Source organism: Rhinopithecus roxellana, chromosome 5 (assembly GCF_007565055.1).
Source record: "Rhinopithecus roxellana isolate Shanxi Qingling chromosome 5, ASM756505v1, whole genome shotgun sequence".
Taxonomy (NCBI): Eukaryota; Metazoa; Chordata; class Mammalia; order Primates; family Cercopithecidae; genus Rhinopithecus; species Rhinopithecus roxellana.
Genome location: NC_044553.1, coordinates 63,815,025 through 64,103,382, shown reverse-complemented (window position 1 = coordinate 64,103,382; position 288,358 = coordinate 63,815,025). Strand labels below are relative to the sequence as shown.

At 42.6% G+C, this 288,358-nt stretch overlaps 5 protein-coding genes across 24 annotated transcripts; 4 read left to right on the top strand and 1 right to left on the bottom strand.

Annotated features, from left to right (window-relative positions):
- Window positions 1-24,141: 24,141 nt before the first annotated feature.
- TPM1 (tropomyosin 1) lies at window positions 24,142-53,384 on the top strand. Of its 19 annotated transcripts, none has more exons than XM_010374220.2 (10): window positions 24,142-24,441; window positions 25,210-25,335; window positions 25,531-25,656; window positions 38,531-38,664; window positions 41,098-41,215; window positions 42,398-42,468; window positions 43,243-43,318; window positions 43,746-43,808; window positions 44,106-44,175; window positions 52,549-53,384. In XM_010374220.2, the coding sequence occupies exons 1-10, from the start codon at window positions 24,328-24,330 to the stop codon at window positions 52,629-52,631; spliced, it is 981 nt and encodes a 326-aa protein (XP_010372522.1). In that variant the 5' UTR covers window positions 24,142-24,327; the 3' UTR covers window positions 52,632-53,384. The 19 variants fall into 19 exon arrangements, with proteins under 19 accessions (XP_010372522.1, XP_010372506.1, XP_010372508.1 ...); XM_010374204.2 differs by lacking the exons at window positions 25,210-25,335; window positions 52,549-53,384 and adding exons at window positions 45,608-45,686; window positions 47,440-47,650; XM_010374206.2 differs by lacking the exons at window positions 25,210-25,335; window positions 43,243-43,318; window positions 52,549-53,384 and adding exons at window positions 42,726-42,801; window positions 45,608-45,686; window positions 47,440-47,650.
- Window positions 53,385-91,912: 38,528 nt separating this feature from the next.
- Window positions 91,913-111,381, top strand: LACTB (lactamase beta). The gene is made up of 6 exons (XM_010374202.2): window positions 91,913-92,338; window positions 92,741-92,807; window positions 96,030-96,220; window positions 96,524-96,860; window positions 98,673-98,838; window positions 110,600-111,381. The coding sequence occupies exons 1-6, from the start codon at window positions 91,982-91,984 to the stop codon at window positions 111,123-111,125; spliced, it is 1,644 nt and encodes a 547-aa protein (XP_010372504.1). The 5' UTR covers window positions 91,913-91,981; the 3' UTR covers window positions 111,126-111,381.
- An 11,818-nt stretch (window positions 111,382-123,199) lies between these two features.
- Window positions 123,200-126,865, bottom strand: RPS27L (ribosomal protein S27 like). 2 transcript variants are annotated; one of them, XM_010374200.2, is made up of 4 exons: window positions 126,527-126,865; window positions 125,544-125,652; window positions 124,940-125,050; window positions 123,200-123,401 (listed from the first exon to the last, which is right to left on the bottom strand). In XM_010374200.2, the coding sequence occupies exons 1-4, from the start codon at window positions 126,530-126,532 to the stop codon at window positions 123,373-123,375; spliced, it is 255 nt and encodes an 84-aa protein (XP_010372502.1). In that variant the 5' UTR covers window positions 126,533-126,865; the 3' UTR covers window positions 123,200-123,372. The 2 variants fall into 2 exon arrangements, with proteins under 2 accessions (XP_010372502.1, XP_010372501.1); XM_010374199.2 differs by lacking the exon at window positions 123,200-123,401 and having other exon boundaries at window positions 124,857-125,050.
- Window positions 126,866-158,387: 31,522 nt separating this feature from the next.
- On the top strand, window positions 158,388-239,128 carry RAB8B (RAB8B, member RAS oncogene family). Its single transcript, XM_010374198.2, has 8 exons — window positions 158,388-158,661; window positions 215,194-215,254; window positions 220,290-220,350; window positions 225,842-225,919; window positions 226,837-226,926; window positions 229,971-230,036; window positions 233,985-234,035; window positions 234,844-239,128. The coding sequence occupies exons 1-8, from the start codon at window positions 158,538-158,540 to the stop codon at window positions 234,934-234,936; spliced, it is 624 nt and encodes a 207-aa protein (XP_010372500.1). The 5' UTR covers window positions 158,388-158,537; the 3' UTR covers window positions 234,937-239,128.
- A 10,040-nt stretch (window positions 239,129-249,168) lies between these two features.
- On the top strand, window positions 249,169-279,913 carry APH1B (aph-1 homolog B, gamma-secretase subunit). The gene is made up of 6 exons (XM_010374196.2): window positions 249,169-249,380; window positions 250,814-250,984; window positions 258,277-258,347; window positions 259,132-259,254; window positions 274,337-274,464; window positions 276,424-279,913. Exons 1-6 carry the CDS (start codon window positions 249,268-249,270, stop codon window positions 276,589-276,591), a joined length of 774 nt encoding a protein of 257 aa, XP_010372498.1. The 5' UTR covers window positions 249,169-249,267; the 3' UTR covers window positions 276,592-279,913.
- Window positions 279,914-288,358: the final 8,445 nt, after the last annotated feature.

Here is a 288,358-nt window from a genome sequence, read left to right as displayed (position 1 = left end):
TTTAGCTTGCAAGACTGCTATGAGGATCTGCACATAGCATTGTGCCTGGCACAGAGTAGGTGCTTATGCCTGCTCTTGTATAATAAAGTATGATGGTGATGATGATGATGATCATGGACATGTGCTGAAGTTTGTCCTTATGTGAACCCCATCCAGGGTTTCTTGCAGAGGCAAAGCTACTCCCGTTTGATGACAGGTCTTTGGAGCTACCTTAAATGGTCTGTCCTCTCAGTACTAATTGCTCTTTAGAACCCTCAAAGTGAGTCTTACTCATGGAGTTGAATAAACTCTTTCAACAAGGAACTTGCTATAAGTCCCCTGGGGACTGGTCCAGAGCATGATTCAGAGATACACCCCCCAACCCCTCCTATCTGCAATGCTTTGCAAATGGAGCTCTTTCTGGCCTGCTCTGAGATCCTAGAGCGTCTAAGATGAGCATGCAACTTCAAGTCCCACTGTGGTCCTTGCAATCTGATCTCAGGTCATCCAGACCCTTGACCTGGCCTCACAGCCTGACATAGCTTCACAACTACTAGAGATACATCCTGGATGGCGAGCCACACTCTAAGACACTGCGCTCTAGCAGGAGCCCTGGTTTCTCCCATCCCATCTCCGAGCTGGCAGAGCTGTTGCATAGTGTTTCCATTTTTCTAAGGGTTGTTCCAGAGTCTAGGGTGTTCATGAGAAGTAATTTGCAAACCCCATCCCACGCTGCTCTAAGAATTACACCCTCATACCAGTCTGGGAAAGAGTCTGACCCCTACTTTCACCCCAAATCATAGCATTGGGTGAGGTGGCACCTATGCTGGTTATGTGGGTACCATAGATAAACAGGCAACTGCAAGGTCAGGAAATCATCCTAACACAGGAAAAAACACCTCTCGTTCTAAGACTCCGTCCTTGAACAACCCAGTGAACCCTACAGGCCCCTCATTCGTCTTCCAAAGCACTGATTTGCCACTTAGGACATATATTTTTTAGACTAGCAGCTGAGTAGTATCCTCTATCTTTTCCTAACAAGAGTATAAGCCACCTGGAGCAAGAGCCTTCTTATACTTTCCCTGTCCTCTGCACCTGGCACCTTGCCTGAAGATGAATCAGAGCTGACGAAATACTTGTTGAATGGCTGCTCCATGGATGACACAGAACACAGCTGCAGACCCTGACTACCTGGCCCAAAATAGCAAATACTGTGGGCCATGGGGCTGTGGAAAGCTGAGGTGCCTCCCAGGGCCACAGCAGATAATTAAGAATATTGGCCAAGAGATATGATCTCACCAGGCCACAATAGTCTCTGCATTTTTGTCCAGGTTGGAAAGGCAGGACATAGCCTGTACCTGTTAGGCAGGACACAGCTAAGTCATTCCTGATAGACAAGACACAGCCACCCTAGACACGGAGTAGAGCCCCCGCAAGGCTGCTGCTCAGAACGCTCTTGCAATCTCAGGGGCAATTTCAGGCCTGCTGGCGTGAGGTCTCAGGTTACACCAACTCTTCAGCTTCTCAGCTTTTGATGGGAGCTGCTTCTGGACAGGGCCATCACCACCAGCCCATTAGTGAAGGAAATATTTGCCAGAGAGTGTCACCCTCCAGGAGGAGAATAACAACTGAAGGTCTATATCTCATCTGTTCCAGGACTCTTTTAGCTTAGATGAATTCCTTAATCCTTCTTCTCTACCCGTCAGCTCAAAGACCTGCAAATCTTCCACACACTCAGTGTCCCTTTTAAGTTTAGAAATTGACCTAACAATAATGCCTCCTTGTAATGTCCTTGCAAGTGGCCTGGTATGCACTGCCTGGCTTGCCCACAAGTCAATACTGTGAGGCAGGACATGGGATTGTTTGATTTGGAGATGTACTGAGTGATAAATAATGGAATGGCTACAACAGCTAACATTATACTAAACATTTTACAAAAAAGTAAGCCTCAGAACAACCATATGAAAGAGGGAATGTCACAATCCCCAGTTTCAGATGAGCAAACTGAGGCTTAGAAGTCGGTGTTAAGAAACTTCCAAAGTCACCCAACCGGGAAGTGGTAAGACCAGGATTCAAACCCAGGAATACTTGGCTTCAAAGCACAGACTCTTACTGCTAACAGTCCACTTCTACCCACATATTTATGAAATATCAATCACTGTGCTACCTGTTGGAGACATAGGGACAATTAAGGTACCACCTTGTTGCTCAAGCTTTCAACCTTGTCAGAGAAACATTAGCATAATTTTAATTATATATTACAGTGTGATATTTGTAATCGTAAAAATTATATGTAGGAATGGAAGGATGGTGATGAATTCTGTCAATAAGGGAGGAACAGAGCTTTGGGAAGGCATCACAGAGGAACATTCAAAAAATGAAACTTTATGATTCAATTTCTTTTCGATTTTGAGTGTGTGATCTTTGGCCACCATCCGTCCACACTGGCCTCTATTGAATGAGTCATCCATCATCTGGGAAAGACCCAGTCAAAGGGTCCCCTTCTCTGAGCCCACGCTTTACAGCTCTCACATATCACAAACCCAAAATAGATTAATGTGGTAAAGAACTTGAGAGCATTTCTATCACTCAGGATTCAGAACTCAGCATCGGCACAGCACAACCAATAATCCCAAACACCACTCAGATGAGTAACACCATTCAGACCCCAGAGAAACACTTCTCCACACCCCTTGTCCTGTGTCTGTGAACCAAAAGGAAACCTTGTCCAAATGCCATCCATGAAGATTTGTGGGTTGGGCCACTGCCAGCACTAGAGATGGACACCTCCCTTTGGAGGATGGGCAGGATGTGAGCCCCAGATGAACTCAGACAAGAATTAAGGCAAATTAGTTAACTCACCTTACTCTTCCTCACAGACTGCATGAATGCACAGACTCATGCAAAGTGCAGTATCCTTTCCTAGGAGTGCTGAGTGTCTATTTCTTGCTTCTCTCGATGCTCCAATCTGTGATTCTGGAAGCAGTATTCACAACAGCTACACATGATGGTTGGGAAATAGTATGCAATATTAAACACATCCTAATACTTTTAATTTGTATATTTGCAGGCCTATCCATAACACACAAAAAGCATGATACTAATTCTTTATGTTGGCCACAGGCAGACCTCAATGGCTAGCATTGTATTAATAAATAGATTTTATTTTATAAAAATAGATTTAAAGATTTAATTACATTTTCAAAAGATTAAATAATTTTAATCTAAGTGATGTTGATTTTTAAAGTTGATATGAATTTATTATAAATTATATTTTGTCTTTTAATTTCAATAGATTGTTTTGCATATTTTATTTACATAAATATTCAGTCATCGAAAAACATTAGATGGTGCAATGAACTGAGTGTTATGTCTTGCCAGAAGTCACATGTTGAAACCCTAATTCCAATGTGATGGTATTTGGAGGTGGGGCCTTTGGGAGGTAATCAGGTCATGAAGGTGGAACCCTCAGGAATGGGATTAGTGTCCTCATAAGAAGATGCCAGAGAGCTGGCTAGCTCTCTTTCCACCTCGTGAGAATGCAACCAGAAGTCAGTAGTATGCAACCTGGAAGAGGCCCCTCACCAGAAACCGACCAGGCTGGCACTCTGATCTCAGACTTCCAGCCTCCAGAACCACGAGGAAAAAATTATTGTTGATAAGCCAGCAGTCTATGGTACTTTGTTATACAACCCAAACTGACTGAGACAGATGGATTTGCTCCCCTCTTTAGTCTCACTCACTTATCTCCCTCAGGATCCCTCCTGGGCCAGCAAACAGCAGATTGGCCAGGTGCAGCGCCTAACCCATAGCACCTGGCTCAGCAGGAAGCATGTAAAAGGCCCCCAGGCCAGGACAGGAGGGGCCTCAGTTGCAAGCTATTTTCACTGCTACTACATATACTGCTCAGTGCCTCACTCTGTCTTACTTTCACCTGGGCCTTCTGACTGTCCCCTGGTACCTAATTATTCACCTGGCTTCCTGATCTGCTTTGACTGATAGCCTCAGTCACTGACCTCTTAAGCCAGGTCTTTGTCAACCTTGCTTTGACCATCACAACCCTTGCTTCCTCCCCACCAAGTATTTCCTGATATCCATTGGCCTGCAATGATACAGGGAAATAAATATTAACATGTTTTTGAAGTATATATTACAGTGTGATATATGTAATGATAATTATGTGTAGGAATAAATCAAAGGATGGTTATTAATTCTGTCAATAAGGAAGGAAGAGAGATTAGGGAAGGCTTCCCAGAGAAACACTTATTAAATGGAACTTTATCTATGATTCAAATTATTTTCTATTTTAACTGTGTAATCTTTAGCCATCAACTGTCCACACTGGCATCTACTAAATGAGTCATCCACTATCTGGGTAAGGCCCATACAAAAGGGTCCCCTTTTCTGAACCCATGCTTTAACAGGTCTCACATATCACAAACCCCCCCCCCCCCAGAATTAATGCATTAAAGAACATAAAGTAATATGAATATATACTTTAAAAATCAGAGCTCTACCCGCTCCCTTATCCACTCCCCAAGAATATACAGAGAATGGCCTTCTTCATCACTCATTTCACGTAAATCGTTGTAGAAACTACCCTGATCCTAGCTTCACCCTCTGTCCTTTAGGATAATTCACAAAAATCATTAAGCACTGAATTCATCCAGTTCAAACACTGTCTTTTTACAGTTGGAGAAACTGAGACACAGGGAGAGGAAATGACTTTCCCATGATCACCCAGCAAGTGAATTGAGACTAGAGCCAGTCTCCAAGCTCCAAGCCCACATCCACACTCTCGTTCTGAAATGCCACGTATCCAGATAATTGTGTGGCATTCCAGCAGCACCCCACCCTAATCAATCTCCACATGACATCCCAAAGGGCAGTTATTGTGAATTGGGGGCGGAGGGCGCGGTAAGAAGTTGGATGCTGGGTGTGCAAAGGAAAAGCAAGGGAGGTTGTTTCATAAATGACACAATGGCACTCTCCAAAGTTGAGTTGCAGGGCTTCCGCTGCCCTGAGAGACGGCATGCCTTTCTGGAGACTAAACATTTTCACAGTTCCTTTGGCCCAAGGGTTATTTTCTTGTTGGAAAAACGGAAAAATTCCCCACACGGATGGCAAGAAAAATAACTTCAGCTGGACTAATCCAGAGACAAAGTTTCTTCTGAAATTGCAAAAGGATAGAACTGGAGGGGAGCAAACGTTTCTTTTAAATAAATACAGAATATTTCTTTATTTGCTTTGTTTTAGAAGCAGAGTGTCACTTGTTGCCCAGGCTGGAGTGCAGGGGCATGCAGTTATGGACCACTGCAGCCTCAAACTCCTGGGCTCAAGTGCTCCTCCTGCCTCATCCTTCCAAAGTGCTGGGATTACAGGTGTGAGCCACCATGTCCAGCCCCACAGAATGTTTCTTCTGGGTTTCTTTTTATTTGCTCATGTGTAAGAACCCCTAACTGGCTCCTTAGAGACAGGCCGGGTCCCATGGGTCAGAGGAGAAGCTGGGTGGGCATGAGCCTACAGGAGAAGCTGCAGCTCACTGGAGCTCCCTGTCTGGCCAAGGCTGTTAGGAGCTGTGTCCCACGGGGCCTGGGCTGAGAGGGAGACGTGCCTTCTCACAGAATCCCCCGCATACCCAGATGAGCTCTCCCTAGAGATGGGACTATCAACTGGCCAAGACCCTGTTCATTACTTATCTTCAAAATGTGCCTCTTCTTCTTAATGAATGAATGCCTCTAGCACTAAGTGTTCTTTTGTTATAACTTGTTTCTTAAAATCAAAATAATTTAGGTTCATTTTATCATTTTCATAATTTATTAATTTTTTATCTGATTTTTCTCAGTTCTTTAGCTAAAGAAAAATTCAAGTTAGTATCTATGCTGAAAATATTTCTTCTATGAAGCCTGGGCAACATAGAAAGACCCAATCTCTACAAAAAAGTTAAATAAGTAGCTGGGCATGGTGGTATGCACATGCAGTCCCAGCTACTCAGGAGGCTGAGGTGGGAGGATCACTTGAGTCCAGGAGTTCAAGGCTGCAGTAAGCGAAGATCATGCCACTGCACTCCAGCCTGGGTGACAGAGCGAGACCTCATCTCTAAAATATATTAAAAAGGGAAAATATATAACTGTTGGGAAACACTGAAATTGTCAATGACTTCACGTATCCTTGAAAATATTTCTCCTGTGAGATTAAGTAGATCATCTATATGTTCATGGCATCTATTCTGAGAGCCTATTGATGCCTTTAAGGGATGCTTATAGCTGCACTGTCATTAATGACTATGGATATTGCTAAACAGCAGGTCACCATCTTCTAGAATTTGTATCAGTTTATCAAATGTAGTCACACGTAGATGGCTTGCACTTGGCAAAAAAGTTAGGAATGGTCACGGAAGGGTCCATGGGAATACGAGTTTTGATGCTTAAATGTCTCTGGCTTCACAGTAGACCTGCCCTGCAAACCATAAAAAGGGTTTGTCCCAGCCTCCCAGGGGTCATTTTACCTACCCTTCAAGATACCCACCTCACAGCCAGTGAGCATAGGATGAAGCCCAGGGAACCGGGGTCATGACATGATTATGTGATATGAGTAGAGCATGAAGGAAAGAGCATCAGATTCCGGGCTGGGTGAATTAGGACAATGTTTTTCATACGTGACTATATGTTCACTCTTCTCTAAAGTAGTCTTCATAATACTAGCCCTCTATACTTCACAGGTATGGAAACCAAGTTGTAAAACATCTGGTAAATTACTTTACAAACTAGAAAGAACTTCTTGAAGGTAATGTCTTTTGTTCATAAAATCATGCATTCACTAAATATTTATTAAGCACCTACTATATGCTAGGTACTGTTCCAGCATTGGAGATACAGCAATAAACAAATATGACTATCTCTTTAAGAGATAAAATGTTTTTTCCTTCTGGCCTTTAAGCTGAATAGCCCTTGGGACAGTAGTCAGTCTCCAAGATGGCCCCCAGGGACCCCACCTCCTATTGTTGTCCCCACCATACTGAATCGGGGCTGACCTACGCATGAGAATGTGGTAGAACCAACAGTCTATGACTTCCAAGACTGGGCCATAAAAGACATTGCTGCCTCATCCTTGGCCTCCTGGACTACTTGCTCTGGGGAAGCCAGCCACCATGTCCTGTGGACACTCAAGAAGCCACCAAGAGGCAGGTGAGGAGAAATGCGGTGTTCTGTCAGTATCCAGCCCCAAAATGCCAGGCATGCGTTACCTTAGAAGTAAATCTTCCAGCACCAGACAAGCCTTCAGACAGCTGCAGTCTAGCTCACATCTTGAGTACAACTTCATAAGAGACCTCAAGCCTCAGTTGCCAGCTAAATAATTCTTCATATCTGAGCCATAGAAATGTAAGAGGTAACAAATATTTATTCTTACTCTAAGCCACTACATTTTGAGGTGAGTTGCTATGCAGCAATATGTAACTAACACATTTCATTACATAACTCTTCCAAAAGGGTAAAGGAAGATAACTCCACCTTTGGTGTCATATCACTACAAACTGATATTTGTTGCCTGACAATCTTCACTTTGTTGAGGAACTCCCATGGGTGCCAATCATACAGTTGGTGCTCCATAATACTTACTTGTTGGCTGTTGGATTCATGATTCTGGAGCTGAAGAGCACAACTATGGCTTGGTGGATAGGGACAAGGTCACACAAAAGTTGGCTAAGGCACAGAGAGACCCACCCAGGCAGGGTCAGGGGTAGGTGAGGATGGTCTCAGGAACAGGTGATCCTAGGAATCCAGAGAGGCAGGACTCTCAGGATGGCCTGAGGGGCAGGATCCTGGTGGTCAGTCAGAGCACTGCATTCATGCAGATCTGGGTCTGATGGACAGTCTGGATTGGAGACAGGAAAGGTTATTATGGAAAGACAGGTACTGAGGCCCAAGGGCAAGACTTCAGACCAAGAGATGACTGCAAGATGGGCGTGGGGGGCAAGACAGAGGAACCCAGTATTGGAGGATTAGGAGGTCAATATAGAAATGGTGGGCAAATCAGAAGCCCATCCCTGGAGCTCAGGCGCAGGTGGAGCTGAGGGTGCAGCAAGGCTGCAGAGGCCCAGGCTGACTCAGGGAGCGTCTGCAGAATGGTAGCTGCAGGCCCCATGCCTGTGCTCCTCAGTTCTAAAGTCATGAATCCAAGAGCCAACGAGTAAGCGTTCATGGAGCACCAACTCTATGATTGGTACTATGGGAGTTCTTCAGCCAAGTGAAGATTGTCAGGCAACAAATATCAATTTGTAGTGATATGAGACTATCCTCAACCTGGAAAGGCATCCTTCATCTACTGCCCCAGGTAACACCGATTGCCCCTCACATGGCACCTGGATCCTCCTAGCTGGGCACCCCTCTTATCTGTAGAGCTCCCCCACAAACGTGCCTCAAAAGCATACAGCTCTAAAGTCTGGAATTCACTTTGATTTGGGATGATGGGGCTGCAACACAGTCCTTCATATTGAAATCTCAGGAGAAGCAGCCTCTCCTTAACCACATCCTCACAGTTTTCCTTTCTGTAGTCTCTGGGCTTCTGAGATAATAAACGCTATCTCCAGAGCAGGTGACAACAATGACAGTGATGACACTAGACTGTGAGACTCCATTGTGGAGTCAAGGCAGGAAACTATATTGACAAAAGGAGGACTTAGTCAACACAGGAGTTCTGGGGACAATAAGATGGAAATCAAATACAGAGTAACCAAGATAAGGCCCTCACTTCCCATAAACACCTTTGCCTTCTCCAAAAGCCAGGTACTCTCTAACCACAAAAGTATAACACAATGTGAGATGATGGGCTCAAATCCAAACTCCATCGTGTTACTTACAGAGACTACCTGTGATTTCGCAGCATCTTCTAGTTTTTGAAATATATAAAAGACCCTAATTTTCTAAGCATCCATCCCAAAAGTAAATTCTCCATATAAAGGGACATACATCACCCAAAATTTATGCAGATTGGTCCTGAGCTCTACCATATCAGCTTCTGACCTCTCCCTCCCACCCTCATCACCCCATTGTTCAGGTCCTAGGACAATTTTTCGGTAACAATTTCTTTACATAATGTTCACCATTGTGAACAGAACTGCCATGCATCTTTGCACCTCCCTGGAGCTATAAGAATTGTCTCTATTGGAAATACTTCTGAATTAAATCAGCTGGGCTCCAATTCCTCGCAAGCCACGCTCAATGTGATGTCTCATGTTGGTCCATTTTTGTGGCTTCCTTTCCCTCTCCCCAAGGCTTTTATGACCCATGAGAAAACAGGGGCAAGGCCTCTGGTTGTGGTCCACCAGGGTCACTGTTAGGGTCCCTGGTCCAAGCTTTGGGGTCCATTCAAAGGTAGGCTGCTCCACAAATATGTCTACAACCACCATGTCAAGCTCAACCATGGACAGAAGCCAACTCCACAGGTGCCATGGTCCTTAAGCTTTCAGGCAGCCATCCCCCCCTCAGTTCTGCCACCCTCACAGAGCTCAGTGCAGGGTTGTTGTAGAAGTATTGATGGATTGGGTGAAACCCGCCTTGTTTCTTTCAACTGTCTGACATCTGGCTCATTGCCATTTCAGAAACTAAAACATGGCTCCCAAAAACAACGGCTATGTTCATTCCATGGGCAAATGTACCTTACTACGAATTTGTCTATTTTGATAGTTGAAACATTTTGTTGTGTGCTTGTCAGGCACCACCAAAGATTAAAAGAAATAGATGACATGGCCACTACTCCTAAAGACTTTTATTTTCTAGTTGGGAAGGTATATACCCATGAGAAGGTTTGAGGTTAATAACAGTACAAAATAACAATGAAAGTAACATCTCAGGACGCATTGGCACATCTCCTTGGATTCTTGGAGCAATCCTGGGTGACAGGTATTACAATTTCCCATTTTGTAGGTGAGGAAACTGAGACGTATGCCATCCTCCTATAAGCCTTGCCTCTGGAGGGGCAAACTAACCTGGGGTCAGAGGGGGTCATGCCTGGCTGTTAATCCCTGCTGTTTTGCTCCCTACTGTCTGTGACCTGCAAACTTCACAACACACACACTCCAACCCTACCTTATTGGAACATCTGACTCTGTAATGGTCTATAAAAGTTTTATTGTTCCTTCTTTTAGAAAGTTGCTGGATCTCCCTAGCACTTGTAAATAATGTGTGCTCCAGCTCTATCTCCACCCTGTCCCTCACCATAGGCACCCAGTGGGTAATAATCCAACAGCCAACAAGCAAGCAACAAGAATCCCATGAGGAAGCTCAGTCAGGGGATTCTTCTGAGGTCAGAGACCTCCATCCATGGGTGGTCCACCCTTTGACCCTTCTGCCCCAACCTGTCAAGGAGACAATTGCCACAGCTCGTGTGAGAGGCACTCTGGTTTTCCAGCCTCATCCCCCACTCTGCCTGTCAGTCTCCCCAATATATCAAATGACTCCCCACTAATTCCTGAACATAACCCCTCCCCAGGTTTGGGAGCATGTCCTTTCCTCCTCCTGGAGTGCTCTTCTCTCAAGTAATGCTTGTCCAGTGACTGCTCAGACTACAAAAACTAGGCCCAAATATCACCTCCTCCTTCAATCCTTCCCCAATTTTCTCCATCCATATATGAGCTTGCCTTTCTCTGAAACACCATAAAATTACAAGTGGATCATCTAAAGGTGTTCATCTCTATCTGCTTCTTATTACGGAAGCATATTTGCAGATTTGTCTTAGGGGATAGGAGTCAGAGTTCTGAGTCTGTCCAACCTCTGGCACTTATGACCCATGCAAAATTGGGAAACTGAGCCATAAGAAAGTCATCTATAAAATGGGGTTTCATGAAGATAAAATGAGATAACAAAGAGAAAGCACTTCTCAAACAATAATGGGCTTTACTCATGGTATGCTTAACCTCTCTCTGCCTCAGCTGGCACATTCATGAAAACAGGAGTAGTGATATGTCTCCCGCTTGCATTTGTAGTGAGGATTCCATGAGGTCGTGTATGTAAGGCAAAGTGAGCACAGTCCCCTGCCTCCATCTCTGGCCCTGTCCATGTCATAGCAGAGCTTAGACTGCAGACCCCGCATTATATTTTTCACTCTGACTACGATGTTGTGCAGGATTTAGGATGCTGCTGTGAACACTCTTTCATGGGGGTGACTTTTGGAACCTGGGCAGGAATCCCAATGCTCTGCAATAATAATAATCATCATAAACAGTTGGTGGTCTCTGCATCCAGGAAATTAGTTTTTAGGGGCCAAGTCTGTGCTGTGAGGGAACATGCCCCTCCCTCAGAGAGAGAAACTGCAGAGCATGTGTGTCTAAAACCACAGCTAATCCTCAGAGCCAGATGAAAGAGCCGCCTTCCTCAGTGGCCAGCTGCGGCATTGGAGCCAGAAATGCCCCACAGAGGCAGTTTGGGGAGCATCAGCCCTAGCGTGGCTCCATGAGCCACGTTACTGAATTGCAACTTTGATGCGGAAGGTGAATAATAAATCAGTTTAGGCATTGGGTCAAGGATCTTCATCTGAGAAGAAAAGGAAATGATAAACTATCGGAGTTGGAAGGAACCAGCTCAGACCAACATCCTTGCTGCAAACTTCTAAGCCCCTCCCTTCTCCCCTTTCTCTTCTTCTTTTCAGGGCTGGGTCCCACATCCTTTTAGCATCGTGTGTCCCTAAGCCCTCCAGCCACAGTTGACGTGACATGAGTGGACCAAGTTGGGCCAGTCACATTCTCTCTCCTGGAATTCTGAAATTGGAAACTGGACACTGGTCAGCTTCTGTTGGGATCTTTACCCAGGAAGACTCACTTTCATGGATGGAATACAGACTGGAATCCAGACAAGAGAGAAGAATATGGGAAACACACGCCTCATTCCAAGAGAAACAGCTCAAGCAGGCAGCCCTGCATGAGGAACACTGCAAAAAAAACAAAACAAAACAAAACAAAAAACACTCACTGAAGACACACAACCTCTCTTGCCTCATCACTTTAGTGAAGTAACAGAGTGCCTTGCATGCATAGGTGCTACTGAATACAAGTTTATTGACACTCATTAATCATCAAAAACAAGTGGGGATCTAAACACAGTGTAGATTTGAGGGAGAAACAAAGAGCCACTGAACTCCTTAAAATCAGGGGCCAGGTTTATATAAAGCTCAAACGCAGGAAAAATAGTAAGGATGGTGGTCAACTGTAGGGGGGATAATATGTGGAAGGGGGCACAAAGGGCTTGTGGAACATTCTGATTCCTGATCTGGGTGCTGGTTACAAGGGCCTGTTGGCCTTGTGAAAATTCAGTGAGCTATATGAGCATGACATACGTACATCTCTGTATGTATGGTGTATGTCAATAAAAAGTTTAATGGTACAACAAACGGGAGTCAGGTATTGACTTACCCAGAGCCCACCTGATACAGTTCTGGCAGGAATTCAAGGTTCCATCTCCCTAGCATTTTCATACAAGCAGCATCTGATTAAAACAAATAATCAAAGTGGCCTGGAAGAAAATGGCAACCAGAAAGCCAAGTCAGAGAAGGGTAGCATTATGCTTAGAGGAATTCGGGGGGTAGAAAAAGAACTCGTTGCCAAGAAGACAGTCTCAAATGATGTGATAACAGTAATGTGTTTGGGCTAATGTTTTATACACAGACCCACAAACAAACACACATATGTGTGTCCACACGTACACATGCCTTTTGATAAATTTATAACAATTATAAAGAGAATATGTAACTTTTCTACATGGTAGGCACTGTGTTTTACATTCATTAAATAGCTCGATCATGATAATAACTTGGTGAAATGGGTACTATTATCCCCATTTTTCAGATGAAGAAATCAAGGTTCAAAGAGTCAGTGATTCGGCTAATGTCACCCTGGTAATAAATGGGAAAATTAGGTTGCTCTAACTGCAAAACCTATGCTTTTAAATAACACTTTCCAACTCCCCAAAAACATATAGACACAGACATTGGTACCCTTAACACCTCTGTGTGAAATATAATACAGGATACGTTCCATTTCATTCATCAATGGCTTCTACAGCTAACACATCCAACAGCAAGACAAGTGAGCTTGTTTGTTTCAAGGTGTAAATAGGAAACAGCTAATTTGCCGATCATTTCCACATATGTGAATGCTGGAGAGGAAGCGGCAGACACAGCAGTTCTACTAGCACACTTAACCCTCCTAACAATTTGATGAGGTACATATTCTTATCTCTAGTTTATGGAAGGAGAAACTAAGGCTGGACGCAATTAAGGGCCTTCATCAGACCCTTGCCTGGGTGACTCCAAAGCCCAAGAAGGCATGTTCACTCCCAAACAAGGCAATCCATATCCTTGTGTTAACCTCTGAACTGGCCCCACTGGGTCACTGGGTTGGACAGGAGGGCTCATGTATGCTGGGGCCTTGCACCAGGCCAGGAATGCTCAGTTACGGACTGTCACTCTCAGGGCTTCTGTTTGCCTCTGGTAATACCAGGGTGCTCAGGCCAACCAGCTCAGCAAGTACCCAGAAATGATGACACGGAGGAGAAAACCCACCCTGGGCTCCCTGTCACAGAGGAACCCAGGAACCCAGGGAACAGCCATCAGCCCACGTGCCTTGGAGAAATTTGAATGAAGACTGAGAAGTCACAAGTCAAATCAGCTTCCTCGGAAGGGAGAAGGGCATGAGAAGCACATCATTCCAGCCATGAGCTCACCGTCCTTACTCAGAGTTCAAGGCTGACGAGAGGGAGCAGAGATAAGGCCACAGTGACCTCTGCTTTCTCTCTTCTCAAGCTGAGAAGATCCTGGCTGCTGGCTTTCCTATTGCTGTTAATAATGTATAACTACAAGATATCATGGTTATACTTTTTTAATGCACTTAGGAACAATTGTTCACTCAGTAAATATGTGTAGTGGGCCTACTCCCATCGGTCATCAGGAGGGAAGACACACAGTCTACAGTCTATTTGTTAAGAACGTGGACTCTGCTGCCTATCTGAAGAGTTCAGTCCTAGCCTCATCCAAGCCTCGTCTAGTGAGGGTCTGCGGCTATGACTACTTGTGTTATGACTCAGTGGAACCTAAGGTGAGTGCTGGTGAAGAGCATGCCTTCTAGCAGAGGCTTTAGGACAAGTACGCAAGTAACTGCGATGGTGAAGACAGAACAGGTAGAATCTGGCATGTAATCTAACAGGTAATTCAGAGTCATAAGCACTATTCCTTTGCAAACTGTCTCTTTGGGAGGCCTCTTATTTATACATAAAGCATTGTTGTGGATGGCTAAAGGAGCTTTTAGGCAAGCTTATTAACTTGCTATTATTATAAAAGTAGAACATGCTCATTTTTCGAACACTAAAATAAAGAATTTCTGAAATTACTAACAACTCCATCATCCAAAACAATGACAGTCAACATTTTGCTGTCTGTTCTTTTATTTGGATTTGTTTCCAAAAGCATTTTTTAGCTCCACATTTGGAGCTGCTATTCCTTTAGACTCTAGCACATTCTTTTTTTGTTTTTGTTTTTTGGAGATGGAGTCTCACGCTGCCACCGGGACTAGAGTGCAGTGGCACAATCTCGGCTCACTGCAACTTCCGCCTCCTGGGTCCAAGCAATTCTCCTGCCTTAGCCTCCCAAGTAGCTGGGATTACAGGCATGCACCACCATGCCTGGCTAATTTTATATTTTTAGTAGAGATGGGGTTTCGCCATGTTGGCCAGACTGGTCCTGAACTCCTGAACTCGTGATTCACCCACCTCGGTCTCCCAAAGTGCTGGAATTACAGGCGTGAGCCACCGTGCCCAGGCTGCAGCACATTCTTTTGACTTTGCCTGGTGAAGCAAATCTTCTTTATCCTTTTAAGGTAGGTTGGAGTTTTGGAAACATCCGTAAGTCATCAGGAACCAGGTGTGGCAAACTTAATAAATGATCAATCTAGGGGCATGTTGCTTTTGGTCCAAACACAAGATGATAAAGCAATGAAGCTGATTTTACTGGGTGGCTTGTAAAAGACCATTAACAGCAGTTCCAGTAGGTCTTTTGAAATTTGGGTTTGCCACAAGCAGTAACTTAGAAATAAAGGATCCCACAGAGGGCCAGAATTCCAGGTTGTTCACTTTTAAATTTCTGGTGCCAAGTTTTATGCCTGACAAATAGTAGGCACTGAAAAACAGTTGGGTGCCCCAAAGGAAATTGACCACTTTACTTTTATATTAGTTTTTACTTGCTGTGAGGCTTTGGCTTAGGTACACACCAAAGTGGATTTTTCTTCCTTTAAGAGATGCGGGCAATTATAAACCCTCCACAGTTTTCTGTAATACACTCAAGAATATATTTTTAAATAACAAAGAAGGGAAAATAGGAGACGATTAATACTTTATATAATTCACAAATATAGTCTACTTTAAAAATTAAACCATAAAGATATAGCTATACTCCTTTTTGAAGACCATCTCTGATCCTAGCACCCCTCCTACCTCTTCAAAGGAAGTGAATTCACTTATCAAATTAATGGGTAACTTCCCACATCGTGTGTGTGTGTGTGTAATCATATGCATATATGACATACATTGCATATATATAATACATACTGGGCTGAGCGCAGTGGCTCACGCCTGTAATCTTAGCCCTTTGGGAGGCCCATGCTGACAGATCATGAGGTCAAAAGATCGAGATCAACCTGGCCAACATGGTGAAACCCTGTCTCTACTAAAAATGCAAAACAATTAGCCTGGCATGGTGGCGGGTGCCTGTAGTCCCAGCTACTCAGGAGGCTGAGGCAGGAGAACGGCGTGAACCCAGGAAGCGGAGCTTGCAGTGAGCTGAGATCGTGCCACTGCACTCCAGCTTGGGCAACAGAGCGAGACTCCATCTTAAAAAAAAAAAGAAAGAAATTTAACTAAATTATATTACCCTATGTATGATTTTACTGCTTACATTTTTTGCCCAACTAAAGGAAAACTGATCATGGTGACAAAATCCATTTCAATATAAAAGTTCTGATTTCCTTCTTTTTAAAATGAACTCCTGCCGGGCGCGGTGGCTCACGCCTGTAATCCCAACACTTTGGGAGGCCGAGACGGGCGGATCACGAGGTCAGGAGATCGAGACCATCCTGGCTAACATGGTGAAACCCCGTCTCTACTAAAAATACAAAAAATTAGCCGGGTGGTGGTGCATGCCTGTAGTCCCAGCTACTCGGAGGCTGAGGCAGGAGAATGGCGTGAACCCAAGAGGCGGAGCTTGCAGTAAGCCGAGATGGTGCCACTGCACTCCAGCCTGGGCAAAAAAGCGAGACTCCGTCTCAAAAAAAAAAAAAAAAAAAAAAAAATGAACTCTTGATTTCATACCAGGCCTTCCACAGCATTTGGGAGAATTTAGAGTTGCCAGAGAAATCAGCAGAGGCACATAAGAACTTCCACACTGGGTCATCCCTAGGATTTAGCAGCCCAGCATTGTACATCTGACAGTGATGCCAAGGAATGCTGTGGATGGATGGGCTGATGTCAAACTCCAGGATTAGAGTCATCCTAAGACATCCTCATTATCCTTCATGACCCACGGTGCATCTGTCCTCCACAAATGTATCAAGCTTCTTGATAACATATTTCTATTTCCAGCTTGTACCATCTTTATGGACGAATGGGCTCCATGAGTTATATCTGCTAGGAGAGGGGTTTGCCTTCCCTTTACCGTCATCTCATCTGAAACATTACCTGACTTTGTCTGTCATATGACTTCACCTATTTTCAGGGATATCAAAAAATGACTTTGATTTGGGAAAAATATGTGTAGACATGCTTTTGTTACTTCCATCTGGCAAGGACAGTAGAAAGACTGAAACTGGAAGCCTTGGGGAAGAAGGAACAATGAAGTTATAAAATAAAATAAGCAAACAAACAACAAAAAAAGAAACTGGGAGCCAAGGGTAGATGGCTGGCATCAAGGTAGACAGATCCAGTGGATTTTTCTAACTTCTTCCCAGGGCAGATGTCATACTTCTCAGCCAGGATCTATAATAGCCCACAGCTGAGGAAGGAAGAAGACGCGGTAGAAATGAAATGGCTCCCAAAAGAAAAACCTCCCTTGGGTGGTATTTTAGGACATTAGCTCAGGCTGCCTTGTCCTCAGTCATCTCAGTGGCATTTAAGTAGCCCCTTGGGTTACAGATCACGGCAGGTGCTGGGAAGTGAAGAAGGCCATGCTAAAAATACAGGCCTCTTCTGGAACTCGGCCGGCAGCCCTGATGGAGCTCCCTCCTCAAGCAGCAGTACCTCAGCAAAAGAACAGTTTCCTCTGCCTTAAGCAGTAAGAAAAGTCTGGCTTCCTCCTCCACTGAAGTTCCTGAGGTAGAATGGTCCTCAGGAGAAAATACTCAGAGAAGCATTTCTATTGAGGAATAGCAACTTCTATCAAAGCAAGAAAACAGGTTCTCTTAAGAACTCAGGGTCCCAGAAGAAAGTGCTAAACCCTGGGGTAAAAGGTTTTGCTTTTAGTGCACTTATCCTGATGCTGTCATGAGAGGTGGGTAGGAGGAGGTAATGAACTTGTAAGTGCTTTTTAAACTATACATACATAAGGGAATATCACCATTCTTAAGACAGCTAAATTCCCCCACAGAGACCTTGATTAAACCTACATGTTAACCAATTAAACCTTGGGGGAACAGGTTTTGCTAGTCTGCCAAGAAAGGGTCTTCACAAAACCAAAGGAAAGCCAATTGCTTACTTTCAGTACCTAGGCCCACCCATAGGCCTCAAATCAAATAACCTCCACTGAGAATTAAGCTGTTAGCACTAGGTCTGGCACAGGTGCAGAAACAAAATTTTAGAAATTCTAATTTTGAATTTACCTAACACGGCTGCCTCCTAGAGCCTGAGTGGGTTGTAGCGAGACCTCAAGTAGGGGAGAGGCACCTGGGCTGTCCGCCTCCATGGGCCTTTTTTGCATCGAATTTCATGGTCTGGGAAGTAAGGGTGGGGCTCTACTCGCCGTTCAGGAGGCTGCAAAGGTCACTTCCACATATGTTCCTGTTAAGGACATCAGCAGAAACTTGAGAAGCAAGTATAAAAATATAAAAATGAACAGGTGGCATTCAATAGGAAAAGAATGTGGGGTTTGCTGGGAAGTCATGATTGAAACCAGTCCAAGGCTCCGACGTGGCCCTCAGGCTCTGGACTGTGAAGTCTGTACAGACGCTTTCGTTTCTGTGCAGGCTGGGTCTTAAGGAGGCACTAGATGCTGTTTCGCTCCAAATTTTGCCTTCACTTTCCCCCCAAACATACTGCCTGGGTTAACTGGTGGCTCATTCCTTTGCAAACCCAAGGGTTTTGAGGGAATCAAGTGTAGATATCCATTGATTACCTCAAATCCTCCCTTAAAGCTACTGGGAATAAAATTAACATACTCACCTTTCTATCTTCAAGACATCCTTATTATCCCATCTTTGGTCATAAACACAAGAGTGGAAAAAGATTTTGTTGGCTTAACATTTTCTCACCAGGTTCTTCCTTTACTGACAGTGGGTGGGAGGGGTTAGGAGCCCAGGCTGCTGTAGTGAGCTGCCCCGTGCAGGCTAGGGCAACCCTTCAATCTTAGCCTCGTTAGTATCATGTTTTAACCACGTTCTGGTGTAGAAAAGACCTTAGAGGCCCCCTCTCCTCTTCCTCTTATACTGTATTGCTTTTAAATATGAAATAAGGCCAGGCGCAGTGGCTCATGCCTGTAATCCCAGCACTTTGGGAGGCCCAGGTGGGCAGATCACCTCAGGTCAGGAGTTCGAGACCAGCCTGGCCAACATGGTAAAACCCTGTCTCTATTTAAAATACAAAAATTAGCTGGGTGTGGTGGCGCACGCCTATAATCCCAGCTACTCGGGAGGCTAAGGCAGGAGAATCACTTGAACCTGGGAGGCGGAGGTTGCAGTGAGCTGAGATAGGGCCACTGCATTCCAGCCTAGGCAACAGAACAAGACTCCGTCTCAAAAATAATAATAATAAAAATAAAATAAATATGAAATCAAACTGAACCCCAAAACAGGCTGGGAATGAATGAATGAAAAGAGCATTGTTACTGAGAGTTCGGATATCTGCATTTTTGTGCCTGCACTGCCACCTCCCAGCTGAGGGGTCTTGAACCAGTCACTGCCCTTGGTGTGTGTGGTTTTGTTTTGGTTTAGGTTTTTTTCTTTTCAAGATAGGGTCTCATTCTGTCACCTAGGCTAGAGTACAGTGGCACTCATTGCAATCTCGAACTCCCGAGTTCAAGCGATCCTCCTGCCTCAGGCTTCCGAGTAGCTGGAACCACAGCTGTGAATCACCATGCCCGGCTAATTTATAATTTTTTTGGTAGAGATGGGGGGAATCTCTACAAATTTGCCCAGGCTGGTTTTGAACTCCTGGCTTGAAGTGATCCTCCTGCTTCAGCCTCCCAAAGTGCTGGGGTTACAACCAAGAGCCACTGTGCTCGGCCTGGTTTTCTCATCTACAGAGTGAAAATCAGAGAACTCATCCTGATGCTGTCATAAGAGGTTGGGAGGAGGAGGTAATGAACTTGAAAGTGCTTTATAAACTATACGAACATGAGGGACTATCACCTTAAGACAGCTACATTCCCCCACATTTGGAGCTTGATTAAATCTACACTGAGTTGATACTGTTGAGAGACAGGCAATAAGAGGTAAGGAGGAAAACTCCTATGCCTTTTTTTTTTTTTTTTTTTTGTACTGGGACAAACATTTTGCCCATGCAAACATTCCAGGTAATAAGCATGCTCAACGGCCTCTCCGAAGAATCAGGACCAGCTGTGTGTTACTAAACAATAAAGGCAGGCAAGCCTTGAAAATGGCCTAAAGACCTTTCTCAGAGCTCCAGACCAGCCCCACCCCCCAGCCCCAGGAAACATAGCATATTTTCTGTGAGGCCTTGATGGTAGCATCACAAACACTTGGGAAACAAAACTTCCCAGTGTATGAGGAGAGCATGCCGTGTCTTGTTCCGGGGACACTGAGCCGTGAGCATAAAACACTGCATTCCAAAACCCAGTGGAAGAAGCAATCGTCTCTCAGTTTAATTATAGATTCTTCACTTTCCCTGAATTGCTTCAGTCAGCACTGTTGATTCTGGGGGAGTCACAGTACACGGGCAGGGCTATTGCTGTTAAACAAGGGGTGACTATCAGGTAATGAGGTTTCCATTCTGTTTTTTCAAACAAACCAATCCTGATGTACATATTCAAGTGAGCATTCCTGTCAAAGGTGTCACATTGGGAAACGATGCTCATGTTGACTCTCCTCTGTAACCAAATATTGAAAAATGTAGTATGACACAAGGGCTTTTATGGAAGGAAAAGACAGTATATTTAATATTAAAGGTTTCCTAGAAAACCTGAGATATGTGATCCTCAGAGCTATAGAGGGCCCCAGGTGACCAACTGGGCTGATGGTCATGCCATGGGAAATACCCATTAAATGACTCCCAAAGAGAGGGTTCTCCCTGCATCACGCATAGACACTTTTCCTATAGAAAGAGATCCATGTTGGCCGGGCGCAGTGGCTCAAGCCTGTAATCCCAGCACTTTGGGAGGCCGAGACGGGCGGATCACGAGGTCAGGAGATTGAGACCATCCTGGCTAACACGGTGAAACCCCGTCTCTACTAAAAAATACAAAAAAAAACTAGCCGGGCGAGGTGGCGGGCGCCTGTAGTCCCAGCTACTCGGGAGGCTGAGACAGGAGAATGGCGGGAACCCGGGAGGCAGAGCTTGCAGTGAGCTGAGATCCGGCCACTGCGCTCCAGCCTGGGCGACAGAGCGAGACTCCGTCTCAAAAGAAAAAAAAAAAGAAAAAGATCCATGTCTTTTGTCTACTTCCCTGGATCCCATAAGCCCTAAATGTCCTGCACACAAAAGGTGTCCAATAAATATTTGGAGACATTTGTCTTACCCTATCACGATACTCATATTCATTCTTCATGAAATAAAACACACAGCCCATATTTTGAATGGAAACAAGATCTTTGAACCTAGATTTGTTACTTTACGTTCCCAGACTTACCTATAAGTCAATAAGAAAGTTGGACTTGTCAGTCATAAAAAAAAAAATCATTCAGCAAACATTCATTGAGAAATGACTGAATACCAAGCACTGGAGAAATTGGGAAATTCCAAGCATGTTCGTGGTGTTCACATAGAGCCTCTGGGCCAAGAATGTTCTGCAGGCTCTCATGCCACCATGATTTGGTAAGCTTTTTACTGTCAAGGAATATAGACCCTCTCATGTAACCTTAGGAAATACAGGGGGTTATTATAAGGACCCCTGGAACTGAAATTTGGTCATATTCTCCCAATCTCTTTCTCTAAATGGTGCTTCTGTTTATCTTGATATGCCTGCTTCATTCTTTCTCTATAATCACTTCTCTGCTTTTTCATAACTTAGCTGAAGCATGCCTATTGTGCTGTATTAGTCAGGAGAAGCTAGTTATGCTTCAGTAACAAATAACCCCCAATCTCAGTGGCCTAAAATAACAAATATTTATATCTTGTTTTCACTACATGTCCACCAAGGGTTAGGTGGGAAGAAAGAGGGAGCCACTTGAAAACCCACAATGACAGAGCAGCCACAGTCTTGAAAAACGAACGTGGTTAGACGTGGACTAACTCTTTAAGTATCCAGCATAAGTCATTTCTGCTCACCTTTCCTTGGCCAAAGCAAGTCAAATGGCCACAGCCAACTTAACTGGGTGGGATGTACAATGCTACCAAGAAATTGGGGAGAAAGCCTAAAAAATTGTGAATAACCTTAATCACCTTTACAGATGGCATTTCCTGCCTGATGCTTCAACCTCTGAATATAGCCCTAGGTGAGGGAGTCTGGGAGAGGAAGAGGTGAAAAGAAGAGAAGAGATGGCTTTAAACTACACAATAAGGTCTCAATGTCTGAATCTGGAATTCAAGGCCCTTTATCATACCGCCCCAGCCTTCCTTTTGTCTCATGTCCTCATTCACCCCCAAAATCCTACTGTCCGACCACCACCAAACATTCCTTTTTCTTTCCTTGACTCATACAATGGCCCTCCTCTCTAGCTAACTGCTACCCTTCCTTTAAAATCAGTTTAAAAACCACACCACCTTTTCAGAGAACCTTTTCCCATCTGCTCTGACCTAGTCATTTCTATTTCTTCCTCCTGTGAATTCTTATACCCTGCTCATGCCAAACACCTGGAGGACATAGACCTGTGCTACTCATTCTTTGGATTCCAGAGCCTAGTACCTGCCTAGTACATAGCAGGTACTCAATAATTGCATGTTTTAAAAGTTGCTTGTAGCATGATTTCATTTAAGGAAACTTTAATGAGTTCCTCGGCTACATATGGCACAGTGAGAAAAGAAAAGTCAGTAACATGTGGTCCCGCAAGGAGTTTCTCTAGTTCAATTGCCTCTTTTTATAAGTGAGAAAAAAGCCTTAGAGACATTGTAACATGGCTAAGGTCACACTGCAAGGAAGTGACCAGGCCAGGTTTGGATCCCTGTAACTGACTCCTAACTCCCTATTCTTGCCTCCTCTGCTGAGCTCCAACATGGGGAGTCAGCTCCCTGGAGTCCACGCATCTGGATATTGTCCACATGCCTGGAACTTTGTCACTGTTCCGGTGGCTGGGTTGACCTACTGTGATTAAAGGGCTCTGGTCAATTTCTGTGCCATGCGGCCCCTATGCACACAGCTCTAATGTTCTGACCATTAGGTCAGTGTCAGTGTATCTTTTCCCTCCTGGGCAGTTGGGTTAGTGGAAGAAACCCGATAAAATCCTGGAGAGGAACTTGATCATTCTCTGAAGGACTACAAGTTGTTTGGCCTGCCTGATCTGCTCAGCTACCGTCCGGGGAATATTCGGTAACCATGCAGTACAGACTGTGAATTATTCTGTGGGGACTGTTAACAAGACCCTCACCAACCCTGCCTCAGCTGAGCTCAGGGCTTGGGGGCAGCCCTCTCTCTTCCCCTCCCACTGAAGCTCTGAAAAAAAGCAGGCTTTCCCCCTTGGGGGATGGGAGCAGTAGAGTTCAAAATAAGAAGTGTTGGGGGAAAATCCTCCTGCTTCCAAGCACAGCTCACACGGCAAAGCCGGGCCTGCTCCCTCCTCAGAACTGCGGCTGCGGATGCAATGACTTAGCCGGGATAACGCCGATCCCATGTTTTCCGAAACCGGGCACCTAAGCATCTAACATGGAAAGGCCGACTCCCTAAAATCAGTGCAAGAAAAATTATAACAAGTTAGATCTGGAGGGACCTCAGGAGATCATCTACCCCCCGGATTTAAAGTTGAGAAAGCCGCGGGCAGCAAACAAGGTCACACAGTTGCTGGTGGCAGAGTAGAGACCACGGACCAAGTTGCGTGAGTCTAAATTCAATGTTCTTAAACTGCCACCCGCACACACACGCACACCTTTTTGGAGGCACCGCACAGCAAGCACAGAAGTACGCCACTGAGTCCTGTGTCCCTAAAGTATTTGACTGTCACCTCCGCTGGGGGAAAGGGCACGCAGAAAACAAGACTCCGTGTGCTGTCGCTGTGCCGCCCCCTGCCTTTCTGACCCGCGCCCGCAGAGAAAGTCTCAGAAGCCGCCCCAGGCTTTCTCCCACGTTCTCCCTTTCTCTGTTCCAGTTGAGTTTCCAGAGTGTGAGCGCCCAGGATGACACCTGGCTGGCTGAGAGCTGCCTGGGAGGCGCTGGCGGGTGCCGAGAGCGCACCGGCCCTGACGCAGGGTGCGGCACGGCTGGGAAGCCTCAGGGCCTTTGGCTAAGCGCGCCGGGGGACGGCCCAGGGGGGCGACGCGCATCCACCACTTGGCCCGCGCTCTCCCAGCCTCCGGCGGCTCAGGGCGGGCTCGGCTGGGGACCCTAATGGCAGGGTGTCGGCCCGGAGAGAAGGGGGCGCGGAGGGCAGAGGGTTGCGCCTCAGCCCCGGCTAGGCCCCAACGCCCTCTCCCTGGCGCGCAGGTTTAGAAACAGGGCGGCCTCGCTCGGCAGCCGACTCGGCGGCTCGGGTCCCCATATATAGTCATATCCACCGTCAACTGGGAGGCCGGCGGCCGGCAGCGAATGGGCGAGCGGCCCCCGCGGGAGGAGCGGGGAGGGGGCACGGGGCGGAGGGAGGAGAGGAGGAAGGGGGGCAGGAGAAAAAAGCTTTTCCAAAAAAGTATTGGCTGTCTTGAGGAATGCGGTCCCCCCCTTGGGAAAGTACATATCTGGGAGCAGCAGGCGACTCCGCGCTCGCACTCCCGCTCCTCCGCCCGATCGCGCGCTCGCCCCGCCGCTCCTGCCGCAGCCCCAGGGCCCCTCGCAGCCGCCACCATGGACGCCATCAAGAAGAAGATGCAGATGCTGAAGCTCGACAAGGAGAACGCCTTGGATCGAGCTGAGCAGGCGGAGGCCGACAAGAAGGCGGCGGAAGACAGGAGCAAGCAGGTCTGCGCCTCCCCGGCCCTGAACCCGCGCCCCGAGCGCCGGGACCCAAGCCTGGCACCCCTGGCTGGATCCCCACCCCAAGGACTCGGGGAGCCACCACCCTACCCCCACCACCACCCAGGGCGGCCAGGGCGCGCGTCTGGAAAGAAGGAAGGGAAACGCAAGAGCCAGGCTTAGTCTAACTTTGTAGTCTGGTCTGAGGACGCTTATTTCCCTTCTCTGGTTCCCATGGCCCGCGAAGTCAAGTCCTAGAGGCGCTTTATTCTCAGGACTGGGAATCAGTTTGGGGGAGGGAGGAGGACACCCGGTTCCTGGGGACGTTTGAAGGAAGGGCGCGGGATGGAGAAAGGGGGTCGAGTAATTCAAATGTTATAAGTTATTTGACTTTTGACTGGGGAGAAAGGAACGTTAAACTTGGGAAGGAAAGGGGAGTCATGGAGTTGTTACCAAAGAACAAAGATGGGACGGAACGGAGGCTACAGCCCGAAAGCCAGGCCAGCAGTGGCGTTCTTCTGTGTCCCCAAGTAGTGGACTTGAGCCCGCTGAGACCTCGGCAGGAGTCTCCTCCCAGGGCAGGTGGGTGTGCGGGGTGAGCCCTGGAGCGGTTCCAGCTCGGGTAAAGAGAAAGTTACCTCGGGTCCCTTGCACTCCATCTCGGCGGCGGCGCCCCGAGCCCCAGGGGCCCCAGTCAACCCGATGCCCGTGTGTTGTGTGTGTCTAACACCCGGTCCGTGCCGGCCGCCCGCGCCCGCCCGCCGCTGCCCCCAGCTCGAGGAGGACATCGCGGCCAAGGAGAAGTTGCTGCGGGTGTCGGAGGACGAGCGGGACCGGGTGCTGGAGGAGCTGCACAAGGCGGAGGACAGCCTCCTGGCCGCCGAGGAGGCCGCCGCCAAGGTACCCGGGGCGCGCGGCACAGCGTGGCGCATGAATGGCTAACTCTTTCTCTTTCTCTCTCTCCCTCCCTGTCTTTCCCTCTGTCTCTCCCGCTGTCCCTGTCCTTCTGGTTCTGTGCACCCACACCCCTCCCCTTCGGGATCACGCTGCCTGCTGCACCCCCCTCCCTCCCCGTACCCCCTGGCCAACTCCCAGCTGGAAGATGAGCTGGTGTCACTGCAAAAGAAACTCAAGGGCACCGAAGATGAACTGGACAAATACTCTGAGGCTCTCAAAGATGCCCAGGAGAAGCTGGAGCTGGCAGAAAAAAAGGCCACCGACGTAAGTGCACGCTCACACTGCTTCCCTCACCTCTTGCCTGCGTGGCCACTTTGCGGTCACCACAGGGCTGGAGAGCAATGGAGGAAGGTTACCTTCTCCTGCTGGACACCTGCACACAGCCCTGCCATGGCCCAGAGCATTGGATGCCGCCTCTGACTGCTACTGCACACATTCATTTATATTTCATCCACTCCTCTCTTCTTCTCCTTTCCTTTACCTCCCTGGGGGTGGAGGTGGGTGGATGAGAGGCTGGGAGAATAGGGCAGCTGAAACTGGACTCTGGAGGTGAACTTCACTTCCCTGGTGGCAGAAAACCCTTGAGGTGTCATCACCAAGGTTTGTGGAGAGAATGCCAGGTTTTCTTCACTTTCTTTCCTTTTGCCATCTCCAGTGGGTGGGAAGTTCTGGATTTTGGTGGTGGGTCTAGTCAGGGTTCAGAGAACCTGGCCTCTAAATGAAAGAAATGACACCATGGTACTTTTACTTAGAAGGTTGCACTTCATGGTGAGGCACAGAGACACTTGGAGGCTTCCTTTCTCACTAGCGTAAGCCTTAATCCACCCCTTAAGATCTGCCTGGGAAGATGATACTTGCTTGGGTCTGCAGTCTGAAGGCACTAGGTCCAGAAAGTAAGCTATGAGTTATATATAGCTCAGTGCTTTATATGGTATAGTGAGCTAGCTGCCCCCTGCCCCTCCTGCCGGCCCCACCCCCACCTGTCAGCCTTCTGACAACCACCACATAGTTGCAGGGGTGATGCACACAGCTAAGGCTCTCCTAAGCTCTTTGTCCACTGCCCTTTGGAAGCTTTTTAATTGAGGGCTTGCCTCTTCTGCCTCAGAAAGTCAAGCCAAAGGACCAACTTCTTTTCACACCATTGGATTCCATGCTAAAAGCTAATTAAGCCTAGAGGCCCAATTAGAAAAGAATTCCTTGGGAAGTTGGTAACAATTCCAAGAATGCGTGAAGCACAGGGAAAGCTATGCCAGCAGTTGAAACACCAAGGGCAACAGCAGACTTTTTTATATGAAAGTAACATGCAAATAACTGAAGGGTCTCAGGTCTTGAAATTAGTAAAGGCCTTTGTAGCATGAAAGCCTTGAGATGTATGTCCAGGTGTGCTTTGTAAATGAGAAATCCAGAGAGGACATTTAGAATCTGACAAAAAGAAATTTTCAGTGAAAAGGTTCCTGGAAAGGGGATTTGGGGGAAGCACTGATTTTGCTAAAACATTTAAATTATAAACTACCTGGCTTTGGAAAAAGAGCCAAAAACCATATATAACTCTGAGCCTACTTTGTATAATGCAGATCAGATGCCTGCTCTATATATGGCTAAATGGAAGATGCCTGCCTCCCGCAAATTCTCCAGCAGGACGTTTATTTAGCTTTTTCAAAAGAGCTGCTGATAGATCAAGGAAAGATAGTCCTTATAAGGAAAAGAATGCAGAGAATTTGAAAATAGCCCAGTAAGACTGAAGGCAAAAGAGGGAGAAAAAGGTTACTACAATTCTTTAAAAAAAAAAAAAAAAAGGATAATAATTATTATAACTATGCAGTGCTAACATGTCTTTATTGAAAAGTCTTGTTGAAGGGAGCACTGGAATGGGGTGGGGCAGAAACGGAAAAGAAGTTATTTAAAGTCAGCTGGTGTGGGAAGCAGCAGGGGAGGGACCTTCTTGCATCTTGTTTTGCTTATTTTTCCCACTGGGGAACTGCCCCTAAATCTGGCATATATGGTTTTTTTGGTAGTGTATTGATCACATTCCCTTTTAGGACACTTTAGGTTGTCTGGAGTTTGCAGCCCGTAGGAATATTGAAGAAGTTAGTGAAGAAATGCTATACAGTCATTTGTTGATTAACGAAGGGGGATAAAGTCTGAGACATGTGTCGTGAGGTGATTTCTTCATTGTGAAAACACCATAGAGTGTATAGTCCTTACACAAACCTAGAGGGTATAGCCTACTAAACACCTAGGCTACAAACCTGTACAGCATGTTACTGTACTGAATACTGTCAACAATTGTAAGACAAATCAGCAGGCCATAGGAATTTTTTCGCTCTATTATAATCTTATGAGGCTACTCTCATATATGCAGCCCCTCGTTGACCAAGACATCATTATGTGGTGCATGACCGTATTCAGAGTGGTAGTTTTTTATTTATTAAAAAATGGTCAGAACTTGAGGAGGAAGAGACAGATGTCACTAGAAAAAGGGAGAAGTGGGGTGAGGGAGAAGTCAGCTTCTTGAGGTGGAATAATATTACCTTTGGGATTAGGACATTTCACTGTCATTGTTCACCAGTGTAAAACACTTTTATATTTTTCTACTATTACTAAAAACATTTTTCTACTACTTTACTGATGTACTTTACAAATCCTATTCTGGAAGTGGGCTCTTCCTAGCTTAGAAGATTGTCATCCAGGAGTAGTATCCCTGATGGTCTTGTTTCGAATTTTGTGTTGTCGTTCCACCTAAGTCAAAAGTGAGGCTGAAGGGGATCAAAGACTCCATTTTTTTCTGGCCCCCAGTCTCTTCCCCAGTAACTGTGATATATCTGATATTTATAGCGTGTGAGTCTTTATCCCTTTGTAGGTCTTTGCTTCCTAACTTAGGGATTCTCAACCTTCTCTAAACATAATCACTTAGGAAGCTTTTAAAACCCACAGTTAGGATGCACCCAAGGCCAGTTAAATCAGAATCCCTGGGGGTGCAACCCAGGCGGCAGCATTTGAAAAATACCCAAGTGATTCCAACCTGCAGACAAGGGTGAGAACTCTTCTAAACTCTTGCATAATGACATCAGCATGAAAACGAACTCACCTGAAACTGACTTTCCCAGGACATTAAGTCACTAATTGGCTGCTTAGAGCACTTGCTAGTGTCCAGCAGTTTCCTGGCAGCTCCTGAAGGTTGCCAGACACCCGGTTCCCCCATTCTCAATGTTGGAGGCCCACAGTCTCTGCACTTAGGGGACCAGTTGTAACCTCCCCGCCTGACCAGATAAACCACGTGAAAACAAAGCGAGAAGCTCCCACCTACAGGATGCAAGGACCCAAGCTGGGATTTGTGAGAGTCTCAGCAGAGGCTATGAGGAACTCCACAGAAAATGAGTCAGGAAAGCAAAAGTTCTTTGTTAGGGCTTGGAGGAGGAGAGGGTTGTCAAGCATGTTTTCTTTATTATTGCTGGCTTTAAGAGCTTTCTGTGACAAAGCTGAGGAGAAAAAGCCCTGAGACTTAGAAGGCATTTAAGAATACATCTCAGGGGGGAAATCAGCGGCGATTGTATCTGCAGTGGTTTTCTCCACCTGTAGCCAGAGGCTCCTTCATAGGGTTCTGTGGCTTTCCTTGGGGTGCCTTTTAAAGGCATCCCAGTCCAGCCCAGGATTGATCGGATTCCAGGAGATGGCAGAGGCTGGTCTGACACCAAAGAAGGCTGTAAAGAGAAGAGACCCTTTGGGTGGCTGTTTTCATGGGAAGTGAGCCCCAGCGAGGTTGGCCTGAGATGACACAGCTGCTTATGGGCCTCAGCCTGACTCTTAAAACAGTGCTTGTGTATTTCTTAATCGTAGTTATCGTTTGAGTTTTTAACTATGTACAAGGTATTGTGCTAAGCACTTTACGGTCCTTCATAATTCTCATAGCAGCCCCATGGGGAAAGTACTATTAGTATTCCCACTTTTACAGATGACGCCCAGAGAAGACAAGTTATTTGTCCGAAGTCACGCAGCAGGAAACTAGGCGCCAGATTCAACGTAGGAAAATTGCATTTACAACAGGAGGTCTAACCACTATGCTCCACACGTGGGTGGTTTTCACTTCGTAAAGTTTGGGGGAATGGGGGTAGTGCTGGGGTTATAATCTTGTGGTTAGGATCAGTCCCTTTAGGGCATATTCCGGCTCCAGACCCGCAGCTCAGCTTCTCTGGCTCCTGGGCATGGGAATCTGGACTCGGGAGCGGAGCACTCCAGCGGCCAGCAGGAGTCGCTATTGCCCTTAGCAGCCAGCTAGGTTTACCCGGGTCACCACGGCGCCGGGGAGGGGCCTTAGAAGTGGAAGCCAGAACTCTCGTGCAGTGGCCTCCCGGAGCGCCCAGCCCACCAGGTACCCCCGCCGCGCTCCGGGCGCGCCTTTCTACCCGCCGCCTCGAGCATGCGCAGTACCCCGGCCGGTCCCGGGATCCGCGGCGCGCACCCCGCCCTGCCGTGCCCGCCCCCGGCGCTCGTGAGCCCGCCTGCGGTTAGTCTGCGCCGCCCTGGAGATCGCGACTTCCGGACTGCTCCTGGCCGCAGGGGGCGCCGCCGTCGCACAGAGAGGCCTGGGCGGGGCGGACCGGCGCTAGGCAGCCGGGACAGCCGCGGCAGCCGGGTCCGCAGGGCAGCAGCCGGCCTTTCCCATTGCAGCCCGCCCGCCCGCCTACCGGTCCGGCGCGATGGCTGGGAGTAGCTCGCTGGAGGCGGTGCGGAGGAAGATCCGGAGCCTGCAGGAGCAGGCGGACGCTGCAGAGGAGCGCGCGGGCACCCTGCAGCGCGAGTTGGACCACGAGAGGAAGCTGAGGGAGACCGTAAGGGACCCACCCATCACTCTGCAGACCCCAGAGGCGCATCCTCCCCGGGCAGCCCCACGGCGCCCAGCAGGGCCCTCCTGCAGGCTCCCGTCCCCGGTCCCCACGCCTCCAGGGCGCACCTGGCGCACCTGGGCCAGCTGGCGGCGGGCTCTGGGGAGGGGCCCGGCCTGTTCTCAGCCTTTCCTTTCCATCTCGCTGATCTAAAGTAGATCAGGGGAAGCAGGGGTGGTGTTGAGAAGGTTCCGGAAGGAGCATTTTCCCAGGAAGGGTCTGTTTCTGGGGTGGTGGCTTTCGGTCGTGTCTCTGCGTCCCCGGGAGGTGCACTTTGCGCTGCTGGCTTGCTTTACTCTGAGAGTGGAGTGGGAGGAGGTCCTTCCTCTTGGAGATCCGTACCTTTGAGAAGGGGTGCCGACAGTTCAAGTGGGAGAGATACTGTGGACTTGGGGCCCGGGGATGCTTACACTCCGCCGTCCCCGTCGACCCTGTGGTTTCCCGGAGGCCTGTGTCTCTGAGGTGGTAGAGAGACATTGACAGCTTGACAGCGCCGCGTTCTGCTGGAAGAGCTAATATATAGTACAATACCCTTCACCCTTCCCTTTCTTCAGCAGTCCTCCTTCCCTCTTCTCTCATACAGATAGATAATCCTTTGTTACCAAGTCTTGGAAAAAGTTGGCGAAATATCAACAGTTACTGGGTGTATTCTCTTGCGGGCTTCCCCTCCCCCTTGTTAAATGTAATACCTGGCTTCCTTCCTTTCTTCCAAGGCAAATGTATCCAGCAAACAGGAACAGGATTTCAGAGGTAGTCTAGTATTTGATATTTGTCGATTTTGTGTGTGTGTGTGCGTGTGTGTGTGTGTTTTAATCAAGATACTGAAACAAACACCTTAGGAATGTTATGACAAGCGATAGTATGATGTCTTGCTGTGCTTAATATACGGGGCTGTTCTGAGTTGAGTAAATCGTTCTGGTTAAGTGTTTGTAAGTGGCTGTATGGCTGGCCACAGAAACTTCAAGATCTGAAATGGTCCTCTTTAGAGGAAAGCTCAACTAGAGAAAGTTTCAGATAAAATACAAGCAGGAAAAAGGAAATCAATAGGCAAAAGATAATTCTCAGTATTTGCTTTATAGGACGAGTCAGCAAAAGTCCTGTGGATATCCCTGAACTTGGCTGGGTGGTAAACTAATTCCGACTCCCTAACTGGCTAGCAGCTGTCCTTGAACCATTTGAACTATATAGAATATGATGGGCCGGGCGCGGTGGCTCAAGCCTGTAATCCCAGCACTTTGGGAGGCCGAGACGGGCGGATCGCGAGGTCAGGAGATCGAGACCATCCTGGCTAACATGGTGAAACCCCGTCTCTACTAAAAAATACAAAAAAACTAGCCGGGCGAGGTGGCGGGCGCCTGTAGTCCCAGCTACTCGGGAGGCTGAGGCAGGAGAATGGCGTGAACCCGGGAGGCGGAGCTTGCAGTGAGCTGAGATCCGGCCACTGCACTCCAGCCTGGGCCACAGAGCGAGACTCCGTCTCAAAAAAAAAAAAAAAAAAAAAAAAAGAATATGATGGATAAGGACAAGAACTTTGGACCCAGACTGTCAGAATTTGAATCCTGGCTCCACTACTTACTAGCAGTGGGCAATTTACTTAACCTCTGTGTTTCAGTTCCCTCAGTGTAAAGTGTGGATAGTAACAGCATCTTCCTGTCGGTTAAAGGAGTTACTATGTACAGACAGTACAGTGGTGCTTGGCGCAGCAGGGTAAGTGCTGTGTGCCCACTGTCATTAAAACTGCACAGCCCTGGCAACACAGTGCTCCTTCACCTTCAGTTCCCCACCCAGCAAGGGGTCTTAAAGATGGCTTGCTCATTTTATGACATCATAAAACACTTCATTTACTGCTTTTAATCAACATTTGTTGGGGCGGGGAGCTTGAATGAAGAGGAAGTGGACAGGCTGGTAGGCATGTTTGATGGGTTGAAGTGGTGTTAGTGGTAGAAGTCTGAGGTCTTCTCACCCTGCTAAGAAAGAGTATGTGTGACCTTATGCGGAAGAGCCTTGTATTGACTCCTGGCCTAGTGATTGATGTTAGACACAAAAGGTAAATTTTATGAAGGGCACATTATTCCTTTATTTTAATGTGCATCTTTTGCGCATCGTTTTTATGACAGAACTCTTCCTGTGCCAGTCGGCTAAAGATAATTAATACTTTCATTCTTTTCATGGCTTTATATCAAAAGTGGTTTAAGTGGTTTCATTTTAAGTAATTTTTGCAAGCAGTCTACCTGGGTGATTGAACGCAGAACCTTTTAAGACAGCAACTTGAGGACTGGATCAGACCATTGAAGAGAAACTTTCAGGCTGCAAGTTGTTCCTAACTTCTGAAATTGGAACTGAAGTGTAGCTAACTTAGGTATTTAGCTGTAACTTGGGCTGTGAGTTAAGCTAGCAGTAACAGTTTCTTTTGGCAGCAAAGATAAAGGTTTAGTGACAAAACCATGAGCCACTGCAAAAAATATTTGACCAGAGAGTTGGCCTAAATTCAAATACTCAGACGTTCAGACTGTAGTTAATAGCCCTTATTAAACCAGCCCTTACCTTGGAAAAAGTAGCCATCCCTTACTTCCTCCTAGTCTGTGTTTCCAAGTTGTGTGGATCCTTCAAAATGTTGGAATGAGGCTATTTTGCTTGACATGATTGACTCCAGATCTTGTGACCCACTAGGGTTTTGATTGCTTTTTTCATTATTCAAAAAAAAAAAAAAAAAAAAAGGCAAGAAGAATCTTCCTTTCTGAGTAGTATCCAGCAAACAAGGAGACAGGGAGTTGTGGCCAGAAGGTTCTTAATTAATAACATGATTAAATCATTGGAAATAACCAATTTACAAAAATTCCCAGCATTTTCCCTCTTTACACTTGGTAAATATTTCCGGGATAGGAAACTGAGGGTGCATTTTGTGCTTGCATTGGCACTCCCAGAGTGGCTGTAACTGGAATGTATACTGTCAATTTCCACTTTCATATGTAGGCAAGGCAGAGGCACTACAATGCCTTGTTCATGTCTGTTCTCCCTCATTATACAAATATGCCTCATAAATTATGGGCTTTGGCACACACACAGGAGGTTGTGTTTATCTGTTATCCATGGGAGTGCCCCTTAATGTCATCAGTGTTTTTTCCCCCCTTTCCTTACCATATAAGGGCAGAAGTTTAGCTTGGCTGTGGTCACTTGGTCTTACACAGCAAGTTGGGTGAAACCTTCTTCATATAACTACAGTTTGCATAAAATAAAAAGACCTGACCTTTGATCATCCCAGGTTCCACTCCGGTTCAGTCAGGACTTTGGAAACATATTCCAGAGGATTGATTTCTAGAATATAATATTCTCCCACCAGTATTTTTTCTTAATAGCCTTAACTGGAATACTTTTTCAAAAAGTAAAAGTCACTGCCATTTTTAATTTTCTGTTTTTGTATTGGCTAAAACATCTGGATTTCATGAAAATCTAAGCCTCGTAAAAGTTTTTTTTTGTTTTTGTTTTTTCCAAATCTGATTTGGGATATTATACTATGGTGGGGTGGGCATGCCCTTGATTTCTATATAGTACCATGTTGGGGTGGGGGAATGGGGTGCATGCCCTTGGGCTTAGAGGAGGGTCATATGCATTATAAGGCACCTCAAGTACAGAGCACCAGGAAGTTATTTAAAAACAGATCTGCAGGAAGACATTGGTAGCCTTGACTAATACAGCAGTCTCTTTTTTGAGTAGTTCATTAATTGTTAGAACACAATAGCACTTTTGAAATAAAAGAAACTATCATCCCAAATTGAAAGACTTCACTGGCAGTCAGCACGTGGGGCTGTTGTTAGAAGAAAGCTAACTCCACCGGGTGCGGTGGCTCACGCCTGTAATCCCGGCACTTTGGGAGGCCGAGGCGGGTGGATCACCTGAGGTCGGCAGTTCGAGACTAGCCTAGCCAACATGGTGAAATCCCACCTCTACTAAAAACACAACAATTAGCTGGGCATGGTGTCACGTGCCTGTAATCCTAGCTACTGGGGAGGCTGAGGCAGGAGAATCGCTTGAACCCAGGAGGCAGAGGTTGCAGTGAGCCGAGGTCACGCCACTGCACTCCAGCCTGGGAGACACAGCTAGACTCTATCTTAAAGAAAAAAAAGAAGAAGAAAGCTAACTTAGTACACTAAGAGTGATTTACACGTCTAGAAACAGTTTGTGTCTGGGGTCTTGACCCTCCCCAAATGCCTTGTTATATCTATCTGCTTTTAAATAACAGGTGGTCATATGTCTATGGGCTTGTACCAGCAGAGGCAATAGCAGGGCCTTAAGAATCCCCAGGTGCCATGATGAAAAGAACCTTAGAAAATATCGAAATAACCTCGAAACTTAGAAAAAAAATACCAGAAATAAAAGCTAGTAAAGGTGAGAGATGTGGGGCTTTTGGAGCATAGAGCATAATAAATCAGAATAAAAAGTAAAAATAAGAGAAAAAAGTAGCCCTGATTAAATTATAAAATTAAACATATCTTGAATTCTAACAAACCAAACAAAAATTCTACTAGGCCAGTATAATAGGGCCTGCAGAGCCTGTCATGGGTTCAGGGTTTTCCCATAAAGATAGGTGTACCTCAGATACTACTCCCAGGTCCTGGCTTTAACCTCGAAGCCCCTCTGCTTGTCCTGCTGTGAAACCTCTAGGGCAGTAGGCATTGAATTCTGGGCTAGGGAGTAAATGTTCCGTGTCCTTATGTTCCATGTCCTTACGTGAGCTTCCTATTACCCATTAGCATTGTTTTATGAAGTTTTCAATTTTATATCCTGCCTAATTTCAAAAAGATTGTGATAATCACTTTAGTGGATGATTTGCATTGCAGCAACTGTTCTCCTAGTCCTGGTTAGGGTCTGTCCCTGAGGCCTTTCTTGGGGAGTTGGGATGGGGGCCAGAGAACATCTCAATCTGATGTCAGAAGAGATAAAGACCACAGGAGTGAGAACTGCCAGATCCAAGGTTTCCATGACGTTCCGGGAAGCCAGGAGAAGTGACAAGTGGAGAGCTGGCATGCCAGGAGCCTGGTGACTTGGATTTTAATCCTGTCTCCCACTGATGGCTCTATGGCCTCCGCATACTTCAGTGCCCAGGGTCAGAGTTCCCTCCTGCCGCCTCTTTTTAGTCAAGAGCTAGAAGAATGGCCAGCCTCTTTGGGTGGTGGCAAAGGGGATTGTTTATTTATAGTACAGATTCCTGCCCTCCCCCTTTGACCTCCTGAATCAGAATCTCTAGGGACGGGGCCTGGAAGTTTGATTTTTTTTATGTTTATTTATTTATTTATTTATTTATTTATTTATTTATTTGAGGCAGAGTCTTGCTCTGTCACCCAGGCTGGAGTGCTGTGGTGTGATCTCGGCTCACTGCAACCTCTGCCTCCCGGGTTCAAGCGATTCTCCTGCCTCAGCCTCCTGAGTAGCTGGGATTACAGGCACGTGCCACCTCGCCTGGCTAATTTTTGTGTTTTTAGTAGAGTTTCACCATGTTGGTCAGGCTGGTCTCAAACTCTTGACCTCATGACCCAGCTGCCTCGGCCTCCCAAAGTGCTGGGATTACAGGCGTGAGCCACAGTGCCGAGCTGAAAGTTTGATTTTTTTTTTTTTTAATGCTCATCTCTGGGTTGATTCTGACACTCAGTCACTTGTGGGAATTGCTGATCTGGACAATGCTTAGGGATCCTTCTAGCTAAAAAATTGAGACCCTATTTTTTGGATTTACAGGGCCTCCTCAGGAAGGGGCAGCCACCCTCAGGTCTGCTGTGTGTGCCCTACCATTCCTCTCTCTGTATCACAAACTGGCACCTAGAAATGGGTCTCCATGCCCAGTTGTTGCTGGGGCACCCTGTATGAAGCCCTGCTGGCTGGTATTCCTGTAGGACATATTTTCTGATTTCCAGGAATCTGAGGTTCTACAGACCCTGGGGAAACACAGGAGTGGCATTTAGACAACAGCATTCTGTAAACGCAGTGCCAAGAGCTAAGGGAAAGAATGGGGGTGGGGTTGATCGGAGGGAAGACACGGATGGATTGGTGGGGGCCCTTTGGGTAGGGAGATCTCATGTGCGAGGCTGGAATGAACATGAGGTGCTGTCTCCTTTCTGGTGACTCAGCTGTGTGGGGAGCTGGGGATAGAGACCTGTCACCCAGAGGGTTCTTTCCGCAAAGCATAAACAGTCATCTTTCTGTGAGTACAAAGTCCTTGAGGTTTAGGCCCAGATCTAAAGCAGGGCAGAGAACTTAGAACTTGGTAGCTACAAAAAGGTTTCGAAAATCTTGCTGGCATTGCTCTAATAGGCCATAGCCTCTGTGACAAGGATATTTGCCATCATATTGAAAATAATAAGAAAGGAGAAAAGAAAAGAAAGTGCACAGTACTTTTGAATACATAACCTAGACACTCTACGGAGGCTTTTTGTTGTTGTAGGGCTTTTGGATTGTGTGCTTGGTTTTTTTGTGTGGTTTTAAATTTTGTTTTGTTTTGTTTGCCCTTTGTTTTTGCTTCAGCTTTGAGTTCCCCTCCATCCTCAAAAGGAATAGAATTTTACTAGAAAATGAAAATGTAGAAAAGTGAAGAAATCTTAACTGACCCAGAAGTATATCCTTAATATATACATCCTTCCAGTAATAGTAATAAAAAAAAGCCTAATGGTTTTTCAAAGACACTTCTCTATAATTAAGAAATTTGTTATCCTATTACCCTTGCCCTTCAATACACACACAAACCAGAAACAACAGTCATCTGCCAGTAATTCCTAGCTGGGCCCATTTACCAGCTGTGCACTGATAATGATTTACTTCATAGGCAGTACAGTTGTAAATGCTCTTCCTCTGGTTTATTTCACATTTGCCCTGCTCCCTGCCTCCATCAACCAATTACTACATTTTTGTCAAGATAAAAGTGTATTCACATGTTTTTATAGAGTCCTTCACCATGGTTGGAGATGCCCTACTCACCTGTCTTCTCAGATAAAACTTGGCATTTAAAATCTTACAAATCTCGATGAGCAAAGAGCTGAAGGTTCTCAGATTCCTTTGATTAAAGACTGACCACAGTCTCTAACTACATTTGCATTTCTAACTCTGTATTGTGCATCCATAAGCTAAGAACATTGCTTTTATTAAAATTAGGTTGGTTTTACTTATCTTATTGAACCCGTACTCTGTGCAGAGAACTGTGAGTTCTCTGGATGCGAGCAACTTACAGTTCAGGGCTGTATGTAGAGAAATTTGTTATCCTATTACCATGGGTCCCTAAGTGTGTATTGTAATTTCTAGAAAACTCCTAAGTGTTCTGAAACCCCTACCACCCCTTAGTGAACATACATTCAAAGCGGATGAGGATATTGTACCTAATAAGTAAATTCTATCTCCCACTTCCATGCACAATATTTAAACAGCCACCAGTGCAAGTGTGTATAATGGACCATCATAGTCTTACAAGTGTTCTGAGACTCATAGCAACAATTTCTTATGACAGGGAAAAAATCATTACTTCTCAAAGAAACCAACATTTTATTTCAGAGATAGATACCAAGTAAAAACAGTACTTGTATTATTTTTCTTTTTAGTAGTTTGATACTTTTCTTGTATTAACCTTGACTTCGAAGAAATTTCATAGGCTTACATCAAAAACACTTGGGAAATTTGTCTTGGCTCTGTTCCAATGTCTTGGCCAGTTATTCTAAAAGGGGTTACTGGATTGTGTTGGGCCTTCATGTGGTGTGTATTTTAGAACCCCTGAATTTTAAACTATTTGAGTTCCTTTGTAAGGATCCTTTGATAAAGTGGCTAGAAGAAAAGACTTGCGTGAAACTCTTGAGTCCGATTTCTGGCTGTACTGCTATTGTCTTACATGGCTGAGCCTGGGTAAGTCTTGTCTCACACTTCAGGCCCCCAGTGAGTGAGGTGGCTGTGATGACGCTCTTGTTTAACAGGCAAGTAAAGCCAGGGTGTTGAAATCTGTGGAAGAAAGGAACCATGTGGAAGACCGTGTGCTAATGATCTGTCTGATGAGAATTGTGTGTATAGATTTGTGTATACACAAATATGGATGTTTACTGTATGAATCAATGTATAAATGTGTCCGAGAACTCCGGAGTTGATGAGGGCTTGTAATGCACTTAAAGGTAGCTCACCACAAGACAATCTTCCTGTCTGAAATCAGCATTGCAGTCCCAGCCATTTCCTGAAGCTACCACCCTCACTTTCTCCCCAACTCTGAAATGCTTTTCACTCTCTCTACCTAGGCTGAAGCCGATGTAGCTTCTCTGAACAGACGCATCCAGCTCGTTGAGGAAGAGTTGGATCGTGCCCAGGAGCGTCTGGCAACAGCTTTGCAGAAGCTGGAGGAAGCTGAGAAGGCAGCAGATGAGAGTGAGAGGTGAGAATGCCCCATCAGCCATCTTTTGCAGCTGCCTTTCCTGGTGGAATAAACCGGAGGGCTCCTGTGATCTTTGAGGTTTAAGAATTTTTCAGTCTCCTGGTGGTGGGATCATTTCCTCTATTGATCCCAGGTATAACTCGGTTGATTTTGTTCATTTAGCATTAGTGAAATACCTACTATGTCCAAAGCACTGTCCTAAGCCCTAAGGTTACAAAGAAGAAGATCTTGTTCCTGCCTTCACAAAGCTCACCATCTAATGAGGCAGACAGATATGTAAAGGAGGAATGTCAGGGATACGAGTTGGCCCTTTCATTCCTACTGACCACAGAGCAGTTGTGCATTTGTTAAAGTATAACTTTATTTTATAATATACCAAGGAGGCTTAGGCCTAAATAAAGGAACTGTGGACTATCAGTTGTCAAATAGCTTAACAAATAGGTGGAAGAAAAAACACAAAGCAGAAATACCGTCTGCAAAAGTAAAATATTTTGGACTTGGTCTCAATACACACAAGACACGTGCACACAAATAGTCAGATGCTCGTGTGTTCTGAGCCCACCTCTAATGTAATCTGGCTTTAGCTGAATTATTACTCTAAGATTCAGCTTTGTGGTAGTAAAGGAAAGCATGGTTTGTATAGACCAGCACAGCCTTGGCTGGTCTAGAAGGCATTTTCCCTTATGCTCAACTGTTGGAATTAAGGATTTGCCGTATTGCATAGAAGTACTTCAAGAGAGACTCCATGAAGTGAGAGAGCGTTCTGCTGCTTGAGGGATGGCATAGCATGAAGGGCTCAGAACACTGAATGTGTATCTATCTGTGCTGTGACCTGGGCAAGTGAAGGCAGTCAGTCATCTTGTCCATTTCTCACTCTTTGAAGTGACCCTGCCACCAGGTACCAGGTATAAAGAGTGATTTCAGACTTTAGGATTAAAGAAGATTTTTAGCTAAACTTTTTAGGCCATTATCCACTGCTGCTTAGTGTTTCTTCGCTAACCAAGCATTTTGGACTTCTTTAAGATGCCTAATCATATCTTACAGTGTACACATAAGAGCGGTTTTGTGGCTGACTTCTTTCTGAAATATACTTGTTAGTGCACCTTAAAGGCAGTCTGGTAATGTTAGACTTCGGAGTAAAGGGGACTTGGGGGTCATTTAGTCTCTTAGTTTTACAAATGAGAAAACTTGGGCTCAGAGACGAATGTGACTTGCACCAAGGCTCACAGCATATTTGTGGCTAAGCCAAGACTGTGACCCAGATCTCCTCAACTGTATTCCAGTGCTTCATCAAAAGATAGTGGGCTAGACACGGTGGCTCACACCTGTAATCCCAGCACTTTAGGAGGCCGAGGCGGGCACATCACTTGAGGCCAGGAGTTTGAGACCAGCCTGGCCAACATGGCATAACCCCTAAATCTACTAACAAATACAAAACTTAGCCAAGGGTGGTGGTGCACACCTGTAATTCCAGCTACTCGGGAGGCTGAGGCAGAAGAATCGCTGAACACAGAAAGTGGAGGTTGCAGCGAGCCAAGATCATGCCACTGTACTCCAACCTGGGTGACAGAGTGAGACTCTGTCTCAAAAAATAAAAATAAAAAAATAGTGGTTCACTTATACTGCCTACTTAAATTTTGATAAATGAATTCCATTTTACATGACTTGTTATTCCATATATCTGTAAAATATCATAGGTCAGTTAGTATTTTTCTGAAACATAACACCATACCATAGGACCCTAATACACTCAGCGTAGAGGACAGTGTCAGGCCTATCTCCCAGCATTGCTGTCATCAAAGGGTTCCATTACAGGTAAAACTTAATTTGAAGCATTCAGTTGAACCATAGGAAATTACCATTATTACTTGTCTGAAATGGTCAAATATCAGCATTTTTTGTGGGCCTACTAGTTTATTAAATCTAATATTAAGTCTAATATCTTATTAAGTCTTATATTTTTGCTTATGGTTGGCAGGGTAAGAAGATTCTTTGTAGAAAGAGGTATATAAAGATAAGTTTGATTTTGTTCTAGCTTTGATTCATGTGCAAGCTGAGGCTTTCCACAGGAAAGGCAAGAAATCTCGTTATCTTTTTAATAGTAAAGCATATTGGCTTTTCCGGTTTCATGCCGCCAAGATTCAGACAGGATCCTGACATGGTACCTTTTATCATTAATGTTAGATGCCTGATAGTTTGATCAGTACTCAGGGTGAGAGAGTTCATTCACAGTGAATGAACAGAGAGAAATGTGTCTCTTTTTTCCACCTTTAGCTCTGGAAATTGTTGTTTCCTGGTTTGGGAAATAAAAGTAGCTCTGTGCTCTATTTTGGTCTACCGCTTACACTAAGCCTCACAGGCCACAGCAGTGCAGTGTGCATTTGGGAAGGTCAGCTGTAAATCTTGGGTTTTCCTGCTTGTCTTTCTTTTCAGAGGCATGAAAGTCATTGAGAGTCGAGCCCAAAAGGATGAAGAAAAAATGGAAATTCAGGAGATCCAACTGAAAGAGGCCAAGCACATTGCTGAAGATGCCGACCGCAAATATGAAGAGGTCAGATCCTGGGGCCCACAGCCTTGTGGACTTCCAACAGTGGCCTTCAGGAGGCCAGGGAGCAATGCACAGTCTTGATTCCTCAGTGAGGCCATCTGCTTGGTTGGCAGACACGGGTGGTTTCGAGAAGCAAAGTTCCTTTGTCTCCAGAAAACAGTTCTCATTTTAATCCTGCTAGGGGATCCCAGGCTTTATCAGGAAGCTGATCAGTGGCACTGGGAAGAAGGACCAAAACTCCTCTCCCCCAACCACAAAGACCTGGACAGAAGATCTTTGGCCAGAAGGGAGAGTTGGGCCCTGTGTCTTGTGAAAGGAGGCGCTCATGCTATCATGGTGCAAGTCACTTCTTCCCAGAGTCACCTGGCACATCCAGATTGGGCAACCTAGAGACCACAGACAGTGTCTCAGTGGATTCATGGAGGCCTGTCTCCTCAAGGGTGGTAGGAAATTATTATCAATGCAGATTTTCAGTAGAATTTGCTGCTGGTCATGTTCCCATGAAAACAGCCTCCTGCGATAAGAGACAATATGATTATTAAGATTTCTGTTTTTTCCTTATTGGATCACATTGTGGCTATCCTGAAACAGCATTGCCCCTCCTTTTTATTATCATTATTACCTTCAGATTACACTATGCTCACAAGTTTTGATCTGCTTCAGAGGCTCCCTTCCTCTCTCTGGTTCTTCCACTAAATACAAATTTGATTTTGTCAATTATCTCACCAACTTGTCTCACGTTAGTGTCTCTCATATTCTTCCTCTGCAATAAGGAGGTAGATGTACAGATCAACCATCAAATTGAAGGAGTTCTTAGGTTTATTTTGTTTTCCTGGCAGCTCCCACCTTTTCAGTATACGTCTCATCCTACTGCTGTTTTTGAGATTGTGAATTTGTATTTTCTCCCTCCTTCCACATTTTGGTCTGGCTGCCAGTTCTAGATCAGACTTCCAATTGAGACTGCCCAATCACAGCTAACCATTCTGAGTCTAAGCAGAAGCCTCTGATCTCCTCTCTGCTTGCACTCCTAATGGAGAGTTGCTTCTCTCCGGTCTACCAGCAAGAGGATCATATTGTTTGTAGATAAAACCCTTAGTGCCTGATGGGATCTGATCGCTACCCCCATGCCCTCCTACACAAAACTTGCAAGATCCATGGTGTGTGTGTTGTGTTTTCCTGCTGCAGGTGGCCCGTAAGCTGGTCATCATTGAGAGTGACCTGGAACGTGCAGAGGAGCGGGCTGAGCTCTCAGAAGGGTAAGCAGGCCCGGCGCCAGGAGGCCACGAGTGGGGTGCTGCAGAGCGGTGACTAAACAGCATGACCTTCTGGCAGCTGCACATTACCTGTTTCAGCTCCGGGCTCCTTTTGTGCTCATTTGCTGTGGATGAGCCACGAGTATGGAACATGGAGGACTCGTGTGGGGTGTCTATGTATGAATGCGTGTATCACTGCATGCCTTACCTGCACACTGATTTTGTGAATGGCCTTGTGCATTTCCTGTGTCCACTAACAGCCAAGTCCGACAGCTGGAAGAACAATTAAGAATAATGGATCAGACCTTGAAAGCATTAATGGCTGCAGAGGATAAGGTACTGATGGCTCATGTGTGGTTTTTAGGTTTAACTGCAACCCAGACGTCTTTCAGCTTCCAATGCCTACTGGTTCGTTTGGTATAACGACTGCACCTTCACTTCACCCTCTGCTATTTATATCTTGCTTTAAGTGCTTTCCCTTGGTCCTTTATGCTCCTTTGTTTTCCCTTCATAAATGCTCTTTGGGCAGCCAAAAAAGGAGCCAAATTATTGCACTTCAAAGTTGTTGGATTTTGTCACCCTGCCTTCTGCTGTTGCGAGGTTGGGGGGCAGTGTTCCTGGCAAAACTAAACATTTTAATACCCGATGATTTGGCTACTTTAAGGCAGCCCTTCGTCTCTAGGACTCGGTTTTCATTTTTTCCCATCCCTCTCCTTTTTCTCTCCTCCTTCCTTTGGCTTGTCTCCCACCCTTTCTGCCTCTGATCGAAAACATTAGCAAATGTGCCGAGCTTGAAGAAGAGTTGAAAACTGTGACGAACAACTTGAAGTCACTGGAGGCTCAGGCTGAGAAGGTAGGCCAGGAGCATGGTGTGGGGGAAAGGCGTCTTTTAAGAGCTGCTCCAAAGAGGCCCTGCCAGTGAAAGCAACACTTACAGTAGACATTTTAGTAAATGGCAATATTGTGAGGTGATTTTTGGAGAGTTACTAGGTAACAAATTATTTTTATTAGCTAGAGAATTTATTTTATCTTAGGGATATGAGTCATCAATTTAATTTAAACCAAGTGCCAAGTGGATAAGTTATCTTGTTGTTATCCCATGTAAAACAATAGGCAAGAAAGCAGAGAGTGTATTGCAGTGTGCCATTTGATATCAGAGGTTCCATTACCTCCTAAGAGATCCTTAACATCTGTTGGCTGGGCTGGCGAGTTCTTTGCATGAGAAGCCATGAGTAGATTGAGCTGCAGCCTGACATCTGGAATGCTCTTTCTAATTACAGTACTCGCAGAAGGAAGACAAATATGAGGAAGAGATCAAGGTCCTTTCCGACAAGCTGAAGGAGGTAATATGAGAGTTGTGGATGAAGCCAACTGGATTTTAAATGAGTTTGTTTTCATGGAACTGGTCAGGGCCTTTTCATTTTAAAGTTCTAGCGATCCAAGTCAGGAATATTCAAAGGTTGCCTTGGAGTGTGTGTACAGTGCTAGCTGCCATTTCTCACAGAGGTGACTGAAACTGACAAGTAGTTTCAGATCCACTTTATGGGTGATGCGCTTCATTTACATCCTCTAGTTTCCCTATGTTTGTAGCTGCGGGAAACACAAAACTTCCCAACTTTAACTCAAATAAATCATTACAGGCTGAGACTCGGGCTGAGTTTGCGGAGAGGTCAGTAACTAAATTGGAGAAAAGCATTGATGACTTAGAAGGTAAGATCTTAAGTAGTGTTTTTAGTTTAATCCTTCTGGTTGAATAGTGATGTGGCAAAACAATTTTCCAATTCAAGGGCATCCACCTTGATACGCTCCTTTGCACTTGCACATTCTTCCTGTCTGTCCTCTGGGGTTTTCCTCTGTGGCTCTTAAACTCATGAACCTGAGTCTTCTGCTCACCAGGTGACTAGTTAGCTACCAGCCATAGTGGCAGATGCCATCCAGCTTGACTTCATGCTCATTAGAAGTGTGGCAGGTTTATTTTTCACTGTGAGGGAGGTGCTTATCGGTGAGAATGACTCAGTATATTTTATATCTTTAGTGTTACCTTCCTAATTAAATTGGGAATGATGTGGCGATTGGGGACTTGTTTTTAGAAGAATCCATCTTCTTCCAAGTATGAATTCAAAGTAAGGATTTGGGGTTTTTTTTAAGTCATGTATTATCTTATCAAACTACTTTATATCCTGAAGGAGGAGGGAAAAATTATACTTAAGCATTTCTCCCCTAAGGCACTTAGGTTTTATTTTAGTAATAACCACTCTATCTCACGGATATCCTAAATGTTGAGCTTTGAGGTTTGTGAAGGATTAGCTGTGAACAAGAAAGAAAAAAGACAAACAAATATATACATCACAGAAGGGATTAGAGAAGGAACTAGGGTTTGGTACAGATAATCAAAATAGTGGAGAAGAGAGAATGACAAATGGTTGCAAAGTGATCTGCCAAAGTGCAGCAAAGTCTGAAACGTGCAGCATTACAAAACTAGATTACAGACTACCATACCACTGCCATATAAAGTGTGGCACTCATTGCTTTTCAAGCCTCCTGGACCAGTAATAGGCAGCTTGAGTGGGAAGACCACAGGAGTAGCTTAAATGACACTAAGAAATCGCTATTCCAGTGGTCTAGTGTGGTCAGGAAGTCAGTGGTTTGAAGGTGGAGCCGGATAAGGACTACAGGCTGTAGTCACAAATTGTTCTTCCAAAACACTGCCGTTGGATTTTTTTTTTCCCCATTGTTTATAGCTGCAGATGGCTGACTACTCCAGTGTAATTAAAATATAGCTCTGCAAAAGAAAGATGTTCCATTAGCCCCTGTGTCCCCTCACCAGGAGATAGCCTTCTGTGGTTTCGTTTAGGATTTAACATGGTTTACTGATATACCTACCATATTTGTTATGATTTTCGTATTGAGTCTTTCTCATTTTATTTTCTAATGGGTTTTGTTCTCTTTGTTTTTGTTTCAATTTATTTAAAACAAAACGCACGCCTCCTGCATTGGCCACCTGCTGCGGCACCAACCCCTTCATGCATTGCCCTTTTCTTGCTGCTGTGTTGGGATGGTGCATGCACCACCCTCACTCACCTTCCATCTCTTGATCACTCTCCATGTTCTTGCACCTCTGCCTTCCACTTCCTGGTCATAGACGAGCTGTATGCTCAGAAACTGAAGTACAAAGCCATCAGCGAGGAGCTGGACCACGCTCTCAACGATATGACTTCCATGTAAACGTGCATCCACTCTGCCTGCTTACACCCTGCCCTCATGCTAATGTAATAAACTCACCACCATCCCTTCCTTGCTCCCTGATCTCCATCTTTGCACTCTTGTGTTCACCCTTTTTGTCATAACCTAGAATAGTTATTGTTTTTTCACTTTCTACTAATATAAAGGCCAACTAGATTAAGTGTCTATACAAACCGTTTTCTTTTCAGAATCCTTTTATTTTGTAAGTGCTAAACTGAGCAGTGAACTAGAATGAGTGACCTTGAGCACTATCCTTTTGGGAAATTAAGCTAAACTCAAGTAAAACTAGACGGCCATGCCATTTGTTGTACAGGAACGTCTCAAGAAATATCAAAAATTTGTTTCCTGAGATTCAACTAAGTACAACAAAATCATTTTCATAAAATAAATATAAATTGAAGGAACCCTTAAAGTGTCAGGTTATTGAGAATCTGAGGATAAGGAAATTGGCATGATCCCATACAGCCCTAACAGTGGTACTATAAAAGATCATCTCTTTTACTTTTAAGAATTCTAGAGTAGGCCAGGCACAGTGGCTCACGCCTGTCATCCCAGCACTTTGGGAGGCCGAGGCGGGCAAATCACGAGGTCAGGAAACTGAGACCATCCTGACTAACACGGTGAAACCCCGTCTCTACTAAAAATACAAAAAAAATTAGCCCGGTGTGGTGGCAACACCTGTAGTCCCAGCTACTCAGGATGCTGAGGCAGGAGAATGGTGGGATCCCTGGAGGCGGAGCTTGCAGTGAGCTGAGATCATGCCACTGCACTCCAGCCTGGGGGACAGAGCGAGACTTCGTCTCAAAAAAAAAAAGAAAAAGAATTCTAGAGTAAAAAGAACCCTCTGCTGAGTAACCAAGCCTTTAATTTTCTGTTTTCATAAAAAGAATTAAAATACCCACGATAAATACTTACCACAACCTGTGTCAAAGAAATGGGAAATTCAACACAGATTGTATAATGTGAGCCTGGGAGTTAATGGCCCAGATTTTACTGTTAGGCAGTAAGAGTTGGAGTAGGTAGTCTTGTTATCATGAGAAGAACCTTCAACAGATACAACTAATTTACGTATTACTAACCAAACTTCAATATTAAACTTTTCCTACTACTTTAAATTCTAACCTGGAATGTTTCAGGGTTCTTCATTCTAATATCACCCTAAATTCCCTGAAGCTGGAAATGTCATTTTCCAAGCCCACCTGTCATTCATTTACCCATGCAGGAAAAATGATAACTTGAAGAGTATGGCATGTGCCTGTGGCCTTAGACGTTATAGAATCCCCACACTCAACAAAAAAGCCCCTAGAGACATGACTGTTGCCATGGAAACCAGAGAGCAGTCTATCTTCTCATCCCTCATTTGTAAATGAGGGGGAGGAGCAGATCATCTGTCTCTAAGGTCTTTTCCAGTACTAAAATGTGGTGATCCTTTGGGAAAAACTTTTTGCATCAAGTATGATTAAATATTCTGAAAGATGAGTGTAGCTTAAAATTTGTTTTTAAATTCTGTTCATGGGTTTTCTTAAAATGGACCCTTGCTGAAAGGCGGCCTGTGACGGCCTCAGGTGGGACGTCCTTCCAAGGGTGTGGCTGGCAGTGGGTTTTGCATGACTGCTTCTTGTCTGTGTTTCAGGTGCTGTCATCTATTGGTTTGGTTTTCTTTTTTCTTTTTTTTTTTTTTTTCTCATTGCGCCACTTTTTTTTCCCTCCCACCTTTTTATCTTCACGCAGATAAGTTTCTTTGCTTCACTTCTCCCAAGACTCCCTCGTCGAGCTGGATGTCCCACCTCTCTGAGCTCTGCATTTGTCTGTTCTCCAGGTGACCCTGGTTCTCTCTCTTAGCATCCTGCCGTAGAGCCAGGCACACACTGTGCTTTCTATTGTACAGAAGCTCTTCGTTTCAGTGTCAAATAAACACTGTGTAAGCTATTTCTGTTTGCTATTCTTTTTACTTCTTATTTATTGACATTTTAGTTTTAACATTGAATAAAACTACAAAGCTGCTTCACACATATGAAGTTAGTGTTTGGCTGCTGCTTTCTTTTTCTTTTTAAATTCTGAACACTATACAGAATTATATCAGGAGTTTCTAAAGCAATGGTTCCTTGTTGAACTTTAAAAAAAATACCCAAGCCTGCATCCCTCTGTTTTTCAGAGGTTAGAATGAGGTCTGGACATCTGTGGGGGTTTTGGGGGAATTGTGATGGCTCTGCTTTGGAGTCTGGGACACACAGGGGACATTGCTTGTTGAGAGTTGAAAGGTCTGGCTTGATCAGTGTCTTCCTTTCCTGGAGGTTTAGCTCAGGATGTAGTGACCTCTCTATGTTGATGTTTCGGTGGCCCTGCTTGGGAGGACCTGGCTAACTAATCAGAGGCTCATGATGAATGGTTCCGTAGCTGTCCTATATTACTAGGAAGTTATACGTTGAGAAGGGTGAAAAAGAATTTGAATTCAAACAATGTAAGTTTTGGTTATTGTCAATCATCCTTTTATAGCACAAAGAAAAGTTCAAGCTTTTTTGAAGTATATTCATGACTCAGCCACTTTTATTTTGATCATGAAAATGACACCTTAGGTTTTCTAAATATGATTACTCTGGTCAGTTGTGATTTGTGATTTTTAGCACATACTCTTTTGGAGGGATTGTTCATAGTCTTTGTGTTCAATGGCTGTGTTTTTATTTGTGGACATTTTAAAAATATAGCAATGAAAGTTTCTTTTTTTCTTCCCAAAAAGGTAGTTGGTAGAAATTGTTCAGAAGACAGTTGTATTTCATTTGGGCTTCTGTTTTATTTCACAAACAGCAATTAACTGATTTTTTAAAAAAACACATTGTAAAAATTAGAACTTTAACTTATATGGACTTTAGTGTCATGATCCCCAACATTTCTCCTTCCTCAACAATCTAGCTATATATTTCTCCTGGTTTTCTTTTTTAACATGGATGATCTGCATGTTTTGTATATAGTTTTTGTAGCCCGAGAGGGCTGATACACCACCATACTGAAATAAATCTGGACAAACTCAGAAGATAGTGTCATTCTCACTCTACAGAGACTTCAAAGCATAGAGGAAATGCTTTTTTAAAAGAAAGCTGAGAGTTAAAGTATTGTGGTCGTAGTATGGTGGACTTTAGAATCTGGACAGTGTCTCTCCCTTGAGTGTATAAAGACTTCTATGATTTCATGTTTTTCTTTTCTTAAGGCTCCTTGGGCCTGCTTCTATGATTCCTTCCTTGTTCTTTTTTAAATTCAGAATAAGAGAAGAGTACCCTTCTCTGAGTAAATCCTGCTTCCTGACGTAGACAAAATGCCAAGTCTGAAAGTTCTGCTGAGTAGATGTTCATGTAATTCTGGAGGCACATCTGTTTTTTGGAAATCCTTCCAGAAACTTTCACACTTTCTATCAGTACACTCTACAAGGGGAAGTGGGGCACTAATGGACTGGGAGGGCAGGTCAGGAGTAGCCCAAGGTGTGCACGTGCAAGAGGAAAACAGCAAGTCAAGTTTATCAAGAAATTGTTGGAGCCCAGGCTTCTGGTTCAAAGGGCCAGGTCATAGCTACAGCTGCTCCAGTGGAGGCCAAACCAAAAGTATCACTGAGTTTGGGCACCTGAAGCTTCAGACAGCTGGGAGTCTCCATAGAACGGTAGGGAAAACACTTCCAAGGATATGAGCAAGTCTTGTGCCTGCCTTTCTGCCACCCATGCACACCAGCTCCACAGCAGCTGAAGCAGAGCAGGTCCAGAGGAGGCTGTCGGAGGGACCACTGTCCTTCCTGCTGAGTTCATACTGACCCTCTGGATTCTCCAGATCTTCAGCAAAGTTCTTCCATTCTAGCCTGGCCAAACATTTGGGCTCAGCAAATTGAGACATGCTCCCTACCCATGGAGACAGTTCCCTGTGTCCGTAGTGTGAATGTAGTCATGGGATTTATGTCTTGCAACCCCCAAGCATATGTCACTTGCAAAACACCATGGGAAAGTGGGGGTGTGGTAAAGAGATGGGCTGGAAAGGCTCTTTGCCCTCCATGAGCTGGCCATCTGGTGGGGAGATAGAGGAGTGAAGCGAGTCCGAACTCATAGGCATGTGCATTTGGAGCCAACAAGGAAGAGAGAACTGTTCTGACTGGGAGCTCCCTGGAAGAGGTAGCTGACATTTGACTGGGGTTTTGCGTATTCAGAAAATGTGGATGAGTGAGGAGGACAGAGCAGCAGATATTCCAAGCGAGAAAACATAACAAGCATAGCATCCTCCCATGTCCTACTGTTTATGAGAGAATGTTAATGTGAGAACTGCTCAATCTCCCGACAGACCTGGGGGCTGCAGGCACATTTTCCCCAGGGGTAGGACTGTTAGCTTTTCAAGATCATGAAGTATTTCTAGGTCCAAGTTGTCACCAGCATTCAAAGCCACCCTGCATCCTCCAGCTGTTGCCAGTGCATAGCAGGCTCTTGCTTGTCATAGCGTGGGTGTCCCCTGGATCATCCGATACAGACTGACTCCTGCAGTTGTTTTCCCCTGGAAGCAGATCACGTGTCAGTGTGTAAAATGTATATCATGCTGGTCTTCATGTAGGTGTTGCAAGTTCTGTTCATTTTATACACATCCATTAGCACCACACATGAATGCCATCCTCTTCAAGAAGTAAGCAGATAGGGCCGGGCGGGGCGGTGGCTCACGCCTGTAATCCCAGCACTTTGGGAGGCTGAGGCGGGTGGATCACGAGGTCAGGAGATCGAGATCACCCTGGCTAACATGGCGAAACCCCATCTCCACTAAAAAATACAAAAACAATTAGCCGGGCGAGGTGGTGAGCGCCTGCAGTCCCAGCTACTAGGGAGGCTGAGGCAGGAGAATGGCGTGAACCTGGGAGCCGAGGTTGCGCCACCGCATCCAGTCCGGGTGACAGAGCGAGACTTTGTCTCAGAAAAAAAAAAAAGCAGCAGATAAATTCTAAATCAGTGTTGAGTGGTGACAAGTGCTTGCTCTTTTGCTGTTTGAATGGATAACACTGCCAAAGCTGGGCGAGAGTCGGAGTGTGCGCCTGCATCGCAGTGGCTAGGGGAAGGACGGGGACTTAATTCCAAATTTCAAAAAATTTCAGTGCAGCAAAAGCAGTAACCCCCAGTTGGTACTACCTGAGGGGAAAGCCTGCCCTGTGAATGGAGGGGAAAGGGGTTCTGGAAGAGGTGGGCAGCACTGGGCAGGTCGAGGTTTCACCTAAGTTCAACACAGCCCTAGCAAGAGATGGATGTCGCACTGGGCTCACCTCCAGCCAGGCCTCCATTCCCAAATCTGTTGCCAGCTCACAAAGTGTATGGCTCAGCTCACAAAGTGGGTTAGTGAGGTATAAGAGGAACGTGCACTCTTCCTCCTCCTCTTATCGTGTTGCTCCTCCTCCCCTCCTTTCCCCACCAAGAGAGAAATTCTGACCCTTCCTAAGTCTACCAAGCTTTTTAGGATCTACCCTTCCTGAATACAGGACAGGTGTCTATGGGGTAAGAGTAAACTGCTCAGCAAGTGACCAGTTGCTGTCCTGCTTGAGGTCTCTGTTCTCTATTAACTGCCTCTCACCAAGTCTGCTAACCTCTCTTCCTTCTGCCTCTTTTCTGCTAACCTGCTTGCTGACCTGTACAGATCAACTCTACCAGCAACTTGAGCAAAACCGCCGCCTCACTAATGAACTAAAGCTGGCTCTGAATGAGGATTAAACTTAAGTAAGAGTGAAAAAACTTGGGCTGAATTCTAGGCGTAGAGCCCATGTGCAGAAAATCTAAGACTGTCCTACCTTCAACTAATAGAGTTGAAAACAGTTGCTTTCTGCAGAAATGCAAATACAAGGAATTGGCTGAAAGGCTGGCCTTGCCTGCATTTTTCTCTATATGGCTGGAATAATTACGTTCTCTTTAATCACAAAACAGCTTTTATGGTAAAATACTTATGTCAATTCAGCACTGCTCTTTGAAATAGCAGGTCCTTTCGTTTGAACTGATAAATAATGAGGAGCCCCACCCAAAAAAAGTTTTCTATTTCCTGACAGCCATGAGTCCTACTTTAAGTATACATATATGTGTGTGTATATGTATTCCTATTAGATATTCATATTCCTAACTTCTAAATATATGGTATAGTGTTTGAAATATGATTAAATGTTCCTATGCTTGGGCAAAATAGCTTTTGAAAACAGGAACTCATGCCAGAAGCTCCTGGTTGTCTGAAAGGTATGCTTTACTCAGTCTAATGGTGCTGTTGGAGTCTGGGGAGAATGTCATGCTAATAAACACTATACAAATATTAAGAGAATGTCCTAATGAAGTGTGCATGAAACATGTTGACAATTTTTTATGAGCAACAGAAATAAATCATTTTAAAAGTTCTCAGAAAACCTATTTATGTCATCTTTGTTTTTGTGAGTTTGTGTTACCGCACAACTCCTAGACTTTTAACTGCCTGTACCTCAGAAATGTCTGCCGTTTGTAACTTCTCCAGTCTGTATAACAGTGCTGCAGCTGTATTTGGTTTTTTACCTCTCCCTATTCCCACGGCACACAGTCAGTGAACCTTCAGCAAACCCCATGTGCATTTTATCCTCAGTGAATGGTTAGTGGAGGTGCACCTGACTGCTCTATGAGAATGCGTGCCATGGCTCCTTTGGGTCAAAGACGTCCTCCCCCCATCTTAGGTTCTTGTCTAGAAATGAGTAATGTCTTACAAGCATGCCGAGTTCTAATCATCTCATCCTGTGTTTGTGATTGATGTTTGCCTGCCTAAATGTACAAACCACCATTGTGTCCGAAGCACAGCTATTCATGACTTAATTTTCTAATCCCACCACAGAGAAAGTGGCTCATGCCAAAGAAGAAAACCTTAGTATGCATCAGATGCTGGATCAGACTTTACTGGAGTTAAACAACATGTGAAAACCTCCTTAGCTGCGACCACATTCTTTCATTTTGTTTTTGTTTTGTTTTGTTTTTAAACACCTGCTTACCCCTTAAATGCATTTTTATTTACTTTTACCACTGTCACAGAAACATCCACGAAATACCAGCTAGGTCAGGGGGTGGAGAAAACACACACAAAAAGGCAAGCCCATGTCAGGGCGATCATGGTTTAAATGTGCCATTTCCCGGGTTGATGTTGCCACACTTTGTAGAGAGTTTAGCAACACCGTATGCTTAGTCAGTGTAGGAATCCTCACTAAAGCAGAAGTTCCATTCAAAGTGCCAATGATAGAGTCAACAGGAAGATGAATGTTGGAAACACAATCAGGTGTGGATTGGTGCTACTTTAAACGGAAGGTCCCCCTGTGGTCCTTTGTTCAACATTGTACAATGTAGAACTCTGTCCAACACTAATTTATTTTGTCTTGAGTTTTACTACAAGATGAGACTATGGATCCCGCATGCCTGAATTCACTAAAGCCAAGGGTCTGTAAGCCACGCTGCTCTTCCAAGACTTCCATTCCTTTCTGATTGGCACACGTGCAGCTCATGACAATCTGTAGGATAACAATCAATGTGGATTTCCACTGTTTTCAGTTCTTCATGTTAAAGTGAAAGATTTAGACACTACATCCAATTGGTAAAGGACATTTTCTTGAGAGTTATAACTATATGTAAACATTGTATAATGACATGGAATAAAATGCACATTGTAGGACATTTTCTAAATTTGGTGGTCCTGTCATTTGTATGTTCTTCATTTGTGAACTTTTGATCATGCCACTGACCTGCCTTCCGCCACAAATAGGTTCTCAAAACGATATCCCAGAGTCCAGGGGAAACTGGGTTTCATGTGTTACCTTCTCAGAAACACTAAAGGCAGCGTTATTTTGGTCTGTTAAAGTTATAACCAAGCAGGAGAGACCCTTTCCAAATGTCATTTTCAATGTTATTGGTGTATATCTGCACATACATGTAGGACTTTGGCAGTGGCTTTACTGGTTTGGGGATTTTTCTTCCTGACATATTAGCTAAGTCTCTAGCAGTGGCATAGCCACACAAGAACCAATGATGGGTTAATGTGCCAGATCTGCTCTTGTCCCCCAGCAATGTGATTTGACTGAAACTAGTGCTTTAGCGAGTCTTTATGACCTTATGCTTCCCAACTCCTGTGAGTTCTCAATTCCAATACGTCTCCATTTTCTCAGACTTGGAAACTAAAAATGTCATCAGTCATTTCCCTAGCTCTTGAAGACTCTAAGCAAATAAAATAGATTACAAACAATACCGGCTTCAACTGTGCTGCAGGGAGAAAAAAGCAAACAGAATGGAAATAAATGAAAACTCATTTGGATGCAGATATATTTTCATTCAAAAGTATTAAATATCTCTGTAACTGTACTTCCATGCCCCTTCATCAGGAATCTCTTCTCCACAGAAGGACAAAGGCTGTAAGGCAAAGAATCCAAGCAGGGTCCCGGAGCCTGGGTTTAGGTCTCCTTGCAAAAAGCTGTCCCCTCGCTCATGGCAAATAAATGCACTGGTCTCAACCCTGCTACAGTTTCAGCACCCCTAGCCTCCCCTCTGCCAATCCTCAGCTAGGAAAAAACCCTCTCTGCATCACTCTAGTCATGGAAGCCTTTCCTAAACCTGGCCTCTTTCACTTGGGAGCCAGATCTGGCTTCAAATCAGAACTCCACCTTTATTAGGCTGCCTAACCTGTCAAGTTCCTAAATCTGAGCTGCTCCATCTTTAAAATGGAGATGAGATTAGCACCTAGCTCGTAGTTTATAATTGTGGGAGTCGAATCTAGAACCACTTCAAGTACACGGCACAGTACCAGGCACCTAGGGCTTGTTCCATGAACGTTAACTGCTCGGCCAGGCACGGTGGCTCATGCCTGTAATCCCAGCACTTTGGGAAGCTGAGGCAGGTGGATCACTTGAGGTCAGGAGTTCGAATGAGACCAGCATGGCCAACATGGCAAAACCCCGTCTCTACTTAAAGTTACAAAAATTAGCCAGGCGCGGTGGTATGTACTTATAATCAGCTACTCGGGAGGCTGAGGCAGGAGAACCGCTTGAACCCAGGAGGCGAAGGTTGCAGTGAGCCAAGATCATGCCATTGCCTGGATGACAGAGTGAGGCTCCATCTCGAAAAACAAAAAGTTAACTGCTGTGGTCCTCAACTTGCCATTTGTGCTCCAAAGACCACCCATCCTTGTGAAGCTAAAGGGAGACTAACATTACCCCAAGTTATGATGACGGTTTTTAATACTTTCAGATGCCATTTACGTGTGCTAAACAATTTGTACTCACAAGGGCTATTTCACTTAAGCCTCACATCACTGATGCTCAGTGACTCAGTTCAGTAGCTCCCAAATAGTGGGGTTGGGCTTCAAACTCTGGCCCTCTGTGACTCCTGTGCCCTGCCTGGAATCTCCTTCCCCTTGTTTCAAACATTTTACAGCAGAAGAAAAACAGTTTCTAGATAACAGATGAAAACAGATGAAGCCGCAGGTATAATTAGGAGAGGAGGAGGCTGGGAAGATGGAGGTGGAGTCAACCGTTTAGCAGCTGACATGACCGTGAGGGAGTGGTTTAACATCTGACTTCTCCCTTGGGTTTCAGAGATCAGACAAGATCAGTTAATTATGAAGCATCATGCCAATTTGAAGAATGATTACCTAATCTTTCAGACGAATATAAAAAAGGAGAACAGCCCTGTCTCTACATGGTACACGCCTGGGGTATGACTGGGTGTGATAACCTCTGAACGTGCCACTCTGTGAGGTCAAGGTACAGAGATTAGGACTCTTCAATATGCAAAGGCCAAGGCTGGAAGCTGAGATGGTCACCATTTAGAGAACCATGAAGTGTAGAGAGAGAATTCAAGATTCATATTCTAAATTCCATTGCTGAAACTTAGCAGGCCCAGATTTCAGAGTGAATAGCTGGAGCAGTCGCCCTGTTCAGAGTAAAACATTGTGGAACTCCACAGAGAAAGGGCACAGATAAAAACATAAGCATCTTCAAAAAATAATGAGACTTCTACAGTTTGTTTGGTTGTTGTTGTTTTGTTTTTTTTTGAGACAGAGTCTAACTCTGTTGCCCAGGCTGGAGTGCAGTGGCGTGATCTCAGCTCACTGCAACCTCCGCTTTCTGGGTTCAGGCAATTCTCATGCCTCGGCCTCCCGAGTAGCTGGGATTACAGGTGCATGTCACCACGCCTGGCTAATTTTTGTATAAAAATAAAGAGTAAGAAAGTACTCTAAAAAGTAGAGATGAGGTTTCACCATGTTGCCCAGGTTGATCTCGAACTCCTGACCTCACGTGATCTGCCCACCTCGGCCTCCCAAAGTGCTGGGATTATAGGCATGAGCCACTGTGCTGGCCTACAATCAGTTCTTTTTTTTTTTTTTTTTTTTTGAGGCGGAGTCTTGCTCTGTCGCCCAGGCTGGAGTGCAGTGGCCGGATCTCAGCTCACTGCAAGCTCCGCCTCCCGGGTTCCCGCCATTCTCCTGCCTCAGCCTCCCAAGTAGCTGGGACTACAGGCGCCCGCCTCGTCACCCGGCTAGTTTTTTGTATTTTTAGTAGAGACGGGGTTTCACTGTGTTCGCCAGGATGGTCTCGATCTCCTGACCTTGTGATCCGCCCGTCTCGGCCTCCCAAAGTGCTGGGATTACAGGCTTGAGCCACCGCGCCCGGCAATCAATCAGTTCTTAAGAGAAAAAAGAAAAGCGCTTTGTGGATACATTCTGAACTTTTTCAGACTGACATTGAAGAGAACAATTCCCAGCGGTGGCTCACGCCTGTAATCCCAGCACTTTGGGAGGCTGAGGCAGGCAGATCACGAGGTCAGGAGATTGAGACCATCCTGGCTAACACGGTGAAACCCTGTCTCTACTAAAAACACAAAAAATTAGCCGGGCATAGTGGCGGGCGCCTGTAGTCCCAGCTACCCAGGAGGCTGAGGCAGGAAAATGGCGAGAACCCAGAGGGTGGAGCTTGCAGTGAGCCGAGATAGTAGCACTGCACTCCAACCTGGATGAAAGAGCGAGAATCTGTCTCAAAAAAAAAAAAAAAAAAAAAGAACAATTCCCCTCCTTATTGTTCCTAGAGATGTCGTTAGCAGAAACAAAATCTAATATTTGCATATGGTGGTTTATATCCTCCAGAGTTCAATACTTTGGGCCTGATTTCTTTTTTCTCCTGGAAAAAAAAAAATTTATATATATATATATCTGTTTTACTCAGGTATTTGAATGTGTGTTAACCATTTTTTCAACTTGTCAACACTATTTGTAGCTTTTTTTTTTTTTAATCTACAGTCAGATGTATATAGAGGGGGGAAAAATCCAAATTCTCCAATCAAAACAAAAAGCACTAGGGTGTTCAGGGAGCCATCATTTCCAGAATTGGAGACAAGGGTTTGGAAAGAAATTAGAAATGTTGGGCAATACAAGAAGTGTTCCTTCCATTATACATACTTTTTGACATTGAGGGTTTTCAGAGCTACATTCCTCCAACAGATGTCATAAATTTTGTGTGTCAATGAATGAAGCTATGTTGAGAGTTCACTAATATGAATGTCACTTTTGCCAAATTTTTGACAAATGGGCATCAACCCAGAGGAAAAGGCTGGTTTCTGCTGCCTGTGGGAGTTTTCTTTCCATTTGTCACCAAAGCCATGGAAAACCAAGGGTCGAGTCCAGGCCATATCAGGGCCTGTCGCGGCTGTTGCCCTAAACTTAAATGCTGATTCAGAAGTGGAAGGAGCCTTAAGATCATTGAGGGCAGAGAAAAACGAGACCTAGAAAGATTTAGTGTCTTGCTCAGAGTCATCCAGCTCCCGTCAAGGCGGGCAGTGCAGCGTGGGGCCTGGAAACCAGAGGTGCTGGTTTGGCATTGGCTCCCTGCTTCCAGGCCGGCCCAGGTTGATGTTGCCATCTGGGCGTTGATTTCTCCATCCCTCAAGGAGGTAGTTTCACTGCCCCTCTCCACATGCCCACTCACTTCCTCAGGAATTTAGAATATGAATCTTGAATTCTCTCTCTACACTTCATGGTTCTCTAAATGGTCACGGACCATCTCAGCTTCCAGCCTTGGCCTTTGCATATTGAAGAGTCCTAATCTCTGCACCTTGACCTCACAGAGTAGCATGTTCTGGGCCTCAAGTGGCCCAGAAACAAAGCTCAAGTCACAGTTTCAAAGTTTGTTTTGGAGTTGTTAATCACCTGTGCTCAGGAGGCAAAGAACGTTTCAAAGTAGTAGATTCAAATCTCACATGGAAGCTAAAGGCTGGCTCTTTTGTAAGTTTCTGTTACTCCATTCTCAAACTGCATTTGGATTTGTTGTTTCATGGAAGTGAACAGAACACTGCTCTGAGGCCTGGCATCGGATTTAAATGAAGGCAGTTCAGCCCTCATTGATTCTAGAGGAGCCCGGAGGCAGATCCTGTGGAGCCATGGAATCCATCGTCTCCAGGGGGAACCTAATGACCGGGAAGGTGAAAAGTGCTTTGTCTGTGGCAGGGGAGCAGTTGTGTCTCCTGAGGGGCCCACTGAGCACAGGTGGGCCAAAGGAGCAGAAGAGTCGGCTCCTCTTGATGGATGCTGCATGGGGATGGGGTCAGAGGGACCAGCACACATCATGATGCTAAGTCCTGGTCTGTTTTCAACTCCAGAGACACTCCGAAAGGATTTGAAATGCTGCCTTTCCAGTGGAACTTTTGGTTAGACTCATGAATCCAGTGTTAAAACTCCCAGATGCCTGCAATGGTATAATACAGCCCTTCAGCCTTCTGGTGAGCTGGGATTCGATGGGCTGCCCACATCCTGCACCTCCACTTCCCCACCTCACCCCAAAGTCCACTTCCTCTGTGAAAACTACACTTCACAAGGAAACACTTGTCAAGGAACTGCTTGAATCATGCTGTGGTCAAGGATGCTTTTATCTGACGTGAGCCCCATCACTATTCCCAAAAGGATTAAGTGTAGTTGCACAAAGTCCAGTGATGTAAATATTAGAAATGGGAACCCACACCCAGGCAGTAGGGGCTTTTGTTTTTGAAGGGGATGCTGGCTTCCTAAAGGATGGCCAAAGCATACTTGCATCTCAGAAGCCTGAGCCAGCGGGAAGTGATTAACTACTGGTTTACTCAGCTCGAAGCCTGTCATTCCCGTGATGTGTTTTCCTCCTATCTTCACACAAAGCACTCCTTTCCAGAACACTCCAGGACTGTCTGCCTAGCACCTTCCGGAGAAATTAAAAAGAGCAAAGGCAGAATAATTTGCCTAAGAATAGGAATGTCAAGAAAATGTGCCTCAACAAAGCGTTGCTAGGCTCAAATCCTGGCCAAACTGCTCACCTCTCTTCAGTTGCTAACCCTCTGCCTGAAACCTCCTATCTGCCATGCCTCCTTTTTCTGGCTTTCGTTCTTCCCTTCTGGCTACAATTTTTTGTTACTCTAATCTCTTGTTCTGCTCACTTTCTCTCAGACACAGAAAGAGCTTCCATATTGTCTTCTAGTAACTAGAATTATGAAAGTTAAGATTCACAATTTTGCCTAAAAGACAAATTGTATCTCTACTTAAGACTGGTTTACAGTATTTTGGGGACTGCATTTTGGGGCTCGGGTGGGCCGGAGGAGTAGAAGAGTCAGCTCCTCTTGGCGGATGCTGTGTAGGGCAGGGGGCCAAGAAGCCAGCACACATCATGATGGCAAATCCTGGTCTGTTTTCAAAGTTAGGGGTTGTAGGACAATATAGAAAAAGTATAATAGACATCTTGCCCTCGAGCAGTCTATGGAAGCAACTGAATATATGCACAAACATACTAAAAAATAATAAAACAGGATAGGATTACATGGCAGATTGAGAGTAAATGATACAAGACTACATGGAAACAGATGTCATGCTCCCTTCCTGGGAGATTTTTAACCACCTAAAACCAGTAGAAAAGGCTCTCCTGGGCATGCTGTATAATTTTCTCAGGGGTACTCAATCCACAAGCGAATCACCACTCACCCCGGCCTCTCAAATCTTAGAAACAAGAGCTCTGCTAGTTTAAAAATGCTTTGGTTTTACTATTTACTCTGGCTACGAAATTTTTTGTTCATTATTGTAGCTTCATTCTACGAAATTCTCATTTTAAAATCCTCCCCTCTTACCTTCCTCTCATTCCTTGCTGTAGGCCATGTAGTTGTGTTTCTTTCATCTGTTGGTTTTTTGTTTTTAAACTTTTGGTCTTATCATACCTTCGCTTTAATCCTAGAGCATCTCTTAAGCTTTAGAGGAAAGAGTAGAGTATAGATGAATACACACATACACTCTTAGAGCCTATAAAATCAGCTTCCTACTCCACCAGGGAGGTCTGAAGGAGCCTTTGATTTCTGGTAAAGCAAATGGATGAGGATTGCGGCTAACATTCACTTCTCCCATGAGAAGCCTCCCCAGGCTGATTGCTATAGTCGCTAGTGCAGACAGCCACCTGATCCGCTCAGGCTGCCAGGCTTCAGAAGCCTCAGCCAAGTTCAGAGCCTCCCTAATGGGCTAGGAGCCCGGGGTGTCTCCAGATAACCCATTTTCCAGCCTTCCAAGAAAGAGGAGTAGTGGGGCAGTGGGCAAGAGAGAATTGGGTTTCAGTGTTGTTTTAATGTGAATTGCTGGGGGCTGGGAGCTCCCCTTTTGCTCTCCTCGTTTTGGTTCCTACCCAAGAAACATAAAGTATTACTGATAAACATGGATAATTTAAATTTGGATAAAAACGATTTGAACCTGAAGAATTCGTTCCAATGTGTATAGCAGCAATTGATGTGGGTTGTATATTTAAAGGAATATTTAAATTTCGTGCAGCAATTTGCAAGTTCAAATGAAAAGCTATTTGGCACATTTGGATACAGGGTTTCAAGGGAAATAAGCAAAATGTACACATAAGGTAAATGCCACCATATAATTGTGTACATTTTTTATTTGTCACAAAGCATTACAAAAACAATGGAGAAAAACTATGAAGGAAAAAAAGGTCACCATTGGGAAAAAAAACTTTTATTTTCCATATGTTTTGCCTGTGTGTTTATGGAAGGCTTTTTATTCAAAATTGTGGTTTTTATTCAAAAAATTTTGCATAAGCGTCTTCCTGTGTTGCTTCACCTAGTCTTCTGGTTAATGTACCAGAATTTGTTCTCCTATTTTTGATCGTTGGGTTTTTCTAATTTTTTGTTCTCACAACTAGGACTGATGGGAGATTTTTTTGCAATATGGGTATTTTCTGACTTGTAAGAAGTGAAAACATACACTTAAAAAAAAAAAAAACTATTTCATTTAAGCACAGACATACCCTAAATATAGTGTTAAGTTGTTTTTTAACTATGTAGTGATTACTGCTCCGGCCTGGACTCTAGCCTGGATGGCCCTTTTTTTATTTCCAGGTCTTAGGTTCTTAAAAGAGAAAACTTTTCCCAAACTGGTGTGGTAAAGCCTTTAAGAAATCTAGTTCCCGGTCAAATGGTATTTCTAGTTCTAGATCCTTGAGGAATCGCCACACTGTCTTAATGGGTGCAGCACACCAACATGGCACACGTATACATGCGTAACAAACCTGCACCCTAGAACTTAAAGTAAAATGATACAAGTTAAAAATTAAAAAAATAAAAAACACTTGAAAATGTTAAAAAAAAAAAAAAAAAAAAAAAAAAGGAAAGAAAGAAAGCTAGTTCCGGCCGGGCACGGTGGCTCACACCTGTAATCCCAGCACTTTGGAAGGCCAAGGCGGGCGGATCATCTGAGGTCGGCCTGTCAGCCTGACCAACATGGAGAAACCCCTTCCCTACTGAAAATACAAAATTAGCCAGGTGTGGTGGCACAGGCCTGTAATCCCAGCTAATCAGGAGGCTGAGGCAGGAGAATCACGGAACCAGGGAGGTGGAGGTTGTGGTGAGCTGAGATCGAGCCATTGCACTCCAGCCTGGGCAACAAGAGCGAAACTCCATCTCAAAAAAAAAAAAAGAAAAGAAAAGAAAAGAGATCTAGTTCCACATGTTATCTCTTTCCCCCCTCCCTCATCTGTCCTGCTCCTCCAACAAAAACATACAAATTTGAGCTTTAAGACATGCCTTCACCATAGCCACCCGGCTCTTTCCTGTACCCCTTGTCTAGGCCCAGAGTTGATAAAAGTGAATGATGGGTGTGTGGGCTTAGAGGCACTGCCCCAGGCCTCAGTTCTGGGAAAATGAACTGGATGATGAACAGTGACAGAAGGAGGAAGCAGCCATATAGAAAACTTAACCGCCCTGCTAAAGAGGCAGCCTAGATAATACGTACAACCCCAGCCTTCGAAATTAGACCGGAATGTAAAAGCCACCTGTGCCACTTACTGGTTGTGTAACTTAAAGTAAGCGGCTCAACTTCTCTGCGATTATTTCCCCATCTGCAAAATGGGGATAATAATAATAGTGCCCTGCATCATAACGTTCAGGGCATGAATAACCAAGATATTGCATGAAAAGTTTTAGTATGGTGCCTGGCATAGCAAACTCTCAATGATAGACAACTTCTATTGCCCTGTTCTTTAAATAGTCTTAGATCCTGGCAATCAGCCCTTAGAAGTCACGCTCCTCAGGATTCAAAGACAATGCCGCCCCTCACCTCTTCCCTACTCACCTGTCAGGGTGCCCTAGAGTGCTGTCATTTTCTCCTTCAAAGCTGCCTCTGATGTTCACTTCACCAGGATGATTCATCGGGATGGGTCAGGGCCAGTGGTGAGTTAGCCTGATAGCCCAGCTGGATCTTGCCCTGAAATCTGACGGAAGCACACTTCACCGCCCGTCAGGTCTAAAGTCCGGCATTGGTGAGCAGTAAGAAGAGCCCCCCTCTAGCGTGGGAGGAGGGGCTTCGAGTAGACCCCAATGCCCCACCATCGCCGGCTCTCCAGGAAGTGCCTCCCTGGTGGCATCCAGAAGAGGTGCCCAGGTCCTGTGTCTCCCCAGGGCACACTGGGGTTTGCCACTGGGGTTAGGTTTCCTGGGGACTTCTCAATGACACTATGAAAACCTAGCTCACCTCCTTGTTGATCTTACTCTCAGACACTAGAAGGTTTCCTAGGGCACTTAGAAGTTGAGTTCAGACAATAATAATATCCTGGTCCTCTGGTGAAATCGTTGGCATCTGAGGGGCTGCTTTGCGGTTCCCTCTGTTGGGCTTGTGGCTCCTGCCTTTGTGTGTTTAACCTTTAAACAAGGGGGTCGGCAGGAGGAAGCAAGCTGTTCTGTCACAGCTGGTCCTGGAGATGCCAGAGGAGGCCCAAGCTGCAGCTTCCTAGTTAGCTTTGCCTTTCGCCTAAAGAGGATTTCAGGTATAGGGCAGGACACAGGGACCCAGCCAGCACCAGGAATAAAAGCCAAGTATCTACTCCATGCTTTTGGTTCTGGCTGGCCGGGGCATCTGACACCAGGGAACATCTTTCCTTTCACAGTCTATTGTCCTGGGGCTTCAGTTACATTCTTGACTGAGAGCCCAGGAATGAGGATAGCGGGCACTCCAGAAATTAACCTCAGAGAGGTGACTGCGTGTGTTTTTAGCCTACTCTCCTCCCTAACAATGGTGCACACCATTGGTGTTCCAGGTGGAGGAGTCACTGCCCCTCCAGTAGCTGAGCAAACATCCCTTAGCCTTACATCTGGGATTAAAAGGAAGCAGGAGGTCAGCTTCCCACTCATTAGAGCTGGATTATCCTACGAGGGTTTGTATTGAGTGCATTGACAAAAGCATGGCACCCAAAAGAGTGAGAAACAGTGATAGAATTTTGCTATTTTATATTTCAAAAAAAAGCATTGGCTAAATGTAGTGGCTCACGCCTGTAATCCCAGCACTTAGGGAGGCCAAGGCGGGAGGATCACTTGAGCCAAGGAGTTTAACACCAGCCTGGGCAACACGGCAAAACCCCATCTCTACAAAAAATATAAAAAATTAGCTAGGTGTGGTGGCAGACACCTGTGGTCCCAGCTACTTTGGAGGCTGAAATGAGCCTAGGAAGTCTAGACTGCAGTGAACCGTGATCACACCACTGCACTCCAGCCTGGGCGGGCAACAGAACGAGACCCTGTCTCAAAAAAAAAAAAAAAAAAAAAAAGACATTGAAAAAGTCATTATTGGAAAAATACGACTTGTTTAATAGTTTAGTGATGTTTTATCTTGAGTTACAAATCTCTGTGGTGCAAAGGATGTCTCATGCTAGCTGCACATCTCGTCGGTCTCCTAGCTCACCACCACAGAGAGTTGAGCCCTGCACAAGCCCCTGGTCTGTGCCTTTGACTCTCCCAAGGCCACCACCCCACCTTCCCCCACACTGAGAGCCATCAGCATCACCACCCCCACTGATCGTATGAAGACATGCCGACCACTTTTATACTGCATGTGCTATGTTGCATGTACTTTTGTGTATCTGCAACACTGATAAAAACCCAAGTTCAACCGTTAGTTCTTCCCAGTTAACAACTGGGGGATTTGAAATAAGTTACTCAGCCTGTCTGAATTTCAGTTTACTCCGCCTCTCTGAATGTCAGTTTCCTCCTCTGTAAGAGCCTGCACCTTATAGTTGTGTTAAAGAATTAAAGCTATCCCAGCTACTTGGGAGGCCGACATGGGAGGACTGCTTGAGGCCAGGAGTTCAAGACCAGCCTGGACCATAAGCAAGACCCTGTCTCTACCAAAAAAAAAAAAAAAAAAGGGTGTTTTAGTTAGCCAGGTGTGGTGGTGCATCCGCGTAGCCCTAGCTACTTGGGAGCCTGAGGTGGAAGGACCACTTGAGCCCAGGAGTTGGAGACTACCGTGAGCTATGATCTTGCCACTGCATTCCAGCCTGGATGACAGTTGCTCTGACCCTCATCTCTAAAAAAAAAAAAAGGAAAAAAAAGGCCAGGTGTGGTGACTCACATCTATAATCCCAGCACTTACGGAGGTTGAGGCAGGAAGATCACTTGAGCCCAGGAGTTCAAGACCAGCCTGGGCAACATAGTGAGACCTCATCTCTACAAAAAAAAAAAAAAAAGATTAATAATTAGCCAGGCGTGGTGGCATGCACCTGTAGTGCCATCTACTTGAGAAGCTGAGCGGGAGGATCGCCTGAGCCCAGGAGGTCGAGACTGCAGTGAGCCATGATTGCACCACTGCATTCCAGCCTGGGCAATGGAATGAGACCCTGCCTCTATTTAAATAAGTAAATAAACAAACAAACAAATAAGAATAAAAGGTAAAACATGTCTGAGGCCTGGTACATGGCGGACTACCTATAAACATTAGAATTATTCATGCCCTTTCTTCACTCCTGATCCACCTAAAAAGAAGAGAGTAGGTCCCTTCTCTAGGGAAAAGAAACCACAACCACCAACCATCTCAGCTTGAGAGACTTGTAGCGAAGCTTTCCCCAGTGAAGCAACCTCGGGAGTCTCCGGCCTCCATTGCCCCACACCTTGGAAGGGAAGGGGCTTCTCTGGAGAGAGGTTTGTTCAAATGTCATTATTTTCTGAAATCATTGCCCAATTTTTCCTGTTTTAGAGTCAGCCATCCACTACGCACCAGGTGAGTGCGCCTGAGAAGCCCATAGCTGAGCAGTCCTCGGGGAGTGAGATCATCTGGAAAGCCAGGGTCAGCCTGGAGCCTCCCTTAGTTTCAGCAACTCATGCACGTCAAGACAGGCCCCTTCCCCAAGCCACAGGGAAACGGTGTGGGAGGGTGAGGAAAGGTGTAGAGAGGCACTCCCCACAGTTTAATGAGCACAGGAGCCTGCCAGGGATCTTGTCCAAATGCAGATTCTGCAGTGGTGGGGGCTGGCTCCAGCCTCTGCATTTCTTGCCAGCTCTGGGTATTGCCGGTGTTGCTGGCCTGTGGGCCACACTTTGAGTAGCAGGGCTCTGAGATATGATGTGGTGTGTAACATGGGCATTATCCAGAGGGACTGTAGGTGTCACGGTGGTTGATGGCAAGCAAAAGAAACCAGTTCATACAGCTTAGGATTCTCAGCCCTGGAAGGGAGCACCAATGGCCAGGCTCTGGGCCTCATACCAGCCTCAGCCCTGGGACGGTAAGGCCCTGGGAGGAGTTCCATCAGACTGTGTACAGTGAAAAAGAGGTCATTCTTCAATTGTACGTCGGAAAATCGGGGCATCTTAGAAAGGGGACATGAGCACGGTGTCCAAAACCCACAAATGCCCACTCCAGCGGGGATTTCTTGGAGCCAGGTGAGTGGGTGGAGAGTGAAATCTGGAGGCCTTGATGAGTCTGAGACAGTGCCACAATGCAGTAGTATGATTGTAGCTCACTGCAGCCTCCAACTCCTGGGCCCAAGCAATCCTCCCTCCCGCCTCAGCCTCCTGAGTAGCTGGGATTACAGGCAGGCGCCACCACACCCAGCTAATATTTTTTTATTTTTTGTAGAGACAGGGTCTCACTATGTTGCCCAGGCTGGTCTCAAACTCCTGGCCTCAAGTGATCTTTCCACCTCAGCCTCCCAAAGTGCTAGGATTACAGGCGTGAGCCACCGCACCCGGCCTCTTCTTAAATTTTGCAAGCTAGGTGCTTCACCTGACTCTAGCCCGGCTAAGGAAGAGTAGTCACACTTTGGTCTCCTCTTTACTCTGGGCCTCTGTCTTTTCCCTCAAGCAAATAAGAACAAGGTAATAGTGAGGAAGAACGTTGCTTACCATAAACATCTTCAGAACTTATTCACCTTGAAATGGGTAGCACCTGACCCAGGGCCCGGCATGCTCAATCAATGTTTGTTCAATGAATGAATCAATCCCACCACTAACTGGAAAGGACCTTTCATTGTTTAACAGTCTCTCTCAGAGGGCAGAGGCTGTTCTTGCATCATCTTGCACTTAGTGTGTTCCTGGAATGTAATAGAGGTCAACAGAAGTCTACTGAACTTGATGAAGGTGAAACTCATTTCACCTGAAGGTAAAGTTAGTAGTTGTTTACAAGGTGTCAGATGAGGGATCGTCTCCAAAATATTTTCAACTCTTTTGAAATTCCTCTGTTAATAACTTATTCCTTTGACTTGCATTTTCCTCACCCACTTGTCTTGTTTTAAAATGCCAGTGCCAGTAGGGAAAGTTTACATTAACCAAAAACCAAACTTTAACTTCTTTGCATGTTTGCCCTGGGGAACCTCTAAATCAGAGTTTGGCAAACTATGGTCTGCGGGCAAAATTCGGCCCACCACCTGTTTTTGTACAACCTGAGAGCTAAGAATGGCTTTTTAATTTTTTAGTGGTTGGAAAAAAAACTCAAAAGAGGACTAATAGTTTATGACATGTGAAGATTATATGAAATTCAAATTTCAGTGTTTGCAAATAAGGTTTTATTGGAACATAGCTGCATTGATTCACTTGTGCAGTGTCTGTGGCTGCTTTGGTGCTATGGTGACAGACTTGAGAAGTTGTGACAGAGACCTCATGGCCCACAAAGTTTAAGATATTTGCTGTCTGGCCCTTTACAGAAAGTTTGTTGACGCTGAACGGAAGCTGCCTCTACTCCTGTGTTTATCCCATCAACCTGCTTTGGTAATTTTTTAACAAAATCACTAGATACAATCTCATTTTAATAGAAACGATCACTTAGAGAGATAGATTCCCAGAGAGTTTATGTGTAAATAGAAGTCTTATTAATGGAATCATATTTTTAATATTTCTGTTTAAAATGTTTTAGATTAGAGAAATGAAGATGTCTCTTCTAGTTTTGGAGGACAGGTTTGTCAGAAGCAGGGACTGTGTTGCCCTAGAGACATCTCCTTTTTATCTTGTCTTTTGATTTTGTTTTTGTTTTTGTTTTGTTTTGTTTAAGACAGGGTCTTGCTCTGTTGTCCAGGCTGGAGTGCAGTGGTGCTATCGTAACTCACCGCAGCCTGGACCTCCTGGGCTTAAGTGATTCCCCCACCTTAGCCTCCTGAGTAGCTGGGACTACAGGTGCGTGCCACCATGCCTAGATACATTTTTTGTATTTTTTTGTAGAAACAGGGTTTCTCTATGTTGCCCAGGCTAGTCTTGAACTCCTGAGCTCAAGTGATCCTCCTGCCTTGGCCTCCCAAAGTGCTGGGATTACAGGCATGAGCCACAGTGCCTGGCCTAGTTTGTCTTTTACTGTGGGTCATTCTCGGAGCTCAGGCCTATCGGCACTGGTGCATACCATACTTAATCTCAGAGCCTCAGCTCCCTGGAGGCAGACTGAAAGCAGGGTCTAGGGCAAGTACGTCAAAGCTGTAGTTTTGAGTTATGACCCAAGCAAGGGAGAGACTTTTCCCAGGGGTGGAGAAGGACATGATTTACTGGAATAGTCCCAAGAATATGCCAGGAAATCATTTGTCTGCAGCTAAATGGTTTCCATACTGCAATGAGTAGGAGGAGTAAACAGGCAAGGATAGGAATTCCAGAAGTGGTTTTTCTCCCGTTCTCCCCCACCCCCAAGTTTACTGGTAAATGTGTGATTTGTCATTTTGCCCCCTGCACCTCCTATCCCCACATGTACTCTCTCCCCAAACTTATGGTTTTGTAGCTGATCAACTTCAGACAAAGTACACTTGGGCTGGGTTGCCAGCATAAGAATTTTCAAGTAGAGAAAGCTGGTGAAATCGGATCCTATGTGATTCCCCTGGTTCTATGGAATTCTAGACTTTCCTGGATTTGCCAGAGAGATTTTGTTGGTCTCACCAATATGAGCCTTGAGTGTTACAGCAGGGTAATGCATAAGAATTCCCGGGTCAACAGCAGCATGTGAGTCTTCTGGGGCATTCTGCATCGCTGAGAGCAATTTTAAAGTCCATTCCACCGACAGGATGTGAAATGAGGGGAGTTCATGGAAGGCGGCAGTCTTTTACTCTGCCTGCCCGCCTCAGTTGATAGTGAAGCTTTCAAACTCCCTGTTTTCATAGTTTAATGGAGTGTATGTTGTGAAATGCCTTTAAACAAAGAATCCCCAGTCTTTTCCTGATGTGAAGAAACTTTGAATTTTCCCAGAGTCATAAAATCAGAGATACTAGAATTGGAAGGGAGACCTCGTTTTACAGATGTACGTAGAACTGAAGCCCAGATTGCACTTGCTGAAGCAAGTTGCCCAAGATCTGCAGCTAAGGGGCAGCAGGGTTCACGTTACACTCCAGGGTCCCTGACGTCACATCCCGAGCATTTCCCCTTATGCTACAGTCTCCCCATGGCTGATCGGGGTGGGAAGTGGGGGCAGAACTACAAAGGCACATTCTTGGTAGATGGGACCAAGTCATCCAAAAGAAGACAGGAGCTCCTATATGCCAGAGGGTGGAAGCACTGATGGCTGCCACCTCTGTCTCTGATACACACTATTGATGTTTATATATATATATAAATATAATATATTATTAAAACTATGATATATATTTCATATATTATATAATATATAATATATTTCATATATAATGTATAATATATATTAATATTATATATTATATATAAATATATTTTTATATATTTATATATATAATAAATATATATAAGTAAATTTATATATTTAGACAGAGTTTCGCTCTTGTCACCCAGGATGGAGTGCAGTGGCACGATCTCAGCTTACTGCAACCTCCGCCTCCCGGATTCAAGTGATTCTCCCGCCTCAGCCTCCCAAGTAGCTGGAATTACAGGCTCTCGTCACCATGCCCAGCTAATTTTTGTATTTTTTAGTAGAGACAAGGTCTTGAACTCCTGACCTCAGGTGATCCATCCGCCTCGGCCTCCCAAAATGCTGGAATTACAGGCGTGAGCCACCACGCCCAGCGATGTTTCTTTATATTATGTAAAGTAGGAAACCACAGCTTCAGGACACTTGCCCTAGACCCTGCCAATTCTAAGCTGCCACTGGTTCTATGGGCTTTTCATTGCTTGCCTTATTTAATACAACTGCGTGAGTAGGTAATATCCCCATTTTAACTGCTAACAAAATTGAGGCTCAGAAACGGGCACAGAGCTGGGAAGTGGTAGAGCTGGGATCAGAACACAGGACTGGCTAGGGGCAAAGCTCACTCTTTTTTTTTTTTTTTTTTTTAATTATTTTATGCTGCTTCTCTGCAGAGAATGCTAATGAGATGCATTCTCATGAGGGGAAGAGGAGGCGGTCAGTTTGAGGATGAGTCAGGCAAGGCTTCCTAATGGACGGCCCATCTGCCCTTCAGGGAGCCCAGGGTTGAGCTGTGCGGTGGAAGTCCAAAGGAGAAAACAAGCTGCCCCCAGCTGAGAGAGCTGATCCCCTTCCCCCAGAGTGTGGCCCATGGCCTCACTTCTCCCTGTCCCCTGTGACGCGTAGGGCAGAGCAGTGTACTCATGCCCATACTGGCTGCTCCTGTATGGTAAGAGATAAAGAGTGGATTGTATCCTAAACCAGGGCTAAGTTTTATGCTGTCCTTTTTCAAGAAGAAAAACAATTATTACATACTGTGTATGGTGTCACCTCTTAAGAAAAATCCCCCCAAAAAGGGTGGGCGCGGTGGCTCACGCCTGTAATCCCAGCATTTGAGGAGGCCGAGGTGGGTGGATCACTTGAGATCAGGAGTTTGAGAGCAGCCTGGCCAACATAGTGAAACACCGTCTCTACTAAAAACACAAAAATTAGCCGGGCGTGGTGGTGGGTGCCTGTAATCCCAGCTAATCAGGAGGCTGAGGCCTGAGAATCGCTTGAACCCGGGAGGCAGAGGTTACAGTGCGCTGAGATCGCGCCACTGCATTCCAGCCTGGGTGACAGAGCAAGACTCCGTCTCAAAAAACAAAAAAGGAAAGAAAAAAAAGAAAAATCCCCCAAAAGGACTGGGCATTTGAATCCAGCACATGCTGACCACGCCAACAGAATTAGCCTTGTCATTCTTTCACTGGTTCATCTGGGTGTGTGTGTGTTCAGGGGGTGATGGGAGCTCGTAGACCAGGAGGTGCCAGGTCTCTGTTCCCTCAGTAGCACCACTGTGCCGTTAAATGGACTGGTGCCATTAAATGGACTGTCACACATAAATTTCAGTCCAGACACCCCTGCCCACCAGGGCCATATTATCACTGTGTGGACCTGGACCCTGGGCACTGTAGCCTTCATGCACCTCTTTATGAAAAAAAAATATTAAAAATCATACTTTACGTCTGCATTGGTAAGAAGACAAATAGATTTGTATTACATATTAAGACTTTGTATTTGACCTAAAAGTTATTTTTTTCTCCCGATTTTAAAAGAAATCGCATCATTTCCATGGATCCTATTGTGGGTCCTGGGCACTGTGCCTGCTGTGGCTAATGGGGAAGCTGGCCCTGTTCCCACCCCGGCCCCTCCCCACCCCCACCCTCTGCAGCGCTGTTTACTTCAACAAGCAGAGAGCTTCTGTTTGCTGAAGGAAATTCACAGTGCAGTGCATTTCTTCCCTGAAGAAAGCCCAGTAATAAAAGGCAGTCAGGGAGAAAACGGGACCTTGAGGAAGCCCAGGACTGCAAGTTGAGAGCTTGGATCTCAGCTGGGGCTTTGCTACAGGGCTCCTCAGTTGTCCCATAGAGACATAGCTCTGTCTCTCAGGGGTAGGCTGAAGGTCAAAGGAGCCCAGAGGCAGGATCAGGAGCAGTTGAAATAAAGCCAGAATTCACATTCATCTTATTACTTTCTTCTCTGTTTTTGAGACAGGGTATCTCTCTATTACCCAGGCCGTAGTGCAGTGGTGCAGTCATGGCTAACTGCAGCCTCAATTTCCCAGGCTTAAGTGATCCAGATGCCTGAGTAGCTGGGACTACAAATGTGCACCACTACGCCCAACTAATTTTACTAGTAGTAGTAGTAATAGTAGTAGTGGTAGTAGTAGTATTTGTAAAGACGGGGTCTCCCTGTGTTGCCCAGGCTAGTCTCAAACTCCTGAGCTCAAGCAACCCTCCCACCTTGGCCTTCCAAAGTTCTGAGATTACAGGCATGAGCCACTGCATCCAGCCTCATCTTACTACTTTTTTAATGGTGAGAATAGGCCAAAAGGCAAGCAAAAACCTTATCCTGAGAGATGGTGAGATCCCCATCCTGGGATGTGTCCAGCAGCAGTTCCTGCCCAGGAAGCTCTGGAAGGGATGGAGGCATCGGATAATGCTTGTGCAGAGATGCAGCAATGTTGCTCTGCAGATTCAAGGGGAATAGGGACTGCAGGGATTCCTGGCTGTTTGAAAGAGAAGCAGCCAGACAAGGGAAGTGGTTGATGTGATGCAGGCTCCCTGGAGAGCTGCCCTTGGCAGGATGTGGAGTGAGAGAGGGTGGGCACTGGGAGGGAAAGGGTGGAGCCAAGCAGATGCCAGGAGCTTGCAAGGTATGTAAGTGCCAGTTCTCAATGGTCCTCAGAATGTGTCCAGGTACCAACCTCATGAAATGTCCATGTAACAATGAAGGAGCTGGGCTTTGCGGTCAGTTTTGATACCAGTGGAAACTGAAACACAGGCAGATAGACACGCAGGAGCAGGGAGCAGGGAATGAGAAAGAGGCTGGGAATGAGGTGGGGGTGGGGCAAAATCTTGGGAAGGGCTCTCAGCAACCACCAGGAGAGCCATCTGGTCAGCAGGGCCCCGGGACAGGGCCTCTGGTCAATGAGCTTTTTTCAAAGGCCTGTGAAAATACGTGACATGCCAAAAATAAAATAATAATAATAATAAAAAAGCTATTGTATCTAAAATATAAAGGGAAAAGTATGAAATTGAAAGGAATACACTTTAATTAAATGTCTATAAAACAAACAATGTCAACTTCATTCATGTTTAAATTTAGTGCTTCTGGATTCTCTATTTGAAAATAATGCTAAAGTTTGGTTTTCTCCCTCCATAAAATGTACTGTGCATGCACAGTGCCGGCCTGGAGAACATAGCCAGACGTGTAGTCAGTGAGCAGCTAGAATTTCAAAAGCAAGATTAATAAAGTCTTTTTGATCCTTTCCACAGCAAAAATGTGACACTCAATGTGAAATATGGGTATATTCTAATGTGTTTGATACGATGTGGAATGCTGACTCCGTAACTAATGACCCTGGGACCTGTAATGGTCTTAAACTGGCCCCGGAATTGGGGTCCAGGCTAAATTGAACCAAATCTCAGAGGGGTGAAATGAGGGCCCAGCTGATGTCTGGGTAATAACAAGATTAGATGGAACCTCAGAACCTTCCATCTGAACACAAGTGCTTTTAACCCTGAAGGGCTGTTGAGACAGATGAGCTTTTAGAGGGTGGAGGTGAAGTTCTCTGGGAGGAAGAAGCACCTTTCAAGCGTGATGAACTGTTAAGTTAGGTCTCCACTAGGGCTAATGTAACTCAGGAAACAGAAAGTGAGCCAGACCAAGTGGGTGGTAAATGACTGCTTGACTGGGGGCTGGTGGCTGATGGCGGGTGACTGGTGCAGAGTCAGCCGCGGTAGGTCTCCTGACTGCAGCTGGGATGTGTCACCCACTCCAGCACTAAAATTCAACACTGATTGCCAATTCCCCTTTGAAGGGTACATTATTTTCTTTAATGATTTCACTCTTCCACTTGAGAAAAGGGAGGAGGAAAACAATTGCGTTCTCCAGACACCTCTTGCCCCCTCGTTCTCTGCCTTTGATCCTGTTCCCAAACTTAGCTGTTACATGCCCTCCCTGTCACGCCCAGCTGTGTAGCCTCCCTGCCCAGCCCTCCCCAGCCAGGTTTCTTTGGCTGTGAGGCAGCAAAGGTGCCAAACAGACAGCCCTTCTGCCCTCTCTCAGGCTACGTTCAGAGTTGGGAGCAGAGAGGCCAGACGGAGGAGGATGCCACCCAGCCTGGCCACACAGGGCCCAAGGTGACTGGGAGGACCCAGGCTTCCCTCTCACCCCACCCCAGTGGCTCCGGGCAAATGACCTCAGCCTGAAGTGGCCAGTGAGGAGGCGTTTGTAGGGCCACTGGGGTTTGCCAGCTCCTCACTGGCAGATGACCTGGGAGAGGCAGTTTAATAGGTGTGTGTGCCCTTCTGTCATGCGTGTCAGTGACCAGAAAGGCAGAGACCAAAGAGCAAAGGTGAGCAGTGACCCTCTCCCAGCGAACAGGCCTGGCCCTCCTTCCCCAAGAGCTGTCCCCAGCCCTCCCCCACCCTCCATGAAAGATAGCACACGTGGCCACTGTGGTTTTCATAATAATGAACTCATGAGGAACTAAAATTCACCTAGCACTTTCCGGCTCCCAGAGAGCATTTCCATTTTATTTGATAGTGACAGTGATGCTGGGAACAAAGCAGGACAGGCATCAGTACTGTCCCTGTGTAATCGGTGACAACACGGTTCCAGGGTGCACTGGCTTGGCCAGTGTTCTGTGGCTAAGATGGGGACAAGCCCAGTGAGATTCAAACCTGAGTCTTCTGACTCCAAGACCCATAGTGAGCGGGCTTCAACCCTGAGAACCAACAGGGAAGCACCAGCTCTCACTGAGGAGGCGAGCAGGAAATGAGTGTGGATTTGGAGTTGGGATGCACACAGGGTGAGTAGCCGTGACCCTAGAATCAGAATATCTGTCTCAAGAAGCTTTCGGGGCTTTTAGTGCACCCAAAGACCAAATCTGCTGAATCATTAATTCACTCAACTTAATCCATTTGTCAAATGATTAATTCACTGATTTTTCCAAATTTACTTGTTGTAGTCGTAACAGCTTGAACAGTAATGTTTTAACAGTGAAAATGTTGGCCAAAAAACATCTGTAGAAATTAACATGTTTTGCACATGAAACGCTACCTTCTGGGCAGAATTCCAGCCTTGAACTATATGATTAGATTGTCTTGGGTACCTCTGGTTTCTTTACGTGCTTTTGAATGTAACTGTATATTTTCAAACTTGAAACACTTGAAATATTTTTTCATCAGTTTCTCAAAAGACATTTAAGCCTTAACTTGATTGAGGAAGTGTGGAGAAGTAGGTACACAGAAGAACCTGGCCCTGGAGGCAGCCCTGCCTGGTATGTGAGCCAGCTCTGCCCCGTCTTAGCTTTGGCACCTTGGTCGAGTGACTTAGACATATATGATAGGAGCTCGGCCATATCGCTTACAAATATTAGGGGGAAAAAACACATCATAGCAATAACAAGGTTATTTCTAGGTGGTGGATTGTGAGTAACTTTACTTGCCTTTTAAAATACTTTTTATTATTTATTTATTTATTTATTTATTTTGAGACGGAGTCTCGCTTTGTCACCAGGCTGGAGTGCAGTGGCACCATCTCGGCTCACTGCAACCTCCACCTCCCGGGTTCAAGTGGTACTTCTGCCTCAGTCTCCTGAGTAGCTGGGATTACAGGCATGTGCCACCACACCCGGCTAATTTTTGTATTTTTAGTAGAGACGGGGTTTCACCATGTTGGCCAGACTGGTCTCGAACTTCTGACCTCAGGCAATCCGCCTGCATCAGCCTCCCAAAATGCTGGGATTACCGGCGTGAGCCACCGCGCCCAGCTAAATACTTTTTGATGTTTTAAAACATCCCTTGAAGAATTTTAAGTGTTCACTGTGGAAGAGGAGCCACACCAGAGGGCGTCATATATGTTATTTTAAACCATATATGTTGTTTTAAACTTCATATATGTTGTCATAAACCCACAAGCTAGGTAATATTATCACTCATTTACAAAGAAACTGAGGTTCCAAAGCATTAAGTAACTTGCACAAATCCCACAACTCTAATGAGCCTGACTTCCAACCTGTCTGACTTCAAAGCTCATGCTAATTTGTACTTTCTCTGGCTCAACTGGTGTCCTCCTCTATTAAATGGGTGTAATATTTGTATCTTAAAATATGGTGGGAGGATGGAATGAAATGATAGGTATGAAAGTCCACCGCAAATGATAAAGCCTTCAACAAAGAATATTAATAATGGGTAACGTACACATAGTGTGCGCCCGGTACTGGGCCGTTTCAAGGGCTTTGTAGATACCACGTTCCCTTAATCGTCTCAGTGATCCTGTGAGGCAGGTGGCCATTATCCCCATTTTACAGAAAGGATATTGAAGAACAGAGAAGCTAAGTAATATGCCAGGGTCAGACCACTGCACATTATACCAGTTATCCAGATGGGAGCCTTTCAATTATAAATGACTCCCAAGTCACCTGTTTCCCAATCTTCTCCCCAAATCCTTCCCCAGGGATACACTGTACCTTACTAGGTGGCAGGTAGTCCACCTGGCTCAGCAGGAGGTCAGAGATGAGAGGTCAGGCATTAGGTTCAGCGCTCCATGGTATGCACGGACCTTGCTTTCTGAGGACTGCCTGGGACAACCACGCACTCCAAAGACACTGCTGCCACCTGCTGTTCACACATTCTCTAACCAATGGCTTCTCCCCAGCACCTACATGCATGAGCCTCTCAAGAACATTACTGTCTTTCCCAGACCCGTTCTGCAGCCTGGGTAAAAGAATTTAAACTTTTGCTCAATTTCAAATGCAAGAAGGGTAAACCCTTAGAAATAGAAGAACTTGAATAAGGGAGCTGAGACACACTTCTGAGCAGCGTGACCTCGGGGCCCTTAGCCTCTTTAAGTCTGTTTCCTCATTTGTAAAATGAAGACACCATAATAACATGTGCTTCATGCAATTGTTTTTAAGATAAAATAAGATTTTTTTTTTTCCAATCTACAAGTTACTTTCCTATCAGAAAAAAAATGTTAAATATGTAAAGGGCAAGGCAGGATGGGACACAATTAAGCATCCTAAATACCTAAAACCATCTCTGCTTACATTACCGTTTTTAACAAATCTTTGACATTTTTTCATAATAAGGCATCTTGATTTATATTTTGCTACTGATTTTGACCTTATCAAAGTAAATTCTGTCATTCTATTTGCATTTTATTGAGTATCTGAACCAGAAATGTGAAATGGGGAAAAGGTTACCTGATTTTTTTTTTAATGAAAAAAGCTTTCATAATTAAAATGGTCTCTTCCATCTGAGATTCTCAGAATATTTCCAAGATTCTGGTTCACAAGTTTCACATCACTTCTTTCAGGCAAATGGGCAACCGAAAACAGAAAATTGGAGTGGCCTTTTTCCACTTAAGTTCCCTTGGGAACTGACGCAAATAGCAAAGCTAAGAGGCCTGGTTCCCGCTATGCAGCTATAAACATCACACCAGATTCTGTTTGCCTGAAAACTCCTTCTGACTGAGTCTAGATGCCAGTTGTTAGATGATAGTCAATTTGCATGTTGTAATATTCCTGGATGCTTAACTTATGTTGCTGGTTTAGAAGTTCAGTAAAACTGAAACGGTGTTATTAAGTTCCAGTAAGAATGTGTAAACTATTTCAGTAGTATCCACCCTGCTGCATACCATAGACCTGGATGTCATGGTTTAAAGGGGCAGATCTAGCTGCTCTCACCCTCTCAAGGGGAGGTTGAGTACCAGCTCACTCTCCTATGTCCTTGGTATGGACAAAAGGCTAACTGAAGATACTATCAGCTACCTGGATTTATCTATCTGGTGACAAAACTTTTCCCTCTAAAAAAGTAGCCCTTGAAAAGTGTCTTTCCTTTGTGGAAATAAAAATAGCATTTTAAAAGAGTAGCATTTGATACCTATTAAATTAGTAAAATTTTATAATAAATTGCCCAATGCTGGAATGTTAGCAATGAGATAAAATATGTTAACGGCATCAACATTTGTGGGATTTTTGGAAAGCAATAAAAATATATTTGCAGGAACTCTAAAGAGTTTTTACCCTTTGAGCTAATAATTCTATCCTGGAGACTTTAGTTTTCAACAAAGGCAAAAAGCTATATTTAAGAAGCCAGTTGTTGTAGCATTATTTTTATTTTTTGAGACAGCATTTCGCTCTTGTTGCCCAGGCTGGAGTGCAACGGTGCAATCTCAGCATACTGCAACCTCCGCCTCCCAGGTTCAAATAATTCTTCTGCCTCAGCCTCCCAAGTAGCTGGAATTACAGGTGTATGCCACCATGCCCGGCTAATTTTGTATTTTTAGTAGAGATGGGGTTTCACTATTTTGGTCAGGCTGGTCTCGAACTCCTGACCTCAGGTGATCTGCCTACCACGGCCTCCCAATGTGCTGGGATTACAGGTGTGAGCCACCATGCCTGGCCTGTTTGTTGCAGTATTATTAATAGTAGAAAAAGAAAAACCTGGAGACAACCTACATCCTGACCCAAAAGGAATCACGATTAATTCAGTTCATGGAATGTTATTTCACCATTAAAATGATAAACACGGAGGCTATGTAGGAATGTGGATGCCTATCAAAGTATAATCACACAAAGAAGAAAAAAGAAATGTGGAGAAATGCTTAAGTGAAAAAAGGGCAGAATACCAAAATGATATGTACATTGTAACTACAGCCCTCTTAAGTGCTTCTGGATGCCAGCTAGGCTGTAATGGGCAAGAACACAGAGCCATGTTAAGATGATAGAATTCTGGATGATTTCTCTTTTTTTATTTCCAAATTCCCTTAATGTGTTTTCATTATAAAAAGAAAACTGGGGGCCGGGCGCGGTGGCTCAAGCCTGTAATCCCAGCACTTTGGGAGGCCGAGGCGGGCGGATCACGAGGTCAGGAGATCAAGACCATCCTGGCTAACACGGTGAAACCCCGTCTCTACTAAAAATACAAAAAACTAGCCAGACGCGGTGGCGGGCGCCTGTAGTCCCAGCTACTCGGGAGGCTGAGGCAGGAGAATGGCGTGAACCCAGGAGGCGGAGCTTGCAGTGAGCTGAGATCCAGCCACTGCACTCCAGCCTGGGCGACAGAGTGAGACTCCGTCAAAAAGAAAAAAAAAAGGAAAACTGGCCTTTCAGGGTGTAGATATTCTGAGTTAACCTAGTTACTCTACAGAGGACCTCTTTCTCCAATGGGGAGGCAGCCATGATCTATTTGGAAAAGCCAATGATTTCTCATTCTGTCGTAGTAAGCTGCAAGATAAATTCATCAAGCACTACAATGATCAAATATGATATATTGCAATTGGAAGAAGCAAGGCAGAAAAATATCCTCTATTAAAGAATCTTGTGCTCCTAAATTTTCAGTATGTTGATCTGGGTTGATCTGTGCTAAGGTGACACTTGTCTAGCCTTGATGGAAGAATTATAAAGTGACTATGAAATATGTCAAGGCCTGTTTCACTACCAACTTGCATTTGACTAGCACTTTATAATTGTATTTATTTATTTATTTAGAGACAGTCTCACTCTGTCACCCAGGATGGAGTTCAGTGACGCAATCTCAGCTCACACTGACATCCGCTTCCCAGGCTCAAGCAATTCTTATGCTCCAGTCTCCCAAATAGCTGGGATTACAGGCACCCGCCACCATGCCCAGCTAATTTTTGTAAATTTAGCAGAGACAGGTTTTCACCATGTTGGCCAGGCTGGTCTCGAATTCCTGACCTCGAGTGATCCACCCACCTTGGCCTCCCAAAGTGCCGGGATTACAGGCATAAGCCACCGCACCCGGCCTATAATTTGTAAAATGTTTTCACATCTTTTATCAAGTTTGAGTTTCCCAACTCTGCATGGAAGGCAGGGCATGTAGTATTTTATACATGGGGACACTGAGGCTTAGAAAACTGAGTGATTTGCCCAAGCTCACACAGCTAGTAAACAGCAGAGCTGAAACTAAACATTGGAGAGTTGTCTGTCATAAGGGGACATGCCTAAACACTCACTTTCAGTGAGTGTTAGCATGTAGCATATCAACTCTGAGCTACATGGATTACGGAGAAAATACTGATTGACTTTTTAAGTGCAGAAAGGAATTTTTTTTTTTTTAGACGGAGTTTCTCTCTTGTTGCCCAGACTGGAGAAGGATGGTGCAATCTCAGTTCACTGCAACCTCTGCTTCCCGGGTTCAAGCAATTCTCCTGCCTCAGCCTCCCGAGTAGCTGGGATTACAGGCATGTGCCACCACACCCAGCTAATTTTGTATTTTTTTAGTAAAGACGGGATTTCTCCATGTTGGTCAGGCTGGTCTCAAACTCCCAACCTCAGGTGATCTGCCCGCCTCGGACTCCCAAAGTGCTGGGATTATAGGCATGAGCCACTGTACCTGGCCTAGAAAGGAATGTTTTGTGAGGTATGAATGGTTAGTGTGCCTGGGGAGGCCCACGCAATGACCTGCTGGAGAGCCTGATAGCAACGTGGTAAGGCCAGAGTGTGGTACAATTGCAGGAAGATGACTCAGGACCTCGGTACCCACAAATAGGAGGCATCTATGAGAGGGAGGCAGAGGTATGCAGTGCCTGATGGAGACTTTGGGAGGAAGATCTAAGGGTGGACCTAGCTTTAGATCTTTGGTCCCGCAGTGATCAACAGAGCTCAGAGGAAAACCTTTCAAACTTAGACCGGGGCATAGAAATAAAGGGAATAACTCTTGAGATGGTTTCTAAGAAAGAACTAAGTAGCTACACATTGATAGTAACAGTTATATTCCTAGCCTCCCTGTGGTTCCTCACATGTCTCTGGGTGCCTATGCTTGAGCCAGCAAGCTCGGGCTTCTCACGCTGGGATCTGCAGACTCACCCCCAGACACCTATGGAGTTTCAAATTCTGTCTTTCCATTTGATTACCATTTAAAATTAGATTCATGGTTGCAGGTTCTGGGTCCTCTGGCCAGCCACTGAGTACCATAACATGGTTTCACAATCTACATTGGCACTGTGTTTAGATGGGATTGAAGCCAAATAATGCTATTTGCATTGTCACAGGCTAGAGGGAAAAAGAATAGAGGTGGACTTACTATGTAAACAAGTAGAGGCCAAAGGACATCACAAAGCATTGTATGCAAAATGTTTTCCTAGTCACTCAAATGGAAAAATGGTGGATACCCAGAGTTAACACACAGTCCATGGGGTACAGGCATGGAATATGCTCAAGAAAAAATATCTGCCCACAACCCCCAGAGGGAGGTGCAGACACCAACCAAGCAAGCCAGAGTCAGGATCTGGTTCCTGGAGGCTGGAATCCAGGGAAGCCAGAGAGGAGAGAGCCAGAAGGTGAGTGAGTATCCATATTCTTCAACAGCAGTCCAGTGCTAAGACAGGGCATGAGACCAGCTCCACCAGAAACCAGCTAGCATCTTAACCGGGGAGGAAGGAAGGTGTGTGCTGGGCAAGTGGGGCATGTGACAGAGTGGAACTGAAGTGGCCGTCACTTGCCCTTAGGCCAGCAGGTAAGATTGGGATGACCCATGTATCTTATGGTAATGAACAAAATCATTACCATGGCATTGTCTTTTTTTTTTTTTTTTTTTTGAGACAGTCTTGCTCTGTCGCCCAGGTTAGCGTGCAGTGGCACGATCTTGGCTTACTGCAACCTCCGCCTCCCAGATTCAAGTGATTCTCATGCTTGAGCTTCCGGAGTAGCTGGGATTACAGGCGTATGCCACCACGCCCGGCTGGATTTTTGTATTTTTAGTAGAGATGGGGTTTCACCATGTTGGCCAGGCTGGTATTGAACTCCCAAACTCAGGCGATCCACCTGCCTCGGCCTCCCAAAGTGCTGGAATTTTTTTTTTAAACACCCCCACCCCTTCAACCCCTCTCTATCGTGCAAAGTGCAGCCAAGGTGGAGAATCCTAGATGTTAATGATGAAGCCGGAGGTGTGGCTGGGGTCACTGCCCAGGTGTGTGTAGATCTCCACAATGAGGCACAGGGGCCTTCCTTAGAAGTGCATTGGGTATTAACAGTGATTAAGCATTAATTTGCTTTCCTCATTCCTTCCCCTTCTCATAATGTGTAATTGAACAAAAGTAATGGTGAGTTTGGAGCCCACTGGCCAGGCTCCCTGTCCAAGAGCCTTCAGCCTCATTCTAAGGTACACACTTCTCTCCCGCACTGTGTGCTGGGAGGCTGGGTTTCTAGCCTTTGGGTAGCAGAATCTGACTGAATGTTCCAAAGGGATCCACTCACTTTAACAAAGGACTTTCTTTTCTTTTTTTTTTTTTTTTTTTTTTTTTTGAGACAGGGTCTTGCTCTGTTGCCCAGGCTGGAGTGCAGTAGCACAATCTCAGCTCACTATAATATCTGCCTCCCGGGTTCAAGCAATTCTCATGCCTCAGCCACCAAGTAGCTGGGATTACAGGCATGTGACACCACGCCCGGCTAATTTTTGTATTTTTAGTGGAGATGGGGTTTTGCCATGTTGGCCAGGCTGGTCTCGAACTCCTGGCCTCGAGCCACCTGCCTTGGCCTCCCAAAGTGCTGGGATTACAGGCTTGAGCCACTACCCCCAGCCACAAGTGACTTTAATTAGGATATCCAAATGGTGCCACCAGGATACTTAGGCCCAGAGACTCAAATGTGAAATCCTGGAAATTCTGTCTCAACAAAGCAACCAAGTGTCTTGTTATTTTAAAAAAAAATCACACTGTGGCCAGGCGCAGTGGTTCAGGCCTGTAATCCCAGCACTTTAGGCGGCCAAGGCAGGGGTATCACTTGAGGTCAGGAGTTCGAGATCAACCTAGCCAACATGGTGAAACTTTGTCTCTACCAAAAATACAAAAAGTAGCTTAGTGTGGTGGCGCACGCCTGTGGTCCCAGCTATTTAGGAGGCTGAGGCCTGAGAATCACTTGAACCTGGGAGGCGGAGGTTGCAGTGAGCCAAGATCATGCCACTGCACTCCAGCCTGGGTGACAGAGTGAGACTCCGTCTCAAAATAAAATAAAATATAAAAAAATAATGTTGGGGAAAACGTGTTCATGCAGATTCTTATACCAGAGAATCTATTCTAACTGAAAAGGGAGAAAGGGCAAGGATTCCAAGACATGCCTGTTAGAGACATCCAGCCTACAGCAATGAGGCAGAGCTTGCTCTGGACTGCATTGACTTTTGCACCCAGAGTTATTTGGTTTGACAGACTGCCAAATCCTGAAGTTCAAAAGACCATCACAAGTGGGGAAAGGGGCCAACATTCTTGGGGTTGGATTCCCAGAATTCTCCAAATATGAGTCTCCATAAGTAAACCTCTCAGTCTAAGGCTCCCTCATGATGATGGTTTGGTTTTAGAGATAGTCCCTTTCCCCACCGCAAAGAATGTTAGGGGAATTCTGATGATAAAAACATCAACCATGTCGGCCACCTACGAACTTGAACTCAGATATGTAAACTTCTCCCAGAAGCCACCAACACAGTCATGTCTGAGGTTCACAAGGATGGAGCAACCCCCTCACACTGAAGGCAGCTGTTTTCATTAAGCCTGTCACAAAATACACAAGAGCTAGCATTTCCTCCTTTTAAAAATGTTTCATTGCAGACCAGGCACGGTGGCTTACATCTGTAATCCCAGCAATTTAGGAGGCCAGGAGGGTGGATCATTTAAGGTAAGGAGTTCAAGACCAGCCTGGCAAACATGGCGAAACTCCATCTCTACGAAAAATACAAAAATTAGCTGGGCATGGTGGTGTATGCCTGTAGTCCCAGCTACTTGGGAGGCTGAGGCATGAGAATCACATGAGAATCAATTGAACCTGGGAGGTGAAGGTTGCAGTGAGCTGAGATCACACCACTGCACTCCAGCCTGGACGACAGAGCAAGACACTGTCTCAAAAAAAAAAAAAAAAATCAGGCTACTTAATAGTAACTTACATATGTGGTGAAGCTTGATTCCATCTTTGAAACTTTCCACCTCTTGCCTCATATTCAAACTGTCACCATCTCCTGTTAGATTTTTACCGCCAAACTACCTCTGAGAAACCAACCACTCCTCTTCTTCTCCATTGCTACCACCCCAGCCAGGTCACCTTCATGTCTCACCTCTGTTACCAAAAGAACTTCCTAACTGCTCTCCCTACACCAATCCTGTCCTCTCCTCCCTCCCCATAAAAGCTATTGACCACGCTACAATCAGGAAGATGGTTTCAGCACACCTGATGCCGTCCCCACTCTCTTCTTGCTGAAAATCTTTGCTCTTAGGCTAAAACTCAAAACCCTCAGGTTGGCTCCTACCTGCCTATACAACCCCTCTTGACCTTTCCTCCCCACCTATCTGTCTCTGCCTGCAGCCACAGTCACCTCCTAGCTCCCCGACTTCTCCCTGTCACCTATCCGATGATCACAGTTCAAATGGCACTTCCATAGGGAAGTTTCCCTTGGGGACCCCCAATCTGGGGCAGGTCTGTTTAAAATTTTCATTAACCTTGTTTCTGTTTTTAAGAGCAATTCATCTTCATTTATAATTACACATACTTGAATGTGAAGATGTGATAACAGAAAATTCATTTTCTCTACTGGCCTCTAGACTCGCTGAGCCTTACCCAGAGCCTGGCGCATAAATAGGTTCTTGCAGAATGTTTGTAGGGTGATTTTTCAGAAAGGTAGAAATTGACTAACACAGAAAATTGAAAATCAGTTTTTTTTTTTTTTTGAGACGAGTCTCGCTCTGTCGCCCTGGCTGGAGTGCAGTGGCATGATCTCGGCTTACTGCAAGCTCCGCCTCCCGGGTTCACTCCATTCTCCTGCCTCAGCCTCCGGAGTAGCTGGGACCACAGGCGCCCGCCACCACACCCAGATAATTTTTTGTATTTTTAGTAGAGACGAGGTTTCACCGTGTTAGCCAGGATGGCCTCGATCTCCTGACCTCACGATCCACCCTCCTCGGCCTCCCAAAGTGCTGGGATTACAGGTGTGAGCCAACGCGCCTGGCTGAGAATCAGTTTTTTTTAAAAAAGGTCACCACGAAGGAGGTATTCCCCAAATTTTGAGACAAGGTTACTAATAAAACTCAGTACATAATGGATGAGATTATTTTTGCACAGAATCCAGAAAGGAAAGTCCTAACAAGTTATCAAAAAGACAGGAGAAGGGCAGAGCAGAGCAGACTTGGAACCTGGGATGTGTGGCCAAAAGTCAGAGAGGTAGGGAGAGAAGGGCAGGGAGCTGTGAGGTCCTGGATAACACTGGGTCAAATACTATCACTGGGGACTGGTTTGTAACATGATCTGTCAGAGAGGTTAATGGACGGGCACGATTAATGGGAACCCAGGATGGGACAGATCCCATCAAGCAACCATAAAAGATGACTTGTAACTGTATCAGAGATGGAGAGGTGGGAGTAAGTAGAGCAGTACCTGACAATCAGCACTGGAGTCCGTCTGACAAAAGTCTACTGTGTCTACAAGAAGGGAAGCCTAAGTGTCAGAAGTTTCCTCTCCTTGTTGATTGGATGGCAGACTGGGACCCAGCTGCTTTGCAGCCAGCTGATGACCCGTTCATGGAGGTTACACACACCCCTGTACTCTGGTTTCAGGTTCCTCAGCAGCCTCTGCCCATAGGCTGGCTTAATTATGATCCTGCTATGGGAAGAGAAAAAAACTGACTGAAGGAGATAGGCTGAATAATGGCTCCCTCCAGATGTCCATGTCTTCATCCCTGGAACCTGTGAATACATTACTTTATGTGGCAAAAGGGACTTTGTGGCTGTGATTAAACCAAGAACGTTGAAATGAGGAGATTCTCCAGGATCGTCCGGATGCGCCAAATCTAACAAGAAGGAGTCTGGGTTGTCAGAGTCATAGAGGCTGGAAGCTGCTATGCTGCTGGCTTTGAAGGCAGGTGAAGGAGCCAAAGAATGAGGGTGGTCTCCAGAATCTGGAAAGGGCAATTAAATTGATATCCCCTAGAGCTTTCAGAAGGAATGCAGCCCTGCCCACACCTTCATTTAAAACCAGTGGAACTGATTTCGGACTTCTGACTGCCAGAATTGTAAGATAATAAATGTGTATTGTTTGAAGCTACTAAGTTTGTGGTCATTTGTTACATCAGCAACAGAAAACTAATACACTAACGAGCATAAATATCTGGTCAACAGATCAGTACCCAGATCATTCATGAGCCTCTGGAGAGTCTGGTATCTGTCATTCAGTCCCCTGGGCCAGATTACTGCTAGGAGGTCACCAAATCAAGTTTCTGGATCTGCTAAGCTGAGTCCCCATGTAACTGACCTCAACCTCTCCAAGGTCCTTCCACCCTGGGAAGCCTGGCCTGGCCTGAGGAAAGGCTGGCTCCTCCTCATGAAAACCACACCGAATGGTCGCTGATCACTCATGATTTGTGGGCTGTCAGGTGAGGTTTGGGAATACAGCATAGACTTTGGTACCAGGGAGGCCTGGTTCACAGCCCCTCTCTACCAGTCGTGTGATGATGAATAAGTTACTTAATTTCCTTCAACCTGGAAAATGGAGGTGACATCTCTCTAGTGTATAGTTCTGTAAGGATCGACAGAGACAATATGTATCTAATACCAAACACAGGGTCAGGCCTAGGGTAGGCTTCCAATCACGCTTGCCCCTTCCTGCTCACATACCCATGAGTCTTACCATGCTCATCTCTTTATATACTGGACACTTCAGCTACTTCCTCTTCTGTGTTATAAGCCCCATGGTGGCCCTGTGTTCTGTTAGCCCCCTGGCTACAAGTCAGTGACCTTACCCATCATCTTCCTAGTGGTCTGCTGACTTAGTTGGGGTTTCCCCACAAGTGGAACCTGAGACAAGGATTCCAGCTCAGGTAGCGTGTGGGAGATGATCCTAGGAAGCACCACTGAAGATGTGAGACAGGGAAAGGAAGGAGACAATGAAGGATGCGAGATCATGCAAGTTACCTACATGGCTGAAGCTTGATCCCCTTGGGGAACTCAGAAACAGTTATCCCAGAAGGGCAAAAGTGCTGAGGCATTTTACACCTACTCCCATCCGTCTTTATTTTTTTGAAGGGGTCAGTAGTTACTCCCCAACACTTCCTTCCTGCTGCACTCGTGGACAAGACAGGCTCCAGCACCAGAGTCCTCAGGCAGGCACTGGTAACTGGAAGGGCTGACATGGGGAGGTGGGAGGCACAGCTGCCACATCTTAGGAGTGTCACTTTGGCTACCTGTCTCCCTGGTCACAGCTTCCCCCTGGCCTTGCCTATTCCTTGACCAGTCATGAGCTCTACCTGCCTACTGCTTTGTTCAGACCTAACTGCATCCTAGTCTCTAGCTCCTCCAATTTGCAAGCAGATAAATGAAAGGAATTTGTAAAAAGATTTTATTGTATATATTTAAGATATATAACATGCTGCTTTGATATACACATAGATAATGAAATGGTTTGTGACAAGAAGGGAGACCATTTCCTCAGCAAACTAACAGCTGCTCTCTCTGGTCTGGGCCTTCTACTCTACCTTTAAACATCCCGCATCACTATCTCCATTTTGCAACTCTTAAAGCTCCAGTCTGCATATGTCAAAGGCTGATCAGGTTCAATAAAATTTTTTTGTCACCTTTAAAAACTCTAATTCTTTCTCCCAGCTAATCACATAAAAGTTACAAGCATCTCTGGGTTATCATTATGGCCCTGTTATCATTACCTGAGAATGTTTGAAAAACATCCCACAGAGAACTCTAACTAAAAAAGTCTGGAAAACAAGAGGGTCGCCGTATCAAACACTTGTTTATCACAGGCCGGGTGAAGCGCTGGGAGACGAGGTTACTAGATATACCCAGGCCTCAAGATCCGACTCTGACACCCTAGAAGCTGATCATTAGAAAGAAATAGTTATGGAGGGCCTACTAGATGCAGAGTGCTTGTGTTGGCTTCCATCAAGAACAGAGAGAGGCTTGAGAAGCTTCCAGAAAGAACTTCTGTTTCCTAAAACAATGCTGAACCTATTCCAACTTCCACTATCAGGGAAGTTTTTTTTTCTTTTCTCTTTCTCTCTCTCTTTCTTTTCTTTTCCCTTTCTTTCTTTCCTTCCTTCTTTCTTTTTTTCTTTTCTTTTCTTTCCTCTTACCCAGCATCATCTTCTATAGTGAACCTCTTGCTGGGAGGTTTAGAATTTTTGTACCATGTGGCTGAAAGGGACCTCAGAGTGCATGCTGCTTTACAGATACAGATTCTAACATTTGGAAGGGAAATCATCAGCCTGAAGTGAGCCCACCTCATTGGTGGTAGAGCAGGGCCTGAAAGCCTTGCCTCTTGTCCCTAGTGCTTGCCTGCTTTATCCTTTAAACTGTTACTAGGTCGGGCGCGGTTGCTCATGCCTGTAATCCCAGCATTTTGGGAGGCCAAGGCAGGTGGATCATGAGGTCAGGAGTTCAAGACCAGCCTGGCCAAGATGGTGAAACTCTGTCTCTATTAAAAATACAAAAATTAGCCGGACGTGTTGGTGGGCGCCTGTAATCCCAGCTACTCAGGAGGCTGAGGCAGAGAATTGCTTGAACCCGGGAGGCAGAGGTTGCAGTGAGCCACGATCATGCCACTGCACTCCAGACTGGGCGACACAGCAAGACTCCATCTCAAAAAAAAAAAAAGTATATAAGGCAGCCAACACATAGCAGTCACAAAGCAGTCTAATAATAATCATGAGCTGTCACCATTTGTCTCCCTATAGGTGTGACATGGCTTAGTCCAACTAAAGATCCACTCCTGACTTGAATTCCATTTTTCCAGACCCCTGATAGGTTTGGTTCTCTCCAGCTAAAACTCAAGATCTACAAATGAAAATCTTCACAGAATTCCACTTAGTAGCAGACTGCTAAAGCTACTCTGTAAATGAGTAGTCATAACCAATTGATTTCACCATTTTTCTATAAAAAGTGCAGTTTTACACTCATTCATATAAAGTTTTCAATACATGTTTGTTGAAACTTACCATGTGACCAGCATTGGGCTCACCCTGGAGAAAACTAAGTCTCTAATCTGAGGGAACTCACAAATCATTGGCAGAGAAATCTCAAAGAACAAACCCAAAAAGTCTAGTACAATTGTAACGTGGGGCTAAGTGTGACAATAGAGGAATGCAGGGCACAAAGAGGGAGGAAGACACTGTTTCCCAGGTGGACGCTGGAGGAAAAAACCTTCCAGGAAGAAGGAAAAGCCTGTCCAATGCCCTGGAGGCATTTAACAGCCATCTATTTTAATAGAACTGAAATCGACTCACAGGCGCATAGAGATGGGGTAGGAGGGAGGAGCCTGATTCTGAGAAGCCCTTTGTATCAGGCACGTTCTTAGCTGCAAATTCAAAGACCACTCTGGCCAGTTAAATAGAAAATGAATTTATTAAAACATATGGGGTGGGATGGCTGCATATTTTATCTCCTCATTTGAGAGGGAAAGTGGAGTTATTTTTAATTATGCCAGGATTGCAAGTGTAAAGGACACATGAATGGAGTCTTTTAAGATTCGGATGCTCCTAGAAGCTGGGGCGTTGAGAGCGGTCTTGCGACGGGTCCAGTGGTGGGTAAAGTGGGGCAGCCCTGCCATGCTATGAGAGCCCCTGCCGTTTGCTGCCCAGAGAGCTGCATGTCTCATCCAACACCCTCAATGGCATTGCCAGCTTCTGAATATGTGCCCCTCTGATTGGTGAGGCCTGCTTCACACACATGCTGCCAAGCGAAGGGAGACGGACTGGGAAAGCAAATTCCTGATGGCACCACCTACCTGCTCCAGCCGGGACCTCCCTGCGGCTTTGAATGGCACCCTGGTCACCTCCTGGAGAAAGGCCGTTGAAGTGGACTTGGCAGGGGAAATAGTACCTGAAGCAACCAAATGTTCACTTGAAATTACACTGTTTTGATAGCTAGATATGACCGATAAGGTGTTGGACCAGATGGAGATATCACTAAAGTTCCCCTCTACCCAGGTGGGGAGGGATTTGGCCAAGCAAAGCAGATAGCAATTACTGGGGAAACCAAAACCTTCGATGTTTATACTCCAGTGGATTGGGAGCTCTTAAACAACCAGTTACAGTTGTTAACTGCCCTCTTGGGGCTATGAAAAACCCAGACCTTCCAGGGTCAGAGGCCTGGCCTCCCTTCTTGGCAGAAGAGGAAATGAAGTTCATTCCTTTGTGGTGAACCTGATTCTGTAAAAACAAAACCCATTTTTTTTTCTCAATAGGTTATCCTACCACATGTCCAACCATAGAAGTCTGGAATTTCTCTTATTGGTTAAGCTTTAGAGCATTTTGAATAGCAGTTAGATATGGTTATATTTGAGTTTCAGAACATTCATCCTGGTTCATATTCCGTCTTTTTTGTTGTTGTTGTTTTTGAGACAGGGTCTCACTTTGTCACCCAGGCTGGAGTGCAGTGGTGCAATATTGTCTCACTGCAGCCTCAACCTCCTAGGCTCAAGTGATCCTCTCACCTCAGCCTCTCAAGTAGTTGGGACCACAGGCGCACACCACCACACCCAACTAATTTTTGTATTTTTTGTAGAGATGGGGTTTCACCATGTTACCCAGGCTGATCTTGAACTCCTGAGCTCAAGCAATCTGCCTGCCTTGGCCTCCCAAAGTGCTAGGATTACAGGTGTGAACCACCATGCCTGTCCATCTTTATTTTTTTAATTAAACTTTTCCACAAGTTTATTGCTAGCACATAGAAACATAATTGATATTTTATGCTTATGTTGTATCCTACAACCTTGCTGGACACACATTTTAATTTTAGGAGGTGTTGGGTTTTTCTTTGCCTTTTAAGATTTTTTTTTTTTTTTTTTTTTTAAGATGGAGTCTTGGCCGGGCGCGGTGGCTCAAGCCTGTAATCCCAGCACTTTGGGAGGCCGAGACGGGCGGATCACGAGGTCAGGAGATCGAGACCATCCTGGCTAACACGGTGAAACCCCGTCTCTACTAAAAATACAAAAACTAGCCGGGCGAGGTGGCGGGCGCCTGTAGTCCCAGCTACTCGGGAGGCTGAGGCAGGAGAATGGCGTAAACCCGGGAGGCGGAGCTTGCAGTGAGCTGAGATCTGGCCACTGCACTCCAGTCCGGGCGACAGAGCGAGACTCCGCCTCAAAAAAAAAAAAAAAAAAAAAAAAAAAAAAAAAAAGATGGAGTCTTGCCCTGTTGCCCAGGCTGGAGTACAGCAGCGTGATCTCGACTCACTGCAACTTCTGCCTCCTGGGTTCAAGTGACTCTCGTGCCTCAGCCTCCCGAATAGCTGGGACTACAGGCGTGCACCACCATGCCTAGCTAATTTTTGTATTTTTAGTAGAGACAGGGTTTCGTCATGTTGGCCAGGCTGGTCTCAAACTCCTAGCCTCAGGCAATCTGCCTGCCTCGGCCTCCCAAAGTGCTAGGATTAACAGGCGTGAGCCACCACGCCTGTTCCTTTAAAATTGTTTACATAAGCAATCATGGCATCTGTAAATAAGGACAAGTTTATCTTTTTCTTTTTAATCTTTGTGCTTTTAATTTTCTTTCTTGCCTTATTGGACTCGATATCATTTCTAGCACCTTGTTGAATAAGAATTAGAGTGGACATACTTGCTTCATATGTCTTTCCCACTAAACATAATGTTAGCAGATTTTTTTGTTAGATGTTTTTTATCAAGTTGAAGAAGTTTTTCTCTATTCCTATTTTTCTAAGAGTTTTTTCGGTCATGAATGTGTTTTGCCTAATTATTGATACGTTTGCATAAATTGATATAATCATGTGATTTTTCTTTTTTAGCTTGTCAATGCGGTTAACAGTATACACTAAACTGAGATACAGTAAGACAGGACTTGTGGCTAGAAGAAGCTGTAGAAGAACATTTCTTCTTCTAAAGAAATAGCTGCAGAAAGAGATAAGGTAGTACTTGGGAGGACGAGGCAGGAGAATTGCTTGAACCTGGGAGGTGGAGGTTGCGGTGAGCTGAGATCGCACCATTGCACTCCAGCCTGGGCAACAAGAGTGAAAAGTAATAAAAGGTCTGTTTGTAACTTCGTATCTTTGGTACGGTGTGGAGCTAGAATTCCAGAAGCAATAGATTTTAAAACAGCTTTAGGGAAATGGGTGGAGCTGAAATAAGACATAAAGAAGGGAGATGGCAAGAGAGAGAAAAGAGGAAAGGAGAAAGGGAAAGGAAAGGAGAAAAGCATCTCTAAAGGGAAAGGAGATGCCTGCTGAGCGTCTACTGTGTGCCTTGCGCTGTTCCAGAAGTTGAGGATCCCAAATTTCTTCTAGGCTCCCCAAAGAAGTCCCAGTCTGGTAAGGAATCTGACAAGTAGTTAAATGATACAAAGTGTTAACTGTTGTTAAGGAAGTGTGCACACTGAGGGGCAAGATGGTTAGGGCGAGAACGCCCATGGGACGGGAACTAGGAAGGCTTCTTGGAGGTGACGCTTGATCTGAGGGTAAGCAAAGGAAAAAAAAGGAAAGAGAGACAGAAAGATAGGAAAAAAACGAAGAGACAAGAAAAGGGAAGAGGAAGGGCTCGATGCGATCGGCGCTCGGGTCGTCAGGCGTCGACTGCTAGGGTCTGACCGCGATCCCCGCCCCCGTCCCGCCCCCTGTCCTTCCCTCCGCCCCGAGCCGCGGCCGGCCGGGTCTGCGTGAGTTCGGTGGCGGCCGGCTGTACAGAGACGCCATGTACCGGCTCCTGTCAGCAGTGACTGCCCGGGCTGCCGCCCCCAGGGGCTTGGCCTCGAGCTGCGGACGACGCGGGGTCCATCAGCGCGCCGGGCTGCCGCCGCTCGGCCACGGCTGGGTCGGGGGCCTCGGGCTGGGGCTGGGGCTGGCGCTTGGGGTGAAGCTGGCGGGTGGGCTGAGGGGCGCGGCCCCGGCGCAGTCCCCCGCGGCCCCCGACCCTGAGGCGTCGCCTCTGGCCGAGCCGCCACAGGCGCAGTCCCTCGCCCCGTGGTCTCCACAGACCCCGGCGCCGCCCCGCTCCAGGTGCTTCGCCAGAGCCATCGAGAGCAGCCGCGACCTGCTGCACAGGATCAAGGTGCGGCCACTGGGACGGGGGATGTAGGCGGCCGGGGACCCACCCCTCTCGGCGGTGCTGTCGGGGGCTGAGTGGACCCCACCCGAGGCGGCGGGGTGCCCGCGATCGGCTTCCGAGAAAGACTTCCCATTTCCCCACCGCTGAGCCGTGGTCAGACGCTCTTGGGGGTTCCCCAAATCTGGGCGGAGGTCACCGCCTGTCTCTGGGACCGCCCCTTCCCCCTAGGAGGCGGACAGGCACATCCCTAGCTGTTAGTGAGTGAGCATGGCCTGGGACGAGGTGGGCGGGGCCCGGCTGGAGGGGGCGGGGCCCAGGCTCTGGGGGCGGGGCCTTGGAAGGTCTTCGAGGAGTGATCTGGGCTGTTTCAGAAGGCCTCTGTCAGTTCTTTCCCTTTGGTCTTAGGATGAAGTGGGCGCACCGGGCATAGTGGTTGGAGTTTCTGTAGATGGAAAAGAAGTCTGGTCAGAAGGTGGGTTCAGAAAATTGTTGTTTTGTTCTGTGCCAGTTGGTAAATAAAATATTGTTTTACTGGTTAGAGTGGATCCCATGAAATACTATTGCATTTACGTAAAACGATGCATATTGTGGAGAAAACATCTAACATAATAAAGAATCGGGTGTTTTTAAATCACAGTGAGGCTTAAAATGTGACCAATAAATTGGAGTCATAAAGATGGCTTGCTTCTATCCACTCCCACTTTTGTCTTAGGACTGGATTTATTGGTCTGAAAGTTGTGTACAGTAGTCCCTCCTTATCCTGGGATATATTCCAAGACCCTCAGTGGATGCCTGAAAACGTGGATGGTATTGAACCCTGTATATTCTATATTTTCTCATATATATATATATCCCTATGATAAAGTTTAATTTATAAATCAGTCATAGTAAGAGGTTAACAACAATAATAAAATAAAACAATCACAACAATACTCTGAGTGGCATGCAATTTAAAACTTAAGAATTGTTTATTTCTGGAATATTCCATTTAATACTTTCGGACCATGGATAACTAAAACTGAGGAAAGCGAAACCACAGATAAGGGGTGACTACTGTGTAGAACAATCCATTAGCTGAGTACTTGTAGGTAACACTTAGGGGTAGATAAAACTCAGAATTTGTGAATTTTTCTTTTTTAATTAAGTTAATTTGTTGAGTCCTCTCTTCCATAAAAGGCAGAGTACTAAGTACTGGGGTTATACACTCTTCCTTGTCTTTAATGACTTTTCCGTCTACTTTCTTAGGCTTTTTACCAGGCAGAGATGTCAACTATTTTTTTCAAACAAAAGGCAAGAAACTTAGGGAGAGGGATTTCTATTCATTTTATGATACTTTTATCAAGGCATTATTTTTCATAACTTCTCTTTTGCACAGAAATTGATCTAATTGGTCATCCTAGGTTTCTAGGAGTTGTACTTTTAGAAAATGATGTTTCAGGCCGGGTGCAGTGGCTCATGCCTGTAATCCTAGCACTTTGAAAGGCAGAGGCAGGTGGATTGCCTGAGCTTAGGAGTTCGAGAGCAGCCTGGGCAACATCACAAAACCCCATCTCTACTAAAAACACAAAAAATTAGCCAGGCATGCTAGTGCGTGCCTGTAATCTCAGCTACTCGGGAGGCTGGGGCACGAGAATCGCTTGAACTTGGGAGGTGGAGGTTTGCAGTGAGCTGTGATCGTGTCACTGCACTCCAGCCTGAGCAACAGCGAGACTCTGTCTCAAAAAAAAAAGTTTCGTATGCCATTTAAAGGCAGTAAGTTGATGGAAGCAGTAGGGGTTTGAATTTGAAGAAAAATGAGCCAGTTGACGTGGTGCACACCTGTAATCCCAGTGCTTAGGGAGGAAGGATCGCTGAAGGCCAGAAGTTTGAGACGAGCTCAGGCACCATAGTGACACCTGTGTCTCTATAAAAAAACTTTTTAATTTTATTATTATTATTATTATTATTATTATTTTTGGAGTTTCACTAGTTGCCCAGGCTGGAGTGTAACGGTGCGATCTCAGCTCACCGCAACCTCCGCCTCCCAGGTTCAAACAATTCTCCTGCCTCGTCCTCCCAAGTAGCTGGGATTACAGGCATGCACCACCACAGCTGGCTAATTTTTGTATTTTTACAAAAATTAGAGACGGGGTTTCTCCATGTTGGTCAGGCTGGTCTCGAACTCCCGACCTCAGGTGATCCGCCTGCCTCGGCATCCCAAAGTGCTGGGATTACAGGCATGAGCCTCGGCGCCTGGCTTAAAATTTTTGAAAAAAGGAAAATGAATCTTCAAGTATAAGTATAGTCTGATCATTATACCTAATTTATGATAAATCTCATAATCAAAAATTATATAAATGTCAGCTTTATGGACTTTATGCAAATATTTTTTAGATATTTACGACTATACAATTTTATAGTCATTGTATTCCTTTTATTTCTTTTCAGATCTCGGTTCTCTTTCTTTCTTTTATTTATTTATTTATTTATTTTTTGGACAGGGTCTCTTACTTTTTTGCCCAGGCTGGCATGCAGTGGTATGATCTTGGCTCACTGCAGTCTCAAACTCCTGGGCTCAGGTGATTCTCCCATCTCAGTCTCCCAAGTAGCTGAGATTACAGGTGCACTCCACCACGCCAGGCTTTTTTCTTTCCTTCCTTTCTTCCTTCCTTCCACTCCACCGCGCCAGGCTTTTTTCTGCTCTGCTCTGCCCTGCCCTGCCCTTTTTTGTATATTTTGTAGAGATGCGGTTTCTGCCATGTTGCTCAGGCTAGTCTCGAACTCCTGAGCTCAGGTAATCCACCTGCCTCCACCTCCCAAAGTGCTGGGATTACAGGCACTTTCTCTTTCTTGGTTAGATTTACACACTTGCAGCCTGTGAGAACATGGAAACCAAATTTAAAATTTTTTCTAGAAAAAGCTTTAAGTTAGTACATAATTTTTCTTCTGGTTTGCAGCCAAATTAAATTGATGGTTAGCTAGATTTGGTTTGCAGGACATCTTTTCACACTTTTTTTTGAGACGGGGTTTCACTCTGTCGCCCTGGCTGGAGTGCAATGGCGTGATCTCAGCTTACCGCAACCTCCGCCTCCCAGGTTCAGGTGATTCTCCTGCCTCAGCCTCCCGAGTAGCTGGGATTACAAGCATACGCCACCACGCCCAGCTAATTTTTGTATTTTTAGTAGAGATGGGGTTTTACCATGTTGGCCAGGCTGGTCTCGAACTCCCAGTCTCAGGTGATCTGCTCGCCTCAGCCACCCAAAGTGCTGGGATTATAGGCATGAGCCACTGCGCCTGGCCCACACTTACTTTTATTGAGTGGCTATTTCAAGGAATTTGGTGGAAATTTACTCAAAAGTCAAAAATAAATATAATCTGAAGAAGAATAATGATGTTTTCTTTAAATAATAATTTATTTAAAATATGGAATAACTCAGTTATTTAGATAAGCTAAGAAAAATTTGTATCTAAGTCATAGAAAATTGCTATTGCAAACGGTACAATTTCACTTTAGTTATAAGGTTAAATTGTTAGACTTACCAGTATACTAAGATTTTAATCCTTTACATGTCCAGTGTTAAGTAACGTATAAAAGTCGAGTATCTTTTCTTTTAGATAAACACAGCATGTTGAAAGATAGTATTATTTCAGTTTTTGAAGACTTGTTTGACCATGAAGCCTGTTAATAGTGACTTTTTACTTTTTTCCCCCAAAGGTTTAGGTTATGCTGATGTTGAGAACCGTGTACCATGTAAGCCAGAGACAGTTATGCGAATTGCCAGCATCAGCAAAAGTCTCACCATGGTTGCTCTTGCCAAATTGTGGGAAGCAGGGAAACTGGATCTTGATATTCCAGTACAACATTATGTTCCCGAATTCCCAGAAAAAGAATATGAAGGTGAAAAGGTAGTGAAACTCACAGTTCATTTTACTAATGGCATGTTAAATGGTTTATGCTGGAATTTATATTTAAAATGTTTCATAGGATTCTTCGGCTTGTTTTTAGTTATTGTTAATGTATTAGGTTTTTTCCATCGAGATGATAATCAGGTAGGTATTTTTCTGAAATTTGAGGCTAAGGATTTGTACATGACATTTTCCCAGCAGCAGTTCAAAATGGAAAATATTACTGAGACATTATTCCAAGGTAACTAACTTTCTGTTTTTCGGGTTAATACTGTAATTGAATTTTCGTGTTTTTACAATTAGGTTTCTGTCACAACAAGATTACTGATTTCCCATTTAAGTGGAATTCGTCATTATGAAAAGGATATAAAAAAGGTGAAAGAAGAGAAAGCTTATAAAGCCTTGAAGATGATGAAAGAGACTGTTGCATTTGAGCAAGAAAAAGAAGGCAAAAGTAATGAAAAGAATGATTTTACTAAATTTAAAACAGAGCAGGAGAATGAAGCCAAATGCCGGAATTCAAAACCTGGCAAGAAAAAGAATGATTTTGAACAAGGCGAATTATATTTGAGAGAAAAGTTTGAAAATTCAATTGAATCCCTAAGATTATTTAAAAATGATCCTTTGTTCTTTAAGCCTGGTGAGTGTTCATCCCTTCTCTTAACAAAATCGTCATTACTGAAATGTTAATTTTCAGGAAATAAAAAATGATACCACCCCGAGTGCATTCAGTGAGGCTAATGTTTGTGATATGGGCTAGTCTGGTGCTTGCGTTTTTATCTGTAGTTTCTAACAAAGCCTAGCATCTAGGCAGCTTGTTTAAATTTTGCCTCATTGGAGACTACCCAGTCATTTAGAGGATTCTCAGTATCAAGATGTTCATGCAAACTTATGGAGAAATGTTGGAATAATAGTTCTCTAAATACAACCTGGACCAAAATAGACATGTTAAGGTATTGCTATTTTAGTACTTAGTTAGAATTTAAATTGCTCAGCTTATTTTGTGCCTTTATTTCTTAAAGAAATGAGTGTTCATCAATAATTTTTCCCAAAAAGCTGATCTATACAAATAATTATCTTTGTTTTATTTTTTGATTTGGTGCCTATTGAAGCTACTTAAAATCTAAATTTACCATAGTTTTATATACTTATATTCTATTTTCATTTTAAAAGCTTTTAGTTGAATAGATATTATATAGATATAACTAATAAGAGCAAATAAAATATAATTTTGGATTTTATCTTAAAAATGAAGTTCCATGCTGGGCACAGTTGGCTCACACCTGTAATCCCAGCACTTAGGGAGGCAAAGGTGGGAGGATTGCTTGAGCCCAGGAGTTTAAGACTAGTCTGGGCAACAAGCAAGGCCCTGTCTCTACAAAAAAATTTTTTTAAATAGCCAGGTTCAGTGGCCTGCGCCTGTAAGTAGTCCCAGCTACTCAGGAGGCCGAGGCGGGAGGATCCCTGAGCCCAGGAGTTCAAGGTTGCAGTGAGTTACAATCATACCACTTTACTCTAGCCTGGGCAACAGCAAGAGCAAGACCCTATCTCAAACCAGTTTGAGTTTGTCCAGAACCCAAAAGGATATAAAGTTATTTATTTGAAATACTATATATATTTGAATATGTATTTAAATTTAAGTATGTATTTGAAGCAAGATTAGTGTGCCTACATTTTATTTTATTTATTTATTTATTTATTTATTTTAATTTTTATTTTTTTTATTTGAGATGGAGTCTGGCTCTGTTGCCCAGGCTGGAGTGCAGCAGCACGATCTCAGCTCACTGCAACCTCCGTCTCCTGCGTTTAAGCGATTTTCCTTCTTCAGCCTCCTGAGTAGCTGGGATTACAGGTGCCCGCCACCACACCTGGCTAATTTTTGTATTTTAGTAGAGACAGGGTTTCATCGTGTTGGCCAGGCTGGTCTGGAACTCCTGACCTCAGGTGATCCTCCCCTCTTGGCCTCCCGAAGTGCTAGGATACAGGAGTGAGCCGCTGCTCCTGACCCATATATTCTAATAAAATAAGAACGTGATTGCCCGTTTATGCCCTAAACAATGAGTAGAGGTAGATTAAGAACAAAGTTGACTCAAGAAATCAAATTTGCTTTGCTTTTCTTCCTCTTCCTGTTTTGGTGTCACTTTGAAAGATTTTTGTTTTGTTTTGAGGTAGGATTTATTTGCTTACTTTATTATCAGAGAAAGGAGCAGATTTATGTGAAATGTTAAGTGTGCTGATCGTAATTTTATTCTTGTGTTAAGGACTTGGAATAAGGACAATTGCAAAGTTAATTCAATTTGTTGATGTGTTTGTCCTGTATTCTTTTTCTAAATGCTGCAGTAAAATATTCCTGTTTTAAAGGTATGCTAATTTTCAGTGGGAATATATTTTATATAGTTTTGAATAATAATCAAGCATTTTCTTTTTTTCCTCCTTGCAATGATGTCTCAAGGTAGTCAGTTTTTGTATTCAACTTTTGGCTATACCCTACTGGCAGCTATAGTAGAGAGAGCTTCAGGCTATAAATATTTGGACTATATGCAGAAAATATTCCAAGACTTGGATATGCTGACAACTGTGCAGGAAGAAAATGAGCCAGTGATTTACAATAGAGCAAGGTAAATGAATACCTTCTGCTGTGTCTAGCTGTATCACATCTTAACACTATGTTATTAATTAAAAGTCACATTTTCTTTGTTTCCATTCCAAAATCAACTTGCCACATTTTGGGAGCGTTTCTACATGTCTGTTTTCCCATCTGTAAAGTGAAGGAAGTAAAACATGTTTATAAAGTACACTAAGACCCTTTGATGAAAGACAGCAATAATATTAATAATTCAAACATGAATAATGAAACCAAAATTGCACCCACCCTGAGCATCTGTAATTTGCTCTTTAACCATTCCTTTTCTTATGTTTTAATGAATGCTTTGTTTACGTGTTATTAGTTTTTAATGGTTTTCATACTGTTTTGAAATAATTTTATACTTACAGAAAAGTTGCAAGAGTAGTACAAAGAATTCACATATCCCCTTTACTCAGATTCCCTTAATGTTAGTTTACCGCATTTGCATTACCTTTCTGTCTACACGTGTGTTTGTCTCTGAACCATTTGGAAATAAGTTGTAGACGTGATACCCCTTTACCTATAAATATTTAAATGTGTATTTTCTAAAATCAAGGACATTCAGGGCCGGGCGCGATGGCTCACGCCTCTAATCCCAACACTTTGGAAGGCTGAGGTGGGTGGATCACCTGAGGTCGGGAGTTCGAGACCAACCTGGCCAATGTGGTGAAACCAACCCTATCTCTACTAAAAATGCAAAAATTAGTCAGGCATGGTGGCAGGTGCCTATAATCCCAGCCACGGGGGAGACTGAGGCAGGAGAATCCCTTGAACCCAGGAGGCGGAGGTTGCAATAAGCGAGATCGTGCCATTGCACTTCAGGCTGGGTGACAGAGCGAGACTCCATCTCAAAAAAGGAAAACAAACAAACAAAAAACCAAGGACATTTGGGAAATCAGCATAGATACAATGCTTTTATCAAATCCACAGGCTTTACTGAAATTTTGCCAGTTGTTCCAATAATGTCCTTTATAGCAAAAGAGCAGAAAAACTTTTCTTTCTGGTCTAGGATCTAATCCATGATCTCACATTACATTTACTTGTCATAGCTATCAGAAGTCACATGACATCAGTTTGTCCCGTTATTGCTGATGGTATTTTAATCACTTTTTGAGGTGGTGCCTGTCAGGTTTTTGTAAAGTTACTATTTTTACCTTGTAATTAACAAGTATATTTGGAGGAGATAATTTAAGATGATGTAAAAATCCTGTTTCTCATCAAACTTTCTACTAGTTTTAGCATCTATCGATGATTCATGACTGAATCAGTTATTACAGTGATGGTTGTCAAATGGTGATTTTCTAATTCCATCATCCATTCTATATTTATTAGTTGGCATTCTATTATAAGAAGGAGCGGGTGGGGGGCGGTGGCTCACGCCTGTAATCCCAGCACTTTGGGAGGCTGAGGCAGGCGGATCACTTGAGGCCAAGTTTGAGACCAGCCTGGCTAACATGGCGAAACCCCGTCTCTACTGAAAATACAAAAAATCAGCCAGGTGTGGTGGCAGGCACCCGTAATCTCAGCTACTTGGGAGTCTGAGGCGGGATAATCTCTTGAACCCTGGAGGCAGAGGTTGCAGTGAGCCAAGATCATGCCACTGCACTCCAGCCTGGGTGACAGTGAGACTCTATCTCAGAAAAAAAAGTGCTTTCCCTTCTCTCTCATTTATTTATTCATACCAGTATGCATTCATGGATTCTTAGTTTAGTCAGTGAGTTATAATCTGTCACTGTCATTATTTAATATGTTGCTTTTAAAATAGTATATGAAATATTAAAACTGTAACAGTAAATGGTTATTAGATTGCTTACCTATATGTGTAATTTTGTTTTGTTTTGCCATACATTTGTAAATATTTATTGAGCAAATACTACATGCCACATATTGTACCGCATAGTAGAGCTAACCTGACATAGCTCCTGCCCTCCAGGGGCTTAAAGACCAACATCCAGCAAATAAATCAATTAAGTACATAAATTTTCTTTCAAAAGGAATACATGTTATGAACAGGCACAGTGGCTCACACCTATAATCCCAGCACTTTGGGAGGCCAAGGCAGGAGGATTGCTTGAGCCCAAGAGTTTGAGACTAGCTGGGGCAACACAGTGAGACGCCATCTCCACAAAAAATACAAAAATTAGCCAGGCATGGTGGTGCGTGCCTGTGGTCCCAGTTACTCGGGAGGCTGAGGTGGGAGGATTGTTTGAGCCCAGAAGGTGGAAGTTGTAGTGAGCAGAGGTCACCCCACTATACTCTAATCTGAGTAACAGCAAGGCTCTGTTGCACGCCCCCCAACAAAGAAAAGAATATGATTATGTAACATAGGTACCAGTGGGGCCACACCGCCCTTTAGATATGTAGCTAACATGGTAATCCCCTCATTTTTGTAATTATTATTTTAGATTCAGGGTGTACATGTGCAGGTTTGTTACATGGATGTATTGTATAATGCTGAGGTTTGGACCTGTCACCCAAATAATGAACTTATGAACTTAGTACCTAATAGGTAGTTTTTCAACCCTTGCCCTCCTCCCTGCGTCCCCCTTTTTGGAGTCCTTGGTGTCTCTTGTTTCCATCTTTACGTTCACATGTACCCAGTGTTTAGCTCCTACTTAAGAGTGAGAACATGCGGTATTTGATTTTCTGTTTCTACATTAATTCACTTAGGATAATGGCCTCTAGCTACATCTATGTTGCTGCAAAGGACATGATTTTGTTCTTTCTTATGTATGTGTATATATTTTTAATTGAATGATTTTCTGCTTGATTTTATGTGTGTTGATAGTGAACATTAAAATGCTCTTCTTATTTGGATTATGTAGACCTCTCCTACATGCCATTAATAAGGGTAATTAAGAATCTGGGGGTGGGGCGAGGTGGCTCACACCTGTAATCCCAGCCCTTTGGAAGGCTGAAGCGGGTGGATCGTCTGAGCTCAGGAGTTCAAGACTAGAATGGGGAACATGGTAAAACCCCATCTCTACCAAAAGTACAAAAAAATTAGCCAGACATGGTAGTGTGTACCTGTAGTCCTGACTACTTGGTAGGCGGAGCTGGGAGGATCACTTGAGCCTGGGAGGGTGAGGCTGCACGGAGCTGTGATTGCACCACTACGCTCCAGCCTGGGCGAGAGAGGGAGACTCCATCTCAAAAAAATTTTTTTTGATATATTATAAAAATACAAAATAATATCTAACTAAAATAATTGAACACTTAAAAACTATCTGGGTGTAAACACTATTTTACAGTGAGGCATCCTTAGGTACTTTTTAGTAAGATTTAAGATTTAAAACATTTAAACCACATTTTCTCTCCATTTTCTTCTACAGCTTTTAAGTATAAAATATCAAGTTCAAGTTACTTATGTAGATTTGAATTGGGTGTTCAAACAAAATCCTAGGTGAATTGCTTAAGCAGACTTTAATATAATTTATGGAGAGGCTTTTAGAACAGATTTTGACAAGTTAACTAGAATTTTTACCCTTAGGAGTGAAAAATGCTATGATTTTATATAATTTCATATTTGATTCATTTACCACTATAATAGGAAAGGGTTTAGTCAGCTTTTTAGACTTTACAAATTTTACAATTTAATTTATGCTTTCTGTTATGGAGACATTTTCTATGACTTAGAGTTTTAACTTTAATTTACATAATCTAAAATAACTCAGGCCAGGTGCTGTGTGGCTTATGCCTGTAATCCCAGCACTTTGAGAGGCCAAAGCAGGAGATCATTTGAGGCCAGGAGTTTGAGACCAGCCATGGCAACAGAGTGAGACCCCATCCCTACAAAAATTCTTTAAATAATGAGGCGGGCGTTGTAGCGCACGCCTGTGGTCCTAGTTAATCGGGGGAGAGAATCACTTGAGCCCTGGAGTTTCAGGCTGCAGTAATCTATGATCATATCCTGCCCTCCAGCCTGGGTGACAAAGCAAGATCCTGTCTCTAAAAATTAATTAATTACTTAGTTAGTTGAATAAAACAAGCACAAGACTATATGAAAGTGCTAAAAAATTTACATGTTCGGTTGAGATGAGACAGGATTAAAATAACGTGAACCAAATACAGATTTCTCGTCCGAACTGGTATACTTCAAAAATCACACATGGAAGTATTGAATTTTAAAATTATAAACATTTGAGCTTATTTTGTAGAGAAAAATTTGAGACACAGTGTTAGCAAATGCAATAAAAATTTGTTTGACCTTTTAAAGTAATTTGGGATTTTTATTATTAGAGGAAAAAGTATTTGGAAAGCAAATACTTGAAAACTTTTCAAAAATACTTTGTTCAGAAAGAACAAAGAACACTCATGAAAGGGCAGTTGTGTCAAATGTTAGGAGGGTGAGTCAGAAGTTTACAAAATGGCCAGTTGAGTTATATCTTGATTATTTATGGTCAGAATTAATTCAATTCGTTAAGTATTTGTATTTACTGATTTTTATCTGTTTACTCCTCTCTCTTCCTACCACAGTGGTATTCAAACTGTAGGTTTGTATGTCCAATTATTGAGTTGGAAAATCAGTTTAGTGGGTCGAGTAGCAGGATTTCTTTTTTTTAATAGAACAAAATAGAATAGAATATGATAACGTACATTGCAGGTAGTAAAGGTAAATATAAGCTTTGGGATAAAGGCTGGGCTGCTGCATTAAAGAGACACCAGAATGCAGTGGCATGAGGAAAACAAAAGTTTAATTCTCCTTGCAGCATTCCTAAGGTGAACAGTTCTGATTGGTTCCCCACAAGCCTTTAAGAGGCCAGATTCATCCATCTAACTGCTCCTCTCTCCACAGTGGTGTCCCTGTCTGTACACCTGAAGCTCAGTCACAGCCCCGAAGGTGCCCCAGCCTCCTGAAAAGAGACAGGGTATGGAGCTTGTACTCAGGGCCTTAAGGTCCAGACTTGCAAGTGTCACACTTCATCTCTGTCCACCTTCTGTTGGCAAAAACTTAGCTATATGGTCAAACTTTGCGACAAGGGAGGCTGAGAAATGTAATTTTTAGCTGAGCAGGCATGTGCCTTGCTTTACTTTATTACTAAGGAAGAATAGAAGAGTCAGTTTTGTGAACAAGCAGCCATCTATGCCACTGGCCACTGTGTTGCTCCATAAAACTTCTGTTTTAGAAGGGAGTGGCGGTGTGTGTGTGTGTGTGTGTGTGTGTTTTCATTCAGTCAAAAGGAGAAATGTATTCCTCACTGTGGGTTGAGGTTAAAAAAAAATGTTTGAAAGCCATTCAGTGGAATATATCAAACTAAAATTTTATTATATTTTTTACTAGTAATTTGTGAAAGGAGTTTTGGGATAGAATTTTGAAGCTTAATTACTAATAGGAATTTTACAGTTATGGTGTTTTATTTTCCATTTTATTATTTGATTTGTTAGAAAGGTAGCACATTTAACAAATCAACTATTACTTTTACCTTGCATATTTCCATTAGTACTTGCTTTACAAATGGTTTAATTGCACTTTATCAAGAAATAGATGAAATGGTGGCTTTTTTTGGAAACTTTTTTAGCTTTATGTTCCTATCTCCGTACTAGTTTTGCTCAATCTGTTGTATTTAAATTATAATTTTTTTAATTATCAGCTTATTTAAAAGGATTAAATATGCATTGCAAATCAGTCTATGGCCTAAAAGAGATTTCTTGGGGACCCAAAATAAATTAGGTTAGCAACAAGCAATGAATTTTAATTTTTTAAATGGCCTGTGGTTCTCAACTACTTCAGACTCTTTGTGTTTATTATTTTTGGATCTAGCATTATATTTTACTGGAAAGCACAAGAAAAATGATGAATACCATTGGGAGGTCGAAAAGGGTGTATTACTTGAGCCTTGGTGTTCAAGAGCAGCCTGGGCAACATGGTGAAACCCTGTCAGACAATACAAAAAAATTAGCCGGGCATGGTGGCATTCACCTGTAGTCCCAGCTACTTGAGGGCTGAGCAGGGAGGATCACCTGAGCCCAGGAAGTTGATGCTGCAGCGAGCTGTGATCGTGCCACTGCACTCTCACCTGATGATGGAATGAGACCCTGTCTCAAAAACAAAAGACAAATACCAGAAGTTGTCAGTTGAATCTAAAAAAAGTTTCTCTAGTAAAGATGGCATAGATGCATGACCTTACTATGATTTAGATCTAGACATTTGAAAATTTGAAAATGGATGTCTAGCTCTGTATATAAGGGGGAGAAGGACATTATGTACACTCATCGAGCCTCTTTTCTAACCTAGAAATTAAGGCTCTGTGAATGTGCAGAATGCAGAGCAGCTATTGTTTCCTGTTTTCTTGATGAGTAATTAACTTGTGACTTGTGCAAAAATCAAAATTGCCATATGATGGTGAGTTAATTTCATTTTCTTTTCTTTCTTTCTTTTTTTTTTTTTTTTTTTTTTTGAGACAAGATCTCACTCTGTTGCCTAGGCAGGAATGCAGTAGCACAATCATACCTCACTGCAGCCTTGAACTCCCTGGCTCAAGTGATCCTCCTGTATCAGCCTTCCAAGTAGCTGGAACTACAGATGTGCACCACCACACCTGGCTGATTTTTGAAATTTTTTGTAGAGATGAGATCTTGCTGTGTTTCCCAGGCTGATCTCCTGACCTCAAATGATCCTTCCTCCTCAGCCTCCCAAAGTGTTGGGATTACAGGTGTGAGCCTAGCTCATTTTATTTTCTATTCTTTGAAAAAAGGCAATGGGTTTCTATCTCTAGTGTTAAGGGTCCCTATCAGCTCTGAGATGCTTTTGGTTTGGTTTTTTTGTTTTGTCTCGTTTTAATTCGTTGTAGTTCTCAGTGGTTCTAAAGGGTAGTTGATTCATTTTAGTTAGACAAAATGGGCTGCTGAAATAAAATAGGGAACTAAAAGAAGGGAATATTGTTACCTAGGAAAATGTTTTGTCTATTTGCTTTATTTGTTTTATTTGATATAGTATCTGTTTGGGCCTCTGAAACTCAACTCTGATTCTTTTTTGTAATAATTATTTTGAAGGAGTTTAAAGGTACCAGGTTTTGGGGGGGAGTTTGGGGAGTAAAAGAAATCTTTTCAAAGATATAGACAAAAATAAAACCTTAAAGTAAAACTTAATATGTATGTTTGTATTGATTTGTTTTATGGTACCATTTTGCAGGGGAAAAAATGTTTCCAGCTTTGTTATGTAGTCTACTGACTTGTCGGGTATAGCCATAAACCTGTTTATAATATCCTGACTAAGGCTTTTTAGAGTTACTATGTTTCCAGGAGTAAATATTTCTCTTCTTTATCATTTCTTTGTGTGTTTATGCACATGTTGAAAATAGTACCACACGGTGTCTGTCACCTGTTTAAAGGATCTCACCAGAATCCCACCTCACAATAGCACTGAAATTCTTTTGCTCAGATTTGAGTCACAAGATCACACTTAGCTGTAAGGGAGGCAAGAGAATTGTTTTTAACTGGGTATGTTGTTGCCTTGAATAAAATTGGGATTTTCTTAAATGCAACAGTGGGAACATTGATTCTGTTTAGGCGCATAACTATTGATTCTGTGTAGCAAATATACTCTGTATAGGGAAGTACACTAAATAACTCTGTAAGTGAACATCACAAAGGAGCTCATTGACTGTTCTTGCCACTGAGAGACACTCAATTTGTTGATAGGGGAATCCTCAGTCAATGCCTCGGCTTATTATTAGAACTTGGCCATTTTTTTTATGTGTTTGACACAGTGTTTGCAACAAAAATTTCTAATTTTATAACTAGATGGGATGAAAACCAAATAAAATGAATGTTTTCTGGAGTGTTTGCCGTATTTTTTAATGTTAAAAATTTTTAATTTCAATTTTTACGGGTACAGAGTAGCTGTATATACTTACAGTGTACATGAGATGTTTTGGTACAGGCGTGCAGTGCATACCAATCACATCGTGTAAAATGAGTTATCCATCCCCTCAAGTATTTATCCTTTGTGTTACAAACGATCCAATCCTACTCTTTTAGTTATTTTTAAATGTACAATTATTATTGACCATCATCACCATGTTACATTATCAAATACTGGATCTTATTAATTATTTCTGTTTCTTTTGTACCCATTAACCATCCCCCCTTCTCTCAACTTTGGCTGTATTTTGACAGTATAGATATGGCCTTTACCTTCTATTTCTAAAGTGTCTTCTAGAATTAAGAATTGTTCCGTATTAAGCTCTTTTTCATGCCTTTAGCTGAAAGACTGTCTACTAGTAGTTCAATCCAAATGTAAATACTAAATGTTAAAGTGGGATTGTTTTTATAATATGCATTTGAAATTCTGTTGGTTTTCAAACGTCTTATAACAATAAATACCAAGTGATGAATATTGTCTCTAAAGACATTTAAGAAGCATTTTAAAAATAAGGCTGGGCGCAGTGGTTTCATGCCTGTAATCACAGCACTTTGGGAGGCGGAGACAGGTGGATCACTTGAGCCCAGGAGTTCAAGACCAACCTGCGCAACACAGCAAAACCCTGTCTCTACAAAAAATACAAAAATTAGCCAGACAAGGTTGTGTGTGCCTGTAGTCCCAGCTACTCAGGAGGCTGAGGTGGGGGATTATCTGAGCCTGGGATCACACCATTGCACTCCAGCCTGGGTGACAGAGTGAGACCCCGTCCCCCCACCCTTGAAAAAAAGTATTTTTAGTTTATAAGTTTGGAGATGTAGATTTCTGTGGTTATATAACATTCTTGTGCAGAATCTGGAGATTCTTATAAATAAGTATGAAGAAGCTGTTTGTCATCTGGCATCGTCCCATCAGTTGGTTACAAAAATGTTTCAGTAACTTTGTCAAGAACTTGTGTCTATATTCTTTTAAGCAGAAATGTTCTAGGAATTTGAAATAGTAAAGTTTGTCTTTCAGCTGAACAAAATTATTTTCATAAAAATGTACTAATTGGTCCTATGTGAAAAGGAACTAAGAGATTAAAATCTAGAATTTGCTTATTAAAACTAGAATTCTAAAGTGTAGAAGTCTCCATATTTTAATATTTAAAGGAGGAATAACTGAGGAGTTCTAGTTTCCAGTCTTAATGTAAGTGGTTTGAAATGCTTTACTGTTAAAAGGAAGTTACAGAGCTGGGCGCAGTGGCTCGCACCTGTAATCCTAGCACTTTGGGAAACTGAGGCTGGCAAATTACATGAAATCAGGAGTCCCTGACCAGCCTGACCAACATAGGGAAACTCCGTTTCTACTAAAAATACAAAAAAGAAAAAGAAAAAGAAAAAAAAAAAAAATAGCCGTGCATGGTGTTGGGCACCTGTAATCCCAGCTACTTGGGAGGCTGAGGGAGAATCGCTTGAACCCAGGAGGTGGAGATCACAGTGTGCCGAGATTGTGCCACTGCACTCCAGCCTGGGCGAAAGAGCGAGACTCTGTTTGAAAAAAAAAAAGAAAAAATCAGCCAGGAACAGTGGCTCATGCCTGTAATCCCAGAACTTTGGGAGGTGGAGGCGGGCAGATCACCTGAGTTCTGGAGTTCGAGAGCAGCCTGGCTAACATGGTGAAGCCCCCGTCTCTACTAAAAATACAAAAATAAAAAATAAAAATAAATTAGCTGGGCATGGTGGTGCATGCCTGTAATCCCAGCTACTGGGGAGGCTGAGGCAGGAAAATAACTTGAACCCAGGAACAGTGAGCCGAGATTGGGCTACTGCACTCCAGCCTGAGCAAGACTCAGTCTCAAAAATCAATAAATAGACCAGGCGTGGTGGCTCACACCTATTATCCCAACACTTTGAGAGGCCAAGGTGGGCGGATCACTTGAGGTCAGGAGTTCGAGACCATCCTGGCCAACATGGTGAAACCCCATCTCTACTAAAAATACAAAAATTAGCCGGGTGTGATGGCGCACACCTGTAATCCCAGCTACTCGGGAGGCTGAGGCAGGAGAATTGCTTGAACCCAGGAAGCAGAGGTTGCAGTGAGCCGAGATCACGCCACTGCACTCCAGACTGGGCAACAAGAGTGAAACTCTGTCTCAAAAATAAATAAATAAGTAAATATACAGAAAAAAAATTAGCCGGGCATGGTGGCAGCACGTGTAATCCTAGCTACTGGGGAGGCTGAGGCAGGAGAACCAATTGAGCCCGGGAGGCAGAGGTTGCAGTAAGCTGAGATTGCACCACTACACTCCAGCCTGGTCAACAGAGCGAGACTCCGTCTCAAAAAAAAGAAGAAGTTACTGAAAGCTGATTATTGGCTGGGCAACAGTGGCTCATGCCTGTAATCCCAGCACTTTGGGAGGCAGAGGCGAGTAGATTGCTTGAGGCCAGGAGTTTGAGACCAGGCTGGACAACAGTGAGACCTTCATCTCTACCAAAAGAAAAAGAAAAAGAAAAAACTTAGCGAGGTGTGGTGGTACACACCTGTGGTCCCAGCTACTCAAGAGGCTGAGGCAGGAAGATTGCTTGAGCCCTGGAGGTTGAGCCTATAGTTAGCCATGATTGTACCACTGCAGTCCAGCCTAGACAATAGTGCAAGACTCTGTCTCAAAAGAAAAGTGGAAATTTATTTCTCAGTGGAAAAAAAATGTGTTTCTATTATGTAACTTCTTTTAGATTTAATTTTACTTGGTTGGCTGGAATTACAAATATAATCAGGAGTTGAGACAGAAAGTAATGAGGGCCTAAAATTTGAGAGTTGCCATAGGAATGGAAGGAAGGGAGAAGGGTAAGACACAAAGCAGAGATTGAATAAATAGGATTTAGCATCTTACTGGATGTGAGAGTTTAGGGCAAGAAAGTCAAATAAGTTGTATAATGAAGGTTTTAATGGAGAGAAAGAAATATGACAGACATGTTGATTTTGAGACAATGAGAAAACCACCTATCAAGTCATTGGATAGGTGGTTTTCTCATTGTCTAAAGAGCATGCTAAGATCCCCTTTAGACTTTCTTTCTTTTTTAAAATCTTCAGACACATACCTGTGGCCACTCCTTTCCTAACTGCCAGCACTACTTCACCCAATATTATGACTTGTACGTTTAGGGGATGTATAAGAATCTTGAAAAAAGAAGAAAGGATTCAAACTAGGGTTTGCTAACTCCAGCCTTTCCCACTGCACCAAGAAACTACCATGTCACATCATTATATATGATATGTATATGGTATTATTTTTAGAATTTTTTTTTTTAGATAGGGTCTTGCTTTGCTGCCCAGGCTGGACTCAAACTCCTGGGCTCAAGCGGTCCTCCTGCCTCAGCCTCCCAAGTCACTGGGATTACAGGCATGGGCCGCTGCACCCAGCTTATATGGTATTTTTATCCAAGAAATCTAGTCATCTTACAAGTAACCTTATTCCTAAATATCCCAATATGCTTTGGATGTGTACAGTGTTGGTTACAAAATTCACTTGTGGCATGATTCAGCATTAACCCCAAGGACAAGGAATATCTACCAAATGATAAGTGTCTCCATATGCACAGGGCAAATATGTCATGTGTTATATTAATTTTTGCAGGTATTAAAAGTTTGATACACTCAGCATGGACAAGCCATACCAATAGAAAAAAACCACTTTCTATGCTTTAATTCAAAAGCTAATTAGACTACCTTACTTAGTTATCTGTGTGTCATTAGGACCTGAATCATACTGAAAATTAGTGGTTAGTTTATAGTTTCTAAGAATGTATGATCATTACATTGAAATACAATCTGTCTCATGTACACATTTTTCTATCATGTGTGAAGTCAGTGATTATTAAATTTTTAATGATCATTTCTTATTTCCTTTTAGATTTTATGTTTACAATAAAAAGAAACGTCTTGTCAACACACCTTACGTGGATAACTCCTATAAATGGGCTGGTGGTGGATTTCTGTCTACAGTGGGTGACCTTCTGAAATTTGGGAATGCAATGCTTTATGGTTACCAAGTCGGGCTGTTTAAGAACTCAAATGAAAATCTTTTACCTGGATACCTCAAACCAGAAACAATGGTTATGATGTGGACTCCAGTCCCTAACACAGAGATGTCTTGGGATAAAGAGGGTAAATATGCCATGGCGTGGGGTGTGGTGGAAAAGAAACAAACGTATGGTTCTTGTAGAAAGCAACGACATTATGCTTCACATACTGGAGGGGCCGTGGGTGCTAGTAGTGTCCTGCTGGTCCTTCCTGAAGAACTGGATACAGAGACTATAAATAACAAGGTTCCCCCAAGAGGAATCATAGTTTCTATCATATGTAACATGCAGTCTGTTGGCCTCAATAGCACCGCTTTGAAGATTGCCCTTGAATTTGATAAAGACAGATCAGACTGATACCTTAACACCACAGGTGCAAAATGAGTTGTTTTGTGGTTTTTTTGAAACATTAAAGTTCCAAAACATGAAATTTTTAAGAATAAATTTGAAATAGAGTATAATTGAATGCAGAGAATTATGTACCTCTAATTGCTTAATTTTGTAATCGTCTTTTATTGTAGAATTGGTTCTTTATACTCAGGGAAGTAATTCTATTGTTTTTACTTTTTGAAAAAAAGTGTTAACTCTTGAAATAAAATATTCTGATAAAATATGTACTTTCTGCATGTGTAATACAGAGAAAATCTCATTCAACAGGAGCCTCCAAATATCTGAGGTTTTTTTTTTGAAATGGACTCTTGCCGTGTTGCCCAGCCTGGAGTGCAGTGGCGTGACCTTGGCTAACCACACCCTCTGCTTCCTGAGTTCAAGCGATTCTCCTGCCTCAGCCTCCGAAGTAGCTGGGATTACAGGCACCCACCACCATGCCCAGTCAATTTTTGAATTTTTAATAGAGACAGCATTTCGCCATTTTGGCCAGGCTGGTCTTGAACCCTTGACCTCAGGTGATCCACTCGCCTCAGCCTGCCAAAGTGCTGGGATTACAGGCGTGAGACACTGTGCCCAGGCCAAATATCCTTTTAATATGAAAGCAGAAACAAAAGCATGAGAAATAGTATATTATCTACTACAGCTTAAAAGAAACGTTCAGGGAAGGAATCGGGAAATCGGGAGCAATATAGTCATGTGGTCTGGCGCAGTCTCGAATGAGGTTGCAGACAAGGTGTTACGATCATCTAAAGAATTCTCCAGGGCTGGAGGAAATGCTTCCACGTGGTTTGCTTGCATGACTGCTGGCAAGAGTCAGTCCTCTGGCTGGTGGGTGGCAAGGGGGCTCAGTTTGTCACCACATGGACCTCTCTGTAGGGCCGCGTGAATATCTTAATGTCATGGCAGTTGGCTTCCCGCAGAGTAAGTGATGAGACAGAGAGTGCCAGGCAGAAGTCACTCTTATAAACTAGCCTCAAGTCACATACCATCACATTTGCCAAATTCCGTGGGTTACATGGGGCCTAATAAATGTTGGAGAGATTATATAGATTGTGAATATAAGGAGGTAGGAATCACTGGGTGTCAACTTGGAAGTTGGGTACCACAGTCTGACCTCTGGTCCCCAATGATTTATGTCCTTCCCAAAGCAAAATACTCTTACCTCCTTTCAAATCCTCCAGAAGTTTCACCTTAGTATAGCATCAGCTCAAAGCCCAGTATCTTATCATCTAAATCAGGTCAGGTCTAAGCGTGAATGAGGGCTCCTTGGGATGAGTTCCTTAGGTACAGCAACTCAAGTACAGTTTCTCTTAAGACCTGTGAACTTCAGTTATTTGCTCCCCATATGTGTAACATACAATAGCACAGCAGATATAGGATAATTGCTAGATACTGTCCTCTTCAAAAAGTAGGGAAATGGAAGACATACAGGAGACTGGCAATACTGAAATTCAGTCAGAAAGAAGTTGGCAACTCTGATTAGTACTCAAGCCTTCAGAATAATTCTTACCTCTTGGCTATGTTCTCTGGGCTTTTAGTTCTGCCTTATGAGTTATACTTTTTTCTTTTTTTTTAAGAGACAGGTGTTCACCATGTTTCACAGGCTGGTCTCCAACTACTGGGCTCAAGTGATTCACCCACCTCAGCCTCCCAAAGTGCTGGGATTATAGGCATGAGTCACTGTGCCCAGCCCTTGAGTTATACTTTTTTTTCTTTTTCTTTTTCTTTTTCTTTTTGAGACAGGGTTTCCCTCTGTCACCCAGGCTTGAGTACAGTGGCACAACCTCGGCTCACTGCAGCCTTAGCCTCCTGGGTTCAAGCAATTCTCCCGCCTCAGCCTCCCGAGTAGCTGGGATTACAGGTGTGTGCCACCACTCCCAGCTATTTTTATATTTTTAGTAGAGACAGGGTTTCACCAGTTGGCCAGGCTGGTCTTGAACTCCTGACCTCAGGTGATCTGCCCCCCTCGGCCTCCCAAAGTGCTGGGATTACAGGCTTGAGCCACTAAGCCTGGCCACTTCCCTATACCTTTTTTTCATGAAAGGTAGCATATCTTTCTAGCTGAGTGGTTTTCTCAGTCTGCTTCCCACTTGTAGAAGTTTGGAGACCCAAAGGCCTTTTTGTATTCTCTCTGTCCTTTCAGTCTAAGTTAACAGTGACACTGCCAATATAATATTTTATTTCTCTAATTTTTGAATTTGTTTTAGCAACCCTATTAGCTGACAATATAACATTTAAAAATGTTAAGAGTATCCTATGAATCTTACTGGGGTTTATTCCAGTAGACAAGCCACCCCAAAGTCCCTTCAGAATAGCCCTCTAACTTGGGGCTTGTCTCTGCCGAGATAATGGGAAGAACTACTTACGCTAATAATCTAATGAACTCTTGTTTAAATAGTTCTCTGAAGCGCCATGTTGGTTCATTTTGAGGTCTTGAGAAAGGATTGTATAGTCATGCCCTCAATTTCATCTTTAGACTATGTTTTCCTGGAAGTGCTCTCAATTTTATCTTTTCCTTAAAGCCATTTCTTAATTTTGGCATCATTTGCCATCTGAAGTCTGGGAATTTTTTAAATCATCAAGTATTAATTCTTTACCAATTGTTCTTCCTATAGCTCATCTTTCTCTTGCATGTTAGTATAAGCAACAAGAATTAAGGAAGCACATTCGACACTGTGTATGACTCTCTGCTCCTTCTCTTGCCCTGTGACATCCGGGCTCCCCCTTCTCTTTCTGCCATGGTTGTAAGCTTCCTGAGGCCCTCACCAGAAGCACATGCCAGCACCATGCTTCCCGTACAGCCTGTAGAACCGTGAGCCAAATAAACCTCTTTTTATAAATTACCCAGCCTCAAAACAAACAAACAAAAGAACACTGTATATGGAAATCCCATCAGCTAGTCACCCAGTTCATTAGGCACGTTTTCTATTTTCTGAGTTACTCCTGGTGACAGTGTTGCTAAATTTTCTGTCAGTACTAAACAAGAATCCCCTCCTCTAATTGCCAATAAGATTTCTGTTACTTTCCTTAAGGCTACACATGGTGCCTCCTCAAAGGCCATACTTCTCAACAATTTCTTCAAGGCTCTTCAGGTTTTCATTAACACCCTCCTCAAAGTCCTTCCAACTTCCATCCGCTGCTTTGTTCCAAATACACACACACACACACACACACACACACACACACACACACTCTTCAGATATAATTCACAGTCCATATGCCATAAAATTCTTTAACATGTACAGTTCAGTGATTTTTAGTATAGTCACGAGATTATATGCCCATTACCACTAACCAATTCATTTTCACCACAAGAAGAAACCTCATACCCATTAGCATTTGCTCCCCATTCCTCTGTCCTTCAGCCCCTGATAACCAGCAGTCTACCTTCTATCTCTTTGGATTTGCCTGTTACGGATGTTTGATATAAATGGAATCACACTGTATCTGGCCTTCTGTGTCTTGAGCTTTTTCCTGTAGTATAATGTATATTAGTTATTACTGCATAACAAATTACCCCAAAGCTCATTGTCTCACGGTTTCTGTGTTTCAGAAATTTGGGGGCAGCTTTGCTGGGTGTTTCTAGCTCAGGGTCTCTCGTGAGTTTGTAGACAAGATGTCAGCAGGGGCTTTAAGCATCTGAGGGAAGGCTTGACTGGGGCTGGAGAATCTGATTCCAAAATGATTCACCCATGTGGCCATGGGCAAGAGGTCTTTGTGGCTTGCTGGCTTTGGGCAAGAATTTTCAGTTTCTCACCACATGGCCCTCTCCATAAGTTTGCTTGTCTGTGCTATGGCTTCCCTTTAGAGCAGGGGATTGAAGAAACAGGCAAACACCTCAATGTCTTTTCTAATTCAGCCTTGGAAGCTATATGCCATCACTTATGCCAAATTCTGTTGGTTACAGAAACCAACCCTGATTTGGTGTGGGAGAGGATTGTACAAAGGAGTGGATACCAGAAGGTGGGGATAATTAGGAGCCATTTTGGAGGCTGCAGTGTTAACATATTGGGGAATTTTGTTCTAACAGCCATATATCATGTGTACTAGAGATTACCAGTGTGCCACTGAACTCAGGAAAATTCAAAAAGAAATCAACATTTTTGTACACTCTAATAAAAGGGCTTTTCTTTAATTCTGAGCCCTAAATCTGCTTCTTCACTTAATACTTTATACAAGTAAATAGATGGATATCTCTGAGTTGGTTGAAGTAGAAAGAGAGCAGCTCTCTAAAACAGATCCTGTTTCATCTCCTTCTTTCTTTCTGACTTCAGATCTCCAGGTCCTGTATTTATGTTTGTCAAATTTTCAATCTATGCCCTTAGATAAACAGAAAAATGTCATGCCTTTCTTTAATGTTATTTTAACATTAAATATTTAGTGTTTCTTTAACGTTAATGTTTCATGTTATTTGGAATTTATTTATTTTTTAGAAACAGGATCTTGCTCTGGCACCCAGGCTAGAGTGCAGTGACATGATCATAACTCACTGTAACCAGGCTCAAGTGATCTCCCACCTCAGCCTTCCAAAGTGCTGGGATTACAGGCATGAACCACCATGCCTGGCCCCCATTTGGAATTTTCTTTTATTTATTTATTTATTTATTTATTTATTTATTTATTGAGAGATAGGGTCTCACTCTGTCACCCAGGCTGGAGTGCAGTGGTACAATCATGGCTCACTGCAGCCTTGACCTTCCAGGCTCAGGTGATCTTCCCACCTCAGCCTCCTGAGTAGCTAGAAATGCAGGCGCATTCCACTATGCCTGGATAATTTTTTGTATTTTTTGTAGAGTAGGGGTTTCACCATGTTATCCAGGCTGATCTCGAACTCCTGGACTCGAGCAATCCTCCTGCCTCAGCCTCTTAAAGTGCTGGCATTACAGGCATGAGCCACCGCGCCCGGCCACCAATTCTTTGATGGCCATGATTTCCTCTCATTCCATTATGCATGCAACTTCGCAATGTGATTTTGCTGCTTTTTCCAACCAGAGGTGGAGCTCTTTCTCCACTCCCTTGAATCTGGTCTTGCTTTATGATTTGCTTTTTGACCCATTGAATGTGGTGGAAATAATGTTGCACAAGTCCCACTGCATAGGCTTTAAGTGGTTTTCAAGCTTTTGTCTGCCACCCTCTAAGAACACTACCCCAAGATTGCCATGTAAAGAAGCCAGACTAGCTTACTGGAGGATGGGAGGCCACATGGAGGGGAACAGAGATGTCCCAGCTGACAGCTAGCACCAGCTGCCAGACCTATGACTTGAGCCTCCAGGTGAAGGTGGCTGTGTAAGTGAACCTAGGTGAGACCAACAGAGTAAGCGGCCAACCCATATAATCATGAGAAATAGTAGTAAGTCAACATTTTAAGCTCTAAGATTTGGGGGTGACTTGTTTTGTAGCAAAAGTTAACATATCTATGCTCCAGTGTGGTGGTAAGGTGGATAAATAACTTTAGGGAAAAAATGAAACATTAAAGTACTTAATGTTGAATAGACATGACTGCTTTCCCCTTAAAAAAACACACAAACTGTTTTTTTTTTTTTAAGATGGAGTTTCGCTCTTGTTGCCCAAGCTGGAGTGCAATGGCACGTTCTCGCTCACTGCAACTTCCGCCTCCCAGGTTCAGGCGATCCTCCTGCTTCAGCCTCCTTAGTAGCTGGGACTATAGGCACATGCCATCATGCCCAGTTAATTTTTGTATGTTTAGTAGAGACGGGGTTTCATCGTATTGGTCAGCCTGATCTCGAACTCCTGACTTCAGGTGACCCACCCGCTGCGACCTCCCAAAGTGCTGGCATTACAGACGTCAGCCACCGCACCCGGCCCACGCAAACTATTAACAGAGCACTTACTGTGGGAAAGGCATTTTGCTAAGCACTTTGTATATGCTATCTCATTATACCTTCAACATAATTCTATTAAGTAGAAATATTATTATTTTTCCCAAGGTCACAAACCATTAACTAGCACTTGTTTCAAACCCACACATATCTGACTCTAAAGCCTGTTTTAACCATTATCGTGACTTCCCATAAAAAGCATCTCTAGGCCAACGCAGTAGCTCACACCTGTATTCCCAACACTCTGGGAGGCTGAGGTGGGCGGATCACTTGAGCCCAGAAGTTTGAGACCAGCCTGGGCAACATGGTGAAACCCTGTCTCTACAAAAAAATACAAAAATAAATCAGGTGTGGTGGCACGGGCCTGCAGTCCCAGCTACTTGGGAGGCTGAGGTGGGAGGATCACTTGAGCCCAGGAGGCAGAGGTTGTAGTGAGGCGAGATAGCACCACTGCACTCTCTAGCCTGGGTAACAAAGCAAGACGCTGTCTTAAAAAAAAAAAAAGTCATCTCTAAAAATTTACCGATCCAATAAAAGTCATATTTAATGGCATGCAATTTTATTGATGCAGTCTTCAGTTTAAAAGTTTGTCACATAAAAATGAATTAAAATATGTGTTGTTATTTTAGTTAGTTGGCTACAAATAAAGAAAAACAACTTCAAATTAATACAAAGACAAGATAAAGAAAACATAGGGTCATAATCTTACACACCTCCTCTGTTCTAAATACATAGCATGATATCTAAAATGTGTGATGAGAAAATTAAGAAGACTTTCATAGACACAAAAACATTGAACAGGGCTGAAGCCGAGGGTCTGCCAGGCTCTGGTTCAGAAGGTTGTAGCAGCTCCAATTTCTGTTCCTATAGAATAACGAAACTAACACTGCTTCCCTAAGATTTAAAATGAAAGCTTATTAACTAAATTAGGAATATTCTGCCTAATTCTTTGAAAGGTGAGGTTTTGCTAGGCATGAAAGTGAGAGTAGACCTGGTAGAGTGGGGGGAAGCAAGCCAGAATCGGTAGAACAAAAATCAACGGAGAAAATTTGCTATTCTGGCATCTCCTTTGAAACAAAATTCAAAGGCTATGTAAATGTCGATAAATAGCAAACACCATGACCTGATGTCAATTTTTCTTTTCTTCCTTAGGCGCAGTCTTGCTCTGTCACCCAGGCTGGAGGGCAGTGGCACGATCTCGGCTCACTGCAACGTTCTCCTCCCGGGTTCAAGCCATTCTCCTGTCTCAGCCTCCTGAGTAGCTGGGACTACAGGCGCCACCACCACCATGCCCAGCTGATTTTTGTATTTTTAGTAGAGATGGGGTTTCATCATATTGGCCAGGATGCTCTCAGTCTCGACCTCGTGATCCGCCTGCCTCAGCCTCCCAAAGTGCTGGGATTACAGGCATGAGCCACCGTGCCCGGCCCCTGATGTCATTTTCTATGCCTATAGTTGTGAAAAAGTAACTGTAAACTCCTAAAAGAATACAAGGCCATTATTCTATAAAAGTTATCCTTTTCTTTGTGAAATGCAACAATGTACTCTATTCCTTCCAAAGATTTACATTTTTTTCCATGGAAAATTACAGACATGGGAGGCCAAGGCGGGAGCATCACGAGGTCAGCAGATCGAGACCGTCCTGGCTAACACAGTGAAACCCCATCTCTACTAAAAATACTCTTTAAAAAATTAGCTGGGTATGGTAGCACGCACCTGTAGTCCCAGCTACTCAGGAGGCTGAGGCAGGAGAATGGCGTGAACCTGGGAGGCGGAGCTTGCAGTGAGCCGAGATCGCGCCACTGCACTCCAGCCTGGGCAACAGAGCAAGACTCCGTCAAAAAAAAAAGGGGGGGAAGGGAAAGGTAAAGGGAGGGAAGGGAAGAATTACAAAGACATAATTTAAGAATCTCAGTTTCCAAATATGGGGTAGAATTTTACAACTGTATATTCTGTGGTAGCAGAAAAATGGCCCTCTAAAGATTCCCATAACCTAATCCCCAGAACCTACGAATATGTTACCTTACATAGCAAAAGGGATTTCGAAGATGTAATTAAGAATACTTTATTTGGCCGGGTGCAGTGGCTCACACCTGTAATGCCAGCACTTTGGGAGGCTGAGGTGGGCGGATGGCCCGAGGTCAGGAGTTCAAGACTAGCCTGGGCAACATGGCGAAACCCCAGCTCTGCAAAAAATTACCTGGGTGTGGTGGCACGTGCCTGTAGTCCTAGCTACTCGGGAGGCTGAGGCCATATCACTTGAACCTGGGAGGCAGAGGTTGCAGTGAGCTGAGTTCACGCCACTGCGCTCCAGCCTAGGCAACAGAGCAAGACTCCATCTCAAAAATAAATAAGAAGTGAAAACACTCTAAATGTCTATAAACTGATGAATGGATAAACATTGCATATTATTATACAGAATACTGTCAAAAAAAGGAATGAAATATTGATTGATACATGCAACAGCATGGACAGCCCTTGAAAACATTATGCTAAGTGAAACATACAGAAGCCACAATAGCATATGACTCCATTTATATGAAATACATTATATGAAATATTGAGAAGCCAATCCATGGGGACAAAAGTAGCTTAGTGGCTGCCAGTGGCTGAGAGGAGGGAAGAATAAGGAGTGAATGCTGATAGGTATGAAGTGTCTTTCTAAGGTGATGAAAATGGTCTGGGATTAGACAGTGCTGATGGTTGCACAACCTTGTAAATATACTAAAAACTACTGAACTTTACATCACAAAAGTTTGGATTTTATAGTATCTGAATCATATCTCCAGAAAAATAAAATAAAAAGGAAATAGAGCTTTATCAGATGACTTACAGGAACAACCAGACACAAAACCATTTGTCATCTCATCAGGCCAGAAGCCAAGAATTTCATTTTATTTTTAGCTTATCTTTTTTTTTTTTTTTGGACGGAGTCTCGCTCTGTCACCCAGGCTGCAGTGCAGTGGTGCGATCTCGGCTCACTGCAAGCTCTGTCTCCCGGGTTCACGCCATTCTCCTGCCTCAGCCTCCCGAGTAGCTGGGACTACAGGCGCCTGCCACCACGCCCGGCTAGTTTTTTGTATTTTTAGTAGAGACGGGGTTTCACCGTGTTAGCCAGGATGGTCTCGATCTCCTGACCTCGTGATCTGCCCACCTCAGCCTCCCAAAGTGCTGGAATTACAGGTGTCAGCCACCATGCCCGGACTATTTATAGCTATCTTTATGTAACTAGTTTTTCCATTTATGGAAGGCTTCCCCTAAAAATACACTTATATTAAATTTATGGAAGGTTTCCTTTAAAAATATATTTACATTAAAATATGAAGTCAATATAAGTAATAGTATTTAAAACATTCAGTATATAATAATGTATGTGGCTGACCCTGAAGTTTGGGAAAGTCCTGGTGTCCTATTCAGCACTTTTCAAAACCAGTAATACCATCTAGATTAATAATAAAGGAAAACTTAATACACCATTCGTTTCCCAATACCAAGTAAATCCTTAGATGGGTTCTTTTCTTTGAGACACAGCTTCACTCTGTTGCCCAGGCTGCAGTGCCGTGGTGCGATTTTGGCTCACTGCAACCTCTGCCTCCTGGTTTCAAGCAATTCTTGTGCCTCAGCCTCCCAAGTAGCTGGGACTACAGGTGTGTGCCACCACGCCCAGCTAATCTTTGTTTTTTCAGTAGAGGGGGGTTTCACTGTGTTGGCCAGGCTGGTCTCGAACTCCTAACTACAAGTGATCTGCTGGCCTCAGCCTCTCAAACTGCTGAGATTATAGGCGTGAGCCACCGCACCCAGCCCTTAGGTGTGTTCTTTAAAGTATAATCCTTTTTCAAAAACTACTTCCAAGGGAATTTTCAGGGGTTTGTTAGATGAGTCCTCATCATAGGTTTAATTCCTTCTCATCAAAAGCTGTCATCCCCACTGGCTCTCCTCACAGCCAAGTATCCTAAACTGTGCAAGATGAAGTATCTTGGAGTAACTGAGGAAAAACATTGACACTGACACATCTTTTGTATAAATTACTAGTTCCACGTAGTTCCGTTTCAATATGATACGGCACTACATTCCCTTTGATGGCATCCTATCTTTGTGAAGCTGGGTTTGGAGCCACTGCTGTGACAAAAAGCACCATGCAAAAATCAGTGTGGAAGAAATAAGGACAATGGTGTCCAATCTGATTCCAATTTTGAGAAATTGTACGGAGCCCAAAAGGCACACACATTCCATTAGTAACTGTGATGATTTAAGAATGAGATAAAAATTATCACATCAGGTGTGAGCACAGTGGCTCACACCTGTAATCCCAGCACTTTGGGAGGCCAAAGCAGATCACCGAGGCCACGAGTTCATTACAGCCAGGGCAACATAGCCAGAGCCCTGTATGTACAAAAACATTAAGTGTGCATGGTGGCACACACCTGAAGGCCTAGCTACTCAGGAGGCAGAGGTGGGAGGCTTGCTTGAGCCCAGGAGTTTGAGGTCACAATGAGCTACGACCCTCCAACCTGGGCAACAGAGCCAAGACACTGTCTCTGTTTTTAAAAAATCATCACATCACTTTTGCTCGTGTATAATTTTTTTCAAATGGCTACTAGAGTTGTTAGAACATAAGTTAATAAACGTAACTGTTAGGTATTTCTTTTGACCAAGGGACAACCTGAAAAAAATTACTGAGATTCTAACGATGTCAGAAACCAAAAGTCTGAGAATCTCTGGGTCATCTACTTCTATATATATATATAATATATATGTGTGTATATATAAAATATATGTACATATATAAATATATACACAATAAAAATATATATTATACGTAAATATATATATAATATATAAATATATATATATATTTTTTGAGATAGAGTTTCACGCTTGTTACCCAGGCTGGAGTGCAATGGCGTGATCTCAGCTCACCATAACCTCCACCTCCCAGGTTAAGCATATTCTCCTGCCTTGGCCTCCCGAGTTAGCTAAGATTATAGGCATGCACCACCATGCCCAGCTAATTTTGTAATTTTAGTAGAGACGGGGTTTTTCCACGTTGGTCAGGCTGGTCTTGAACTCCCGACCTCAGGCGATCCACCTGCCTCAGGCTCCTAAAGTGCTGGGATTAAAGGCATGAGGCACTGCGCCCGGCCTTCCTCATACAACTATATACACCCCAAACTTGCCATCATTCTTCAGTTCTTGTGCAAGATTTCTCTGATTTAAGCAGTATGTAAAAGGATCAGTCGCTCACATTAGAGGCCTACCTGTTGATAGGAAATGCCTGTTTTAAGTACCTGCTGTAAGGTAACAAATCAAATAGAAGCAGAGTAGAAACTGGACTATCTTCCTAGTCCAATGAGGAGTTGTATAGTAAGTGGATACACTCCCCCTCTCAGCTCCCCAGGATTACTTTATAAACTATGAACACCACAATGAGGCACCAGAACCACTCAACACACATCTGTAGTCAGGGGTGCTCACCTATCTGGGTCAGAGAATTCAACACCGTCTACTATTCCCAACCAGGACTTCTGCAGGTAAATCATGCCACTTCTGATCTCTCCTCAAATTTTCTACCCAAAAAAGGAGCTTCCAATAAATAACTCAGACCCCAGCTAGCAGTTACTGTCCTAAATTATGTAATAGTATAGTAAGGCCACATAAATCCAAGGCATTATACTGTGATAGTTACTGTGTTAAATATGTATTTTTTTGAAGCTATTCTTTTTAATTATATTTTAAGTTCTGGTGTACACGTGCAGGATGTGCAAAATATGTACTTCTTTAAGATGTTTCCATAGGTACAATAGCAGAACTACATTTAGAATTCACAAACAATAGACTTTACATTTGTAACCCTTTAATGCTATTCATAGCAATTTGGAAAAGGAATGAAAACAAAATATGTAGGGTTTCTACTCTTGAAAATGAGACACAAATTAGCCGTGCATGGTGGTGTGTGCTGTAATCCCAGCTATTTGAGAGGCCAAGGCAAGAGAATCGCTTGAACCTGGGAGGCGGAGGTTGCAGTGAGCCGAGATCACACCACCGCACTCCAGCTTGAGCGACACAGCAGGACTCTCTCTCAAAAAGAAGAAGATACAAACTAATCAGAATAAATTTTAAAATGTTTAAACCAAATTCATATACACCGTATATATAAATGTATGGCATACTTACATATATTTAAAAAAGAAAAACAGGGGATTTGTCCATAATCAAAACTTTATTGAAAAACGGACACCAAAATAGGAGATTCCTGTTGTATACCTTACAAAACCAAATGTAATTACGTTATCTTGGTAAATTAATTAGAATTATGGAATTTATGATAAGGCTTTCTGTGAGATAACACAAAATTCAGGAAGCTGTTTGAATCATTAGTGTTGCTTTCTTCTAAATGAACACCCTGCAAAAGAATCATGAGAGTATATTAAACAAGTGCATTCTACCTTTGCTATAATTTTAATGACAAAAAGTACTTTTAAGTAAAATACTGAAGTTTTAAGAACATTGGATTAACACTCATATACAGATTATTTATCCTCTTATACCAGAAATTTGCTATAATACATCTATCATAGCTGAGTTAACTCTGGTATGACTATAAGTGTCACTCCTGTTTCTCAAATGCTATAATGAAGTGTACTTAAGACCATGAGCCTGAATTCAACAGTGAAGACTGTTTCAAGCAAGCTGTCAGAAGATAAACTCTTAATTTTTAGGAACTATTCTGAATACTTTTCTCAAGAAAATAATTTTGATTAGAGGTATTTTTAGACCTGCAGGAAAACTCTAGAACAGATAAACCCATTAAACCATCTGTCAGCATATGGGCACTAACTTCCAAAATCATGACATGAAATAAAGGTTTCAAAAATCTCACAAGTATACTTAGTAATATTACTCTGAAAATATCATGTGCTGACTTCATATTTAGATCTCACTAGGTCACACCAAATAGATGTCGGATTTGCTGCCAATCCACTTGAACTCTTCCAGTGAGAACATGGAACTTAACAGCTCCCCAAAATATCACAAGCAAATTTCTAACACCATTATGGAATTGTAAATTTACAAGTATTACTATGGAAACTATATATACAATTTTTTTTTCTTATTGCACTAAAGTGAAAGAGGAATTAAAATTAGGTTTTTATATTAATCATTGCAGTTGCTCATAAAAATAAAAACTCTGGTATTTTAACTTATACATTAGCTATCTGTTGCTTAGCTGGCAATGATAAAAAAAAAACTATTGTATGTACTAAATATAAAATTTTGTAAAAGAAATTTTAAAATTCTATATGGTTTTAAAAATCCATATGTCCTGGCCGGGGAGGTGGCTCATGCCTGTAATCCCAGCACTTTGGGAGGCTGAGGCAGGCGGACCATGAGGTCAGGAGATCAAGATCATCCTGGCTAACACAGTGAAACCCTGTCTCTACTAAAAATACAAAAAATAAGCCAGACACGGTGGCGGGCACCTGTAGTCCCAGCTACTCGGGATGCTGAGGCAGGAGAATCGCTTGAACCCAGGAGGCAGAGGTTGCAGTGAGCCGAGATGGCACCACTGCACTCCAGCCTGAGCAACAGAACGAGACTCCTAATCAAAAACACGAAACAAAACAAAAAAACCGTATGTCCTATAACATGTAGTTTTTTGCTTCTATTCTGATTTCTTTAATTTATTACACGTTAAGCAAACTAAGTGAATAAATATAAAAGAACTGGTGTTCTAAACTAAGAAAAATAAGTCAATAGAGTTCCCTACAAGGTCAAGAGTATAAATATATCCATTTGAACAGGACATTCTTTACTGAAAGCACACAACCAAAGATAAGTTATTTTGGTAATCATTAAGATTTCTTTAAACTTTTCAGTGAAGATAGAGACATTTATACTCATAAATCTCATCACTGGGTTGGAGAATGCCAAGTGATATACCTTCTGTGAGTCTGGCCTTTCCTCCTGTGGGCTGGCACAACACTGTTGAACAACCTACACAAAGAACCACTGTCTGAGCATGGCTGAAAACCGTGGTGATCTTGTAGCAACCTAAAAAACCAAAAAGGCATGTTAAAGTGAAAAGCAGAGGAAAACAGCACCTGTTCAACATTTCCGGTAATACGTTAAAAAATTAGGAACTTTAGTGCTATGAAACAGCAAGCCACATGTGTAACATAAACTTTTCTAGCACCGACACAAAATTTTTAAAAACAGGTAAAATCAATAATATATTTTATTAAACTTAATTATTTCCAAAATATCAACAGACTTTTCTTTGTATCATGAAATAGAAACTCATCATCTGAAGAGCTTAAAGACTAAGTCAAATGGCATATCTCCTTTGAATGCCCGTTTTCACTTACCCCGAAATGCTTCTACAATGGTTTCAGTACATTGATTATGAAAATGTCCCTGACATTTCCAATTCTGTAATACCACTTCTACTCAACAGAGGGTTCCAATGTATCTTACCTATACACACCACACTAGCAATCCCTATAGAAATTTTCCTTAGTAAAGGAATTAAGATTTCAAATTTTACCTGGACATTTTACATCCATAAAGTAAGAATTTGGACTTTGTACCAGGCGTTTCTTTTTATGTTTTTTCTTTTCCTCTTCCAAGGACGGATGTAGCAAATCTCTAGCCAACTGAACAAAGAAGCATATTATTACTATTAGTTTTAAACCACAATGCTGGCACATTTAACCATACGTAAAATATACATGCAAAAAACGGAATAACGGTCATCCTCGGCAGAAGCAACACTTCAGACAGTAAAGTTATTTTTCGAAACCTGTTAATAACTTTCATCAGTACTTTCCGTAATACTTGTGTTCTCCAAGTCCCTATGAAAGGGCTTTTGGGCGATCAGGAAACATATGGTAAGGCAAACTCTGTCCTTTACTCAACTGCGTAATGAACTGTCTTCAGTGAAAACAGCGCGAAGTCGAGGTGCTAACAAAAGAAAGTGACCCTGACTGTGGACTCGCTTAGAGTAGAAACTGCTGAAGTAGACCAGATAACGCCAGCGCCCGGGTGATTTTTGCTCCTGGGGCTCAACAGCTGATCTGACAGGAATTCTGGCTGAGCGACCGTCCTTGACGGAATTCATATATAAAGCAACAACGACAAGTTTTTCAAAAAGGAAAACAAGTAGGAAATCGCTTTCGAAAGAAGGCAGAGGGGGCGAGAAACACCAAGCACTAGGAAAGCAAAAAGACCCAAAGATCACAGCCTCAGGGACACCCATCAAAAACCAAGACGGCTCATAAGCTACCCAGAGAGCTGTTCCCCTCCCAGCCACCGCCTCTGAATTGCAGCCCACGCCCCTGCAGGGCCAGCCGCGCCGCGCTGACCGGGCAAGTCACTACATGCCCGCCACGCGCGAAGACGCTGCGCAACCGGAGCCACCTCGCCACTCTCGGACACTACAGGCCCGGGAAACAGCCGGACTCATCCGTCCCATAGGACCCTCGGTAAAGAAGCCCAAAACAAACCCGGAGCCCGACGTAAACAACTTACAGGCATGTTGATCCTCTCACAAGCCCAACCCTCACAGACTTCTCAGAGGACACCGCTGGCAAGCTGCACGCGATCTGCGCTCGGCATCAACTTCCGGGATAGAGGCGGCTGGGAGGAGCAGCGGGGCGGGCCTGTCCGCTCTAGGCCCTCCTCTCGGTGGTAGGCGGGGACCTTCAAGCCGGGTCCGCTGGTCCAGAGCGCAGGGAAGACCCGGGGATGGCGCTCGTTCGAGGGTGCCAAGTCCCGTGGGTCTAACGGGTTCGTCGGCGAGGGCCGCGGGCTCTGCAATGCCTGAGGCCAGAATCTGGCCGGGGAGCGGCCTCGGGCTTAGGCCATGGCGAGGGAGCGCCGGTGGCCACCCTGGCCGGCGCCACCCCGGAACCCGGTGGGCCCTCAGCCCCGGCCCCCTGGCCCGGCCGCTCTCGCTTGGTTCTGGGAGTGGGCACACGCGGCGATGCCACTATTCTCTTCTTTTGTATATTAAAAAATACAGTATTATTAACCATTAATACGTGCCAGAGAGATTATGAAAGAGGCTCGTATCCTTTTGGCTTCCCTTTCCAAGGCGCAGATTTCGAAGTTTTCTGCGGGGTGTGGCTGTGCCTTAGATTTGCTGCTGTGCCTTAGGTTTGCTTTGTTCTGAAAATAAGTTTTTATCACAGCACGGATTCGCTGCTGTGCCTCGGTCACTAAGAGACCCACCCCTTTCTGTCTTCCGAGGATTACACGTACTTTGCAGAGTGGACAACTTGGGGGCCTGAGAAAGGCGAATGTCACCGATGACCGAACATGAGTCTTTATCATTATTATTATTTGAGACAAGGTCTCGGTCTGTTGCCCAGGCTGGAATGCAATGGTGCCATCACAGCTCACTGCAGCCTCGACCTCCTGGGCTCAAGCGATTTTCCCGCCTCAGCCTCCCGAGTAGCTGGGACCACAGGAAGACGCCACTTTGCTTTTTTTTTTTTTCTTAGAGACAGGGTCCTGCTATATTGCCCAGGCTGGTCTCCAACTCCTAGGTTCAAACAGTCCTCCCACCTCAGCCTCCCAAGTAGCTGGGACCACAGGCGCGTGACAGCACGCTCTATTTTTGAGGAGGAAACTCTATGCTTGAAAGATGGGTGTCATGGGCGACCAAAAGGCAAGAAACCAGAAAGACACTTGACCAGAAAATTGGCCTAACTGGATTTTTTTTTTTTTTTTTTTTTTTTTTTTTTTTTTTTTGGCAGAGTCTTGTTCTGTCGCCCAGGCTGGAGTGCAGTGGCACAATCTTGGCTCACTGCAACCTCCGCCTCCCGGGTTCACGCAGTTCTCCTGCCTCAGCCTCCCAAGTAGCTGAGATTACAGGCGTCCGCCACCATGTCCGGCTACATTTTGTGTTTTTAGTAGAGACGGTTGGGGGGGGGGGGGTTCACTATGTTGGCCAGGCTGGTCTCGAACTCCTGACCTCAGGTGATCCGCCGGCCTTGGCCTCCCAAAGTAGTTGGGATTATAGGCTTGAGCCACTGCATCCGGCCCTAACTGGATGTTCTTAATCACTTTATTTGTCTTTGCAAAAAGGATACATGTATAATATACATTTTGGGAAATGCAGAAAAATAGAAGAAAATTTACCATCCGGAGATAAACATTTTAAACTTTTGACCTATATCCTTCCCAATATTTTTTACTCACTTGGATATAGGTTTATTTTGGGTTTTGACTTAACCTAATTGGGATCATCTTGTGCATAATCTTTTGTAGACTTGAGTTTTCCTCCCACTTACTATAAAATGAGCATCACTCCATGTCACTACTTTTTTTTTTTTTTTTTTTTTTAAAAAAAAAACAAGGTCTCACTGTGTTGCCCAGGCTGGAGTGCAGTGGCACGATCTTGGCTCACTGCAGCCTCGACCTGCCAGGCTCAAGCAATCCTCCCCACTCAGCCTGCTGAGTAGTTGGGACTGCAGGTGCAAGCCATCACGCCTAGCTAATTTTTGTATTTTTAGTAGAGATGGGGTTTCGCCATGTTGCCCAGGCTGGAATATTCTACATTATGCTTTTTAATGGGCATGTAGCATTTGTCCTGTGACTATATATATATTTATTTCAGCCATACACCAAATTGGGCATTAGGTTTGGGGTTTTAAATATTTGATACTTAAAAATTAATAAAATATTGGTAAATATTAAATATTTCATGCGGATAAGTATACAATTGTATACACAGAATAATGGCCCCCAAAGACATCAGTGTCCTAATCCTCAGAACCTTTAGTTACACGGCAAGTGGAATAAAGTGCTGATTAGCTGATTTAATCCAGAAACATTATCCTGGATTATCTGTGTAGGCCCAGTGGAATCACAAGGGTTCTTGAAAGTGGAAGAGGAAGAGAGAAGAGCGAGAAAGAGATGTGGTAATGGAAGAATGTCTGAGAGGTGCTATGTTGATGGCTTGTAGATGGAAGAGGGCCATGAGCCAAGGAATGTGGGCAGCCTCTAGAAGCTGGAGAAGGCAAGGAAATTGACTCCCTCCTGGATCCCCCCAAAGAGGGACACAGCCCTGCCAACATCTCAACTTTAGCCCAGTAAGACCTGGCTCAGACTGCTATCCAGAACTGTAAGATAATAAATTTGTCTTGTTGTCTGTAATTTCAGCACTTTGGAAGACCAAGGCGGGCAGATCACCTGAGGTCGGGAATTTGAGATCAGCCTGGCCAACATGGTGAAACCCCGTCTCTACTAAAAATACAAAAATTAGCTGGGCATGGTGGCACACACCTGTAGCCATCAGCTACTCGGGAGACTGAGACAGGGGAATTGCTTGAACCTGGGAGGCAGAGGTTGCAGTGAGCGGAGATGGCACCAATGCACTCCAGCCTGGGCAACAGAGCGAGACTCTGTCTCAAAAAAAAAAAAAAAAATAAATAAATAAATAAATAAATAAATAAATAAATAAATTTGTGTTGTTTTAAGCCATTACATTTATGGTAATTGGTTACAGCAACAATAGAAAACTAATGCAATAATGAAGACCCATGTACCTACTACCTAGCTCTGTCAAAGCTTAACATTCAATACTCCCTCCTAGCAACTTTTCATTATTAACACTACAATAAACATTCTTGGAGATATGTTTCTGTGTTTGTCCTCATTCTCTTAGGATCAATTCCTGGAGGAGGAATTGCTGAGTCAAACATTATGCACATTCTAAGGTTTGTAATATAAACTGCCAAATTACCCCCCAAAAAAGTGAAACCAATTTATATTCCAGATATAAATGTATGTGAATGTCCCTTTCTTTGCACCCTTGACAATACTGGATATTATGTTTTTCCCTATCTCAATCCAGAAGAACTATTGTTTTGAACTAATATTTTGTCATATTTCATTGTTGTTGTAATTAATATTTTCCATATGCTTATTGTCCATTAGCATTTTTCTATTTTTTTTCTTGTGTTTTTGAAACAGGGTCTTGCTCTATTGCCCAGGCTGGAGTGCAGGGGTGCAATCATGGCTCCCAGCCTCAAGCAATCCTCCTGCCTCTGCCTGTGCCTCTCAGAATGCTGGGATTACACTGTGACCTGCCTAATTTTATTTTTTGATGATTTGTTTTAATCATGCAGAAGTTTTTAATGTTATATATTCACACACACACATACATATTTCAAATCTATTGCTTTTTTCCTTTTTGCTATTATTTTTAGAGAGGCATTGGTCACCGTAGGATTAACTGAATATTTGCCCTTGCTTTCTTCTAATTCTCTTGTTATGATATTTATTCTTTAACTTTTTAATTACGTTGGAATTTATTTTGGCACTTCATGTATCATAGGTCTCAGAACAATTTCTGATTATTAGGCCTAGTTATGGCTTCAGTTCTTGTTAACTAATGCCCGTTACAGTGTCAAAACCCTCCAGCCTCTGAGACATTCAGAGGCACCCTGAGAAATAAAATGTTCAAGGTCCAGAAGACCTGGACTCTAATTACAACTCTGCCTTCTCCTCCTCCAAAGCTCAATTTATCCTAAAATGTTTTCAGGCCCCTGCACTGATGGCAGATGCAGGGCCCTGGAGTCCCTTTGCCTTGGCAGCCTGCTCTCAGAGATCGTGCAGAAGGAGCTCCCACCTGGCTTTCCAAAGAACTGTAAAGCACCAGTCAAAATCCTGTTTACTGTCCTGGGAACTTTCCAGCTATTCTAGCTAGCCAGGTCTAGGTAGGTGCCACTGAAACCTCCCATTTGGCACTGGCTCCCTTCACCTCAGAAGGGTGTGGCCATCTCTACTCCCATCTCCCTTTACCAAATTCTTTTGTGTTTTTTTTTTTTTTAGATGGAATTCCAGGCTGTAGTGCAGTGGTCCGATCTCGGCTCACTGCAACATCCGCCTCCTGGGTTCAAGTTATTCTCGTGTCTCAGCCTCCCAAGTAGCTGGGACTACAGGTGCACGCCACCATGCCCGGCTAATTTTTGTATTTTTAGTAGAGACGGGATTTCACCATGTTGGCCAGGCTGGTCTCGAACTCCTGACCTCAGGTGATCCGCCTGCTTCGGCATCCCAAAGGGCTGGGATTACAGGCGTGAGCCACAGTGCCCAGCCTCCCTTCACCAACTTCTAGTGCTGGGAAAACACACAGGTGTTCCGGCAGGCTAAGCCGGGAACCCAACCAGTGCTAAATTTCAGGCCCCAAGTGCTGCTCTAAATAAATCAGATCCCTAACTTTTCCCTGGACTGAAGTTTTTCATGCCTATGCCCTTTTTCCAGAAAGATGATCAAGGGGTTAGTTTAGTTTTACTTTTAAGGCCAGGCACCGTGGCTCGCGCCTATAATCCCAGCACTCTGGGAGGCCAAGGCGGATGGATGATTTGAGGTCAGGAGTTCAAGACCAGCTTGGCCAATATAGTGAGACCCCCATCTTTACTAAAAATACAAAAATTAGCCAGACATCAAGGTGTGTGCCTGTAATCCCAGCTACTCAGGAGGCTGAGGTAGAAGAATCATTTGAACCCAGGAGGCGGAGGTTGCAGTGAGCTGAGATCACGCCACTGCACTCCAGTCTGGGCAACAGAATGAGACTCTGTCTCAAAAAAAAAAAAAATTAGAGTTTGAGGTAGAGGTCCTAAAGATAACTTTTCTTTTTTTGAGTCAAGGTCTCACTCTGTTGCCCACACTGGAGTGCAGTGGTGTGAAACAGCTCACTGTCGCCTTGACTTCCTGGGCTCAAGCGATTCTACCTCAGCCTCCAGAGTAGCTGGGACCATAGGTGTGTACCACCACACCTGACTAATTTTTTAAAAATTTTGTAGAGACAGGGTTTTGCCATGTTGCCCAGACTGAAGATAACTTTTCTTTTCTTTTGTTTCTTTCTTTTTTTTTTTTTTTAGATGGAGTCTCACTCTGTCACCCAGGCTGGAGTACAGTGACATGATCTCAGCTCACTGCAACCTCCACCTCTCAGGTTCAAGCAATTCTTCTGCCTCAGCCTTCCCAGTAGCTGGGACTATGGGCATGTGCCACTGCGCCCAAGCTAATTTTTATATTTTTAGTAGAGACAGGGTTTCACCATGTTGACCAGGCTGGTCTCGAACTCCTGACCTCAGGTGATCCACCCACCTTGGTCTCCCAAAGTGCTGGGATTACAGGTGTGAGCAACCATGCCCGGCCTAAAGATAACTTTTCATACCCTTTCTTTTTCTGAGATACTCCAAGAAACCTGTGTCATCAGGAAACTGTAACAAGACTGCATTCTTTTTTCTCTTCCTTCTATTGTCCACTTGTTGGCAGTTATTAAAGTGCTTGTGGCTCATTCTCAACACACTCCTGAAATCAGCAGCAACTTCTGCAAGTATGCATCTTTTCTGCATACCATTTCTCCAACAGGACCACACCCATGGCCCCCAAAGTACCAGTTGCAGAGTTGCAATCTGTTATTCATGAGGATGCTTCATGAAACTCTCTTCAGTCATCCCTTTTGAGTGGCCATCTGTGATCTGCCAGGACCTGACACAAGGATCCCTGGTCAGGATGTGGTCCTCTTCTAGCCTAGAAGGCTTTGCAGTTGAGGTCCATCTGCTCCTCATTATCAATCAAACCAAATCACCGCAGAAACATCCTTTGTCCCTGCCTGTGGGACCATTCAGTTTTAACGGGCTGTGGCTCCTCCTGTTCTATGCTTGAAATGGATATGGGAATCTTAAAGGAGACAGCCTATAGTCCTAGCCACATAGATCCTTGCCACTTTGTGGACCAGCCACCTACAAACTTTTTGGAAATAGAGACTCTCAGCCTCCGCCCCGACCTACTGAGTCAGAATCTGCATTTTAACAATGGTGATCCTTGTGCACATCCCTGTGTGAGAAGCACTGGCCTAGATATATCACACTGCCATTCTCTCTGGAGTCTTCCTACCTCCCTGCTGGGGCTGTCAGGAAGCCAGAACCCAGATTTCTGCTACTCCAGGGTAACAAACCAAGGATTTTTCTCTATATTGGAACAGGAAAGCACTCTTCCACTGCTTCTCCAAGATACTCTATTCATTCCAGCAAATCTCACTCTCTCTTAGCATATCTAGGAGACTTTTAAGTCAGTGATACCCAAAGTTGGTTGCTTTTTGGACTCACCAAAGGCAGCTGAGGTCAATTAAATTAGAGTATTTAGGGGTGGAACCCAGGCGGCAGTATTTTTAAAACTCCCCAGGTGATTCCATGAACAACCAGGGTTGAACTTCCTGCTATAAGTTGTCTGGAGGGCTTAGAATTTGTAGAAGCAAAGCCCAGAAAGCACTATACACTTCTAATGCTTAAAAGGAGAATGAGGGAAACATGCAGGAGAAAAAAATCATTAATATTTCAAAAGAGCCATTCAAAATAGCCAAGCTTGGCAGCCAGGTGAGATCTCCCAGCACCTGTCCTGCTTGCCTTGATGATCAGGTCTCTTCATTTCCCCTACCATTGCTTCCTGCTAAACCTTCTCACTATCTGCCCGAGGCTCCAGGAGAGAAAGAGAGTGACTGGAGAGGCACGGTGTTCTCTCAAACTTCATTGTAACCCACGGTTCATAGCATCAAGGTGTTTTCTGAAGGTGCTGAGGCCAGCATAAATTTATGCAAATAAAATCTTTCCCTTTTCAGAACTCTTATTGCCTACCTTTACCACTTGTCAATAACTACTGCTGTCTTGTATGAACTTCTAAAAAAATGGTCTTATACTGCGATTTCACTTTCCGTGTGTCATGCCTTCTCTTCCCCAAAAGACCATTGGCCTTTTTTTTTTTTTTTTCTGAGATGGAGTCTCGGTCTTGTCACCCAGGCCGGAGTACAGTGATGCGATCTCAGCTCAGTGCAACCTCCACCTCCTGGGTTCAAGCAATTCTCCTGCCTCAGCCTCCTGAGTAGCTGGGATTACAGGCATGCACCTCCACACCCAGCTCATTTTTGTATTTTTAGTAGAGAGGGGGTTTCACCATGTTGGCCAGGCTGGTCTCAAACTCCTGACCTCAGGTGATCTGCCAGCCGTGGCCTCCCAAAATGGTGGGATTACAGGCGTGAGCCACTGTGCCTGGCCCATAGGGTTCTTGAAGATCAGGATTTGGTCTCATCTCCCCAAAAGCCGAGCACAGTGCATAATGGGCACTCCAGGAATATGCTGAGTACCATACTCAATAGAGCTGACTTGATGGTCATTCTTTAACAACGATTCCAGTTTTCTAGAATCCCTTTCTTCTCGTCTTAGTTTTAGTCGATCCTTCTTGATGCACGCCTTTGATCCTTCCTCTGTCTCAACTTGGTGTTATGAAAAGACCAAAAGACGACTGAATTCTGGCGAAGCCTCAGTTAACTTGTTTCTAAAATTAGGAAAGGCCAGGTGCGCTGGCTTACAACCGTAGTCCCTGCACTTTGGGAGACCAAGGTGAAAGGTTTGCTTGAGGCCAGAAGTTCAAGACCAGCCTGGGTAACATAGCCAGATCTCATTTCTACAAAAAAAGAACATTAGCGTGGTGGCATGTGCCTGTGGTCCCAGCTACTCAGGAGGCTGACGGGGGAGGATCGCTTGAGCCCGGGAGGGTGAGGCTGCAAAGAGCCATGATTGCACCACTGCACTCCAACCGGGGTGACATTGAGATCCTGTCTCCAAAAACAAACAAACAAACAAATAAATAAATAAGATAAAATGAGGAAAGTGATTCAAAGTCACTGCAGAATTAACGCGACACTGTAGCAACCTCTGCTGCTTCTTCCCTTGGGAAGTGAGTACAAGCAAAATAAGTGAAAAGCATTCTGTTTTTCCATTAAATAAAAGCTGACTAAAAGGCTAATGAGTTAAAGGGCTCAAAGTATAAAGAAGAATGGTGTTCTATGTATTCACACTGAAAAACTTATTCAACTATTTATGGAATGTCTGCTATATACAAAGCAGAAAGTAATTTGGAAACCCTGCTTCCTGGGAGCACAAAAACTTCCATAGCCGCTTCACCTCTCTAAGTTGTGTCTCTGTCTCTAAAATGAAAATATTTACACCTATTTCATAAGATTATATGAAGAAAAAATGAGATGAGGCATAGTATACTGCGAGTGTTCAATAAATGCCAACTGTAATTCCTAGTGGTTGTCAGGAAGCCAGAACCCAGATTGCTACTACTCCAGGGTAACAAATCAAGGATTTTTATCCACAATGGAGCAGGAAAGCACCTCTCTTCCCCTCTTCATTTGGAATGAACAAAAATACTTTGTTCATTCCAGCAACTCTCATTCTCTCTTACCACTTCTAGAAACTCTTTAAGTCAATAAAACCCAAATTTGTTGTACACTAGAATCACCAAAGGAGAAACTGAAGTCAATTAAATTAGAGTACTTGGGGTAGAACCCAGGTGGCAGTATTTTTTTAAACTCCCAGGAAATTCCATAGCAGCTAGGGTTGAGAACCACTGCTGTATAAGTTCTCCGGGGTGCTTAGAATTTGCAAAAGAAATCAGTTGGCTCTGGGAATCTTGGACTGATGGCATTTCCCTCATAACAACTTGTAAAATGCAATGTCATTACAACAGTTCTGCCTTAAGGAAGATTATGAGAATATGTTCTATCTGCAAAAAATACTTACTGGAATCTCTGAATCAAAAGCTAAGAGATTGTTATTTCAAGATCCAATATTTGGCACAAGGAGCCACTTATACAGGACAAGCGCTGGCCAGCAGAGAACTTTAACTTCCTGTTTCCAGGGGCCCTTCACCTTGGAGATGTCTTCCTAGTCATGTTACATAGTCATTCCATAAGTAGCTATGCATAATAGGCCCCTTCAATATACAGACCACAGTTATTTTGGGTTTTCCTAAAGACAGAATATATGGCCTACAGGGCAGGTGAGACTAGGAAATCTAGTCTTCCCTAAGTATTTCCCCAATATTTCACTCATCTGAAACTCATTAACTAAATGAAACCACTTAAATTCCAATTGCCCTCAAACAAAAGTGAAATAGCAGCCAGTGATATACTGATACACTTATGATAATCTGAACAGGACAAGTAATAATTCCCTGTTATTCTCAGCTGGCAGTGTGTTCAGTCATTGGGCCTATTTTAAGAGAGAAATGGGCAAATTGGAGCATGACTACAGAAATGTGATAAGAATGATGGGAAACTGTTTATAGGAGCCAGTGATACTCATCCTGGAGAAATAAAGCCTTAGAGGAGATGAAATATCATCCTTAATTAGCTCTACAGTTTATTTTTATTTTTATTTTTTTAGAGACAAAATCGCACTCTGTCGCCCAGGCTGGAGTGCAGTGGTGAGATGGTAGCTCACTCATCATCTCAAACTCCTGGGTTCAAGTGATCCTCCCTCCTCAGTCTCCTGAGTAGCTGGTACTATAGGCATGTGCCACCATGCCCAGCTAATTTTTTTTGGTAGAGATAGGGTCTCCCTATGTTGCTCGGGCTGGTCTTGAACTCCTGGCCTCAGGTGATCCTCCCTCCCACCTTGACCTCCCAAAGTGCTGGGATGGTAAGTGTGAGTCACTGTGCCCAGCCTAGACTTGTTTGTAAAGTGAATGATATGTATTTCTATGTTCCCTCCCTAGACAGAACTTCGATAGGTGAATTCAAATTAAAAAGCAAGCAGATTTTGATACAATATAAGGAACAATTAGAGCTGTCTAAAATTGGAGTGGATTGTCCCTAATGTGAAATGATTTTTTTTTTCTTTTTTTTTCAGTAGAGATGGTTTCTCACTATGTTGCCCAGCCTGGTCTCGAACTTCTGAGCTTAAGTGATCCTCCTGCCTCAGCCTCCCAAACTGCTAGGATTACAGGCGTGAGACACCACACCTGGCCTCTAATCTGAAATTCTATCTTTAATATATAACCGTATTATTTACAAGTCAGAAAGCCATGTCCCATAGAGCCCTTACTCTGTGCAATGTATTACACCCAGGCAGGTAAAATTATTAAGAAGGTCAACTCTTCTTTATTCAAGGCCAATGTTCCAGTCTGTGGATTAATCTAACAGATCATTCTTTCTTTCATTTTTCATTTCTGCTCCCTGCTTTCTGATCAGAGGATAGAGAAAAAGAATCCCAAAATGATCAATACAGGTATTTTATTAGCAGTTCTGATGATAATGGAAATACTCCAAAAAGACTTAGGCATTACCGATCAGAAGGTTGTGCTCATCTCTTCCCAACTGTCTGTAAATTGACTTCACTTTAGTAGATTGAAAGTGGTCATAGTGGGATATTTTCACCATGGAAATTAGCAAACACTACTGATCAGCACACCTACCCCTTCCTCCCCACCTTCAAGCTCATTGATCAGGGCCCTACTGCTTGAGAGTCTATGCTACCCAATGACTACTGGCCTGGCACTACTAAATGACAATAGCCCTTCTAGTAGATTGTTCAATTATGTGTCTCTGTAAAAATATATTTAAAGCCAATACTATTTCACTTTTTTTTTGAGATGGAGTTTCGCTCTGTCACCCAGACAGGAGTACAGTGGCGCTATCTCAGCTCACTGCAATCTCCTACTCCTGGGTTCAAGTGATTCTCCTGCCTCAGCCTCACGAGTAGCTAGGATTACAGGCACCCGCCACCATGCCCAGCTAATTTCTGTATTTTTAGTAGAGACAGGAGGTGGGAGGAGGTCTCACCATATTGGTTAGGCTGGTCTCGATCTCTTGACCTCGTGATCCTACTGCCTCAGCCTCCCAAAGTGCTGGCATTACAGGCGTGAGCCACCATGCCCTGCCCTAAAAACCAATGAATTGTATATTTTAATTGGTGAACTCTATGGTAGGTAAATTATATCTCAATAAACTTGTTAAAAAAACTAAGTGCAGGAAAGAAAGATAGTTTGATGTTAGTAAATACCTGCTAAATTTTGCCAGACACATTATTTCATATGATCTTTTCAGCAATCCCTTTGGATTCTAGAGAAATTAAGAAACTTGTCTTGCTGGGCACAGTGGCTCACGCCTGTAATCCCAGCACTTTGGGAGGCTGAGGCAGGCGGATCACGAGGTCAGGAGTTCCAGACCAGACTGACCAACATGGCAAAACCCCATCTCTACGAAAAATACAAAAATTAGCCGGGCATGGTGGCACACGTAGGAGGCTGAGGCAGGAGAATTGCTTGAACCCAGGAGGCCGAGGTTGCAGTGAGCCAAAATCATGCCACTACACTCCAGCCTGGGTGACAAAGCGAGACTCTGTCTCAAAAAAAAAAAAAAAAAAAAGGCAGGACAAGTCACAGAGTAAACTAACTGTGTCTCCTGAACTACTGAGACAGGGCTTCTTAAAGCCCTCCATCTAGACAGAGGATTTGCATGTGAACCTGGGGCAGGGCCAAAGCTACAGATGAGTATCAAATGTCCCAGCAATGGGACTGATCGATTGTCAGGGGAATTGGCAAGACCAGTGCCAATCCTGTTTCATTCTGGGTATGCCATCTATAATGCCATCCGTCCACTTTCCTACGACACAAGAAGGTATATCAGGAAGTGACTAGGAGAAAACATTATTTAGGGATAAGTGTGAATCTGTTGCATTTAATATTATCATCAGTAAAAATTATCAGTGCATGTCTGATTTAGACGGGCAAGTTGAGTGTGATGGGACTAGCAGGGTAGGTGTGAACATGCAGACCCTTTCTGTGCAACCAAAATCTCTGGCTAAGCCTCTCTCCCTGCCAGCCCATGGACTTAGCCAAGGCTCCTTGGGTTTCCAGTAACAGAGATATCTCACACTTGCCTGAGCTAAAATGGAGAGTGTGCTGGGCATGGGCCAGGGCAGGAAGGGCAGCTGGGCCTCATGGGGTGGGAACAAAGCCCTGAGAGGCCACTGCGAATGGTGACAGCCACACTCTTGCCACCTCCCTTTTTCTCTTGGGGTGACCTTGTTTCTCATCTCTCTTTCTCTCTGACACTGTGTCAGTCTCCTTTCTGCACAGCCCAGTTTTCCTTCCATAGTACATAGTGAAAATGGCCAGGCCAGCCCCCCATTATAAGCTGTCCTAGTTCCAGGGCCAACTGTGACTGACCGGAGGCCTGTGTCCTAATTCCAGGTGCCCTGGAAAGAGAATCTGGTTGTCTCAGCTTGGGTCAGGAGTGTCTACCCTGGTCATGTGTGGTAGAGCTGCAGGGCCACTTGAGGAGATAGTGACTGCTGGGGCCACGCCTGTGGAAGGAGGCTGGCGGCAACTTTGAGGAAAGGAGGCACAGACCGAACAGAAGACCCTAAAGGTGCCCACTCCCTCCAGGCGTCTCTGCTGCCTTTGGCACCATAGCTGGTGGCTCTGTGCCCTCCCCTCCAGGCTGCCTGCCTTCTCCCTCAAACCCCCAGCATTAATGGGACATCGTTTGTTAACTGAAAACATTTTCGCCACAAACTTCAGCAAACTGGTGGTGAATGTCTACAACAAAAACATTTTTTCTTTTCTCTCTCTCTTTTTTTTTTTTGAGACAGAGTTTCGCTCTTGTTGCCCAGGCTGGAGTGCAATGGTGCGATCTCAGTTCACTGCATCCTCCGCCTCCCAGGTTCAAGCGATTCTCCTCCCTCAGCCTCCTGAGTAGCCACCACACGCGGCTAATTTTGTATTTTTAGTAGAGACGGGGTTTCTCCACATTGGTCAGGCTGGTCTCGAACTCCTGACTTCAGGTTGATCTGCCTGCCTCAGCCTCCCAAAGTGCTGGGATTAAAGGCATGAGCCACCGCGCCCAGCCAACAAAAACATTTTTTCATGTGGAATAATCAAATCTGGGGACCACATGTTGAGGGGAGAAACCCTTTAAAGACATGCCAAGTACATTGGAAGCGAGTCAGTTTCCAAGGATCCACGTGTGTCTAACAGTATATTTTACAACCAACAAAATTACTATGCATAATATACAAGTAATTCATTTGCAAAATGCCTTTTTAAACAGCCCTCACATTATGTCTAAATGAGAACTATCTTATTCACACTTCTTCAAGTGGCCAAAGAAGAAAATCTGAAATTAGGGGCGAGAAGCAGAAAATCTAGAGGTTCTTACCTAAGTGGGTTCCTGCTTCTGATTTATCAGGTGCCATTAAGGGAACTATGGGGCACATTGTTAAATCCAAAAGCTATACTGTGAGCCTTGGAGAGCAGCTAAAACTCCTTCCCCCACAATCTCTGATAGTGGTTGTGGTGGTGATGATGATGATGATATCACCTGAGCACTGATTTTGTGCCAGGCACCATGCTAGGCACATGGATTATCTAATTTGATCTTTCCAACATCCCTATGAGGTAGATAGTAATATTATCCCCATTTTACACATGAGGAAACTGAGGCACAGAGATAGTTAAGTGCCATTCCTAAGTTCTCAGAACCAAGCTATAAACCTAAGTGTGGCTGAAGCTGAAGACCTTTAATCCTTGTGAATATAATATATCTAGATCTTCCAACAAGATTTTTTTTTTAATTTTGAAAACAAAGCTCCCTCATGGACATTAGGCTTTCCTATAATTTTCATCACTCATTACATCTTTTTATTTCCAGTGCATTTGAACAAGTATCTTTTATGTTTCCTATAAAGAAGTACTGAGGTCAAGGGCAATATAAAAATGCTTAAGACCCTCTTGGGGTTTTCGAGGAGTTCAAGGTCATCTAATATGAGGAAGAGCCTGTATAAGCATAATTATACCACAATACTGAATATGATCTGTCATCCTAGAAACACAGGGCTCTAGGAGATTAAGTCATGTCCACTAAGCATATACAAGTTAGGATTTGCTGCATGTGAATGTTGCTAGATGAATCGTGTGAAAGAGACAGAAATCCCATGTTAGCCACAGTAACCAACAGTTTCCAGGTATGATCCTCAGTGGGACCACTATGACTTCTGCTAAGTAAGGTAGCCATGTATATTAGTCTGTTCTCACATTGGTATAAAGAACTACTTGAGACTGGGTACTTTATTTAAAAAAAAAGGTTTGACTCACAGTTCCACAGGCTATACAGGAGGCATGGCTGGGGAGGCCTCAGGCAACTTACAACCATGGTGGAAGGCGAAGGGAAAGCAGGCACATCGTTTTTGTTTGTTTGTTTTTGTTTTTGAGACGGAGGCTCGCACTGTTGCCCAGGCTGGAGTACAGTGGCACGATCTCAGCTCACTGCAACCTCCGCCTCCTGGGTTCAAGCAATTCTCCTGCCTTAGCCTCCTGAGTAGCTGGGACTACAGGCACGCGCCACCACGCCTGGCTAATTTTTTGTAGTTTTAGTAGAGATGGGGTTTCACTGTGTTAGTCAGGATGGCCTCGATCCCCTGACATCGTGATCTGCCCGCCTCGGCCTCCCAAAGTGCTAGGATTACAGGCGTGAGCCACTGCGCCCGGCCTAGCACCTGTTACATGGCCGGAGCAGGAGGAAGAGAGCGAAGGGGCAGGTGTTACACACTTTTAAACAACCAGATGTCATAGAACTCACTGTCATGAGAACAGCAAGGGGGAAGACCGCCCCCACGATCCAATCATCTCCCATCAGGCCTCTCCTCCAACACTGGGGATTACAATTCACACATGAGATTTCAGCAGGGACACAAATCCAAACCATAGCACCATGTCTTTAAGTGAAGTAGGAAAGACACAAGACTTTAAAGGAAGGAATGGATCCTAGACAGGCCTGAGCCTTGTAGCGTGTTCTCGGTAAGCACTGTCCCTGAAGAAAAGACTTCTATTATGAGCTGTCAGCCAGCAAACCCTGGCAGGGATGATAGGAAGACTCGTAGAGGAGATATTTGGAAAGAGCTCTTCCCTCTGTGTGACACTTTAGATCTCAAGGATCTCTCCAGAATAGTCCCAGGAATAAATGGATACACCTTGTTCTTTGTACTTTGATTGCAAAAACCAGCCCGTCATCTGCCACCAGCTGGACCCAGTGAATTTTGGTGCTGCCTGCCATGCAGACATCTGAGACGTGCATTGATTACATGCTCTGCCCCCCACTGCCATTGCTAAGCCCTGCTTTCTGTTCAGGCAATGTGAGCCGGCTGTGCCTTCCTGCTCCTCTGTTGTCTGCAGCAGTCTGTGATCAGAACGTAGAGGCTTAACCACAGCCGTGGAAAGCAGGATGCACTCCAAACTTAGCTGACTTTGGATAAAATGGCTCTAAAGCTCTTTTTCATTTATATACAACTTTACATTACAAAGCCCGTCACAATCAGCATTAATTAAACCTGCCACTCATTGCCCTCTGAGGTAGAGCTGAATTAGTCTGCTCATTTTACAGCTGACAAAACAGACAGAAAGGCTTAAGGATTTGCTGAAGTGAAGTGGGGTTCAATCAAGGAAGCCTGGCATGATTCCCTTCTAGTTCATTCTTCTCCTGGAGGAGGCCTTCAAAATGCCTCGCTCCTAGCTCCCAGCAGCTAAAGGAAGCCAAGTGGGAAGAGGAGCTTGGCAGAGCAGCCGTGGCAATCTAGAACAGAACATCAGTGTGAGGTTTGGACGATGTGAGCACAGCCATGTCATGTTTTCCTGATTTTCAGTAGATATTACACACATGCGCATGCGCGCGCACACGCGCACACACACACACACACACACACACACACACAGTTTTTCTTGTTGGATCGGGGAGCAGAAGGATGTTGGAACGTAGTTGGAATGCTGGTTGGCAGCAATGCTCTGATTGACCTGGTAGCAAAGCGGCCCACCCATTACCCACACTCCAACCACTTACCAGAGCCTTTATATTAGAATTTTAAACAAACTCAAAATCAAACACATTCCAAGGACAGGCCCGGTTTCCCATTTTGTGGGGCCTGGAGCAAGAATGAAAACGAAAACCAACATATCATATGTCTAAATATTTAAAAATTCTAGCCAAAGCTAACAAACTTGGGTTTCCTACCTTGACAGATATACCTTTATAATGATGCAGATAATTGGTTTGAATTTAGAATATTTCAGCTCTTTAGAGCTCCATACCAAAACGTGGTGGCTCAGGAGAGCAGCCCTGGCCCAGAACAGTGCCCTTCCTTCACCCCTCAAATCTGGCCCACATCATGAAGGGCCTCACACACACATGATGTGGATTCCAGCCCATATGTCCAAGCGCTGGCCATATCATCACCCCCTTTTGGTTGCCACTTGGGCCTATGGCCCAATTGTACAGTCCACCCTCATTATAGATCAGGGCCGGGTGCAGTGGCTCACACCTGTAATCCCAGTACTTTGGGAGGCTCACCTGAGGTCAGGAGTTCGAGACCAACATGGTGAACCGTGGCCACCATGGTGAACCAGGCCAACATGGTGAAACCGTGTCTTTACTAAAAATAAAAAAATTAGCTGAGCGTGGTAGTAGACGCCTATAATCCCAACCACTCGAGAGGCTGAGGCAGAAGAATCGCTTGAACCCTGGAGGCAGAGCTTCCAGTGAGCTGAGATTGCACCACTGCACTCCAGCTTAAGCAACAGAGCAAGATTCTGTTTCAAAAAAAAAAGAAAGAAAGGGCCGAGCGCAGTGGCTCATGCCTGTAATCCTAGCACTTTGGGAGGCCGAGGCGAGTGGATTGCCTCAGCTCAGGAATTTGAGACCAGCCTGGGCAACACAGTGAAACCCTGTCTCTACTAAAATACAAAAAATTAGCCGGACGTGGCCGTGTGTGTCTGTAATCTGTAATCCAAGCTACTTGGGAGGTTGAGGCAGGAGAATTGCTTGAACCTGGGAGGCAGAGGTTGCAGTGAGCCAAGTCTGCACTCCACTGCACTCCAGCCTGGGTGACAGAGCGAGACTCCATCTCCAAATAAATAAAAAAAAAGAAAGAAAGGAAGGAAGCAGGGAGGGAGGGAGGGAAGGGAGGAAGGAAGGAAGGGAGGGAGGGAGGGAGGAAGGAAGTAAGGAAGGAAGGAAGGAAGGGAGGGAGGGAGGGAGGGAGGGAGGAAGGAAGGAAGGGAGGGAGGGAGGGAGGGAGGGAGGGAGGGAGGAAGGAAGGAAGGAAGGAAGGAAGGAAGGGAGGAAGAAGGAAGGAAAAGGAGAAGAGGTCCATACCAATCCTGGAAGCAGGGCCATTGGCAGGGAATCCTGAGTTCTGGGTACCTGGAATGTAGCCTAAAAAGATGACATGGCTCTGGGTGAGTAAATCCACTTTGTCTGTAAACTCCTTGCCCAGTGGAGAGGACTGGCCAGAAGAGAACAAGGGTATCATAGGGCTCTCTACACAGTGGGCCCCAGGGGAGAGGCCCCTCTTGCCAAGACCTAAGAACAAATCATATCTGGACAAATAATAAATAAGCCAAAGATGTGAGTTAATAGAGTCTGCAGGAATCTGGGTACCATTATTTCTACCTCAACTATACAACAAAGAGGCATGAGCTGTTTCAATATTTTATCTGCTACCTCCAATAAATAACTTACTTACACTGTGCAGTAGGCATTATCTCCAGTAGGTATAAGAGCCAGAGAATGAATGAATGAGCTCCATAAGTAAATATTTTACTGCTACGGTTGCACTCCCATGCAAAACCAGACACCAAAACTCTAGAGGGTGATCCTAAGTTCAGTGCCACCGCTGCTGCCTCCGCAGAATGGACCAAGGGGGAGGAAGAAGAGAAGCTTGACTCCCTGGACTGCTGGGCACTGCTTTTTGTGGGGGTTGCTTGGGTCAGTCAAGGTTGTGAGGAGCTGTCAGACAACACAGCTTCTGTCCACATCATTTCCTTCAGAATCAGCATCATGATCACAGTCCTGGCTTTAAGATGCAAAGAAGCCAAAATTATGAGTTTCCTTATTGTTCACCCATATCTCAGTTTTGCATAATAATTTACAACATTTAACATTAAGGGGAAAATGTCCACATGTAAAAAGTATTTTCATCATCAAATTCTCAAGGCAAAAGATGTAAGGAAATGTGTACAATGTTTATTTCGATGCAAATTTGTTGTTGTGTGTTTAAATGCTAGCAGCATTGAATTCTGGATTCTCGGTTCAGGCAAGAGTTCCTCCAACTTTCTCCAATAATATTGTTCCTAAAGCAGGTGACTCAACGCTGGTCAGCAAGACTTTGCTGGGATGGTGCACCCAAGAGCATCTCTCTTAGGTGATGCTGATGATTGCTAGTAAAACCCGATGTCACTGATACTGAGTGTTGTAACCTTCCATTTATCAACAGTAGTTAGGGAATTCGGTGTTCTAATACACTGGGTAATCCACTTAATTATAGACTAACAGTATCTAAAGAAATGTAAACTAGTTTTGAAATAACTATAAGGCTGGGCACAGTAATCCCAGCACTTTGGGAGGCCGAGGCGGGTGGATCACTTGAAGTCAGGAGTTCAAGACCAGCCTGGTCAACATGGTGAAACCTCATCTCCACAAAAAAAATTTAAAAATTAGCCAGGCATGATGGTGCATGCCTGTAATCCTAGCTACTTGGGAGGTTGAGGCAGAAAAATTGCTTGAACCCGGGAGGCAGAAGTTGGAGTGAGCGGAGATTGCACCACTGCACTCCAGGCTGGGTGACAGCGTGAGACTCTGTGTCAAAAAAAAAAAAAAAAAAAAAAAAACAAACTATAAACTAGCACAACAGTACATTACCAGCATATCGTAATTCTACCTAGTATTTTAACTATGTAAGTGTGGGTCCCACCTCCTGTGAAGGCCATAGGTTTCTTATCAAGTGGTCTGTGTCAGTTTCATCTTTATTCCTCTTATGGTATCTAGCAAGTCGATTTATATATTGTAGGTGCTGAAAGAGTTTTTGTTGAATGAATGAAACTATAGAACACAAACTATCATTTACTAACATGATTTTATCCTCCTTTGATGACTCAGAGGGCCCTCCAGGATCACACATTTCTTCAAGGTTGTTATTATGTGCGTTATCTATGGGGATGTTTAAGCACAGACCAAGTGGTTGAACGGGGAATTTTGCAGTGACTGGAAAACAGGACTTGATAACTACCAGCTCATTCCAATTCTGTGTCTGTGTGTTGAAAAGTCAAATATAGAAATGATCTCATTTATTATCACCTGAAAGAACATGTTTATGAAACCAGGAGATCACAAGTGAAAACTGTTAAATAGCCTCTGTTAATAAGCCTTAACCAGAATTCATGGTCCTTGACCATGATAAGCCAATTAATCTGAAAAGGTAGGATACCATTAGTGCTGTGAGCGTATTATTACCATTATTTAATTTTATTAAAACCTGCTCAGATTATAATTTACTAATTAATGCAAACATATTTGTCACTATGTGGCTAATATATGCCAAGCCTGTGTTAGTCAGTCATTAGGGATACAATGTGAATATAATTCATGCCGTCAAGAAATTTAAATAATTTTTCTGTAAAAGCATTTCATTGTGCAGACCATTTTTACACCACTTTAAATGTCAACGTGGGAAATTAGCCTGGGTGTGATTTGACCTTCTAACCTAGCCTATAATTCGTTCAAAATACAGAACAAGACAAAGCAAAAAATGCCAATGTTAGCTTAATTACTTGACATTAGTCTTTTTCTCAAAAACGCAATATACAGAATGTTCATTCAGAATTTTGGGTAAATATGCTTCTGCACAGAAGGTGATTTTCATTTCAGGTTAGTACAACATCTGCCAGTCCTCCAGAGCTTGAGGGTGAAGCGGCCTCCCCAGGTGTGGAGGACAGAGAGACATCATAGCGCCCCACCCTCTTCTCTGATCTTTCTGTGGATCTGATAGTGACAGAGGCGGCAGCAGGGAGCCCTACCCTCGGAGGCAGGAGAAACCTGGGAGGCAAGGACGGGTGTTCTCAGTCCAGTCTGGCAGGAATTCAGGGAATGGATGCTGCCGTCTTTCCTCATAGCTTCCTGTAAACATGCTGATTTTCAACTTGATAGTAGGACTTTGCTATTTAGTGTTTTCATATCTAAAACTAGGGGGTTAGGTTGCGAGAGGTGGCTCAGCCTCTAATCTCAGCACTTTGCGAGCCCGAGGCGGGGAGATTGCTTCAGTCAAGGAGTTTGAGACCAGCCTAGGCAACATGGTGAAACCCCATCTCTGCCAAAAAATAAAAATAAAAATTAGCTGGGCATGGTGGTGCGGGCCTGTGGTCCCAGCTGAGGTGGAAGGATACCTTGAGCTGATGTGGCAGGACACCTTGAGCCTGGGAGGTAGAGGTTGCAGTGAGCCAAGATCGTGCCACTGCACTTCAGGCTGGGTGACAGAAAGAAACCCTGTCTCAAAAATAAATACATAAATAAATAAATATGAAAATAAGGGCCGAGTGCGGTGGCTCACGTCTGTAATCCCAGCACTTTAGGAGGCTGAGGCGGGTGGATCACCTGAAGTTAGGAGTTTGAGACCAGCCTGTCCAATGTGGTGAAACCCTGTCTCTACTAAAAATACAAAAAATCAGCCAGGCGTGGTGGCGGGCGCCTGTAGTGTCAGCTACTCCGGAGGCTGAGGCAGGAGAATTGCTGGAACCCGTGAGGCAGAGGCTGCAGTGAGCCGAGATCTCACCACTGCACTCCAGCCTGGGCGACAGAGTAAGACTCTGTCTCAAAAAAATAAATAAATAAAAAAGGTTTAGATTAAATCGGTTTCCTACCATACAGTCTGCAGGACACAAGCCCCATAAGATGCGCCATCAGACTGGAGTGTGGGGAAAGCCGTGTGCCACACCTTGCTGTGGAGACTCAGCTGCGCCTCTGCACACTGATGTCAGAGAAGCTGCACCGTCTAATCAACTGATAGCAGCATTTCTCAAAATGCTTAGCCCTGAAATCTTTTCTTCTTGTGTCACCTACTAGCATCTGCTGACTCACTTAGTGTTCTGAGGTACACATTTTGAGAAACCCTGGAATACATCTCTATAGTCATTGGTTTTTTGTTTTGTTTTTTCTCAGGATGGAGTTTCGCCCTGTCAGCAGACTGGAGTGCAGTGGCGCAATCTCGGCTCATTGCCACCTCCACCTCTGGGTTCAAGCAATTCTCCTGCCTCAGCCTCCCGAGTAGCTGGGATTACAGGCGCCCGCCACCACGCCCCGCTAATTTTTGTATTTTTAGGAGAGAGGGAGTTTCGCCCTGTTGGCCAGGCTGATGTCAAACTCCTGACCTCTGATCTGCCCGCCTCGGCCTCCCGAAGTGCTGGGATTACAGGCGTGAGCCACCGCACCCGGCCTAGCCATTGGTTTTTATGGCCTCTTTTTTTTTGAGAAGGAGTCTCCTTCTATTGCCCAGGCTGGAGTGCAATGGTGCGATCTCAGCTCACTGCAACCTCCGACTCCCTGGTTCAAGCGATTCTTCTGCCTCAGCCTCCCGAGTAGCTGGGATTACACCACGCCCAGCTAATTTTTGTATTTTTAGTAGAGACGGAGTTTCACCATGTTGGCCAGGATGGTCTCAATCTTCTGAACTCGTGATCCGCCTGCCTTGGCCTCCCAAAGTGCTGGGATTACAGGTGTGAGTCACCGTGCCCGGCAGGTTTTTGTGGCCTCTTATAGCAAGAAGTAGTCTTAGAAGTCAGAGGTCCATTGAGGTTAGATAGTCTGTCAAGGATCTCAGTTAGTCAGAGGGCAGACTAGGTCCCTTTCATCTGTCAATTTCTTACATTCTGTATTCTCATAACCTTGATGAATAAAATTTTACTGTGAGGAAAGCTAGAAAAAGCATCAGCAATTGAAATCCACAGACAATTCCTAAGCCCCAGAGCTTCTACTTTTCCGTGAGCCCTGTTGGTTGAAGTGACTCCTGATTAAGCAAAAGCGATTAGAAATACTATATTTTCTAATGATGACTATCTACAGGCTAGTGAAGGTGTTATTGAATAGAGACTTACGCACAGTTCAAGAAGCCAGTGAGAAGAGGGAAAGGAGAAACAAACAGATCGGAGTCCAGAGCCCAGGTAATTAGCTCCTGGTGATGAAAAGTAAATTACTTTTTTTGATACTGAGCTCAAGGAGATCCTTTGATTTTTTTTTTTTAAGTACTAAGTATGAGTCACAGATTCAGTTGGCATCAGATCTTGAAAAAGAGAACTGATACTTACTATACTGACCTTAAAGCCTTGTCTCCTAGATAGGATCTCCTTTTTGCCAGCTCGAAAAAAATCTCACACATCTCTTCACTTGGTCTTTGCCTTGAGTTAAAAGAACAAAAATAATTTTAGGCTTTAATCTCTTTTTATGCAGTTTGCTTGTAAAGAATTCTTTAAGTTGGTGGCTGAGTAAACAACGGTATTCTCCCAGCAGTTAATTCCACTGGCTATTCCGCAGTCCCAACTATAGTATAGCCTAGCCCCAAAGTAATTAAAGAAGCAAGCAATTTGCATTCTTTTTCTACAAAACTACTCTTGAGTAGCAGATGGCAAACACAAATGTTTTGCTCTAGAGACATATGGAAACCTCTCTTGTTTCATAAAAGCCTCAATAAATATTAAACCCCGAATGATGCCTTTCATTGCAGAAATAAAATGTGATAATCCCCCAAACAGCCTAATTAGACCATATAGCTACTTGAGTTTCAGAAAGCGGTAGGTGGGAAATTACAACATGATTGGGATTTCATTCTTGGTTTCTCTTAATCTGAATATTCAACCTGGCCCAAAGGAATCACCTATTCAGCCTTATTTATTCAGCATTCTATCAGGTTATCATCATCATTTGTCCTTGTAATTTTAAAAGTGAATAATCAAAGAGTCCTGCTTCATTTCATATTAACTCTTCAGTTCTGTCTAAACCAGTGAGAGCAAGGAATTTCACAAAGGGACAGGGTGTTTTATCATAGGTTCTGGAGCAATTCAGTGTGTTCCCTGATTAACTCTGTTTGTAAGCCTTTGCTATTGTTAAACTAGAAAAAAAAAAAAAAAAAAAGTCAGAGCCAGGCGCAGTAGTGTGCACCTGTAGTCCTAGCTACTCGGGAGGCCGAGGCAGGATCACTTGAGCTCAGAAGTTTGAGGTTACAGTGAGCTATGATTGTGCCCGTGAATAGCCACTGCACTCCAGCCTATGGAACATTGTGAGACCCTGCCTGTAAATATATATATATATGTCTATGTTTAAGGTTATTCAGGAAATGATTATGATTATTCATATTAAGTAGCAATTGCAGGCAGAAATCTGATTGGAGTTGGCTCAAAATACAAAGCAGAATTTTATTTTTCTCTTAACCCAGTAGTTTGGCAACCCAATAAATCACTGTTGCTATCTCAGGACTAAAACTTTGTGCTCTTTGGAAAGAGAGAAGCACTGATAACTGAGTCATAAGGGTGAATCGAATGTTGTTTAGAACAAGGAACTAGGTGTCTTGGGCTCCTTTCCCAGCTCCATACCCTACATGGCCTCAATCGGACTCACAAGGCCTCTGACGTTGCTGATAAATCCCCCGATTCACCAGGGTGTTTGGGTGGCTCAGGAGACTATTGTGTGAAAGACCAGAACTTCCAGGTCTCAGGATATCTGTTATGCAGGCCTGGATTCAAGCGTTCAAAGGATTTTACAGATGGGAATGGACGATTTCATTCAGCTCCTCCCATTTTACAGTTAAGGAAACTGAGACACAGAAAGGCTGTGCTTGTTTAAGGTCACAGAACTAGTTAGTGGCAGACAGGAAACAGAACTCAGGTCATCTGATGCTGAGTTCAGTCCTTTTTACAATTACAAAGTTCCAGCACAGATTAGTCAGAGCCTGATAGAAAAATCAGAAAGTTTGCTTCAGGAGCCATTTAAGGGAATAAGGCCCATTTTAAACTCTTTGCTGCCAGAATAGGCTTTATACCCTTAGCTGATTCCTGAAGTAGGGCAGAAAAGGGACCAGGTGTCGAAGTGCTTTGGTTAATTCTGGCTTTGGGCTACCCATTCCCTCCTCAAGGAGGCCATATTTCCTTCTTCCCAGTTAAGCATCAACCCATCTGTTTAGAGAATGACAAATCACACTTTTTCTGGATTCATTTCTGTGATTTCTCCAATGTAATCCATCACTTGGTAGTACTTGACACAAATATCCACGTGATGGCCAGCCATGGTGGCTCACACCTGTAACCCCAGCACTTTGGGTGGCCAAGGTGGGCAGATCACCAGAGGTCAGGAGTTTGAGACCAGCCTGACGAATATGGTGAAACTCTGTCTCTACTAAAAATAAAAAAATTAGCCAGGTGTGGTGGCATGTGCCTGAAATCCCAGCTGCTCAGGAGGCTGAGGCACGAGAATTGCTTGAACCCGGGAGACAGAGGTTGCAGAGAGCCGAGATCGCGCCACTGCACTCCAGCCTGCGTAATACAATAAGACTCAGTCTCAAAAACAAGCAAAGAAATATCCATGTGCATTTGACATGCAAACACAGATGGTGATCATTTGTTGGTTTCCCAGCCTTATCTTCTCCAGTCTTCACTAAGAGAACCCTGTGTTTAGGGTGAGGCTGACTCTACACCCAGTCCCAGTGGGTTACATCAGTTGACCGAGGCCACTCTCTTGGGCCCTGGATAGGTTCAGGGAAGGGCAGTCAAGGCCCATGGAACTCAACTCCTGGGTATTTATTTGAACTCTTGGGGAAAAGGATTCTCTACATTCTGCTCTGTTTGAATATGGAAGCAAGCAGCCCCAGGAGTTTCAGGAAGACATTTTGCAACCACATGGGGCTAGCCTATTGAAATAAGTGCTATTTCAAAGACGCATTGCTAAGATGCTGACAGAGAAACCAGGAACTGGGCATGTAATTTGAGCTACTGGATTAAGCCTCACCTGTGACTAGGTCTATATCTGATCATTTTAGTTTAGGGTTAAATATTTTTATGGTTTAAATAGGTATTTTTATTTAGGTCATTTAGTACTCTGTTATTTACTACCCTAAGCATCCCAATACCTGTTCTGATGCTGATTGTGAGTTTCAGCACATCTTGACTTTGCCATTGGATAAGAGTCCATTTTAAAGTTGGTCCCAAAAGACTCAAAAAAATAAAAACCCAAAAAACTCAAGTTTACAAGAAGCTCTACCCAAAATGCATAGTCCTTATTGCACGTCTTACTTTACACAAAATCCCACAAAATAACAATGCCTGGCTTAATGAAATCAATGAATTTTACTAATATTTGTCAGCAACTTTATTATCAGAGAAAGAAATAATACAAGAGGTATTAGAATGAATTCCTTCCAAACCACCTTTGGGTGCAGGAGTCCTCAACCCCCGAGGCAGTGGGCTGGTTCCATTCAGTGGCCTGTTAGGAACTGGGCTACACAGCAGGAGGTGATCAGCAGGCAAGCAAGCATTACCACCTGTGCTCTGCCTCCTGTTCGAACAGAGGTGGCACTAGATTCTCAGAGGAGCACGAACCCCATTGTGAACTGTGTATGCAAGGGATCTAGGCTGCACACTCCTTATGAGAATCTGATGTCTAGGCCGGGCGCAGTGGCTCACAACTGTCATCCCAGCACTTTGGGAGCCCAAGACAGGCGGATCAACTGAGGTCAGCAGTTTGGGACCAGCTTGGCCAACATGGTGAAACCCCATCTCTACTAAAAACACAAAAATTAGCCAGGCGTGGTGGTGTGCGCCTGTAATCCCAGCTACTCAGGAGGCTGAGGCAGGAGAATCGCTTGAACCTGGGGAGTGGAGGTCCCAGGGAGCCTAGATCATGCCACCGCACTCCAGCCTGGGTGACAGAGTGAGACTCTGTCCCAAAAAGAAAAAAAAAAAATCTAATGCTTGATGGTCTGTCATTGTCTCGTATCACCCCTAGATGGGACCATCTAGTTGCAGGAAAACAAGCTCAGGGCTCCCACTGATTCTACATTATGTAGAATGTACATAATGCAGGGGTCTTATCATCTCTCCCTTTTATTTAACTTCTGCATCTAGTGGTCGTATGCATAATATGTAACAATCAGTTTGGCAGGAACACTTGACCGAGCAGATTGGAAGCCTGGCCAATCAGAATGGATGCTCAAATAATCAAAATCAACACCCAACCAATTAGAATGGATGCCCCACTAATCCGAATGAAAAGCCAACCAATCAGAATGGACAACTTATCTTGACCTATCAAGATAAATGCAGTGTGTACAAGCCTCACATTTACCATTGAATTTTTCACTTGTGGGCTCTCCCCTCAATTCGCTGGGAGCAAACTGAGGGCAAGGACCACACGAGACATCTTTTTGTATCCTCCAGGTGGCCTTGCTTAGCTAGTTTCAAACTGTGAACTTAATGAATGTTTGCGTGGACATTTTTCACCCCGTGATTGCTCAGGAAGTATCAGTGAGTGGAAAGGGCACAGTTTGTCCCTCTGATTAGGATAATTGTAGAATTATACACTGGAGTATTACTAAATAGCATTTTGTTTATGACACACAGGTGATATGAAAAATTGGTATTTTTAAGGGCTTATCATTCAGTGTGATCTTGACAAACCAGAAAAATAATATATAATTATGCTGATTCCTTAAACACAACAATGAATAGTGTACTTACCGAATGAATAACATAAATACAAGGTAGAGTACAAATAGAAAGGTATTAGTGAGGTCCCAAACACCTATTATAGCAAATAATAAACTAAAGGTGTCCAGATGTTTTAAAATTAGCTAGACTGCTGAGACGCCAGTCAGATCTTTATTCATTTGTTCATTCAACACCTTGAGTGCCTACTACGTATAAAACATCATGCTAAGCATGCTGGGGATGCAGCAATACCTTAGCAGTCTCTTTCCTCAAAGAGTTCAACTTTTAAGGGAGCAAAAAAGCACACAAACCATTCAATAACACAGAGAGAACTTATTCAACAGCCGAGTCATCAGTCAGTGAAGATAATCACCATAAAGGACATCTTTGTAGCCCACCGGGACAGCTGTGCTTAACAGATGGCAGAGGGCCAGAACCTAAGAGTGGTTGGGCAGAAGTGTCAACCGAGATGGGTACACACTGATTCCCAGAGGCTGCTTTGCCTTTAATTTTTCAGGACCATGTAAGCTCCTGGATTCTTGTAAGATACAATTAAGGAGAGGAAAAGTCCCAATAATAACTGATATTGGGCCAGGCGTGGTGGCTCATGCCTGTAATCCCAGCACTTTGGGAGGCCAAGGTGGGTGGATCACCTGAGGTCAGGAGTTCGAGATCAACCTGGCCAACATGGTGAAACGCCGTCTCTACTAAAAATATAAAAATTAGCCAGGCATAGTGATTGTTTGGACAAACGGAGGCAAGATGGCGCAGTTCCGGGTTCTTCACTGTCAACTTTCCCGCGCCCGGGAAAGACACAGGTCGACTGCGCAGGCGCAACCCGACCTCCGACGGAGAAGAACCGGAACCCGCCTAGCCATGCCTACCGACCCGCCCCCGACCCGCCTATGTCCCGCCCACTGCCCTCCCACTCCCAGGCCCAGGACATAAAAGCCGCTCCCGGCGGGCGCACGGTGCGAACTTCCTTGGCCCCTCCTTGTGCGCGGGACCTGGGAACCTCCTCCGAGAACGCCGGAGCGAACTTCCTTGGCCCCTCCTCGTACGCGGGACCCAGGAACCTCCTCCGAGAACGCTGGTGCGAACTTCCTTGGCCCCTGCTTCTGTGCGGACCTAGGAACCTTCCCCGAGAACGCCGGAGCGACTTCGTCGGCCTCCACCGCTGGAGACTGGTGAACCTCGCCCCTCCTTCACATTGGCTTGTAAATAAAGTTTTTTTTGCCTTGCCTACTTGCCTTTTCTCTGGCATTTGCTCTGGGGGTCGCATTAAAGCAAATCAGTGATGGGCATCTGTAATCCCAGCTACTTGGGAGGCTGAGGCAGAGGAATTGCTTGAACCCAGGAGGCAGAGGTTGCAGTTAGTTGAGATTGTGCCATTGCACTCCAGCCTGGGCAACAAGAGTGAAACTCTTTCTCAAAAACAATAAAAACCTGATATTGGTTTTGTCAGCCTTTGATAAGTAGGAGTCTCAGTCAAATTTAATTTCATTAAAGCAATTAAGAAAGGTGACATTTCTTGCTCTCAAGTGTTACGGAGCAACTTAAACCAGCTTAATAATTCTTAAATTATTTTGAAAATCTGCTTAGAGAACACACAGACCCTCAAGACTGTTTGTAGAATCTTGGGCGTGGACCCCCAAGATGAATACATTACTGTGGAGAGTGAATAATGCCTTTAGAATTGTGCAACATGGCAGTCTTGCTTGCTACCATGAGGAAAGTTAGCCTGAGGACAAAGTAAACACAGAGGAGAGCAGGAACAAGAGAATACAGGAAAATGAACTAAAACTTTGATCAAAACCAGCCAAAAGCTCACACAGACCTCATACCAGACAGACCTCCTTTGAGCAATAACCCATTTCCTTAGAAAGTTCACAGGGAAGAACTCGGATTGACGCAGCCTGGGTCATATGCCCACCTCTGTGGCATATGCAGTGAAGTGACATGATTCACAGTCACCATTAGAAAGAGGAGTGGCTTTCCAAAAGCAGAAAGAGTGTTGGTCTGACAAAATTCACAGCAGGTAGACTCCTTGGACATCTAGATTACTGTAGTCAAGCTGTCATGTACAATGTTAACCCTATAGAAGGCTTCAATAAACATTCGCTAAATCAAATTGAATGTGCTGGTCTGCCTAGTGCTCTGCAGTGATGTAGTATTTATAGGGTGGGCTTGGGAAACTGACAGAAAGTATTGATGTGGTTCACTCAGAGCATAGTAACTTGGAGTTTAAAACGGGGTCCACTGACAGCTCTGGGAGAAAGAAGGAACAGTGGCAACCAGCAACCTGCTACCTTAGGTAACTGTAGTGCTACAAATATACTTAATGTCCAGTCCTTTGAGCAAAATGCCTTCATTCAAGAGTACTCAGTTACTATTACCAGAATCTGATATCTAAATAACATTGTTGCACAAAATATGAAAACGAATAATGTGTAAGAGAAAAAAATCTAATTCTTTTTGAAGTAGTATCAATATGTCAAAATGCTTGAATGGTTCAACAGTGGTGTGCAAACTTACCAGCTAGAAAGTCCCAATATTATATATACTTGGTAGCAGAGAAAAACTGGGGAAGTGAAAATAAGACAACCTTATTATTTTTTAAAATTCCCACCAATTAACAAAATTCCCCTAAGAAAATTTAGGGACTTTAAAATTCCTAATGCTAGTTTCTCTTTTGAACTTAAGTTCTTTACCATATCAGTACATTTTTATTCATATAGAAAGAGAATGATAATAGTTGCATACAGGCAGTGGGACTAAACATGATTTTAATAAATATACTTTTTTCTTTTGTTTGAGATGGAGTCTCGCTCTGTCGCCCAGGCTGGAGTGCAGTGGGGCTATCTCGGCTCACTGCAAACTCTGTCTCCCGGGTTCCCGCCATTCTCCTGCCTCAGCCTCCTGAGTAGCTGGGACTACAGGCGCCCGCTGCCACGCCCAGCTAATTTTTTGTGTTTTTAGTAGAGACGGGGTTTCACCGTGTTAGCCAGGATGGTCTCAATACCCTGACCTCGTGATCCGCCCGCCTCAGCCTCTCAAAGTGCTGGGATTATAGGCGTGAGCCACCACGCCCCGCCATAAATATACATTTTTAAAAAGAAAGAAATTCCACTCCTCTTTGCGGAATTTTTTCCCCTTCTTTTCCAGGAATGAGGAGGAAGGTATAGAACAATCCACATTGTTCAGACCATGCCTGAAGTCACGTTCAGAGGCTTGCTCAAGGACTGGCTTGGGCAAGGAGACTCAGCCTGTGCCAGAGAGCAGAATCCTTCTTCATTAGGGGCAGACACTGTGACTTTGACCTCATTAGAGCTTTGTTCCTATCTAGTGGACTCTAGGAATGAGACATTCCGTAAGCAGCAGCAGTAGCAGCCCTCTGGCTACTGTATGATCAATAAGTTAATGATGATGCATTTCATCTTTTACTCACATAGAAAATGAAGGCCAATTCCAGGGCCAACTAAGTCTTCTGCCACAATGCGACTGAGAATAGATTATCAGTGGCACTGTTCGTAAAGTCACAAGGCACACAGTATGTATCTTAAAAATCCTACTGGCTTGTTCAACTAACTGTCCACATTTTTTTTCCTTTTCTTTTCTTATTCCACTAATGGTGGAGTCCACTGGTTCCCTTAATAACCTCTAGCCTTCCAGAAGGTGTTTCCTTATAGCTAAGATAAATGGTAAATGTCTGGACCAGTGGTTCTCAAATATTTTGGTTTCAAGACCCCTTTATCCTCTTAAAAATTATTGAAGACTCCAAGAAGCTTTTGTTTACGTGGGTTTTATCTGTCCGTATTTGACATATTAGAAATTAAAACTTCCAAGGGAGAACAACAGATGAGAGACAGAGAGCCCTGGCAGGTGGACTCCTGGTCCCACACCTCCTTAGCCTTTTGCTTCCACATTACCTGAACCAGTCAACTCCCTTTTCACAACAGCTAATCCGGTTGGGTTTCTGCCACTAGCAAATGAAAGAGGACTGAACAATACACCCACAAAACAAAGAATTAGCCTAAGACAATAAATAAGAGGATTAACTTGAGTATAACAGAATGCTGTTTCCCCCTATATTCGTCATCAGTTAAGTGAGAGCCTACTGAAGATTAATGAATATTACCATCAATGCTAACAGTGCCTTATGGGTTTCAAAGAACTTCCACATTTAGTATTTAAGTTTCACTAGAACCCTATGAAGTATCTTGTTTCATATCCATTTTACAGATGAGAAAACTGAAATGTACAGTGCCTGCGTGACTTGTCACAGCGGTTATGCAGCAGACCCAAGACTAAATTCAAATCTTACTCTCTAAATTCCCGTGGCCCGGTTCCCGCCTCACAGGATGCTTGCAGTTTTATGGGGCACAGACTCGTAGCACAAGGTTTCCCAGATTTAAAAATCCATCTTCCTGCGAGGAGAGAGGAGCGATCATCGTAGCAGATTCTCTAAGTACTCATCGTATTTGGCTCTGGTCTGTGTGGCTTGAAGAAGGGGGCACGAGTGAGGTTCGAGTTAGCATGGTAACCATTCTTTCTCAGCTCTGTGACTGAGGGACTGCCGGAGGGCGGTTATAGTGGTTCTGGGCATGGCCTGGGGGAGAAGCTGGATAATGCACTCTGCAGATAACTCGTAGGCTGCGCCACAGCAGCGCCAAGGAAAGAAAGCATCTCTGCTCCAGGTCTCGGCGGAAGAGATGCGGGAACTACGGGGCTCTGATTCTGAGGTCCTGGATTTGGAAGGCGCCCGCACACAAAGAAATTACAAAGTTAAGTTCTGGCGGCTCGACCAGCAGAGTTCGAAACGGGGCGTCCCTTCCCAGCTCGGGTGGAAACGCCTCACTCTGTCACCCCGCCCATAGCAGGTCTTTTATCCGCTGGAGCCGCCTGGACAGTCCGCACGGGGCACGCCCGAGGCTCCCGGGAGGAACTACAAGTCCCATGAAGCCCCGGGGCGCGGGCGGTGATGACGAAGCCCTCGCGGATTGGCCTCACTGGGAGGGGCGCGCAGGCCTTCTCTGAGAGGAGGGGCGGGGCGCGGGGCGGAGCGAGCAGCGGCGGATTGGCGGGCACGCCCCCTCGCCCGCGGCCCCCTCCTCGCTTCTCTCCACTGCCTCCTCTGGCTCCCCGGTCAGAGGGCCGGAGCGAGAAGATGGCGAAGACGTACGATTATCTCTTCAAGCTGCTGCTCATCGGCGACTCGGGGGTGGGCAAGACCTGCCTCCTGTTCCGCTTCTCAGAGGACGCCTTCAACACCACCTTCATCTCCACCATCGGTGAGGGAGGGGCCGCGGCCCGGGACCGGGGAGAGAATTGGGGGGCGGGTACGAGGGGATGGGGAGAGGGCGGGGGGCGCTTGGGAGCCCCGGAGAGGAGATCCCGAGGACTGCAAGGTGGCGGGGGCACTGAGAGGGGCGAGGGCGTTTGAGGGAGAGGGGCGAGCGGGAACGTGAGGCTAGGGCGAAGGGGTAACTTGGGGGCAAAGGAAGGGGAAGGGGAACAGAGGAACAAGGACTAGGGGTATTGGGGGAACGAGAGGGTTTGCAGACTGACAGGGAGGGGTCTTTGAGGGACAAAATGTGTTGGGGGGAAAACGCAGGAAATCTCGTGTAGAGAGAGAAGGGGATAGTGGACATGTAAATGGATTAAAAGACAGGAGAGGAAGGAAATGTGAAGGGGGAAATGAGGGATGGGGCAATGAGAGGGATGTGAAGTAAAGGGACAGAGGACACAAGGGACAGAGAAGTGAGAATCAGGCAACTGGAAGGGAATTCAGGGGAATGAGCGGTCAGGAGGTGAGGAGGAAGGGGACGGCTGGCCACAGGAGGTCTGGACCGAGATGTCGTAGGAGGGGGCAGAAGAAAATTGTAGGTGGAAGAAGAGTTCAAGGGATCAGAGGGCGGAATGAGGATACTTGGTGGCGAAAGTAAAGGAGATCTGGGTGTGAGACAGAAAGGAAAAGAGGAAGCAACATCATAGTAAAGGGAGGTTGAGCAGAGAAGACAGAGGAGATGGAAAAGAGAGGAAATGGAAAGTAATGGGGCGCAGGACTTGCTCCAGTAACTGATTACCATGTTCTCTTTACTTCCTTTGGATCAAGTGCAGGAGAAAGCAAAATGTGAGTAATGATGGAATAATGTCTGTAGAGCGTTAATTTGTTCTGTGAGTGTTAATGGATGTTAAGGGAATTGGTGACTTTTGGAAATGATGTGGTCAGGAAAATATGGTTCACCTCTTTACTATGATCTCCTGAGAAGCAAGACTTCTCAGTATTTTAAATCCTTGGATCTGAATGTTTAACAACTTCTCAGCCAAGGAATTGATCTTGTGTTCTACCTGCCTCCCTGTATATTTTGCTTTGGTTCTAATTATTGTTAAATGAATCACAACATGTGATACACCTCTAAGTTACTTCCAATTGATTCAAGAGTCTTTCTGATCTTGGCTGGGAGCTGTCCTTTCTACTTTTGTACTGGAAGACACTGTGTTCAGGTAACAAGATCTCTTAACTTACGATAAACTGAAGACCAAGTCAAAGCTGGTTTTAAGCTGTCTTAGAAGTGACGACCTTAACATCATTTCTCCTGTTAAATAGCTGCAGGTTAATTAAGTACCTTAAGAATATCTCAGCTTTTGGTTGTCTTGGTGATGTTTCTGGCCTCTAATAGTGGCTTATTTAGGCATCTTTCATATAGTTCTTACAGCATATTTCCCCATGAATTTCTGGGTTGGGAAATAATAGAGAGCTAGTGCTTTGGTAATACAAGTGTTTAAATATTTGTGTATTTTAAAAAATAATTTATCTTTTTTTAAAAAAGAGTATTTGGTATAGACCACTCTTTAAGTATTACAAAAGGCTATGGTTTGTTTGCTCATTCTGGCTTCTTTCATATAGATTGAACGGTCTAAAATCTCCTGGGTGTTATGATGTCTGAGCTTAAGGAAGTTTGAATTGCAAGTTCTTGGCAGTCAGTCTTGAGTAGGACTTTTTCTTTTCTGAAAAAGCAGATTTTAAATGTCATCTCTGAAGTATATTCCTAAGATTTGGTGGTAGCTGCTGGTACAGCAACTAAAGGGCGTTAATTTTTGATGTTGGTATTAATTTCAAAGCCTCAAATAATGACTTTTCATTGTTGAATGCATACTGCAGTGCAGATGGTAAAGGATCATTTCTAACAAGTTGAGTGGGTGTCCTTTTGTCCATTCTGTATTTGAGCCTCCCAGAAGTATCTCCTGCCTTGAAAGTAAGTGAATCTCACTGATGCTGTTTTTGTTAAGCTTCTTAGACAACTTGCTTGTTTGTGATAGCTTTATTCGTTTTCTGTTTTTCCCTTAATTTTTGTCCCATGTTTCCTTTAAGGCTGTCTGCTTCCTTTTAAAATAGTACCTTTTAAAAATTACTTTTCATTTTGAAGGGTTCAAGTCTATCAGTGGATTTCAAAAAGTGATGGAACTGAGGTTCTTTGGAGGGTGACAGCTATGAAGGCATGAAAACCAGTGCCCTGAAACAGATTAGAATAGGAAGTGAACATGAAAAGGAGGTGAATTTCATGTGAGATCTTGGTCTTCATATTTTCTGTGAGGTGGATGTGGTAAAAAGAGGCTGTGAACTGTCTTCAGTTGACGTGGAGGAGGGGAAATCCCATACCCCTTGTTTAGCCCCAGAGCTCCAACAGGAAGTGGTAGCACACTGCCTTCAAGCAGCAGAATTTATATACCTGAAACCTAATGCTCTGCAGTCAAAATTAAGCTGGGAAAATAAGGTGAATGTTAGCATCATTCTGATTCTGCAGACTCTTTACTGATTACAAGTATAGATTTTGGGTGTTGACATCTCTAGCAGCCATTCCCTCCATGCCCCTCACCTCATTCCCAGGTGATCTGCAGTTATTGAGGTGACAGCCCGTCTCCTCCCTAGTCATGAAGTACCTAAGTGTGTAAGTTCCTGTGCTTTTCTGACTGGGTTTTGATGAGGTCTGCCACAGCATTGCTGGCAACACTTGATAAGCTCTATGTCATACGGAAAAGATGCATTTCTTAACGCCTGGGGTTTGTGTGTATGTGTTTTGGTAGATATGTATGGGTGTCTGTTTCTTCCCATGAAGATACATTTTAAGTCTTAGTTTTGCTTTGTCAAAGTTTTAGTAGTTTTAAAAATGGGAATCTGCCATCTTTTTTTTTTTTTTTTTTTTTTTTTTTTTTTTTTTTTTTTTTTTTTGAGGCGGAGTCTGGCTCTGTCGCCCGGACTGGAGTGCAGTGGCCGGATCTCAGCTCACTGCAAGCTCCGCCTCCTGGGTTTACGCCATTCTCCTGCCTCAGCCTCCCTAGTAGCTGGGACTACAGGCGCCCGCCACCTCGCCCGGCTAGTTTTTGTATTTTTAGTAGAGACGGGGTTTCACCGTGTTAGCCAGGATGGTCTCGATCTCCTGACCTCGTGATCCGCCCGTCTCGGCCTCCCAAAGTGCTGGGATTACAGGCTTGAGCCACCACGCCTGGCCGAATCTGCCATCTTTCGACACTGTTTTGATAGGGGTTCTGTCATCAAGAAGGGAAGGAGACAATTAGTCATTTTGATTACAGATACAGTTGTCTCGCAGATACTTTCTTCTTCTCACTTCTCTAAGGTCTTGCTATTGGCTGGGTGTGGTGGCTTGTAACCCCAGCACTTTGGGAGACTGAGGTGGGAGGATCACTTGAAGTCCCGAGTTCAAGACCAACCTGGGAAACATAGCGAGACTCTGTCTCTACAAAAATACAAAAATTCACCAAACATGGCGATGTGTGCCTGTAGTCGTAGCTACTTGGGAGGCTGAAGCAGATCACTTGAGGCCAGGAGTTTGACACCAGTCTGGGCAACACAGCAAGACCCCATCTCTACAAAAAGTAAATTAAAAAATTAGTCAGGTGGAGTGGTACACACCTTTAGTACTAGCTACTCAGGAGGCTGAGGCAGGAGGATAACTTGAGCCCAGGAGTTCAAGGTTATTACAGTAAGCTATGATTGCACCACTGCACTCCAGCCTGGGAGACAGAGTGAGATTCTGTCTCTAAAAAATAAATAGATAAGTAAATAAATAAGGTTTTGCTATCTTCTCCGATATCGCAGGTCCCCTCAATTTCCTTTTTGCTCTTTGAGGGGTGGTGGAAGGTAGATTTTATTTTATCCTACTTATTGAAGATCTTCTGGTATATCTGTCAATAATTTAGTTAACTATGAAGAAGGGATGTTTTATCCATTTGAAATTATTGGTCCAGTGCCTAGGACCAACCCGCCTTTCAGTTTAAATGTTTGAAAATTGAATTTTTTTTTATTGGCTCTGAAAAACCCTATGTGATCATAATTAACATTTAATTGGCTAGAGTGGCTCACGCCTGTAATCCTAGCACTTTGGGAGGCCAAGGCAGGCGGATCCCAAGGTCAGGAGATTGATACCATCTTGACTAACACAGTGAAACCCCGTCTCTGCTAAAAAATACAAAGAATTAGCCGGGCTGGTGGCAGGCACCTATAGTTCCAGCTACTTGGGAGGCTGAGGCAGGAGAATGGTGTGAACCTGGGAGGCGGAGCTTGCAGTGAGCTGAGATCGCGCCACTGCACTCCAGCCTGGGTGACAGAGCAAGACTCCATCTCAAAAAAACAAAAAACAAACAAACAAACAAAAACACATTTAATTAAATGCCTGTAAAATGTAACATAAAGACAATTAGGAATGATAATACAGTCAGCTATAGATTATATTTCCTATGGGAAATGGATGCATTTTAATATTGATATGAGGGCATACCGACATCTTGAAATGGCTCTACACAGAAAAAGGTGCTGGCTGAACAAAAAGAGATAACCCAGTCCTGTCCTCTTGACAGGACAATCAGAGTTTCTTCCCTTTGCCATCTCTCTCCTGCCCTGCCCCCTTCTTCCTGTTAGGTATTTCCTGAGTGGTTTCACTATTTAGTGTAGTCATAGCTTAACAGCAGGAAGAGTCTTAGATATTATCTACTTTATTCCTGTCCCAATTTTATAAATAAAATAAATGAAAGTTTGACACCCTCAAAATTACACAGCTGATTATATAGCAGATCCTGTAGCGAAACCCCAAATTCAAGTCTGTGTCACTTTTCACAACTGAGTTGCTACTATTCCTAATCAGTATGATTATCCGCATTAATTCAAGTCATCACCTTTTCCAGGGAAGAAGTAGAGTTTGCACATACGCCTTTATGTGAGGAAAGTTAAGACATTTCCATTTCGATTAGCCAAGTCTGTTCAGGTGAATAGCAAATGTTACTACAATGACTCTGAGTTCTGTTGGACTTTATACCGGAATAACTCAGCGCATAGTAGTCCTTTGCCCTTTCTTTCTGTGTCTATAATTTCAGATTAGGAGAAGAAAGTGTATCCATCATTAGAATTTGTTCCATACGTAAAGTAACTAATAAAATCATATGAATGGGGGTATGTCGGTAATTGTTGCAGCTTAGTCTCATCAGAGTACTTTTAGACATTTTATTCTGTAACATTGGATATTTTTCTTGGTTTCACTTTCCTTAAAATCAGGGGTTGGCACACTACAGCCCATGGGCCAAGTGTGACCTGCAGGCTGTTTTTGTGCAGATCACAGGCTAAGAATGATTTTTATATTTGTTTAAAGGTTGTTAAAAACTAAAGCAATATGCACAAGAGACCATATGTATCCCACAAAGCTTAAAAATATTTACTAACTGGTTCTTTGTAGCAAGTTTGCTGATCCTTGCTTAAAATTAAAAACTGTTTTTGGTTGGTAGCATTTCAAAGCTTTTATCAAGAATTATTGACTGAAAAACAAACTTTGTCATATTTACATTTTTATCCAAGATGATATCAACATTTGGCTGAGCATAGTCCAGATATGTAGAGCAAGTTGATTTTCATTTTCATAGTTGTTTTCCTTGGTTTCAGCTTCTCAAACAAAAATATGCAAGGAACATGCAAGTTCGAATTGAACATTTTGTACATAAAGCCTTATTTTAATGTCATTGTGTTCTTTCAAAGCTGCCAGTAGATTTCCCATCTAAGCGATAGCTTGATAATGACTCTGGTTCAGAAAAAGTTGAATTTAATACTTGATCATAAAGGGTTAAACTCATCTCTTCAATGAATGTTCTAGTGAATGAAGAAAGCCTTCCTACATATAAAGGGTGGACATGGGGAAACTGAGTCTTGGATACAAATATGGATCTGTCTGAAGAATGTGTACTTTAATGAAGAGCTTCACCAGCTGTTCTGCAGGCAGCAAGTCAGGGAGGAGGTTCTCTTGGCAACAGCAGCGAGATTGTTTGGATACACTGAGAAAAGCTGGAGGGAAATAGGTTTACGTATTGTTTTAGAGGTAAATAAGTCTAGTCTGTGAAGACAAAGAAAAATTTAGCAGTATATTTTTGAATTGAATTCCATAACTGAATCTGAAAAGAACCACAGATCCTGAAGTGGATGGATAGGGAGCTGTCGGCCTCAGGTCGGCTCTAGTCCAGGTCCTCCTGTCTGCGCCCAGCTCTGGACATCAGCTCTCCTGTGTCTGTTAGAACTGTTACTTGAGAATATTTTGCAGGAATAGAGTTTTCATAGCATGAGAAGAGGGTTGGGGTGAGGATGGGGAAGTAGATTTTAGGTGGCGAGTAATGTGGGGTATGATGTCACTAAGCTTCGGAAATGGAAGTAGCCATGGAAACATAAAAAGGGAAATTCAAGGTAAGATTGTAGATTCTTACTGCCTAGGTTAGGGGTTGCAAACTCACTTGGGTCTGGTGGGAACTATGAATAAGGGAGTGGACCAGAATGGGAAGCAGCAGGGTGTGATGTGGACCCTGGATTGTACGTGTTCCCCTCTCTGAGGGAGTGGCTGCTTTTTATTTGCAGCTTTACCATTGCCGTGATGGAAAATCATCACATATTTCAAGATTTGCTGAAAATTTCTCATAAAAATCGAACTTTATGGGCAATTAATAGAAACAAACAAAAAACAATGTGAGAGCCATTACAGTAAGGGCCAAACAGACATGTCTGTGGACTAGATGACGCCTGTGAGCAAAGCAGGCATGGCCATCAAGGATGTGTGGTGGTTACAGTACTTTAAAATAGATCCTTTATCAGAGCTGATATTGACATGAAAAAGCCTTAAGTTATTTTCATTTTACAGGCAGATGAACTGGACTGGCATGTTTGGCATTATGGAGATAGCGTGTTGAATTAAGAGCCATGGGCATCTGCTCTTCTAGCTTTGTGGGCTTTGGAGAGTCAGTTATCCTTCTAGGGCCTTAGTTTCTTATAACATAGTGTAAGAATACTATGTCTACCTTTCAGAGTTGCTGTGAGCTCCTTAAGGCAAAAATCAAGTCATATTCACCTTTTAAATCTCCAAGGCCTGTATTAAATGTCTACACACTGGATGAATGAATGGATGAAGGGATGAATTGTGAAAGCCCTATATGAGCTGTTAAGCATAGCCTGAATTTGTTACTCTTCTCTTTCACAGTATTGTAGATTATTAGATGATATTTGAGTTAAGATGAAAAGTGTTTAATTTGGACTCTTAACACAGGAATGTTGCTTCCCCCAGTATAAAATGCTGCATATCTTTCCATAATCAGTTTTAAAGGGTTGTTTTAGATTATCAAAGATATTTCACTTATCTTTCGGTCTCCATAATAAGCTGTTTTAACACCAGCTTCCAACCCCCCACTAACATAAATACCAAATAGAAAATGAGTGAAATCACTGGGTTTGCATTATAAGAGCCATTTCAGCTTTGTCTCTGCCCATTAGCTTCAAACAATGCAACAGATGCCTGTTAACAGTTTCATGCCCATTTTTAATTAGCCGATGAAGATGTGTTTGTGTCTGTGTTCTGCCCAGCACTCATTTGAGTGACAGGGTAGTGAGTGGATTAGACCTGGACTGGGCGTTTGGGTTGAATAAGGCCAAATTCTATTTAAAAAAAATTTATATAAATATTTTTATATAGATCCCTTGTGTATCTCACTGTAATAGCATATGTCTGTAGTGTTGATGTTTATGGTTATGTTTTATTCTCATCTTACGGGAAAAAATGATCATTTTATAGTTTAAATAAAGGGTTTTCTTTAATCTTGAAACTGTCCTGAAGTGGCTTTCTTTTCTTTTTCTTTGCTTTTTTTTTTTTTTTTTTTTTGAGACAGCGTCTTGTTCTTTCGCCCAGGCTGGAATGTGGTGGGGCAATGTGCAGCCTCCGCCTCCTGGTCTCAAGCAGTTCTCCTGCCTCAGCCTCCGGAGTAGCTGGGACCACAGGTGCACACTATCATGCCTGGTTAATTTTTGTATTTTTTTTTTTTTTTTTTTTTGAGGCGGAGTCTTGCTCTGTCACCCAGGCTGGAGTGCAGTGGCCGGATCTCAGCTCACTGCAAGCTCCGCCTCCCGGGTTCACGCCATTCTCCTGCCTCAGCCTCCTGAGTAGCTGGGACTACAGGCGTCCGCCACCTCGCCTGGCTAGTTTTTTGTATTTTTTAGTAGAGACGGGGTTTCACCGTGTTAGCCAGGATGGTCTCGATCTCCTGACCTCGTGATCCACCCGTCTCCGCCTCCTAAAGTGCAGGGATTACAGGCTTGAGCCACCGCGCCTGGCCAATTTTTGTATTTTTTATAGAGACACGGTTTCGCTGTGTTGCCCAGGCTGGTCTCAAACTCCTGAGCTCAAGTGATCTGTCTGCCTCGGCCTCCCAAAGTGTTAGCATTACAGGTGTGAGCCACCACACCTGGCTGAAGTGGCTTTCTTTAAAGACCCATTTCAATATTTTGGCATAGTATGTTGAGGAATATGCAAAGCTAGGATGAAAAATATCAATCCTGATGGATTGATAGTGGCTGCCAGGAATGCTGTTTTTTGTTGAGTTCTGAGGTTCTGTCTGAGCTCAGCAAGGCTGAGGGCCGTGATGGATTCCTAATGTCTGCCATGGACAGTAGGGTAAGAGAGGGAGGGTGGCAACTTCCTACACATTTGCTGTTTTCTAAAATGATTAGGTAGCTATTTGCTGTCCAACATGTTATGGCTGAATTTCAGTATTAGTAATATTAGTAAATAATTATTAGATATAGTATGTCTGAAGAGGTGCCCTTTTCCTATGTTCAGTTTTGTGTTTTGGGATTTTTCTTATTTTGAGTTGAATTAATAAGAACCTGAAAGGAGGTAGGTACATGATTGTCCTTAGAGGAAGAAATGAATCTGCTTTTCAAAAAAAGTTACTTAGTTGCTTGGGACTTCCTTTGGGAGGCCACATAAAGTGGTGGAAACAGTTTGGAAACCGTTCTCCACAGCAGCTCAATTAGCTGTGATGAAAGTATTTTCTTGCTGTCCTACTTGTAGCATTTAGCGTTAGTTTAACTAGGCACTTTGGTATTTACCTGTTACTGCAACTTTGGACATTTTCCAGGGAGCTCCCATCTTCCTCAGCCCAGAATTTTAATTCTTGGCTCTCAGGGAAAATGCTAACACTCTGCTTGTTATCATGTTCATCATATTTAGGCTTGCTACCACTGAGAAAGCCTGGATAATGGTGCTACTTGTGGTCTCCTGACAGCATTGCAGGATTTCAAAGCACTTTGCAACAGCTCAGTTGGGTATGGAATCCCACTTCATCATGATAAAAACCATCCACAGAGCTGTTAAGCAACATGTAGTGTTGCAGGGCCTTCTGCTGGCAGAGCTAGGACTGGCGTGGCTTCCCATATCACATTATAATTGTGCATATTTTGGTGAAGAACTTGGCGGTAATTATTTTAATAAATCATAGATGTTATTCTGATGTATAAAGTGGAAGGACAGTCTCTGAAGATGTATGGTCAAGTTTTAATGTGAAGTATTGGATGATATATTAGAAGTTGAATTGTAAATGCATTTCTTATGCAATATTTGTTTATCTGGAATGGATATTGCAGCATACTGTAATCTCCTTATACACACATACATACAAATACACAAAATCCATTACAAAAAAAAAAAGTTTGTGTTGTGAGATGTCAGTGACTAACCTTTCTGTAATTTGTCTATTACTTATGAATTTGGATGTGATAGCTGTTTATGGTTTTCAACAAGGAATCGTTTACTTTTTCTCTTCTAAATAGCTCTGAGTAAAATCTTGATACAGCATGGAAAACAATTCTTGATTGAAAGTCAACTGTTCCCCTTTTGGAACGACTCCAACCACTTTCTTATTTCACTGTCCATTAGCACCTCACCCATACTAAGATTGAAGGAGAGGGGATTGGGTTGGGAAGAGAAAAATGAAAACATTTCCCTTCCCCTATCTGTTTCTTTGGCTACTTGGTTCAGTCTCTTTTTGCTTTTGTTAGCAGCTGGAGTAAACTACTGGGTGAAGAGTTAGAAACGTCTCTGTAAAACAGTTTGAGAATTAATAGTGCCCTTTGATTTCTATTTTTCTCTTACATTGTTTAGAACTAGATAATTTTTAAAAATTGGTGCCTGTCTCAGTCATAGCCAGTAATGAACACAGACCAGGGTGTTTGTCCACAAACAAAATAATTTGAGTTGTTCCTTTTGCTATTTTGTCTACATCATTTTGAAAATTTCCAACCTTATAGAAGGATGACAAATTTGTGGAAAAAGTGAAATAATTTCTTTAACATAGACAAAATTCCATTATAATTAAGTTGAAAAACATGCATATATAAGTATATATAATATCATCAGAGTTGTGTCTTTATTTTGGCCCTTCAGCCTTCAACTTTGGGTTTTGTTTGTTTGTTTGTTTGTTTTGAGACGTTGTCATCAGGCTGGAATTAGTGGCCTCTTGTGCACCACCACACCCAACCAATTTTTGTATTTTTTGTAGAAACTCAGCTTCACCATGTTGCCCAGATTGGTCTTGAACTCCTGAGCTCAAGCAATCTGCCCGCCTCAACCTCCCAAAGTGCTAGGATTACAGGTGTGAGCCACCGCCCCCGGCCAGCCTTCAACTTTGATAAGCACTATTACATTTTAAATTTATGTTGTGATCTTATTATATGATTTACCATTTTTTGTTCAAGTTATCTCTTAATTCTTATTTTAAAAAGTACATAGGCTTGTGACAAAACATTGGTTTGTGTTTTGAATTATTCATGGCACAAGCCCCTCCTGAAAACATCAGACTAGACTGTTTTCTGATCATGAAGGGTGAGTGCAGGCCTGGATGGTCTTCAGGTCTCTTCTGGCTGCAGCTTTCTGTGAGTCTGTGAAATCAAACAGTGTCTATAAAAGGGTTTGTCCTTTTCTTTCTTCAGTTAATGATTGTGGATGAGGATTCTTTGCACTGGTAGATGTTAGTGTTTTGATGACATGAAGACAGAAGAAGAAGTAGCATTAGTTAATTCACATAAGCCTGTATTGATCTTGTAAATTGGCTAAAATCTTTGTTGTACTAAAGAGATTGCTTAATGTTTTTGAATCCTATTCTTTAAAATGCTTTGGTTTGAGTAATAAAGCTGAACATCACCAGAAAAAATAACTTCTTGAAAATTGTAAAAGTATTTCTTTGAGAAGAAATGTATAAAGCATTTTCAAATAGTCTCATTTTCTTTCTATAAAACATGATGAGGCTAGTTACAGTGGCTCACGCATGCAATCCCAGCACTTTGGGAGTCCAAGGAGGGAGGATCCCTTGAACCCAGGAGTTTGAGACCAGCCTGGGCAACATAGCGAGACACATGTCACCACAAAAAGAAAAAGCAAGACAAGACAAAAAAAAAAAAAAAAAAAAAAAAACCTCGTGCTGAGGTAGGTGAAAAATAGTCTAAAGTAATAGGAAGCCCTTTGCTGGTGCTAAATTTCCATTTGACAGATGGTAGGCCTGAGGCCTAGAGGCATTGGAGTTGCCCAAGGTCACACAAAGCCTGACATTGAGCATTTGTTTTTTAATTTCAAATCTATTTTCTCTTACACCCCATCTGCCTTCATTTCTCTTGCTATGAAAAGACACTGATGGTCTGGCATACAGTCTGGGCGTAGTCAACATTTTGTGGGAGAAAAGGAAGGAATTGGACTAGGAGATCTGGGATGCAAGTACATATTTGGCCCTTGATTAGCCTTTTGCTTTAGGGTTAAAAGGGAGTGACTGGGGTGGGTGAGGTTTTAACTAGATCTCCAAGAACCTCTTTCCTCCTTGCTTACGAAGTTGGGGGTGGGGGTACTCTATTGGTTTGTCAGTCAGCTACTCATGCCAAACATTAGATCATTATCATTTTCACTAAATTCACTCATTCAACACTTTTTGGTCTGCAAAATTTTGAAAGGGGAAAGAGTTAATGAGTATCAGGCAGTTTTAACACAATGATGAAAAAGGCTACAAAGGAGTAAATCTACGTGTTATGAAAGCGTGCAGAGAAGAGGTCGGGGAAAGATTCTAGGAGGGAATTACATCTCAGCTCAGATTGGACCCCGAAGGAGGGGTTAGTTGGGTAGAATGGAAGAGAGAAAGGAAGGGAGGCTCTCCGGGCAGAGCCACTCCTGCCCGCCAGAGAGATAGCATAGCCCTTGAAGGAGGAACTTGAAGACATCTTGTTTGATTGAAGCCTCAGGTAAGTGGGGGATTTGCCAAGAGGTGAAGTTGGGTCATTAGAGGGCAGAAGGGCTTCTAACCTTATTCAAGAGTCTGGACTTTATCCTGGAGCAGTAGGGAGCCACTGTAGGATCATATATGGGGAGGCCAATTAGGACATTAAGAGACAACATCATTTGCCCATTCCCTTCACTTGGACCTTTGCGGTTTACTTTCACTTTCATAAGTACTTTCACTTATGTTATTACTTCATGTAAACTACTCAATAATCGTATGAGGTAGAAAGAGATAGATATCTCCTTGCTGTAGACAAGGAATCTAAAGTTCTGAGAGGGTAATTGACTTGATTAATCAAGTAAGAAGCTAGAGGGGCCAACACATGAGCCTCGCACTTCAGTTCTGGGCTGTACTCTAGCCGCAACAACCTGTTCCTCTCGAAACAGGTGCTAGAGTTTTCCACGGGACTCAGTGTGTTGGGCACTTAGCCATAGGACCAGTCCCTTTCAGTGGTCTGTAAGAACTATTGAAACTGACCAACAAACCCTTGAACAGTATGTTGAGTGGGAAGATGAAATCAACCTCTGTTTGGACGAGCCTGAGTAATAGCTAATGCAAACATGCATCAAGTTCCCTCTTGGCCCCCGGAGGTCAGTGGACTTGTGGTTTGGGGCTTTCTCCTGGTTTCTAACTCAGGCCCTTAGGAAGCAATCAAATATGTGTACAGCAGAATGAGGGGACAGAGTTTAATTATGAATCTGACTCTTTTGTGAAAAAGAAGCTAATTATATCAGAAATCTCAGTGTTGTCTGTCCACATGAGGACTGTTGGTTTGTTATGCTTTATACTGTTGGCCTTAGACTACTAAGTGCTAGGAACAGCCACCTTAATTGTGAGCTTCCTTCCTTTGGCAAGTTAAGTTTAAACTTCATGTCAGCCTGTCCTTTCATTTGAGGGTGAAATTTTATCTACTCTAGCTTTTGTTTGTAAAAACCTTGTTTGGCAAAGTTTTCCTCACAGACACAGCAGCACTGTAGACTAGATGAACACCTGATTTGTTTGAGTCTCTGTAATGCCAGTGTGATCCAGAAAGTAGGGAAGCCCGAGCAACTCAACTTTTGATATAACAAAGTCCGCTTGCTAAAATGCGTGAGCTTGCCTCATAGTTAAGTCTCTGAGCCCTCTCTTAGCCTTTATAGTCTTGATTTATGCGGTGGTCATTGGTTTCTCTATGGCCCCAAAGGATTAGGAGCAGGGCTGAGGGCCTCTTGGAGGCAGGCCACCAACATCAGAGAGGAAAAAGTGGCAGTGTGAGACTATGGAAGACATTCATTATATGACTTCAGACAAGTCAACAGTAAACTTCCTGGGCTTTTATTTTTTCATGCGTGAAAAGGAAATGTTGTGCTAGATACACTAATACAAAGTCTCTGTCCAAACTCTGATCCTAAGTTATAGCCAATGGACTCACTGACAAAATGGAAAAAGTAGATATAAGAACTCAAAATAATGGTGTAGCTAAAAGAACTTGGGCTTTTGAGATAGAAACTCCAAAGTTCAAATTCTGATTCTACAACTTCCTATTTGAGAGCCTCTGGCAAATTATTCAGCCATTTCTTATTATGAGAAGGATAGTAACTCCCTTGTAGGACTTTTATTTTGTTTTATTTTTTGAGAATTGAATGCTGTTACTGTGTGTATGATATGTTTGGCACATGGGAAGCACACACAAAAAGTGTGTAAATTTATATGAATGAAATCAGTCCCTAGTTCACTGAGGGTAGGTCCAGACAGCTATAAGAACCTTGGTAATCTTTGGGGGCTTCATTGTTATAGCACTTGATTTTAATAAGAGCTAACATTTATTGAATGCTTACTGTATACCAAATTCTAGACATTAACATTATTCAATGTTATTGACCCATTTAATTCTTGCAACAGCGTCTTAGTTGTGTTCTGTTATCCCCATTTTCCAAATGAGGTAATTGAGGCACAGAATGGTTGAATAACCTTTCAAGATCATATAGCTAGTAAATGGTAGTCTAGTTCCAGAATCCATTTTTAACCGCCATGCTTTTTTTCTATGCCAGCAGTGACTCAGAAGTATTTTTTCTGATTCATTATCTTCAGGGAGGTGGGTGGTATGGTGCAGGGTGAACTGTGGGTGCCACTCCTTACCAGCTGGGTGACCTCAATGAGGTTTTTTAACCTGTGTGGTCCCTTAGTTCCTCTTATCTGCAGAGGATTTTTTTTTTTTTTTTTTTTTTTTTTTTTGAGACGGAGTCTCGCTCTGTCACCCGGACTGGAGTGCAGTGGCTGGATCTCAGCTCACTGCAAGCTCCACCTCCCGGGTTTACGCCATTCTCCTGCCTCAGCCTTCCGAGTAGCTGGGACTACAGGCGCCAGCCACCTCGCCCGGCTAGCTTTTTGTATTTTTTAGTAGAGACGGGGTTTCACCGTGTTCGCCAGGATGGTCTCGATCTCCTGACCTCGTGATCCGCCCGTCTCGGCCTCCCAAAGTGCTGGGATTACAGGCTTGAGCCACCGCGCCCGGCCTCTGCAGAGGATTGTCTTGAAGAGGTTGCATGAAGTACTGTGGTAAAGCATTAATGAAGCACAGGGTCTATCATGCAGTCAGGCTCAGTATATGGTGAGGGTTTTTTTTTTTTTTTAAATCCAGGTAACATAAGAAGCACCTGTTAGCATGAGTTCCATACAAAATATGAGTGGGAGCATTCATTTTGGTTACTTAAAGGAATGTAAGTTTTCTAGAAAATTACTTCTTAATAAAGTTTAGGACTACATGCATTTTACAAAGCTAGAATTAGAAATATTTGTCTTTAAACTCATCCCCAGAGTGGTGATGATTATCCCGTACATCAGCGGGCGTAAGGAGGCATTGAAAATCAGCCCGTGACCTCGGGTGCAGCATGTTAGTGTAATATAAGGAGCAAGTTCTTCCAATTGCTGCAAACTCTCAGGGCATCTTGAATTCCTACTTTGGGTGAAAACATAAACAAAAAACAGCGTAGAACACCATGTCTAGAAGGGACAAATGTTTCCATTTAAATATTCTAGTTCAATACCCTCTGTTAGGGCCCTGAATTTTAAGTACAGTGAGTTTCTGAGTGAAATCTCCTGAATTTTAATGAGTTTGTTTGCATACATGAATTCAAACAATACATTAAATCTTAAAACACGGAAGCTGATTTTAATGGAGTAAATTACCCAACTTGAAAGTTAGTTAATAGGTTTTTCTTTCCCTAATAATCAAGGTGATACTTCCATCTCAAAAAAGTCATTAATCATACTTTTACAGTATCAATACATGCTGTTAGTTTCTTTTTCATCTTTAAACTGTCTCAAGAGATTTAGGAAAATAAATGTGCATAAGTGAACATCAAGTGTGATTCCCTCCCTTTAACACTTTTTCTCATACAAGGATGAGGGCTGGGTGCAGTGGCACATGCCTATAATCCCAGCACTTTGGAGGGCCGAGGCGGGAGGCTCTCTTGAGTTCAGGAGTTAGAGACCAGCCTAGGCAACATACGGAGACCTCATCTCTACGAAAAATAAAAACATTGGCTGGGCACGGTGGCTCATGCCTGTAATCCCAGCACTTTGGGAGGCCGAGGCAGGTGGATCACCTGAGATCAGGAGTTTGAGACCAGCCTGGTCAACATGGTGAAACGCCGTCTCTACAAAAAAAATTAGCCGGGCATGATGGTGGACCCCTGTAATCCCAGCTACTTGGGAGTCTGAGGCGGGAGAATTGCTTGAACCTAGGAGGTAGAAGTTGCAGTGAGCCGAGATCGTGCCATTGCACTCCAGCCTGGGTGACAGAGTGAGAATCCATCTCTAAATAAATAAATAAAAATAAATAAATTAATTAAATTAAAAAATTAGTCGGGTGTGATCATGTGCCTGTAGTCCCAGCTATTCAGGAGGCTGAAGTGAGAAGATTACTTGAGCCCAGGAGGTTGAGGCTACAGTGAGCTATGACGGCACCACTGTACTCCAGCCTGGGCAACAGAGTGAGACCCTGTCTCAAAAAAAAAAAAAAAAAAAAAATACACACACACACACACACACACACACACACACACACACACACACACTGGATGATAGTTGGTAGGAACAATGGCATGAAGAGCCTCAAGGCAGTGTAAGGAGGACAGATTTTATTCTGACTATAGTTACGTTCAGGGAAGTGACACATTTTATTTTATTTCTTTGCTCTGAAAACATGTCAGGTTCATAAGAAGTGACACATTTGATTTATAATTTTAAAAGCAGTTTTAAGACAGTTTATTTTGAAGTTTAATGGCACCGAAAACCCATGCCATGAAACTCTCGGGTCCAGTCTGTTCCCTAAAATTTTGTTGTACCCAGAAAAGCACATTGTAAAAAATGTTCAGATGGTGAGAGTTTTACTTTCTAATAAAACATACAGATTTGTGATGGGGAATTCAGTTCATGGGCAGTAAAAGCAGTGAAATGTGCCTTCATGGTGGAAGAGCAGGAGCTTTCAGGGCCTGTCACACCCAATTGGAAGCTCCTGGAGGACAGGAACTATGACTGGCCTCTTCAGAGCTCTTTTATCTGGTGCTTAGGCACACAGTATCTGTTTTTGGAATAAGTGAACTAACACCATGTATTTCCTTCTGAGGAATGACTCTTGGGCTCCTGCAGTAGTGATATCTCCTCCATTAGCACATACATACGCTTCAAAGGATGTGTAATTATCACCTATTATTGCCTATGATCTTTTTCTAGATGTGAAAGCAATAAAATCAGCCCATTTCTTTTTTTACCCAGAGTATTTATCTATAGTAGTAAATGGCTGCTAACTTCATTTATGCCACACATAAACATGTACAGTTCCTAGTGCAGAGAAGGCCCTCAGTAAATGTTTTTTTAATGACTGTGCAGTTGATTGCTCATAGCAATCGCCTTAAGTCCCAGCTGTTGGTGTCTCACTGAAATCATAGCAGAAGACTCCCCTCTCTCCCTCATTTTCCTGAAAAGATCCCTATTCCTTAACAAGTGCTTCCCCAGCATCCTTTCTTCCATCTCTGATTTCTGGATATTTTCACCTTTCCTTGTTTCTTTCGCCCTTCTCTCCAAGGAGCCAGTGCTAACTTGTTGGTTGGTATGCTTGATGTAATAATACCTTCCCACTCTCCTGGGACCTGGCCCTGACAGTCATTCCCCTCCTCTCCTCCATCCTCTGTCTTCTTTGTCTAGTTCTCTGCTTGCCCTTTCTGCTCTGCTTTCAACCCTGTTGAAATCATCCTCATTCTAAATAGGATATCCAGTAAACTCACTACTTTCTCAAGTCACCCATCTCCCCTTTCTCCTTCCTTGTTCCTTGATTTCTTGAAAGAGTAAGTCTTGTCCCCCATCTCTTCACTTATTAACCCCTCAAGTCCTGCTCTGCCCTCTTCAAAACTGCACTCAGGTCATCATGACCTGCTTATTAACAACTGTCCAGCGGTCCTTTCTCACTCTTTGTCATCCTTGGCCTCTCAGCAACATTTCACACTGTTTATTATCTGCTCCTTGAAACTCATTCCTCCCTCGGCTTCCAAGAATTGGCTGCTCCAGCATACTTCCTACTCTTCTAACCGCGCCTCCCTTTTCCATGGGTAGTCTCATTTTGCCTTTTAATGGAAGTCACTTCCAAGTGTCTGTTCTCTATGTTTTCCTTTTTTTCTCTTTTAGAAATTAGACACTTCAATAAAATTTGTAATTATGCCCGTCTGTGTGATTATTGCATTAATGTCCATCTCTCCTGCCAGATTGTAAACTCTGCGAGTGCACATACCAGATCTATCATGGTTCTCATCATATCCCTAGCTCCTAGTGCAGTGCTGGGCACGTAAAAGTGCTCAAAAGCTCCCACGTGATGATAGAGCTAAGCTTGCTCCCTTCCACGTGTGACTACCCAACTTTCTGTTTCCTCCTCTTCCCAGCCTCTCTCAGACCCCTCTGTGTGCATCCCACCCCACAGCTGGTTCATTTCCTCTTTTTATCTAGTACCCTTTCATGAATTGTCATATTTTTTTAACATTTTTTTTTTCAGGTATCTAGGCTCAAAACCTGGAAGTCATCTTTGACTCTCCTTTTTCTCAATTTTTTTTAATTTTTTTTTTTTTTTGTTTTGGAAAGGGAATCTAGCTCTGTCACCAGGCTGGAGTGCAGTGCCGTGATCTTGGCTCACTGCAACCTCTGCCTCCCGGGTTCAAGCGATTCCCCTGCCTCAGCCTCTTGAGTAGCTGGGACTACAGACGCGCGCACCACCACACCCAGCTTATTATTATTATTTTGTTTTTGGTATTTTAGTAGAGATGGGGTTTCACCATGTTGACCAGTATGGTCTCGATCTCCTGACCTCATGATCTGCTGACCTCAGCCTCCCAAAGTGCTGGGATAACAGGTGTAAGCCACTGCGCCTGGCCCCTTTTCCTCAATTCTTATGTACAATTTGTTGCCAAGTCCTTTCCATTCTTTCTTTTGCCACCCTAATTTAGGCCCTCAATACCTCTCTCCTGGACTTTGCCATATCCTCCTAAGTTACCTGAGCACTTCCAGTCTCATTTGAGCAGTGTCCTTCCCCAATTCCATTCTATGCACTTCAAGCAAATTAGTTTTAGAGCATTGCTCTGATGATCATATAAATCCCTTATCCCTCCCTTAAAAGTCTTATTTTTTACTTTGTCCACTGGAATATATCATCATTGGCCTATCATTCCAAACTCCCTACAGTGTGGCTGCAGCTGTATCTCTCTCTGCTTTTTACAGGAATCCTAAACTGTAATCTAGGGACCCTCCACATCTGTGCTGGGTGGACTGTGGCCACATTTTCACCTGACCAGTGTAAGGGTGTTAGAGGCCCTTACATGAGAAGAAATATCATTTTTAAGTCTCTGAGATGATGTGCTTCTTACATTTTTGGAATTAAAATGCTCCTTTACTTATAAAATGCTGATAGTAATAGATGGTCATTATCTCACTGTCATTTGTGAAAGAAAAAAACTATTGTAATAGAATTCTTACTATTTTGTTTCTCTAAGGGAGATAAGTTTTCTCCCTAAGCAAACTTTATGAAATACACAGTGCCTGACTTTCACCTTCTTTTATTCTCCCTGTCACCACCTTTTATTCTCCCCCCGCACATTTTACTAATTCACAAAATGAAGAAGTGTAAGATTAACTGCTCTGCCCAGAATGGCAGGTTCCAAGAACACACCTCATTTCGGCCTGTTGACATCTGTCTTTCCTGACGTTCCTCATACGTCACTTTCTTTATGAGGCTATCTCAGAATTGTCTCCCTTCACCCCCAACCCAACCACCAAGATGCTTTCTCTTTCCTCAGTGGGACTTTGTACTCTGTAGTACTTTGGTCTTTCATGTGGCACTTAACACGTTGTTCCTGTAAGTAGAACCGTCTTCCTTTGCTTCCCCAACCCTCCACTCCCACAGTAATTTTTTTTTTTTTGAGAGGGAGTCTCCCTCTGTTGCCCAAGCTGGAGTGCAGTGGCGGAATCTCGGCTCACTGCAACTTCCGCCTCCTGGGTTCAAGCGATTCTCTTGCCTCAGCCTCCCAAGTAGCTGGGATTATAGGTGCCCGCCACCACACCCGGCTAATTTTTTGTATTTTTAGTAGAGACTGGGGTTTCACCATGTTGCCTAGGCTGGTTTTGAACTCCTGAGCTCACACAATCCACCCACCTTGGCCTCCCCAAGTGCTGGGAGCCACGATAAATTTCTTCAGGACAGAAACATGTTTTGTCTTTATGTTCTTTGCATTGCCAAATACTGTACTTGGTACATATTTGGTGCTTGAAAAAATTGTCATTCAACTGAAATTTCAGGATGATATTATGAAATAATTTGATGAGGCCGGGTGCAGTGGCTCATGCCTGTAATCCCAGCACTTTGGGAGGCCGAGGCGGGTGGGTTACCTGAGGTTAGGAGTTCGAGACCAGACTGGCCAACATGGTGAAACTATGTCTCTACTAAAAATACAAAAATTAGCTGGGCGTAGTGGCAATCGCCTGTAATCCCAGCTACTGGGGAGGCTGAGGCAGGAGAATGGCTTGAACCCGGGAGGCGGAGGTTGCAGTGAGCCAAGATCACCCCACTGCCCTCCAGCCTGTGAGACAAAAAGTAAAAAAAAAAAAAAGAAATAATTTGATGAAATAAAACTGTCATTTTCTGGGGAAGGGAGACTTTAAAGGTACTAGCTTAGAATTTTTTTTCTGATGATTCTGAAATTAGAATTATAGTTGCTTACTGAAACATGTTAGGAATGATTGCTCGTTTATCTTTTTTTTTTTTTTTTTAATTTAAGTTCTGGGATACATGTGCAGAAAATGCAGGTTTGTTACACAGGTATACATGTGCCATGGTGGTTTGCTGCACCCATCAACCTGTCATCTACATTAGGTATTTCTCCTAATTCTCTCCCTCCCCTTGCCCTCCACTCCCCGATAGGCCACAGTGTGTGATGTTCCCCTCTCTGTGTCCATGTGTCTCATTGTTCAACTCCCACTTATGAGTGAGAACACGCAGTGTTTGGTTTTCTGTTCCTGTGTTAGTTTGCAGAGAATGACCATTTATCTTTTAAAGAAAAAATAATCTTAGACTGCAACTCTAGACATCTCAGAGTGGGATTCAGGCCTGCTGTGGTTGTGGTGGTGAAGTGGAGAAGTTGCATGTTTCATTGGCTTTCTTTTGTGAAAAGTTGATTTTTATTTTATTTTGACAGAAGAGGCCCTAAAAATCTTCTTTTTCCCCAGGTAAGAGGCTACAGTTTCTTTGCCTCTGGCCCTCTCTAGAGCTGTCAGTACCCTGTGAACGTTGGCCTGATTTAGACAATGAGGCTTTCTCTGTGTCTTTGAGAAAGCCATCTTTGTGCTGTGCACAGCACTGTCACTTTCATTCTTCATTACAAAATGTTTCCTTAATGAATTTGTTTTTTCTTCCTGCTTTGTCTACCTCTACTCTCGCCCCTAAAATCTTTTGTTACCGAGATTGAATTGTGTGAAAGCAAACCTGGGTAAGAGATAGGTAGTGCCACAGCTAGGCCTCCTGCTGTCTGCACAAGGGAACCTTCGGTGCTGTCCAAGTACCTTCCACCTCCAGCTTCCCAACCTTCTGTGGATCATTTTTCAATTTTTTCCCACCAAAGCACTGAGACAGTTTTGGACGTGGGGAATGTGGCAGGGTTTCTGACATGGAAGACCCTGAAAGGAGCAGGAAGTGTGTGCCATGGCCTCCCCCTGACTTTTCTATTGAGAAAGGGGTGGGCAAGTAGTGGGTGGTAGCTGCAGCTGTGGGCAAGGCCCATTCTTGGCCTTTTTTTTTTTTTTTTTTACTAGGCTGTAGGCTGGTTTTTATTGAGTGGCTGGTATGCAAATAAAAGATGAGAAATGTAATTGTCTTCTGAAGAGAACAAAGGGAAATTTAATTGTCTCCTTAACATCACACCACAGGCATTTTCTAGCAGCATACTCGAGATACTGTGTGGTGTGGTTCTAATTAGCTTTGAAGAGTCAGAGCTCAACTCAACCTGAGGAAACCTCTTTTGCCAAAAGAGACCACTACACAAGGGACCCACCAGAGCTCTTGCAATATTAAAAGATAAACAGCAGGGAAAGAGTTTGGGAGAGGATTCTATGGTTGGTTTGAGATGTGTGTCTTATCTGCAAAAACCCAAATAAAAGTGAAAGACCAGTTCTGCTTTTATTAGCTTAAGTGTTCTGTGTTAAAATCTCTTATGGCCTAACTTTTCTTTTTTGACAAGAGAACAAATAGTAGAATATCCTTTGTAGATCGGAAGTATAGAAATTACTGAGAATACTGGGAAATGCTTCACAGATGTTCCTGAAACTACAGCCAGAATGAGTGAATTCTTGTCCCTTTCTGTGTTGGGAGGTTGGGAGATTATTGTCTCACGTCCTGGGATATTGTAATGGTGTCCTACCCCAGACTGTATACGTTCACCATCTGTCTCATTGAGATTCTTGTTTAACCCTATTATATCCTTAACTTTGATGGCCATTAGAATAGGAAAGAATGTTTAAGGAAGCCTTTAGAGAGAGCCATAGTTTGATATTTCCTTTATAAAGCTTCCTGATACTGTGTTTAGTATTTACTTTCTTTAAATGTATTTTCTTAAAAGTACAGGTAGTGTGGTAGAGTTCAAAATTAACTTCCAGTTAAATGTAGTCATAGTTTTGGTGGACTTTTTTGCCAAGCACCACATTTTTCTTAATATCGTCACATATTGACTGACACTAGTCAATTGTGACTAGTGACTGGTCATGATAGATATTGATAGACATCTCATATTTGTCATAGCTGAAGGGGAGTTGCCCCTAGTTGATCATTCATCATCATGAAGAGCCCTGTGTTTTTTTCTTTTTTTTTGGAGACAGGATTTTACTCTGTCATTTAGGCTGGAGTGCAGTGGCACAATCATGGCTCACTGCAGCCTCGACTTCCCAGGCTCAGGTGATTCTCCCACCTCAACTTCCCAAGTAGCTGGGACTACAGGTGTGTCCCACCATGCCCAGCTCATTTTATTTTATTTTTTAAGAGAGAGAGTCTCTCTATGTTGCCCGGACTGGTCTTGAACTCCTGGGCTCAAGCAGTCCTCCTGCCTCAGCATCCCAAAGTGCTGGGATTACAGGTGTAAGCCACAGTGCCTGGCCTAAAAGCCCCATCTTCCTGACCAGTGCATTGTAGTCTTTCCTTCTGAGTTGATGTAGAGGGATCCTTGGTGTATAACAAGCAAAGCATGCTGAACTAGTTCACAGCAAAACACAGACAACGAAAACTTGATATCCAGGTTGTTCTTGGATAGGTCACCATGTTTATCATTTTTAAACATCTTGGGTTGTGAGATAAAGTTGTTAAGGGAGGGATTGCACCAGCACATTTTTCTGTTTCAGTTCATGTTCATCTGACTCATATTTATTCTATTCTAACCTCATTTTGCATGAAAATTTTTGTACTAGAAAATGTCACTTTCAGTTGGGGAGGGGAAATTCTGATTGGGGATCAGAAGAGTCAAGATGTATTAGTGATAATTTGGCATCACTTTTGATTCAAGGTAAAAACACGGGATCCCTAAAAATGTTGTAAAGTACAAAGTGATTCATATAATTAGACAGGGGAAAGGAAATGTCACTGCTGAGCTTTACTGTGGGAAGAGGGGGAGGTGAAGGAAATTATTACAAAATTTTTGTACGTGATGAGGAGACAGCCTCTGGACTTCCCCAAATATTTCCGTATTCCCTAAAACAGCTCTAGTGAATTGCTTCATGATTGGTGTATGAATAGCAAGACACTAGAACTCTTAAACTCGATCTTGAAAGGCCCATCTTCGTATATAATCATCCACAGATGTCCGTATGTGATTATATATTCCCATAGTGAGGCAATGATAAATGTAAATGAGAACCATGATATAATTTTGCCTTGCTTGCATGCACATTTTCAGAATATAATTAAAAGCACATGCCACTGTCAGTAGTTAACTATGAGGTTTGTCTTAGTTTTTTTTATAAGACTTTGGCAGAGTCCTAAAGCATGTTTTAGTGTCTAAGTCCTCCCTCCCTCCCTCTCTTCCTCCCTTCTTTCCTTCCTTCCCTCCCTCTTTGGAATCAAAAAGGAACTCTCTAGGTTCTGACTATTCTGTTTTCAGAACTAGGGACAATTTTAGCTTGTACACAGATTAATTTTCATTTTTCGGCTTCTCTGCTGGTACCTGAAATTGTAACTAAGTTACTACTAGATGATTCCTTTCTGACTTCTTCCTTCAAATAAAATCCGATGAGGACAAATGTCTTCTAGGTACTATTTCACTACCAAAACCGGGTGGATATGTGTGGAGGGGGACATGGTGCAAAGCAGAGGTTAGGCTAGGGGTGCTGTTATAATGTAACTGAGGTCAGTTGATTGGTGCTTAGTAAATCATGGTTTTCTGTATGGTGCCAAATGCTCAGAAAATCTGTACTGGATAAGGAATTTCTTGTTCAAGTCTATGTAGTTACTGTACTTATGCCTAAAACTGGAATGTGCGCCTCTTTTAAATTCAGTAGGCTGTGCATTTATGACTATAGATGATACTGCTTTCTTTTTAAAAATAATGATAAAAGCTTAAGTTGTAAATTTAAGTTGTAATATGGACAATTAAAAAAAACCCAAAACAAAACAGTCTTCCTTCTGCTTATGGGGAATTCCTACATGAGTTCTTTCCAACTGCTTTTGTTTATATGAGTGTTGAAACTTAAAATGAGTAAATTCTGTCTTCCAAATAATTTTCTACATTTTCCATTTATTCCCATCTCTTATGTCTGCTCTCAAGAACAAAACAAAAGTGGTTTCCAGGCCAGGTGCGATGGCTCACGCCTGTAATCCCAGCACTTTGGGAGGCCACAGCGGGCGGATCACGAGGTCAGGAGTTTGAGACCAGCCTGGCCAACATGGTGAAACCCGTCTCTACTAAAAATACAAAGATTAGCTGGGTGTGGTGGTGTGTGTCTGTAATCCCAGCTACTCGGGAGGCTGAGGCAGGAGAGTTGCTTGAACCTAGGAGGTGGAGGTTGCGGTGAGCCGAGATTGCGCCACTGCACTCCAGCCTGGGTGACAGAGTGAGACTCCATCTCAGGAAAAAAAAAAAAAAAAAAAAGTGATTTCCTTCTCTATACCAACATGTAAAATGTAGAAATTTCCAGTGTTTAAAAATTCTGATTGGCTCTTCCTTTCAAAATATTACAGTGTGGGAGGTAAAGGATCTAAATGCAGTTGTCTAAGAGTTTGATTTCAGTTTAAAAAAGAGTTCACCAATGGTGTTGAATTCCTTGGAAATGGGTATGCTCAGTTTCTTTTTCTGTGTCTTTTTTTTTTTTTGAGATGGAGTCTCGCTCTGTCACCCAGGCTGGAGTGCAGGGCCACAATCTCGGCTCACTGCAGCCGCTGCCTCCCGGGTTGCAGCGGTTCTCCTGCCTCAGCCTCCCGGGTAGCTGGGATTACAGGCACATGCCACCACGCCTGGCTAATTTTTGTATTTTTAGTAGAGATGGGGTTTCACCATGTTGGCCAGGGGGCTTTCGAACTCCTAATGTCAGGTGATCCGCCCACCACAGCTTCTTACTTGATCTTAACCATAAGGCCGAGAAGCCATCCACCACGGCTTCTCAAAGTACTGGGATTACAGGCATGAGCCACCATGCCCAGCCCAGTTTCTAACACTTCACAGAGCTTTTGCATCTGACAGTGGATGTGACCAGGGCGGGTTCTCTTGCTTCTAATTTCAGCAGCAGTTCATTTCTCTTTTTTAATGTAACCCTTGAGCTGTGGGGGTTAAAATCTGCTTCTGAGAATTCATGTTTCTTATCTTTTCCTCCTAAAACTGCATATAGTGGTGTTCTCCCCCCAAGAAAAGAAACAGTAAAAATAATTTCCTATGGAATACACATACAGTATTTAATTTTATTTTTCTTGTTTACTAAGGTCTTTAAAATTGAATAGGGCATCTAGAGCTCTCTGTTCTCAGACCTTCCACCTCATTCTTATGAAGGCAGGAGTTTGCAGTCTCCACAGGATTCTGAGCTCCCTTCCCATTCCAGACACAAGAGATACCTGCTGTTGGCTATTTGTGACCAAATACCATGTTTGTCACAAACTACCAACAGGGGCTTTGGGAATCTGAAAGCTGAAGACATCACTCTTGATAATTCAGTCCAAGGGCCCTTTGTCCCTCATAACCATCCCTTCTCTACTGGGATTTAGACCTTTGCCTTTCTGCATCTGATCATAGTCTCATCGTGAAATGTGAGTACTTTCATATTAGAACTTACTCACTGATGCATTGATTTTATTTTAAAATTCATTTGTATACTTCTATACTGCTGATTAAAGTGTTCCAAAAATCGTCTTGGTATTTTTTACTTAACTGCTGATTTTTCAAAGATATTAAATGAAAAACTGCCTTCTGGTCAATATCAAGTTTGTAAAGAGTAAGTAGTTTTTATGCTTATGTAAAAATTTAACCAATTATCACTGTATCTTTGTCATACTGTATTTCTTTGTAGTCTTTGCAGGAATTGAGAATCCCTGTATGACAGACTTTGCTACTCATAAATGGACTATCAAAAGGAAAGTTCTTTCTAGTTTATTTTGAAAAATGCCTGAGGTCCTCATAATTTTCATTTTTATTTTAGCCAGTTTTAAAATTGTCAACTCAGTCTTATTTTCACAACCTTTTATTTTTTACTGAAAGTTGAAGTGGGAATTGGCAGAACATACAGAAGAAAGAGGAACTGTATTATATTTGCCCTTAAAATGTTTACCCTATAGACCAGGCACAGCTGCTCATGACTGTAATTCCAGCACTTTGGGAGGCTGAGGCAGGATGATTGCTTGAGCCCAGGTGTTTGAGACCAGCCTGGGCAACATGGCGAGACCCCGTATCTGTAAAAAATTTTAAAAATTAGCCAGGTGTGGTGACATGTACCTGTGGTCCCAGCTACCCTGGCAGCTGAGGCGGGAGGATCACTTGAACCCAGGAGGTTGAGGCTGCAGTGAGCCTTTTTGCGTCACTGCACTCCAGTCTGGGCAACAGAATGAGACGCTGTCTCAAAAAAAAAAAGAAAAATAAAAGAAAATTACCCTCTTCAAGAGTCCATAATTAGCATCTTAGTACCATATGATGTGTTTTTCTCCTTTATTATTTTTCATATATATTATCTACTGTGATTTCTCCTCTCTTTTAACATCCATATAAATGTTTCAATCCAACTTTTACTTTAATTAATTAATTAATTAATTTACTTATTTTCTGGAGACGGAGTCTTGCTCTGTCTCCCCCACTGGAGTACAGTGGCACAATCTTGGCTCACTGCAACCTCCGCCTCCTGGTTTCATGCAATTTTCCTGCCTCAGCCTCCAGAGTAGCTGGGACTACAGGTGCACACCACCACACCTGGCTAATTTTTTTTGTATTTTAGTGGAGATGGGATTCTACCATGTTGTCCAGGCTGGTCTCGAATTCGTGAGCTCGAGCAGTCCACCTGCCTTGGCCTGTCAAAGTGCTGGAATTATAGGCATGAGCCACCGCGCCTGGCCTCAATCCAGCTTTTAAATGTTCAGTGCCACTGATTTAAAAGTTCTGACTTGTGGCACTTTGGAAGGCCAATGCAGGCAGATCACGAGGCAGGAGTTCGAGACCAGACTAACCAATATGATGAAACCCTGTCTCTACTAAAAATACAAAATTAGTCGGGTGTGGTGGTGTGAGCCTGTAGTCCCGGCTACTTGGGAGGCTGAGGCAGGAGAATCACTTGAACCTGGGAGGCAGAGGTTGCAGTGAGCCGAGATCAGGCCACTGCCTTCCAGCCTTGGTGACAGAGTGAGACTCCGTCTCAAAAAAAAAAAAAAAAAAGTTTTGACTTGTAAAGTATTCCTCCTTTTTTAGTCACAAAGTGGTATCAGTGCAGTAGTCTCTGTTGCTCACACACTGGGGGACTTTTGCCAGGGAGAAGTTGGCCTCTGACTAGATGCACATGGCTTGATTACATCTATGTTTCTTTTAGTTCCACTGAATCTAATTTTCTTTCATTTCATTTCCTTATATCCTCTGAGCTCATGGTCGTTTCCTTCATCTTTAGAAAGAATAATCAGATATCTCATTAGGTAAATCATATATGATTAATGTATGATTAGTCAGATAAAAGGAATTCAAATGTACTTTGAAGAGACCGATGAAAAGATGGTACATATGGGGGCCTAATGGTTTGAGGAATAAGCATAATGGAGTTAGGATTGTTCTATATGATTACTTCCTTTTTGTGTAAAAGATGTAAAAATAAATGTCCTTTACATTTAAAAGTATTGAATGGAATATGGGGGTTTTCCATTGGAAGTTTCTAATCTTTTCCAGTATTTATTCCAGCAGCAATTTAGACATTTAAGGACAATGTTTTTCACTATGTGCCATGTTTTTGGGTCAGTGAGAAAGCCTTAACCACGACGATGGTTGGGCGGTACTATTATGTATAATAATTCAGATCCTTGACCAAGTTTGGAGAGTCACTTACGGCCATTTGAAACCAAATGAAGGATCAAAGGACTAATTATTTTGAATACCTCTGAGTGTTTTCCCCAAGCTTGAGAAGAGTTTCATTCAGCTGTAAAATGCTCATTGTGCAAATGAGTGGTTTCCATGCTGTATAATTAAAGCATTGCCTTTAATAATATTTTATTACCTTTTCTTTAGCTTGTGTTTTTAATTTGAGGAAAATCTAAACAATTTAAAGTAAAGTAAAATGTGATAAAGACAGTTTTTTAAACTGTCTTTAAATTTAAAGTAAAATATGATAAAGGCAGTTTTTCAGGAGAGAGAAGGGTAGATTGCTATGTTTATTCCACTTAGTATCTGTATCAAATATTTGTATCAAAAGCAGACTCTCACTTTAAAATTATTCTTCTAGTGGCAAGATTCTTTTCCCTGGATTGAGAGTACAGAGCTCACATAGTAATACTGCTGTTAAAATAGACACTTGGAACTATAGAGCTAAAGCTTAGGTTCCAAACTAAGGGAAGCTGCCATTTTCTGAAGTAATGTGTCTTTCTTATTTAAAAGGACCAGTTCCTTTTTGCCTTTTTTCCCCTTCCTCCCTTCCTTCCTATTGCTTCATGTATGTTGTACATGTGGTTATCTGTTCTTTTTTTTTTTTTTTTTTATGCTTCTACCCTTATGTTGGCAAAAGAAATGTACCAATGGGAGGTGAAGGTTTAAAATATAACAATTGAGTTCATTATCCCAGTTTTATCACTTTCTACAAGTATAAGCAAGTTACTTATCTGGACCTCTGGTTCCTCTTATGTTAAATGGGGATTAAAGCCCCCTTGCAGACTTGTTAGGAGAATAGTGATAAGGTATATTCAGTACCTATCACAGTGCCTGGCCCTCAGTGGGCTCTTGAGAAGTGATAGCTATTTTTATTAATGATAGCTTATCCCATTATAGCTGTCAGCATCATTATCTGTTGAGCAGGGATATCAGGAGAGTATCTTAAAGAATATCATTGGACTCTGCTATACGGGGTTATCTAATCTGAAGCTCATTTTGTTTGGCTGCATTTTGTTGTAAAAGTTTGTGCTTCAGCCATTCTGGATTGTTTTAAGCTGGAGTCATTGATTTTGCAGGCAATTATTTCCTCATTTAAAGGGCATAGTCCCACTTGATTCATTTGAAATGAGGTCAGTTACCAAACTGCTGAACTCTTCTGGCCTTTTGTGATGGGCCTTTCTCTCTTTTGTTTCTTGACCTTAGGCTGATAAATCAAAGTATCTCAGGTGATAGAGGAATTCCTGGCAATGTCATATTCAAAATATTGGGCATGTTGCTCAAGCAGTATTTCCATTATTGGAATTCTCCTTTTTTCCTTTAAATCTTAGCCTCCCTGCTCCTTAATATGTTACTTTACTCACAAAATAGGAAGAAAAAAAAATACTTTAGACTAGCCTCTTAAATTTAACAAACATTTTAGGGACAACTATATACAAGACCCTGAAGTTGTCATTTTTCTCTCTCACAAAAAAGTGAAACTAAAATGACCTTTTCTTCCAGCAGTGGATTTGTTTTGTTTTGTTTTGTTTTGTTTTGTTTTGTTTTGTTTTGAAAGAGAGATCACTGGGCACGGGGAGGCTGAGGCGGGTAGATCACAAGGTCAGGAGATCGAGGTCATCCTGGCCAACATGGTGAAACCCCGTCTCTACTAAAATACAAAAATTTAGCCGGCGGTGGTGGCGTGTGCCTGTAGTCCCAATTACTCAGGAGGCTGTGGCAGGGGAATCGCTTGAACCCGGGAGGCAGAGATTGTAGTGAGCTGAGATCACACCACTGTACTCCAGCCTGGCAAAAGAGTGAGACTGTCAAAAAAAAAAAAAAAAAAAAGAAAGAAAGAGAGAGAGAAAGAGCTTGAGAGAGAGAACGTGACCTTTACTTGACTTCCAGAATGTTCTTTAAGCCAATGTTTTCAATAGGTGTTGCAACCCATTACTGGGTCATGAAGTCAATTTACTGTGTCCAGACCAACCTTTTTTTTTTTTTTTTTTTTTTTTTTTGATGAATTGAAAGGAAACAGACAAGAACATGAGAATAGATAAGAGAACACAGAGTCCACTGCACATGTAAGAGTAAAGAGCAGTAAGGGTCAAGTGCTATTTCATAAAACTTTTGTTTCAGTTATGTAAGTATGTATATAAGTGGAATGTGTTGTTATATAAAAATTATTTCTTACCAGTGGGTCAAAAAAGTCAGAAAGCAACTGCTGTGGGGCAGTTCGCCACTGAAGACTTGTCTCATTTTTTAGAAAAACCAATTCTATGGAGGCTGTATTTCATCAGACAGATCCCTTTTTTTGCATGAAAGAAAACTGGGTCTTTTACTGTTGAGCCTGTATTGATAGAAGGCTTCTGCTGCTGGCTTCACTGGCTGTGTTTTTGAGAGGGTCACTTGGGTAATGAGTCCATTGTCTTTCTTCTTTTTTGGTTTTCTGCTTTCTACTCTTTCTACATGAACTCTGGAAGCCATTCTAGTTGTTGGAAAAATGGTAGAAGTTCCCACACACCATAGAGACATCCACAACATTTGGTTTTGTGATTGTTGTCCAAGTGTTAAGAAAACTATGGTTTCTGAAGAAAGTAAGACTTTCTAACCAATATGAAATATCCAATTATTTCCCTCCACTTCAGTGGTAGCCCTTATATCAGGCCTTTTAATATAATTACAGAATTGGTATTTATTTCAGTGTGTTGAATTTTAAAAAATCATCCGAACACCTAAACCTGTCTAAATTAACGTGATTAGAATTGAGACAATGGTAGCAGAACCTTTCATTCTATTTCATTTCTCTAGAAGAGACTGCATTGTTGCCTTTTCTTCGTTCTAAAATGAAGACATCTACTTTATGTATGCTTAGTACTGTTTTGTCATTTGTACTTTTCTTAATAATTTAAGAAAATTGTTCTAGAATGATCTTTAGGCAGTGTTTTTAATATGGATTACAACCCTTTATTGGGTCATGGAGTCAATTGTGTACAGACCAACTTTTTTTTTTTTTTTTTTTAATGGAGTGAAAGACAATAGGACATGAACATGAGAACAGAAGAGAGAGTAGTGTTCACTGCACGTGTAAGAGTAAGGATGAGTAAGAGTCAAGTGCTATTTTATGAAACTTCCAGTGGTTTCATATTTTAGTTATTTTTTGTGTTTCACTTTTTTGTTTTATCACTTAAAGTTACCCAAATATGTAACTTAGTTTGCCAGCCATTAAGATGCATTCCAGTAGGATCAATCTGGACATATGTAAACCTCATTGTATTCCAAAGTAATTGATCAATGTCAAGAAGTGTTCGTTGAGTGCCTGTTACTTGCTTGGCAAACAGGAGGGAGGTTCCAAATGAAGTACTGTAAGTAAAAGATGAGGCTCCTGCTTTTTTTAAAAGGGTTTATCTTTCATTTATCCCTTTAAACATTTATCAGGCACTTACTCAATCAGCCATGTACAGTGCTAGATCCTCTCTGTTCAAGTGTAATTGGGAAGGTAAAACTTATATGAAACAACAAAAATAATTAAATGCCGCCTGCATAATGATATGCATTCTAAATTCTGTAGGAGTTTAGGGTAGAGAGTGAGCAGAGTTGGCTGGGATAACTGGAGGACAGAGGAGGTAGAGTTTCTGAATCTTGAAGCACTTTCAGGATTTAGATGGAAAGGATGGAGAATGTTTCAGACAATGGGGAGATCTTGACAAATGCTTAGAGGCGGGGAATACCACAGAACATGAAAGGGGCATTTCTGAGGTTGTTTGCTGAGGAATTGTGAAAAGTAACATTGGATATGTTGGATGGGGCCATTTATTTTAAGATGGGTAATTGTAGAGTTATATAAGCTAAAAAGGTATCCAGTATCCTGTGGTGCATACAGTCTACTTTGGGAGAAGGGAGGGATTATAAATAACTAGTGAAGCTATGCTGTGTGTAGTATGATGGAAGCTAGTACTGTGCTGGAAGTATTATAAGCAAAAAGCTTGAGTGGCCATATCAGTGGTTACCTTTGAGCTATATTAGTACTGCTCTGGCTTAGGGCTTGGCAACATCGCTGACTCAGTGACAAACTTCCTTTTTGGAAGTCCTGGCTCCTGACTTGCCAGCGTGACACTCCTAGTTCACCAGGTTATCCTGTCCCGAACTGCCCAGTTAATTGTGAAGCTACAAGACAGTCCTGGCCAGGGCTCATCTCCACTGCTAGCTGGGGATCCCACCACATTGCTAGACAGGTTCCTGAATGGACTTCTCCTTCAGGACTGGGGCATGGCTGGGGGTCTGTACATGTGCTTGCCTTCCATCCTGGGCTCACAAATTAGTAGTGGAAATGTCTTCAAAGCAATTATTAAAAGTAATTATTGCTATGATTTCACCTTTGATTCTCCATTTGTTTCCCTTCTGTCTGCTTATTTATATACCTGCTTGATGTTTGTGGAGGTGTGTATCAGTCAGCTTTTGCAGTTATACAACCCCAAAATCTCAGTTGCTTGTAACAGTCACATATTTGATTATTGCAGCTGAGGATTAACTGTAGCCCTCGGTCAGTTTTCTCTAACTTTCATTCTTCCCTCTTTCTCCACCCAGGCTCCTGGGTCAGCTAGCTTCAGACTGGGTTCAGCCGATTAGAGAAACTGGCAGGAAATAGTGCAAGAGGAGAAAGGGAGAAACCAAGATATTTCTCTTTTTCCCTTCCTGCCTTGGGTGGCTTCTCTAGCAGAGACTGTTTCTCTCTAGCTTTAGCGCTCACTGGACAGGACCATCGTAGTTCTTGTCAAGTGACTGTAGGTCTTCAGTTCCCAAAGCACCATCTCCTCCTTTTGTCTCTCCAGCTAAGGGGTGGTAGTGGCTCCCTGCTGTTGTTAAATCTTTTACTGTCCCCAGTATAGTTTGCAGCAACTTAATGGCTTATCTAGCTGGTTCCCTCTATTAAATTCCTTCTGTTGTAAATACAGTCATGTACTGCATAACAACATTTTGGTGAATGATGGATCATGTATACGATGGTCGTCCCAGAAGATGATGATGATGATGATGATGGTGGTGGTGGTGATTATTTGAGACCGATTCTCACTCTGTTGCTCAGGCTGGAGTGCAGTGGCACAATCTCGGCTCACTGCAACCTTTGCTTCCAGGGTGCAAGCAATTCTCCTGCCTCAGCCTCCTGAGTAACTGGGACTACAGGCATGTGCCACGACACCCGACTAATTTTTTTTGTAATTTCGGTAGAGATGGGGTTTCGCCATGTTGGTCAGGCTGGCCTCGAACTTCTGACCTCAAGTGATCCGCCCGCCTTGGCCTCCCAAAGTGCTGGGATTACAGGTGTGAGCCACCATGCCTGGCCCACATAAGATTATAATGGAGCTAAAACATTTCTGTTGCCTAGTGACATCATAACTATTGTAACGTTGTACTACAGTTACCTTATTTTTTAAATATAATTTTGGTATAGCCTGGGTGTATAGTGTTTATAGAGTCTACAGTAGTGTACAGTAATGTCCTAGGCCTTCACATTCACTCACCACTCACTCATTGATTCATTCAGAGCAACTTCCAGTCCTGCAAGCTCCTTTCATGGTAAGTACCCTATATAGGTATACCATTTTTATTTTACTTATTTATTTATTTATTTTTGAGATGGAGTCTTGCTCTATTGCCCAGGCTGGTATGCGGTGGCTTGATCTTGGCTCACTGCAACCTCCGCTTCCCGGGTTCAAGCAATTGTCCTGCCTCAGCCTCCCGAGTAGCTGGGACTACAGGCGCCTGCCACCATGCCTGCCTAATTTTTGTGTTTTTAGTAGAGACAGGGTTTCACTATATTGGCCAGGCTGGTCTCGAACTCCTGACCTCAGGTGATCCGCCTGCCTCGGCCTCCCAAAGTGCTGGGATTACAGGCATGAGCCACTGGGCCCAGCCACCATTTTTTATCTTTTATGCCATGTTTTTACTGTACTTTTTCTATGTTTAGATATGTTTAAATACATAAATACCACTATGTTACAGTTGCCTGCAGTGTTTGGTACAGTAGCATACTATAGAGATTTGTAGCCTAGGAGCAATAAATAGGCTATACCATGTAGACTAGGTGTGTAGTACACGCTATGATGTTTGCACAAAGATGAAACCACCTAACAATGCATTCCCCAGGACGTTCTGGTTGTTAAGTGACACATGACTGTACTTGAAGACACATGACTGTACTTGTACTGGTTGTTAAGTGACACATGACTGTACTTGAAGACACATGACTGTACTTGTACTGGTTGTTAAGTGACACATGACTGTACTTGGTTGTTAAGTGACACATGACTGTATTTGATTTCTTTTTCCTGACTAGACCCTGACTGATACACTGTTCCAAAAAAGGAGTTTTTCTTTTGTCTTTATATTGTTTTCTTCTATAGTGCGGCCTCAGATAGAGGAATAAAAGCAACCCATTTTATTATCCCACAAAATGTCTCCTAATGAAGCAGTGTGATGTAGTGGACAGAGTATTGGATTTGGAATCACTGTCACTTGTAGCACTGTGGTGTTGGGTAAGTCACTCATTCTCTCTGTGTGGAGGTTATGATTCCTGTTATACCTACATCTTCAGGGTTGTTGTCTGTGATGATCAAAACAAGGAAATGCTTATAAACTATCAGACTTTATTCAAGTGATGCAGCCTCAATAATGTTGTAGAACAGTCTGCCAGCTGGCCATATTTTATTTTATTTATTTTTATCATTTGTAGTTGTTTCCAACATAGTTTCTTTCTCATTATAAACTTTATAAACTCAGAATTGGAGGATGCTACTATAATTAGATAGAGAAAAGTTATAGAAAGCATTCATTCCATGTTGGAAGATATTTAGGTGCATTTAAAAGGTATGCTTCAAATGGCCAAGTACATTTGACCACTGATAATACCCCAGGTATCCAAACTTTTTTTTTTTTTGAGACGGAGTCTCGCTCTGCCGCCCAGGCTGGAGTGCTGTGGCCAGATCTCAGCTCACTGCAAGCTCCGCCTCCCGGGTTCACGCCATTCTCCTGCCTCAGCCTCCCGAGTAGCTGGGACTACAGGTGCCCGCCACCTCGCCCGGCTAATTTTTTTTGTATTTTTTAGTAGAGACGGGGTTTCACCGTGTTAGCCAGGATGGTCTTTTAGTTCTTCCTAGCCATACTGTAGAACCAAGATCATGTTTCCTGGAGCAGCATGAGTGTCACAGTCCCTGTCACACAGGCTGACATGGGATGGATTTCAATCATATGAGTGGAAAATTACCTATTGGCCCATTTCCTTAACATCTCTTATTTTGAACCTTGCCTTGGGAGATAGCTTCATTCTGAATCAAAACAGACCTACATAGATGGGGTCTTCTCTAGTTTGCCAGGATGATCAGATCTATTTCAGATTAATCTAGAAATAAGGATTTCATAATAAAATGGCTATGCTAAGCATACTCAGAGACTCAAAGAACTAATTCCTAATATTTAGGTCCACCAGGAATGGACCAATTTTCCTTTTGTGATCTCAACATAATCTGGAGTTAGGTTCAGCTTTAAGGGATGTATTGGAAACAGATTCCTCCCAAATCCACCATAATCTGAGCTAGTACCTCCTCCAGGGTGGACTCTAAAGGTTAATTCTCCTGTTAGTGTCACTTGAGACACAGAATTCTCATCCTTAGCCCAACAAGGGAAAATCAGACATCAGAGATGGGCAGACATGGGCTGAAACCCCAGCTCTGCCACTTTCTTCTTGTTTTGTACAAGTTACTCAACCTCTTAGAGCTGCAGGTTCTTTATCAGTTAAATGAGGGTTAGGGATGGCTATTTCCTATAGTTCTACCTGGCACATAGTAGGTACACAATAAATATAATATCCTCTTTAATGTAATATCATCATGCTTATTGGAGTCAGGGTTCAAGACTGCAGTTGCACTACCAAAGTTTGCTGAGCCCCGTAGCCTTTGTTAATGTAACTTAACCGTGATGGAGTTTTTAGTATTACCATTCCTTATAAATATGTTTGATAATTTTTATTTTTAGCTAGTCATCAAACCTCTTACAAGTCAGAATTTCAAACTTGACCAAGACTAGAGTTTATTTACTGGAGTGCTAGGAGAGAATGTGAAAGTGATGGTATATTGAGTACTTTTAATTTCTATTGCTATCATATATTTTAAGCCGAATTTGTTTCTAAACAACATGAAAAGTTACTAATTACATTTTTTGCCATTTGTGACAGACAAATGCCACTTGCTTACTCTCAGCCTTTTGGGTGATAAATATATACTTGCTTCTGGAAATGGCAGAATTAAAGCAGACAGTGTCACATTTTAGGAAATCATGGTTTTGTTAGTTTATCATCTGTTGTTAGTTCCTGCTCCTGAAGAGCAAACCTTGGAATATTGTCTTTAACAAAGACACCAGTATGGAGTAGGATTTTCACATGATGAAATTTTAATGACTATTAGCCTAGGAGCTCCTTGAGACTCATAACTTCATTGTTGAATTCCTCAGTGCCTAGCATAGTGTCAGGCTCATGGAGGTGCCCACTCATTCTTTTTCTTTTTTCTTGTTTAGCTAATTGACAAGAATAATTTATTATTTTTTTCCTTCTCTGTTTTGTTTTTGTTTTCTTTTTGAGAGAAGGTCTAGCTCTGTCACCCAGGATGGAGTGCAGTGCCGTGATCATAGCTCACTGTAGCCTCGACCTCCTGGGCTCAAGTGATCCACCCACCTCAGCCCTCTCAGTAGCTGTGACTACAGGCGCTTGCCACCTGCCCGGCTAATTTTTGTATTTTTTGTACAGACGGAATTTTGCCGTGTTCCCAGGCTGGTGTTGCACTCCTGGGCTCAAGTGATCCTCTCACCTATGTCTCCCAAAGTGCTGGGATTACAGTGTGAGCCGCCATGCCCAGCCACTCATTCTTTGTCAAATTAAATCTTGAAATTTGCCCTTTCATTAGTCAATTTGATTTTTGCTAAATTTGACTTCATTTGACTCAGGTAAACCTTATTGTATCTATCATGTGTGGTTGAGCACTCTTTAGCCATATCTGTTACATAGCTAGAATGAAGCAGCCTCCGTCAGTTTTCAGAACAGAAAACTACAATTTGATCTATGGATTATATGTATGTGTTTTATCTACAATTTGATAAATGGATTATACTCACATGTAGGATAAGGAATTGGTTGTAAATCTGATAAGGGGCCAAATCTCCCACTTTTCTGACTTCAGTATCATAGTCTCCAAATACAGACTTCAGCCTTCAACTTTGAGGCCTGCAAAGGTATATTACCTATGCAAAATAGATTAAATATCAATTTTTCAGAATGCACACATTTTTTTCTGCTTTCTTCTCTCACCCTCAGAAATTCATGCAAAGATTTGCCATCTATGGTTGTGATCTTTTCCTAAAATGGCCAGTGACATTTTCCTTCACACTTCTCATTCTGCTGATAGACCATTTGAGGTTAAAAATACATAGTCATTGTGTTTTCACATTTCTTGACTTCTTTGTGTTACAGGAAAGGGGTTCTGATCCAGACCCCAAGAGAGGGTTCTTGGATCTTATGCAAGAAAGAATTCAGGGCGAGTCTGCAGTGCAAAGTGAAAGCAAGTTTATTAAGAACGTAAATGAGTAAAAGAATGGTTACTCCATAGACAGAGCAGCCCCGAGGGCTGCTGGTTGCCCATTTTTGTGGTTATTTTTTGATGCTATGCTAAACAAAGGGTGGATTATTCATGCCTCCCCTTTTTAGGCCATCTAGGGTAACTTCTTGACGTTGCCATGGCATTTGTAAACTGTCATGGTGCTGGTGGGAATGTAGCAGTGAGTACGACCAGAGGTCACTCGTGGCCATTTTGTTTTTGGTGGGTTTGGGCTGGCTCCTTTACGGCAACCTGTTTTATCAGCAAGATCTTCCTGACCTGTATTTTGTGCCGACCTCCTATCTCATCCTGTGACTTAGAATGCCTTAGCCATCTGGGAATGGAGCCCAGTGGGTTTCAGCCTCCTTTTACCCTGCTCTTGTTTAAGATGGAGTTGCTCTGGTTCACACGCCTTTGACATTTGCATCCATTGTTGTGTGTATTTCCTGACCTAATGACAATGAGGACCAAACTGAGAACACCAACACTGTGACCACCAGATGTGAAAATCCTGCCCCAGGCTTGCCTGAGGACATCTTTGAAATGACACTGTGTCTGTAAAGTTATCTGTGAGTGAATAGTTCTGTTTTTGTTTTTCATGTTAGTAACTTAGGGTTACTGTTAGGGTGCTGAAGAAGTACTTTTGGATCAGTCAGAAACTGGGTAAATGAAGTTAACATAGTAAAATACTAACTTTTCAATTGCAGAGGTAAATTTACAACTTGATGCTCAATTTTGTTTTGTTTAGTTTTGGTTGTTTTCCTCAACTGTTTATACATGGAAACATTCTGGCTCTCTTCACCCAGGAACCCAGAATTCTTCACCCTCTGAACCCCTGGATTTATTTTTTAAATAATCTGTACATACCTGCTGTTTTGTTTTGTTCTTAACTTCATTGTATTATGGGGCTTTATAAACAGAAAGATGAGTTAAAAATATAACAAATCAAATTGTTCACCAAGGGTGCTTTTGCCCTTTGTCTTTATGGGAATTCACCATGATCCTCAGCTGAGCAGCTTTTAAAATCCAGTGAGCACCCTCTTTTCTTTCCTTTTCCTTTTCCTTTTCCCTCCCCTTTCTTTTCCCTTTCCCTTTCCCTTTCGCTTTCCCTTTCCCTTTCCCTTTCCCTTTCCCTTTCCCTTTCCCTTTCCCTTTCCTTCCTTTCCTTTCCTTTCCTTTCCTTTCCTTTCCTTTCCTTTCCTTTCCTTTCTCTTTCCTTTCTCTTTCCTTTTCTTCCTTTTCTTTCTCTTTCACAGTGTTTCACTTTGTCACCCACGCTGGAGGGTAGTCACCCAGGCTGGAGATACAAACATGGCTCACTGCAGCCTCGACCTCCTAGGCTCAAGCAATTCTCCCACCTTAGCCTCCTAAGTAGTTGGGACAACAGGCACACACCACCACACCTGGCTAATTTTTTTTTTTTTTTGTAGAGGTAGAGTCTCCTATGTTTCCCAAGCTGGTCTCAAACTCCTGGGCTCAAGCGATCCTCCTGCTTGGTCTCCCAAAGTGCTGGGATTATAGGTGTGAGCTACAGAGCCCTGCCCCAGTGAGCTCACTTTATTAAAACTTGTACTGTTGCCCTCTCCTGTTTTACAGCTGATTAGATTAATTTAATATGGTTAATAGATGATGATATGGCAAACTCAGAATTATCTGTGTTAATTAGGGATAGGGATAGCCTGGAAAAATGAATTCTGCAAATGATGCCTTTCTTCCTGGATTTGTTTCTGCAGATGGTCGTAAAACACAGCACGTGAAAGCAAGTTCACATCTTGAACACTTTGTTTCCCACATGCTGTCTTGCAGGTGACAGCAAATAAACCGGAACTGCAGTATTAGAGAAGGAGGAACAAATTTGTCTAGGCTCTTTGGTAGATAATGATTGCAGTCCCCACTTAACACCAGCTCTTTCGATGGAGTGTGTGAATTAGTTGTTTGGTGCCATTTTTTGTGCTTTTTTCCCCACAGAAACAACATTATACTAAATGCTAAGATTTTGCAAGGGCAGCCCCTAAAATCTTCTTTAATTCAGAATTTGAAGTATACTTATAGCAAGTACTATTTTCACTATCGTATGTATAATATTTTCTTCAAAACGTATTAATGCAAAAATAATGAGTAAGTGAAAATTTTAGTTTGTAATTTTGAAAATCATCTCACATTAATATACTTAGCCTAACATAACTACTTAATTGTTTTACATGTTGCTTTCCGTATGTACATGTATTTTCTACATAGTTGCAGACAGTGCATTTTGTATTTTGCCACGTTTATAACATGATAACATAAATATTTTTGAGATCTCTATGTAACCTTGGTAACAATCAAGGATCACTTCTAATAGCTTCAAAACATTCCTTCATGGTAAATAAGACACAAAGGCTTCAGTGGCTACCCCAGCATTGGGAAATAAGGGGTGGGGGAGAGGAGGAAAGCTATTTTCCAGGAAGTATTTCTATGCATGCCTAAGAAAAGGCATATACACTCCCAGGTATTCTGCTATAGAAATAAAGGTCATTGCCCTTCAGGACTCAAGGTCAGGCTAGAGATTGCCAAATGAGTCTTCAGTATCTTACATGTCAGTCATTTGGGGTGACTGCCTGATGATGACCTGTTTGAAAAGCATTTTGTAACTTGGAAAACTTTGCCTGAGGAAGATAGGTGCTCACAGACATTCAGTGATCCTTAATGTATTTCTCTAGTATTTGAAAAGAAGGCATGGTGGCTCACACCTGTAATCCCAGCACTTTGGGAGACCAAGGCGGGCAGATTGCCTGAGGTCAGGAGTTCGAGCCATTCTGGCAACATGGTGAAACCATGTCTCTACTAATAATACAAAAATTAGCCAGGCGTGGTGGCACGTGCCTGTAATTCCAGCTACTCTGGAGGCTAAGGCACAAGAATCTCTTGGACCCTGGGGGCAGAGGTTGCAGTGAGTCGAGATCGCACCACGGCACTCCAGCCTAGGTGACAGAGCAAGACTCTGTCTCAAAAAAAAAAAAAAAAAAAAAAAAAAAAAGTAGCCAAACCAAGGAAGTAATAGAGGACAGAATCCTTTGGCACCCTGTAAAGTTATAAGAGTGTCTTTATTTTAAGGTGAATGACTACATATATAGATAAGTGTAATTGGCCATGAAGGTGTTGTCACCTTCAAACTTTTTTATCATAGAGGATTGTGCTTACAAATCAGGAGTTTGTAGTCACTGGTAGTTTTTCATTATTGATTGGTAAAAATATGGCAATTGTGCCAAAATGTTAATTTTTTTACTCACCCTCTTACCTGCGTTACCCTGTTGGTTATAACTTTACTCGTCAGCAATAGCTTATTATAATTATCCTTCCATCACACTGGCTACTGTGAACTCTAAGTGCTGCTTAATTTTCATACACTTTTGTGGCATTGATGTTGGTTTTGATCAAGAAAAGGCTCTTGTTAACTAGATTCAGAACACTGGAAGTTTGCAGTTATGTTTGTTTATTTTATCATCTCTTATCACTTTTTTGTTACTGTTGTTGCTGCTGAGACAGAGTCTTGCTCTTGTCACGCAGGCTGGAGTGCAGTGGTGTGATCTCAGCTCACTGCAACCTCCGCCTCTTGGGTTCAAGCAATTCTCCTGCCTCAGCTTCCTGAGTAGCTGGGATTACAGGCATGCGCCACCACACCCAGCTAATTTTTGTATTTTTAGTAGAGACAGGGCTTCGCCATGTTGGACAGGCTAGTTTTGAACTCCTGACCTCAGGTAATCCGCCTGCCTTGACCTCCCAAAGTGCTGGGATTACAGGCGTGAGCCACCGTGCCCGGCCTCTTATCACTTTTTATTTAGAGAAAAATCAGTGGGATAAGAGGATAAGAGAAGGAAGAGGCAGGCCTTCAGGAGAGAATATGGTTTTACTAATTATTATATTATTTTAGAGACAGGGCCTTGCTCTGTTTGCCAGGTGGGAGTGCAGTGGCACAATCATAGCTCACTGTAACCTTGAACTCCTAGGCTCAAATGATACTCCTGTCTCGAGTAGCTAGGACTATAGGCATGTGCCACCATGCCCAGCTAATTTTTAATTTAATTTGTAGAGATGGGCTCTCACTATGTTGCCCAGGCTGGCAGAGTATGACTTTAGATTTTTCTCTACTGCCTTTAATAATTTGGTAAAGACCCTTCCTCTTCCCCTCTCTGCTAAAATGTTTATTTGTATTAACTGGGTGGGGAAAATTACCAAATTTTACAGTTCATACCAATATAAGCTGACATATTTCTGAACAAAGTGACTTGGGAATTTTCCTGGCAAGTAAAAAAAGCATATATAGCTAAAGTTTGTTTTAACGTTGGTTGCTATCTGATATATTACATAGATAACAATCTTTTTAATTTTTTCTTCTAAGAATTCATTCTAAAAGGGAAAAGAGATACCATTTGTTTTTAGTTAGTTGTACTATGTAGTGTTATTACTTAGTTCTATTAGTTTATTTTTTTATCTTTCACTTACCTCTAAATGAATGGAAAATATGATGCATGGTCAATACTTGGAAAGAGCCAAATAATCAGTTTCACTGCATTTTTGGTGCAGCATCATTGGAATGTAGCTGTAATTGTTTCCAGTGATAATTCCAGTGATTTGGCAATATGGTCTTCCCTTAGCAATAGTGCCTTAGTGCCTAAAATCAGGGATTTGCTTCTTCTTTTTTTTTTTTTTCAACTTCAGTTTTTGAATGTCTTCAGAGTATTCACCTCACCCTTAAAAGAAACAGACCTGACTGAGCTGTCAGAATTCAAACAAGGAAATTCTAGGTTTAGGAAGTAATAGAGATTCATACTAGAGGAGTTTTCCTGCTACAAAGGTACACTTTATTGGAAACAATGGATGGAGCAGGAGAGACACAACTAGTTTTGTTTTGGAGCAGTTTGGTTCTTGAGATAGTGATGAATTAATAATGGGGAAAGAAATGGAAGCTCAGAAGCATTCTGAACTTTTATTCTTTAAGAAAGAATAAAAGGAAAGGAGTTGGAGACCAGCCTGGGCAACATAGTGAGACCCCATCTCAAAAAAAAAAAATTAAAAATTAGTTGGATGTGGTGGCGTGTGCCTGTGGTCCTAGCTACTTGGGATGCTGAAGTGGGAAGATAGCTTGAGGCCAGGAGTTAAAGGCTGTTCACCAGTTAGCCCCTTTGTGAAAAGAGACTTTATTGAAGGTAAAACATCTGTTCACTGAGAATCTCTAAAATCCACATTTTGACATCGTCAAGCTTATTGCTACTTTTAGATTGAGTAACACTTGAAACACATTTCCTTTTCAAAGTGCAAGATTTGCAAAAGAGACTTGTCATGAAGTCTTTTGGCCTGGCTCAAATGGTGAGCTGAATGCTGGGTAATCTCTGCTGGCTCCTTAATCAGATTTAAAATTCTTAGTGTTTCCTAATTGTTTCTGCATACTTTATCTGAGTTGTAGCTGTGTTATTACACTTTGTTTGCTATTTCTGTCTTTCTTGACTTGTGGTAGTTCTAGCATTATAGAAACCTTTTATTTGTGACTCAACACATATTTTGGTAGTTATCATTTGATATATAATTATTTATTTTGCTCATTTATTTCCCAGAGATATGTTAAGAGTCAATTAAATCATTATATTTTAATCTTACAAATTAAAGCCCTTCAGGACTCAAATAGAGACATTATTTAAAACTATTCTTAATTGTACTATTTGTATATCTGTAATGCATGTTTATGGCTCAAAGAGAAATTAGTAAATTCTTCCTAATTTCTGGAATTAGTTTATGAGTTTGTTATATTTTGTTGATATAATTAGATCTTATGGGTACAGCTGTCATATGAAGAATGCCAAGAATTGAATTGAATTTAGTAACAAATAGAAAATTCTAAAACAGTGTAAAGCCATTCAGCTTTTTCAGCAGAAAGTGGTAATGTGTGTCATTGTTGACTTATACATAAATGGCATTTAATTTGCCACTTCCTATTCATAGGGTGGAAGAACCAAACACATCAGAAAATTCTAGTCCGTCTTCTTAGTTTATCAGGTATTTTTTTTAAGGGCAAGTTATATTTGCTGACCATTTATTTGTACCCCTTAAAAAAAATGCCCCCTTTTCCTCTGTTGGGTTGAACAAAGCTAACACAAACATATTTGGATGCCAGTGATCATTTCACACTGTTGTTAAATGTTTTCTAAACTTACTTTTATTGTGTTTTTCCTCTTAAACTTTAGACTTTCTAATTTTCAAACAAGAAGACAGTCAATTTTAATATAAAAAATACAAATTTAAATAGTTCTAAATATGTCCAGCAAAATAACTTGTACTTGGTGAAAATAGCTTTATAACTTAATGTGATGTATATTTATGAAAGAACAATGCCTTGAACTCAAAAATTTCAATCTAAGTAACGTGTTTATTTTTTTATTTTTTTGAGAACAGTCTCATGCCATGCCAGGGCTGGGGAGTGGTGGCACAATGATCATAGCTCACTGTAGCCTTTAACTCCTGGCCTCAAGCTATCTTCCCACTTCAGCCTTCCAAGTAGTTAGGACCACAGGCACGTGCCATGACAACCAGCTAATTTTTATTTTATTTATTTTTTTAGAGATGGGATCTCACTATATTGCCCAGGCTGGTCTCCAACTCCTGGTCTCAAGTGATCCTCCCACCTCAACCTCCCCAAATGTTGGGATTACAGGCATGAGCCACTGTTCCCAGCCTCGATCTAAGTAACATTCTTAATTTATTTCTACCTGTACATTTTCTCTAAGTCCTTTATTTTGAGAAAAAAAATATTTTAAAGCTTCAGTTTATAACTCATTTTTTTATTTCAGTAGTCAATTTTTCTAATTAGAGATTTCAACTAATTATCCTAAAATCAGCTACTCTAAAATTTCATTAAGCTAAATTCACACCAAAAAAAGTATAAGCAAAATTTATTGTCAAAGAAAGTTTCAAAACTGGCAAGAACTGTATCTTTATTGTTAATAATAATCTTAATTTAAGCAAGGAGGTGAATGTAGCATTTCTTTAAAGTAGACTTCAATATTTGGGAAACTGTTTTTCTATTTCTGGAAGATCTCTGAAATGTAAATAGACAAACCACATAACCCATATTCAGATAGCCTGGGATCACACACGTTTCCAAATGTACTTTTGAAACAAAGTCCTTTTTTTTCTCCTTTTTAATTGTAAAAGCACAGTATTTAACTTCTGCTTCTTAAAGTGGGTCAAAGGGGATAGATAACCTTTGTAGAAAAATGTGCAGTGCTGTGAGTAAACCCAGCGTTGAAATCTTTCATTGTCATCATTCATTGAAAGACTGAATGACACAGAAGTCTGAATTTTTTTTCAAGGTTCTCATGACTGCAGCCAAATTAGTCTTTTAAAAGAAATTCAGTGGGAACCAGGTATAGAAAACCTTAGTTGAAGGTCCCTGATGTTTTTCTACCCCTGATTTTTCTGGACCAGGCAGCAGACTTCCCCAAGATAGTACCCAAAGCAGGAGAGCTGTGTGTGTGCTAAGCTGCACCACCCACCGGCCAAAATTCATCAAGTCACAGCTCATGCTGGAGGTCAGGAGAACTAGCTGGCCCTAGAGAGAGAGTTCCGAAGGCCAAGAAAAGTACTCTTTCCCACACTCCAGCAATGGTATCCTTTCACCCATTCACAAACCCAGGGGCAACCTCCCTATTCTCTTGAAACAGAAAAGATTATGTTATTAACATCTGTTGACTGACTAACTTAACTTTAGTGTAAAAGATTCTTGTCAATCTGTCCCTTTCCCATGTTCAATTATATCTAATTTGTGGAATGAAAAGTGGCCCAGTACTGCTCATTCCAAGTTCCTTTTCCCTGTTAGATCTGTTAACTATGGACTTGGGCCAGGTTGGAAGTTTCCTTCTCTCTGTTTTGCTGGCCAAGCCCTTCCCCTCAGCTGCCTCCAGCGACATCACTGGTTGCTGAGAAATCTCTGATAAGCAGTACCCTGGGTAAGTGCTTGCTCCTTACCCCTCACTGGTGCCTCATGGTGAGATATCGGGGAGCTCTGGTGCCCTGTGCGTTGCCCTGGACAGTGCAGAAACCTCAAATACCACACTGCCTTCTCCTCAGAGGTGCAGGAAAGAGCTTCCTGGCCCAAACCTCCCACCCCAAGGGTGGAGCAGTGGCTTGTCTGCCTTCTCCCCTTGAATGGAAAATCAGAACTCCTTTGTTCTTCCTGCCAGAGTGCCACTCCCAACAGTGACCCAAATGTGTATTCTTCACTTGTTCTTGGTCCAAGTCAAAACTCCTTTTCCACGAGGTAGAGAAGAAAAGTCCCCTAACCCCCTGCTTGAAATCAGAGTAGCTGGCATTCCTTGCCACCCCAGTTCCCTGCTCTGCCCCTCACTTTCTGAACTTGATCCAGTCTGAACTTGATCCAGTATTAGTTATCTGGAAATCTGACGTGTGAAGGCATGCATTCATTAATGGTGGTAGAAAAATCAACCAAAATTTCAGAGATAAAATGTACCCTAGAAGATTTAGTCAGGGAAAGAGCAGGCACTGCCATACCACCCTTGTTCGATATAAAGAAGGGCTGTAAGCCATTGGTGACCAGGGATGGATAGGGTGGGCTACCAAGGGCTCACAGGACCTCTTTATACTGTATTGAATAAGGGCGATAGAGCCTGCTTTTCCCCTGACTAAATCTTGTAAGGTACCCCTCATCTCTAAAATTTGCTTTGGTTTTTTACGGCCATTAATGAACATACCTCCATATATGTTTGCCAGGTTACTAATATTTGCTTTTTAAAAGAATTTCAAAAACTTTTAGACCTATTAAAGTATAGCTAATATAAAACATTCCCATGTCCATGTACCCACCACTCAATTTTGGAAATAATAAATTACAGAATCAAAGTCCTCTATGAATCCCTCCTCTTCCATTTCTCTCTAGAGGTTAACATTGAGTATTATCTTCAATTTGTTAATAATCATTCCTATCCATGTTTTATACTTTAATTATACATGGATATATATATATAATATATATGAATGATAATACTGTTGGTATTTTAAATATTTTTTCAGAAATATACAAATTGGTTTGACTGTATATTTCTGCAACTTGTTCTTTTCACTTACCATCATATTTGTAGATTCATCTATGTTGATAAATATGGCTTTTGTTCACTGCTCAAGTATTCCTTCTCTTCTTGTGTACCAAGGCATTCTCCAGTTGGTGGACATTTAAGTTGTTGCCTGTGTTCTATACTATGACCCTTAAAGAGGAGGTTTCCCCACCAAGAATGTGAACATTCATGTACGTATCTCTTATATTCCTCTTTGGGAAGGCCTGATCTTTCAGTGCCAAAACTTGATTTTAACCTAACCTTTTTTTGTTGGTCTTCGTGAATCTGGGTAAATTGCTGCATCTCTCTTGGCCTCAGTTTTCTTAGCTACACAGACAGGACTCAACTAAATGAACTCTAAGGTACTTCTCAAGTCTGTAATTCTGTGATTCTCTTTCATACTTATTTCCTTGTCTCCTTATGTTATAAGCAACCATTTAGCGTAAGAGTCAATTCAGGAAAGCAAAATCCATTAGAGAGAGAGAGTTTTTAAATTCAAAATGAAAATGTCTTTGAGTCATTCCCTTGGGAATGTTTTCTTACAATTTATATTTCCTATTGTATTGACTAGATAAATATTAATGAGGAAACTGAGACTACTTTAAAACCATCAAAAAATGAATGTTGAGGCATATTTGAACAACGTGGAAATACCTTTGGAATCTTGCCTCCTACACTTAGATGTTGGATTGTATTTCCAGCTGGGTAGGCTGCATGCCTCCTGGTGGGTCATGGACTGCTCATGAGTCAGGATGACTCAGAGTCGTCATTTTGAACGTGAATTATTATATCATGTGCTGCCAAAAAATGATGCTCTCAAAAAGACTTTTGAAATACAAAAAGGCTTTTTAAAAAAATTGTGGGTACATAGTAGATGTATATATTTATGGGTTACATGAGATATTTTGATACAGGCATGCAATGAGTAATAGTAATCACATCAGTGCAAATGGAGTATCCATCACTTCAAGCATTTTTATCCTTTGTGTTACAAACAGTCCAATTATACTCGTAGTTATTTTAAAATGTATAATTAAATTATTTTTGATTATAGTCACCCTGTTGTCCTAGCAAATACTAGGTCTTATTCTTTCTAACTATTTTTTGTACCCATTAACCATTACCACTTTCCCCTACCCCCCACTACCCTTCCCAGCCTAACCATTCTTCTACTGTCTACCTCCATGAATTCAATTATTTTGATTTTTAGCTCCCACAAATAAATTAGAACTTGTGAAGTTTGTCTTCCTGTACCTGGCTTATTTCACTTAGTATAATGACCTCCAGTTCCATCCATGTTGATGCAAATGACAGGATCTCATTCTCTTTATGGCTGAATAGTACTCCATTGTGTATATGTACCACATTTTCTTTGTCCATTCATCTGTTGATGGATGCTTAGATTGCTTCCAAATCTTGGCTATTGTGAATAGTGCTTCAATAAACATGGGAGTGCAGTTATTTCTTTGACATACTCATTTCCTTTCTTTTGGAGCAGGATTGCTGGGTCATATGATCGCTCTATTTTTAATTTTGTGAGGAACCTTCGAACTGTTCCCCATAGTGGCTGTACTAATTTACATTCCCACGAACAGTGTACAAGGGTTCCCTTTTCTCCACATCCCTGCCAGCGTTTGTTATTGCCTATCTTTTGGATAAAAGCCATTTTAACTGGGGTGAGATGATATCTCATTGTAGTTTTGATTTGCATTTCTCTGATGATCAACGACGTTGAGTACCTTTTCATGTATCTGTTTGCCATTTGTATGTCTTCTTTTGAAAAATGTCTGCTTATGTCTTCTGCTTATTTTAAAATCAGATTATTAGATTTTTTTCCTGTAGAGCTGTTTGAGCTCCTTATATATTCTGATTATTAATAGCTTGTCAGATGGGTAGTTTGCAAACATTTTTTCCCATTATGTGGGTTGTCTCTTCACTTTGCTGATTGTTTCCTTTGCTGTACAGAAGCTTTTTCACTTGATGCGATCCTGTTTGTTCATTTTTACATTGGTTGGCTGTGCTTGCAAAGTATTACTCTAGAAATATTTGCCCAGTCCAACGTCCTGGAGAGTTTCGCCAATGTTTTCTTTTAGTAGTTTCATAATTTGAAGTCTTAGATGTAAGTCTTTAATCCATTTTGATTTGATTTTTGTGTATGGTGGGGGTTAGGGGTCTAGTTTCATTCTTCTGCAAACAGATATCCAGTTTTCCCAGCACCATTTATCCCCCAGTGTATGTTCTTGGCACCTTTGTCAAAATGAGTTCACTGTAGATATATAGATTTATATCTGGGTTCTCTATTCTGTTCCACTGATACATGTGTCTGTTTTTATGCTAGTACCATGCCATTTTGGTTACTATAGCTCTGTAGTATAATTTAAACAAAGGGCTTTTTGACCTTAAGGATAATGCCCTTCAATAACTATGTTTTTTGAGATTATATAGTTCTTTTAAATTAAAAAATAAATAAATAAACTTGCTCCCTTACTGCCAGGATAACCTCTGGTTCTTGCTGCTGTTGGTGTGATAGCCCCCTCCTTCTTTCCAGTCTCCAGTCATCTGGGGCTAGGGGATAAGCCATATCTTTGGAGTTGTGAACTCAAGGACTCTTCTAGCAGCTGTGGTCACAGTTCAGCGCAGAGATGTTGTGGCAGCTACTTGGGCTTCTCATTGTCCCCTTTTTCTTTCTTATTTTCTAGTTCTTAGCCAAACACTACATGAAATTGCCTTCAGAGAAGTACTACAGTTTCTCATTAAATGTAATAGCATTCATGACAGGGTAGTAGTGCAGCTCTTTCATATAGATATAAATATAAAATTTGTCCTTTCATATAGCTATGAATATAAAATTTTATTAATGAGATAGATTTGAGTATTATATAGAGGATATATAGTATGTATATAATATAGAGATACTATGATTTTTCTCAATAGCCTTTCTATTCTATTTTTAGCAGCCTATGGATTCTAGGAGTGACCCAGGTCCAGGGATAGGGCTTGATTAATCTAAATTTAGAGAATGGATTTAGATTAATCCAATCTTGGTAATTCTCCATGGCAGTGATTAGTTCAGAAATTCAGCCTTAGCCTGCCAGATCATGACATTCCCATGGTTATTAAGTCCAGAAATGAGACATGAAGGAAAACTCACTGGAGGCTTTGGGGAAACGCTTTCTCACTTTTGAGAGAAAGAGGAAAATAATCTATTTTCATCTGGTATTGCTGTTGTGGTCAGGAACTGCTGTCAGTCAAGAGTGTGAAATTGATACTCCCTGGAGGGCAGAGCCCAGGGAGATGCAGAGAAGGGAGCTGGAGCCCTAGATTGAGCCATCTCTGAACCCCAGCTCACCACTGAGCTTGTTGTGGATGAGTCAACAAATTACCTTAAGCTAGTTTGATTTGGGATTTCTGTATTTGCAGCTGAAAGCATCCTAATTATATTATCATTTTACAGCTAATTATTCTTTTAATCCCTGGAGTAGCATCAGGAAATTATCTTTGCTTTAAATTTTAACATGAATGTTAATCCACTACTGATATTATTGTCAAGCTAATTGTATTGTGTCTTTATTTTCTTATTGAAATAAGATTTCTCAGCATCCTTACTATTGTAACTATAATATATTAAGAAATTTCCAAGGTTTTTTTTTTTTTTTTTTTTTTTTTTTTTTTTTTTTTTTTAAGACAGAGTCTCACTCTGTTGCCTGGGCTGGAGTGTGGTGGTGCAACCTCTCCTCACTGCAACCTCCACCTCCTGGGTTCAAGTGATTCATTCTCCTGCCTCAGCCTCCCTGCTAGCTGGGATTACAGGCACCCGCCACCACGCCCAGCTAATTTTTATATTTTTAGTAGAGTAGGGGTTTCACCATGTTGGCCAGGCTGATCAACTCCTGACCTCAGGTGATCCGCCCGCCTTGGCCTCCCAAAGTGCTGGGATTACAGGCATGAGCTACCGCACCTGGCCAAATTTTCAAAGTTTTTAAAGCCATCTTCACCCTTAGTAGTACATAATGTTTACTTAAATATGTAAGAGTACTTACCCTTTAATTTAGTTACTGTACACATGTTTCTGTGCATGACTTAACCGGCAAAGAGAGGATAGAGTCTTTGCATGATCTGAGAGCAATTGCAGGGCACTATGTTAATAAAACCCAATGACACAGGATTAAATCACTGTGCAAAAGCCAGGCCTTGAGATAGGAATGGGCATGGCTGAGTGAAGAGCTGAGGAGAGAAGAGAGAGAATTACATGGGTGGGTGGAATGGCATCCTCAGAGAAGGCTGCAAAGTGAGGTGGTCATGCAGGAGTGGAGGAAAGGAGGTATGGGGCCCACTGAAAGAAGCAAAAGGCCTCGTATGGAGAAACTCTGAGGTTTGCAGTGTCAGGAGAATGGTGCATCTGGTGGGAAAGGCTGTATCACCAGGCTGAAGAAGTTGGCTCCGCGGCTTCTTAAATAGTACAGTGTCATTACCACAGGGATTGTTGCAAGTTATTCTAGAAGTGGCATATAGGGGAATTAGACCAGGGAGAGATGTTGGCACAGTATCCTGGAAAGCTATTACAAATAATCCATGCATGAAGTGACAAGAGCTGTGGGGTTATAGACTCTGAATGTGTAATCTCTTAGGTTTATATGGAATTTCAGAGATCCCAGAGCACGTTCACACACATCATCTAATTTATCTAATTAGATCCTGTCAACTCTTTTTTATGGATGAGGATATGTAGGTTCAGAGCAGTCAAGCAGCCTGTTCACAAGTTTTTAATGACAGAACCTAACCTACAATTCAGTGCTTTTCAATGAATTTTTACCACTTTTAGTGAAATTCTTACTTTCTAAAACTATTGCCTATTTTAGGTCCCCACTTACTTTTTTTTTCCATGTTGTGCTAATTTGAATTTGTTCTACAGCACTTGTCTGTCAATTGGCCCTTGACAGCAGCATAAGCAAAAGCTAAATGCCATAGTTCACAGCTCTTACAAACATTGAAAACCTTTAAGCAGTGAAAAGATGACTAAGTATCACCATCTTGTAGAACTTCTTCACATAACTGAAAGATAATGTTCCTAACAAATACAAAAAAAAAACCTCTGTCAGTAGAAAGTTTTTGAAGTGTTTTAGATGAATGGAGAGTGAGACTTTAAGGAGCCTCAAATTGGCATTGTTGAGTAAAGGTGGTAAAGCTGCCCATGACTTCCAATTACAGGCAAAATCAACCTTAAAAGAACAGGAGTTACTATCTTTTTTTTTTTTATTTTTTATTTTTTTTTGAGACGGAGTCTCGCTCTGTCACCCAGGCTGGAGTGCAGTGGCCAGATCTTAGCTCACTGCAAGCTCCGCCTCGCGGGTTCACGCCATTCTCCTGCCTCAGCCTCCCGAGTAGCTGGGACTACAGGCGCCGCCACCTCGCCCGGCTAGTTTTTTGTATTTTTGGTAGAGACGGGGTTTCACCGTGTTAGCCAGGATGGTCTCGATCTCCTGACCTCGTGATCCACCCGTCTCGGCCTCCCAAAGTGCTGGGATTACAGGCTTGAGCCACCACGCCCGGTCAGGAGTTACTATCTTTTAAGGAAAGTATTAATCTGAACAAATATTCTGGTATATGACGTCTTTTATTTAAAATGTGAATGAAGGTCAGGCAGGCTAGCTCATGCCTGTAATCCCAGCACTTTGGGAGGCTAAGGCTGGTGGATCACATGAGGCCAGGAGTTTGAGACCAGTCTGGTCAACATGGTGAAACCCCATCTCTACTGAAAATACCAAAGCTAGCTGGATGTGGTGGAGCACACCTGTAATCCCAGCTAGTCGGGAGGCTGAGGCAGGAGGCAGGAGAATCACTTGAACCCAAGAAGCAGAGGTTGCAGTGAGCCAAGATCACGCCACTGCACTCCAGCCTGCACGACAGAAGGAGACTCGTCTCAAAAAAAAAAAAAAAAAGTGAATGAACTATTAAGGGGTGAAATGTTGAACATTAGCCTTCTAATTAATTTACTCAAGTATACAGCAGGCATTTTGAAAGTCATTATTTTTTATTTTGGTAAAAAACATAATATGTAAGTTGCAATCTTAACCATTTTTAAGTGTACAGTTCAGTAGTTTTACACATGTTCACACTGTTGTGCAAATGATCTCTAGAACTATTTCATCTTGCAAATCTGAAACTCCAAACCTATTGAACAACTATTCCTTTCCCCCTCCCTCCAGATCCTGGTAACTACCATTGTACTACTATTCTGTTTCTATGGATTTGGAAAGTCATGAATTGTTTTAAAATGTTAATATGAAGAAACATGTATTGAGTACATACCAGGTGCTGGGCATTCTTCTTGATGCCAGGCCCAGAGAGAGGTAAAGGATGGAGGAGGATTCCTAGAGGGTCCTTGTTACACTGGATTTGGTGGCGTGTAAAATGTAAATCACAGTAAAAATCAATGTCTATTAAATCTTACATGAGTGATGGAAATAGGACCTTTTGTCAGATGCTAGCAGTAATATTTATGCTGGGTTGCTGAGTTTTGTGTCACCTTTCCAGATCCTGAAATGCTGAGGGAGGTACCTTAGAGGAGAAAATGTGAGCCAGATAACTTGGGAATATTGGTTATCAGATTGTGTTAGGTTAGTGCATAAGTAATTGTGGTTTTTGCCATTGTTTTTAATGGCAAAAATCGCAATTACTTTTGTACCAACCTAATATTTATTAATAATTTATGATTGTTAGTGAGGGGAAATAATGATTGAGAAGGTGTTCTGCTAAATTAGCTTGGGTGTGATTGTTGCCTATTTCAAGACTCACAAGAGTATCTAAAAAGGCTCCCTGGGGGAAAAGTACCACACAGAGAAAAAGGAGGGAAGTTCGGTTGGTTTATGTCTATGCATTGTATAAAGCTGGAGCTAGGAAGCAGCCTTTTGGGGTGCTTTCAATGTTTATATGAAGAAACATTGTAGTAACTTAGCAGTTGAATGCTCCCCACCTAAAAAAAACCGGAGTTGGCTGGGCGCAGTGGCTCACGCCTGTAATCCTAGCACTTTGGGAGGCCGAGGCGGGCGGATCACAAGGTCAGGAGATCGAGACCATCCTGGCCAACATGGTGAAACCCCATCTCTACTAAAAATACAAAAAGTTAGCTGGGCATGGTGGCGCATGCCTGTAGTCCCAGCTAGTCGGGAGGCTGAGGCAGGAGGATCACTTGAACCCGGAAGGCAGAGGTTGTAGTGAGCTGAGATCGCCCCACTGCACTCCAGCCTGGCAACAGAATGAGACTCTGTCTCAAAAAACAAAACAAAACAAAACTGGATTTAATGTTTAAGTCAATTTAGAGGATACATAATTTACATGTTTTCCTGAAATTTCTTGGAAACCACTTTAAGGGGTTCTGTATAGCAGTGGTCCCCAACCTTTTTGGCACCAGGGACTGATTTCATAGAAGACAATTTTTCCTCCAGTGACTGGAGGTGGTGGTGGTGTGGGAGTGGGGGTGGTTTAGGAATGATTCAAGCGCATTACTTAATTATTATTATGCACTTATATTCTGTTTTTATTACATTGTAATATATAGTGAAATAATTATACAACTCACCAATGTAGAATCAGCGGGAGCCGTGAGCTTGTTTTCCTGCAACAAGATGGTCCTATCTGGGGGTGATAGAAGACAGTGACGGATCATCAGGCATTAGATTCTCATAGGAGTGTACAACCTAGATCCCCCGCATGCACAGTTCACAATAGGGTTTGCGCACCTATGAGAATCGAATGCCACCGCCGATCTGACAGGAGGCTGAGCTTAGGCGGCAATGCAAGTAATGGGGAGCAGCTGTAAATACAGATGAAGCTTCTCTCACTTGCCTGCCACTCACCTCCTGCTGTGCAGCCCAGTACTGGTCCGTGGCCCAGGGGTTGAGAACCCCTGCTGGATAGAATGGAAAATAATAGAAAAATCTAAACAAAGCTGAGTAGCCGGATGATGAGGATTTGGCAAATTGCAACTAAGTTGTATTCACTAACTGGTCTCCTCAGAAAGCTTATTCCTGATATATGATAGAGCTTGCTGATATTTGTCAAGGGCTTTGTGGTTCCTTGCCATTGACAGTGATAAATAAGTTTTGAGCTACCATAGTGGGGGAAAATATGTGAGGGAAGGGTTGATCTTTTGAAGTGCCAGAGCCCTTCAAAAGGCATAGCCCTTCGAAAGCCAAAACTCTTGGCTTCAGGTTAGAATCATCTGGGAAACTTAAAAATTACCAGTGCCCAGGTCCCACCCTTAAATAATTAAGTCACAATCTCAGAATTTGGGGAAGGGGGCGGGCCTAATCAGGAGTTTTTTTGTTTGTTTGTTTTGTTTTGTTTTTTGTTATTTCTCAGTCATCTTAGTCCATTTTCTGCTGCTATGACAGAATACCCGAAAGTGCATAGTTTATAATGAACAGAAATTTATTTAGCTTATAGTTCTGGAGGCTGGGAACTCCAAGGGTATGGCATCAGCATCTGTTGAGGACCTTCATGCTTCATTATCTCATGCTGGAAGACTGGAAAGGGAAGTGTGCTCATGCAGAAGAGAATGTAGGAGGAGCAGGACTCACTTTTATAAAAACCCACTCTCAAGATAACTAACTCACTCCTGTGATAAGGACAATCCATTCATACAGGCTCCACGTGAATCAGCTCTGAAAGGTCCCACCTCTTAGTACTTAATATCTCTAAGGTCCCACAATGGCAATCTAATTTCAACATGAGTTTTGGAGAGGACATTCAGATCATAGTACCAGGCAATTCTAGAGTACAGTCAGGGCTAAAATCTATTCTGCCTATTTCAGCTCTAGCAAGTAATCTGTGGGGAACATTTATTAAAATGTGTATAAAATACTTGCTAACTGTTTAAAATAGATATGCAGGCTTTCCCTCCCGTACTGTCAAATATGCAGATTTTTTTCCTTAGTCAATTGCAGAATCTGAATTAAAAAATGGAAGAGGATGGAGGAATATTCTTTAAAGAGGTCCCATAGCCTTCTTTAGGGAAGGATTGGGGTTGAGGAGTAGGTAGGAAGCATTGTTTACATGCACTTCAGGAAGTTGGAAATATGGCATGTTCTCTCAATCTATCTAAATTATATAACTTTGCAGGATGTGATCCATTTGTGTCAGAATAATGAGGCATATAATACGTTGCATTTAACATGTGTGGGAATTCTTTGCTGAGTAATTAGCATTCCTTTCTCCAGCCTGTATTCAGAGGAAACATACCATTCACACCCTCTCTGTGTTCACATTTTCCAGTGCGTTGGAGAGCTTTTTTTCAATAGAAATCTTTGTCCTCTTCCTAATGAGACTTGGATTATATCTGAAGAAACTTAACATATCTTTCTTTGTTTTTCTGGCAGGAATTGATTTTAAAATCAGAACGATAGAACTAGATGGAAAGAAAATTAAGCTTCAGATATGGTAAGTAAACACACACACAGAGTTTCTGCTTTAATTGGGAATTGAAAGTAGGAATTAAATGTGAATTGTAATAAGTTAGAGTCATCTTGTGATAGCTAAAGCATCTTTTCTTTATCAGAAGCAAGGGGAAATAAGTAAGTATTGGGAATCCTTCAAAGGTATCTCCACCAAGAGCTGGGAAGGTGAGAAAGGGTACTAACTGTTGGAGCCAGAGGAGATCCCATAGCTCATCTTTCCGAAACTACAATTTTTGAGGGGAGGAAACTAAATTCTAAGGAATGCAAATTACTTCTTCGTCACAGTTGTTGTAGCTTTGAAATCTGGTAAGACAAAGTAATCACGTCGTAGGAACCCTTGGCAGGAAGTACAGATCTAGGTTCTAGCAACGATGCCTCCACATTGACGGCTTTGGGCCAGTTATTTCCCTTCTCAGTCTCACCTTTTCCTCACTTGTAAATTTGTTGGATTGATGACATTGGAGTTCCCCTCCAGCTATGATATTTTATGATTTATTTGCATATTTCTTATTAAGTAGAAAAATGAAGACAGAAAAAAAAGAAAAAAATTATGTCATAGTTCAGGCTGCTCTGTAAGATATTTTTAAACACACTTTTTTTCTCATACATAGCACAGTACTTCTGACACCAGATGTCAGGGGCTTCCCCCCACCCCCACCAGGTAATTCTCCAGCCGATGCCAATTGGGTGTCCTATACTTTTTAATTTTTGTTTTCTTTCTGGGTTGTCCTATAATTTAAGTGAATTCTGATACTGTCTACCTGGAGATAGCGTCAGATCCCACAGGTTGAGGGCTGGGTCCCGCAGTGTCCCCACTTCAGCTGCCAGTTGCAAGTACAGGTTAAGTATCCCTTATCCAAAATGCTTGGGAACAGAAATGTTTCCGATTCTGGATTTTCTTGGATTTTGGAATATTTGCATATACATAATGAGCTATCTTGGGGATGGGACCCAAGTCTAAACATGAAATTCATTTATGTTTCATATACAGCTGATACACATGAAGCTGAACATAACTTTATACAATTAATTTTTTTTTTTTTTTGAGACAGAGTTTCGCTCTTGTTGCCCAAGCTGGGGTGCAATGGCGTGATCTCAGCTCACTGCAATGTCCACCTCCCGGGTTCAAGTGATTCTCCTGCCTCAGCCTCCCGAGTGGCTGGGATTACAGGCATGTGCAACCATGCCCTGCTATTTTTTTGTATTTTTAGTAGAAACGGGGTTTCTGCATGGTAGCCAGCTGGTCTTGAACTCCTGACCTCAGGTAATCCGCTCGCCTTGGCCTCCCAAAGTGCTGGGATTACAGGTGTGAGCCACCGCGCCTGGCCAATGAAATTTTTTAATTAAACTGTGTTGTATGCCTACATTTTGAATGTGACTCATCACATGAGCTCAGGTGTGGAATATTCCACTGTGGCATCATGTCATCACTCAAAAAGTTTTGGATTTGGGAGCATTTTAGATTTTGGATTTTCAGATTAGGGATCCTCAGCTGTAGTAGGTTGTCACCTCTACTTCTGACTGACTGGCTATAAATTGGGATTCTGATGACCCCTCTGATTCCTTTAATTTACTAGAGCAGCTCACAGAACTCAGGGAAACACTTTATTTGTGTTTACCCATTTATTATTGCAAGGAATAGAGATGAACAGCCAGATGGAAGAGATGCACAGGGCAAGGCCTGTGGGAAGGGGTGAGGAACTTCCACACTTCCTTCCTTGTGGGAGGGGGCATCTACCTTCCAAGCACATCCAGCACCTCCATGTGTCTCACTATCCTGAAGCTCTCCAAACCCGGTCCTTTTGGATTTTTATGGAAGCTTCCTTATGTAGCCATGATTGATTACATCATGGGCCATTGGCGATTAAGTCGACCTTTAGCCCCTTTCCCTTCTCCAGAGGTTGGGTGGTAGGACTGAAAGTTCCAGCCCACTTATCACTTGGTTGGTTCTCCTGGCAACCAGCTTCCTATCCTGGGGCTGGACAGGAGCCCCAGCCACCAGTTATTTCATTAGCACACAGAAAGAACTTAAACTCTTTGTTAGAGAGTCTAAGAATTTTACTATCTGTGTGCCAAGAATCAGGAGCAGAGACCAAATATGTTTCTTATTGTATGTGTTTCTTACTGTATCACATTATCACAGCTACTATAACAAAAATACCATAGACTGGGTGTCTTAAACAATAAACATTTATTCCTCACAGTTCTGGAGGCTGGGAAATCTAAGATCAGGGTGCCAGCAGATCCAGCGTCTAGTGAAGGCTTGCTTCCTGATTTGTAGACAGCTATCTCACTTGTATCCTCACATGGCCCAGAGAGAGATCATCTCTCTGGTGTCTCTTAGAAGAGCACTAATCCCTTTCACAAGGGCTCCACCCTCATGACCTAATTATCTCCCAAAGTCCCCCTATCTAAATACCATCACATTGAGGATTAGGCTTCAACATATAAATGTTGGAGGAATACAAACTATCAGTCCTTAGGATGTTTCCCAACTCTAATGTTGCAATATACAAGGCAAAGATCTTATGATTACCCAACTCTGGTTCATAAACTCCTGAAGAGTCTGTCCAACTACAATGAATAAATATGGTTCCTCCAGATTGCTAGGTTGAATATTTTTGACATGAAATCAGAAGCTCTTCTTAGATTTTTTTTTTAACCTCCTAGAAGCTGGTTTAATTTCTTTCAGTTCAGTGCCTTACATGGAGCCATATAGATTTGGAGCTTTGGGGAGGTTTTTGGTGATGTTTGCAGATCTAATGTGTAATGATGACAACAGTAGACAAAACGTAGAATTCAGAACAGCACTAAGAATGAGGCAGGGCTAAAGAGTAAAGTTATACGTATTAGCTTTTGCCTTAGGCTCTATTTCTTTTTTGAATCTCAGAACTGGGATAGAAGAAGAATATCCCCCAGCCCTTCTTTTATAGAGAAGGAAACAGGGACTGAGAATGGTTAGGTCCACCTGAGGGCATATGTGATGAAGCTGGAACAACTACTCAACTGCCCTGGAACGTAGTGATTCGCTTCCTAGTGGTTTCCAGTGTACTTCATTGGAAAATGTATGAAGGTTACTATAGGTTGCCCTTTCCATCCATTAGTATTGAACAAGATGCCAAATATTTTACAGATTTAAAAAATTACATCTTTTCTCATGATCCCCTCCTTGGGTTTCTCCGAGAATTTCTCACTCTGTGCTGTGTAGTCCTATTCAAAGTGTTTCTGGGAGCCTGTGTGTGATCAGCTAATTATAACTTAATAGAGAGTAGCCACAACATCATGGCACTATCTCTCATTACTCTCAGCAACAAAATTGTCTCCATTCAGTCCTAACAACTTACATTTAAAGTGGTAGTGTTTTTCTTCCATCCTCACTGCAAAGCGGGTTCTAGGTCAGCAGTGTGTTCAAATCAAGAAAATATCGTTAGTCTACCCAAAAGTGCTTGGCTTCCATTTCCCCGTGAATCGTTAGCTGTGCATCAAACAAGTGCCCCATGTATCTAATGCTGATCAAAAAGAATGACAAGATAAGATGGCTTTTTTGTGAGGCCTGGCCCAGAGCTGAACAGCTGAGACCTAAGATGCTTGTCTCCTTCAAGAGTATGAGCTGGGCCGGGCGCGGTGGCTCACACCTGTAATCCCAGCACCTTGGGAGACTGAGGCGGGTAGATCACAAGGTCAGGAGTTGGAGACCATGCTGGCCAATATGGTGAAACCCTGTCTCTACTAAAAATACAAAAATTAGCTGGGCGTGGTGGCACGCGCCTGTAGTCCCAGCTACTCGGGAGACTGTGGCAGGAGAATTGCTTGAACCCGGGAGGCAGAGGTTGAAGTGAGCCAAGATCGTGCCACTGCACTCCAGCCTGGGCAATAGAGCGAGACTCCGTCTCAAAAACAAACAAACAAATAAATAAATAGTATGAGCTGTTTAGTGGCAGAGCTGGGGCCATAGTTCCTCTGAGCCTGTTTCCTCATCTGCAGAACTTGGATACTGGTAACATCCCCACCCAGTAGCCCACCCTACTGGGCTATGGTAGACATCATGTGAGTGCAGTGTGAAAGTATTTTGTAAGGTATATGTCTATGTTGAGGTAGTTATTGCTTTTTAACTTACGATATTCCCTTGGGCCTTTATCTTTTATTAGGATTTGATATATACTAGATTTCTAGTATGTTTCCACAAATGCTGCTTTCTGTCCTGCAATTAAATTGTCTTAGTAGCACAGGGAATGAATTAGCTCTGGCTGGAAGTGGAAAATTTGAGAATATTGATTTTCTCAAGTTTCGAGGAAATTTAACTTCCTTTATAGGATTGCTTCTATAAATGAAATCAGAAACTCTTGTATTTTTCAGAATGCATTTTAATGGTATGCCATCAGCTAAAAAGCAAAAATATATAAAAGTTTATATAGTTTTGACATGTTGTTTATGTTTAGAAGTCTTTGAAAACATTGTCAAAATTTATGTGTTGAACTCCAGGTCCCCATGAAATCTTGGGCTCCATAGCTGAACGAGTTCTTGAGGAGATCTATTTTATTGTGCTCTGCTGAGCAGAATGTACACAGTAATAAGTCCAGCTCAACTGCTTGCTTTATACAGAAATCAGACATTCAGGCAAGAAAGCAAAGTGCTTTAATCATTAAGCACTTACAAAAAGGATTATAACTACCTCCGGGAGTCCAAGAATTTAGAATTATTCTCTATTCCCTCCCACGTGTGTTCGACTAATATAACACGCCAGTTCCTAGGAGGATTTTTCTGTATATTTTCCTGTTGCTGTTTTTATCAAGGTCTGGGTTTTTCACCCAGGTCATTGTGAGCTCTTGACAGGCTCCTGTGGCCACCACCGCCTCCAGCTTGCAGATGTGCAGAGGGCTCCCTTTGTGTCTCATTCTCCTTTCCCCTGTGACCACTGCACCCTGAGCAGACCGGAATTACATCTCCTACAACAGGGTTTCTCCTCAGTGATGCTGGTGATGACTTTAAAAACCACTCTCCTTTGTTTCGTATTTTAGGGACACAGCGGGTCAGGAAAGATTCCGAACAATCACGACAGCTTACTACAGAGGAGCCATGGTGAGTGTGTTGTAGGGTTTTGTAACTCTTCAGGTAGAAGTAAAGCATGAATGTTTGTTTGCCAAGATTATAGGATTCAGACTGGAGTCTAGTACAATGGAGAAAAAATACAATTTTTGATGGGGAAACAAGACATTTAAAGGGTTTTTTGGTCGTGTTTAGCAACTGTATACTTTGCCAGTGGTCTTCATCATCATCATCAGGTGATTAACTTATAGATATTCTAGAACTCCTCCACACATTCTGATGTGATTCTATATTTTCATTATTTTTCCTTGTATTAATACCTTATGGCAGTCTTAGCAAACCACAAGCCCTATGACTAAGTGTTCCTTTCTTATACTCTCTTGTCATTTAGCCCTGCCACCATTATTAACTCTTACCTCACCACCTCCACAACATCCACTGCTGTGGCTCATGTCTCTGTCATCCCCCTGACCACCATTCTGCCAGCTGGCTGGAAAGAATCTGGTGAATCTTGACTACCAAGTTCTTTGCTGAATCCAGGCATTTTCCTTGCTGTCATAACTTTGTCACTTGTTATGTTCTATCCTAAGATGTTTCATCTATTCAGTGCACTTTTATTGCTTTTTGGCTCTGGGCATTGTGATGCTAGGAGTACAGTGGTGAGTAAGGCAGCTTGGAAGCCGCCTTACTTCCACGAGCTGTGCTTAACCATGCCTAGAATGTCAGGTTCAGACCACGGCTTTATCTCTGGTGTTTAGGCCTAAGCCAAGCACAAGTTGGAGTCTTGAATTATGATGAAATCCAGTATGCTCAGAGAGTCTTTGAAGGCTGAACAACTGAGGTCGTGAACTCCAACTGGTAGATTGTAGGGTACCAGCTGCCATCATTCCCAACTCATTGCTTAAAAGATTCTTGTATTCCTGGGAGTGGTGCTAGGGTGACAGAGCTGAAGGGGTGATAGCTGTCCCCACGCCTCCAGGAAGATGTGGTCTGAACCCACAGATCCCCTCACTGACATGCTGCCCTTCCTCCTCCACCACCACTCACTCTCCAGTGTTGGAGTAGCATCATAACTCATCCCCACAAGAAGAGTAGGGATTCCTTTTTAAAGCTGAAGTGTACCACTAACCATTTTATGTGTATTTGTTCCACACACTCCACCCTATAATACTTTTAAGATTGTAAAGGGTCATCATTTGAATAAAAATAGCTGCCAGCCACCCTCTATTTTGCTTAGACTGGAATCAAAAGGAAGGGGCTTATGATATGCGCCAGGAAGACATTTGTTTGTTGTTTGTTTGTTTCCCCCAGGAAGGAATTTTAGGGATAAAAAGAACATCATAACAGGGATGATTTGGAATAGTTTACAGGTAATTCTGATTAGAGGCATCTTAGACACACATGCCTTTCTGTTGAGTAGTTCTTTGCATGCTAGGAATGATGTGCTGACACCATTTGCATGCTCATTTTCACTGGAGGGTGGGCAGGGGCACTTAGAATGTGAGAGTAAATGTTTTGCTTGAATGTCTGGCTGTAGTTCATTGTATGAAGAAAGAGGGCATGGAAATATATTAAATAATACATTTAGATTTCAGGATTATCTTTTAATTTATTTACTGCCTAGTCTTTCCTCACATTACTTCAGCTAATTAGAAATTGTTGCTATTCTAAATAGTATTATCTTCCATATTTTGAAGGTAGAGATTTCTGTCTTTGTTCTCCTGTAGACAATGCCAGTGTCTGACACATAGTAGAGGCTCAATAAATGCTTGATAAAGGGGTGAATCAGTGGGAAATTTTAGACCTAGAAACCATCTTAGATAAATCTTCAGGAAATCCTGCTGTGCCTGAGTCTTGGATCTCTCAAGTCATCTGTTCCAGTGGGTTGCGGGGCCCGCCATTTTCAGCAAGTAGTGGTTATGGCAGGTTTAGTTTGGTTGATTCAGGTATGTGGCATGTTGACAAGCACTATACTAGAGTCTGTCACCATGTCATTTCGAACACATCAGCAGCATTCATAGGCATAGCAGTGATCCTGATGGACATTTGGGCTTTGGGGAAAAACAGGACCATATCATTACATTATTAACATTTCTCATAGACCAACACCATCTTCTGAATTCTTAGGAAGCTCTTCTTCTTGTAGATATATACTAGATACATAGAGTTTTAACTGATACACTTGAATTTGTATTTCTAACTGATTCATAATATCTTATTAGCTTAAAAACATAAGAAATAGGTGAATGATTTCTGCTATTGAAACTAAAGATATAAATTAATAATAACTGCCATTTATTGAGTCCAAGCTATGTCTCAGACTCTAAGTGAAGTAGTTTACACATATCTCAGTAGATCCTCAAAATGATCTAGCGTGGAAGAAGTATTGTCCTCATTCTGTAAATGAGGTCATAGAGACTGAGAGGAATAAAATAATGTCTCCAGGATCTCCCAGTTAATATGTGCTGGAGTCTGAGTTAGGAGCCTCAGACTCTAGAGCTTGTGCTCATAACACCACACCATGTTCACACTTTCTGTGCTAACCAGTGAAATGAAACTTCATGATGAAATGGCATGTATGATCTGGGTTGTTCACACAGTCCAAAGGATGGTAGGGCTAGGGCAGTAATTTGGGTAATTTTAATATTGTAGGCAGCCAAACACATTGCATCAAGAATTATGCAGAATCCACTTTGATTTGTTTTTATTGTGGTAAAATATACATAATAGAACATTTACCATTTTGACGATTTTAAAATGTATAGTTCTCTACTTTGACCTTTTTTTTTTTTGAGACGGAGTTTCACTCTTGTTGCCCAGGCTGGTGTGCAATGGCACGATCTCGGCTCACTGCAACCTCCACCTCCCAGGTTCAAGTGATTCTCCTGCCTCAGCCTCCCAAGTAGCTGGGATTGCAGGCATGCACCACCACGCTCGGCTGATTTTGTATTTTTAATAGAGACAGGGTTTCACCATGTTGGCCAGACTGGTCTTGAACTCCCGACCTCAGGTGATCCACCTGCCTCGGCCTCCCAAAGTGCTGGGGATTATAGGTGTGAGCCACCACGCCCGGACTGACCTTTATAAATAAAATTATTTACATTGAGACAATTGTAAAATCACCTTTACAGCATGTAACCAAAGTGAAGCATTTGTATTTGAAGCTAGAGGAAGGGAGGATAGAGGAGTTGTCATTTAAACAATAATGTATGTTTTTCTGGTTGCAAAAAGGATACATATACTATAGGAAACTTTGAAAATCCTAAGAAATCATCTAAAATCCCACTACTCTGAGAGATATATTCTGTTAACATTTGATTTCCTGTATTCTTTGTCTATGTGTATATGTGTGTTTTATATGATACATATTTATTCATATTTATATTTTATATTTACTTACAAAGTTGGAAGCCAGACCTAGAAGGACTTCCCCCTACCATACTAAGGAATTTTAATTTAAATGTGAGTGTAATGGAGAGGTGCTAAAGAGTTTTGATCAATGACGTGATAGCTGTAGTGCCCTTATGGAAAGTGGATTAGAGGAGGCTAAGAATGAAAGCAGGGAAGCTGGATGTGGTGGCTCATGCCCAGAATCTCAGCAGCTCAGGAGGCGGAGGTGGGAGGACTGCTTGAGTTCAGAAGTTTGAGGCCAGCCTGGGCAACATAGTGAGACCTCGTCTCTTAAAAAAAAAAAAAAAGAAAGAAAGAAAAAAAATGAAATTCATCAGGGAAATCAATTAAAGATGACGGGAATCCAGGTAAAGACTAATTTGTGAGAATCTGAATAAGGCTGTGTGTGTGATAGGTAAGATTCTGGAATATTTAGGACATTGGGTCTCCAGGACTTAGTGACTGATTGGCTATAGCAAAGAAGATAACTCCCACATGTGTGCTTGGACTGGCTGACTGGGTTGTATTACTTTCACCAAAATGGTAATACAGGGACAAACAGAAGATTCAGAGGAGACAAGACAACCTCATGTTTTACTTTGTTGAGTTTGCTGTGATCACAGGGGATATCTATTGGCCAATGTCCAGAAAGTGGTCTCTCGAGTACCCCAGCCTAGCTCATCTTGTGCCCTCCACCCGTTAGATCTGTGCAGCCTTGCCAAGCTGACTTTCACTCAATTCAGTGGTCTCTGCTTCAACATCAGCAAGAGATTTACAATGTTTCTGCTATTTGCCAGGTACCTGGGCTTCCCCTTTTCACCCTAGCTCCTTGTTCTTTGCCTATTTTAAGTCTACTAAGTTCCCAGGCTTTGGGTTTAATGTCATTTCCTCAGGGAAGCCTCCCCTGCCCACTCCAGCCCCTCAACCAGATTCAATTACATCCCTAGCATATGAGCTCCCCATGCATCTTCATAGCAATTGTCAAAATTATGATTAGTTGTATAGATATTGGTTCATTGTCTGTTGTCTTTGCTAGCCATCTATAAGAGGAAGAGACCTTTTCTATCTTGTTCATTGCTAGTAGCATCTACTATAGTATCAGGCACACAGTAGGTGCTCACTGAATATTTCTGTAGTAGATGGACAGGTGAGTAGTTCTAGCATTTAGTACAGAAGTGTGGTCTGGGGATATAGATTTTGCAATAGCATACAGGTGTTAGTTTAAACATTTGGAAGGTAAACCTTTTAGAAATACCAGACATGGGCCGGGCGCAGTGGCTCACGCCTGTAATCCCAGCACTTTGGGAGTCTGAGGTGGGCGGATCACGAGGTCAGGAGATTGAGAGTATCCTGGCTAATACGGTGAAACCCCATCTCTACTAAAAATACAAAAACAGCTGGGCGAGGTGGCAGGCACCTGTAGTCCCAGCTACTCGGGAGGCTGAGGCAGGAGAATGGCGTGAACCCGGGAGGCAGAGCTTGCAGTTAGCGGAGATCGTGCCACTGCACTCCAGCCTGGGCGACAGAGGGAGACTGTCTCAAAAGAAAAAAAAAGAAAGAAAGAAATACCAGACATGGAGTCTTTAAAAATATGACGAGAATGCCTTTCATTAAACCAGTATAACAAATGCATTGGATTTTAAGTGTCTGTGATGTACTTAGATAGTGACAACCTATTTTTTTGATCAACATATATAAAAAATAATTTTAAATCAGTGTAGTCTCAATCTTCGTAGAACGGTAGAAAGCAAGATAGTTTCTATTTGGAAAAAACAAGTGCACAATGGAAGTGACGAACTCTTACTCCCAGTGTTATCTGTGTTTTGACTGAACACTCAGCCCCAGTTGGTGCTGATTGTTTTCGTGTTAGACCAGGTGGAAAGGGTGTATCACCTTTACCACAATCACCAATTCATTAAAGGTTAACAGGGTTTTTATTTACATGGTGAGACCAGTGGAATAATGTATTTATTGATTTTTGTTTCTCTGTACTTTTCAAATTTATTATGAATCCTTTTGTAAAGGGGAAAAATGGACAAACAAAAGGTTTCTGGAGGGTAGGAGTACATTGACATTATATACTATAACTTTAAATATACAAAGTACTAAATAAAGGTCTTTTTCCCCCTTACAGGGCATTATGCTGGTCTATGACATCACAAATGAAAAATCCTTTGACAATATTAAAAATTGGATCAGAAATATTGAAGAGGTATGTGCGGAAAGAGAATGGTGACATTGGAGAAGAGTCCTGCTGGGTGCTTGTAAAAGGCTCCTCTGTCTCTGCAAGGCAGCTGAGCTGCTTAGAAGCAGGGCATGGGCAGGTTGGGCCCTCTCTCTCTGAAGAGCTCCATAAATCTCTGGTGCTGCCAGTCTGACTACTGGGGCATAGGGGAACAGAGAAGTAATGTCACAAGATTTTAAGTTTGGGCCAGATATGGGAAATAATTTAATCCTAGATCACATTTTACACATGAATAACAGACCAGAAAGAAATGATTTGCCTGTGCTCATACAGCCTTTAAAAAGAAGAGCCAGGATTAAAACATCTGGTTCCCAGCTTCTATCCCACCATGCTGTTTGGCTAGCAACAGTATCTCTTTACCCTGGCAACTTTTTGCCCTTCTGACATTTTCTCCATCTTAGATATTTGAAGATTGTTTTAATCCCAGGATAATTGGTATTAAGCTTTTTAATGTCTTTGTCACTTAAGAAAGAAATCTGACTGATATAATTTTGTACACGTTTCTATTAACTTAGATGAATTTCTTTTTTAAATAGTTCAGAATCCAGAATACCTTCTCCACTGGTTCACTCAGTACCAAGTTTTTGTCCTTCTTTGACCCAAATATTTGGAAATTTTGTCATTAGATCACCGTAAGCTTTATTTGTGTTTGTTCCACCTTCTTTCCAAACCTCGGGAAGAAGGTTTACACAGGCTCTGTGAGGGCTCTTGTGCTGTAGCTTTGCCCCTCCTCCCATCTTTAAACTTTTCTCTGAATTAGGCCTTGTGTGAGTGAAAGATTATTTGTCTTATTAAATTCATGTGTTTCTGACAAGTTGGATTTGTCTATTAAGTAATGGGTTTTTCTCAGGCTGTTTTTATAGCATGCTATTTTCTCCCTGCAGCATGCCTCTTCCGATGTTGAAAGAATGATCCTGGGTAACAAATGTGATATGAATGACAAAAGACAAGTGTCAAAAGAAAGAGGGGAGAAGGTAAATGTGAATGGAATGAATAAAGGTTGGATTCTACTCACATTAAGCATTTCTTTTCTTCATATTGTTTAATTATTGATTTAAGTTTTTTTTTTTAATCTGTGTTTTAATCCTTTTAAATTGGATATCAACAACAAAGAGATGTAATCCATACTTGAATGGTGTGAATTAGTATTCGAGATCCAGCTCCCTATACTGTGTGGTCATGACTCATTCCTAAAGAATTTGCTAATGTTTTCTGGGAGATACAAATTGGTCCTTTCTCAGATTCCTGCAGCTTAGCATTCAGGCTGTTTCTTCCAGATCTGTGTGAAAATGCCCAGTTTTGAAGTTAAAGTACTTGATTCTTTTTTTAAAAAAAGTTACAGGGTAGGTGAAGTTTCAACAGGAATCATTTTCCAATTCATTTTTTTTCCCTAAGAATATTTTACTATACATTAGCTTTAGGTTTTATGGATAAATTCCTTGTAACTGATCAAGCTATGGATGTCATTTATACGTTGTTTATGGGCATTTCTCTCTTTTGTGTCCTGTAAAGCAAAGGAATATTTTGTGCACATACTTACTTCTGTGGCAGATTCTAAATTGACTTAGAAGCTTCACTTTTTAAGTCTTGGAATTTTGCTTTAGCCTTTAAAAAAATTATATATGCAAATTGCATTTTCTTTTTTTTTTTGTTTGTTTGTTTTTGTTTTTGTTTTTGAGACAGAGTCTTGCTCTGTCTCCCAGGCTGGAGTGCAATGGTGTAATCTCAGTTCACTGCAATCTCTGCCTCCTGGGTTCAAGCAATTCTCGTGCCTCAGCCTCCAAGAAGCTGGGATTATAGGCATGTGCCACCACACCCGGCTAGTTTTTGTATTTTTAGTAGAAACAGGGTTTTGCCATGCTGGCCAGGCTGGTCTTGAACTCCTAGCCTCAAGCATTCCACCTGCCTCGGCCTCCCAAAGTGCTGGGATTACAGGTGTGAGCCACCATGCCTGGCCACATTTTGTTTTTCAATTTGACTGTGAACTTTTGCTGCAGACTTTTTTCCCCTAAAAACATTTACTTAATTTTAGCATTGTAAATAAACTAGGAACTTTTGGAGGAATATATGAGAGTTCACAGTTTGTCTCAATAGAAATCAAAGCTTGAATGCTTTAGTATTTAAATTTTTGTTCAATTCTGGACTCATGTATTAAAAGTAATTAAGGCCTGGCACGATGGCTCACACCTGTAATCCCAGCCCTTTGAGAGGCCGAGGTGGGCAGATCACGAGGTCAGGAGTTCAAAACCAGCCTGACCAACATGGTGAAACCCTGTCTCTACTAAAAACACAAAAATTAGCTGGGCATGGTGGCACGCACCTGTAATCCCAGCTACTCAGGAGGCTGAGGCAGGAGAATCGCTTGAACCCGGGAGGCAGATGTTGCAGTGAGCTGAGATAGTGCCACACTGCACTCCAGCCTGGGCAACAGGGCGAGATTCTGTCTCAAAAAAAAAAAAAAAAAAAAAGTAATTAAAAGTCAGTATAGTTTTTTTGTTTTTTATTTGAGACGGAGTTTCACTCTTGTCACCCAGGCTGGAATGCAATTGCACGATCTGGGCCCAATACAACCTCCAGCTCCCTGGTTCAAGCGATTCTCTTGTCTCAGCCTCCCAAGTAGCTGAGTTTATAGACGCCCACCACCACACCTGGCTAATTTTTGTATTTTTAGTAGAGACCAGGTTTCGCCATGTTAGCCAGCCTGGTCTCTAACTCCTGACCTCAGGTGATCCGCCCGCCTCGACCTCCCAAAGTGCTGGGATTACCGGCGTCAGCCACTGCGCCCGGCCTAAAAGTCAGTATAATAAAGTTGGAGAATTATACTTTGGGAGCAGATAAAAGGAGTGAATGAATCCCAGGCTAATGGTAGTTTTACCAGTGGAGGATCTTGACTGCAAGTCATCCAGGTTCTTGGCATTTTGAGCAAAGAATTGGACAAAACGCACAAAGAAAACAATGAAAGAATGAAGACAAAAAAAGCACAGAATTATCGAAATGAAAGTATACTCCACAGAGTGGGAGTGGGCTTGAGCAAGCAGCTCGAGCACTGGTTACAGAATTTTCTGAGGTTTAAATACCCTCTAGAAATTTCCCATGGGTTACTTGGTTCACACCCTACATAAATGAAGTAGTGGCCCATGACCAGTCTGATTGGTTGCAGAAGGTGACCAATCAGAGGATGAAATGAAGTTACAAAGTTATGCCCTGCGCAGACGTCTGATTGGTTGTGGGAGGGGACCAATCAGAGGTACTTTCCATTTTTAATCTGTGAGTCAGAAAACGGGAGGAGGTTGCAAAGGGAATAACCCCTGTACTTTTGTTACTTGGGCGTGGAAGGCTGGGGTTTTTCTTTTGATTTAGTTATAGGAAGTCAGTATGAATTGGTTTTAGGTTCCCTGCCTCCAGACCCTGTTCTCCTATCTCAGGAGGGTGGGTATTTATCCTATATTAGAGAACTAAAAGTACAAAAAAAGAAAAAAAGAGACACTTAAACTATTATTATTATTTTATTTATTTATTTATTTATTTTGAGACAGAGTCTTGCTCTATCACCCGGGCTGGAGTGCAGTGACGTGATCTCGACTTGCTCCAACCTCCGCCTCCCGGGTTCAAGCAATTCCCCTGCCTCAGCCTCCTGAGTAGCTGGGACTACAGGCACGTGCCACCACGCCTGTCTAATTTTTTATATTTTCAGTGGAGACGGGGTTTCATCGTGTTAGCCAGGAGGATCTCGATCTCCTGACCTCGTGATCCGCCTGCCTCGGCCTCCCAAAGTGCGTGGGCCACCACGCCCGGCCTTAAATTATGTTTTAAATGGAAGTTGTGCCATCTTTCTTATGATGATTGAGTTAAATTATTAAATTCCGAATACAGTAGAAGAAAACAAAGAAATTTGAGAACCACAGGAGTTCTGAAATAGATACCCTACCTTTGAGACTTTGAAAAACCTAAGAAATATAAATCCATTATACGTTCAAGCATCTTTTGCTAAATTTAAATATTTCTGTTTGCCTTTCAGCTAGCAATTGACTATGGGATTAAATTCTTGGAGACAAGTGCAAAATCCAGTGCAAATGTAGAAGAGGTAAGAAGGAAACGTTTGGTGACTTGTTACAGAGCAGCACAGGTGCTTAGGGGCCTGTGTTCAAGCAGCTCTCAAAGCTTTGGTATTTTCTGACCTAGTGAATACCTTTTGTTGACCCAACTCCACTTTGTAGGCTTTTGTGCTTCTGATTTTTTTTTTTTTTTTTTTTTTGAGATGGCGTCTCGCTCTGTTGCCAGGCTGGAATGCAGTGGCATGAGCTCAGCTTACTGCAACCTCTGCCTCCCAGGTTCAAGCGATTCTCCTGTGTCAGCCTCCCAAGTAGCTGGTACTACAGGTGTGCACCACCACACCCAGCTAATTTTTGTATTTTTAGTAGAAACGGGGTTTCATCATGTTGGCCAGGATGGTCTTGATCTCTTGACCTCGTGATCCACTCACCTTGGCCTCCCAAAGTGCTGGGATTATAGGCGTGAGCCACCACAACCAGCTGCTTCTGATTTTTATGCAGACACTGGTTGTTGAATTTCTAGCATGTAGCCTCCACGTGGGTTAATTAGATTGCACAGTTAAGATTCACAGAATAGAATGTGGAAGTTCAGTTTTGCCCTTTGTTTGGGCAGCTGGAAATCCTTGACTAGAAGACTAACCAGTGTCCTGTGCTCATTCATGTCATCCTGTATGCCTGCAGCAGAAGAGTTAAATCACTTTCAAGGCTGTACTCTCTCAAGGGAGAATTAAGCTGTTAGTTTATAGGACACATTCCTTTAGTGTACACATTTGAGGTAGATTAAGCACAATAAATTGTAACAGTGGCATTTAGTAGAAATAAGAAAGTGTGTTTATCAGGGAGTAGCGTTAATAAATTTTCATTAAGTTAGCTATTAAGGAAAACCAAACCATCTAAAGTCTTAAGAGAATACGTTTTCTTCAATACCTAACGTAGATGACCAGTTGATGGGTGCAGCAAGCCACCATGGCACGTGTATACCTATGTAACAAACCTGCACATTCTGCACATGTATACCAGAACTTAAAGTGTTTAAAAAAAAAAAAAAAAAAGGTTTCTTCACCAAGAGAACTGTTGATATTTTCTCTTTTAAAAAACATTTTTTCAACTGATCATAAAAATAATACATGTAATTTACTGTAATTTACATGTGATATGTGTTAATACATGTAATTATTTTAATCATACTGATAGTCTCATAAACATTTAATTTCCTAGGTTACTCATTGTTCATCATAACATGATGGTTAAAAATCGAGACCTACATGACTTTATTAGCCAGTGGACACTGATCAGAACGTTTTCTTTGTTTTAAATAATGTAACAGTTATTTGTTTAGGTTGGCCGATGGGTGTTAGGAAACAGGAAGCCTCTACGGATTTATTTACACAAGCTTAGATAAGCAGAAAAATGCTTCCCTCTGCTTGTTACAAAAGGATTTCCCGCCATCAGAAATAATCCAAGTTAAAAATGGGCAAAAGATCTGAATAGACATTTCTCAAAAGAGGACAAACAAATGGCCAACAGGTATATGAAAAAAAGCCGACATCACTAATCATCAGGGCAATGCATATCAAAACTACAGTGAGCTATCATCTCATCCCAATTAAAATGGCTTTTATCAAAGAGATAGGCAATAACAAATGCTGGAAAGGATGTAGAGAAAGAGGAACCCTTGGCCGGGCGCGGTGGCTCAAGCCTGTAATCCCAGCACTTTGGGAGGCCGAGACGGGCGGATCACGAGGTCAGGAGATCAAGACCATCCTGGCGAACACGGTGAAACCCCGTCTGTACTAAAAAAAAATAAAAAAAAAATAAAACTAGCCGGGCGAGGTGGCGGGCGCCTGTAGTCCCAGCCACTTGGGAGGCTGAAGCAGGAGAATGGCATAAACCCGGGAGGCGGAGCTTGCAGTGAACAGAGATCCGGCCAGTGCACTCCAGCCTGGGTGACAGAGCTAGACTCTGTCTCAAAAAAAAAAAAGAAAGGGGAACCCTCATATATTGTGGGTAGGAATGTAAATTAGTACAGCCACTATGGAGAACAATCAAAAAACTAAAAATAGAACTGCCATATGATACAGCAGTCTCACTACTGGATATTTACCCAAAAGAAAGAAATCAGTATATCAACCTAAGTGTCCATCAGTGGATGAATGGATAAAGAAAATGTGGTATGGGCCAGGCGCAGTGGCTCACGCCTTTAATCCCAGCACCTTGGGAGGCCGAGGTGGGCAGATCACGAGGTCAGGAGATCGAGACCATCCTGGCTAACACGGTGAAACCCCGTCTCTACTAAAAATACAAAAAATTAGCCGGGCGTGGTGGTGGGCACCTGTAGTCCAAGCTACTTGGGAGGCTGAGGCAGGAGAATGGCGTGAACCCGGGAGGCGGAGCTTGCAGTGAGCGGAGATTGTGCCACTGCACCCAGCCTGGGCAACAACAGAGTGAGACTCCGTCTCAAAAAAAAAAAAAAAGAAAATGTGGTATGTATATGCAATGGAATACTATTCAGCCATAAAAAGGAATGAAATCCTATAATTTGCAACAGTATGGATAGAGCTCCCTGAACTGGGAGTTGCCTGAGCTGCTGATTCTAGCCAGGCATACAGATGGTAACAACTTTGCCAGAGCTTTAAGTCAGTGTGGTTAGACTCATAGGTGACAAGTTTGACAGTGAGACACTGACAATGAGTAATAATAGTAGTTGTCATATTGTTTTTATTTGATTAGATTGGAAATAATCCTTGTCATGAACAGTTTTTGGGGATCAGGAGTGTTGGGAACAAAGAGGCTGATTTAACAGTGGGTTTAGCATGGAGACAAATGGAGAATCTTTAATAGTTCTTGGCTTCATAGAAAAAGAGATGGTGGGTTTAAAAAATGCTTGGTTTGTATCAAGAGACATTATGGATAAATTATCACTAAGATTAATCAGATTTGCCCTGCTTCAATTTGAACTGACTTCCACGGTGGGGAATTTAGCCGAGAGCTCCAGCAACTGTTGGGATTTTGAAGTGTTAAGACACGGAAAATTATACATATTCAGCTATAACAGTGAGAGCAATTTGAAAGAAAGGGTCAGAAATAAAAAGTAGAGTTTTTTGTGAAGACATATTTTAGAGCTACAGGGTGATACATAATTATTCACTCATTAAACTAGATGTTCAGCATCTCCTAGATCAGCACTGTGCCCTGCTCTAGGGAAGTTGGGTAGCTTAGACAGAGCTTCTGTCCTGTTTTTGGTGTACTGAAGAAGTTACTTGTGATTCAACAAGGGTGTTATTGTGACAGCTATTATGTCACATGAAGAAAATATTTGGGCCGGGCGCGGTGGCTCAAGCCTGTAATCCCAGCACTTTGGGAGGCCGAGATGGGTGGATCACGAGGTTAGGAGATCGAGACCATCCTGGCTAACACGGTGAAACCCCGTCTCTACTAAAAAATACAAAAAATTAGCCGGGCGAGATGGCGGGCGCTTGTAGTCCCAGCTACTGGGGAGGCTGAGGCAGGAGAATGGCGTAAACCCGGGAGGCGGAGCTTGCAGTGAGCCAAGATCGCGCCACTGCACTCCAGCCTGGGCGACAGAGCAAGACTCCGTCTCAAAAAAAAAAAAAGAAAGAAAATATTTGATGAATGAATGATAGTTTGATAACATTAGAAAATGTTTATGATACAATCTCAAAAGAGTGAGCACGCGCATACTATGATTACAGTTGTTACTTTCTTAATGTTAAAACTTTAAAGTGGTATATTTCTAGTGAAACAATGAAAAATTCTGTATTTCTGTTTTAAAATAAGTCAGGCATCGTGGCTCACACCTGCAGTCCTAGCTACTCAGGAGAGACTAAGGTGAGAGGATTGCTTGAGCCCAGGAGTTCCAATCCAGCCAGGGCAACATAGCAAGACCCCATCTCTGAGGTGGGGGGAATATATATATATATTGAATATATATTAATGAAAATGTTTTGTTTTACCTATAGGCATTTTTTACACTTGCACGAGATATAATGACAAAACTCAACAGAAAAATGGTTTGTATCACTTATAATTTTTATTTCCATTATGCTCTCTATTTGGCATTTGATGAAAAGGATAGGTCTAATTATAAGATATTCACATTAAACTCATTTTTTCCCCTGACTCAGATACTCATTTGGTTGAACTCTGATTCTTAGTTCTGTTTGTTTAGGATTCTTATTTCTGAACTGCAGCTGTTTCATATCTTTCATCTGGCTGTTTAAGTGATCTTGAAATTGAATTTTGACCAGAGTAATAAAAATAGTAATGGCACAAATTCGATTTTTGCCATAAAATTATCCAGTTCAGTTTTCATGTGACAGATATTTATATCTATGTAGCTATGATTTTGAAGTTGCTAAAGTGTGCTTAAATTTGAAATCATTAAGACAACCTTGAAAGTTTGTTTTATGCTGAGTCCTGAGTATAATTGCATACCTTATACTACTAGCTCTTCTTACCTCTAACAGAATTGCCTATGCCAGTATCTTAACATTGTTTCCATCATTACCTTTGAAACTTTGCACTCCATGGGAACTAGAAATAGAAACTTCCTATCTAATACATTATTGATATAAAAGCTGCTATTGTAAGGGCATTTTCCTCTTTTTAATTCACCATTTCCAAATAAAAAGACAACATTGGTGCTTAACTAGTTCCCGTTCTAATAAAATACTCTAGTGAATACACATTTCACTAGAATACACATTTCACTAGAATACACATTTCACATGGTGTGGTTAGTTATTTTTATTTTTTAGGTAACTGAGGTCAAACCATGAAACTTTTATTTCCTTGGTAACTTTATCGTCTATTTTTTAGAATGACAGCAATTCAGCAGGAGCAGGTGGACCAGTGAAAATAACAGAAAACCGATCAAAGAAGACCAGTTTCTTTCGTTGCTCACTACTTTGATGAACTCTTTCTGAGAGACTGCAGCACACCTAGAGGGCCCTTTCCTGCTTCTCTGAAAGCACAGGTCACCCAGCCTCAGAATCACACCTCCCGGCTGCTGCTGAGAGCACCACTGAACTTAGACCTCTCAACACAGAATGCCAAGTGGATTCCAGCCTCGTGGCCTAGCAAAAGAACAGGCTCCTTTTTTCAAACATGGAAGCAATGAAGTGGAGACACATGCAGGACGTAACTCGTTTTTTTCCTTGTGTTATTACTTGTTGCAGAAGTTGTTATCTTTCTTTTTTACTTTGCACATCAGTGTTAGCCTTTCCCTATTTCAGCACAATCTTAGACTCTTATTTGCACACTTTTGTGTCATGAAGTTCTAGACAAAATTGTACGTGTGGCAATGTTAAAAGCAGAGCATTTACGGCAGAGGTTACTATACTAAAAGGGTATTTGGTCTGGTTCATATGGTCAAATATTACTGCCTTGGTAGCATTTATTTAAGGGCTTTTTCTTAAATAATCATTAAAGTCATTAAAAAATGTTACTGAAATGCCTATCTAGTCATCAAAGGCCACTTTATTTCTTCAGATTGTTAAGAGCTTTGTTCATTCCTGACCTGTTTGCCAGAGTCTGGGTAGCTGAATGAATCACTTTTTAAAATGATTACCTCTGCCTAGTCTATAGAAACTGCATTTGGAACTCACCATAATCTCATTTTTCCCTGGGGTTTGTATTTGCTATTCTTTTCCATGTTTGACTTACTGTAATCACTCAGTTACCTAAAACTAATAACACATATGAAAATTATTATCTGTTTCTATTTGTGAACTTCTTGAGCTGAAATTTTACGTGGGCTGAGAGATATACCATTTAGGGTTTTAGTCCAGCGTCTAACTGTGATTCTGTCAATAAGGATATGTAATAAGATTTTTTCTTAGGTTCACTCCTTAGCTGGCTGGTTTATTTGTAATACCAAATTCCTGCCATGATCCATGTCTACAAAAGTTAGGTTTAGATTTTAGTTTGTGGAAAGCTTACCTATATAAAGACAGATTAACTTGTTGATATAAATTTAATAGAGCTAGCTCTTGGTAATGGTGAAAATAATGACTTTTGGTTGGTTTTATTTGGGAGGTATTTTTAGAAATAAAAGTACTTAGACCTAGTGTAGCCTCCAGGAAAAGTCTTGCCTTTTCATTAGAGAAAACAGGACCAAGGTTTCAGTTTTCAAACAGCTGTTGTTGAATGTGTAGAACCCAGTTCCATCTGTTTTGGTTCATTGTTATAGAACTTAGTCTAGTCATCTGGGCTAAAGCCGACCAAAAGCTTAGTTGCCTTTCTCAACAAACACAGGTACTGGTATACTTGTGTAGATAAAACCATCACAAGGTATTTAGTGTTAACTTATGTGCCAAATTCAGATCACTATGTCATTGCTGTTACTCTAGCCTTCAGTGTCATAACACAGAGTGGGGGATAATACAGAGGGGATGAGGGAAATGAATTCTGTTAATAATTATTCTTCCTGGTATGCCTGTTTTGCTTCACAAAGGCTACTGTCATGCTGGATAGTTAAGAACAGGAGATGGCAGTGGAAAGGGATTGCTTGTTACCACAGAGAATTCTCTTCAAATTAAGATATGTCATTAGAATGCTTGAACCAGTCAATCTTTCGTACTTACTTGAAAATAAAGGAACAATTAAGCAGCTGCAAATATGCCCAAGCTATTTTTGATATACTAAACTTATTGTTGACAAATTTCAGCCTCCGTAAATTTTTTTTGTAATTACCTGTAGGCTTAAAAGTCATTCATTGCTGTTCTGGTATAATTAGTAGTTCCGTGATTGAAAGTTTATTGTAATTCTGCTATCTTCAAATTAGATACATTTTCAAAAGGAAAAAATAATTTTTTAGAAACATCTTATATTGACTATTTCCTGAAAAAAATCCAAGCAGTTAAGCTTTCTGGATGGTAACAAAGTACCTTCTAAAAGATAAGTGCTATGACACCATGTATGAATGTAATTCTCTTAGTAATTTACCTCTGACTATTTGGTGTCTTAATGCTTTGGTTTATATAATCTCAGGGGTTGTCTGCAAACCAAAACTGACATATTCTGTGGTTAGCTTTTATTACTTTTTTTTTTTTTTTTTACCAGAATGCTTTGCTTTGGTTCTATTTTCTTCTTTCTTCTTTTGTCTTATGTGGAATAACTAGTCTCCATGAACTTCACTTGAAAGAGCCTGTGAAAGTTAGATGAGTCTAAAAGTGCTCTTTGAAGTAGCAGCAAACTGGGAGTATATGCTCTGTTATATAGAAATAAATTGTCCTTGCTATTTTCTTACATTTAGCTTTGCTAAATTGTATATACATTGAGCTAAGACCTTAGGTAATTCACTTTCTGCATGATAAAATGACCCAATAAATATTCCACTTTGCTTAATAATGTACATACAGTGCATTATTTTTTCTATTTGTAGATGAATTCAATGACAGATAATTGTCTGTTCCCTGCTGAAACGGAAGAAATCTAGTTTTTTGTGGACATTTTTGCGGTCTTACGGATAAGGTACATGAAGAGTTTTGCAGCAGTATTAGTGGTTCCGTGGCTGCACTCTATTATCATGTGTAAATTTTTGACAATAATTGGACTAGACCTTTTCAAATAGAGTCTGAGCCTATCAGACAGTGAAAATGTGCTGTAACTAAGTAGCATGTAAATCAGTTGATTGTAAAATGTTTCACTGGGAACTTATTTTAGCTATATTTTACTTGGACAGACTATGATACAATAATCTACCTGTGCATCAGTTAGTGGGTGCTGCAGGGTTTCTTACTATTTACATAAACATTTTGTGCAGTCTTTGTTATAAATTTTCAGAAGACTATACTCTTTACTTTGAAGGACTATTTTTTAATTATACCTCATTTAGCTAACTAGTATTCTAATACCTGGTAGAAAAACAGTGAGCCAGCTTTTAAGCATCTAACAAAATTTAGACTCTATGTTTTGTTTTGAACTGAAGACATCATTGGGAAAGGTAGGAAATATTAGTTTAGAATAGAGCATACATGTCATATCCAGTAGCATAAAAAAAGTATTATCTCCCTGTCTCCATTAATAAATTTAGCTGTGCAATATAGGTGCGTTTTTGCAGAAGTTTCTAAGTAAGAGATTATAACTCCATTTTACAGGTTCTGAATGCTGAGAGTCTGTATTAAGGCTTATAAAGTTTTTCCTGTGATCAGTAAGTGATACATTTAAGCAGCCATTCTTTTCAAGTTCATGACTTAGATTCCTTTACAAATTTAGTTCTCAGTCTTTAAAGATGAGCTTCTAAGCTTAAGATTTTAAAACCACATTTCATTATATTGGTTTACTTATCGTAAATTTTAAGCACTCATTTCTGCAATCAGGTTTCTTAGAATTTTTTTTTTTTTTTTAAACAGAAGAGACATTCCTTTTTCCTTGTTACATCCAAAGGGGGCACAGGAGTGGTTGGAAAGGAATGTCTAAAAATGAAATCCCTTGATACAGAGGGACCCAGACGGACAGGATATGCTAAAAGAATTTCAAATTCTAGCACGACTTTAGAGTAGAATCAGTCATATTTTTAGACTAATAAAATTAATGACTATCATGTTCACTCTGAAAAAAATTAAATGAAATGTACAGAAATAAAAATTAGCAAACAGTTATTCTAGGGATATTTTCAGATTTTACTTCATATCTTGAAATGCGTGTGCCATATGCAATTGCATTTCTTGTGCCAAGAAACTAATAGAACTTATTTCACTTTCTTACCTTTTTTTAAAATGTGAATTTAGTTATTATAGTTCAATTTTATGACCTTACAGATGGGTTTTATTTTGTTTGCAGCTGACAACTGCAGTTCCTTTCATGCAAAATACCATAAACTGTTTGATGAAAATCATGCCCCTAATGGAAACTCTCTAGTTTTTCCATATAATTATCCTACTGTACATGTTTAAACATATTTTATTTTTACTCCAATGGCTTAATGTGAAAACCTCCTGCAGATAAGTGGACCTGTCATGTGGTTAATCTTGTGTAAGCCAATTCATTAACTGTGTACTGATACTGATGCTGTGTTTTTTTAAATGGATTTTATTCCAGGTGAACTTTTTTTTTATAATAATGTTCGTCTAAAATAAAAACTACGTAATGAAAATGAAAATGCTAATGGCTCTCTGAAATGGACTGCACATTTTAAAAATGTTTCTGTACATTTGGACCAGACGCAGTGGCTCACGCCTGTGGTCCCAGCACTTTGGGAGGCTGGGGTGGGTGGATCACTTGAAGTCGGGAATTCAAAACTAACCTGGCCAGCATGGTGAGACACCGATCTCTACTACAAAATTACAAAATACAAAAATTAGCCGAGCATGGCAGGGCACGACTGTGGTCCCGGCTGCTCAGGAGGCTGAGGTGGAAGAATTGCTTGGACTTGGGAGGTGGAGGTTGCCATGAGCTGGGATCGGGCCATTGCACTCCAGCCTGCACAGTGGAGTGAGACCTGTTTCACAAAAATAAATAAATAAATAAATAAAATTTAAAATGTTTCTGCAAATTTGATAGGTATATGACTCAAACCATGGCAGACTTAAGATATTTTAGCAAACTTTATATCTGACCCAGAATTGTTTAAAGATCTAGAAAAATAGCCAGCTCTCCTGTTCCTGTTCATCATACTTAGCTCAGCATACACTGAGGTTATTCTATTGTAGAACCTATAGCTTTAAACTGATCACCCTTCCTTTCTTAGACCTTGCAAATTTAGTTTCTGTTGTGTTTTCACTTGAAAATAATTTCTTTTGTGGTGCTTTTTTTTTTTTTTTTTTAAATTAGATGGAGCCCCACTCTGTTGCCCAGGCTGGAGTGTAGTGGCACAATCCTGACTCACTGCAACCTCTGCCTCCCAGGTTCAAGCAATTCTCTTGCCTCAGCCTTCCAAGTAGCTGGGATTACAGGCACACACCACCATGCCGGCTAATTTTGTATTTTTAGTAAAGATGGGGTTTTGCCATGTTGGCTAGGCTGGTCTTGAACTTCTGACCTCAGGTGATCGGCCCGCCTTGGTCTCCCAAAGTGCTGGGATTACAGGTGTGAGCCACCATGCCCAGCCTTGTGGTGTTTCTGAGACAAGGTCTACTCTGTTACCCAGGCTGGAGTGCAGTGGTGTGATCATGGCTCACTGTGGCCTCTACTTCCTGGGTTCAAGCGATCCTCCCACCTCAGCCTCCTGAGTAGCTGGGACTACAGGCACTACCTAACTCAGCTAATTTTTTTTTTTTTTTTTTTGGTAGAGACAGGGTTTCACTATGTTGCCTTGCCTCATCTCCAACTCCTGGGCTCAAGTGATGCTCTCACCTCGGCCTCCCAAAGTACTGGGATTACAGGCATGAGCCACCGCGCCCAGACAGAAAGAACCAATTTGATGACACTAGCATTGTCGGTACTCTCCTACTTTGTTTGCACATGTTCCCAGTCTCAGCCTTTCCCATTCATCCCACAGCCATTTCAGACCTTCACTATTCTCAAGCTTCCTACCTCTTCCCTGTCCCTCTTCATGGACTGATCTTTCACCTCCCTCCTTCCAGAGGAAAGCATCAGTCATGAAACACGTTGGCCTCCTCTCCCTCCCTAACCTACAGGCCACCTTCATCCTCACCTCCTTCCTCTTGGTCTCAGAGGCATTCTTACCCCAGGCTCTTCTCTCTGCCCCTTCTCTGAATTCATCCTCCCACTACTATCCTGCTTTTCAGGGAACTCACAGCTCCTTCTCTTGTACCTTCAAACTCTTATCCTTTCTTAGCCCTTTCCTTCAGCCTCTGAGCATCCTCAACCCTCCTACCCTGTGGCTTGTGGCCCTTTCTCACCTACTGTTCTTTTTCCTCCTTTCTGTTATGCTTAAAGGCATCTGTTTTCAAAGAGGTGCCTATAGTTACTATCCTCACTTTTTCTTTTTCCATTTATTCCTTACCTTACTCCGGTTTGTCTTCTACCCACCCCCCAGCCCCCACCACTTCGCTGACATTGTGCTTACGACAGCCTAGCTGCTAAAGTAGTAGACAGTTTTCAGTTCTGTTCCTAGCTAACTTCTTGGCAGCATTTCACCGTATATTTCTCCCCCACCCAAGAAATGTTCTTTCCTTGGCTTCTCTGACAGTATTCCCATGATTCCCACTTGTGCACAATAATTTCACCCTTTTTCGTGGCTCTTTAAATGCTCATAACTTCTGTGGTAAGGCTGAATAATGCCCCTACCCCCCTTCCTCTACCCCCTCAAAGATGGTCATGTCTTAATCCCTGGAACCTCTGAATGTTACTTTGTATGGCAAAAAGGAGTTTGCAGAGGGGATCGAGTTAAGGATCATGAAATGGGAGATTATCTTGATCCAAGTGGACCCAATGTAATCCTAGGGGTCCTTCTCATGAGAGGACAGGAAGAGTCAGAATTAGAAGAAAGTAACGTGATGATGGATGCAGAGGGAGAAAAGGTGCTGCGATGCTGTGCAGAGTCGTGAGCCAAGGAATGTGAGCAGCCTCCAGGATCTGGAAAAGGATTCTCCCCTACAGCCTCCAGAAGGGGCCAGCCTGCTCCGACACCTTGATTTTAGCCCAGGTCAGACCCATTTTGTACTTACGACTTACAGAACTTTAAGTCTAAATTTGTGCTGCTTTATGTCACTGAGTTTGTGGTAATTCAGCACAGCAGCAATAGAAAGCTAAAACAGTTTTCAAACGTGTATCTCTAGCCCCAGCCACTTTCCAGAGGGCCAGGACCTCAAAGTTACCCGCCTACCGGACATCCCCCCTTGGATCTACTACAGGTACATCACACACAACATGTCTAAAACTCAGACTCAACTCTGTCTTTTCCCCCTCCCCAAGCAAACCCCGCTTCTGGGGGCGGGGGCAGCCTATCCTTTTTCCATCATAATACGTAGCACCATCATCTGTGTAGATCCTTAGTCAACCTCCAGATTTTATGGGTCCTACCCCTATCTACTTGTCCATTATTACTGCCACTGTCTTTGTTGAGGCCCCCTTAGCTTCTGCCTAGATCACTCTAATCTCTCCAAATCAGTCTCCCCACCTCTAATTTTATTTTCCTCCAATCCAGTTTTCACAGTGCTGAGTTTTACAGGTGGCATCTTATCCTGTCCCTGCCACATATAATGCTTTAGTGGTACTGCCTAACCTTGGGAATAAAAACTCCTTTGCATGGCAAACAAAGTCCTTTGCCATCCCCACATCTTCCTCCCCAGCCTTAAATCTCGTCACGCCTTAACTCATACTCTTCCTTTAAACCTCATGAGTAATTGCAGTTCCCCCACACATCGTATCATTTTATTCCTTTGCTTACATTGCTCCTTCTGCCGACTTCCTCCTTCTTTACCTGGTTGGCCTCCACTTACTTTCAAGACTCACTGAGGGGCCGGGCACGGTGGTTCACATCTGTAATCCCAGCACTTTCGGAGGCCGAGGCAGGCAGATCACTTGAGGTCAGGAGTTCAAGACCAGCCTGGCCAACATGGTGAAACCCCGTCTCTACTAAAAATACAAAAATAGCCGGGCGTGGTCGTGGGCACCTGCAATCCTAGTTACTGGGGAGGCTGAGGCAGGAGAATCACTTAAACTCGGGAGGTGGAGTTTCCAGTGAGCCAAGATCATGCCACTGCACTCCAGCCTAGGCAACAGAGTGACACTCTTGTCTCAGGGGAAAAAAAAAAAAAAAAAAAAGACTCACTGACGGTTTCTCTGGCAAGATTTTAGCTACAATCCACCCCTGCTTAGAAGCCTCCTGTGTATGCCCAAAGTGTCACTCACCACATGGATTTGAGTTGTCTATTTACTTTCCTTCTCTACTAGATAGACTCTAAGCTCCTGAAGGGTGGGAGTTGTGTCTTTAGTTTTTGTATCCACCATACCCAGTAAGGGGTCTGGCACATGGTAGGTGTTTAATAAATGAAAGAATTGCCTGGCCCAGTGGCTCACGCCTGTAATCCCAACACTCTGGGAGGCTGAGGCAGGTGGATCACTTGAGCTCAGGAGTTGGAGACCAGCCTAGGCAATGTGGGGAAACCCTGTCTCTACAAAAAAAATACAAAAATTATCCGGGCGTGGTGGCACGCACCTGTAGTCCCAGCTACTCTGGAGGCTGAAGTGGGAGGATCGCTTGTGCCCAGGAGGTTAGGCAGCAATGAGCTGTGATAGTGCCACTGCACTCCAGCCTGGGCGACAGAAGCGAGATCCTGTGTCAAAATAATCACACATAAATGAAATAATCAGTACTTCAGTCATCATCAAAATTAACATGCCCATGAAGTAAGTGAAGTGTAATTTGGGAGCTAAGTGTAATTTAGAAGTTTTGTTCTCCATTTACTTTTCTTTGAGACAGTTTCACTGTCATCCAGGCTGAAGTGTAGTGGTGCAATCTTAACTCACTGCAGCCTCGACCTCCTGGGCTCAAGCAATCCTCCCACCGCAACATCTTGAGCATTTGGGACTATAGGCATGGACCATCATGCCTGGCTTTTTTTTTTTTTTTTTTTTCTTTTTTTTTTGAGACAGAGTTTTGCTCTGTCATCCAGGCTGGAGTGCAGTGGCGCGATCTCGGCTCTCTGCAACCTCCGCCCTCCCAGGTTCAAGGGATTCTCCTGCCTCAGCCTCTTGAGTAGCTGGGATTACAAGCATGCGCCACCATGCCCGGCTAATTTTTTGTTTCTTTGTTTTGCTTTTTGATTTTGTTTTTGAGACGGAGTCTCACTCTGTTGCTCAGGCTGGAGTGCAGTGGCATGATCTCGGCTCACTCCCGGGTTCAAGCGATTCTCCTCCTCAGCCTCCCCAGTAGCTGGGACTACAGGCGCCTTCCACCATGCCCAGCTAATTTTTTTATTTTAGTAGAGACGTGGTTTCACCATGTTGTGCAGGCTGGTTGCGAACTCCTGAGCTTAGGCAGTCTGCTCACCTCAGCCTCCCCAAGTGCTGGGATTACAGGTGTGAACCACTGTGTCCAGTCAATTTCTGTATTTTTAGTAGAGATGCATTTTCCCCATGTTGGCCAGGCTGGTCTCAAACTCCTGACCTCAGGTGATCTGTCCACCGTGGCCTCCCAAAGTGCTGGGATTACAGGTGTGAGTCACTGCGCCCAACCTAATTTTTGTATTTTTTTTGTAGAAACAGGGTTTCACCATGTTGCCTAGGCTTGTCTTAAAGTCCTGGGCTCAAGCAATCCTCCCACCTTGGCCTTATATGACCTTTATTCTGGTTCTTATCTTTTCATCTTTGTTAAATACCTTACAGGGGTCCCCAATTCTGGGAACATGGATAGGTACTGGCCTGTGGCTTGTTAGGAACTGGGCCACACAGCAGGAGGTGAGTGGCAGGCCAGTGAGCATTACTGCCCGAACTCTGCCTCCTGCCACATCAATGGCAGCACTAGATTCTCATAGGAGTGTGAACCCTGTGGTGAACTGTGCATGTGAGGGATCTAGGTTTTGTGTTCCTTATGAGAATCTAATGCCTGATGATCTGAGGTGGAAGAGTTTCATCCTGAAACCATCCCCCTCACCCCAACCCACAGTCCACAGAAAAACTGTCTTCCAGGAAGCTAGTTCCTGATACCAAAAAGGTTGGGGACCACTGCCTTATACTATCTTAATCTGTTAAATATCTTACACTATATTAATCTTTATTAAGTATAGATGGATTTGCTTTTAAAGAGATCACCCAGAATGTTGTTTAGGTATTGATAAATTGAGTAAACCCTCTCTCCCACTTCATGATTCCAACCCTCAAGATTGGTGTTCCAATATTAGTTCCAGGGATATATGAGAATGCACTATAGAAAATAAACAATACATTAAAATAAATAAATATACATTTGCCTAAGGCAAAAGTAGTTAGGTGATGAAAGAAAAAGGGAAATTGCTGTGGTTAAGAATAGCGACTGCTGGCCAGGCACGGTGGCTCACGCCTGTAATCCCAGCACTTTGGGAGGCTGAGGCGGGCAGATCACGAGGTCAAGAGATCAAGACCATCCTGGCCAACATGGCGAAACCCTGTCTCTACTAAAAATACAAAAACTAGCCGGAAGTGGTGGCGTGTGCCTGTAGTCCCAGCTGCTCGGGAAGCTGAGGCAGGAGAATTACTTGAACCCAGGAGGCAGAGGTTGTGGTGAGCCGAGATCGTACCACTGCACTCCAGCCTGGCGACAGAGCAAGACTCCATTTCAAAAAAAAAAAAAGCAACAGCTAAATACATGAAATGAGTTTTTGTTCGTTACGAGTAAATATTGCAATGAAATTTTAGGGAAATATTTCATATAGGTAGTCACATTAGTCAATAAATTATCAAAAGTGTGTCAGACTTCAGTTGAGGCAGCTGGATCTAGCAAAAAGAGTCCTGAACTAGAAATCAAGACTTCCAGGTTCCAAGCGGGTTCTGCTGCTCATTAATGGATCATTTTCTAGGCTTGTTGTATCCTCTGTTTGCTTTTTTTAAAAAAAAATTTATTGGATAATCTTTATGTCCTTTCCCAGCTCTAAAATTCTAAGAAACACTGGTAACTTCTCTAATACAGATCATGTGATACTCTACTATCATTGCAATTTTCTCTCTGATGTCTCAAGGAAGGTATTTAGTTTTATGGTTTATAAATTTGGAATATAAATTAAATATAATATAAATTAAATCAACTTGGCATTATAAACATGGATACTTAGTATAAACTAGGTAGTAATTCTTTATCTGATTTCTTATGAACAATATTTGCCCTCGTTTTTGTTTCCTAAGGTTTCTTCCTCTTGCATTGCCTTTATTTATTTACTTACTTACTTTTGAGTTGGAGTCTCACTCTGTCACCCAGGCTGGAATGCAGTGGCATGATCTCGGCTCACTGCAACTTCTGCCTCCCGGGTTCAAGCAATTCTCGTGCCTCAGCCTCCTGAGTAGCTGGGATTACAGGTGTGTGCCCCCACGCCCAGTTAATTTTTGTATTTTTAGTAGAGACGGGGTTTTACCATATTGGCTAGACTGGTCTCAAACTCCTGACCTCAAGTGATCCACCCGCCTCAGCCTCCCAAAGTACTGGGATTACAGGTGTGAGCCACTGTGCCCAGCCACTTTCTTTTGCATTGCCTTAAACAAAAATTTACTTATGAATATTGTTTGCAAGCTGAAGTTGAAAAAAACTCTAAGAGAATGTAGTTAAGACTCTCATCCTGTACCATCAACAAAACCACTGCTGCATAAAATCTGGGTCCTAGGGTTGACTCCTATAGGGCCAGTAACTTCATTCTGACCTTCAGGATCACAGCAGGATCAAAATTGCATCACTTGTTACCAAGGAAACTGGGTGAAGTGCTCTGAAGATCCCTCCATTTCCTGTCTTCAGCTGGTGTCCTGTCTCCTCTCTTCCAAAGCTAAATTTCTCCATTTTCTTCTCTTTCCTTTTTTTCTTACCACAGATTCATGTAAGAATATTTTACAGACTGCCTTTTATCCCTATGTCTGGGAGGGTCACTGATGACCTCTGTATGGCTAAATCCAGTGGACATAATTCACTGGTAGCTTGGATTTCTTTGTTTGTTTTGAGACAGAGAAGTCTCACTCTGTGGCCCAGGCTGCAGTGCAGTGGCGCAATCTTGGCTCACTGCAACTTCCGCCTCCCAGGTTCAAGTGATTCTTCTGTCACAGCCTCCCGAGTAGCTGGGATTACAGGTGCCTGCCACCACACCCGGCTAATTTTTCTATTTTTAGTAGAGACAGGGTTTCACCATGTTGGCCAGGCTGATCTCAAACTCCTGACCTCAAGTGATCCACCTGCCTCGGCCTCCCAAAGTGCTGGGATTACATGCATGAGCCACTGTGCCTGGCCACCTGATTAACCTCTGGACTGCCCTTCTTTCTGAAATGTTTTACCCTTGGCTTCCACAGCACCATATTCCCCCAGTTTTCTTGTTACCCTCTTGGCCACTCCTTTTCAGTTTCTTATGAAGCTCCTCTTCTCTTCATACCTTTAATGTTGGTGTTCTGGCATAGGCCTCATTCCGGCTTTACTAGCTATCTAGATGATTCTATGTACTCTCACGGCTTCAGGTATTCTGGTCTCAGCTCTGATGTTCAGTCTCTTTCTCTCCTGATTCTGTATATGTAGTTGCCTACTGAACACCTCCATTTGGAGTGATACAAGTATCTCAATCTTAAGGCATCCAAAATGAAGGCCAGGCACGATGGCTTACGCCTGTAATTCCAGCACTTTGGGAGGCTGAGGTGGGCAGATCACTTGAGGTCAGGAGTTCGAGACTGGCCTTACCAACATTGTGAAACCCTGTCTCTACTAAAATATAAAAACAACCCAGGCATGGTGGCATGTGCCTATAGTCCCAGCTACTCAGGAGGCTGAGGCAGGAGAACTCCTTGAACCTGGGGGGCAGAGGTTGCAGTGAGCTGAGATCACGCCACTGCACGCTAGCTTGGGTGATGGTGACAGTTAGACTCTTTCTCCAAAACAACAACAAAATAACAAAATGGTACCCATTATCGTGTCTACTTTGCCATATTCTCTCCTTCTCCTATCTCCACAGCATGCACTTAAGCCCGAAATCTCTAGAAGCCCTCATCCTTGACTCTTCCCCCATCTCACTCTGTGTAACTCATTAGTCACTAAATTCTGTTTGTACAATTCCTCAACTTCTATTAAATTTGTCTGCTTCCCTCCATTAGTCCTGCTAATTCCCTGATTCAGGCCATTACCATTTCATGCCTGCGTTATGCTGAGGACCTCCAGTCTGGAATCTCATTTTCCGTATCTTTACAAAGCAGATCTATCACTCTGAACTGTTGCCTCAACCTGAGTTTTGATAGGTGTGCTGGGATTCGACCATTCAAAATACAGTCACTGGAATCTGAAGAAATATTCTGTGGGAGTGAATGGAAATATTTATGACTTTTAATCCGGCAAAGGTAATGTTTTTCTGTAAGAATTAAATACCTGCAGTTGTATTATTTGAAGGTCCATTTTGAGAGGTGAGCTGCAAAACACCTGTCAGTTCCCAAAATCTGTCTACTGGTGTTTTTTAAAATGTGGATTGCCAAAATCGTTATTCATGATGGGCATTATGTAGGAGTGGTTAACACTTACATAGCACTTACCTGTGTCAGGCACATTGATCAAAATAACCGATGAAGCATTATTCAACATAAAGAAAAATCTAACTTGGATGTGAATGATCAGAGAGCTTACGTTTTAATTTTTAAACCTTTCAGAAATTAATACAGGTGTTTATAACTTCCACTTTTTAAACTATTTCACTTACTGAACAGATATTAGTGAACTTCTAGGTGCTGAGGAAGCAACAAAGAGCAAAGCAAACTCCCTGTCCCCCAGGAGTTCGCATTTTAATGGAGAAGAAAAATAAGCAAGTGAAATGAACGACTGTGAGAAGACGGAGCTGGGAGATGTTACTATTGCTTGTAGGGTGGTCACACAATGCCTGCAAAAACAACTTTTTTGAAGATTTGAGGAAAAAAAAAAACCATTTGGCCAAAACAGTCCTGAGAAGGGCAGCTTCTTCCACCACCCTTTCATCATTTTACCATCTCTGGGTTATCGCTGGGGTCACTGCCATCCCAGCCTAGGTTTTATACAGGATGGAGTACGAAGTTCCCGCAACTATCCAAATGTGCTAAACAAACAAACAAACACTATTTAAAAAGGAATCCTGCTTGTGCCTGCGCTACGTTTTTCTTTAGTCTCTTTAGGTGACTTGGAATCTCTGCCTGTTCTCGGTGCATGCGGCTCCAAGGTGGGCTGGGGAGCTCCCCTTCTCTTAGCCACCTCGCGGCCGGCAGTGGAACCCGATCGGGGTGTATCTGTGGGGGTTCGGCGACGGCTCGGGCCCAAACGCCGCCGAGGACGCCCGCTTCGGCAGCAGGAGCTGCGGCGTGCCCTGGCGCTACTGAACACCCGGTAGAACAGAGGGCCCAACAGTGGGGTCCGCACTCATCGCCTTGAGCCCGCCCCTGCGCCCGGCACCCTCAGCCCACGCCCCGCCTGGTCCCCACGGCCCTAGCGTTTAACCCCACGCCCCGCCTCGCCCCGCGACCCACGTGCCCCGCCCCCGCCCCCACGTGTCCCGCCCCCGAGCCCCGCTCAGCCCCGCCCCCGTCCCCTGTCCGCCCCCGAGCCCCGCCCCGCCCCCCGCGTCCGGCTCAGCCCCCCACCCCGAGCCCCACCCACCGAACCCCGCCCGCGCCGGGAGCATCTTGCGTACCCAGCGGGCCCCCGGGTCGGTTTCCGCGGTGGCCATGACGGCGGCCGTGTTCTTCGGCTGCGCCTTCATTGCCTTCGGGCCTGCGCTCGCCCTCTATGTCTTCACCATCGCCACCGAGCCATTGCGTATCATCTTCCTCATCGCCGGGTGAGGCGGTCGCGTCGGGAAACCCGGACGCCGGGGCTCCCCTCCCCCGCCGGGGTTACCCGAGACCCTCGGCGCCCCCACCGCGCGGCTCGACCTTGTTGCGTTTCGGACGGGAGGAGGGTTGAGAGGGGGAGAGCGGAGATCCCGCTCCCCAAAGGCGCCTCGCCCTCTTAGGAAGAAGCGCACTCTGGGGGTCAGGGCCTTTTACCTGGGGCCCATGGCTAGGGTTTAGTGATCTGTGGAGCCACTAAAGTTGTATAAAAAAATTATGGATAAGTTCATATATGCATCGTCAGCATCCTTCATTTTCTGGAGAGGGAGTCCCTAATTTCCCTCAGATTCTCAAAGGCATCTGTAGTCCCCAAAGGGTTAAGAACCATTGGCGTCTAGGATAGTAGTGCGCGACCTCTGCCAATTAGAATCACCTGTGGCCAGGTGCTTTCAAACATGCCGATGCCCACCCCCACCCCGATCCGCTGAATCAGAATGTCTAGGGGATGGGATTCGGGCTTCAGAAATTTTTTTTTTTTAAGCTCCTTTTGAATGGTTCCATTGTGCAGCCGAAGGGTGGAAACCTGTAAAAACACCGAAGCACCTGACTGTACATCTCCTTGTGGGAGCTTGATAAATACCGGATTGTGGTGTCCCATCCCAGTCATCACCTGGCTCTTACTTGCACATACCACATCCCCCTCCCCTGATGAGTCTCTCTTGGCACCAGACTAGGCCAGTGATTCCCAGTTTTCTGCATTTCTTCACCTCCCACAAACGTATTGAAAGTGCTTCGTTGCATGTCATTTTAAAAACAATAGAGATTTGGGGAAAGGTCTGTAAAGCTTGCTGTAATCATTAGAATCCCCAGGGGTGCTGTAAGACCTGGAGGGCTTGGATACTGATCCAGACCAGAACACAGGTTTTCAAGTTGAATTTTATACCAATCACTTTAATAGAGATGTAGATATTTTTCTGGAAAAGATACTCATCTTTGCAGATATCTGACCAGTAAATCCATAATTTCTTGTAAGTTTTTAGAATATGAAAATTACAGTAATCAGTTATATATTTTCTTGTTTTGGCTCTTCAATGGGCAGAGCATTGATTAGAAAGAGTAACAAATAACCAAGTTTCTAGCTAGACAGCCCTTGGCAGATAGAGTCTGCAAATGTACTTGCAAATAGCAGGGTCACTGAAAAAAGAGTAATTGTTGGGAAACCTCAGCATTCCTCTTGGACATGTCTGTCTCACCAAGGAAAATGCACCGTTAAGAACAACTGATCAGAGCATCACTTTATGAGGACTTTTTTTTTTTTTCTTATTAAAACATCAAGAAATCTCTTCCTTCTCAAGCAGGTTTTTTTTTTTTTTCCTGCTTTTAAACAGTATTAATCCTGTACTGATGTTCACGTGTAACTTTTTTTCCCCCTATTTTTCAGAGCTTTCTTCTGGTTGGTGTCTCTACTGATTTCGTCCCTTGTTTGGTTCATGGCAAGAGTCATTACTGACAACAAAGATGGACCAATACAGAAATATCTGCTGATCTTTGGAGCGTTTGTCTCGGTCTATATCCAAGAAATGTTCCGATTTGCATATTATAGACTCTTAAAGTAAGTTAAATACCTGCGTTACCTTTTTTTTCCCTAGTTAGATTTTAGTTATGATTTGGTCATTTGAAACATGAATATAAGTATTGTATTTGTGCCCTCCTACATAGCACTAAGCCAAGAGATTGGTACATTTCCAGCCTGAAAATATTGAGTGTTCTTTTATCTTGTGGAAATTTCCTCTTTCCTTCCTTTCTTCCTTTATTCAAAAAAATATTCCTTGGAAATCAATCCCAGACACTATCCTAGGTACTGGGGATACATCAGTGATTAAAAGACAAGGTCTCTGGCTTCATGGAGCTTATATTATAGTTGGAGGAGACAGACAATAAATGAATGAACAAGAAATACACCGTTATGGTAGATAAGTGTCATGGAGACAAACAAGCTAGGGAAGCATTAAAACAACTACATAAATCATTCCAGTTTAGAGTGTATATATTCTATGTTCTCCTCTTTGCCACCATCTAAGATAATTCTTTTTTTTTTTTTTTTCCCCCCGAGATGGAGTTTTCACTCCTGTTGCCCAGGCTAGAGTGCAGTGGCGCAATCTCGGCTCATGGCAACCTCCACTTCCCGAGTTCAAGGGATTCCCCTGCCTCAGCCTCCCGAGTAGCTGGAGTTACAGGCGTGTGCCATCGCGCCCTGCTAAGTTTTATAATTTTAGTAGAGACAGGGTTTCACCATGTTGGCCAGGCTGGTTTTGAACTCCTGACCTCAAGTGATCTGCCCACCTTGGCCTCCCAAAGTGTTAGGATTACAGGTGTGAGCCACCACGCCCGGCCAAGATAAATAATTCTTATGGAGACCATGCCTTCCATTATTTTGACTGTAGTAGGGGAAAACGGGAATTCATTTTGTGATATTTCCGGTAGTTTTAAATCTATAACAGAAAATTACATTTTAAAAAAAGCCTTGGGTTCCCTTGTTGGGACAGAAAGTAGGTCTTCTCTAGGACTCATGAGGACCTCACATGAAACTGCTGGTTTGAAACACAGCTGGAACTTGGAACCATATTTCCTTTCAGGCAGTCATGAGATTGGCTTTGATTATATAGTAAGACTTAGCAGAGTGATAAATGTGCTGTCTTTTCTCATTTCTACAAATGAAGTAATTCAGGCTGTCCGTGAATTTCATGGATATAACCAAGAGGAACCTCAACAACAACTCTTTTCACAGGCTTCTGATAACTTGTTCTTGCCAATATGCTAGGTTTTCTGTATTTGTTACTCTTTGCTTTTAATACCAGATACTAAATTCCCTTTTCATAATGAAGGAATTTAAATTAGAAATTGAAAGCCAGGAAGACATTGCTTAGAAGCAAAAATCATAGACAAGTTTCAAAAATGAAATTCCCAATTAGTACCTGGAAATATTACACGGGAACAAATAAATATCAAAGGTAACATTGAAATTTCCATGTAATACAACATCCCTAACAGATGGACATCTAACTGTGTTTGAATGTTTCTGGTATGTGGCAGTTACTACCATTCTACGATTTTAAGCTTAACCGTAGAATATTAATAAGGTAATCAAATCTACTTCCGCTGGGCTTGGTGGCTCATGCCTGTAACCCTAACACTTTGGGAAGGCAAGGTGGGCCGATCGCTTGAGCTGAGGATTTCGAGACCAGCCTGGGCAACATGGCAAAACCCTGTGTGTACAACAAATACAAAAATTAACTGGGCATAGTGGTCCCAGCTCCTTGGGAGGTTGAGATGGGAGGATCACTTGAACCCAGGAGGCGGAGGTTGCAGTGAGCTGTGATTGCACCACTGTGCTCCAGCCTGGGCGACAGAGCCAGACCCTGTCTAAAAACAAACAAACAAACAAGCAAAAACAAAAACTCCCCTCTTCTGACCTCCGCCCTACTCGAGTACCAAGTAAACAAAGTCTCTGCTGCATGGTTATCATTATCTCCTTTTCAGGGTTGAACAGTCCTCATTTCTTCCCCTGGACCTCAGCAGGCATGGTTGTGGCTTCCAAGCCTTTCCAAAAGAAAGGCTGTTTGTTCTTTTGGATCAGTGGACATGACACTTTTTGTCAGCGCCTGGTTTTTGCCTGTGCTCAGGACCCAGCACGGTGTTCTGCAGTGCGGTCTGAGTAGTGCCCCTGACTGGGTGCTGCACTCTTCACAGCTCAGCCTTACATTGCACGGGGTTTTCCTGTCAGTGACACCACTGGCTCATACGCATTTTCATACCATGGGTCTAATTTTGAAAAAAAAAAAAAAAAACAGAAACAAACAAACAAAAACCCTTAATTTCTAATACAGGATTAAAGTTTAGCACTTGTATGTTCTAAAACCTGAATTACCAGAGTGACAACATGAGTATGGGCTGTTTGTCACTCCCTTGCATCTTCATGGTTTCCACCTGAAATGGCAGCATTTTCCTGGCACTAGCTTAGCGCTCCAAAGGACTGTAGCTGAACATAGATGCACATTTTTGTTCCTCTTTTTTTTTTTAAATTTTAATTTTTAAAATTTGCTTTTCATAGTGAGGAGCAAGGGTCCACTTTTTAATGAGGGCAGGAAAGGAGTAGGGCCACATGAGGAAGAAATTACAGCTGTCAGTCTGTGGGCTCGAATGCCAGGAAGTTCAGAGAAGCCTCTTTAGCCTCCTAGGGAAACCATGTTTGCTTTTCTGAAAGGACCTTTGGAAATTTGCAAATGGTAGGACAGACTTGTACTAACAGGTACGTTTGTTTGCATTTGCAAAATGCATCTTTTACAAGCCTTTAGAATATTCAAACTTTTCCCAGCAAATTTGAGAAATGTAGGATGTTATGTAGTTGTATTAAAACAATTTAAGAACTATTATGATGCTTTATTTATGACTGACATTTATATGGATACATTTACATTGCTCTCTTAGGCTATATTACATTCAAATATAGGGACTTTGGTTTAATCAGTACTTTGTCTCCACTGCCAAAGTAGTTCTTGAACTTTTAAATTTAAAGTGCTACCTCAGACTTTTGCTATCAGAATTTGGTGCCAAGATTAAAATGCAGAGAGTTTATACCAGTTTTTAGAAATATATGGAATTGGATCAAAATATTCATTGCAATCTAATAATAATTTTATTTCATGAGTTAGGCCTTAGTCACTTAATCTTACTAATCTTATTCTTACATGAATGAATAGTAACTTTCAGCCTGGCAAAGCCTTGCATAATGAGAAATTGGCATGTGTGACAGCCCTTTCTACAGTAATTTTTTTTTTTAATCCAAGTTATATTGCTTAAAACATAATCATATTTTGCCAAAAACATACAGTTTAGGCAACTCGATGTTGCTTGAAGCTCCTGTATGTTGTCTAAAACAGACATTAGGATTTTTTCTGTTTGGATGGAAACTTTTGTAATTTAATTCAATTTTGTCTTGGAAACTTTTGTAATTTAATTCAATTTTGTCTTAAAATGTTGATACCATAAATATTTTGTAATTTTAGAAAATCTTCCATGTATAGAAAAAACATTAGGATAACCATTGCTACAACTTTTAAGCAGCATGTCTATTTTTAAAAATTCCAAAAATGGCGTATTTAACTTGTATTCATACTCCTTTCTTTCTCTCATACGCACATTCAAAAAAGGATAGAACAGATAAGAAAGATGATATGATTTAGCAATAGTTTTTCAAAGTTTATATTTTTGAAATTTAGATTGTTTCTTTTTTGTTCTTGGGAACACAATAATAAATGCAAACAAAGGATTTTCCACTTCAGTAAAATGGAAGTGAACCCAGAAACTGATGATGTTTTGTGCTTTCTCACTTCCTGATGTTGACATTGAGAACTCTTAGTGCTGTTACTTTTCCTCCCACGTACTTCCACAATATAGAATTAGGAAGTTTATTAAACTTTTGAATTTATGTATTTAATATATTTGTGATAGTAGTACTTTGCTATATCAAATAGCCGAAATCTTTGATTGATTCACTGATTGACACAGTCTCACTCTGTGATCCAGGCTAGAGTGCAGTGGCGCAATAATGGCTCACTACAACTTCCGCCTCCAGGGCTCAATCTGTCCTCCCGCCCTCAGCCTCCTGAGTAGCTAGGACTATAAGTGCATGCCACCACACCCAGCTAATTGTATTTTTTTTGGTAGAGACATAGTCTCCCTATGTCACCCAGGCTGGTCTCGAACTCCTGAGCTCAAGCGACCCGCCCACCTCGGCCTCCCAAAATGCAGGTATTGCAGGTGTGAGGCACCAAGCCCAGACACTTCATCTCTTAAATTGGGTTATTTGTCTTTTTATTATTGAGTTGTAAGAGCTCTGTAGATATAAGTCCTTTTTCAAATATGATTCGCAAATATTTTCTCCCACCTGTGTTGTCTTTTCCCTTTCTTGATAGTGTCCTTTATAGCATCAAAGTTTTTAATTTTGTTGAGGTCCATCTGTTTACTTTTCCTTTTGTTGCTTGTGGTTTAGGTGTTTGTATTTGAGAAACCATTACTCAACCCACGGTCCTGAAGACTTAACACCTATGTATTTTTCTAACAGTTCCATAGTTTTAGCTCTTACAGCTGGACTTTTCACTCATTTTAGTTTTTATATATGGTGTAAGTTAAAGGTCCGCCCTCATTCTTTTGTATGTGATTATCTAGTGGTTCCATCACCATTTATTAAAAAGACCATCTTTCTTTCCTTGTTGAATCATCTTGCACTCTTGCTGAAAATCAATTGACTATAAATATAAAGGTTTATTCCTGGGCTGTCAATTTTATTCTGTTAATCTGTGTGTCTGCCCTTACACCAGTATCAGATGGTCTTGAATACTTTACTTTTGTAGTAAGTTTTGAAATAGAGAAGTGTAAGTCTTTCAACTTTGTTGTTTTTTTTTTTACAAAAAGCATTAGCAGTTGTTTGTTATCATTATGAAGTATTATATACTGTACATAATTGTATGTGCTATGTGTTTTTTTTTTTGTTTTTTTTTGTTTTTTTTAAGACAGGGCCTCTCTCCCTCTTGCCCAGGCTGGAGTGCAGTGGTGCAGTCTCAGCTCACTGCAGCCTCCACCTCCTTGGCTCAAGCCATCCTCCCACCTCAGCCTCCCAGGTAGCTAGGACTATAGGCACATGCCACCACACCCGGCTCATTTTTGTATTTTTTGTAGAGGTGGGGATTCACCATGTTGCCCAAGCTGGTCTCAAACTCCTGGGCTCAAGTGACTTGTTTGCCTTTATCTCCCAGAATGCTAGGATTATAGGCATGGACCACTGCACCTGGCCAGTGTGTGCTGTGTGCTTTTTATGACTGGCAGTGCAGTAGGTTTGTTTACACCAACATCACCACAAACACAGGAGTGATGCATTGTGCTACAACATTATGATGTCACTAGGCAAAAGGGATTGTTTAGCTCCATTATAATAACAACTACCATCGTTATGTGCAGTCCATTGTTGACTGAAATGTTGCTATGCAATACATAACTGTATTTTATTAACTTTTAGATTCAAGGGTACACGTGAAGGTTTGTTACTTGGGTAAATGGTGATCCTCTCCCTCCTCCCACTCCAGTCTCAACTAGGCCCCAGTGTCTGTGGTTCCCTGCTTTGTGTCCACATGGACACAAGTCTTTTATTTATTATTGAGGAATTTATAGAAAACAGAAATTCTCCCAAATTTTTTGATTCTACTCTATTGATATATTTGTTGACAGAGCTTTTTACTATATATGTGTCCCATAATCTTTAATTCGCTTTTAGCAATATCACTATGAGGGGTAAGTTTATTTTATTTAGGAAAATTGGACATTTTAGTTGGTTACTGCTTCAGAGAAAGAAGGTGGTCACTTAAATTTCTGGCTCATGTCCTCACTACCAAACACTTCCGGATGGAGAGCACCAAAATGGCAGATGGTTTCTTTTGAGTCTAGAAAAGCACCCTCTTCCCTAGGCTTATTCTTATTTTGGTTGAATTCTACATTGCCTTAATGTAATCAATGATATTTATATTTTTTGTGATGAATAAGCTGACTGTAATGAATATCCATACCCTGAATTTAAAATAACATAATGCCCAGAAAATAAGTATGTTCTGGTTAATTTAATTGTCTATTCTTAGAGTTAACCTGTCTTGTTTCAGCATTTGCTAAAAAGTCATTTTCAAAGTGTTTTGGTTCTTTTGTTGCCTTAAGTATACTTTGTAGTAAATATAATTTAAATATTCTTTGAGTCAGGATCTTACATTATTGCAGTTTTCTCGCCAACAAGAATTGGTAATAGTGATGCTGGTAGAATTGACCAGCCAGACCTAGCATTCCTAACATATCTGCGTGGCACTCATGGTAAGTTTATAAATTGGCCACAACAGAAGCATGCATAAGATCACTCTGAAGATCATTTCTTTATTTTATTTTATTTTATTTTTTGTAGAGACAGGGTCTTGCTGTGTGGCCCAGGCTGGTCTCGAACTCCTGGATGCAAGTGATCCTCCTGCCTTGGCCTCCCAAAGTGCTGAGCCACCATGCTCGGCTGAAGATTATTTTCTCTTGAGCAGTATTCTATTCTTTCATTCAAGGGTTCATTTATCTCCTATTCTGAGGGTAGCATTGTATTCTGCAAGACACAACAAAAGTATAAGATCACTTTCTCCTTTGAAGCCTTATTTACATATTTGTGATATAAAACAAATATGTAAAATGTTTTAGAATCAGAAGATCATATGATTAAATACTCATGTGAGAGTTCAGACCATCGGTATTATAGGATTTAAGAATAAGGAGAGATTAGTGATTACCAACCATTGGTAGAGGCAGCTTCTTGAACAAATTGCTGCCTGAAGTGGACTCTGAAGGATGAGTGTAGTTTAGGTTCTACAGAGTGGAAGGTACAAGGGAGGGTGGCAGAGCAAGTATAGTCCTGGTAGAAGATAGAACAAAGTGCCAACAAAGCAGGAATAATGATAGAGTACTTTGGGAAGGGAAAAAAAAATCAGAGTGGTAGATCCCACAGGATATTGAATTAAATATTTGCCGAGTTCAGAAAGCAGTTGAAAGTGTTGTGGTTTTTATCTTTTTAAATTCAATTCCTGATGGCTTGTTTACTTATATTTTTCTTATTCTTTGATGCGAATGTCAAAAGGTAAAAATTAGTTGTTCATTTTGGTTGATTTTAGTTCATTGAAAATTTGCTGGGTTTTGTTTAAATAAATTATAGATTTAGAGTATAACCTGATGCAAAGCCTCAGTGAGTATCTGGGTTTGAAGTATCTTGTTGGACTTTTCTGATATATTGCCCTTTTTTTTTTCTTCTTAATTACATGTGTGGTTTTATTTTAGAAAAGCCAGTGAGGGTTTGAAGACTATAAACCCAGGTGAGACAGCGCCCTCTATGCGACTGCTGGCCTATGGTAAGTTAGAAACACATGGTTTCATTAAGGCAAACAAATCAGACTTGGCCTCAAAGTCACTTGTATCTTTTGTATCTTTGTAGAGTTTTTTATTACTGCCTTGGCCTATTGGTGTACGGAATTGCTTATTATCCCCGCCTTCCAGGTTCCTTTTGTAAATGAAAGTGATTACAAGTGACCCTTACCTGTATGTCCGTTATATATTAACCAGGTTTGAAAGTTAGATTTTTAATGTATATGTACCCTAACTAAGATTTTCTAAGTGATGAAACTGTTACTTTCTCCGAATCTTACTTGGGCTGTTCTAGGAGTAGTCTTCATATTAAAGCAGTTAATATCTCTGCATATTACACTTTGAGAATTATGTTTAAGATTGGATCCAGGTTCCCCAGTTGGGCTCAGGAATACATCGTTCCCCTTTACACTCCATTTCAGTTCTAAGCCATCAAACTTGACTCTGAAGACTCTGTTATCATTAAGTAAAGCCAGAGTTTTGGTGGTGTATCCTCTGTCTCAACTGTTTCTTCTGTGCCTTTCTAGACCCTTTTCTCCCCTTTTTCATGACTCTGCTGCATTCTGCCATTCATTTCCTTTCCTCTTCCCCCTTCCCTCTCCGATTCGTCATTTAGCCAAGCACATGCCTTTCCAGAGCCAGCTGTCTGCTGCTTCAGGCAGAACATAAGCACCCTTTCCCCGCCAACACACTTTATATTAACTAGTCCTTGGAAATTTGACTTGAAATCTTGGCAGGAAAAGAGTTAACAATGTTTTTCTTCCTGTTTAGTTTCTGGCTTGGGCTTTGGAATCATGAGTGGAGTATTTTCCTTTGTGAATACCCTGTCTGACTCCTTGGGGCCAGGCACAGTCGGCATTCATGGAGATTCTCCTCAGTTCTTCCTTTATTCAGGTATGTCTCTCATAGCTGTCAACATTCAGGCTTCTAGTCTAAATGATCATTCTTATTGGAGTTCACTGGCTTAGGAATTCCAGTGAATAGGAATTTATGTTATGTCTTTTAAAGGCGAAATACCCTGAGGCACTGTGAAGTAAAAGACTTGGGAAAATAAAAATTTTGGTTAGAGTGTTTTAGAATTTTAGAGTGGAATTCAGCTTGCATTAAATTTATTTTTATTTTGCTGTACTAACAATGTTGCTGTATAGTTGAAATGTTAGAAGTGGATTTTTAAAGGCCATGTGCTCTTTTTGGTTTTTATGATTTGATGTTATCTTCAGTAGAAGCCCTAATCTGTAATTGTCATTGTGGTGCCTTTTGTGGGAATAGGCAGTATAATGTAATCTTGAAATTGAGAGGCAAAATGGGATAATAGATGAGTTGATCATTTCATCCAAACGATGCAGCGAAAAGGACCGACTCATTTCAAATTGCTTTTTCATCCACGAGCTAAAAATTGTCATCATGATGCAGTGATTACAAATTTGAGAGTTGGCAGTGTACATAATTAATGTAGATTTCTTCTAAGTTCCACAAGAAGACCCTTTTAAAAATAGGGGGAAGATACCCACTGTATTTTTAGTCGTTTCCACAACAGTTACGCCATTGAAATAACTGAGTTCACATCATGATTTGTATATTCTTTTAATAGCATCTATGCTAAAACTCCTCGGGGAGTTTACCCTCTAATACGGGAATAAGAGAAAAAAAATGTGAGTGAGCATTCCAGTAACAGTTTAAGGTAATAATAGAAAAGATAGAAAGAGGTATGACCGATTTAAAAAAAATTTCTCCAATAGTTTACAGGCATGCTGAATGTCATGGTGATCCCCAAGCCCAGTGGATGCTCATTCACTGTTCTCAGTAGACCCTTTGTTTCCATTTCAGTTCAGGCCTTGACATCTCCTCTCTGGCTTACCAGCATCTGCCCTCAACTGGTTAGTCTTTCCTTGACACATTTCCCATGTGAATCCTGTATGCAACTACCAAACTAATCTTCCCTGTTACAAAAATGGTTTGCCTTTTCAGGACCTGCAGGATAAAGTCAAGGCCCTTTAAATCTGGCTGCAAGTTAGAGGACAAGAAAGTGTGTTAATAGGTCGTTACTTATTTAATGATGCTTCCAACATAGCAAATTATCTTTGTTTTGAACATTTCATCATTGGAATACTTCTGGCAAATGTGTTAAGGATTGATTATACTGAGTGTTAGTTAGGTCTTTAAAACAAATGTAATATTAGTAAAGTCTGTTAGAACCCGATATACATTAATAAAACGTAATTATAAGGGGTGTTAGTGCTACCGTTTTGTTTTCTGTTTTCTTATGCAGTTAACACACGGCTCTCCCTGCTACAGTTTTCTTTTGATATACAAGTTTTGCCAGCTTTGTTCACTAGATGGTGCTAATTCCCTTTAGTGACCTAGGCTGTTTTCGTAAGACGTTTAAAATGATTCTTTTGGTAGTAAAAGAAAGAGTTTGGGGATTGTATTTGTAATTTCTAGGAATTAAAGGAAAAATTCAATATTCAATAAGCTATCTTAATGTCTTTAGCCAAGTTAGGATGGCAGACTGGCTATGTTATAAATTTGTATCTATAGAATGATAGAACAGTGTTGTTTTATCATGTGCGAGTTTCTTACTGTTACAACATCATTCTTTGAAGCATAAACTTTGAATTATGAATTTGAGAAATTAATTTGTATTACATTTAAAAATAAGATCCCCAAATTTATATTTATTGTATTTATGTTGTTTGTAACTACTTGTCATTACCATTTATTTAGATACAAGTCATTTTTGCCAGGTAAATCTGTAACTTTATATGTTTAGCATACTCCACTACAAATGCCTAAATGGTACTCAGCATAAATAAGGAATGTAGGGTCACTATTTACAGATTGAGCATTTTTAATCCCAGACTCCAAAATCCAAAAATGCTCCAATATCCAAAACTTCCTTCACTGACACGAAGCCACAAGTAGGAAATTTCATACCTAATCTTATGTGATGGATCACGGTCAGAACAAGAAAAAACTGTTCCATGCAGAAAATTATTAAAAATATTGTGTAAAATTACCTTCAGCCTATGTATATCAGGTATATATGAAATGTAAATGAATTTCATGTTTTCGCCAGGTGTGGTGGCTCATGCCTGTAATGCCAACACTTTGGGAAGCCAAGGCAGGAGAATCAATTGAGCTCAGGAGTTTGCGACCAACCTGGGCAATATAGCGAGACCTTGTCTCTACTAAAAATTAAAAAACTTAGCTGGGTGTGGTGGCGCACACCTGTGGTCCCAGCTACTCAGGAGGCTGAGGTGGGAGAATCACTTGAGCCCGAGAGGTTGAGACTGCAGTGAGCTGTGATCGTCCCACTGCAATCCAGCCTGAGTAACAGAGGGACACCCTGTTGCAAGAGGAAAAGAGAAAAAATAATTTCATGTTTAAACTTGAGTCTTATCTCCTAAATATCTCATCATATATATATATATATGTATATGCACAAATATTTGAAAATTTGAAACACTTCTGGTCCCAAACATTTCAGATGAGGGATATTCAGTCTGTAGTATATATCTGTCTGTACTAGCGTGTGTTAATAAGATCCATACTATATGAAACCTGTATGTACATAGGCTCTTATGTTACAAACAGGCATAGTTTATAAATAATGTTTATGTATAGGTTACTTCTTTTTTATTTGTGGTTACGTTGTAGGCTAGCACTACATTTTACTAGAATCATTACCATTTCTTGGTAATTTTGTATAGAGACAAAAGTATGGGAATTGGAATCCTAGGTTTGAATCTTATCCTGGCTCATTAATTTAGTACTTTGGGCAAGTCCATTTGATTATTGAATCACTCGTTCCATAAATCATTATTAAGTGTTTTTAGTCTAAAGGAGTTACACCAAGCTATGAAAATAGAGCCCAGTTACCATGCATAACGTCCATTCATAGTGGGGAATAAAGACCAACAGCTCGTTACAATAAAGCATGATCAGTGCTACAGTGAAATGAGGAAGAGCCATGGGGCACAAAGGACAGGCTTTCACCCATGCTCCTAGGCCACAGTACCTTGCCTTTGCAACATTTATCACAGGCGTGATTAAGTACTGGTATAGTTATTTGTTGAATGTCTTTTCTCTCCAGTCAGGTGCTAAGCCATGCAAGTGCAAGGACGACATCTGTATTGTTTACTGCTGTGGCCCCGGCATCTTGTGGAGTCCTTTGTTTCTAGATGGCACTCAATAAAGAACTTACAGAAAAATGAAAGCCAGGCACAGCTTATGGAGGAAGTGCCATGATGAGTAGAGATTTACTTAAAGGGTGAATGATAGCTAGGCAGGCAAAGAAAGGGGTTGTCAGGAAAAGATGTTCCAGGCAGAGGGAAGAGGCCTCTTTCCTGCAGGCCTGGAGGTAAGAGCAGTATTGTTCACAGGGCAAAGGCAGCCTTGTCCTTCCATCTAATCTTCAATTTCCTGATCTTTCAGGAAGGGCAGAAATAATGCCTAGCTCAGAGTTGTTGAGAATTAAATGAAATTAATTTAGAGAATATGTATTTAAGTGCTTTATAAACTCTAAAGTGGTCTAAGAATATTATTAAGGTGGAGAATTTAGCACTTGAGATGAGAAAACAGAATTCAGAGTAAAGCTAATTTTTCTAGCATTATATAGAACCTGGGTTTTTCATTCTCAATTACCTCCCTTATGCTTTAGAAGAAAAAATGTCTTTAGCTAGTATGTAGTAGAAAAGAACAGCTGACCATTTTATTTTTTAAAATTCCCCAGACCATTTCATTTCTATTATATTTTCTAGATAGTGCACTTAAAACCTAGGCAAGGTTTTAAACTTTAGCCACTAAACCTTTCACTAGGGAAAACCAATATGGGTCAGACCACCTGTGGAGTGTTGTATTGTTCCACGCGTTGTGATTTAACGGGAATACTGAAGAAATAAAATTCATATAGAAAGAATGTTGTCAGTGTGGTAGAAGATCTAGAAGCCGCAGCCTGTGGGATATGGTGAAGAAAGAAAAATACTGAGCTTGAAGAAAATAAAAGAGGAATGTGGGAGATTGTTTTTGTCCCTATTTGTCGTTTCCTGTAATAATACATCCACACACATGCTTGGTCTCATGGTGGCTGGAGTGTCCTTTTCCACTCTTTGACTTTGAGCTCAATCACGTGACTTGAATTGGCCAATTAGTGGATATGATGTAAGTTAGAGGCTTAAAAAGTATTTGCATGATTGGACCTTCCTTCTTGGACTCTGGTGCCATGAGAAGAACATACCTTGGAAAGTTAATGCCCGAATCCTTGAATGAATACACCCAGAGCCACACAGGGCCCAACTCAGGAGCTTGCAGCAGAGTTTTCCAGCTGAGCCCAGCCTTTATCAACAATGCACAGTCAGCCTTTAGACCTGTGAGCATGAGAATAAATTTTTGTTATTGTAACCCAATACAATTTTTACTTTTTGTTCACTTTTCTATTCATAATATTTTAAGAATAATCTCTACAGTGTGGCAGTTTGTTAAAGTTTAGACTCTTGACTGAAAGCTCTTTGTAAGCAAGACTATCTTAATACGTACATTGCCAAATTCCAAAGTGGTAGAGAAAGTATAACATCTCTTAATGATACAGAAAAAACGATTAACAGTAGATTGTAACCTGCAATTCTTATCCTTTTATGATTTCATTAGAATCTTAATGTCTTATAAGTTGTCACAGCTGCTACTGTTAATGATATAGTGATACTCGATATGCTGTATATATCATCGAATATGTATTTTTCATTATCTGCTTTCTTTTCTCTCTCTCTCTCTCTCTCTCTCTCTTTTTCTAAGAGATAAGGTCTTGCTCTGTCACTCAGGCTGGAATGCAGTGTTAATGACCTTGGCTCCCTATAGCCTTGAACTCCTGGGCTCAAGTGTTCCTCCCACTCAGCCTCCTAAGTAGCTAGGACCACAGGCATGTGCTGCTATGCCCAGCTAATTTTTGTATTTTTTGTGGAGATGGGGTCTCCTTATGTTGCTCAGGCTAGTCCCAAACTCCTGGCCTCAAGCAGTCCTCCTGCCTCAGCCTCCCAAAGTGCTGGGATTATAGGGTGTGAGCCACAACGCCTGGCTTGTTTTCTTTATATCAATAGTGTAAGTCTTTCCTTCAAGGTGCTAAAATAACTGAGAATAGAAAATTGTACTTTTTGGAATGCATTTTCATTAAATAGATATGACCTATCATAGACTCTAGCAGCTTGTGATACATTATGAAATGTGCACATCACAGGCAGTGTGTAAGCAGGCAGCTCAGTGTATTGCTTCACAGTCTCTGGCTGAAAGAATGACATGGGCTGGGGCTGTAAGACTTGATGGCTCTCCTAGGTATATTTCAGGCCACCCTGAATCACTGATTTCTCTTCCCACGGATGAATGGCTAGGCTCTGCTGACTCCCTTTTGGTGCAGTTGAATGACTTGCACTTCTCCATTCTCTGTAGACCTTGTTTCTTCTTCATGGGTAAAGCGGTCCTTCTTTTCACCAGCCACTGCTGCCTTTATTTTTATTTATTTATTTTGTTTTATTTTACTTTTCTTTTTTTTTTTTTTTTTTACTGAGACGGAGTCTCACTCTGTCACCCAGGCTGGAGTGCAGTGGTGTGGTCTCGGCTCACTGCAACCTCTGCCACCCAGGTTCAAGTGATTCTCATGCCTCAGCCTCCCCAGTAGCTGCGATTACAGGTGCCTGCCACCACACCTGGCTAATTTTTGTGTGTTTTTAGTAGAGACTGGGTTTCACCATGTTGGCCAGGCTGTTGTTGAACTTCTGACTTCAGGTGATCTGCCTGCCTCAGCCTCCCAAAGTGCTGGGATTACAGGCGTGAACCACCACGCCTGGCCTATTATTTTTCTTCTTCTTCTTCTTCTTCTTTTTTTTTTTTTGAGATGGAGTCTTGTTCTGTTGCCCAAGCTAGAGTGCAGTGGCGCGATCTTGGCTCGTCGCAACCTCCGCCTCCCAGGTTCAAGCGATTCTCCTGCCTCAGCCTTCTGAGTAGCTGGGATTACAGGTGCACGCCACCTTGCGCAGCTAATTTTTGTATTTTTAGTAGAGACAGGGTTTCGCCATATTGGTCAGTCTTCTCTCGAACTCCTGACCTCATGATCCACTCGCCTCGGCCTTCCAAAGTGTGACCTATTTATTTATGTTTTGAGACAGGGTCATGCTGTGTCGCCCAGGCTAGAGTCGGGTGGTATGATCATGGCTCACTGCAGCCTTGACCTCTGAGACTCAAACAATCCTCCCACTTTAGCCTCTCAAGTAGCTGGGACCACAGGCACGTGCCACTAAACTCAACTATTTTTTTTTTTTCCTGTAGAGATGGGGTCTCACTATGTTGTCCAGGCTGGTCTTGAACTCCTGGGCTCAAGTGATCCTCCTGCCTCAACCTCCTGAAATGCTGTACCTAACCACTGCTGCTTTTAATTTTCGGTGTTTTGGGGGTTTTGTTTCTTTTTCTTCAATGAATTTCACGGACTTTTTTTTTTTTGTAGCCATGATGAACAGGATACCGTATTACAGGTTACTGTCCTGTAAATATGATTGCATGAGACAAACGTCACATTTTTAAAACATCATCCAGTATGGTATCATCACTCTTCATTCAGCCTCACAGGAATATATATTTTATTCATTACATCTAATATTTATAATTTGAAAGGGAAAAAACCCCCACTATTTCCAACTTTATTGCTCAGTCTGGCCCTCCCCAGCAACCTCAGCTTGATCCCCTGCAGCTCCATGGCTATGCTGGGAAGTTGGGCTGGGAATCCCAGCATTTATCAACTTACTCCATGCCCACTTCTTACCAAAGATGCTCTTTAGTACCGGGACCACTTGTACCAGTTCACTTTTCTACCTTTCCACAGCTCTGCTAAAGAGAGTCGGAATGTTCACATCAGGGTTCCTGCGTTGCCCCAGCTTCTAGGGGAATTGTAACGTGTTTCACTTACTGTGCAGTGTTCTAACACTATTTCCTAGAAACAAACTTATTTGCATAAATGTTTGGAAATCTCTTATTTCTTTGGAGGAATTAATCAACTTTGAGGTTTACTTTAATGGGTAGATTTATTGGATTTTACTGCCTTTTATCATTATTCTAAACCCTCACCGAAGACTTATACTTGAGTATATTTCTTGAGATCAAAGTCCTTTGTTTCAGGTGGTAAGCTACTTTTTCACCTCTAGTGGGACTGTTTCCCTACATTCAAAGGAACAACAATTTTTTTTTTTTTTTTTTTTTTTTTTTTTTTTTTTTTTTTTTGAGATGGAGTCTCACTGTGTCACTCAGGCTGGAGTGCAGTGGCACGATCTTGGCTCACTGCCAGCTCCGCCTCCTGGGTTCACGCCATTCTCTCGCCTCAGCCTCCTGAGCAGCTGGGACTACAGGTGCCCATCACCACGCCCAGCTAATTTTTTGTATTTTTCAGTAGAGACAGGGTTTCACCGTGCTAGCCAGAATGGTCTCTATCTCCTGACCTCGTGATCCGCCCGCCTTGGCCTCCCAGAGTGCTGGGATTACAGGCATGAGCCATGGAACAACAATTTTAAATACTGCTGACTTCTTATTAGAAGTTCTGGAAGGCAGTGGAATAAGATCTTTAAAATGGTGCACTCCTGCAACCTTCCTCATCTCAGTTGATGAAATTCCATCCTTCTGGGTGCTCAGTTATTTCTTAGAATATTTCCTGATTCTTCACCTTTTCTCTCATAACTCGCATCCAATCCGTCTGTAAACCTTACCTGCAATTTCCATTTAAATCTTCATCCAAGGTCTTATGGGCTTAGTTTTGCTTTATAAATGGCATAGATCAGGTTTGAGAGCTTGTTTGGAGCAAACATTTAAAGAAATGGTAAATCTGATTTTGCTGAAACTATTCTAGGCCAGAGACAAACATAGAAATTAATTAGTTTTGTGAAGTCAATGAAGCATTACTAGAAAGTAATAGAATCCCGAGAGCCTGTATCCATTGCCAGCTGCCTGAAGGCAGGTCCCCCGTTAGGGGCTTATGCTCCGGGCTGCCTTGGACCTCATGATCCCAATGGCAGCTCTAGCCTGTGAGTTTAGGCCTGTTTTTTTGTTGTTGTTGTTGTTTGTTGTTGTTGTTGTTTTGCAGCATTTTTGTGACAGTAGCTGGCTGCTGCAGGGAGTTTCAAATGTTTTTTAATGTGCTACATATAGGAAAAAATTGTTGACTTGTGTTTCTTCAAAGAGCCCTCTCAGGATCAGTGAGCGGGAGTTAGAGCAGGGTTTCTCAACCTCACCACTATTGACATCTGGGGTCAGATGAGTCTTGGTTGGGAGCTGACGTGTGTTGTGGGGTGTTTAACAGCATCCCTGGCCTCTGTCCACTAGATGCCCGGGCACTCCGTCCCCGAGTGGTGATAACCCAAAATGTCTACAGACATTGACATATTCCCCCTATGGGCCAAATCATCCCAGTTGAAATCACTACTGAGTTAAGGCAGATTTGGGTTCAGTTTAAGAAGGAACTTTCTCATAGTGGCCATTTAATGAAGCGAGATTGGAAGTATGTGAAGTGGACCGTGTGGGTTTTCTTCATTGCGTAGAGGATGGGATCAGACAATTTCTAGCAAACCTCCCAAGGCGGACTCCACAGTGATGAGCTAATTTGAGGAGAGTGTTTCATCATTCTTCAGCATTTTCTAGGGGGACTTTACACATTAAAATAATATCTTAGAGAAGGTTATTTGATTAGTAATCTATATCTATATTACAATAAATCAGGCCACAGAATTCTCTTACATTCTTTAAAACAAAAATGTTAAGTTAAATCCCCGTTAGGGAAAGCCATTTTCAAAAGCATTCGTTCAGCTCTGGGGCCCGAATCCCACTCGTGCCAGCTGACTGGGGGATCTCCCAAGAGTCTAGAGAGTTTCTGTGGCCAGGATGGATGAAGGAATGTCTCCTGCTTCACAGAACCCTGAAGCCCCTGACCTTTCTCCTACTTAGAAAAAGAAGCCAAAAGCCCATTGATCTTCGCATCCTGCCCCTGGGCAGCTGCGGCTGAGCTTTGGCCTTGGAAGTCCTCCTTTGTCTGTGGCTGCCACCACCTAGCAGCAGCCTTTGGCTGGCTTTGACCTAGTTAGAGATCCCCTGCCTGTGTTAGGGAAGCCAGGTGATAGCAATTTCTGTGCTGGCAGGAAGCCAGTATTAGACGCAATTGCTGTCGTAGGCCATTAGCTTTGCAAGGACAGAAAAATAGGTATCAGGAATGAGGGAAAGGAACACGTGCGAAAATGAGGGTACTTATGAATCTGTGTGTTAGAACATTTGGGGTATATTCAGGAAGGGTGAAAGAGCCAAATAGTAAATGTTGTTTCTTTTCTTTTTTTTTTTGAGACGGAGTCTCTCTGTCGCCCAGGCTGGAATGCAGTGGTGCCATCTCGGCTCACTGCAACCTCTGCCTCCTGGCTCAAGCGATTCTCCTGCCTCAGCATCCCGAGTAGCTGGGACTACAGGCGTGTGCCACCACGCCTGGCTAATTTTTTGTATTTTTAGGAGAGGAGGGGTTTCACCATGTTAGCCAGGATGGTCTTGATCTCCTGACCGGGTGATCCGCCTACCTCAGCCTCCCAGGCGTGAGCCACCATGCCCCCAGCTGTAAAAGCTGTTTCTTGAAGATAACACTGAAACATTTTGCTTAGAAATAGGTTAGAAATATTCATTCCCAAGACACTTTGACCTAGAAGATTATTAGAAGAGGAAGTCCGTTATCAACTAGACAGCTACCCTTGTCACAAACTGATATACAGTACTGGTTAGAATTATTACACTTTCTGACTAATGTATTACAACATTAAAAATTATGGAAGCTCCTTTTATTAATCTGGGTTATAAACTAATGTTGATATTCTTATGATTAACTTAGGGAAGTTTTTTTTGGCTTAAGAATATGAGAATAGGCTGGGCATTATGGCTCAGGCCTGTAATCCCAGCACTTTGTGAAGCTGAGGTGGGCAGATTGCCTGAACCCAGGAGTTTGAGACCAGCCTGGGCAACATGGCAAAACCCTGTCTCTACTTAGAACAGAAAAAAAGTAGTCAGGCCTGGTGGGGCACACCTGTAGTCCCAGCTACTCAGGAGGCTGAGGTGGGAGGATTACCTGAGCCCTGAGAAGTCAAGGCTGTAGTGAGCTATGATTGCACCATTGCACTCCAGTCTGGGTGACAGAGTTGAGACCCTCTCTCAGAAACAAACAAACAAACAAACAAACAAAAAGAATATTAGAACAAAGCAAATTTGGGGGTTAGATTTACTGAAGGACTTTTAGAGTTTTATATTTAGGAACATTAACTGAGAAAGGTTTAGTAATTAAAAGGTTGTACTCTAGAGATACTGTTAGCAGATTTTCATTACTAGCTGGAATTTGTTCCATTTACTAATGAGAAGGGTTTAAATAGGATGTATGTAGCTGTAGCCACATGTATGTGGCAGAATAATGCAGATATCCAGGTCTGTTTCTGTTGGACCTCTTAACCAACTGCAGAGGGAAGAAGGAGTAATCCCAACATTCTAACATAGCACATCGTGATAGTAAAGGCTGTGATGACCATCAAAGCCACCCAGAAATAAGTGCTGGCTGCATAAATGAGTCGAGTATGAACATAGCACAATATTTTAATACATGTCCAAGGGATCTCCTCTGGATATTGTGTTAATAAAATGGTGAACTGAAAGGATGGGGAAAGGTTCTATGAGACTGTGTGTCATGCGTTGTAATAGTCCCAGTGGCTAGAAAGTGCTTGGCCCATACTGGCCACTGCGTACATACTTGTTATGTGGATTGATGAAAGAGGGGAGGAAGAAAATAAATGTAAGAGTAATACAAAGTCAGAGGAAGAAATAATCTGCAAGAATGAAGAGAAATGCATTTTTGTTTTTATTTTTTATTTATTTTTTTGAGACAGGGTCTAGCATTTCACCCAGGCTGGAGTGCAGTGGCACGATCATGTAGCCTCCACCTCCCTGGGCTCAGGTAATCCTCCCACATCAGCCTCCTGAGTAGCTGAGACTATAGCCGCACACCGTCACACCTGGCTAATTTTTGTTTGTCGTAGAGACAGGGTCTCCTTACGTTGCCCAGGCTGGTCTCAAACTCCTGGGCTCAAGTGGTCTGCCCACCTCAGCCCCCCAAGTGCTGGGATTATAGGCGTAAGCCACTGTGCCTGGCCAGGAATGCATTTTTAATACATAGTCAAGTACCCAGGAGACTTGGATACATGTGGTCATTGCTGGCTGCTGTCTCACTTTCCCACCTGATAGTACGTCTCACTGAGAATCCTGGCTTATTCGTCTTTGAATCTGTAGACCATAGCACATGGTAGCTACCACGTATTAAAAAGTTGTAGTTTGCCAAGCACTGTTTTTCCTTGTAACAGCCCTATGTGGTATTATCCCTATTTTAAAAATAAAGGAAATGGAAGCTCAGAGAGGTTAAATAGCTTGTCAAAGCCACACAGTGGAGCTGGGATTCTAACTCAGAACCGTCTGACTCTAAAGATAATATATGTAATCTTCAGGCCAGGCTGTCTAGGTGCTCAGCAGATGTGTGTTGTGTGTTGAATGTGAAAAAAAAAAAAAAAAAAAAAAAAAAAAAAAAAGAAAAAGAAAAAAGGAGAAGGATAGGTGTTAGGAAAGACTTTACTGAGGAAAGGTGGCATTTGTACTGGATCATAAATAAAAGTAAGATTCAGATGTGATGAAATGGGGAGGGGCAGAGTCTTCAGACAAAAGGGATAATCTATTTAAAAGAAAAAAGAAAACCAGAGGTATAGACAGAGTGAAGAAGAGTTCTGGTTTTCTTCCATAGGATGCAATTGAAGATAGTAGAGAATATGATGTCAGGGTAACTGGGGTGTAGATTGTACAGGTCCTTGAATGCTAGTCTGAGATGTATGGACTGGACTTTGGAGGCAAAGTCAATCCATCAGACTTCTTAGTAAGAAGGACCAAAAAATATGGACCTAGAATTTGGAAGAAAGGTCAGGGCTAATGATGTCTTGATGACGCTTGCCTAAAACTCACAGTAATGCTCTTTTGGACAAGAATAGACTGAAAATTCTGTAAGTGAGAGCGTTTTTATTGTTGTTGTTGTTTTGTTTTGTTTTTGAGACGGAGTCTCGCTCTGCCCCCAGGCTGGAGTGCAGTGGCCGGATCTCAGCTCACTGCAAGCTCCGCCTCCCGGGTTCATGCCATTCTCCTGTCTCAGCCTCCTGAGTAGCCAGGACTACAGGCGCCCGCCACCACACCCAGCTAATTTTTTGTTTTTTTAGTAGAGACGGGGTTTCACCATGTTAGCCAGGATGGTCTCTATATCCTGACCTCGTGATCCACCCGCCTCAGCCTCTCAAAGTGCTGGGATTACAGGTGTGAGCCACCCCGCCCGGCCCATGAGAGCATTTTTAAATGAACTGTAGGCCTTGACTATAGGAGCATAATTGTGTCTCAGTGTCACTGGTAAACACTTCTTTCCCCACTCTGTATTGGTCACAAAGAAAGAACATCCTTTTGGAAAAGGCAATCAGGTTTTATTCCCTGGCCAGAGAACAGAAAAGGTGAGCTCTTGGGCTAAATGTACTTTCTCCCCAAGCAATGGAAGTCATAGGGGGACTAGATGGGGGGCGGGAAAGGAATGTTAGCATGTGCGGGATGGGACTCTGGATGTGAAGGTGCTATTCATGAACATGCGCCTTCATATATTACATGTACACGAAATGGCAGGGATTTTCTTTCAGGGGAGGAAGTTTTAGCATTGTAAAGAGGAGTCACCTGTTCCAGTTTGTGCTGGTTTTGCGAGATCTTCCTCTAGTATCTGGTCAGGGGTCAAGAAGCTGTGGTGCCATCTCGCTTCTTTAAGCAGCTGAGCCAATAGATAAAGGAACTAAAGAAAAACAGTTTAAAAAAAAATAACAAAAACTAAGGGCCTTTCCCGGTTATTTCATCAGGGCTGCCCTGGTAACATCAATATTCAGAAAGAATGGCAAACATAAGCTGTCAAACAGATGACATACCTTAATGGTGTCATTGCTTTCTCTTGACATTTGTCATCTAGATTCTGAAAAACCCTTAGAGTATGAATACTTTATAATTTTTTTAAAAAATCAGTGTTTCCATTTGTGTCAGTTTCTGCCTTGATCTTTTCTGACACAAAAACTTTAAAACTTAAACTGCACTCCTGGGCATCTTCAGCGGTCTCAGTTCCCCGCCATCAGCAAGCATCTGTCTCCAGGAAGCCTTCCCTTTCCAGGGTCATCACCGGGATTAAAATACATCGCTTTAGCTTCAACTGCCATAGCGTCAAAACTTTGGAAACTATTTCTCTTCTACTTTAATTAAAATATCTACCACCGTTTACTGAAATGATTACACTTTTACACCAGATGTAACAGCTTTCTTTCCTCTAATCACAAGTTACGTCTTTAAATATTGTTTTGCATGTTTTAGAATTTGTATCAATGAAATAATACGCATTTTTCCCACAATATGGTTTTCTTTTCTACATAACATTAGATTCTTGAGATCATTTATATTGTAGACCATATAGTTCCATTGTGTGACTAGAGCATGATTGATTTATCCATTCTGGTAATGATGGACATATTTCATTATTACAGACAGTGCTGACTTAAACTTATGTATGCTTCTTATGCAGATGTGTACGTTTCTGTAGAGCCATGACTCTGAAACGACCACGTCTCAGAATCACCTGCAGGGCTGTTTAAACACGGATTGCTGGGCTCCCACCCCATTGTTTCTGATGCAGGAAGTATGCGGTGGGTCCCCATAATTTGGAGTTCTCACAAGTTCTCAGGTGCAGGTGATCTATTAATTTCAGAACTAATTGCTTCAGAGTGTAGCTCTAGCTGCAGAATTGCTGGAGTGAAATAGGGGAGGCAAATTCCATTTTAATTTGTGATGCTAGACTGTTTTCCTATCAGCAGTATGAAACGGAGTGTCAGACTTGAATTTTTGCCAATCTGGTGGGTGTTAATGGTTTCTTATTAAGTGGCTGAAAGAGGAAATCTAGGTGCCTTTTTGTTTTCCATGTTAAACTTCGCAGAATGTATAGGGCTTGCCCACTTTAAATAAAGACTGTTATCCAGCACACAGGATACACAGACAACACACAGAGAGATAGTATTCCCCAGAAAAAACCTGGTGGTGCTCATCAAGTTCAGTGCCAGTTGCTTAAGATGCATCGTAGATAATTACTATGATTTTAAATATTTTTCTTTTCTTTCTTTTTTTTTTTCTCTGTTGCCCACGCTGGAGTACAGTGGCATGATCTCGGCTCAGTGCAACCTCCGCCTCCCGGGTTCAATTCTCCTGCCTCAGCCTCCTGAATAGCTGGGATTACAGGCATGTGCCACCACACCTGGCTAATTTTTGTATTTTTAGTAGAGATGGGGTTTCACCACTTTGGCCAGGCTGGTCTCGAACTCCTGACCTCAGGTGATCTGCCTGCCTTGGCCTCCGAAAGTGCTGGGATTACAGACTTGAGCCACAGCATCTGGCCATGATTTTAATATTTTTCCATTGGCCTTTTTCAAAAGGATCCGAGGGAAAATTCCACTTTAGTGAGGAGTCTTGTTTAAACAGAAGATACTCCTTTTCATTAATGTCTCTCTTTACTCATGCAGAAGGCTCATTGGGAAAAAGCGGGCTGGACATCACAGTAATTTTATTGCATTCCTCAGGGAAGCTGCCTGAAAGCCAGATCTCAGTTGACCTTTTATTGAACAGGTTTACATTCTAGACAAGAAGCTGTAGCAGTCAGTCCCCTGTTCCTCAGTGTTGCTTTTTGAGTGGGCAAACGTGTGTCAAGGCCGTTTCTGTCAGGAGGTGTTAAACTCTCTCGCTGAGGTGTGGTGGACACCCTGAGAGTCCGTGCACATGCCAGGGCCCCCAGTGGCTCTGATGTCTGTAGAAGTGACACTAATGGTCGGCTGTCTTTCAGCTTTCATGACGCTGGTCATCATCTTGCTGCATGTGTTCTGGGGCATTGTATTTTTTGATGGCTGTGAGAAGAAAAAGTGGTGCCTCCTCCTTATAGTTCTCCTGACCCATCTGCTGGTGTCAGCCCAGGTGAGTGTTGCCGCTGTGCTCAGTCTATATTTTGGAACTCAAGTCTGTGTATCTAAAATGGTAAATTCTACCCTAGATGAAATACACGCTCATGAGAACATGAGGAAATTCAGAAAAGCTGTTTAAGGGAATGAATGAGTCATCTCAGTCTTACCACAGAAAGACCACCACTATTCATTTTTTGGTGGGTCTTATTAAAATACTTTTTCCCCTGCTGTTTATTTGCAGTGATGTGTCTCTCCCTAACCTAGGTCAGTTTGGAAAACTGTTCATTCTCTGTGACAGCTGCGTGAAAAAGTTGCATATTCCAGACTCGGCACCATCACTGGACCTTATTCTTAGCTCTCGTATAACACATGTCCTTGGCTAGCATATTTTGTTTAATAGAGTTTTTATCTCTCTCTCTTTCTAATTAGAGTTTGATAATCAAGGATAGGGCCTTATCTTATCAGTCTTTGTATCCTCAATTCGTGGCACATAGTAGGTGGCCAATAAATGTTGGTGAATATTGAAGAGTTGATACTATTCTTTTTAACGATTAAAAGGAAAGAACCTAGTGGTGGTGTAAGTCGGCATCGTGATCACCCTTAGTGGGGACAGTGACTGGTGGTGGAACAGGGAGGCTCCTGGGGGCTGAGAATGTTTTGATTTTCATCGAGGTGCTAGTTACACAGGTGTGTTCACACCATGAAAATAAGGTTGAGCAAGTCTTCAGATGTTCATTGGTCATTCGGATAATTCTTTTTGAAGTGCCTGTTCGAATCCTGTGTCTATCTGTTGGATTATCTTTTTCTTTTTGATTTTTATGAGTTCTTTATGTTTTCTGTAAAAAAAAAAATCTTTGGTCAGATGTGTGTATTGCAAATAACTTCCATGACGTGGTTTGTCTTTACATTCTCTTAATGTCTTTTGATGAACAAAAGTTCTTAATTTTATATAGTCTAATCAGTTTTTCTCTTTATGGTTTCACTTTTTGAGCTTTTTAATAACTGTTAACCTAGCTGAATTTTAAGTTTTAAAATTTGTTCTATTTTTCTCATTTTGGGGTTGTAATTTTCTACTGCAATCATGTACTGCTTTTGTAATTGTTTAAAAGAGGAAATGTTTTTAAAGAAGAAAAGAACAATACAAAAGAGTGTAGCACTCTGTAAAGTGAATTAAAATTCAGTGGATTTGAGGTATAGAATTATTGTGAAGAATAATCTAGAAAATGCTCAATGCCTGCCATGCCCACAGACGCTTCTTGAGAAGAGCAGTCTTTCTGCATGAGGTGCTACCTGTAAAATCTACCACTTTCTTGGGGCCTTCTTTGACTGCCCTGAAGAGATCACCTTGTTTTTACCCATCCTAGCCTCATCTCAATTATAATTATGCTGTCCTAGCATTCATCACAATTTGTAACTAATTCTTTCTTCATTCGTTTCCTGCCTCCCTTACTAGTACAGAACCTCCATTAGGATAGAGACTTTGGTCTCCCCAAGGTGTACACAGTACCTCTCAGCATTCCATTAGTGTTCTTTAAATGAATACACTTTTGGAACCCACAGCAACTGTGCAACTGAAAAAGACTATTCCCTCATGTTCCCTTGAGTACTAAGGATTCATACTCAAGTAATTTGAACTTGTCTCACTTTCTTGCAAATTCTAAGAACCAATTTCACACAAAAAGGAATAGAAACTAGTTATATGACATGCATCTTGTATTGTATATTCTGTTAGGTTCTGCCTAATGACTGCCTTCTAGGGTTACCGTTTGAATACAGCAAAACACAGGACCTGCAGTGTCTGTTGACCAGCTTAGTTCTATATGCCTCGGGGCCTTAACACATGACACACATCATATATTTGGTAAAACCCACCCAAGTTCTTGAAAGTATTCCATGCTTCCCTTTATCTTTGGTTATTCATGTTTAATAAGTTTGCTGTTATTACCCAAGCTGATTTATTTTTCTTTTGCAGACCTTCATAAGTTCTTATTATGGAATAAACCTGGTGTCGGCATTTATAATCCTGGTGCTCATGGGCACCTGGGCATTCTTTATTGCGGGAGGCAGCTGCCGAAGCCTGAAACTCTGCCTCCTCTGCCAAGACAAGGACTTTCTTCTTTACAACCAGCGCTCCAGATAACCTCTGGGAACCAGCACTTCCCAAACTGCAGACTCCATCTTTAGAGGAAGCACAACTGTGCCTTTTTCTAAAAATCCCTTTTTTTCTGGTGGAATTGAGAAAGAAATAAAACTATCCAGATACGAGTTCCATTCCCTCGGCTTTCCCACAACTGCTCTCCGAAAGGGATGCCTCAGTGGTGTGCGTCCTGGCTGCACGAGAATCACCTGGGACAATGTAAAGCCTACTGATTCTGGGCTCCACCTTCTGGAGCTAATTGGCCTGGGCACGTGGTGAGTTTTAAAAGCTTCCCAGGTGATTCTGATGTGCAGCCAGGTAGAGACCCACTGGTTTGGTATCCAAATAGGAGCTTCCTGAGAACACCGTAAGTGGATGAGAATCTGGTGTTTAACTGTCTCCTAACTTAACTTGTGCTGAGCAAGTAAGTATCTGAATGTCAAATCCTGGCTGTCTTTTGTCTTTCTAAGTTCCGAAGTCACAGAAGGCTAAAGGGCTATAACCCCTGTTCACCATTTTCGTGTACTTCACCATCTTAGGAGAACACGGTAGGCTGGGCTTCTAAATGCAATAATAAATTACATTAACTGATAATTTAGCCAAAGTAAGATACTGATTAAGCCGTATTTTTCTGAAGTTCTTCCATTCTAGGTTTTGCTTTCTGAGGCATTACATTGTGAGTACAGATTGCATTTTGTTAACTAAAAATGACTGTTTTCTGACTTCCTTGGGAAGGTATTTTAAAATCAGGAATTTTTATACAATGTCTATAAGCCTGTTTAAAGCTTTCCATGGGCTCTGCCCCAAGGCCGTTGGCTGCAGCGTTCACCATCTGAGTGCCAGTTGCTGGGCTAGTTGAGGTGAAGTGCGTTGTTTTATTTCTGAGCAGCTGTGCAGGGAGCTGAGCGATGTGCCCTGGGACAGGCTTCACTGGAGCTGGTGGAAGTATAACCAGAAGCACGAGGAAATGAGCCAAAAGGGTGGTGTTGACACTTTTCATTGCTCCTGTGATACTAACAGCACTTTCACCCAAATGGTTTGATGTAAAACTGGAACTAGATCTTAAACTGCCAAATCTCACACTATTGCATAATCCATATGGTCTTTAGATCTAGTCAATGTCTCTGGGTTTTGGTAGCAGATACAGCGTTCCCTTTTCAGGAATACCCAAGGTGTTCTTTCAGCTTCCAAACAGGCCCTTTGATTTCCTTTATAAAGGGAAAATGCGGGCAAATCATGCCTTTACAATTAGAAATTGCTCCCAGTTGATGTCTTTTGGGGAGCTGGTGGCGTGAAATGCAAATGACCTGCACATTAAAGTCATGTCTCAGTGAATAGCATACATGCAGTACAACATTCAAAAGGGGAGCAGCAATCCTGAGGGGCTGGGGGAGTGACAGTGGCAGGACAGATGGGCGGGTTTGACAGATTGTGATGGGAAGAAGAATGATGTTTAAAACAAACATGGTCAGTGTTTTGGGCTAGCCACACATCATTCCAGAGACCAAAACCTTATGAGTTAGACCTTTATCGGTATCAGTGAACCCCCATGTTTAAAATATTAGAATGTTTAGAGAGAAAATAGAGATAATAGAAGAGGAAGGCTCCTAGCAATGTTGTAAACAGTCTGATAGGCAATTGTGGTTATTCCCCTAAAGTTTACTTCAGCACTACCACTAGTGCTTCTGCTGGAGTTTGCATTTTTCCAGCTTTATACAAGATTTTCCTTTGACTGGAAGAGTCAAGGATATACAGACTCAACAGTGACATTTATTGTGCAACATCAAGGGGAATAAGATACTCATCAAACTGGGATTATTCTTATCAAAACATGGTCTTCTTTGAATAAGAAAAATACATAGTTGATTATTATGGACTTAAAACTGTTAAATGGATATTCTGATAAAATATTTGCTGATTTGTAGAGTGTGGAAAATCTGAGAATATTAGCTTCACTCGTCTGGAGCTTTGAGGATGTTGTCTGTACGCTGATAGTTTCATATTAACTAAAACTAGATATTGTAAAATCTTTTATAAAAACTCAGATGAGAAGAAAATTTTCTTTGATGGTGAGACTGTTGTCTTAGTTCAGGAAATTATTTAATAATCCTTTGTTACGTGTGAATGAAGGAACTTTGTAATTCTGATTTCTCCTAAAACATGAGCCTTTCCAGAGTCAGCTTAGACACCGTTGTTGCAAATAGCCATGCTTTGCCTTATGCCAAGGAGGCCCAGAGGGAGGGCGTAGTCTTCCTCTGTTGCTGTGTGTATATTGAAATGCTTTTTTTTTTTTTTTTTTTGGCATTTGTTATCTATAATGAGCTTTCTGAGCCCTGATAATAAGTGAGACAAACAGGAGGTATTGATGTTATACACTCCCTTCCATTCAGGATTTTCTGCTTGGAGGGAAATGTGGATATAAAGTTGACCTTGGAGAATTGTGAATATTGTTGCAATTCTTGAATATATTACCATGTGAATAATAGAAACTGTGTTGCTCTCTAGTATAAGCTATATTTATTTTTAATGCATTTGAATTACTAGTTATAACTGGAGAGGTTTTGTTACCTCTATCCTGGCTTGCCTGACTGGCAGGATAATAGCAGCCTCTTTTAGAGCATCTTAATGAAAACATGGCTGAAAGGAATCAATGATGATATCTGCAGACTGCATAGAAAATGGCTTTCGTTCCCAGTGTTAACATTTTATTCTCAATCACATTTCAGTGTTTGCGGAAGATGGCAGATTCACACCGGAAACATTAGGTGTTCATATCTATAGCATGGATGCAGAATAAGCAGTTGTGACAGAAGCTTCTTCCTACCTGGTACTCCTCCCATTCACCTCAACCCAGCCCCAGATAGGCATTAGCATTCAGTGTGGGCCCTGGGGCAGCCCTGAAGCCTGGCTGGGCCACCAGACAGGGGCAGCCTGTGACGGGCACCAGTGGCCTAATTCCGGGGAAGAGTTCCTGGAGGGTGTTGGCTGTTTTTGTTAGCTCAGTTTTTTTCTGGGCTCCACCATTCCTAACTCCAGGTAGACAAGATAGACGTCACACACAACAATTTTTAAAGTATTTTGCTTAGTGCATTTTGTTTATGATTGAAATGTTTCTTATTTAATAGGCTTTTTACACCATTCTATTAAATTTTAGTGTTTAGAAGAGACAGGTACTGTCACTATGTAAAATATGTAATATTTTATATGTTATACCATGTCATATATACTTGCAATATCAGACCTTGCATTCAGTATGCAATGCAATTGACTCTTTGCAGACCTGCATTTTTCAGTGAACAATAAAAAGATTGTCTGGCACTCTTCATTTCCTGTGTTTCCTGTTCTGTGGAATGGTGTATCCTTTAGTATCTGTTACTACCGTGTTTTATCTCCTTATGAAACTTGGATGTACATTCTGTTGTTTATGACTGATCAGAGACATTTTTAAAAGAGGAATTCTTTATCTGATTTAAAACCCCTAAGGCTTATTTCATATCTGTGTGTTTAGGAACAGTTTGGTGCAGAGCATTTCTTTGAGGTATCTTAAACTAAGTCGGGGGAATCCTCAAAGATCCTGGAAGCTTGCTTTGCAAAATCTCCTAATTGTAAAATGGTGAATTTAAAGATCGTTGCATAATAGTGACTGAGGATTGGAATCCAGTGAAGAGGAGAGTACAATTTAGCTTTTCCCTGGTGATTCTGAGGGGCCTAGAGAGTCCTTTTCTGTTTGTTTCCCTTGGCGAGGAGGCAGTGCAACTAAAGGGCTGAGCTTGGCCCTCGCCATCAGACAGGATACATAGGGGATTATGATACGAAACTCAAAACCATTTGATGCTGGTTCACTCTGGCTTGAAATGAGGCTGTTGCAGGCTATGTTGATATTATTGGATGAAATGTTCTCAGGGCCCTTTGCTTCTAACCTGTAAACCAGTGGAAGAGGTGGGCATTCCTCAGGTATCAGCCCAGATTCCTGTACAATTTCACTGGCCCTTAAACACTGAAGTTTGGTTCTAACTTAATTGTTTCTTGTTTGGCATTTCGTTGGAATGGAGATTTCCCTGTGACCAGCCTCAACACATGAGAAACCTCTAATGGAAAGAAGTGCATATTTTACTTTCACCTCTTTGAAAATGCTGAATAGAAGGAACCGCTGGACAGGTTGTGGTCCCAGTCTCAATAAAAGAATTAGATACATTCTAAGGTGACTATAATAGATTATGAGCCCCAAGCAGATCCTGGCTTTAATGCTCAGTTAATTTATAAGTGGTGCTTTTTGCCTCAGTACCACTGAGTGTGTGGATCACTGTAATTTACAGTGTGGATCACTGTAAATCCTTCTACCTACTAGTAAAATTACACATTATTTTAGAGCTTGCACAAAATCAGATGGAGTTTACAGTGCTTATTCAGGGCTTACCATGCACAGAATACTGCTTAGACACTTCAAAAAGAAGGAAAAGAACAAGATGGTGGGGATCTTTGTCCTTGGAAAACATGTAATCTAATTGCACAGATTAAAACACCTAAGTATTATTTTAAGGCAACTACAAAATGCACTACAAATTATGGAATAATATAGAATAGCTTGACTACTAAGATGATGCTTAAAATTTAGAAATGGATGAAGGGCACTGGGTAGTGGATATAGATAGGTGATAGCTGAGGAGTAAACCCTGGGGGCAGTCAGTTGAAAGGTTGGAAAGAAGAGGAGGAGGAAGGAAAACCAGAGGAGTGCAGTAGCTTGACAGCTGGTGGGGAAAGGATGTCAAATGCTACTGGATAATGGGTAAGAAGAGGAGAGAGAATTGATTATTGTGTATGGAGAGATGGAACTTGCTGGTGACCTTGATAAAAACAAGATGGAAATCAGAGTGAACACCTGAATGGAATGGATTGTATGGAACAAGAGATAAGTAGACACAGCATTGAGAAAGCAGATGTTGTACAGCAATGATGTGATAACCTAAGGAGGATGTGAGGGAAAGAGAGTATGCTTTTCTTTTTTTTTTCCTTATGATGTAGACTGTAACTGCATGTTTATATTAACATAAGAGTGACTCCATAGAAAGGAAAAAATTAATGACATAGGAGAAGGTTAGGATAGTTGCCAAAGCAAAGACCTGGAGGAGGGAATAGAGAGGGAAATTCTTTTTTTTCATTTTTTTTTGAGACAGAGTCTTGCTCTGTCACCAGGCTGGAATGCAGTGGCATGATCTCGGCTCACTGCAACCCCTGCCTTCCAGGTTCAAGCGATTCTCTTGCCTCAGCCTCCCGAGTAGCTGGGACTGCAGGTACGTACCACCACACCCACCTAATTTTTGTATTTTTAGTAGAGATGGGGTTTCACCATGCTGGCCAGGCTGGTCTTGAACTCCTGGCCTCAAGTGATCTGCCCACCTCAGCTTCCCAAAGTGCTGGGATTACAGGCGTGAGCCACCGCGCCTGGCCAAGAGAGGGAAATTCTTAACATTAAATGCTTATATTGGGTAAGTTAAAAATATTCAAAATAAATGACCTAAGCCTCTACTTAAGAAACTCGATAAAGAAGAGCAAACTAAAGCTAATATAAGGAGAAGAAATGAAATAATAAAAGAACAGGAACCAAAGAAATAGCATTAAACAATGGGGAAAAATGAAACAAAAATCTGGTTCTTTGAAAAAACCAATAAAACTGGTAAAGCTCTGGCCAGATGGAGAAAAGAGAAGGCACAGATATCAGTAATGACAGGAGACATCACTATAGGCCCTACATTACTAAATAAATAATAAAGGATATTATGGATAACTTTAATGCCAATAAATTTAAAAACTTAAATGGACAAATTCCTTTTTAAAACCCACAAAATTCACTCAAGAGAGGCCGAGGTGAGTGGATCACCTGAGGTTAGGAGTTCGAAACCAGGCTGGCCAACATAGTAAAACCCCATCTCTCTAAAAATACAAAAAATAAGCCAGTTGTGGTGATGGGCACCTGTAATCCCAGCTACTTGGGAGGTTGAGACAGGAGAATCACTTGAACCCAGAAGGCAGAGGTTGTGGTGAGCCGAGATCGCACCATTGCACTCCAGCCTGGGCAACAAGAGTGAAACTCCATCTCAAAAAAAAAAAAAAAGAATTAGAAAATCTCCCTATCCTATGTCTTCAGACTTTGTTTTTTCTTGCCTCTTAATATACCTTGTAATTATTTGTTGAAAGCTAGACATCACCTCTTGGGTAATAGGATCTGAATTTTAAAAGCCTTGAGTGTAAATTTTATGTTAATCTGGGTAGGAGTTGGACTATATTTAATGTTTGCTGTGGCTGTGAGTGCCAGAGGCTTCGAATTCCTCTGGTGGTCTTGTTTTTGTCTCCCCTTTTGACTGTGGAGTTCCCTCAGTGCCCCTTTTCAGAGAAAGCCTGTGTCTTGCAACTCATTCAGCTGTAATCCACTGTAAATTACACTAGAGCCCTGTTGGTATGGCAGTGAGATGTGGAGGAGGGGACATGTATAATAATAAAATCATAATAAAATCTAAATCTCAGTATTTTCATGGGCCTGAATCCCTGGGCTGAGTGTTTCTTAACTTTTTCCCCCTTAGATAAGACAGGAAGCTAGAAGGTGGCTGGAGAAGAAAGGTACCTTTCCCCAGCTGGGACAAGGCTTTGGTAAAGTCTGTTTCCTTGGAGAGAGGCCTTTGTTATGGAGAACACTCTGGATGTATTTTACAGTGAAGACAGTATTTCCCACCCTTGCACTAGTCCATACTCAGACTCCAGCAATTTGTCAACATTAGCATTTAAGTGTCACTACCAGTTTATGGCTCCAGCAGCTTGCATTCCAGGTGAGCAAATCTCAGCTGTGACTCTGGATTCACCTCTCTCTCCAGATTTCAGAGTGGTGGTTTACCCTGAGACCTCAGTTCTCTGATGGGTTCAAAAGAATTGTTGATTTTTCCATTTGCTTAGCTTTTTCTTGTAAGGATGAGAGTGACGATTTCCAAGCTCTTTATATGATAGAGCTAACTGGACGTCCACTATATCTATTAAATACATTGAATTTGTAGTTTTTATAAAGAAAACGATTATTAAAATGTACATGTTTATAGGCAATATGGAATCACTATTACACATAACTTTTTGTTTTGTAAGACTGAACAAAATGTCACGATTGAAATTGCAGTTCTCCATATTAAATGGCTATATATACACTTTGAAAGAATTCTTGGTATATTTAAATATTTTGATAATTTATCAAAGGGATAACTGAACTTGTGTCCTGTTAATTTACCTAATCTAGATCACATTGATAACAGTGCCGCTCTTAGGGAATAAAATTGTGTGAAATGTTTCTGCTTATCCTACTAGATAACGTGTATCACAAATCTATAGTCATGGATATGAATGGAGACTTTCACAACAGGCCCGAGTATATATGGGAATTTCATATATGGTAAAATCGGCATTTTAAATCAGTGGAGAAAGCATAAGTTATTCAATAAATGGGTCTGTTTGATTATTTGATTATATTTGGGGGAAAAAAAGCAAAGCTAAGTTTTCACTTTCAGTTATTTAAACATATTAAAGATTCAAATGCAAAAAATAAAACCATAAAATAATCTTTTTTTTTTTTTTTTGAGATGGAGTCTCGCTCTGTCGGCCAGGCTGGAGTGCAGTGGCCGGATCTCAGCTCACTGCAAGCTCCGCCTTCCGGGTTTACGCCATTCTCCTGCCTCAGCCTCCCGAGTAGCTGGGACTACAGGCGCCCGTCACCTCGCCCGGCTAGTTTTTTGTATTTTTTTAGTAGAGACGGGGTTTCACTGTGTTAGCCAGGATGGCCTCGATCTCCAGACCTCGTGATCCGTCCGTCTCGGCCTCCCAAAGTGCTGGGATTACAGGCTTGAGCCACTGCGCCCGGCCAAAATAATCTTTTAAAATTAGAATAGTTTTATAGTCTAAAGGAGGAGAGTTTTTCTTGACATTTCACTGAGGCTACAAACCACAAAGAGAAAAGAAAAAACAGATTTGGCTACATACAACTTTAAAACTGCAGTGCAAAAGACATTCTAAACAAAGAAGATGGGGAGAAACATTTTTGACATATATAGAATTGTCACCTATAATATATAAAAAGCTTCTATAATTAAAAAAATTGATGATACAGTAAAGAGATCAAAGCATATAAACGGGTAATTCACAGAAAAAATGCAAATAGTCAATAAACAAAACAAAATGCTAAACCACTAATAAAAGCAAAACAAGCAAATAATTTTGGACTATCGGATTATCAAGGGTGAAAAGGATTGATAATAACAAGGATTGTTGAGCATATGGTAGAAACGACGTATTATGAAAAAGGAAATTAGTACAACCCTCTTGGGTGGTAATTTAGCAAAATCTGTTACATTTATACAGTTCTGAGATGTGCATATTTTGAGCCAGCAAATTCCTCTTCTAGGAATTTGTTCCATAGAAATGGTGTGTCAGAGGAAAAAGACCACCAACTCAGTGTTTTCTCTTCTCTCAACAAGCAAGTGATCAGTTCTGCAGACACCAGCTGGCTGTCCTCTAGTTCAGTTCCAATGCTGTCTACCTGGAGATAGCATCAGATCCCACAGGTTCAGGGCTCAGTCCCCAAAACCACACCCCCTTCAGACACCAGTTGCAAATCCAGGCGTCCTGAACTTCAGACTGACCCACTTCAAGTTGGGGTTCCCACAACCCCACTTTGGGGCTCAATTAATTTGCTGGAGTGGCTCATAGAACTTAGGGAAACACATTTATTGGTTTATTATGAAATATATTACAAAGGATATGGGTGAAGAGATTCACAAGGCAAGGTGTGGAAGCGACACAGAGCTTCCATGTCCTCCCTGCGTGTGCCACCCTCTAAGAACCTCCACACATTCCCCTATTGAGAAGCTTCCCAAACTCTGTCCTCTTGAACCTTTTATGGAGACTTCATTACATAGGCATGGTTGATTAATCCTTTGGCCATTGGCTATCAACTTCATCTTGAGCCTCCTCTCCTCCCCAGAGGTTAGGGGTAGTGCTCAAAGACCCAACCCTGTAATCCTGCCTCGGGCTTTCTGGACACCGGCCCTATCCTGAAGCTGCCTAGGGACTGCTAGCTTTCAGTCAGTCATCACATACAAGGAGACATCACTTTAGAGATTCTAAGGTTTTAGGAATTGTTTGCCAGGAAACAGAGATGAAGATCAAATATATATTTCACCATATCGCAGAAATACATCCAAGTACACGTGGATCTGGTAATAGTCTCGTAACAGTAAGGAATTTGCAGCAAGTGTCTATCAATAGGGCATTGCATCAAGCAGCAGAACACTGTATAGCCACTGAAAAGAATGAGGATATCCAGGATGTGCTAGAAAACAAAAGCAACAATAAAAGATCAGTCTTTCGTCCGACAAATATTTCTTATGCCACACATTGTGCTAGATGCTGAAAATTTAAGAATGCAAATAGGCATGATGCTGTCCCTTCTAGAGCATATAATACAGAATCCTATTAAACCATTTTATTAAAAATTTAAAAATGAGTATAAAAATACATATGAACAAACAACATCTGGAAAATAAATTGTTAGCTAAAGATAATTGTTTAGCAACACTAAATTGTTAAAAGTGACTATTTTGAGAGGATTATGGGGGACTTTCTGCTTTATACACAATTGTTTGCATTTTTCAAAAAAAATGGCCATGCATTATTTATGTCATCAGACAAAACCATAATCTAAGCACTTTCACAGTTTCTCTTTGTCCTTGGTAGAAAGTGGATGTTACTCAAGGTCTTTTGTAATCTGATCCCAACCACTTTTTTCTGTCTCCCACCTGTAAACCGAAGAAAAATAACCAAGGCAAGCCTCAATTTAGAAGGTTATTTTGTCAAGGTCGAGGATGCACCTGGGAAAAAGGAACACAAATCACAGGAAGTCTGTGATCCATGCTTTTTCCAAAGAGGGCTTTAGGACTTCAGTATTTAAAGGCAAAGAAGAGACTGGAGGGGAAAGAGGAAAGAAATAGCATATACATTTATAGTATACATTTATAGTATACATTTATAGTATATGTATATGCTATCTACTATAAATGTATATGCTATACAATTATATAGTATAATTGTATATGCTATGAACTATTATATGCTAAAACAACTCTGTTATAGTTTTTGCATTTACTACACTGTATTTTTTATTGGTATTTTAGAGTGTATTCCTACTTATAAAAAAAAGTTAACCCTAAAACAGCCTCATGCAGGTCCTTTAGGAGGTGTTCCAGAAGAAGGCATTGCTATCATAGGAGAGGACAGCTCCATGCATGTTATTGTCCCTGAAGACCTGCCAGTGGGACAAGATGTGGAGGTGGAAGACAGTGATGTTGATGATCCTGACCCTGTGTAGGTCTAGGCTAATGTGTATATTTGTGTCTTAGTTCTCAACAAAAAAGTTTAAAAGTAAAAAAAAATTTAAAATCTTATAGAAAAAGGATGTAAAGACAGAAAATACTTTTGTACTGCTGTACAATGTGTTCAGAGTTCAAAAGTCAAAAAACTTAAAAGTTTATGAAGTAAAAATGTTAGAGTAAATTTATTATTGAAGAAAAGTTTTCAGTCAATGCAGTGTAGCATAAGTGTACAGCGTTTATAGAGTCTACAGTAGTGTACAGTAATGTCCTAGGCTTCATACTCCCTTCACTCATTCACCCAGAGCAACTTCCAGTCCTGCAAGCTCCATTCATGGTGGACCATTTTTAATCTTTATAACATTTTTACTGTAATTTTTCTGTGTTTAGGTACACAAATACCATTGTGTTGCAATGGCCTATAGTATTCAGTACAGTAACATGCTGTACAGCTTTGTAACCTAGGAGCAATAGCTATACCATCTAGCCTAGGTGTGTAGCAGGCTGTACTATGCGGGTTTGGTCACACAACGACGAAATCTAATGATGAATTTCCCAGAAAGTATCCCTATTGTTAAGTGGTGTGTGACTGTATATATATATGTATATATGCACTATATATACACACTATATATAGAGACACACTATTTTGTGTGTGTCTGTATGTGTGCATGTGTATTTATTCCTTCTCTACAGTTCAGTCTTAGGAAAAGGGAAAGCTTGTGAATGTGTCCTCGAGAACTTGGTTTGCTGAATTAAGAGGTGAAGGTAACGTCTCAGGAGCTCAGTAGACCCCTCTGCCCAAATGCAGTTGGCAGTCCTCCGTCAGGCTTAACCCGAGTGGAGGCCAGGGGTTAGAGCTACCATGCAGATTGCAGGTGGGAGGTTGTGGGTGACTTTTTGGAAGTCATTAGTACAAATGCTTTTAGTGCCTTTAGCCCGTGGGGGTTTTACGAGGTCACGGCATGATTGGGATAAGCATGGTAAACTTTACGACCAGAAGGTGTTTCCATATCACTGGGGCTGTGCAAGGTGGCCCTAGCACTGTCACTGAAGATCCTAGAGCTGTGGGAGCTCTGGGAGCCTGGCTTAGCCAGAGCCAGCTCCTCTTTCCCACTTGGAACCTAGGGGCAATGCTGCTCCTGTCCCTGGGCTGTGCAATGGAGTGAAGAGGACTTGGGGCAGTCAAGAGCAAGAGGCATTGCCAAATCCCTGGGTGGCCTGCAGTCATTGTGACACACTGACCTGGTTGCAATCATTTTTATGGTGAATTATTCAAAAGCAGTACTCTGGCCCTTATCTCTGCCCAGTCATTCTATAATGAAGAGGCACGGGGTGGAGCCCGGGGCCACCGGGGCCACCTTTGCTGGCAT

Coding starts and splice junctions, on each gene's coding strand:
- TPM1 (XM_010374220.2), top strand. CDS start 24,328: ATGGACGCCATCAAGAAGAAGATGCAGATGCTGAAGCTCGACAAGGAG. Junction 41,216..42,397: donor CCGACCGCAAATATGAAGAG/GTCAGATCCTGG, acceptor TTCCTGCTGCAG/GTGGCCCGTAAGCTGGTCAT. Junction 43,809..44,105: donor TTTCCGACAAGCTGAAGGAG/GTAATATGAGAG, acceptor AAATCATTACAG/GCTGAGACTCGGGCTGAGTT.
- RPS27L (XM_010374199.2), bottom strand. Junction 125,051..125,543: donor TATGGATGTAAAATGTCCAG/GTAAAATTTGAA, acceptor TTGGTTTTTTAG/GTTGCTACAAGATCACCACG.
- LACTB (XM_010374202.2), top strand. CDS start 91,982: ATGTACCGGCTCCTGTCAGCAGTGACTGCCCGGGCTGCCGCCCCCAGG. Junction 96,861..98,672: donor TCCTTTGTTCTTTAAGCCTG/GTGAGTGTTCAT, acceptor TGATGTCTCAAG/GTAGTCAGTTTTTGTATTCA. Junction 98,839..110,599: donor GTGATTTACAATAGAGCAAG/GTAAATGAATAC, acceptor ATTTCCTTTTAG/ATTTTATGTTTACAATAAAA.
- APH1B (XM_010374196.2), top strand. CDS start 249,268: ATGACGGCGGCCGTGTTCTTCGGCTGCGCCTTCATTGCCTTCGGGCCT. Junction 250,985..258,276: donor GCATATTATAGACTCTTAAA/GTAAGTTAAATA, acceptor GTTTTATTTTAG/AAAAGCCAGTGAGGGTTTGA. Junction 274,465..276,423: donor ATCTGCTGGTGTCAGCCCAG/GTGAGTGTTGCC, acceptor TTTCTTTTGCAG/ACCTTCATAAGTTCTTATTA.
- RAB8B (XM_010374198.2), top strand. CDS start 158,538: ATGGCGAAGACGTACGATTATCTCTTCAAGCTGCTGCTCATCGGCGAC. Junction 158,662..215,193: donor CACCTTCATCTCCACCATCG/GTGAGGGAGGGG, acceptor TTTTTCTGGCAG/GAATTGATTTTAAAATCAGA. Junction 225,920..226,836: donor GGATCAGAAATATTGAAGAG/GTATGTGCGGAA, acceptor TTCTCCCTGCAG/CATGCCTCTTCCGATGTTGA.